The 276,811-nt window shown below is 41.9% G+C and overlaps 5 protein-coding genes across 17 annotated transcripts; all 5 read right to left on the bottom strand.

Moving 5' to 3' along the window:
• Positions 1 to 1,377: 1,377 nt before the first annotated feature.
• Positions 1,378 to 25,458, bottom strand: CUNH8orf58 (chromosome unknown C8orf58 homolog). The gene is made up of 7 exons (XM_088151939.1): positions 24,961 to 25,458; positions 14,135 to 14,796; positions 10,250 to 10,414; positions 9,643 to 9,838; positions 8,192 to 8,304; positions 7,122 to 7,240; positions 1,378 to 2,336 (listed from the first exon to the last, which is right to left on the bottom strand). The coding sequence occupies exons 1-7, from the start codon at positions 25,007 to 25,009 to the stop codon at positions 2,234 to 2,236; spliced, it is 1,407 nt and encodes a 468-aa protein (XP_088008065.1). The 5' UTR covers positions 25,010 to 25,458; the 3' UTR covers positions 1,378 to 2,233.
• A 16,386-nt stretch (positions 25,459 to 41,844) lies between these two features.
• Positions 41,845 to 87,143, bottom strand: PDLIM2 (PDZ and LIM domain 2). 2 transcript variants are annotated; one of them, XM_007428581.3, is made up of 10 exons: positions 86,749 to 87,143; positions 75,130 to 75,267; positions 71,642 to 71,793; positions 62,632 to 62,701; positions 62,009 to 62,202; positions 60,130 to 60,211; positions 50,516 to 50,667; positions 46,350 to 46,495; positions 45,307 to 45,427; positions 41,845 to 43,114 (listed from the first exon to the last, which is right to left on the bottom strand). In XM_007428581.3, exons 2-10 carry the CDS (start codon positions 75,220 to 75,222, stop codon positions 42,919 to 42,921), a joined length of 1,206 nt encoding a protein of 401 aa, XP_007428643.1. In that variant the 5' UTR covers positions 75,223 to 75,267; positions 86,749 to 87,143; the 3' UTR covers positions 41,845 to 42,918. The 2 variants fall into 2 exon arrangements, with proteins under 2 accessions (XP_007428643.1, XP_025022647.1); XM_025166879.2 differs by lacking the exon at positions 86,749 to 87,143 and adding an exon at positions 76,294 to 76,987.
• Positions 87,144 to 91,799: 4,656 nt separating this feature from the next.
• On the bottom strand, positions 91,800 to 144,901 carry SORBS3 (sorbin and SH3 domain containing 3). Of its 3 annotated transcripts, none has more exons than XM_088151891.1 (21): positions 144,073 to 144,901; positions 129,454 to 129,560; positions 128,610 to 128,858; positions 125,858 to 125,975; positions 124,866 to 125,098; positions 123,793 to 123,856; positions 120,261 to 120,296; positions 119,310 to 119,397; positions 118,261 to 118,357; positions 117,796 to 117,855; positions 115,665 to 115,751; positions 111,471 to 111,526; positions 106,979 to 107,121; positions 105,554 to 105,639; positions 104,788 to 104,834; positions 101,782 to 101,896; positions 99,555 to 99,680; positions 97,808 to 98,311; positions 95,260 to 95,354; positions 94,598 to 94,704; positions 91,800 to 93,826 (listed from the first exon to the last, which is right to left on the bottom strand). In XM_088151891.1, the coding sequence occupies exons 2-21, from the start codon at positions 129,496 to 129,498 to the stop codon at positions 93,765 to 93,767; spliced, it is 2,418 nt and encodes an 805-aa protein (XP_088008017.1). In that variant the 5' UTR covers positions 129,499 to 129,560; positions 144,073 to 144,901; the 3' UTR covers positions 91,800 to 93,764. The 3 variants fall into 3 exon arrangements, with proteins under 3 accessions (XP_088008017.1, XP_088008015.1, XP_088008016.1); XM_088151889.1 differs by having other exon boundaries at positions 106,979 to 107,124; positions 144,073 to 144,900; XM_088151890.1 differs by lacking the exon at positions 144,073 to 144,901 and adding an exon at positions 140,190 to 140,208 and having other exon boundaries at positions 106,979 to 107,124.
• A 15,451-nt stretch (positions 144,902 to 160,352) lies between these two features.
• Positions 160,353 to 229,243, bottom strand: PPP3CC (protein phosphatase 3 catalytic subunit gamma). 6 transcript variants are annotated; one of them, XM_088151866.1, is made up of 16 exons: positions 228,857 to 229,241; positions 197,690 to 197,887; positions 197,290 to 197,414; positions 188,172 to 188,283; positions 185,691 to 185,836; positions 185,048 to 185,187; positions 181,856 to 181,933; positions 181,517 to 181,611; positions 180,099 to 180,224; positions 177,894 to 177,971; positions 176,612 to 176,638; positions 175,541 to 175,622; positions 173,736 to 173,833; positions 168,171 to 168,200; positions 165,737 to 165,847; positions 160,353 to 160,978 (listed from the first exon to the last, which is right to left on the bottom strand). In XM_088151866.1, exons 1-16 carry the CDS (start codon positions 228,909 to 228,911, stop codon positions 160,914 to 160,916), a joined length of 1,566 nt encoding a protein of 521 aa, XP_088007992.1. In that variant the 5' UTR covers positions 228,912 to 229,241; the 3' UTR covers positions 160,353 to 160,913. The 6 variants fall into 6 exon arrangements, with proteins under 6 accessions (XP_088007992.1, XP_088007995.1, XP_088007994.1 ...); XM_088151869.1 differs by having other exon boundaries at positions 165,732 to 165,847; positions 228,857 to 229,240; XM_088151868.1 differs by lacking the exon at positions 168,171 to 168,200 and having other exon boundaries at positions 228,857 to 229,242.
• Positions 229,244 to 233,006: 3,763 nt separating this feature from the next.
• Positions 233,007 to 272,636, bottom strand: SLC39A14 (solute carrier family 39 member 14). Of its 5 annotated transcripts, none has more exons than XM_088152062.1 (10): positions 272,560 to 272,636; positions 258,578 to 258,688; positions 255,052 to 255,330; positions 253,695 to 253,881; positions 249,926 to 250,095; positions 246,304 to 246,426; positions 243,192 to 243,374; positions 240,683 to 240,890; positions 238,809 to 238,993; positions 233,007 to 236,655 (listed from the first exon to the last, which is right to left on the bottom strand). In XM_088152062.1, exons 3-10 carry the CDS (start codon positions 255,319 to 255,321, stop codon positions 236,509 to 236,511), a joined length of 1,473 nt encoding a protein of 490 aa, XP_088008188.1. In that variant the 5' UTR covers positions 255,322 to 255,330; positions 258,578 to 258,688; positions 272,560 to 272,636; the 3' UTR covers positions 233,007 to 236,508. The 5 variants fall into 5 exon arrangements, with proteins under 5 accessions (XP_088008188.1, XP_088008186.1, XP_088008189.1 ...); XM_088152060.1 differs by lacking the exon at positions 249,926 to 250,095 and adding an exon at positions 247,821 to 247,990; XM_088152063.1 differs by lacking the exon at positions 249,926 to 250,095 and adding an exon at positions 247,821 to 247,990 and having other exon boundaries at positions 258,618 to 258,688; positions 272,560 to 272,619.
• Positions 272,637 to 276,811: the final 4,175 nt, after the last annotated feature.

The following is a 276,811-nucleotide window of genomic DNA, read 5'->3' as shown; positions in this document are numbered from 1 at the left end:
CACAGATCATGCACAAAAACAAATACACAGTTCTTGAAATGAATACACACACTAATACTTCATCTCACAAACTCCCATCTTCATTAGAGGGAGAACAGAAACCAATGAACCTCCTTTCCACCTCACAATGCGTGTTTTAGGTCACGCTCCCTCAGCCCGCGTGGCATCAGAATACAAAGGCTATTTTAAATCCTTGGTTTTTTATCAGGGTTGCAAGTCCAGACTCATCTGGGTTACAGCTCTCTAGTTTTAACAAGAACATCCTTTCTCTGCAGAATGCGATTCACAGCCAGAAGGGGCACAACAGACCCTTTCTAGTGGCGAAACAATCCACCTGCTTTCCCACCAGCAGAACCTAAATTCTCTCCATCCTGAACGCACTGATCCTTTACTCAGTGTGGGCTTTGCACATACCCCAAAGCCCCTGAGGATGCACCCACAATTGCTTGCCCTCCCTCTGAATCCCAAGGCGCTAAGGGAAGGAATGTCACGATTTCAGGCAGAAGAAGGGCTAGATTCTAAAGCTTTGGAACTCCAGTTGCCTAAAGACCTTCGGCATTATAGAAAGGTAGGATATCATAATAGAGCTGCTCCCCCAACATCCCCTCTGTCCTCAAAGTCCAGGGCTTGACCTGAGTAGAGATGAATGGGCCTGCCCCAGCCACTAATTATTTAGGAATCAGAATGCTGATCTTCGTGACACCAAGGAGCACTTTTTCCACCCCAACATTTAAGCTATGATAAATTAAGTTTTCAGGATACCCAGAGGGAGCCAGGTCAATCTAGTTCGGCACTAGCCACAATAGCTGGGAATTATAGGCACTGGATTCCAATGTATCTGAACAGCATCAGATTGTGGGAAGGCCGTTATCCAACAGCTAAACCAACTTTCTAAAGGTTTATGCAATTGAAGGTCAGCTGCTCCCAAATTCTGCTGAACTTCCTGAAGGCAACCACTTCCACCCTCTGGGAAATAAGGTGGGAGATTAGATGGATCCCTGGTATAACCCAGCAGGGCTCTGCTTTGCTCCTTATGACATGCTACTTTTCTAACTGCAAAGGATTACGTATATCCCCAAAACGAGTTTTTCAAACACGCATCCTTCCTTTGGCACAGAGTTCCACTGAATTATGAATCTAGTTTTTCAGGCACATTTTTACCTCTACCATCATGTTCAAACGTTTAAAAGTCTGCAAAAAGTTTTATTTTCCTTCTTTAAATACATTATGAATATATTCACCCTCCCAGCCGCATATACATGTGACTGTTAAGTCATATAAAAATACAGGGTCCACTCCATCTGTGAAGTTATACAGTTGCATGCACCCAAAAAAAAAAAAAAAGGAGTGGGGGAGGGGGGAGAGAACAAAAAGTCAGAGGATGTCAGATTTGTTTAATTAAAAAAAGGCAGAGGAGACTAATAAGTCATTTCACATTCTGCAATGCAGGGATTTCCTGATACGTGAGGTGACAGAAGATGAAGCATTCTCTTCACGCCATCTTCTCTGTCTGCAAAACACCGAGTTATTTCATATCAACAGCCCTAAACAACCAGCCAAGCAGTAACCTCAAATCTCAAGAGAAAAGCCATTATGGAGAGACACACAGTAGCAGGGTGCCAAGTGAATTATACTTTGGAGATTAGGTGCCCGGTACAGCATAAAACCAGTTTTCTCCAGAGGACCAGCCCCAAACACAGTGCACTAAAACCAGTTTTCTCCAGAGGATCAGCTCCAAACCGTGTGTTTAAAAATGAAACTGGTGAGGACTGCAATGAAAACCCTGTGCTAAGCTAATACTGGTAGTTTCTCTCAAAAAGTGAACTGCAATTCAAGATTCAGCTATGCTAATGTGCACATTGAAACAAACTCTGGTCATTAGCAAGCCAGTATAACAACCACAGTTGCCAAGCCATTTTGAATGATTGTTTGCATTACTGCATTGGTCCCTATGCAATGTGAAACCTTGCTAGGAAGAATCCCAAGACCCTTCATTTCATTTCAATTCAAAGAAAACAAAAACAGGTCTCATGTGTCTCAGTTCTTCTCTGAATATCTCTTGCTCCTCATCGATCTTCTGCTGAAGAGTATTCAAATTCCATGACTATTAGTGAAGCAGGTGGTGAAGCTGGTGGATTCAGACAAGCTTGTGAGGAAGGGACAGACAGTTATTGGCACAACAGTGTCAAATCAGGACTTGCAAATCTGCCATGTCTCCAAGAGAACTCGAAGTTCACCCCATGGAAAGATGTTTCGGTCGCTGTTTTTTTGCCACCAGAGTGGGCAGAAAATGCCGCCTTGGATAGGATCCTTCTTTGTCTAATACAATGTCTGCTCTGTAAGGCAAAGTAAAGGAGGAAAATCATCTTGGAGTGTTTCCAGTCCAGTTGCTGTAGCATCCCAAGCATCACTGAGTGTTTCCAAGCTCGAGTGAAGCTACAAATCCAGACTCCATATCCCACTTCCACAGTCAATCCATATATCTATACCTGTACCTATATCTGTATCTGTATCTATCTATAAAGTCTCCTGCAAAATAGAACTCAAAATGCACACCAGGACCACTGCACCAAAATCAGAGTCATATTCACATAATATGGTGTAGCAGTGATGGTGCTAGGGTGGGAGTGGGAAGACTCAGGTTTAAGTCCGGCTACAGAAGCTTCCCGGGGGACTAAGCCAGTCTCTCTCTCCCTCTCAACCTTAGAGGCAATGTGGGGTAATGTTGGTGCTGAAGTGGCACCAGAGAGACCGTGATTCTCAGCCACAGAACCTCCCTGAGTGTGATGAAATGTCTAACAGAGCTTGGGAACATGGTGGAGGGAGCCCATCCTTTACAGTAGAAAGCAGGGACATTACCAAAAAGATGCCAGAATCTGGGGGATGGCAGTGGTGGGGGTGAGAAATGTGAGACTGAAACTCGGAGTCATTCCACCTTAATTATGTTAGGTATAAGTTCATCTGGAGAACTGCTTTCATGGGCCTCAAGGTTCTGTTACAATAAAGTCTTCTAACCATGAAGATTTTTCCAGAAATCCACATGACCCTGCCTTCCTGAAGTTGCCTTCTTCAAAGGGCTTGACAATGGGTGACCTTGGGCCAGGTACCATCTCAGCCCAACTTCCCTCACAGGGTTGTCATTGTGGAGAAAAGTGGGAGGAGTGAGTGCTCCATACGCCACCTTGAGCTCCTGAATGAAAGGGGGGAGATGAATCAAATAAAAATAAATATTAAATAAGCCCCAAACATTACACTATGGAAACCCAAACGGAATGCAGATGTAATGCCCTTTTCACCAGTTTAGATGTCTTGCCAACTATGAGCGCTCCTGGCTTTAAAAAAGGTTCTCCGCACTACAGAAACACCTAGGCGTGACTAGGACGCTTGGCATGACTACCACCCATGACCACCACGCTTGGCATGACTACCACTTGTGCACGGGGCTGCCTTTGTAGGTCTCAAAAACGTCCCCCTCTTCAGAACATAGCCCTGCTTTAACCCACAAGCTTTTTATCACTTGGGACCCCAGCACCTGGAAGCCTCCCCCGCAACACACACAAATCGGGTAACGTTTCCAAGCCTGGGGAGAGCAATCTGCCCTTCCTCGCTCCTGCTGAAATTGAAGGGAGGGTGGAGAGGTGCTAGGAGAGGAAAGACTGGAGAACAAACTATCGCTTTTAGGAGGGACTTTGAACTGATCAAACTGCCTGCAACTTTCTTTAAAGATGGTTCCAGCACTGCAGCCCTCAACGTCTATACCAAGTAAGTACACCTTTCAATTCTGCCCAGGTCTTTTAACCCATGTACTGCTTTGTGATTTCCCTCCTTGCTGCAATAAGCAGCAAGACTGAAACTTTTTCTTTTTTTTTCTGGTGCCTTCAAGTCAGTGTTGACTCCTAGCAACTGCCTGGACTAGACCCTGAAGTTTTCTTGGCAAGATTTTTCAGAAGCGGTTTGTCCTTGCCTCCTTCTTCCCAGGGCTGAGAGAGAAGGACTGGCCCAAGGTCACCCAGCTGGCTTTCTGCCTAGGCAGGACTAGAACTCACGGTCTCCCAGTTTCTACCCTGGTGCTTCACGACGACACCAAAGTGGCCCTCGGACAACTTCTACTAAAATGTTTATTTTTAATTGCATAGCTCAGTTGCAGAGAGAAGCAGCCTCAAATCCTCTGGACAATGCATGTTGGAAAAACATTAAAATGCTAATGCAGGATAGAGGGAGCAGGGGGGACCTCTTGTTCTCATGTTCAATCTATAAAATAACAAACCAAAACAGTCTCTTTCCAGCTGGCCTTGTTTACTTTCTGTCCTTCTATCTAGGCCAGGGAGAGCAAACCCAAAGGGTGGGAAACAAGGTCATGTAACATTTCAGAGGGTGATTAGGTGGCTTTTCTTCCCAAACCAGCTGTCCAAAATCAGCTCTCGTATCTGAGACGCTTCTTCCTCCTTTCACGACTGGTGGAGTATCTACACCAGGGTTTCTCAACCCCAGAAAGCCTGAGGTGTGAAAGCCGGGTGGGTGACTCTGGGCCAGTCCCTCTCTCTCAGCCCAACTCACCTCACAGGGTTGTTGTTGTGGGGAAAATAGGAGGAGGAAGGAGAATTAGGTATGCTCACTGCCTTGAGTCATTTATAAAAATAATAAAGGTGGGATAAAAAAATCTAAAAAGAAAAAATTAAATAGACAACTTTATCTTCAGACAACTGAAGATCCAACACATTTATAGGCAACCAGGAACTCATGTTCCCATCCCTTTCTGGATGGAAGGTTCCAATCACCCCAGCCTCCAAACCCAAGAAAAAGGGAAAAAATGAAGTTTTTGCTGCTTTTCTGAAGGCCAACAGGGTCAGGGCCAGATGTGTCTTGGGGGGAAATAATTCTGGAGGGCAGGCGGTGCAACAGAAAAGGCCCACCTCCTGGGTCCCATCAGACAGCATTTTTTCAGGAAGGGACCCGAAGTGTGCCCATCCTATTAAAGTGTGTGATTAAAGGAAATACAAACAGTAGAGCAAAGTTCCTCATCCTCAGCCACTTTAAGGTATGTGGACTTCAACTCCCAGAATTCCCCAGCCAGCATGCTGGCTGGGGAATTCTGGGAGTTGAAGTCCACACACCTTAAAGTGGCTAAGATTGAGGAACACTGCAGTAGAGCATCTATCCAAGCCTCTGGTTTAATACAGCTGCTCATTGCTTCATATTCATGGAGGTCAAAGACAGGATATGTGCATTTATTAGGGGGGGAATCAATTTCTATGTGTATCCAAGGAGGTTACACAGTTTTGCTCAGTTGTCATTTATCCAGCAGTTTGGTATTCGATGGGTCTCTTTCACACCCGTTTCTCCTCCCTGTATAAATGTGTTTGTGCTTTACTAAGTGTCAGTACAAATAATAACAGCAGCAAAAGCCCCTCCGAACTGTAACACTTAATAAATGAAGTAGCTTTGACAAAGCATAATAAAAACATACCTTCAGAAGCACTAATGAAGGCAAAGAATATAACTCTCGTAAAAGGCTATTTAAAAGCAGACAAGCCGATTCTCTTTTGGGAGGGAATTGCACCACAGTTATCTGCGCAGAGCAGTGTTTCTCATCCTCAGCCACTTTAAGATGAATGGACTTCAACACCCAGAATTCCATGTTGGCTGGGGAATTCTGGGAGTTGAAGTCCACATACCTTAAAGTGGCTGAGGATGAGGAACTTTGCTCTACTGTTTGTATTTCCTTTAATCACACACTTTAATAGGATGGGCACACTTCGGGTCCCTTCCTGAAAAAATGCTGTCTGATGGGACCCAGGAGGTGGGCCTTTTCTGTTGCACCGCCTGCCCTCCAGAATTATTTCCCCCCAAGACACATCTGGCCCTGACCTTGTTGGCCTTCAGAAAAGCAGCAAAAACTTCATTTTTTCCCTTTTTCTTGGGTTTGGAGGCTGGGGTGATTGGAACCTTCCATCCAGAAAGGGATGGGAACATGAGTTCCTGGTTGCCTATCATGGATCTTCAATGAAATTGTCTATTTAATATTTTATTTTTTAGATTTTGTTATTTTTATAAACAACTCAAGGCGGCGAACGTACCTAATACTCCTTCCTCCTCCTATTTTCCCCACAACAACAACCCTGTGAGGTGAGTTGGGCTGACTGGCCCAAAGTCACCCACCCGGCTTTTTTGCCTAAGGCGGGACTAGAACTCACCGTCTCCTGCTTTTTTATGTTATTTTAGACTCATTTTTAGATTCAATTTAGACTCATGGAAGATTGTTTTTATATATGGTAACTGCAGTGAGATTATTATATGCACAAAGATGGAAAGACTTTGAAATACCCACAATGGAGGAACGGCTGGTGAAGATGACGGAACTTGCAGAAATGGCAAAATTGACATGTCTGATTAGGGAGAAGATAATAACTGTATTCATTAATGACTGGAAACCCTTTATGGACTTTTTGCTGAAAATGGAAAACAATGAACTTGTGATTTATGGGTTTGATGATTAGAATGGGTAAAATAGGGAAAGAAGGAAGTTACGATGTAATTTTAAAGAGAAAGGATAAAGTAGAAATGCATTTATAACTGCTGTAAAGAAGATTGGAAGCTACTCCTTCATATCTTTTTTCTTTTGTTTTTCTTTTTTTCCTATCTCGTCTTACTTTTTCTTTTTATCTATCCACTATCTTCTTTTTTCTAAGTTTGCATTGCTTTTATTCTGTAAAAATGTCTTATTAAAAATTAATTAGAAACTGTCTGTTTAGTTTTGACTTTTGATCTATTGTATACCACCCAGAGTCGCACTGTCCAAGTTGGGTAGATAGATAGACAGACGGATAAGCAAGCAAGCAAGCTTTGCTCTGCTCTTTGGATGTTGCCTAACTTTTCTTCCAATAACATGGAGAGCAACGCACTTAGCTTGTCTAGGAAGAAGGCTCTCCAATTCCTATTGTACCTGAAGCGTGTCAGATAGTTTGAAGGGATAAAAGGTCTCCTATTAATCCCACGTCTATGGGGAACAGAAGCAGACTCCGTGTTCTTTCGGTGGTCAGTGTCCAAGCCTCAGCACTTGGCAGGGGGTCAGTCCCGCGTCTGAATAATTTCAGAATCATGTTCCTAAAGCTGGAACTTACCGACAGTGCCTGCTGTTGGATGCTGTGTCACTAGATGGGGTCAGTTCATTGGTCTGTGCAGACTTCCTTGTAATTCTGTTGATCAACACCTTGACTTTACCCCAGTGGGAGTGGTCATTCTGGAGGAGGGATATCACATGGTAAGAGAGGATGTAGCCACGAGGAAAAGGAAATGAAGGATGGGACACAATTCTTCCTTTAGTCACAAGGGCACATCTCAGAACAGCCTCCCCCAACTTGGTGATCTTCAGATGGGCTGTGACTTTGAGTCCCAGAATTCCAAGCCTGTTAACTGGGAATTCTGAGACTTGCAGCCACAATCCCACCTTTGTGAGACAAAAATGATATCAAGAAAAGCAGCACCACGCTTAACTGAAAGTCAAGCAGAAACAGAAGGCACTTTGCACAACACAACACAACACAGAAGACTCGTTTTGGACGTTATCTCTCTGCATGCTGCTGTGGAACCAATAGCTACTGTTCTCCAATCCTTGTTTGCAGTTTTCATAAACTGAAGGAGTGGTGGGAACAAAGCTTATCAAAGAATACACGGCCTTCCTATCTGTCTCAAAATGCTTAAACTCTCTGAAGCCTATGCTATTTACATAAGAACATCAATACAAGCTTGCTGGATCAGATCCAAGTTCCCTTGCACAGGTCATTCACAAGCCATAAACTACATTTCGGAGCCTCATTCAGTCCAGAAATAAACAACCTGACACTTGTATCTGTTTCAGGCTACAATTCTCATCATCTCTTCCCACTGATCACGCTAGCTAGAGCAGATGTAAGTTAGTCCAACATATGTGGACAGCACCCGAATTGCACAGCCCTGGCTTTGCCATCCTCCTGGCAGAGAAGCCAAACAGAAGGGGCTGAACAGCACAGATCAATGCACTGATTGTTCACAGTAAGCCAAACTCCTTCCCAGGTCTGGCTTACTATATTATGTGAACCGATATCTACCTTTGTATGGATGGTATCAGCAACATCTCTCTCCAGATTCAGTTCTAACCTACCTTCAGTCTTGGTATTGATGGCAACACCAAATGACACACCCTTAAGCTCACCTTAAGCTTTATCCCTGGTGGCAAAGTATGAGAGTTGCCATCTAGCTGATCCAGTAGGCTGGGCGAGCTGGCAGCGTGAGCTGGTATCTTGCTAGAGCGATCAATCTTGCTCCCTGCAGAAATGAAAGAGCCGGTTAGTGCAACAGAAATCCACTATTTTAGGAACGATAGAAGCCACCTTATTCCCAATTCAAGCTATTTGTCAAGCTAGCCAATTCTAGAGAAAAATCAACAGAGCCCATTTAATGTGGCTTCTACGTGATGCTCAAACCCATCATTCAAATGTTAAATATTTAATAATGGAAGGCCAATAAAATGGATATTTTGGGACTCCCAACTTCCCCACGCTGGCTAGAAATACTGCTGAGAAACCTGTAAGCTGCAAGGGTATTTAGAAAGTGGCAGCTGCAGAAGGATTTAAACTTCAGAGGGAAAAAACATAAATTGCACAATGCATCATAGTCATCTGAAAAAATCAGCTATAACTATGACACCATCCCGTTGGACCATTATAACCTATCTTCTGTATATTGCTATTTTATGAAACAAAGCATTTTTTTAAAGAAACAGAAAGTTCCCCAAAGAGAAGGACAACAACAAGAACCTTGATAATTTTCCACCTGGCTAGAACAGGACAGGAACTTCACCTGTTGTTTCACTTCAGTTCCTATCAGCCTTAGGCAACTGAACTAATGGTTAGGAGCAATGGAGGATATAGCTGAACAGCAGCAAAATTCACCCAATTCTCTGTCTCTGCAATAGGGATGAATATAAAAATTCCACTGCCTGCCTTAGAGACCGAGTTATTTGTGCATTGAACAATTCACATGGGCCCAGGGAACTTTACCTTCAAATGAGGATTCTGAGCCAGTCTGAAACCAGCTCCATAACTTTATTCAGCACTGTTGGAGAGTTGAACGGATTCATTTCCAAATCAGCTGTGGCACTGTTCAAACCACTGTAAAGCTAAAGGCTGTTTTACTATATTGAGGATCCATTTCCTCATTTATGGGAACTCCTGCTTCACCCCTTCCTCCTGGCTCCTGAATCATAGGTCCTCCAAGTGGCCTAACTAGCTTGATGGTTTTGCAGTTCCCCCTCAGAAGCCCAGATACAACAGCAGAAATGACACTGACAAGAAAGTTATCCAACATCAGTAAGCTGGTGGGCAAACTGTCAAATTGTTTCAGGATCCTCCCTCCCAACTTCTTTGGAATGGGTGGAGAGAAGGGGACTATTGTCATTGCAAAACCTGTGTAACTCAGGACAGAGCAATGACAGTTGCTCTTTATTTTTAGTACTTCAAAGGGAGCAGAAGTGAAGGTAATCATGGATCACTTTTTAACAGCTTCTGAGGATTTGGGGAGAAAAAATGACAATGTAATAGTGCCCAGAGACAGTACCAAGAATTGGGGGTTATAGTTAGCACAGACTGACCACTGGCTACTCACCCAGATTACAGGTTTGTTTCCGCAACATGCGTGTGTCTGAAGCAGAGTGGGTCCGGAAGAGGTGAGGGTGCCAGGAGTCCAGCAAACTGGAATGTTCTCCTTCCTCTTTTTCAATCTCCATGGCTGCTGGATCGCCAGGCTGGGGATCCATTTGAGGCAGCTTGGAGTCCTCTGGAACGTCTTCAGAAAAACCCTCCTGCCAGACCAAACAGGACTTGAGTTGGAGAACAACCAAACTGGAAATACCACTCAGGGTTTAACTGTTGTAGGGGGACTGGATAAGCAGGTGAAACATTTAGCTCCAAATCTGGATTTCATTCAAACGTCTCCACAACCAACAACAGAATTGCAAAGGGTATGGCATAATGGAGCACAAGCATCAGAACAGGATTCAAATCTATTCTTGGCCCTGAAACTCACTGGTTGATCGTGAGCAAAGCGCTCTCTCTCTCACCTTAACCTACCTAATGCAAAGGGCCAACAACAGACAGAGGACAGCTAGGACAGAAAGGGTGCTGCTTACAAGCCTCTCTCCATTTCCCCACCTGTCTCTCCAACACAGACCAACTTGTATACAGACAATTCATTCGCTGTAGCTCTTTCTTACATTCTCCAGTTCCTGCGCCCGGATCCGGCACTCCAGTACTTGACGCTGATGGTGGAGCTGCATGTTGGCTCTCTGCAGCTGGGCGATTTTCTCCAGCATTTGGCAGATGTGCTCCAGGTAGCGCAGACCTTGTCCCGGCATGGGAAGGGAGGTTGGCTGCTGTGCCTAGAGAATGAACATCACATAGAATCACACAGAGTTGGAAGGGACCACAACTAACATTTAGTCTGAACCTCTGCAATGCGCAGGAGAACCAGTTAAACCAGTGTTGTCCAAACTTGGCCACTTTAAGATGAGAGGACTTCAACTCCCAGAATTCCCCAGCCAGCATGTCCACTCATCTTAAAGTGGCCAAGTTTGGACAACACTGAGTTAAACCATCCAACATCTTCAACACCTCCAGAGATGGAAAACCCACAACCTTAGTTGGAAGACTATTCCCCTGTTAGAAAACCCACAGCTTAGTTGGTAGACTCTTCCCCTGTTGGATAGATCCTACCATTAGAAATATTTCCTTATATTTAAACCAAGTCTAGGTAGCTGCAACTTATACCAGTTATTACTATTATACCTGTCATTATTTCTGGTCCTGTGGAGATGGAGAATAGTTCTCGTCCACCTTTTCTGGAGTTTCCCTTTCTGTACTTGAACATGGCTATTAGGTCTCTCCTAAGTCTTCTTCTCTCCAGACTGAACATCCCAAGTTCCTTCAGCCTTTCACAGGGCATCAGGAATACGTGCTAACATTACACACACACACACACACACAGTGAACAAGAAGCCTGGATGGGCATCTACTGAACATCTAATGAACTTAGCTGGAGTCACACACTGCACTTGACATGGCTTGCTGATCAAGCCATTAATGGCCTGTTTTGCACAATGCTAACCAACATGGCCACATAGAAGTGGAGGATAAGCTCTTAACAAAGTAACCAAACAAAAGAGATTCCCATGGGAAAAAAAAACAAGGCTTGAAATATTTTGGCCCAAAGCTGTTTAGGGCACTGGAGTTTATCAGCAGTGTTTGCCCAACCAATTGAAACCCAATGCTTTACACGTATATTATAAGACACTTGCTGTAGAATCAAGAACCTTCGCTTTCTAGATTTAACCATCAGAAGCAAATATGGTAACCTTTGCTATACACTTGTGGAGTTTCATCAGCAAGCATATCGCTGAAGGGCCAGCATTACGCAAGAAATCTGAAGTTCTATTTCCTTGCTACATGTTTTGCTCATCGCGAATTAGTCATATTTTTATCCTGCCACACCCCCATCAATCCAAAATGCAACAAGAGAGAGGAGGAAACTCAGTGATACACGCGGATGAAATAAAATGACGTAATCCAACAGCTATGCAGAACAGGAACACACATTCCAACACAGCGCTTGCATTTCTCTAAATGTAATTTTGGACCAGACTAGTGTTTAACTCCCCACGCTTAATATTACCTTGTGTGCTTCCTTATCTCTCCAGCACTTTCCCCACTGCCAAATATTAGGTAACTCCTGGATCACTGAGCTGTGTAGTGCTACTCGCAAACACTTTGCTTTGGGCAGGAGCTATTGACTACCAGCGAATTCCTGTTCCAGGTAGCTGAGAATAACCAAGGCAGAGTAGCAGATTTTGAGGGCTGCAGGCAAAGATGAGCATCTTTACCTCAGATGACACTTAAGAACCGTGTTTCTCAACCTCAGCAACTTTAAGATATGTGGACTTCAACTCCCAGAATTCCCCAGCCAGCGCTGGCTGGGGAATTCTGGGAGTTGAAGTCCACATATCTTAAAGTTGCTGAGGTTGAGAAACACTGCCTTAGAAAGAAGACTCCCACAAAGGCACAGCTTACTCCAAACTTTCTGTCCTCCAGCTGTTTTGGACTTGAGTTTCCAGAACTTTTAGCCAGCCTAGTCAACCACTGGCTGAGCTTTTGGCGAGAAGAAGGCCAAACATTCCAGAAGACATTTCAGGGCTCTTCACTATATTCATGCCTTCCAAATATGAGAGCAAATATCAGATCTTCATGACTGCAAAGGGCTGGTGCTGAACTACAACACCCTGTATATAGGACACCTCTCCCCATATATGTCCTGAGCTCAGGTACAGGGAACTTGCTTCAAGTGTCCTTGATACAGAAATTCACAGGCTGCTGCAGGCAGAGGTCCTCCAGGTTAGTGATATTCCCTTTCTCAAATTGCTAGTTATCCTTTGAAGAGGTTGCGTGCTCCCTTGATGCTTCTGAGTGCCCAGAACACAAATAAACTAAAATTAAAATACAAAACACCACCCTCTATTATATTCCATCCAGGCATTTCAAGTCACCCTTTTTTAAGCGCTCCATTAAATTTCGAGCGTCCTGCCTTAAACTCTGAATCTGTGCTTTGCAGTCTTCTATTTCCGTGACCGTTTTAGATCTCTTACATTTGCCACTGTTGTTGTTGTTACAATTGTTTTCTGGAAAATTTACAGCTGGGTTTCCCCTGCTACAAACACTGTGATTGATTTTTTTTTTTTTAGGCCTTACTCTCTTGTTTTCATGGCTGTTCTTATTTCAATGGCAAAAGCAAACAGCCTTAATCTTGCAAACGTATCGCTGCAGATGGGTGTTCCTGGTTTTCAAGGAACAGACCTCCCGGCCAAAAAAAGAAAAAAAGGTAAACAGAAATATCCCCCACAAACCAAGTGGTTCCTTGTAACACTCCATCCTCTTCTACCTCGCAAGAACCTTGCTAAGGCGGCTAAGAGGTCCACCTTCATCCCCTGCGTTTCAGGGCTGAATTCAAATGACTATCTCCCCGTGACTGAGAGACCTCCATTTAGGAGCACCCAAGACAGAGACCCCATATCTAAACTGCCAAAATCCAGATGGCCCCTAGGCAGCAGTTAAAAAAAAGGATATAGAAATGAATTCCTTGCTGCCTCTTACAACCCTTCCACATTTCTGCAGCCCATAGTCTATGGCAGGCCTGGAGATTCTTGAAGAAGTCAAACCCTGATCCAGGGACTTGGCAATTCATTCACAACCTTAGGCAGCGATGTTACGCATGTTTCTTCTGGAAAGAAACTTACGCGAATTTAATTTGGCTTAGATTGCAATTAGAAATTATGGGCGTGGCCTTCTAGCTGGTATACTGCAGCGATAATGATCTAACGAGGTTTTCATGAGCTTTCCAAGGATGCAGTGCTAGAACCTGCAATCAGGGGTTTAAAAAGTTAATGTTAAAAAAGAAAGGGAGGCCCACGCAAAGCAGAACGAGGTTTGTCTGGGCTAAGTATGATGTCTGGCTCCATCACCGATGATAAACTATGGTTTATAAATCAATGTCATGGATAAAGCAGGCCATCGTGTTTGCTTAGCACACTGTGACAAAAGCAAATCATAATTTACCTTCCGTGTTGTCTCTGGGGACTTTCGGCCCCAGTTCTGAATGCCAGTGACTAGGCACGTTAATAGCTACCTGGCTACGCAGAGCACAGGTGAGTCAAGTCCTGGGCTCCAGAGGAAGGCCAGCTCCTCCCAGTGACAAACTAGGTCAGCAGAGAGAAAGACTTTCTTCCTTGAGGGATTATGAAAGGCAAAGACATGGGACATGCCAGCAAGAGGCAATTATGCAAGGCAGTGTCACAGGGTGGAATGAAGAGCATTTCCCATACGAAACTAACCCGCCTAGCTGGTGGGAGGAGAGATTAAGCCACAGCAGGAGGACATTGCTAACTTCCCCATCACCCTGATCATGCTCCTCACCAGGAACGCACCTGCAAAGCCCCTTCATTTTTAGCCCCTCCGCAAGCAGCCGCCCTGCTCCGCCAGGGCAATTTCAAAGGACTCCCCAGGTCCCCTTGTGCCAGCTGGCCAAACAACAGCTGGATCTTTCTGACACTCACCTCTTCTTCTATTTTCTGCTCCTCAGGGGTGCTGCAGCCCGAGACGGCTCTATGTCCTCCAGAAGCAGCATCCGGACCCCCGTCCACACTCGCTGGCCGGTGTGGGTAGCAGGACTTCAACCCCTCCAAATCTACCAAGCTCCGAGGTCTCTGGGTCAGCTGCCTGGGTGAACGGACAGGCAAGCGGTGCTTCTGGGAGCGCTGGACCACCTGGGCAAGCTTCTTGCTGACGGAGAGATTCCGTCGGTAGGCACGATCTTGAGCGGGCACCGGTTCCTCTGGCCTGTGTTCTTTTGGGCAATCCTCCCGAGGGGCTGGACAAGGATCATCTTCTACTGTCAGCTGGAGGCCATCTAGGCAGTCCAAAGAAAAGCTCTTTTCGGATCCTATCGGGGTCGAAGGGGAGTGATCGTTGCTGGCCATCTCCACGCCAGAGTCTTCCGATTCGGATTTCAGGAGCCGTCCGCTCATGGGCAAGAAGCCCAGCTGGTGGGGAGCAGCTTCAGTTGGGGATCCGGCCTCCGCCCACCTATCAGCCCCTTTGCTCATTTTGTCTTCAGGATCCAGGCTTAGCGGAGCCTGGGGTTGAGGGGCCTGCAGCTTCCGGTACATGCTGACTGAGGTTAACACCACACAGCTCTCTGCTGGTCTCCAGGCACTACCTGCAATTGAGAAAGGAGTCTACTGAACAGAAGCCACTCCCATTCCACCAAGAATGAACTGAAACTATGTAAATAGAGTGACTGGCCAGGTAAGAGCTCCGTCCCCGCCCTGCCCCATGCTAATGCTCCCCAAGAGCTCCGGATCAGCCGCTGAAGAAATCTGCTTGCAACATTTGGATTCCAAGAATACTCCTCACAGGTGCATGACTCATGCAGCAGCCCGGTCTGGCCACAAGGAGAAGGCAGCATTCTCTGTGCTTGTTCAGAAAGATAATTGCACCAGATCCCTAGAAGGCAAGGGAGGCCACCATTGGCCCTTCTCTTTCCACACTATCATTGCTTTCAAACAGGGATGAAGAAAAAAATGCAGAGAAAATGGAGAAAAATCTCTTTTCCTTTCTTTCTGACTTTTCAGGCATTTCCCTAAGGAAACCGTAGCATGGCAGCGCGGCTTATTAAATATTGTGTGAGCTCTGCCGAGGGTGGTTTATTAAATAAGCCAATTGATGAAACCATCATTTAAGTACAACGTGCATCTCAAATCTTTCTTCTGCTCCTTTCTTTCCTCTCTTCTCCTACTCTGCTGAATGGGTTACTAGGGAGGAACAGGATTCTTCATCCAAGCTATGAATAGACTGCCTACAGGCTGTTTTCTAAATTGCGAATAGGAATTAAGGGTTGTAGGACATTGAGCCCTTTGTTTAAAAGATAGATATGATGGTTATAAGAGGGGTCTTGTGCAAACTTTCCAGTTATAACAATTTCAGTGAAGTAGTGAGGTTTCTTCCATAGATACACTCTCAATTCAAGGCAACCCTCCCCTCCAAAATATTTCAGTCTACTCTTTTTAACCTCCTTGGAAATCCAGTATTGCTGCAGACATTATCATTCAAAACATTTTCAAGTAGTTCAACTGCAGTGTTGGGGTCCAAAGGAGGCCTTGAAACACCCAGTTAGAAATACCCTACAATCTTTTACAGCACAGGGTTTCTCAACCTTGACAACTTTTAAGATGTGTGGACTTCAATTCTCAGAATTCTCTAGCCAGCATGAGCCGGTCCACAGATCGTAAAGTTGCCAAGGTTGAGAAACACTGTTTTAGAGAGCCCAAAGCCACCTACTGTACACATATTATACAAGAACATATTATACAAGGACAGGTTCCCCAGCATACATGACAGAGGGCAGGTTGAGAGAGAAACTGGATTTTCCATTCTCCAAGTGGAAAGAGGAGTGGAAGAACTTCATAAGAAATATTTTCTCTTTCCAACTACTCAGTAAAATAAACCATATCTGGCAGTTCTCTGAATGTGGAAGCTTCAAAATCACATGCAGCAAATGCTGAGGGAAGCCAAACTGGGGGGAGCCGCTGGTATTGCCCCCTGCCTAACGACTGCAAGGGGGTAGAGCATGATGTCATGACACCAGCACTGGCAGAAGTTTTTGTCTTTATTCTCAAATTGGGGGTACATGGCAGGTTTTAAGAGTTGCAGAAGCTTAAGACACTCCTTTTCTCCTTAAACCTCCTCCAAATAATTCACAAACAGTTCAAACCACCCCCACTCCCCAGAGGAGCTCTGGGGACACTAATGAAACATCATGGGCCATAGTTTCACTCCCCCCTCCCCAGCAAAGCATTCCTATGAATACCTGCAGGAATATATCAGTACTTCCCAAATTGGTACCCCTCCCAATGTGTTGAGTCTGTAACTCCCAGAATTGCAAGCCAAGATGGACAAAGGTTGGGAGATGAAATCTCAGTATTTTGGGGGAATGCCTAGTTGTCAAAGTGGGCAACAGTATGACCCCTCACCTAACTCACCCATGAACTGGAGGAAGCATAAGAAGGTTCTGAGTCAAACAGTGTCCAGACCTTCCCCTCTTACACAGTGACTTTCATCAAACTGGATTCCATTTGCCCATTCCAGCTACAAGCAAGGATATAGAGTTTGATTCTGCAATACCAATCAGAACTATAGAATTGCTTTCTAGTTATGATGCCAACTGATCAACTGTCCTAGACTAGGTCAGTGATTATCCAGGCTCTTTCAAATTTTCTGAATGTCCCAGCGCTACTCCCTCAAGATTTACAGAAAAGAAGTGGTGGATACTTAATCTGTGAGATTTGGAGCACAAGGAACAATGATTGCAAAGGGGATGCAAGTAAATGTGAATGATGAAATCATTCAAAAGCAGGGCAGTAGAAGAAGGCTGACATTCAGCAAGTTAAGAAATAGACTGATTCAAGGAAATGTTTAGCGGAAGAATTTATTTTCCAGGAGATCATATTCCTTCCACACATAAATTCACTCCTGGATTCCTAGCATCATTCACCTCTTGTAGGTTTCTTAATTTTAAATTAAAGGCGGGGAAATAACTACGGTAGCTTTTTAAAAAGATCCTTGAATAACTAGAGCCATCCTCTAAACCAGTGTTCCTCAACCTTGACAACTTTAAGATGTGTGGACTTCAACTCCCAGAATTCTCCAGCCAGGATGCTGGCTGGAGAATTCTGGAAGTTGAAGTCCACACATCAAGTTGTCAAGGTTGAGAAGCACTGCTCTAAACTATGCTTGATGACCCAAGGATCCACCTTCTACCTATCCTGCTTTAGAATTATTTCAATCCTTTTCTACTCAGCTCTATTTTGGACACTTTTTTGTCTGCTTCTTTTGTTTCTGAATGCTTTCTTTCTGGAAATCCAGATCTGGGGAGTCATTTATGTCTATGATGGAAGACATGAATCACAAAATCCCATCAGAGTAGAGCACAGTCTGTTCTACAAATCTTATCTAAATGATCCTCAAAACAACTTGGACATTTCCCAGGCGTGACAGATACAATGTAAATGGGACCTCATAGAAAGGTGACAAAGCTTCTCTACTCTAGAAACATCTTTAGCCTGGATCAAAAATACGTGTCCTAATTGATTCTGACTGGAAAAGCAGGCAGAAGAGTCACACGCACCCCCCAAAAAATCTTTTCATCAGGACTTCAGAATTCTTCACAAAATTCATATTCTGCAACTGGATTCAGTTATATAAAATTGAAGATCATGAGTTAAAAAATGTGTATCACCCTTATCAGAATATAGAGGGAAAGGGAGTTGGGCACACTGAACTTACAGTTAGTTTATATTGTCTACCCACCAAAGTAGCCTTGTATTTTGTGGACCCAAAATACAATGAAACTGAGAAATCGGTGGTATGTATGAATGTATGTATGTATGTATGTATGTGTGTATGTATGTATGTATGCATGAATGAAAAAAAGATGTTGAAGATCCTTTGAAAATGATTGCAACAGAGGAGAGTTGAACTTTGGGTGAAGCTTTTAGTGACAAGCTTACAGGGTTGCACCAGCTATTAGGACTTCAAAGATCATCTATTCCAAAACCTATAAAAGGATTTCCTCTATTACAGAATGATCTACATACAATTATTTTTTTAAAAAGAGAGAACCCACCCCTACTTCAAGTCAGCCTGATCTATCCATCAGAAATTTCCGAAATCCTTCTTTTTGTTATTTCAGTCCAATGCTACTTTCTAGAAAACAATCCACTCCCCCAACTATGCAACAGCTCTTCAAATATTTGAAGATCTCAACAGCTGTGTAACATCTCAGCAATGAACACTCCTGTATTGCATCACTTCTGATCTGTTTCTCTGAAAAAAAATAAGGCATCGAGCATTCCTTCCCACCTCAACGGACAAGTACACCAAGAGCAATTGAGCGTGTAGAGGTTACACTCTTGCCTGCCCAAACACTCCCATGCCTACAGAGAGAATGAATGCACAGTGCTCAACCCACACATCATTCCAAACTATCATTTTGAGGGAGGGAAACAAGACATTTACTTGTGCTCCATCTTGGCCTTTTAAAGAGCTGCATTCCTTCATTTAAATGAAAGGTTATTTCTTTCTCTGTTTGACCATCTCGGCTTCTTGAGATAATAAGGTCCTTGCAGCGGGATCCCCACTCTTAGCCTAATGCCCTCCAGATGTGTGGACTTCAATCCCAGCATCTCTTCTCCCCCCAGAGGCACAGCGGGCTCCTACCCTCCTGGCTTTCCAGAAAGGATTGAAGACCTGGCTCTGCCAGCTTGCATGGGGCAATCAGATCAGATCAGATCAGATCCTGGGGGTGGCTGGTGACTGATGACACTCCCTGAGTTATTCATCAATTCCCATCATCTCTTGTAATTTATTATTTAAGATTGTTTTTATATTGTATTTTAATTGATTTTATCTCCTCTGTAAATCACCCAGAGTCACTTTTTAATGAGATGGCCGGTGATAAATTTGATATATAAATAAAAAAATAAATAAACAAGGTTGGCCTAAGCCGTCCTATTCAACCTCATGGCAAGCAGCATTGCACGATCTGGAAGGGCTTTCAAAAACCTACCTATTTCAAATTACTTTTAAGTTAGGGCCATTTTATTGAAGGCTTCTTACTGTTGTTATAGAAATGCTATTTATATCAACCGAATATGGCTTGATTTTACAAACAAAAATCAGACAGATTTTGATTGCTCATCAATGAGCCCCCCGCCACTTGTAACATTTTTTATCCTGTTTTGTTTTTACCTCTTTTTATTTTTTAATGTGCTTCTATCTGTAACTCTGGCCTGTGACTAATAAAAATTCTATTCTTCTATCAACTACATTTTATTTTAAAAGGTGTTCTTTTGTTTTAAAGCCCAACGTTTTATTTTCGTTCATTTTTACGTTTGGGTTATGTTCAACATCTTGGGGAGAGTTTTCCCAGAAAAGCAGTTTAAAACCCTTTAAAATACATCAGTAAATAACATAAAAAGCTACTGGCAGCCAGCCATTATTTCACCATCTCCTTTTGGCATCCAGTCGAGTCTATCTAGCCCTCCTATCAACTTCACCAGCTGGGCAGTTCCACTGAAGTTTAGAAAACTGCACTGTTCACAGAGCTTCAGTCGTCGCATAGCTATTTATGGCAGGAAAACATCTGCCATCACTTCACAATTTGGAACATAACTGCAACCAGCGAAACCAGTACTGATCCCTCAAATGTTGCCCATCTTTTGGGCCCTGCTCAAACAACCCTCCCACCCAAAGCCAGCCAAATACTTCAAGGGGGAAGAGAGGAAACAGAAGCCCGTAGAAAGCAGAGATGGACGCTTTGATCTTCTCTCAGCTGGTCTGCTGCCAGAGACAGCGGAGTCTCTCCGAACAACAGGAGTAAGAAGACTTACTTCCAAGGGCACCTAGGATTGCTCATCTACTCCTACCATCTTTGAGAAACTGGGCTCATCCTTCTCTTCTAAAGTAATGTTTTATTATTTATTTTTAATCCTAACTTTCCCCATCAAGTTACGTCACGGTACAATAATGAAGCTGTTGGAGAAGGAGGAGGAGGAGACAAAGGTTCTAATTCCTCCGCAGCCATGCTGGCTCTTCTGTCTTAGCCTAACCTACATTGCAGGGTTGTTATGGGGAAAACAGGAGGAGGGAGCACCGGTATGCTGCCTTGAGCTCCTAAATGAAAGGCAGCGTATAAACCTAATAAATAACAAAGCCACCACAACCCCAGTCACTGGCTTGGCTAACATATCACACGACACCATAATATGGTTTGCTTGTTTTGGCTTAGCATGTTGTAGTGGCGTAGCTAATGGCGGTTTACTCCATAAGCCACAGTTTATTGAATAAACCTGCCTTACCACAATATGTGAAATCTACCATTGTGGCACTCAGGTCAGGGGATTGCAAACTCCACTCATGCAATTGGGGGGGCTGTCAAAACTCACTCTGGATTTCACTCCTCACTTTCTTGGACAAGTTGTGTTTCTACAAAGCGTGAGAACTGTTAAATGTGGAATATTCATTCCTTGCGTTGCCAAACCCCCATGGAATCATTATTTACATAACTGGATTCACCATTTTCATGTTACTGCTCTAATGCTAAATAGACACTCCATTTTGCCCTGTCTTACAGGCTATCAGCAAATGCAACACCGTTGCATTCACACATTCAGAGAAGATGTCAGCGAAGAGCAATTTTCCGTAACCTAAAACTGCAGCTTTACCCCAAGTCAAAAAGTGTTGCTAGGGTCTGAGGCTCAACACGGGCTCTGGAAAACATCTACATCATCCTTCTTCACCCTGGGCTTGTTGGACGGCAACTCACATCACCTCAAGCCAATATGTCATCTCTAGCAATGCAGGCTGGGGCATACAACAGGAGGGCCCTGGGTGGGGCAAACACATTTATGTACAGGTAGTCCTCAGTTAACAACTGTAATTGGGACCTGGAACTCCCATCGCTAAGTGACATGGTCATAAAGCAAAAAAATCACGTGAACACACCAACTTACAATGCCAGTTCCAGAAGTTCCAGTTGCGGTCATTAAGTGAATCCCGCACAGTCATTAAGTGCGATGTCACGTGACTGTGACTTGCGACTTCCTGCCAGCTTCCCCATTGACTTTGCTTGTTGGAAGCCAGCCGTGAAGGTCGCAAATGGTGATCACATGACCGCAGGGATGCTGTGACAGCTACAACTTCGAGGACTGGACATAAGTCTCCTCATTCAGTGCTGCCGTAACTCTGAACAGTCACTGAACTTCCAACAGTCGCTGATCATATGATAATCCTATTCCAGGATATCCCATCTCGCCTGCATCTCTATCTTGTGTAGCTAAGCAAATATACCATGCGAAAACAATGATCACAAATTCTCTGCAGGCAGAAAGCTAACCTAGCAAAAAATGCCCTCACCCCAGCCTGTTTCTACAGGTGCTTTTTTTTCTCCCTCCAGTCAGACATAAAGGGCTGAGCCCCCACAAGCAGAGCAAACATTCCCAGGAACAGTTAAGCCCTTGCATTAATATGAAGAAACAGCCACGCTCAAACCAACATACATACAGACATCAGAATATTTGTCAGTTTTGTCAAATTCCAGATTTCTAGTGATCTGGAAATGAAAATGAGCAGGACTGCTACCTTTCCTGAAGGCCGCACGGCCTCCGAGGGAATGAGGACTGGCTTCTGAGATACTTTTCCAAATATTTCAGTATTAGGGACACCCCTTCCTCAAAATTCAGATTGCCTGCCTCTAATCCCTTCCAACACATGAAATGACTTCCAACCGGACGACGTCAAAAGAACGTGGCTACTAGACATGCTACAAGGGGGATGCTACCATGTCAACAGATCACTAAAGCCTACCAACTGACAACAACTCCCAAATGCTGGGAGGTGTACCGGAGGCCAGAATATCAAAGAATATCATATTCCATTTTTGCACAGCAGACCTAGATACAATTAAGTACAGTCTTCCCTGGGGAGAGAGTTTCCAAGCACCCAGCTATGATCAACCAATTAGTTTTCATTTGGGAACAGCTATTTCTGGCAACCAGCCAAAGTTAACAGCTCAAGTTCCTTCTTTACTACCTCCATGCTAGTGATGTATGACAGGGACTTCTTGTGTCATCCAGCCAACACTGTTCTGATATGCCAGTAATGAATTCAGATCTTATATTGTCCCAATGATGGCTGGGTAACCTATAAGAGGTTATAAGTCACCAGTGTGCAAATACAATCCAGAAAAATGCCACAAACTGTAGCAGGAGATCTGCAGTGGGCCACATCTAGCAAGCATTCAAAACACACACATAAAATATGCAAAAGATATGCAATTCAGAATTACAACTTCTTGTAAGATGACTAGTTTAAATACAGACATAAGCTATCAGGTGAAGGAGTCTTCATCTTTAAGAGTCCTGTGTCTTGGAGTAAATAGATTTTCCAAACTCGGGAGTTCATCTGTGAATGGGATGGGAAGACCGCTTCAATTCATTTCTCTAGGTCTGTTTTACCGACTTTACTCAGTTAGTTACCTTGATATCCAATCTATGGTATAACAGAGGGAGGAGCGAGGAGGGATAACAAATATTTTCCAAGCATGAACGTCCACCCTTCTGTTAGCAACTCAATGCAGTGATAACAATGCTCTCAAGTTTTATTAGTATGTGTGATAAGCTAGCATAAAGGAAGTCAGAGAATGAGGAAAATAATTAAGCAAAAAACCTGGAAGCTTCTTCATAGACTCCTACTTTGAGAACTTTGCCCTACTATACCGGTTTTCAACTAGAAATACCAACCAGGCGTCTTGTCGAAGTCCAGAGTCTTTATAAGCTGAACTTGAGAAGTTCAAGGGAGTTTACATTCAAGGAAATATGCAACTTTGTCATCAAACATAACCATGAGGATTTATTAGCAAATGGCTTGTTTTATGAAGGCATTCTTAACCGGAGTGTTTAATCTTAAAGTAAACAGAAAAGCAAGATATAATTATAAGTGATAAGAGAGACTACTAAGGATTGGCCCTGAGAACACAGCTATGGATGAGCTCCCAGAATGAGCTCCTGCATTTTAAAACTAACTTCTAAAATTCACAAACTGTTCAGGGTGGCATTTCAAGGATTATCCTATTTAGTATTAACAACCCTGCAAGATAGGATTGGTAGGACAATGGCTTTGGCACAGTCCCCATTGGTTTTCCAGCTGAACTCGGGAGCTGGAATCACATCTTCCCAGACTTGATGGCACTCAGTAGGCTGCCAGTCCCACGGCTGGAGATCCAAACACGGAGTGAGGTTCTTCTCATAACTTTGGTCTCCAGCTGATTGGTTCTGGCCTAATCTTCTACACCATTTCTCTTCCAAAGGACTGGAGAACTATTCTGAAAAGGGTGCTTGTTTCCATTCAGGATAATGAAACTGAAATGTTTTGATTCCCACTTAAAAAAATCAGCTGCAATTTTCCAGGTGACCGGAGCAAAACCAGCAGAAGAGGCATGCTGCGGTTCCGTCTGCCAAAGAGTTACATCTGGCAGGACCCAGGAGATGGGCCTTTCTGCCGTGGCACCCATCTTATGGAACATCATCCCTTCCCCCCCAAGTCAGGTTGGCTCCATCCATGATTTTCCAGAAGTTCCTCAGAACTTGGCTGTGCCATCAGGCTGGGGCCCCAAAGGACCTGTGAGTTGCTGAGGTGGCTCCTTTGTGGTTAATATCTGCTGCTCTCTCTTTGCCTTTAAATCACAATTCTTAATTCTTTGGATTTGTTGTTTTTTATATTATTGTTTTATGGTTTTTATTGAACGCCGCCCAGAGTCACTTTTTTTGTGAGATGGGCAGCCATATAAATAGGAATAAATCAATCAGATATCCCCCAGACATGCCCTTGGGTGTCATAAGCAAAAAATAAATGCACTCTTTTAGTTACCTATACAATTGTACCTATGTACAAACACTGCTCACACACTACAGCATCTTTGCACTATTTTAAAGGGATTTTGGATCCCCCCCCCCCATGCAATCCTGGAGGGGATGTACTGGGGGAGAGGGCACATTTGATGTCTGCATCATACAATACAAAGCATAAATGTGTGAGTCAGGCAGTTAAAAAAAAACACAAAATATCTATTTGACAGAGTTACAGGAAAAGAACCAGCCAGATTTCACAGTGTATGATTTGATCCAAATGTAATCCTTTGCGTGTTCATTCCTGAAGTTAATCTACGAAGAGCTCAACAAATCTCACTCCCAGCAAACAATCTCGACTGATGTTTTCAACTAGGCTGTATTTTTAATACTGTTAGCTGCTTTGACTAATCAAACCTGGGGCAAAAAGTATGTTAATGAATCCATTTGAATGTTGCACAATCCCACAGGCCAGGGGCCCCACTCTGGTATTCTCTACGACTATCGTCATCCCAACCCATAATCTGCTGATTGAAAATGGTAACAGTTGCAGCCAATGTCTCCGGAAGCCACACGTTGGTGAAGTTGCCCCAGCCATCCGATGCGTGTCCCCCCACCCCGCTTCTCCCAGCGGTCTGCACGTAACGGCCTTCCCACGTAGCAGAGCACAAGGTTGCCAACAAGGGGCGTGCAGCGCCCTCCGGGCAGGCAGCGCTTTGCCCCCTCGGGAATCGACAACTTGAAGCGCCTGGCCGAGGGAGCAGCAGCGCCGGGCGCACTCAGCGTCGCCCGCGGACGCCCGAAGTCCGACGGCGCCCGCGACGCTGCCGGCTCCTAGTGGGGACGCGCGACTCGGGAGTCCCGCGGGCAAAGCCTCGAAGCGGGCAAAGGCCCCCGCCCGAAGGGAGCCCCAAACTCACCTCCGCTCCAGAGAGGCGCCACCGAGAAGACCCGCCGCTTCCGAAGCATCTCCGGAGCGCAGCGGAGCGCCGCGGGCGCTTCCAGCTTCCCGCCCGCCCGCCTGCCTGCCTGTCTGCCTGCCGCTTTGCCGCGCGCACCGCGGCGCTGCTCTGCGCGATTTATACAGGGAGGGGCCCCGATGACGCTAGGCAGGACACTCCCAGGGGCCGCGAGGAGCCCCCCCGCCCGAAGCCGGGAGGGGCGCGTAGGTGGGCTGCGCGGGAGCGCCGAGGGGTCCCGCGCAGGGCGCCTCCGCGCTGGGAAGGCGGCTTCGCTGCGAAGCGAGCGCTCCGAGCTCTGCGGGGCGTCCGCTCGAGCTGCGAGAAGAGCCCGAGATCGCAGACTCAGCTTTTCCTCGGCCCGCAAGTCCCGCCGCGGTGCGGAAGGAGAGGCCCCTTTCCTGGCCTTGAACCTTTTTCCTGTGCGGCTACGTGTTCCCGGTTGGAGCTCCGCTGCGAGGAGCCGCCGCCGCCCTGAGCGAAGAAAAGCTCGCTCGCCCCTCGCCCCTTCTCCCCCCGCTGACCCACCGCGCGGGGTTGTTGAGACGAGCTCCTGACGCAGGCGGGGAGGCGTTTTAAATTTAAAAGAGCCAAAGGCTAATCCGGAGCATCTGGAGACCGCGGCATCATTTTCAGCCGCCAAATGATGCACTGGGTTAAAAATATACTTTTAGTAATTGTATTCATGTACTGGACACATCTTCCACTTTCCTCCAAAATGTGCATTTCCTGCCCCATCCGATCTTTTCCTGAAACTAGCCTTGGCACAATCCAACATCCTCCAGTTGTGCTGACTATAATCCCCATCATACCCAGCCGAAGGTGTAAATTGGGAAGCGAAGGGCAGAGATTGAGACCACGGAGCCCTCCAGATGGGCTGAACTGCAGCCCTTCGCTCTGTTCATCTTTGGCAGCACTGGTGGAACTCTTGATTCCCATTCTAAGGGAGTCAGAAAAGTTCTGCATTCACACAGCCCCCAAACCCACAAACAGGCCAACCATCTTTTAGCTTCAGATGTTCTGTTTACTCCACCCATTTGGTTAGTTTAGCATTTAGCGTGTCCTGCAAATTCAGAAATGCACAGATGAGCATGCTGCCTGAACACTGCCAATGTTTTTATTATTATGAAGGGAAGGGAAAGCATTTACACACAGCCCACTCTTCTGCCACTCGATTAACCCCAACACCCTTACAGTTGCACTACACACAAAGCCCCATCCTTAAAATAAACTTCCACTGAACTTACTCTGAGGTTAGAGTATTGTCTCGTTATATCTGTTCAACAGACCCTATCATCCTGCTTTGCCAAGCGCTGCCCACTCTTTCCAACAGACCCATCCCTGTTTCAATGCAGACAAGCAACAAGATGACACACACACCCCTCCCCACCATTATAGAGATGAATTCAAGTACAAGGGTGGCCTTGTGACTCCGCAGCATCGCATTTGGGATAAAGCATTTCCATCTTGAACTAATTCCCTGCAGTTGATCCTCAGCAGCTGAGCATCCTTTACCATTAATGTTTTCACCTGCTGGCTTCTACACCCATTGCTGCTTTAAAGGGACCAGACCTCACCCAATGCTTTTGTAGGACTGCTCCCAAAATCACGGTTGCTTCAAGGAACAGCTTGGGCTGTTTTTGCAGAAAAAGTCCATTTATCTGCCTGATCTGTCCCCCTTTCATTCATTCACTTGTTCTCTATGAACAGGCAGGAACCAGGGTTTGAGCAGAATGGAGACAGCTTCCAATGTCTGCTTTGCTACAAAGCTTTCCATGACAAAAATGGGGCTTGTTTGGAGTTGAGTGTCTTGTGAAAATGCAGGGAAATGGAGTCATTGTAACAGCTCCATGTGTGAATCCTGACAATGAGTATCAGAGGGCAATTAGCACTGCTGATTAATTTCCTGTACACAATTCTTGCTAGATTAAAAATGGGAAGGAAAGTGATAAGGGTAATAAATATATATATATATATAGTTCCTACTGTCCTGCAACAACAGAGCTGATGACCTTTGCCAAGCCCAGAGGAGGAAAAAAAGCACCATCACTGCCTGGGGCCCTTTGAGGAGATGGCCATGACGATGCAGAAGCCCTTCCCTGGCGGTCTTGAGTTCAGCCCCAAAGCCCAGATGTGGCAAGAAAAAAAATCTCTTTGCTACCCCTGGGATGTTTGCAGTCCAGATCCAGTCACTCAAGGAAAGATCCCATTTTAAAGCCAGCACGGCAGTTCTGAGCTAGTTGGAATGGCAGCCTGATATGGCATAAGGGGGTGCCTCACCCCACAAAGTCAACAGCAGTTAAGGGATAATTGAATTTCAAACCCTTTAGCGCATGTTGAGATTGCAGAAGATTCAGAGAGTTTTTGTCTTTGCAAAGACACTTGTCTACCTGCCTGTCTGCCTCAGTTAGCTGGACCTGAGGCACAGTATTAGTAAGGATTAGTAAATATTGTATTGTATAGTAAATTGCTTCTATAGAGCCAGTTTAGTGTAGTGGTTAAGGCACCAGTCTAGAAACTGGGAGACCATGAGTTCTAGTCCTGCATTAGGTGCAAAGCCAGCTGGGTGACCTGGGGCCAGTCCCTCTCTCTCAGCCCTAGGAAGGAGGAGGCCAGGGCAAACCACTTCTGAAAATCTTGCCAAGAAAACCGCAGGAACTTGTCCAGGCAGTCAATGGGATCAACACTGACTCGAAAGCACACAAACAATGCGTATATTAAATACTGTACAAGACCCATTTTTCCAGCCACAATTCTTTGAGGTAGGTTGGGCTGAGAGAGAGTCCAAAACCACCCACAGCTGCAAATCCCACTGGGATCTATAGGGCTTATTGCCAAATAAGAGAATTGCCGACAGACTAGCTGCTAACCAGATATAGGGTGGAACAACTCCTAATCAGGGCTGAGCAGAAAGTAGACTGGAATCTAGTATTCAATTTCTGGTCATATGGATTTCTGATCCTTAACTATGTTGCATAAAAATAATGCTTGGGGGTGAACCAAGACTGATTTTTTTCTGAAATACATATTAATCTGGTTCCAGTGTCAACCACAATTCCTGGACAGAGCATGCAGAGGCGCATAAGCGATACTTCCCTACCTCACCCTCTATCTTGCCCTGGGTGTTTACTTGGTCTAATCAAAGACAAAGTACATCCTGCAAGTCTGAAGTCTACATACTTGTTCCTAGCAAATAAATGGAAGTCTGTAGGGCTGAGATCCCATAATTCAATCTGTACACAGAGTATATATAGCATTGCCTGGTGAATTGAAGGAAAGGGGTGAGGGTGCAGAAGTTGGGGGTTATTGTACCTGCAAAAAAGATCTGCTTGATGAACATAGGGCGTCTGCTTTTCCTTTGAAGGGCAGGAAGTCAGAGCATCTCACACCTGGCCATGTGAAGATAAAGGGGGATTAGAAATCCAAACTGTCTCTAGCAAACCTGCCATCTTAACCCTGCCCATCCCCCAGCTTAATCCTCTGGCTAACAGAGATGAGCACATTCAGACAGAGAAAATAATTGTGTTCCCTGACCGAAAGATTCAATCCCACCGTCCAGATGGTGGGCCTCCTGTGGGGGACTAGCTCCTCCTCAGATAAGTGATTGCTCTACAGCAGTGTTTCTCAAACTTGGCAACTTGAAGATGTGTGGACTTCAACTCCCAGAATTCCCCAACCAGCATGTTCTGTTCTACAGAATTATGTCTCTTGCTTCCTCAGCCACCTATTCATTGCGTTAGTTACTTGTGACTCAGTGCCCTCGCCCTGGACCCTCTGCCTTGCCTTTAAATAGAATTACCTGCAAGTTTCTAACCTTCCTTGCATCTTTTTTTAAGTCAAGTTTGCTTCTAGATTTTTTTCCCCTCACGGCTAGGGAAAATAGCCCTCAAGGAAGGAGGCCTGTGATTATCCACCATCTGGATTCTTCCTTCTAATCCTGACATCAAAGAAAGGTACTTTAACTTGTAGCAACCTCCCGACTTCCACATACAAGACCTTCTTATTAGAAAAAAATGGCCTGCCATGTTTGATTAGCTGCAGCATCAAACGTAGCACAAGACCTGTTTAATTCCATTTGTAGATAGGTAGAAAGGAGGTTCCTAATTATACCATGTTGGTCTGGAAAAGCAACTTGGATCTATGAAGAAAGAATTAGAATCTATAGTTTGGTAACAGCCTGCTGTGCAAGCTTTCAGATGCTCTTGAACTCTTCTCCAGGCAATGTGTTACAAAAAGCAGGAGAAGGGGAAGAAGCAGGAAAACCAGCCAACCCAAACGTCTAGGTTTCTCCACCATGAGGTTGCCGCTTAAAGTGAATCTCAAGATGAACCTAGACTGAATGAATTTGTTAGTGGTAGATGGCCTCCTCCCTGTTGAAGGATTCTTGGAAACTCTAAAGCTTGCAGATTCTTTTGTGTGGATAGTTCTCCTATTAAAGGTAATCCCCGTCAATGGATTGTGCAATCGATTAATTCCTACATTGCAGCCTTCTCACATTGTGTACCAATTTGGCATTCAACTTCCAGCTCACAGCTGACTGGAGGATATCAAGTTGGAGAAGGTGATGGCCATGTTACAAAGCTGTTCTAAAACTCTTTGATGCAGCTTGATATTAGGCCAATAGGCATGTAATCATACCCCAATATGCTCCACTTCTTACTTTCACATGGGTGGCTCATAATTAGAGCATAGTTCCAAGCATGTTAACTCTGAAGTCTCATTTAATTCAGTTATACTTCCTCCTTCTTGAAAGTGAGCTGAACAATTCATTCATCAGCACTGATTGCATGCCTTCCACTCAGAAGCAAGTCCTACTGGCTGGATTCACACAACACAGAAAGCCACATTTTGCTTAATTTAGCATGTCGTGCATACTCAACCACTCAGTTACTATTTAGAGCCACCGTACCTGCCTACCACCTGTAGACTTCCATACAAAATTTTAACCTCTTCCAGTAAACTGCAGAGCAGGAATGTGGTTTGAAAGCTAGGGCAGGAGAAAAAGAAAGAAATGACCGTTCGGTCTGTCTGCCCAAAGTTTTACTGCCCAGGAGATAACCCATTTATACACATAAATTTTACTGCCCAAGAGATAACCCATTTATACGCATTGTATTTTTAAAGTCATTTTAATCCCCAGGGTTAAACACCCAAAGAGTATATGAAGATAAGAACTACTGGTTGAGACCAAAAACACTTTAGTTAAGCATTCTTAACTAGTTCAGTAGCTGCCATAAACAGCTTATCAGGAAATGTAGTGGGAAAAGGTTACTTAAGTGGTCTTTATTGCCACATCTATGCATTCTGTAAAAAAATATATATTACTCCTGGGTTGTATTCTAAAATTTCCTTACTCAACTTCATTAGATGGCACCCTCATCTATGTCCACAGAGGATTTTTGGACTCAGCTATGCACTCTCTGCAACTTCACTAACACCATTTATGAGTTTACATGAATCTCCATTGCAATAAGCCATAAAGTGGCTTGGACTCTATGATTTATGGCACTGTACAATAAGTGGTCTCAAACAACGGTGGCTTAGTTAACAAGTCATGGTTAAAGCAAGCCGTGTCTTAGCATGATGAATCCACTCAGCTACTGACAGTTGGACCACTGGACTATCTAGCACAATACTCCCTTTGGCAAATAGCTTTCCAAGATTTTAGACAAAAGTTTTACATATAAAGCATGTGCTCTGACAAATCATGTGCTCTGCTATTGACCTATGGCTCAACTCCATTTGGATGCATGCTCATAATATCCAGACTAGCCCATGTCGCTCCTTCCTGTTCAATAACAGTAGCCACAACAGCATCTTTACCTGCCTTCTTGCAGCTCCACCACCACCGCCAGCCTCCATCGTGTCTGAGATCTGGGTAAGGAGAGGTCCCACACTGGACCTTCCACCACCTGTTGTACAGGGCTCTCAAAGGGCGAGGGAAGGATACAGCCCAGGCCTGAAACAGCCAGCGGCCTGCTTGCAGTGCTCGATCCCTGTGGGGTCAACCTTTGGAGAGGAGGCATTAAAGAGCCGTGCCCCTTTGGGGATGACAAGGAGAAGGGCCTTTTCTCTTTTGCAGGATTTGGGTGGCAGTTGAGTTGTCCCAGGGTGAGGAGCCCTGAATAGCTGTATGGTCAATTTTTAATCCACCCTCAAAGTGACAGCTAAGTCAGAGCTAAGGTTATGACCCAGCTATATATATTTGGGCTGTGGATAAGTAGGCTGAGTAGGGACCGATTTCAGTTAGGTCTTTAGTGTTGTTAATAAGATATAATATCTTTGCTGCTTCTGTATTTTTATGTGGCCACATTTGTTTTGCTTCCCTTTTCCATTTGCACTTCATTTCTCTAGTTTAGGAGAAGATATTTGTTACGCTGAGTGGTTTTCCTGCAGGGGCCCTGCTTTTCCATAGCTGGAGCTCAGGGAAGCAGGCAGATTTGCGAATGGAGGGAGGACTCGTCGGGTTGCAACGGCTGCAGCAACTGTGGTGGTAAATTCTCTCTGCAAGGGCAGGCACTGGATTAAATTCCTTCACTGACGGAGGCCAATGGATCCCACTGGATTTCAGGCAGCTCTTGGTTCTGAGCAGCTACTTCATCAGTGACCTGGTTGAGATATGGAATATGGAAGTCTCCTGGTGTTTGATACAGAGGTTCTTCAATGCCCCGTGTCCCATGCAGGAGCTACTAATGCAACAGGTTTCCAGTTGATCTTGCTATAACCCTCTGAAACCATTACACTTCCAGAAATGGTAATATCAACCGCCCCTTTTAAAGCATTTCCCTAGCCTTCTGAGCATTTCAGTGGATCCATAAATATTTCCATAATGCTCACAGGGAACACACACATAGGGAGGTCCAGATATCATCCTCTGCAATATTGCTGGGCAAGAGATCAAAGCTGTGGAGAGAGGATGACTCTGCTGGGACGGACAAATGAATTCATGGCAGAGTGGCCATCCCATTCTCTTTCGCTTTGACAAGCAGACTGACACTCTGGGGTTAGGTCTGAAACATCCCAAAGTTTAAGGACAGTCCAAAGTTTAAGGTTGGTTGTTTTTTTTTAAATGACACAACGGACTACATTCTTAACTATGTATGAAACTCCAAGGGTAAAAAAAGACTTGTAAATAAATCAAGGCGGGGGATTAACCTGCCAAGAAGATGCAAACAAGGCCTGTATCACAGGCAAGCAAACAGCAGAGGGGGGAGGATTAACCAAGAAAAGGTTGAGTGCCATTATTTCCTGAGCCCTTTTTGGACTGGGACCCCCAAATGGGACTGCATTCCAGCTCCGTCGTGTGTGCCCCACTTTTGATGCAGCGGCGATTTCTGACCTCTGCATTAGAGAGCCAGACAAGGGACCTCACAGTGGGAGGAAAAGGTTGGTGGTTTTCCATTCTAATATAACCAGTAGTCCCAGTTGAGTCCTTTGGGCCCAGAAAAAGTGGGGAGGGGAGGGAAAGTATCCATTTTTCTTATAAGCAACGATTAAAAATCAGGCCCAGATTTGTGCATTAGGCGAAAAAACTAAAAAAGACTGCCATTAACTAGATTAGCGGATGCTTAAAATGCCCCCTCCCGCGCTCTCCTTCATCAGTAGCTTTAATTGCTTTCTAAAACCAACTGAACGAGTAGCTGTAACCACTCTCCCCCCAGCAAATTATAGATTGCAGTCAAAACTTTGGCCAGTGCTTTCAAAAGGGGTCTCTGATTATCCACGCTGCATTTACTTCCTTCCTTCTTCCATTCCTGCTGTTCTATTTATATGGGCATTGTTTTTATTGTTAGACTTTTAAAAGGGCTATGCAATTCGGAACCGCTGACAGCTGCCCTGTGCCCTTGGGATAAGCAGGATATCTATGTTAAGCCAGGATGGGCCATGCTAGCTCTCCAAACATTGCTTACTTACAGTGGCCAGCAGCAAGGGCAGAGGAATGACACGGGGCTCTTGGGGGTTGCATCACCCCATCTCCCCCAAAGCACCTGGAGGGCCACCAGAGACCGCTCCTTGAAGGGATACGGTCATGAGAAGAGGCATATCTGAGATTTTTCAGCCTGCATTTTAGCATTTGGAAGGAGAATTTATGGGTAGGAATGGGAGAATTCTGGAAGACAGGCACTGTTGCTCTTCCCACCCTTGACCGCCCTCTTCCCCCAGAAAAAATGCCGAGCAAATGAGCTGCTGCAATTTGGCCATTTTGCCCCCACATTCAAATGGTTCGATTTTAGGATTGGTGTTAGAGCTGTGTCGCCCATCTGCTGTAAAAAGAGAGAGAGAGAGAGAGAGAGAGAGAGAGAGAGACCCTGGAAGCCCCACTGAGAAAACTGCTGAAAATGAGCAGCATGGTTGCCCCATTCTGAAGCAGGAAACACATGGTGCATGTCCTAAAATAGGCTTAATATTGTTTAAAAAACCTCTCCCCTCCAAAACACACACACACACGCACACACAAAGAACCAAACCAGAAAATCTTGTTCTCTTCTAAGTGGGACCTCACCTACTTTGTATCAGTGCTTTGAATACTCCGGCCCCCAACTTCCTTGTAAATGTTAAACGCGACTGCCCACCATCCCCAAAGGATATTTGCCATGCCTGCCACCCATTCACTCTGGGACCTTGGATGAGACACTGTGGTACACGTGAAGTCCTCAGCTGTAAAAGGGAAGACCAACATTCAATATTATAGAGCTGAGATAGAGATAGCCCTTTGGTTGGTTTGCTTGATTTACCCGAAATTACCACTGTAACTTATCGAACAGTTTCATTCTACTCATATGGGCGTGAAAGGAGAGAGAGTCATTTTCCGCCCCCCCCCCCATTGACTGCCAATTCTTCTCCCCCCAGAAGTGAGATTAGCCCCATCCCTCTTAACATGCTGCAAATCCCTCTAGACCTGGCGATGTGGTCAGGCCTGGGGGGTCCCAGGGACCAGGGAGATTTTGCGATGGCTCCCTTACTACGGTTAACATCATCCTCTCCTGTTGTGTGCGTTTTTATAGTTTTTATAGTTTTAGTGATTGTTTTATGAGTATTTATGGCTTTTTAATTAAGTGTTGTACGCTGCCCAGAGTCCTGGCGGCTATATGAGTACAATCAATCAATAAAAATAAACAAACTCAGGAATGCTACCAAAAGAGCAATACACCCCCACCTTGCTTCTTTTGAGGGGTCATATTGCAATTTAAGCTCCACATCGCTACAGGCATTTTTTTTTCTTTTTGGTATTCCATTCCCTCCTAACTGTACAGCAAACCATAGCCACAATAGAAACCCTGCTTTAAAAATCAGGCAGAAAACTATACAGAGCAAAAAATGGGGGTGGGGGGAGGAAGGAGGGAGGGAGGGCGGGAAAAGATTTCAGCTGCTCCCATTGCACGCATGCTTTTAATGGTAGTTTGCTTATCTATATTTTGAGCAACATGGAGCTCATTCAGGAGCCTGGAAAAGCCCAGCACGAAGGAAGGACGGACCGTCGCGGAGTGTTCTGTTTAGCAAATGTTTCCAAGAAAGATAATGGGGAGGGGAGACAGACGGGCAGATAAGATAAGGGGGGCAAGACGTGCTGGAATCCACCTGCTTGCCTTCCCTGGCCAGCCCTGACAAACAGGAATCTGCTCCAGGCAGAAAAGGAGGCTGAGGTAGAGCAGATCTGGAATCTTCCCTTCCAGCTGCTTGGAATAGTCTCAGGATTCACAAGCGCATCCTCCACATCTGGAACACTGCCCGGACTAAGCCTTTCCTTGCTCCTGCTGACCCAGCCACTGGGCTTTGCAAGCCATGGCTTACGCGTTGTGCAAAGGTAGCCAAGTCTGGTTTATTCAGCAAAGTGTACCTAAACCATGACTTAGTACAAGGTGTAACGTCCACCCTTGCGCTGGGGTTGGCTGCTGCTGTTAGCAACGTCAGCCTATGCTTGGCTTGTTTGAAATGGGCAGGGAAAAGGCAAAGGCTCTACTTTTACGGGGGGGAGGGGGGGACAAAAAGCCCTAAATGTCTATGTCTGAGCATTCAACCATTTGATCACATGGACTCTTGTTTGTAAGAGCATTTGCCCCATTAAGAGTGAAACACATATTTACATTCTCGGGAGTAATTCCCATTGAATGCAATGGGGCTTACTTCTGAGTAGTAACACTTCTGAGTACTTCTGAGATATAGGATTACTGTACACATTTGTTAAGGGGTTCTGGGGCAACCGATTCTGGTGGAGATGCTGCTCAACGCATCAGGACGTGGGTAGTTCACCAGAAGCAGGCAACCTTTTAGTGTCTAAGGGCCACTTAACACTGGCAGGGCTTGGGGTTAATTTGGGGAGTCCATGTGACCTGCCTGGTTTAGGGCTTATGCTACATCACACATTTCCCAGCTCAGAATGGCAGGAAGAAAGGTTGCTAATTTTCATGCTTCATACGGGGAGTCCACAGCATACGGTCAAAAAATCAAAATGGCAGCTGCAATGGTGTAATCAAAGTGCAGCCATCTTGAATTTTTGACCGTACCCTCTGAAAAATCCTGGTTCATAACATATATGATGGTCAGGAGCTGCAGATTGCCCCCCTGAGCTCAGATCATCAGATTCACAACCAATGTTTCCATGAAAGACAACCAGGAGGGAACTGACACCTTGGCTTTTATTTTTATTTAGGGGCCTCTTTCCTGCTCCTTTCAGGGGCATCATGATTGACCTACATTGCAGGACAAGAGGGATTTGGGTAATCTGGGTAAACAAGTCACTTGGCTTCAGATTGGCTTCAGCTCAGGAGCATCATAAGACAGACCTTTGCACACCGGTGGGTGGCGATTTTCTGGCTCTACAGCAGTGTTTCTCAACCTTAGCATCTTTAGGATGAGTGGAATTCTGGGGAATTCTGGGGACTTCTGGGAGTTGAAGTCCACACATTTTAAAGTTGCCAAGTTGAAAAACACTGCTCTACAGCGTCAGCATTCATACTTTAAAAAGGACCCTAAACTTTTAAAATGAGTTCCAGGTACTCATAGCAATCACACCTGTCCCCTCCCCCCCTTTCTGGTGTTCTGGGTTGACTGCATCTGCATTTCTAAAGATTGTATTAACACTCTGTCACAATTGCTTAAATAAGTACTGGAGTTATAAATGACAATAACTGAACATTTCAGCTCCTTGAATAGCTTTAGATTAGAATGATTTCAGTATGTTGAACTAAACCAACTGGGATTACTTGCAAAGCTTTTCTTATTTTGAAGTACCTTGAAAGAACACACGTGCCACACCCAACTATTAGCTTTGTTATGGGGAATTAACAACCTCTCTTCCGCTGTTTCTTTCCCACTCCCACATTCTACCATGGACTCCCCCCCTCCCACACCATGGCTAATGTAGGACAATCCTACATCAGCCTCAGCCATATCATTATCTGCTTCTGATGAAGTGGACTACAGCAGCTCTGAGAAGCTTGTTAGTTGGTGCTACCAGGTTCCTTCTCAATTTCTGACACCATGGGTATTTCTTGTTGAGCCCTCGGGGTTCTCGGAGCTTGGTTGTTTTCTTGTCCCCCCCCCCAACACCCCCACAATACTGACAGGGCAAGCTACTGTATATAAATCCCACTCCCTTCTAGCACTGAAGATGTTACCTAGCCGGGTAACGAAACGTCTGCAAGAAAACAACCAAGCTCAGAGGACCCCAAGGACCTCACAATTCAATCCTGAGCTACATATATTCTCTTCTATTGGTGCTATATATTGTTGTATATATACTGTTGGTGACCAAGACTCTTGAACGTACCAGCTGAGTTTGTCTTTTTACACATGGGAAAGATGGAGTTCATTCTATTGAGTAGAGATGGCTTAACATAAATCTGTGCCCTAATGAAAGCAGCCTGCAAAGGAGGAAGAGTGTCAAGGCTTCAAGATAAATGGGCAATCCACATTGTGTCTCCCTTGTAAATAGAATACAGCTCCAGGTCAAAGCAACACATGATAAAGGATTCTCTTTGGTTCTCAGGAGAGTGCAATTGTCCCCACCTCCTATTCATTTCAAAGCACACCATTCCCCATTAACAGCTCCCCAGGGACAAGGGGCAGTCCAGGAGAGGCCTGGGAATCCTGCCATACAATAGGATCCATCATAAAGGCCAATCATCACCTCTAAACAGGCTCCTTAGATTATCCAAGTGCCACCTTTAAAACCACCTTCCCTTCTTTCTTGTAGCTTTGATGAAAGAGATCCCCAATTCCCCATTAACTTGATTCCATGAAAAAATAGAGAACTAGCTATGTTGGTCCATGGGGTGGGGATCAGGCAGCATTTTTATTATGCCATCAGAATGGCCCCCAAATGCATGCAAGTTTTTGTGCTCACCAGAGGGTTAGTTAGAGAAGGCAAGGAAAAGAGGAAAGCCCAAATATTGTGGCAATTTTGATCAGCAGGGTTGGATCCTGGTTGTTCTCTTTCCACCTGACCTAGTAGGCTGAGCGACATCAAGAGGCAGGACTTATGGAGAGATATCCTTAAATCATCCATTCCTCCATGCAAGAAGATAAAAGAGTGACAAATTTAGCTGATGGTCCTGAATGCTCAGCTTTTTTTCCCATGTCCCACCTTCCTTCCTCAAGGGGTCACAAATTGAGGACGGGGGGGGGGGAGAGGAGAGCTTAGAGGCAAGTACTCTTAGAGACATTTAGACTAATTTCAGGCAAGACCCCAAGGGAAAAAATCAGTTTTAAGCTGAAATGTATCATATTACCTTGGGTTGGGGGTCAATTTACCTGTTTCTCCATAGGCATACAGTTTAGCCAACCAGACTGATTGGTTGGCCAAAATACAGTGTTCAAACCAATACTAGCAGTGAAAGGCAACCAACTCTACAGTGTAGGGAGGTGAAGGGCAGGAACCATATAGTTTCACCAACTGCTGTTTCTTTCAAGTTTTAAACAGCTTTCTCCTAGAAGAGTACCAAATGTTCCATTTTTTTTCAGTCAACTCTCTTGGGTTAAATTGCACATTTGCTATCCATGCATTGTCTCCTTGTCTATCAAACAAATTCTGTTTCCCCTAATAAATAGTTACAGGACGTAGTTGCAGATGTACAATGAGCAAAGTGACCAGATCAAGATTTGGCTGGAACAAAAAAAATCACCAAAAGAATACTTGAAACAACATAAAATCTATCTTAGAAAAGATGCAAGAAAAGAGATCTGATAATGGAGAGGGTGTTTCTATGTCAATAGTCCCCCAAAAAATGAAAGAACAAGACTTGGACCGAAATGAATTTCATAACACAAGTTTTTGCATTGAACAGATGGAGCACAGCAAGAAAGATGGTTGTGTTGTATGGCCTTCCTTCCACATATACATAGCAAAACAGGATGGAAATGTAGAGATTTGAATTTCTCCAAAAGGAGCTAAGTCAGTGTTTTTCAAACTTGGTAACTTTAAGATGGGTGGACATCAATTCCCAGAACTCCCATGCTGGCTGGGGAATTCTGGAAATTGATGCTCACACATCTTAAAGTTGCCAAGTTTGAAAAATGCTGATCTAAGTCAATGCCTATATATTGCAACTTCCATTACATTTTAGGTGGAGTAGCAAATCCCAAAATTCAATTCACAGGCAACCAAAAAGCCTGACTCCAGCATACTAGGGCCCATCCCTCAAATCCTGTATTTCCATCTTTTCACAGGATATAAAAAAACTCATTCACATATAATCCTAGGAATGCTTAAAAGCAGCGCTCAAGGAACCAGCAAAGTTCAGGTGTGCTTAGAAGACCACACAGGTTCAGACTGTGGGTATTTCACAAGCAGGTTTATTTTGCCCACATGCTGAAATGTGGCCATGACTTCTCTGAGTATCCTCTTGATGGGTTCATCTTGGTTCATGTTGCTTATCACAGAGTTCTCCACCACAGACTTGACTAAATTAGTCTTGTTTGCCCCAGAAAAAACCTGGGAACTGTAGTTGTCTGTGGGGTGGGGGGACGCACAAAGGCTTAGCCAACAGTCAGCACTCACCAACTGCACTTCCTAGGATTGTTTGGGAGCAAGCCATAAGAACAGCACTGGGACAGGTAGGGTGGTCTTTCCAAAGTCTATGATTAAACTCTAGTTGTGCAAGCCGAGTGAGTCGGTACCATTCACGCTGCTTAACTCCTGTCTCTCCCCTTTGCCTGCAAGCTTTGAATGCAGGGAATGCGCCGGCTGCATTCCAAAACATGTTGGGCTGGCCGTTTCTGTGGTGACTTCATGACAGGAATGCCTCTTAGAACAGGAAGTAGGGCGGTACCCAGAATGCCTTTCCAGGCTCCAGCCTTTGTTTGGGTTGCTCAGAAGGGGTGGCTGCCCCCTGTGTGTGTTTTCCAGGCAGCGATGACTCCCACCCACTCCATTTCTGAACCCCCCAAAAACATTCCAGACATGCCAAAGACTTCACACTGGGATGAATGGGGTGGGAAAGAAGGCAGTGGCCTGTCAGAATCGCATGCCACTCCCAAGGAAAGGCCAGCCTCAAAGCTTCCATTTCTTACATGAACTCCTCCACCCAGGAACGAGGGGGAGGGGAAGAACAGGAATGATGCGGACTCAAGAAGACAGGACCACCACAAATTGTATCAGACTTCAGGAAAATGCAGCAGCTTATCTTTCCATTAGAAATACATACAAGAATATGCTATCTTTCCATTGCAACCAGGGCCTGCTACACCTGACAACTCACCTGGCCAGCTCTCTTCCGGAGGGAGTGTTACTTCAGTCACTAGCCCCCCCCTCCACCCCCCCCCCCCAGCCATATGCATCCTAGCTTTTTCCATTGCAACAAATTTGGGAGGGAAATAGAAACAGGAGTGAATTTTCAGCAAACGAGCAATAAGCGTTGCAGTGGGTTTTTCTTTGGAAGCAGCACTTCAACAAAATATATTTCAAACTGCGTACATCTTGGTTCTTGGTACAATTTAAAAACAGACAAGTCCTGGAGTTTGAGGAAAGAGCATGCCTCCTCAGGGTCACCTTACCAATTCACCAAGATAGTCTGGGAAACGAAGAACTGAACGGATGTAAGAGACCCATGATTCAACTTCAGTGGAGCCCCAGATTCACCCGAGATGCCTGCACAGCTGCCTCACCATCTGTACTCCTTTCAGAAAAATGGAGCAAGCTGGACAGGGAAGCCATAAAATCTGTGTGACAGGAGGCTTGGGATGGGCTCCGAAAAGGATGAGTAGATGACTTTAAGGTGACTTGCAACCTCGTAAGGCTCTTTCTTAGTATCTTGGAAGTCCTTGACATATGATAATACAAGTTAGTTTTTGTTGAGTCAGAGCCACTGAGTTTGCTGTCCTAGAACTGCCAGTCACAGTGGGAATTCTCCTTCCACGGTGTCATCAGGGGACCATTTCCAGGACTGTTGCAAAGCCAAGTTTATTCAAGTTGATCACTGTCATGTCATTAAAAAGGTCTGTATCTAGACAAGGTGGACTAGACCCTAGTATCTTCCAGGTGCATCCTAAAATTCAGGATTACAAACTGCTCTGTGGTGGCCTGGACTAGATGAACGAGGTTAATGGAACAGAAGACCCCTGTGTTCATCAATCAGATTACATACATTGACTCCCAGACCTTGCAGACAACAGGACACCCTAACAGCTCATTCCAAAAGACATGCTAATATGCTGAGCATGTATTTAAGGGCAAGTCCTGTCTCCTGCATTCTTCAACCAGGATCCAAAAACGGAGGTATCTGCTCAACTATTTCAGCCATGGGCTCTCCAAAATGCCTGGTGCAGAATTCTTGTTTGTAGTTGGTGCTCTCTACCGGCTAGCTGTGGATGCTACACTGGAAATGCTCCGGTAACAAACTTCCCTTAAGGCATTATTCATCTGCTTTTAAAAACAGCTTCTTGATCCCATCCAGTGCAGCTTTTTAGGCTGTTATGATCATGTACAAAGAGCCATAGTATGCCCACGTGTGGCCCTTAGGTTTTTTTTTCAAAGTATGCAGGCTTGCAGGGTCACACCACGCTCTCACCATGATACATTACTAATAAAATGCAATTTTTTGGTTGCTGTTTTTAGACATAGATGTCTAGGGAATGCTGGGGCCAATTGCTACTACTCTGAATTATAATTCCGCGGTCTCTGATGGCTTGTAATGCTAACTTCTGTAGATTCGTGTTGTGTTGTATCGTTGTACTACAAGACTCAGAGCTGTGCCTGCAGCATGTCTTGAACCCCCGGATCCGTTACGACGCTTTTAGCTATGGTCATTTAGGTGGCAACGAAAGAGAGGCACGGGAGAAACATTAGGAGCAGTCGCACCACGCCCAGTACCAAGGGCAATTGGCCCAACAGAAAACCATGATGCGGTTTAACCACCATAAGGGCAGCTGTTTTCCAAGAGCTGTTTTGAACAGCTCAAGGCCTCTGAAAATGGCATTCAACCCACAAGGGAGAGGAAGCATGTCAGCTCTTGAATGCATTAAATGAAAGACAACCTCAAAGCTCCATTGGACTCCTCTTATGAAAGCGGGATACCAATGGCAGAAAGTGAACCTTGCAAGCCAGCCTTGCGCAGGTGAGGTTCTCTCGCTATTCAGGCAGGTGGCAGAAAACAGCAGCCGTATGACTGTGCTGAGCCTCCAGCTGGCTTAATATTTTACTGAAAGCACCTCCCTAATACCCTCCCTGCAAAAAACCCCCCAAATCAAAACAAAGCCTGCCTCATGTCCTCCACACCCTGGGAGATAGATAAATATAATTATACAGCTCTCTATTCCAGTGTTTCTCAACCTTGGCCACTTGAAGATGGGTGAACTTCAACTCCCAGAATTCCCCAGCCAGCCTGCTGGCTGGGGAATTCTGGGAGTTGAAGTCCACCCATCTTCAAGTGGCCAAGGTTGAGAAACACTGCCCTATTCTAACAAGACCGCTCATCCCTGTTTCAGGTGATACAGGAACTATATGTGTCTCTCTCTCAATAAAAGTCTGGCTATGTCCATGTTAATCAAAGAGCGTTCAGGTGACCCTGAAGTAGTTATATCTCACAGCCAAATCTACCTCATAAGATTATTAGATAGGGGTTTTTTTTCTTCTTTAATTGATGGGCATTTAGCTGTGCTAGAAATTCCAAAAACTCCTTCCTGACCTCCGAGGGAAAAGAAATGGCGTAGAACTTAAAGAGCAAATGCAGGCATGGGGTGAGTGTTTTATCCATCCTTATATATATATATATATTATATTTCACATAGAGATCTGCCTTAATATCGTAAGGGAAGCTTCACAGAGAGAGTCAGCATTCAGAGCTGAATCCATGCCGTCCAGGGCCTAGCGCTTCAGAGAGACTCTATAACTTCCCTTCAGTCTTAGATTTGCCCTGTGGGCATGGGGAGGTGGGCAGCAGGGGTAAGACAAGGGTGCTTCAGCCACACAGCGGAGTTCTTAAGAGCCACTTGAGAGCTGCTGGCCACAGATCAGGATTAATATGGGCCTGACAATTACATTCCAGAGTGTGTCCAGGAACCAAGGCACGCTTGGCACGGTGGGAAGCCCAACTGCCTCAAGCCAAGCCATCATTTCTGAAGCTGCCAAGAGCCAACTGTCCACGCCTGTGCTAGGCAAACATTGGTTCCTTGAAGAAAGAGGCCCCAAACCTGCCCAAGCTAGTTAAAAAAGAAGATAAGCCATTTGCCTTGAGGAATACCCTCCCCCTCCCTCAACACCCCCCACCCCCAAAGGTCCCTGGAAAACACTGCATGGTGTTCTGAGTGGTGATGGTTGGCGGTTGAGTTGCTGTCTTGCACTGGAAGCGTCGTTTCCTGCAGATGTCTTCATGGGCTGAACTGCGGTGGAGTGAGAAGCAGCTTTGCTAGATACTTGGCAGAATCCTCCAAGGGAGCGTCACAGATTGTATTCCTGCTCAGCCTCGTGAGCTCCCGTATCACTTAAGACTGGGAGTAGACGGCCAGGACGGTGCCGCCCTCTCCTGGGCTTTGGTAACGCTGGCGCGCGTGTTTCTCGCAGTACATCTCTTCACCAACCCAGAAATGGCCACGCATCTTCAGGTTGAGCCCACAGTCGGTGCAAATGTAGCAAGCCGGGTGACGGTAGCGGTTCTCTTGGATTTTCACTGCCTGGTTTCTGGGAAGGACAGAGCAGAAGAGAGTCCGTGAAAAGGACCAGCATCCAGGGTAAGCCAACCATCATCACCCAAACATGACTAGCACTCAGAAATGCTTGCTTTTAAAGACATGTAACCCAGAATTGCAGCAGGCTCTGCAGCCCTCTCAGAGCGATCATGTTTTTTGCCACCTTAGTCTTTGAAGCTCTAATGAAACAAAATAAATACATTCTTGCAGATGAAATCCAGATAATCCAGGCTAGCAATTTTCTCTTTCTGGGCACTCACTCATTATGCAAACATCTTTTCACCTGGTGGTGGTGGTTGCCTCCAAGAGCGTCGATCTTCAAAGGAGAGCGTGGAGTGATGCCTGGATTTGGCTGCTCCACCTCTTTTTGAAAACAAGCAAGCATTCAGCAGTGAATCTGGGATTCAGGAGCATATCACTCATATACACCAGAGCTCCAAGTATCCAGGCAAGCCCATGCCAGGGGCATGGACCTCAACTCCCAGAATTCTCAGCAGCGGCCATGCTGGCTGGGGAATTCAGGGAGTTGAAATTCACACAACTGGAAGTTACCCAGGTTGGGAAACTCTGATCTAAAAACAGGTCTGGGTTCCTGAAGCCAACAGACAGCACAGCGCGCTGGCCTGGCGCAGCCCTAATGACACCCACATTTTAGTGGTATTGTCAACATCAGCCCTCTGAAGCTGGATTTCCCAGTATTATATTAAGGGATATCCTTGTACTAAGAGCCCCCTTTCACAGAATCTGTCTACCCCTCTTTATTCCATTTATTTATTTATTTTTCACTTTTAAAAAAGCCTTGCTTAGAACTGAAAGGCTGATCTGGTACCCTGTCAACCCGGTCCCGTTCACTGCATTTTTACATTGAATACTTTGAGGAGCCCACTGCCCCCATCTCAGGCAGGTAGAAATGGAAAGAGCAGGTCGGTGCTGTTCTGCAACCCTAAAGGAAATGTTCAAAAGTGGGATTTTTGAAAGTTTGAGCGCGTTTCCACATCACAGTCCTCCTAAGAATCAGAACTGGGCTTTTTTAAACCAATGAACGCAGAAGCGGGACATTTTATTGCACAGAAGTGGGTGTATTATTGAAGATACCATGCCTGACCCCTCATTGGCTGCCTTCAGCATGGCTCATCCTCATTCACTTCTCTTTCCATTTTGCAACCTAGCAGGTTGCTCTGCCGTTTCCAGTTGTCGGCTGCAAGATCACAGCAGTGGAATGGGCCCTTTCATCATGCCATTACCAGCACCATCCACAGCTCTGGTTCAGAAAAATCAAGGTCTGGTTGCTCTTCAGGCACAAAAATGCACCAAGGGGCTTAGCCATTGTCCCACTTCTCATGTTAATCCCCCCCCAAGGGTTCTTTTGAAGGTAAAATGAAGAAAGTACAACTGTCTTGAAGAAAGATAGGGTCATCACGCTTGCCATCTCTTATCTTTAGTTGTTATTGATTTTACTGCAGTTTCTTTGAGTGTGGTCAGCCGCCCGGAGTTGTTGAGAGTCGGGCAGCGTGCGAGTTTAATAAATTATGAATATCAGTATGAAAACCAAAGAAAAACACGCGCTTAGGCCACCACCGTAGCAAATGCCTCAACTGCTGATACTCTGCTTGCGGCGGCAAAAGAGACCCCTCCCCTTAGCAAAGTATTTCCACCCCTTTTCGTTTCTGTGATTTTTTATGAAAGTTTTCCAGCTGCTAAATTCATTCCACATTGTCAGGGCAAACAGGCCTTCCAGGCTCGGTAAATAGTTGTTGGAGTTTCTACCCACCAGATGCCTACACGTAACAAACCATTCGCACTGTCGAAGGGTCTAGTGCAGTGTTTGTCAACCTTGGCCACTTGAAGATGGGTGGACTTCATCTCCCAGAATTCCCCAGCCAGCCTGGGGGCTGCTGGCTGGGGAATTCTGGGAGATGAAGTCCACCCATCTTCAAGTGGCCAAGGTTGACAAACACTGGTCTAGTGACAAGCCCTCCTTGTTCTACTCGACAGTCAACTCCAGCTTTCTGCAACTTGAAATCCCCTCCATATATACTGGACCACAACCATCATAACGCTGCTGTAGACCAGCCCCCCCGAATTGCCCCCCGTCCCTCTCTCTTTGCTTGTCCAGCTAAAGCATCTTCCCCTCTACTCTGTTCCCTTCGGTACCAACCCTACTTAAGGATTAGCGATACTCACGTGATGCTGCTGTTGCATTTCTCACACATATGCAGCTTCTGGGTGTTCCCTGCCACTGAACTGCTGACCGGCTTGTGCGAACTGGGAGAGAGCTGGCTGGGGAAGTGGGTTGCAGCACCCTCTGCCAAAGCAAACAGTAAGAATCCCATTACTGGTTTTAAAGAATGTACAGTCCTATATATATTGACTCAGAAATTAAATATATTGCTCCTCCGTGAAAATTACAACTGTCATTTCCCGGATTGCAGCCTTAAAAAAATTATTTCACTGAATGAACACGTTTCTCTTTTCATTTCCCTTCCTCTGTGTTAATAGCTGAAGTTATTTCAGGGTGCTACACTTAGCAGGCAAATCTGTCTACATATGTTTAGAAGGGAAATATAATTGTTTACAATATTCTATTTATTTCCTTTCATATGAGCACAAAGTAGTATCCATCCGAAACAGCTATCCCCTTTCATCTACAGCACTACCAATTAAAGTTCGTCAGCTGAGAGTTTCTGCTGATTAATCCGTCAACAAAGATTATAGCCCGTCCAGAAAATGTTGGTTTATCTGTCTCTTGAATTTGGGTCTCCTCCCTTATTTGCCCCTGTGACAACACACAGTCGTCTAAACAGAGCAGGAAACTAGAACAGACTAGCAGCGAAAAGAATTATACTTTTATCCCATGAGATTATTACGGGGTGCCAACTAATTCTACGAGCAGATCTACCAAATTCAATTTCACTGAGTTTCTCATTTTTCCCAGTTTGTTTGTTCCATCTCCTTTCCACCACCAGCTTGTGATTTTTAAAAGTCCACAGAAAAACAAGCACATTTTTATGGTATCTCTCCTACTAGAATCATTTTCCATAATCCGATTAATTTTTGCATGTATGTTTTTCTATAACATATATTAGGAAAAAAAAATCACTACAACCGAAGATTCAGAAAACTCTGGATTTGGACACGCGTGCATTAAAATGCAAAACAAATTGTGCCATCGTCTTCCCTCCTTATATCAATAGATGAATGCCCTTTCCATCCTCTGCATCTTTCACCTTTTTCATCCAATTCCAGAGCCACTTGGAGCAAGCGAAAAGTGCTGGACTGCCGTGGTGGAGCTCTTGTTTCACGGTTCTCCTGCATCATCTTGTAGACCTCAGAGTCTCCTTCCAAACGATGCATAGTTGGCTCGGTATCCAAGCTAGAGAGATAAAACAGGTGCAGTCAGGCTTAGGATGAAGAAAAATACCTCAGGCTTTCTATCCAGGAGGACAAGACAAACTAGTATTCCATCCCATTACAAGTCCCTGAAAGAAGAGAGATGGTTGGGACGGACCAAGAAATAGAGGCCAAATGCAGTTGTTCTAGGCTGCTCTGAAGCTGCAGGACTCCAAAGGTACAGATGTTATCATGAAGCCACAAAGGACCTAATGTAGGATTTTGTTTGCTCCAGATACACCAAGACTTCAGAAAACAACTGATATCTATCCAGGTTTAAAGTCAAAATGTGGTCCCCTGCCTTTTCAGTGATAAAGAAGGATCTCCAGTACTTCTGCCCTCTACCTCTTTGCCTTTGGGAAACAAGATCAACCCCAACCAGCAAAAGAAAAGAAGTTAATGAAGATTTGGGACACTCCTTGAGACATGTACATAGTATTCTAGCAGAGGGGCTATCCCATTAGCTGAAATCTCAAGGAAAGTCCAGTAAATGAACCCAAGGAGAAAATCTTATCCCATCCAGCTGTGTCCTTCAAAGCTCTTTCAGATGCCTCACCTACAGACAATGGATCGTTCCAGAGGAGCACACCTGTAAGCCAGCACCTGTACAATTTCCTTCTGCCAAAACCAGCCCCCAGAGTGTGACCAGGTTTAAGAACGCTAAGAATTACCCGCCCAGCAATGACTAATCCTGTAGCCCTCTCACCACTAAATCTTTCTTCCTCTTGTCTTCAGAGTTGCTCAGAGTCAGAAACTCTTGCTGTCTCTCCCTTTCTGAAAGTACAGGCAGAACACTCCCTCGGCATATGACGCTCAGACCTGCCCAGTCTCGACCTTCGTCAGCAGCTCTGAATTAACCCTCACACTTCCTGGCCCAATAAAGTAACAGATGCCTAGACAATACATTTTGTAGATTTGGAAAGCTTAGACACAGTATGAAAGAAGGGGGCTTTCTAACAGGAAGGGAACCTTTCTCCTAGCACCAAAATGAGTAAACAGGACGCACACTCCTGGATGGAAAGATATATCTTCCTTTGCCCATCTCCAGCTAAAAAAAGACACTGTGGGAGATAAACTGCCAGGGTCTCTGAGAAATTAGCAGAATTTATCAGCTTGGAGACAAACAACTTAATCTATTCTGATGATCAACTACTTGGTGACTCAGAGACTATGTATTAAATCTCTCCTAAAACAAGTTTGCCTGCTGGTTTTTTTGGTGGGGGGAATCAATCCAAAATGGAGGTCAAAATTTCTGAGATGAAATGGCTACTGTCTGTTCTCAGGTACCAAAACTGAGTTAGCCAGTTTTTTGGGGGGCGGGGGGGACATCTGGGGAAGGTTTTCTGTTAAGGTGGCAGTTACTTCCTGTTAAATTGTAAGCTTTTCTTGAATAGTTAAGAACCAGCAAGTCATAGCTCAGGATGATCATCAGCAGAACAGAAGCAAAACAGCATGTTTCAGAATCATTCCTGCTGCTGTAAAAGCCTTTGGAGGAACCCACCAGTTTTAAAAAGTATAAGTGGAATTGCCATCTCCCCTCTTTCTTTTTAGGACCATATTTTTTAAAAAATACATCAGCATGACTGTTACCTGCAAACTGCAGAAATGGGGAAAACTGTTTCAGTGCGACCTTCCAGTGGCATTCTTACTCTGAGGTGGGAAGTCTCAGCCCCCTACCCTGCTGTCCATTCCATTCTTCAATGAGTACAACTCAGATTCATGCTCTCATTTTATTTTGACGTGAAACGACCACAGTGCATAAATGTTGGGTAACACAAAACGCTGGAAGCTGCCTTTTCCTGTCAGACCATTTGCCCCTCTTGCCGGGTGAGGTTTGCTCTGACTGGCAGCAGCTCTCCAGTTCCTAAGGCAAATAGTCTTTCCTCTCACTGTTCTGCGAGCCGTTCAACGGGAAATGCCTAGAATTGTCTACAGGATCTTTGGTGTGCAAAGCGTGTGTCCTACCCTTGAATAATGGTGGGGAGCGGGTTGCCAGTTTCCTGTGTTTTGAATGGGCAGTGAAGATTTGAAGAACCATTGTCTAGAAAGGCCTTTTAAATGAACAGGTGCTATTTCTGTGTTGAAAAATGAACCACCAGTCAGGATCTGCATCGTTCATCATCTGAAAACATACGCTGTAGACTTAACTTGGGAAGCTGAAAAACATCTGTCTGCCAACCTACACTGGACCAGCATGGTAGGTTGTGGTCCATAAGCTTCAATGAAGAGGCCTCTATCTTGAGGTGGATTCATCTGGACTGATAATAACAACAGTACTACTACACCAGTGTTGTCCAAACTTAGCCACTTTAAGATGAGTGGACTTCAACTCCCAGAATTCTGGGAGTTGAAATCCACTCATCTTAAAGTGCCCAAGTTTGGACAACACTGTACTACATCAATGGAAAAACTGCACCTCGAAAATTACTGAATCCATACATTTAGTTCAAGGGAGTCACACCCAAGCTTCGTCATTAGCTTTTTATAGTGCCTCTCCAAGAGACTTGCATCAATAAAAAAAGAGATGCGTGCCCTTCCTTTTATCAATAAGGAAGGAGCAGAAAACAGACACAAAGGAAGAGGAGTGGCGGGAGGGATAAGAGCGTGGCTTGGCTATGCAAAGATGAAGTGGTGAATTGGACAATTCAGATCAAAGTAGAACTACCTCGATTGAATCTTCTACAGCTACCGCCTGGGTACATGGGGCTAACGTTGTCTTTTTAATCCATTGGCTAATAAATGGGGCCATGCAGCTTCTCCTAAGCAGGCATTCTCCAAAAACACTGGACTCCAACTCTCCGAGTCTGCCTTGTTGCCAGGGGACAAGAAACTGAAGATGGGAGGCACCAAATTAGGGAGATCAGGGGCCAAGTCCTACAGCTCTTTTCTGGACTTTGCCTGTGGACAAGCAATTTGTCCTCTTGGTATGAGGGCTCTTGAAAAACAGAGTCCTGCATTCTTCTATCGGATGGCAAAGGCCTAAAAATAGTCCCTCATGACTTCTGCATTCTCAAGACAAGTCCTAAACTTCAGGTTGACCACTTAACTTCATTTGTAGAGAAGATTTTACAAGTAGACTATTCTCTGAACCCCTGTGGAGTAAATCCTTCTCCTCAAAGAATTCTGGCTTGCCAGCACCAGGAAGAACATAACACTGGTTCACGTGCATAAGTATATGTCTAAAGCTGCCAGTCACTGGTCCACAGGATATGGTCAAAAGAGTCAAGATGGTGACCACAACAGTGCAATTGAAGCTCCGCCTGTTTTTTATGCGTGTACACCCCTGGCTGCTGGAAAGGTCCAGAGTTCAGTGATGGAGGCTGAATTCCTGGCACTAACAGTCAGAATGATGAGATTCTTCCCAAGACTTTAGAAGGGTGAATACAATCAGACTAGACGATTGAACTAAATGAATCACTGGTTTGACTCCAAGAGTTAAAACAGATCCAGATGCAGCTGATCCCCAACTGTATCTCCTCACAATTTGTTCTTACTTCAGAACTAATTGATCAAGAAAGCAGGAGAGGGGAAGGAGATGCTAGACCCTTTTCCTCCCCACCTCCTTGAACTTATTCTCCCCTCTGGCCCACCAATAAAAAACTTTCTGGGAAGAGAGTTCAGTTAAAATAATTCATCCTTTTATTTCTCCTACTCCTCCATGGCAACTTGGAAAGGCAATTTAAATCTCTTTTTTGAAAACATCCCAACTCCTTCAGCTACTTTAAAGTAAAGTAAAAAGTGTTGGAAGATCTACAGATAGAATCTGAATGTCAGATTTGGCAATCCCTTGCATATTTTAACTAATTATTATGGCCCCTTTATGATAAACCAGCATCATTTTTATACTGCAGGAAAGAGCAGATAGGAGTGGGGCAGAAAGATAAAAAGGAAAAAAAACCTGACAGGGGCCCCCAAATGAGCTGCAGTATAATCTGTTTTGAACGAAGATCTTCTAGGTTCTCATCCTTAATCCATTAGAAACCAGGCAAAGCCAGACAGTTACCTGTAACTGCGGTTATAGGAAGATGGACTTCTTTCATGGTCCTTCCTGATCTCCCAAGGGTTGGAGAACGAGTATCCTCCAGGAGATGGAGACCCATTTAATGGAGGCAAAACTGATTCACTGGAATGGGTGAAGTTCCTTTGTTCTTGTATCTGGCATAATGGAAAAGAGAAGGGATAATGGCATTACATGGGAAGGGGGAAAATAAAAGCCCACTATGACTGCCAACAAAGATGACTGCCACAATACACCACTGAATACTTTGCAAATATATATTTTTATCATAGATAAAACCAAACTGAAATATTTCTTAAAATAATTTTCATTCACCGTGCTACAGCACAGAGACTCCCCAGTCACAGGTCTTCAGTTTTGCAGATTTCCATTATTAACGTCCAGTGACCAAGCTGTTTGTCTTTCTAGGAGGAAAGCTAAGCAGGGGTGACAAATTCTAGTAATGTTAGCAGGAGGCTAAGAAGCAGACTGAACCCCATGCATTTCAGGAGTCTGTCCTACAAAAGTATACAATAATCTCACAACCAACATCCCCCTACACTCTAATTCAAAACAAAAGATACTTAAGGCTAGGTTTAACCAAATAATCCAAATTCTGCATCAAGAAAAGGTAAAATTTGGCAACCTAAATAAATGATGCAACTTTAGATCAATAACTTCACAGAAGGAAGAAAAATGGGACAGTCAGAAGGGAAGGGGCAGAAAGTCTCACCCCCAAACCACAGGAATCCAATCTGGCCAACTGGCTGTTAAGATTTCAGCAGACATTGCCAGTAATCTTTCAAATATGTCTTCTCAACCAGCCATAAAATCTAGAAATATACTTTTACAAAACACTACAAAACCCTGCAAGTCTCAGGAGGCCAATCTGTGTATCCAGTATCATCGGTTTTTCTGCACCCGTACAACTGTTATGCGCTCACACAAACACAGATGGTCAAGTTCTGCAAGTCTCCTCGTTCCTCATAAAACCACTTCACCCTTATACTGTAATCCCATGATAAGCCAAAACCTTTCTTGCAGAGCAAAATGCACACTTGCTATTGTGAGTAGAATAGTTGTTGGCTTTTTGGGTGGCCATGAAACTAAAATCTTTAAGAAAGAAATCCCTTTTCATCTTTTTTCATCTTTTATCACAAACCAGGGGGAGAGCCTCATCAATGCTGTTTGTAAAAGCTATTAAAAAGAGGGGTTGTCTTCAAGAAAGAAAGGTACCAAGGGTTATTTGCTTATCCTGGCTTATTTTTCATAGTTGATTAACCCTGGCCATAGGAAAAAATTCTGGGAATTCTGTACAACTCCCACCATGGAACCTCATGGATCTTACAGGATTTTGAACATTCATTTCACAGCCAAATGCAATTCAGCGGGTAAGAAAGATTGTCATGCCAGAGACACCTACCTCAAAGACCCATCTTTGCTAAAAACATTGTGTAGGCTCTTGGAATGCCCCTATTTCAGTCTCAGTCCCCTCCTTGTGGAATGCCAGTAGTAGAAGCCCGATGGTAGCATATCACACAACAATGACTGCTAGCCATTGTGCAAAGTTAGAAATGGTGGTAGGGACCCCACCACAGTGCCACAAAGTCAACTACTGTGATAGTCTTCCCATGTATTTCCCTAGCCATTAGAGTGTATATGTTACCTCACCAGAAGAAAATGTGCCATTCAATGAGAAGGTCTCTGGAGCAAGCTGCACTAGATATTATATCAGGACAAAGACAGCCATTTGTGCTAAGAGATGTTTCAGACTGGCTTGTGAATAGTGCTAAAATTAAACATGTAACCCACACTGAACTCATTTCCTGAAAGAGCGTAGGGAGAAGAATGCTGGAGTTCTGCACATTCTTGGATGGATACCCATCCTTGAGCTCCAACAGTTAATCCTTGCCCTGAAGCCTTGGGTGGACCTGTCTGATTGCCCAGTGGGGTAACAAATACTCCAAAAGTCATCCTACTAGAGCTTTCATATAAGGACAGGTCCTGACCAGAAGAGGGCACTCATGTTAAAGCGTTTCCCAAGCGCTAATGGGAAGATCACTATAGCCAAATTAGAAAAGGCTACAGCAGCAGAAGAGAAGGAAAAGGAAGGGTGAGGAGTCTGATCCACTGAATCAGGGTGGCAACTGAGTGTGCTAATCAGAGAAGGCAGTTCTGGCAACATTATGGGTGCGGGGGCGGGGGGGACAACAACTCCCAGGAAGATGGTATTTAAGTTGGGAAGCATCAGCAGGATTGAGGAAAGTTGGCTAAAGTTTTGGAACCAAGTAGTAGGTATGAACACTGCCAAGGATCCCCTATCATTTTGTTTGCTGGAGTCCCCAAAACTTGGGACTTGGCTGTTGCCCCCCCCCCCAGTTCTTTTTAGCCCCAGTTTCAATCTCCCATCCCATATAACTAATTTGCCCTAGCAACATACTATAAAGTACTTTCACACTCTTCAGACAGGCAGATAGACAAAAGCCTCAGGTATCAAGTCTGTCCTCTGATACAAATTGCCAAGTCTGTCTGTCTATCAAAAGCAAATTCCCTAAAATGCACTGAGCTCCCTGGTCAAGCCCCATAAGTCCAACTTATTTTCCTTGGCCAGCTTTGGTGCCATAAGAGATACAATATCATTTGTAGCATGGTTATCACAAGCAGTCCAGGCCATCAATACTGGTAGCAGGACTTAGCTCAGTAACAAAGTTCTGCACGCTGAACAATCTCAGATATAATTGCCAGCATCTTCAGGTAGAAGCACCAGAGAGCAGATGATGCAAAAGGTCTTGACTGAAGATCTTGGGAGAATTAGACAGACAGTAAGTCTGATTTTGAGTCATCTTTCTGTGTTCAATACCAATTTTACTCCTACGTGGCAAATAAAGAATTTCCCATCCCTTTCCATTCCATCCTAGAGAAGCTGTTGAGGTTCTGATTCTATTGCTGAGAACATTAAATTGAACGTAGACAAGATAACATCACTCCTGATTAGTAAAATAGCTAATTATGGACCTAGAAGTACTTTCATTAATGACCCAACATTTTTAGAAGTTCTGAACCGCTTGACCTTGAAACCAGAATGCTTTGGTGACTGCTGTGGCTATAGGTTCCTTGGCTTAATTAAGCTTGTGTGCCAACTCCACCCATTTCTAGCAAAGACAGATGTGGCCATGGTGACGCATGCCATAGTTATATCATGACTGAATTATTACAAGTGGCTCCACATGGAGCTGCCTTTGAAATGTATCCAGAAATTTCAGAGATCCTATAATGGTGCAACCTGACTCTTAACTGGAATTAGTCATTATGAACATGCAACTCCCCTAGCTCAGCATTCACCACGGCTTGTGATTTACTTTGGGTCCAGTTCAAAATGCTAGTTAGCTTCCAAAGGCTTAAGGGTGGGGCTACTGAAAGGACAGCCTCCTCCCATATAAGCTCGTTGGCTGATTAAGGTCTTCTGGAAATGCAGAATTAGCATTGTTTTCACAAGACAAAACATCTGGATAGAAGCAGGGAGATCCCAGAGATCTGACTATGGATGGTTCACAAGGCCAAAGGGTTGCACTATGACTTGCAGTAGGTGGTCACTGCTGGTATATTTAAAAAAAAAAAAAAATAATAGCAGAAAATGGCACAACAGATTTCAGATAATAAGATCTGCTTACTTTCAGTAGTGTAGTTGGCAAGAACAGAAAAGAAACTGGTTTGGGGCTACAATTTCCCCTCCCTTCATATAAACCATTATATGCCAGAAGAACTCTGGTGAATGAGAATTGTCTGCAAGGGTTTAGGATGGAGGCTTTGAGAAGTTAATTCCTGCTCTCCTTTTTAAGCCATAAATGACTGTCATAGGTATGTGGATAAGGCGCATTAGAGGACTTGCTTGCAAAGTACACAGCATGGAGTCAGGCCTACATTCCGGCCTTATAACTGTGTCCTAATTCGGTAGGCCAACAGGCTAACTCACTCCAAGACACCAAGGAATTGCAATTTATTATTATTCTCCCCTTATTTCCTTCAACTGCCAGAACAGTTAGGATGAAAAGAGTGAATGATTTGCTAAGTGGGGATCTGAAAATCTGGTATAAATGCAGTGTTCTAACCAGGTGGCTCATATATCTTGTAGTATTCAGTCTCAGTTTTTGGACTTAACTATAGTACAGTTACCCCAAAGTCTGACACCACTCAGTTATGATCACAAAGCTCCTATCTCACTTTCTTCAGTGTTTACATTTCTAGGTTTTCAGCCCAGCTTGTTCTTCTCCTGGCTCCTGATTTGAGCCCTTCTTTAGCTAAATACCCCCCACCAGCAAATTTGCTTGCCAGTAGAAGCAAGGAGCTCTGTGATCTGGGCCAGCTGGCAGCAAGCCACGTCCATTTTAACTACACACAACGCCTCAATGGAGCTTCCACATATGTTGCAGCTTTGAGATTCAGCTGGCTGCTGCAGAGGATCTAACCCACCATCAACCAACAGGGACTACTAGAGCACTGGAGGTCTGGCATCTACCCATGAATGCATAATGTTCATGGCGGCCCTAATGAAATACCTACCCTCTCCATCCCTACATTAGCATTAGTCACGCCTGAAAGGTACTCCAGGCACACCTGGAATGAAAGTTCTCTACTCAGGTAGATACATTTTATGTGGTGCTCCCTTCTTTTCTGACACCCCCCCCCCTTAATCCTTCAAGTATTTTGGTGGTGCTCTGCCCCTTTTCTTCCCATCCTCTAGCAGCTTCTTAATCGGAAGACATATTTTTGCTAGCCAAATAGTAAATCCCCCTTCCCACTCCAGCTGCTCCTGTTTAAAAGCCTTGGAGACAGAAGGAAAAAAGAAACTCCCCCCTAAGTAGAAGCAAATGTTTCTGGGAACAGCAGACTCCAGGAGACATGACAGAAACACACTCATCAGCATTGCATATGAACTCCCTTATCCCCTCCACCCGAGAAACAAAGGGATATGTAACAGTAGACAGTTTCAAAGGAGATAGTCTAGTCCAGCCTTCCCAACCTGGTACTCTCTGATGTGTTAGGCCAGAAGTCCCATCAAGCTGTTCCTCGCTAAAGTCTTCCTTTCCTCTCTAGTGAAGACTGCTGATCTTTGACTCCAGCATACCCACCTATCTTGCACACGTATAAAGCTAGCTTCAAGTTAACCCTCTTCCATCAATCCTTTCATGCTGATCTATGGCCTTTTGCTAAGTCATTTCCATCTTCTTGGTTCTCCCATTCTAGAGACCTGCAGAAGAAATACACCTTTCTCTGGAATGCAACTCATCTTCTGGGTTTTCCAAGTCATTCTCCTCTAGCAAACACTTCAGAGAGAATCTCAAGTTTGCTGCCTTTTTATAATCTATCCTGATTTAGGAGACAATAGTTGAACTGGTCAGACAAGAAAGAGACAGGATAGCTGCCAACCTAATAGTACTACCATGTCTAGTTGAATTATGCTAGTCAAATTAAACTGGCTGTAAAGGTAGTAACCCCCTGGTGTACAGTATCTACATTTGAGATACTGTTCAATGAAGGTTATCTCATCTTAGAAAGGGATAATTGTCTGGAAGAGGTGCAAGAAAAGAGATTCGCACACCTCCCTCGTGAAGAACAGTTTGGAGCTTCAGTACAAAGCAGGAGTGGGCAATCTTTTGGTGGCCAAGGGATGCATCTAACATTCTTGGGGGCTGAAGGCTTCAAAGTAGGGGGGGCAACATTAGCCAAGCATTTGCGACTGCTTTTGGAGAGGCTGTGATATGCCTATTTTTGAGAATACACTCTAATTTTTCATCTATTTCTCATCCCTAGATGGGGAAACTCTGCCTCCAGTTTCAGTAATCCTGGTCAGAAGGGATTTCAAAAAACACAGAGGTAGGAATGGATAAGGAATTTGTTCTCCTTTTCCCATACTGCTTTAATACAAGATCACTCAAGAAGGTGAACTGGCAATTGATTCAATACAGTCAAAATAAATCTTACTTCATATAAACCCTAAGTCATGTATGGAATTTTCTGCCACAGAAGAAATCAGAATGGCTACTGGCTGGGAGGCCTAGTTCTTTTCTTGTTTTTTTCCTCTCTCCTTCTTTCCTATTTGTTTTCTTTTAGTGTTATTTTTTAAGATCGTAAGCCCAGCAGTAGGGTTTCTATGTTATATTTTCAATCCTTCTTCAGGCTTTCTTTTCAGATGAAGAAGGGGCTGAAAAAAATGTTTCTGAATAAATAAATAACAACAAATTCACAAAGGACGAATAGTTTCTCACTTGCTAAATGGAACCACATGTTTGCTACATGTCAGTTGGTGAAACACCTGGGGAAGCTTTTAGCTGAACCCTGGACTAAATGAACCTTACATTCTCCCATGTATCCAAATTATCTGAGTATTAAGAAAAAAAGGACAATAGTCTATAGCAATCTGGAGCAGGTTCCTCCTTGTTCTGGAACTCAGGGTGAGAAGTAACATTAATTCCCATGCTCTCCCATTCTGAGAAGCTGGACTATTAAGGAATTTTCTGGGGGAAGTAAGATAAAGGAGAACCAGCCAGGCCTAAGCATCAGCTCGTTAGCCTCCAACACTCAAATCTCAGCCCCCAGCACAATGCAAGTGCTGGGCTGGGAGGAGGTCAACCAACAGGGCCAAGAACTAAAGCAAATAAATACTGGAAGGGAAAGAAAATCATGAGGAGAAAGCAAGGACTTGTAGAGCTGGGAGGAGCAAGATGCCAGCTGGCAAGCAGTATGTTTTGGGGCCAACCTCTCTTCCCAAAAATTTGGGCTTGAAAAACAGCCCCAGAATATATCAAAAACACTAGACAGACCAGTCCCTGGAGCCAAAGCAAGCAAACAACAACAGCTCCAGCCCAAGAGCAACAGCAGAGGGAAATGCCAGGACACATAGGCATGGAGACAAGACCTCAAAGACCATAGGAGGAGAGACGAAAACGTTCCTTAGGAGGGCAGAAGCATTCCAGAAGATCACCCTGGGAAGTTGGCTCTGAAACCGATCCTACAAACTCAGAAAGCTTCCAGTAGAACTGCAGGAAAAGTGTAGCCAAGGAGCATATATGTATTGTGGAAATAATCATAATGATAATCATAACAATCCACAATTAGTGCTTTTGTGTGTTCAGAGAGTTCTACATTCATTATCTAGTTGTAATGTTTACAAAAAGTCATTTAGTGTCTAATCTTCCCCCTTATCACAGGTGAGAGACTGAAGCTGAGAAAGTGGCTAAGGCCACCAAAGTGAGTTCATGGCCAAGTTGAGATTCACAATGGAGCTTCAGAGCTCAGTCTTGCAGCTATAATGCTACATGAACTCGCATTCTCATTTAAATATTGCCCCCTATATGATTTTCATGTTTCCATTTATGGCCACATTCTGGCAGTAAGAGAAAAAAGAGAAGCACTACAGGATGAAAATTCTTGAGAGCTATAGACTTGCCAAATTCAGACTGAACAAGGTTCAGAAGCGTTAAGTCCAACCAGTTGGATGTGTCCTTCAGGGCTCAGGATTACATTGGCTAAGGGTGGAGAAAAATGGATAGTTGAATACTTTTGTTAGATTACTGTACAGTTTCATATGGTAGGACATTGTCTTTTGCTTCTGACACCTGCCTAAAGCCTTCAGGATGTAAGCAATTATTTATTGATTTAACTGAACTATTGATTTTAGTAAGCCAATAAGTCTACTTCCCAAAAGCAAAATTCAGCCGTTGAGATTGCACAAATGAAGTAGATTGGTCTCACTGGATTTAATCTGAATGCTTTATTTCAGGATTACACAATCTCGAATTGTGTTAAACTTTGTTTTTCCTCCCGTGGAGACTGGAACTGATCTTCACCAAAAATAAGAATGTAGAAGAAAGAAATGTAAGATGGAGTGACTGAAAATGTTCTCATGGGAAAATGCTTTAGACAGCCTAACCATCAAAATGGTCCTGATTTCTAAGAAATTAATAGTATAAAAATATCTATGTATTTTAAAAGTTTGATGCCATCATAAGGGAGCTTAGCAAGTTCCATAGAGATTACTGATTCTCTATTGGAAGTTATATCATGCCTAATTCCATGAATTATTACAGCCATGGACCTCCTACCCATATCCATATCAATGTTCTTCAAATCCAATCCCATCCCCACTACGAAATAAACACAAACCAATATTGCTCTTTGCTGAGTAAGAAAGAGAACCACAAGTTTTTTTTTATTTTTTATTTAGAAAGAAATGACTGAGAAATACATTCAAACAAAAACAGTGGGATATAAGGATGAGCAACCTTTGGCCAGTCAAAGGCAACACTTAATATTTTTGATGGCATAAAGAGCCCTAGTGAGCAAGGCAGCAATACAAGGTGAATGTGGCTACATCACGTATGTGGGCAGAACCAATATGTTCCATTTGTTTTCCCAGATACTTGGGCAGGGATGTAGATTGCCTCTGATTTGAAAGTGTGCAAAGTCTATTTGAGGAGTTATGGTATGGCTATTGTACATTTCCCACACAAAATGCTAGGAAACTTTGATGCCATGTTGTACCATTGAATTTTGCAGAAGGCTCTGAGAATTGTGAAACTGAGGGCAAGGGACCTTGGTCTAGAAGATGATAAACTATTGTTGGTGTTCTACTTGCAAATACTTGTAAATTAAAGAGTGGGGGAGGTGGAGAAAATATAACCTGGTATAATTCTTGAAAGCTAAGACCTTCTCAGGTAACTGCTAATACTGTAGAAAAGCTTAGCTGCTTAACTTCAGGTTCTCGAGGCCTCTCACTGCACATCTAAGGATCATGAGATGCTGCAAAACTCACTCCAGGGGGTCCCCCATGAACCACCTGAACAGGTCTCTCTGGCTGAGGCAATCATGGTTTGCTCGCAAAAGATACTTTAATAGGTCTCAGGAGGAAGGAGTTCACCCTGCCCCCTGTGTAAAAGATGCAAGTAGCATCTCCCCAAACTGGTTCTGCCTCCCTAGATCCCAACTGTTGCTTGGAAACATCAGGTAGGAACAAGCAAACATCCCCAGCCAGCCAGGTGTGCTGTTGGCTGCAGAGACATGTGCAGAAGAGCAGCCAGGTCAAAGCAGGAAGATCAACAGTTGAGACACAAGCCTAGAGGGGGCAGCAGGGGCTACCCAACTCCTTTGACTTTGCTACCATCTGAGAGCAATGGGGACAAGACGCTGAAGCCACAGGCTTAGAGTTGATAGTACAAGTTCTATAGAAGGGGAAGAGGATAGTAGGTGGAATCATTGTTAAGTGAGAACAGCTTTTCCACCTCTTTGATAAAACTCACATTACATGGCAAGGGAAAATATTAGCTGACTTTGCTTCTGTGGGTATACAGCGCTGATTATGCTGGTCCCTGCTGCTAAAGTACTAAAGAAGCAGAAATTCAGCCAAGTATGTGGGTTTAAGTGCCTTTGCTTACAATATCCCCCCCTACCTTTTCTTTCCATGCTCCTTCTGTTCTTTTTCCACAGTCAAAATGTTTCCTATAAATCCTGGGGGCCAGCACCTATGTCATATATATGCTCTTTTCCAGAACAACTTGCTCATACATATATCATCCCCATGACTCCAAGGAATCCCACAAATAGTTTGAGGTCATAAGCTTTACCTGTCTGCTACTTGAATCTTGCTGCCTCTGAAGTGGTGGAGAGTGTTCAGAGATCCCCAGTGAAGTCCCCATTGACTGGAAGCTAGAAAGAGAGCATAGGAACATGGCAATTTGTTGCTTATTATGGGGAAGAAAGAGTAAATAGGAACAAGTATGGGCTTAGAGCATGAAAAGATGAGGTTGGAACCCAACAAAACTCATCAATTCCAAGTAATGTCTTGTTATACGCATGTAAGACAGCTCACCCCTTACCCAAATCACATCTATCCACTAATCTTAAAGTAATCTATTGTGGCTATCTTCTAAAGCCCAAGAGACAAAGTGAAAAATAAAAACTGAAAAGCAGGGTCAGAAAAGCAAACCTCGCTGAACTGTTATAATGGAATCTCAATCAAAATGACACTTGGATTAGAAAAGGGAGAATAGAAGGCCATGACAAGCGGCTAATGAACAGTGTATAAAATTATTTTTGAAAAGCAGAAGAGCTTTTGTCTAAAAGTAGAAGCCTTGCCCACATGAAGGAATGAAAAGAAAGTTGAAATACTGGCCAAACAAAAGCCAAGTTAAGGGCGAAGCCAAACGAAAAGGTTTGAGGATTATATTGAAATATTAACATGTGCTGGTTCATATTAAAACCAGTTCACAATTTAGATACACCAGAAAGTAGACATCAGTCGGCTGCATTATTTCATGACAAATGTTAAATGGATTCTTTTTGAACAAAGTTATATGGCTGGATCAGGAGCCTCAAGGCTTTCGAAAGTAATCTCTGCAAACTGTTGACAAGGAAAGTCATTTATACCTCAATCAGCCTATTGAGTCAAGACGAAGGGGAGAGTGAGAATAAACAAGGAGAAGCAGAACCAGAAAAGGAAGATGCTTTACACTCCTGGACCCCCCCAACCACATTTTCCTTGATTAATTAAAAAAAAAAAAATCACCCTGATTTAGATAAAGAATGAGCAAGTAGACACACACGTATACATACACACATTAAGTAACAATATAATGGAGATCTTAATATTAATTCGTTCAAGACTGAAACATATAACTAATCCTGTACTTTGATGTAAATTGTAGTGGTTCTTTCTTTTTTATCTTATGCTTAACTTCAGATGAAAAGTTAAATAATTTTATGCCTATTACACGGACATTCTAAATGGCAATTAATACCATTTTTAATTTTTTTTCTTTTTATTTTCTATACTTTAAGCTTTTTACATAATAGAATGTTAATAATTTTAATCATATTATATAATTACTGCATTGAAATCTGCATTGAAATAATATCATGTACCATGATTTACAACATCACAATAAAAAAAAAAAAAGAATGAGCAAGTGGAATTCATAAAATTATGCAGTCTATCTTGTTTTTCATATATTATTTCTGGGAGTCCTCCCATAATACTGATTCCCAAATGAAACAAATATATTGATTTACTGCATTTACATCCTGCCTTTTCTTCTGAAAAGTGAAGGAGACTTTGGGGTGGTGGTGGTGGTGTCTCTCTCCCTCCCACTAAAGCAATTCTGTAAAATAGGTTAGATATGGAGGGCATGACTGGCCCAGAATCCTTGAGTGAGGTCCATTGTCTATTTGAACATAGGTCTCATTCCCAGTCCAACTTTTTTACAACTATACTACAGTTCTACACTAATGTGCCCTCAACATAAAGAATTCATTGCAATGAGGTGTGGTGCCAGCTAAAATAACATGTTTACATGCAAACCCCCAACCACTACCACCAATCAAAGAGGTTATAGCTTTGGGCGTATGGATGCGGAAGACTTTGGTCTTCATGTCTTACTTTTGAAGTTTCTATGGGCAGACTCAATAGACTTTTGATCTGGTTCAATACTTAAAGGTGTTATCTACCTGCGGCTATTCATCACAGGCTCCCCTCTGACCTCGGTGGACAGGCTGGATCTCACTGGGCTATATGGGCTGCCAGGCCGATACCCAGGAGATGAAGGACAATATGGGCTGCTGGGCCGTGGACTGATGGAAGCTGGGCTTGAGTAGGAAGATCTTACTGAGTTCTGTCCGTTGTCTCTAGTTCTCACCACATCCTGTTGGAAAAGGCAAACATTTAAAAAATTCTAAAAACATGTTCAGAAGAATAGCCTGTATACATAAAATCCAAGTGACATCAACCACCATGGCACAAGATAACATTAGCTGCTCTTTTATAGCATCCCAAAATTGGATGACTAAGATCACTTTTCTTGCCTAGCAATAAGAGGAACCCTGCCCTGGCTGGCTTCTTCCCACAGAATGTTGGGAAGACTTTTGAAGAGAAGTCATTTTACCAGGAGGACCAGTGATATGATTACTACACAGGGTAGTAATGACTGTACCCCTCTAGCTCCTCCTCACACCCCTGGGCAAAACAAAGTTGTCATGAGAAGCAATGTAATCTGTGGCTCTCTTAATGATGTTGGATTCCGATTCCCGTCAGCCCCAGCCAGCATGCTGAAATGAAGCGAATGCATGCTTACCTGAAATCGTATGGCCAACATCTCTGGGGAACTTTCACCATTGGTCTGGCTGGGAGAACACTGCTGCAACCTGTGGCAAAAAAAGAGAAGAGGACAAAGGCAGATAGTTAAGAACAAAAGTATCTTAAGCAATCAGTTGACTTACAGCTAACCTCAAAATAACTAACAGGTTCACCAACCCACTAGTGAAACAAGGGGCCTTCTAAACAAACAAACAAACAAACAGATTGAAATTGATGAGTCCTGTCAATTCCCCCTTCTAGCCCAAGCGAGAAAAAGAAAGGGAACACTGTGGTGGCTATGCAGGGTGAGAAGGTATCAGGTCCAAGGGAGAGGCTGTCATGAGAGGAGGTTCATACAAAAGACCTATCATTGGAAACCAGGTCTCCTCAAAGACCAGCTGATGGAAAGGAAAATAATTGGTGCTTGATTTCTTGGCACAAGTGAGAGGGACCCAAAGGAGAAGGCACCTGGGGAGCATCATTGCCAAAGCTGAAAAGCCCAAAATCTGGATAACCATTTCTAAATCCAGCTTCATTTCCAACCAATTTCTGCATGGGAAGAAACTGCCACATTGAAGACCCCTTAGTTATTCTTTCATCTCACACCAACACCCCCACCATAAAGAAATTATCCTTTCTTAACTAAGACAGTTTGCTTCTTCCATAGGGTGTTCACTGGAAGGCTTTTAAATGAAGCACAGATGGCACATTTCAGAGCTTCCCTAATAGCTCTTTGCCCCCGCCAAGATGCAACACAGCCAGCTTCTTAATCGTGGATTAAAAGAGACTTCTGCCACTCCCAATTACCTTACATCAGAAGAGATGCTGACTCTAGCCACAGAACAAGGAAACAAAGTTTGGGATACCTCCCTGCCCCCAACCCCAGACACTAAAATTGGGAGCAGGGAGTGGGTGAGGGGACAGAGTTGTTCCTTTTATATTCCCTCAACAAGAATGCACTCAGGGCTTTGATGTAGCTGAGAGCTGGAATTCATTAAGGAGAATTAAATTATGGGGGGGGGGTGAGAAAGAGCCAAACTGCACTGAGAAGGAGAAGAGGACTGCAGAGGAATAAGCTGTGCCAAGAAGTGGTCCAAGGGGGTAACAACTGATTGTATCATTACATGAATAGCCTTTCCCCCCTGCACTAATATGTCCTGACAATATTGTTTTCTGCCAAGTCCCATGGCGTTGTTGCTCTTATCTCATTCCCAGTCCATGAAATGAGACAGGCTTACAGTATGTCATCCTACACTGTACACACGTGAAAGTAGTATTTGTCTCCTTATTCCAACACTATTGACTGGCAGCCTCAAGGTGTGTAAACTAAGCCTACCAGCCTAGGCATTTTCTTGGAGGCAAGTCAGGTTACTACAGTGACTAGGAACAGAGGCAGGATAGGGACCAACAGTGCAAACAGCCCATTTCACATTGTACTTGTATCAGCCCTGGAGAGTGTTCCTTGTGGGGTGCTAGAGGATACAGACTTTCTCCCTTTGGCATCTGGTTTTGCCTCCTGGACACTGCTAGAAAAACACAAAGTCAGTTTCGCAAGTCTGAAGCTCACCCATTCCTGTCTTCTACTCTTCCGTAATTAAATTTTGATGAGGTCTCAAACTGCCCCAAGTGAGGAGGAAGGCGTGGAGGACAGATTTAGACTAAATGTTGCCAGATGAAGGACAGACCCTAGCCAACAGCAAGGTGTTACTACAGTGTAATTATACAAGGATGGGCTCAACTTTATATGGAATAACTGACACAGCAGGAGTGTTACCTCAAGTATCGTTAGTCTTGGCAACCTGAATGAGAAGGTGGGCAACCATCTGCCTGAGAGACTTTAACTGGGACTTCCAGCACATAGCAGGTGGTTGGACTTGGGATTCCAACTACCAAAATCTATGAAGCAAATAATTCCAAGATCCTACACTTTAAAAGGAGAGATAATAAAGGGGAAAATGCTCATGTTGACAAAGAAAAGAAATACAAGAAGAGAATGTTTGTTTTTTCTAGGCTTCACTTTAGCTGTTTATAAAGAGCTATATATACACAGTGAGAGATGTCTCTGAAAGCATTAGATGCACCTAAGTCATAGGAGAAGAATGAAGTATCTTTGGGCATCTTCAACACCAACACTTCAGGTGCCACAAAACTCTTGTTTTTGCAGCAAGAGATAATATCACTACCCATTTGGAAAGCATTGTGTCATTTGTTTACAGAATTTGTATAACATCAAATTATAAAAGTCTGATCAGTTCATACACAGAGACATAGTCAGTTCAAACCTGCTTAAACTCCCTAAAAATACAGTAAAAAATAAAGTTTCAATTAAAATGCAGAACATAATCAATTTAAGTGGAATGCACAGAGCCAGATGTTAACCTTCAAAAGCTTGTTACGAAAGGCAGGTCTCAACAGCTTTCCTGAAGAAGACAAGAGAGGGAGGACTCTTGTTCCAAAGAGTCAAGGCAGCGATAGCCAAGAGGTGACACACTGTGAATTTCAGCCTTTCCAGACCTGGGACCTTCTAGGAACTGCAATTACAACTCACGAAATCCCTGGCTGGGAATTATGGGAGCTGTAATCGTAACATACCTGGAGGATTCCAGCTTAGGGAAGGCTGCTCTTTCTATAGAATGTCAAACTCATCCAGGTAGCCCATAATGCAAACAGTCACATCCTCTTGGGAAGAAAGTGGTTGTTTTCGGGGTCGGAATGCAATTCCCTGTTCAGTAGGCACCAGTAGGGCTTCCAAACAGTTGATAGTTAATGCAGAAGCAAATAACAGGGAGAAAACAGCTTTAAAAAAAGCTAGATTAAGGCCAGGGATGTCCCTGAAAGCAAATAAAATAAAAACAAATATTCAATAGTTGTACACAAAGAGGAATGTTTTACACGGCCAGAAAATAAGGTATTTTAATCTAAGCGTCTCATATTGCCAAACACATACAGTATTCATTTCGAAGTTACAAAACCTTACAACCGTGGAAGACAGAACTAGTGAAACCAAACAGTCTGAAGTCACAGTTCCACTTCCCGGTCTCCTTTAACCCTATTTCTTCCTCTCCCCGGGGCGGATGTGAGACATATGCGGAAACGCAGTATTTTAGTCTGTGACTGGACATCACCCAAATTCCCCACATTCAAAGATGTAGCAGAGAATGATTTATGACACACCTGCAACATAGTTTGAGATTACAATAAAGGCCAATTTATTTTAAAATTACCTCATCAGAGAGATGATATACAGTACTTGCAAATATTTCATTTTTTTAAGAACTGGAAAAAGATCATGCAACCCCCCCATGTTAATAACATCGTCTTTGTTGCTGTCTTCTGTTTCGGATGGGGGAGAGCTTACTACTAAATCCTGAATTTGTCTAGTTTTCTATATTGTCATTTTTAATATGGGAAGATGTAGCCATCCTCATGAGCACCACCCGTCCCACCAACCCAAAGTCATCCAGAGAACCTAAAAGCTGACTGCTATATACAAGCTTACATTTCAGAGTGACATACCATAAGAACATGAACATAAATACCAGGTGCCAAAAGAGGAAGAATACAGCAAAAAGTGTTAAAAACAGGAGTGAAGTTATTAAATACCAATGTACATTTTAAAAAATGTGCAGTCCATCCTGTTAGAAGAGATCTAGCCATGGCCAAGAATGAGGTTTACACAATTTCCTTTTTACCCATACTGCAGACATGACTACTGTAAATTTTACTTAATTTACTTACATACTTAAACTTTACTTTACCTCTCACCATAATCACTTGTAAGACACAAGCTATATTGTGTATTACTGGTTTTACAATCCTGTTATGGCCTATGGAAGTCAACTTCATCTAGACCAAATCTCCATACACCCATTCTAGACCCAGCTATAACTAAGCTAATAAAATTGGGGTAAGTCTATGGATAATATAGAGATGAGAGATAGATAATAGAGAGGCAGGCAGGCAGGCAGATCGATCGTGTAGGAGGATTGGGAGACAAGAACAAATGTGGAGAAGTAGCATAAGACACTGCATGACTGGGAATGATACCACATCAAAAATGGTGTGGAACTGTCGGTGACTTCTTAGTAAAACAAAGAACTTAAGACAATTTGTGTTTTTTAAAAACAACATCTCAGATGTGGTCTATTATCTGAAGAAGAAGTTTGAAAACCAGTCAAGAATAATAGTTTGAGGACAAGATTGGTGATCTCCAGCTTAAACTTTGTCTTGGGCCTCACTCTTCCTATGTGGATGTGCTAGGTATCCACACATACATTTTTAGAATGGCAAAGCATGCAAGAAAAATTATTTTGCTTCTAAAAAACCCCAGTGATACTCTCATCTTAATAGTTTTCAACCAAACCAAGACATGGGATATACTAGCTAGTTAAAGAGGGACATGCAAGAGCTGTGTTAACACAGCTTTCTCACCCGGGTGTCCTCCAGATGCAAATGGCCACTGCTTAAATTTCATGAAGTCACACATTTGGAGGTCTCTCAGGCTGAGGAAGGCTGTACTGATCTTTTTGCTACAATCTCTAACAATTGTCTAGCAGTTAAGAAGGAAAATCCTCAGTGCTTAATAGGAGGAAGGGAGTATGCTTACTAACTAGAATACAGTGCTAAAAATGGGCACAAGAAATTCCAACCAGGGTTTCTAGTATGGAGAATTCTGCCCCAGAAAAATCTGCCTCACAGCTGCAGAAAAAGTCAGCCAAAAAGACAACTAAAAACATTGAGCTAACTCACAAAGCTCCAAGTGCCCCAGGACAAATGTGGGCTGGGAGCAGGAGAGAATCAGCATGTTCAAAGGAGGGGAGAAGAGGAAAAGCAGGGGATGAGCTGAAAGCCCCGGAATGAGAGGAATGTTGCTTCCAGAACTGCTCCAGTTCAGTTTGTCGGTTTTGGGGTGGTGCCAAGATGCCATTAGGGCTTTCCAACATTGTCTTACATCTACCACACAACAGAAGATGACACGAAGAAAAGACACAGCAGTGAACAAAGATGGCAGGACCTTGGTTGGCCAGGCAGTTGTGGACAGACTGCCATACCCCACCCAGATTCTCCACCATACGCACAGACACAGATACCATGGCATACTGAATGTGCAAGCCAGTGCATGCAAGGAAAGACATGCACAACAAGGTCCTGCCAAGGCTCACACAGCAGGTGCAAAGTAGAACATCTCAGCTCTAATAATGACAGCAGAAGAGAAACTTCAGTTAGGGATTTCCCTAGGATTCCCTTCACTGGTATTATCTGAGGCATCTGGCCAAGCTCTACTATCAGCCAGTTGAGGGTGTGGAAAGAGAGCTTCTGAATCATGCCAGTAGAATGCCACACCCTGGATAGTGACCTGGTAGTTAATGGCATAAGTCCATCTCTCTCAAACCAGAAAACTCCAGGTCTTACCTGTCATTAATGATAATGACACTGCTCCTTTCTTCTCCACCCTACACAACACTGCCAATCTTCTCTCATGTCAAATGCCTGATGAGCTCCTTCACAACATGGTACCCTTCCAATCACATTTAGACTCATATGGGATTACAGATCCAGTGCAGCTTACGTAAGAGGCCCAGGAAAACTCCAGCAGCAGTCCCAGCTGATGGTACATCTAGTGCTTTGTTGACCAGAAGTTCTTCTGGCCTTCCTCTCCTCTCCTAAAAAGGCCCTATTAAAAAGAGAGGACATCCTGGCTTTTTCACTCCTTTCTCCAAAATAAATATCAACTGCCACCATTAAGACCTTGGAAGGACATTCAGTGTCAGCAACCAGAGTTTTGGCAAGCTGAGATCTGGGTGCTGATTTGGCCTGTGGCTCCATAACATAGAAGGCCTTGCCCAACTGCTTCCCAGAAAAACACACCCTGTCCTGGCGAAAGAGGTTCTCGTACCTCTTTAGAAAAAGAGAAATAAGTTGCATCAGCCAACAATTAGCCTTTCCTTGTTCACTGGGGGGAAGGGGAGATGAGCTGGAAGGAAAAAATGGGGCTTCTCATTTGTTATAACTCTGAGCCCACCCTCAACACTATTTCAAGTTGCACACGTGGTTCCAAGTTAAGCTTTCAGAATGCCATCCTATCGTTTTATGGGAAAAGGCAACTCTCCACACACATCACTGGGTATGGAAAACGCACATATCTTCTCACAGCGGACAAAGAACGACTGAAATGAGGAAGGAGACTCAAAAGCAAATCAAGGATTTTTTTTTCTTTTTGCCTGCTCTTTTCTCTTAGTAAAAATCATCAGATATGAATCGCTAAGCAAAGCTCAGCATGACTCTGAAAAAAACAATGCACTCCTACAGAAATAAATAAATACAGCGTAACACACAGTATATGGTAGCACAGAATCACTCTGGTGATAGTATTTGGACTTCTTTGGCACAAAATGTGTGAACACATGTTTGCACATGGCAGACCCCAAACAAGGAAACCAAGTTGTTCCACCAAACTCGTACAGGACTTCTCCCATCCGTAGGCCATACCAAGTCCCCAAGTTCCCCCCTCCCCTGGCAACAAGAAGAATAAACAAGAGCCACAAGCAAGTTAGACGCGGACAGAAGAGAATTGCCAAAGCTACTTCTCTTCCCAGCTAACCCACTTTCTGAACGCAGTGGAAGAGAAACCAATTTGTTGTCTTGCAAACAACCCGACTCCCTGCTTCCACCCTCTGAGCCCACAAGCCCAGGGATCTTCTCTCTTCCAATCCAAGTGTGCAGATCCGGATTCTATGCTCCCCTATTAAAACCATGAGCCCTTTCTCTGGGCACGGACTGAACTCACTGTTCCAAAACTTCTGACTCTTTCAGTCCGAACACACAGAGAGCCATCAATAGCCAGTAACCTCACAGCAGAGGTAGGGTGAAGCATACACCACTGATAGCTGTGGAAGTAACTCATGAGTGATGCAAAACAGCAAAACTAAGTGCATTAAGTTTTAATACAAATATTAGGCAATGTTAAAAACACTGATGTGTTTTAAGATGCTAAAAAATTATGCAAAGATCAAGGGCCTGGCTGCCATCTTAGGGTTTCCAAACAGCCTGAATTGGGAATGGGATTGCTGACAACTCGTACTCAATGTGAAAAGAAAATTTGAGTAAGGAGCTGGGAAAAAAATGCCAAGGCTGCAGACACTTCCTGTTAAGTAAGCTGTGCACTCACATACACGCTGTTACACAGTCACCATTTCTGCTTCAGATTGTTGCCATCTTTCCATAGGCCTGGCATAGTCAGTTTACCATTCTTAATCCCAAGAGCGGGCAAACCTCTGATCTGCATGACTGATTTTGTCTTTGAACACAACCCCAAGGTCCACACATGGAAAACAGTGGTGGGAGCTTGCAGGGAGAAGAGGTCAGGTAGGATGAATGAATAGTCAGCACAGAAATCTATTCTAAGTACCACAACGGAATTCGCTGTTGCAATTAAAATCCTTTCCTGATCTCCCTCTAAACTTTCATCATTTCAGCAATTAGAAGGCTTTGTGTTGTCACTATTCCAAACTAATCTGCAAATTATTTAGAGATCTTCATGTTACCCTATAATATCTACCTTCGTACTTCATCGATACTTCTGTTAAGCTTTCATACCTTGAGCAAGCTTACTGTAAACAGAGGCTAGAACACTTCCTGAGCACAGCTTTGGCCAAAATGAATTCCTCCTTGTGCCCTGTGAATAAGATCCCCCCACTTTGGATGTCAGAATACATACATGGCACTTTGCTGAAACACCACCAATGAAACCTTGACAAGATCCTTTTGATGGGATTAGAAGATACTAGGGTAGGTAAAAAATGGCCTTCAAAGCCATGTGCCTCCAGTTAGGGAAAATGTAGTGACAGAATTAAGAACAAAAGCTATCAATGAAAGCATACACACACTTATTCCCCCCAAAGTCAGGAGAGATCAATTGCTGATCTTCCCCAAGACGCAGGATTAATCCTTTCTGCCAGGGACAAACATTGAAAAGCCTTGTAGAAGTCAATTCAGGATGCACCATACTACTGGCTCATTCATCTCCAGAACTTCTGACTCTAGCTATTACTTTTACTTTCAAGGAATATTTGTTATTTAATACTACACTTATATCTCACCTTTTCCTTTATGAGCTCAAGATGGGACACAAGGAGATTTCTCCTCATTTTATTCTCACAACAATTATTTCATAAGCTGGGCTGAGGGATAGGAACTGCCCCCACCCCAAATTCCATGATCAAGTGAAGACCTAAAGAGGGTTTCTCCAGCCTCTGTCCAACACCTTAACCACCGTAAGTCCTACCAAGCATAGGAAAAAAATTATGTTAGCTTTAGGAGGTACTTCCGGCATTCACACCACTCCACTTGAAATATGATGGCAGTACACCACAAGCAGCCAAAAACTTCAGCTTTACTGCCATAGTCAAAAACAAAGTTATTTTCCCTTGCATCTACTGGCATCACAAGGGACACGAAGGCCTCCTGACCTCTGCTCAGCCATTGGGAGACTGACTCTTCACCATGTCCCATCTCCTCAGTGAAGATAAAGGCAGAGACACTCTTGAGTTGAGTTGCCCCCGGTCCATCTCCTGGTCCACTGAGTTGCCCCCATGTCCCTCTAGGTTTCTCAGGAACAGTATCAAAATGATTCGTGTTGGCCTTCTTCCAGGATGTTCTCTCAATTTCCCAATCTAGCCTACACCTCTGAGATTCCTTGGTGTCTCCCATCCAAGTAAAAAACAAGCATGACTGCTTAGCTTCCAAGCCCGGAAAACTTCAGTGAGGTTCTGAAGCCTGCCGAGGCCTGCCTCCCATTCCCTGGATTTCAACCACAGGAATGGGAATGCCAGGGAGATCAGCAGGCCAAGTTTGCTTTCCATTGGAGATGGCTAATCAATCACATTGTAATGTATTGCACAAATGATGCCTCTGAGCTTGGGAGCTGCTATTAAAGTTACCTGTGGGAAAGAGAGTGACTGAGCACTTAGCTCTGCAGGTAATTCAGTCTTCATTTTTGGTAAACTCACCTGTCCACCTGGAGTTGCAGCTGCCCAGAGCTCTGCTTTATCTTGTTCTGTGCCTCCACATTAAGCATCTCAGAAGTACTCTCCCCATTGATAGAAATTATGACATCTCCAGGTCGAAGATCACCTAGGGCTGCTTTGCCATGCTCTATCACCTGTGCATAGCATAAAGAAAAGAAGATATACCTATAATCGAAATGAGTTTGCTGGAAAAAACATTCCTATCTCCTTAACTATGCCGAGGCAGAATCCTAGAATGTATGGGAGACATCATATGTTCCTGTAGCCAATGGAAACAGAAAATTCATGCTCTTTGTTTTTACTAAATCTGTCTTTCTCCAGGATCCAAACAAGGATCTGCACTCAATATTTCTCTGGATTAATTAGTAATATGGGCTAACTTCACCCCCACAAGAGTCCCTGTGCCTGAACATATTAATGGATTTGCAATGCTATGTTTAATTAAAAATTTCTAATTATTCCCGAGGGACCCCCTCCAAAAAATGGTAGAATTAAATTTGCAAAAGTAAACGAAAGCTCCTTTTGGACCACGAGGACTACTTTTCCCCCCGGTGATGTGCATTTTTTCCATGTGAGTCTCCTTTTCCCTCTATACCATCCCCCAGTAATGTAAGTAGAAACCTACATGCCATGCATTCATATCTGGAACAGCTAATGTGGTGCCCATATGTGCCTGGCCTCTGGCTTAAAACTGTATGAGTTGTAGCACATTGAGGGGAGGCTAGTTTGGACGTTGTACAAAGCTGCTCTGTTCATTAATGTAGAGCCAGAGATCAGCCTGCCAGCCAGAAAAGGGGGGTTTCATCTGCCAGGTCAAGTCGCCTGGAGTGAGTCAGACCTAACTCACTTGAACCCCTGACTGGTCTCCACAGGCGAAGAGTATTTCGGAGACAACAGTGAGCAGGAAGTATAAATTTTTTTTTTAAAAAAAGCTGTGGTCTCCCCTCACTTTGCTGGTTTCTAGACAAATAGTTGCGTAAGCAAAAGCAGACTAAAACTTCTACGCAAAACTGTTGGCTAAAATGTAGTTTCATCCTCCCAACACTGTAATCTAAAGCACCGCAAGGGATGTGGCAGGAAAAACACATTCTCTGAAATCACTCCAGGCATGTAAAGAAGTCCTTACCATCCCCAATAGAAAAATGAAGGGACTCCACCGACCGTTCTGGAAACGTATTTATACTGTCTTTGTTTCATTTCTAAACTCAAGTAATGGGCAGGAGGAATCACCTTGAGGAAAGGGAAGAAGAGCCACCACCAAGCCCACAGTCAGATGAAAGAAATCTGAGTCTGGGGCAGAAATATAATTTGAGAAAGTGTCTCAGACAAGACCCTCCCTACTTCTCAGGAAAAAAAAGGCAGGGAGGGGGAAAGTGCATTCAGACTTACAAGAGTCTGGGGCTCTCACCTTCTAATAAAAGTAGCATGACTTTGTATGCATGACTTTGCAGTCAAACGTATGCATGACTTTGGTTTCCTAGTCTGGTTTACCTTGAAGGGCTGACAACTGAAAGCAGCAGGAAGAGGGTTCCCCAACCAGACACTGACCTGGACCCCAACTTTGCTTCAGCAACTTCCGCCATTAGTTCCTAGCATTATTATTTTCTTAACTCTATATATGTTTATATTTCCATAGGAATGCTATAGAAGATTCTCTATTTTCCCTATGCTCTACCCAGAAAGCCAAGGTACGTGAGCAGAAAGAGCAGCACTGCCAGTGAGAAGAGGGTTCAGAACTCCAAACACATTATTTGAGAACAGGCCAGTATTTCCTACTAGGCGTCTTTTTCCTTTCCTGGGGAACAATAGGAGCAGAGAGAAAGGAAGAGCCAACCAACCAGTGAGGGGAGAGTTTTGCAAACAATAAAAAGGTGCAAGATAATCAGTTTGAAGTATGGGGCCTTGGGCTTGCACCCAGTTCTTCTGTCCCAGTAGACCAACTGGGTAGCATATCTACTTCCTGGCCCTTTCAATCAAGCAAGGGAAACTCCCTCGATCAACCCCAAAGACAAGACTGGGAAAGAAATCTATGAAACCCCTCTTGCACGCAGGCAACGCTTTGATTCCATTCCCAGGAAGAGGAATTCTTTTTTTAAAAAATGGTGAACAGGATCTGTTCTCTCCATTAGACTGGAAGGACATGCTTGGCTCAATGCCCATCCAAAGAGACCTCCTTGACAGTCTTTGCCCCAACCAAATTTGGAATCCCGAGAGACAGCAAGAAATGCTCAGCATTCCAGGATGTCCTGCACAATCCCACAGACGTTCAGTGCAGGAACTGCCAAGCTGGTCAAGCTCTTCTTGTTCACCTCTCTATAGGAAATTCCATTCAGAGCTCCTAGCAAAAGAATGTTGTTGGTTGGAGAGACTATGACGGCACTGTCTTGGATTAAGGCCCACTGTAGCCTCCAGCTACAATTTCGACCAAAACCTAGGTCTGTGGGTAATGGCATCAAAACACTTGCACTCGCCATTTGTGCCATTTTTTGCTTTAATAACAACCACATGTTTGGTTCACATATCATGATAAGCCATAATGCAACATATTTAGTTTGGGCCTAGTATGTTGTGTAGGTCTAGCTATTATAGTTGGAAACCACGGCTTCTGGCTTATTGTGATTTCTGAATCCAGTCATTGTGGTTTGCAAACGATGATTCCATGGCTTAGCATGATGTGTGAACCCAGACAATTGTGGCTTGCTTGGCAAATCCTGTTTGAAGAAACCCTGGCTTAGAGTACTATGCCAATGTACCACACCTGTTTCATTTCACTTCTGGGCCAGATTAATCATCCATCCTAGCTAGCATTTTAGCCTTAACAGTTCAAAGTGCAGAACAGCAGGTTTGTCCATAATGGTGGGGAAGACCAAGTCTCAACCTTTGCTGAAATATATGGGGAAAGATGGAACAGCTGTAACTACTCAATCTGAGCACCCTCTAGATGTGCCAGGATTGCAACGCTCAGAAATTTCTGGCAGGGAGTTCATGGATCTGCAGTCAAAACACAGCTGGAAAACCATGGGTTGGAGAAGGTTGTCCAAAGCCCTGTGAGAAACAAGGGCTAGAGATAGGAGTTATTCTGGCAGGAGACAAAGGGAGCTAGTGTGCTATGGCTGAGAGGAAAGTTTCTTACTTCCTTTCACAAGAGTCATTCTAAGGGAGTGGGAGAAGCAGGGAAATTGGATATGGAAGATATGAATTTTCAGGCAGAAGTGCATCAAGTTCAAGACTGAGTTAGTGCACTGTGTGAACCGAGAAAGTGAGTTAATATAATAAGTTATGCCGTCAGAATTTCCTCATACAGGATATTCCTCAGAGTTCAAAGGCTAGAATTTTCCACATAATATGGATGGCCAGCAGGAGAAGAAACGTAACTTCATTAGATTTCTAATAAACATTAGAATTCCATTCGTGTCCCAGAAGTACATATCTAGACCATACGGCACTGACCAGAGGGATGCTTTGCTTACCTTAGATACGATGATGGGTTTTCTGAAGTCCCTTCCTCCTGTAATCCGGAACCCCCAGGGAGCTGGGCCAGTGAGATTCACGCTCACCGACATGGCAATTCACTAGAGGTGGAAAGGTGACCACGGCACCCTGTAGGCCTGAAGGAAGAAAAAAAGGTTCACCCAACTCTTTGAGGTAGGAGAATATTTCTATGAAGAACATGCAATAAAGAGTGGTTAATCATGAAACCTACACAGAGAAGATCAGGAAGTATTTATGCCAAAGCAATTTTTTTCCCCATATATACAATGTGGTGTATTGGAGGTGGGAAACCATAGGTTCCACACTTTCTCCAAAAATCAGAAGACAGCAGAAGCCATGAGCAGAAGACAGTTTTACTGATGACAGAAGTTACAGATTAATACAGCAAGCTCCCAATTCACAGTTATACTTCTCATGAAAACAAAGCACTCTCCCCACACCACATGAACATATTTAGCTAAGAACATACACCAGAACTGGATCTAGTTTGCAAGTAGGATGAACAAGGTGAATGAAACAAAAAGAAGTTCTTCAAATCAAACCAATTCTCTCTGCCAGTTAGTTCTATCAAATATTGGTAAAATGCCCTCCAAAATCTCCATTCTGCTTGTAAAATCTCAATTTTTTACCACGTTTTCTCTGCTAAAATACTTCAGTGCAATTAGCAACGAACAAAATGTTGGTTCTGACAAAAGGAGGAAGAAATGGGTCAAGCGAATTGGAATAGTTACAAGCAAAGCCCTTTCCTTCCTTCAATTATCATAAAATTACTTTTTAATGTTTTTTTTAAAAATGCACCCCAAATTCTCCATCCTCTGCAAGTGATAGAATTGTGGGGATGTAGAGAGGATTTCACAAAGTATTTTTTAGGGGTGGTGAAGTTTTCTAACAATTCAAGAAGAGTTCTTCCCCACCCCCAAAAAAGAAAGAAAAAAGACATCCTTCAGCCATTTATTTCTTTTCTAAGAATATTGGGATAGCTTTTTTGAAATCATTCTCCAGCACTTGACATAATGCTGAAGTCCAGTCTCTGCCCATGTAGCCATCATGCAATTCCCCATTTCCTTGCAAGGACAGAACCCCTAAATCTCATTCAGTCACATTCTACAGATGGTCTGAGATGCCCCAAATCACGGTCTTACCTCTACAACCCCCCCAAATAGGAACAGCAGCTATTCCAAGTGCCTATTCAGCAAGTTGTGAAGCCCGACTACCGTCTTGCATAGCCTGCAGAGAGTGTCTCTAGAAAGGGAACTAGAAAATTAGATGGGCCCTGTTGAGCTACATGGCATGACGAACATTTGCCTTCCTGTCACACGTTCACATCTACCAATCAATGAAGGCTGCAAGTTCCTTTTTGCTAGCCACAATCACCCAACAAGGAAACAAGCTCAGTGCAAAAAGTCCCAAGCTCTCTGCAGTCCTAATCAGATAAAACACCTTCAGGCCCACACCCTTGAGATGTGGTCCATCCAGTTTGCACTGTATCTCACTGGTCCCTGACATATAGGGGTATAGAAGGCAGAGTTGGAGGTTGGAAGCTAGCTATTTTGGAAAGGCAAGTCAAGATCCACCCTTGATCTGAAGAAGCTGCAGGCCCAGAATATATCATTTGGAAACTGAAGCCTTATCCAGCCATGGACCTACCTCAAATTTCCCTAACCTGAGATCATCTGGATATACTGGGCTCCTAGAATTTTGGAAAGCAGAACTTCTGAGGGTTCTGGAAGCTTTTCTTCCAGTGCTCAGAGAATACAAGGTTGGGGAAAGCTGAGGTACATAATAGCTTTAGAGAAAGCACTCCTAATTTTACAGATTGTGCAAAGCCATCGTTAGTTTTAATCAGGCTTACTGAATAAGCCACTGGCTAGCTGCCTTGACATGACATGCTGAACCATAGTAGCCAACTACATGTTAGTCTAGCTCAGCCCATGGGGTTGTTTATAGTTCAACGGGTCATCCAAACCCAGAAAGGTGGATTGACTAAACCATGATTAAGTTAATCAGGGATAGCATGTCATGTAGACCCAGCCACTGAGTTCATCCACTGTGCTAAGCGAGAGTTTGTTTTTACCATGATCTCAACAAGCCACAGTTGAGTTCATATGTAATCTTTAACTATTACCCTGATTTACAAAGCCACAGTAGCTGGGTTCACACCACATGGTATATACCAAAGCTAAACAAATATAGTTGTAGTTTAGTGTAACATGTGAGCCCCGTCAATTTCTCAATCTAAAAAGCTTTGTAGGATAGTGTCAACCATAACAGCAATGTACATTGCAGTCTTAAAGCAAGTTTTGCTTAGAGGTACAGAAAAGTACTCTAAATGACAAAATCTTAGACAATATTTTTTTTCAATGCACCACATGAAGGCTTCATTGACAACAGAAATAAGCAGCACCATGCTATGATGGTTCACCATTGAATTATATTTTTGGGTGAATTAAAGAACTCCTACCTCTCAGTGAATGATTCTTCTGAAATAATAAGGATGTTTAGCAAATGCGTTAGGTGTTCCTGTCCGTTTCTTTCTTTATATAATACTGAGCTATAAATATATATGATACTACAGCCAGTTTGGTGTAGTGGTTAAGGCATCAAGCTAGAAACCGGGAGAGTGTGAGTTCTAGTCCCACCTTAGGCATGAAGCCAGCTGGGTGACCTTGGGCCAGTCACTTTCTCTCAGCCCTAGGAAAGAGGCAATGGCAAACCACTTCTAAAAAACCCTGTAAAGAAAACTGCAGGGACTTGTCCAGGCAGTCTCCAAGAAGCAGACACATTGAACAGATTAAAACACACACACACACACACGATACTTAGTTATTTCACAGGAGGTGCTAAAGCCAGAACTAGCAACCACCAGGGCTATCCTCTCTGAGCTATAAAACCTGCTGGAGCAGCTGCCTCCAAGGAGAGGAAGCTGAGATAAGTATTCTAGCCATGGTGCTAGAATCCCACTCTTCCTCTGCCATGGTCTGAATGATGGCCATTTATTACCTGAGCTCTGCCTTGGGCAGGATCATCTCCTTGATTCTGAGCTATCAGGTGAGGACAACAGGGGCTTGAGATTTTTGGGAAGATGAATGAGACAGGAAATCAGACAAAGGAAAGCTATAGGGATGTCTCTTCATTCCAATAATGGCAATCGTAACTGCTCAACTGGAAATAAGTAGCGTTCCGATCATACACACAATGGCTGCATAAACAGACACACCCCCACCCACCTCATCCAGCAAAAGCGATTGCCACATCATCTGCTTGGTAAAAAGCCTTGGGAAATGCAAGACATGCCCTTCAGAGGTTCATCGTGTGATTTTTCTACACAACCGTCAGCAACTAGACATGAACTCATCTCTCCAAAATACTTTGCACCTAAGTCATACCAGTGATTCCTCCAAAGGTATTATACAAAGATTCCCCCCCCCCCAAATTTGTGGTTGAAGTTCACACATGCCACTCAATGAAGCAATCAAGCAACAAGCGTGTGTATGTGAATCAGTCATAAGGCAGCCCAAGGATTCGTACGTTGTGCTTAATCAGAAGCGGACACTTTTTGGGGTCTTTAAGGTCCACTGATGATACAGTGAGAGCCCTGGAGAGGATAGACTGAGATTTTAAACCTGTTTTTTAAAGTTTGTGCCAGGAGGAGATGTCTTCAGGGATTGTTCAGACACATGGTAGAAGCCTACCAAATATTTAATGCAACTACTGAAACCAAAAAAAAGAAACAAAAAATAAATTGCAGTTTTGTCACTGAACTTCAATGACATGATTTTGAAAAATTCCAGAAGTCACACAAATGGTTTCAGGGGGGCTTGGGATCTATGGGTTAGCTAATCCTACACTGTTATATTTGGAATAACTATGATTTGTTAAATATGCCTCAATGGCTAAGTCATAAGTCACATTTTACAAGCCACTGTGGCCAGATTCACTCTATGTGTTAAGTTCAATACAGTATGTTTGGCTTTAGCTTAGCACAAGGTATAAACTCAGCCTAAATGTCTCTCAAGTCAAACTCAGGCTCCGAGGGGCATTTGCTCAGTTATTTCTGGTGCATCTCATACATGCACAAAGACCATCTCATTTGACCATATCTACTGCAGACTGAAATCAGCTCTGTGCAACTGGGTTTATCCACTATTTGCATGTCTCACCATGCATCACTGGAAGAAATTTAAATTTAAATGGTGGTCCCTGTTCCAAAATCATGCTGGAAACATTTGGGGAAATTTTAATGGCCAACAGTTCTGATCATATTGAAATATATTTAGAGGTGAGCAACAGGTAGATATCAACAGCAATCAACAAGGACTGTGTACCAATACCATTTTGAGATGAGAAACAGTAAAAAAAACATAGTTAAAGCTTAATAGGCTTCCTATATTTTTGAAAAGTGAAGAAGCCACCACCCAAAACCCCCAAGAAAATCTTGGCCCCACCCACTTTGTACCTTTGTAACATTCACTGGGACACCCAGTATCCCAACAGTTGGGCAGGGGGAACCCCCAAAATAGACTGAAACTTATCTTTTTAACATGAGTTAAATGTTAGGGGTAGAAAATAATATCCAAGGACAGCCCCCCCAACCCTCAGCTCCAAGCTTGAATCAAAGGGTTGTCCACTTGTGTAGAAAGGGATACAGCAAGAATGTCATGGCAAAAAACTGCATCTAAGACGACCTGGCATTTCAGCGAACCCAGAACATCAGCAAAGAACAAGAAAGGTTAAATAGAAAACCAAGATGTTCCTTTAGTTAGAAGAGCGAAGAAGGGGTTCATTGAAAGACAGAGTTACTCATTCAGGGAGGGTCTCTAGAGACATGTCAGCACCAGACATTTGGCGCCCCAGGCCATATCCTATGGCTTCCTACTCATCAGGAAGATATTGGGGGGATGGGGATAGCAAAGGCAGACAAAAGCATAAGAAAAGCGTAGGAGGTCCATAGCCATGTGCTTGATTCCTACACTCATTTCATAGCTAGGTGTGAAAGGTTTGCTGGGCTCCCAGGAGAGAAAGCTGGGCTGGCACCTATCCATTTCATGCAAGGTGGTGGAAAGAAGGTAAAAACTCACTAGCAAAAGCCAGGCCTTTAAGTCAACCATCCACAGACCCTTCACACCCTGGAGTTGAATCCTAGTGCCATGGAAGCAAAGTGGGGATTGGCAATTTTACTTTTATTTTTGCATTTATTCTCCAGTTAGTTCTAATGTTTTGACACCAGAAATCACCCACAGGTACTCCCTCCTACTCATATGTAAATTGACTACCAACAAGAACACCAACAGGGAAATATGGTCAAAACCATGGAGGCTTTAAATGGAGAACCTGATGCAACCCATTTTGAAAGCCAGATGAGAAAATGCCCAGTGCCCTCTTAGCTTTGCATGAGTTCCTGAATCTGAAGGACTACAAAGTTTCCAGGAAGAGGTTGGTCTTTAAGGTGCTGCAAGTTGCTTGGTTGTTTTGTGACAAAAGATCAACAGAGCAACTCCCCCAAAACTATTTCCAGCTGCAGGATCTCTCCCATAACAGCCAACCAGAAAATAGCCCAACACAAAGACAGCCTTCAAGGGAAGAATTTCCTGCAGTTACATGTTTTCTGCCAGCAGGAAACTATCCCCCAGCCCAGCCAAGAATACAAACAGCCTCTGTCTCTAATAGGGAGGGGAGGGGTGAGAGAGGAATATCTCCCCCAAACCTGGTGGGACTGCGGGGACAAAAATAGGAGGGCAAAGGATGGACATGAGTAGCAGCACAAAGTACATCTGTGTTTTAGGCTCTGTTGTCCTAAGCAGCTCTTCCTGCAGTTGAAGACCTTACACTAAGTATATTCCTCTTTATTCTCACAGCAAGAGATATGCTTGAAGTGGTAAGCACACATCTACCATAGCTTATTCATTTAGAAGTGTCCCGTGCTGTTATGAGCAGGTTTATGAGTAGCACTAAAGTCAAGGAGGAAAACCTTGGCAAGGACACCGAGAACTGGTTGCTTTCATTTGGACATTGGCAGTCTCAGACTGAGTGGTGCTTGTGTGCAGTATCATTCGGGATGCAGGGAGCGATCAAGAAAAAACATGAACATCTGTAGTACAAGGGACAGATGCAGAAGACACCTCACTGAGCTCAGTCCAAATGCTCTCAGCATGGAGCCTGGAGAGAAAACAACAATAACTAATCATTTACACATCTCTCATGCTTTGAGTTGCATTCTTGCATGGAGCAGGGTGTTGACTTGCCGGCCCCTTCCAACACAATTCTGCAACTGTATAGTCCAAGGAGGAAAGATCTTACAGCAGACAGACCGAGTCTCATCTTCCCCGTTGCCAGTGTCAGGGAGACGGTGTTCGTTCTCTAAAACACTACTTTCTGAAAGGTAAACATTTCCACAATTTCCGAGTGCCCCGGTCCAAGAGACTGTGTATGCGCACAGGCTATTTAAAGCCACCCAACAACCCAGTGCATGATTAGAGGAAGAAATGATGGCTAAGTCCAGATTCAGCTTCCTAACACCCATGTAGAAGATGGGTTGAAAAGCTACATTCATAAGCATGGTTAAAAAAAATCACCACGGACCCTTTCCAAAATATGTGGCGTGTCTTTAGCCATAATTATTCTACCCTTGATGACCAGAAGCTAAATATGTGACTTAAGCTCATCAAAACGTATTGCTCTGCAAGAGCTGAGGCAACATGCAGAGTGCCACTTGATGTAGACGGACATGTCTGAACTTGGTACAAAATGGACTATCTTCAAAAGTCAAGGTGACTTAAATCCTAAGGACATACTTCAAGCATTTCGAATACTTCAAGCATCCTTAGAAGACATCTCCAAGGATCTCTCCCTCTAACACTCCTCTCTTGGAGAACGCAACAGTTGCACACCTGGAAAGTAGGTATGAAGCTAGGAGTCCAACAATACCCTGCCACTAAAATCGATCAGAATAATTGTATAATCCAGGATGGAAATGAAGGTTTATTAACGATGGGGGGGGGATATTCTGGAAAGAAGGGTTACCGTAGAAGGTTCTGACAAGTTTTAACTGGATTCACGTGCAAAGCCATACTATGGTTTTTTTAGCTTACCATGTTCTTAATCTTTGCTTCAGTTTTACAAACACTCAGCCACTCTGGTTTGCGTGCCACAGTTTATGGCTTAATGCAGTGTTGTCCAAACTTGGCCACTTTAAGATGAGTGGACTTCAACTCCCAGAATTCCCCAGCCATGGCTGGCTGGGGAATCCTGGGAGTTGAAGTCCACTCATCTTAAAGTGGCCAAGTTTGGACAACACTGGCTTAATGCTTTGTATGATCCAAACAATGGTGGCTTAGCTGACAAATCATATTCAAGAAAAAAAATGGTGCAACCTGTGTGACTGCAGCTAATGTTTGAAAGGAAAATGTGTGCCTGGGGCGATGATTTCTTTATTTTGATCAGAAGTGACACAGAAAATGTTAGCTCTACACGTCCTTCCCAATTTGGTGTCTGAACTAGGTGCTGCACTCTCCTTACCCCAATCAGGAACGCTAAGAATGAGTATTACAAGTTTCTAACTGAATGGGAAATGTGTACCTTCTGTTGCAATTTTAAATTTGCTTGGCCTTTTTTTACTGACTAGAATAACCAAAGCTGAACTTTTGCAGGGAGGAGGGGCGCCTTCAAGTCAGTCTTGACTCCTGGAGGCTACCTGCAGTTTTCTTGGCAGGATTTCGGAAGTGGTTTGGCATGGCCTCCTTCTTAGAACTGAGAGAGAGGGACTGGCCCAAGGTCAACCAGCTGGCTTTGTGCCTAAGGCAGGACTAGAAATCATGATCTCCTGGTTTCTAGCTTGATGCCTTAACCACGACACCAAATTGGCAAGTGAACTGAATCATACCATAGCTAAAAGATGTTAGTGACTTGATGCACACCATACATGAACTATGATTTGCTTAGCCATAGTTTACTGAATAAGCCATCGTAAGCTAAATTCACACATTGCACCAAGTCAAACCAGCATAGCGAACTGAACCATGGGGATTAAGCAGAGCTGAGAGGAAAGTGAAATACCGGTAAACAAATTGGTGGCAGAGCTGGGTTTGTTCTGCTTGTTTCCGCTCTACAAAACTGAATCTAACGGTAGATATTTTAGGCTTATCCAAACAGCACCTTCCGGTTGAACCAAGTATCCTGGAAGAAGGCCCTTCTTGGCTTCATGGAATCCTTTTTGTCTGGCAGAATCAGCAGAGTCCCCCAACTCACTGACAGGGTTTACTGGAGCTAGTCCCAACTACATCTCAAAGAGGAAGATTCCCACTTCTGCAACTCTCACAGTGCTGCCCAATTAACCTTGCCTGGAAGGGAGCAGTCACTCTGGGGCAGTGTTTCTCAACCTCAGCAACTTTCAGATGTGTGGACTTCAACTCCCAGAATTCCCCAGCTCTGGCACAATCATCTTGCCAATGAAAAACAAGCTTGCAATGGATGCTGTAAGAAAAGTGTACTCCTCATCTGTAAGGTGGGAGGAAGGCTGGATTTACGGCAGCCCAGCCACAAGCCTTGGTTTGATGCTAACAGGGGCAAGGTTAAGACTTTACACTTCCCCTGTTGCTCTGGACCAAACGTTTGCCTGCATCTGCACGGCTCTTGACAGCTGGTCCAGAGCTGGATTTCTCCCCATCCTCTGCAAAACAGCTTTCTCCAAAGCACAGACAAGGAACAGAGCAAGGAGGATGAGGCAACTCTTCTGCAGGTGTATGGAAAGGCTTTGGTTATACTCTGAACTATGTAATCATTCAAAGAGAGAGAGAGGAATTCTCTCTCTGAAAAATTTAGGACAATTTTCATTCATCTGCTTACTCTGCATAATGCACACTTGCTTTAATGGCATGCGAGGCGGGACAAGGAATTTTGCAAAGCCTTGAACTCTCATCTTTTGATTAGAGCAACGTAGGCAACATTTTGGTGGTTAAGGGCAGCTCTTAAATGATTCTAGCTAGGATGGGCTTGCCTTGATTTTTCCAAAAAGTTAAGCCTGTCTTAGATTTACACTGCAGGAGACATGTGCTGTATGCAGGGTATGGTCAAGAAAGTCAAAATGGCAGTCATAACAGATGATTGGAACTCCACCATCATTGCCACTATCTTGACTTTTTTGACCATACCTTATGGACACTTTCTGTCAGAAGTACAAAACCTCCACCTCAAGGGCCATATACTATACAACTAAGGCAAGAGCAGAACTGTCAAAATATATGACCCCATAGAAAAGGGGGAAGGATTAAATGTTCTCCTATTTGGAGAATAATCATTTAACTACATTTAATTTTAATGAAAAGCAATGACTTGCTTTTACACTAGTCCATCCCATTACTTTTGCTATACAGGTACTCCTCATTTAGAGACCACAATTGGGACCAGCAACTGGGTTGTTAAGCGAAGCAGTTGCTAAGTGAAAAATCACATGACTATAACTGTGCTTACAAACTTCCTTCAGCTTTCCTTTGCTTTACAGACTTACAAAGGCCATAAATGCAAGGATTGGTCATAAAGCTAATTTTTCATCATTGTCATAACTGTAAATGGTCGCTAAATGAGACAGTTGCTAAATGAGGACTCCCTGTAGTCCTTAATCCCCCCCCAAAGCTGCCCAATCCCTGCCATAGCATACACTTGCTACTTTGATAACTGACCTTCACCTGGAAGAGGGGCCGGGGATCACAGGGGCTAACTTTGGGACTGAAGGAGGGCTATCCTGAGTAAGATGAAGGCATTGCAAGCCAGCCTTTGCAACAGGAAAGATTTCACATTATGTCTCAAGGCAGGTTCCCCTCTAGCTAAGGGGAACCTCCAGATAGCACATACTGAGAACAAACAGAAAAGGAAGAAGGACAAATGAACTTGTGTCCACAACGGGAGCTTCTTGGAGGCACCAGCCTGGCTGAACAGACAATTCTCTGCTGACTTTTACCTGATTGACAAGAAAAGTTTACACCCTTATCTTTAACCAGCCCTGACCTCCGTGGCATGCAAGCAAACCCGCCACACAGTCTTCTGACTGGAAAAGGCTGGCAGTTCCAAGGCTGCCAGAAACACTCCCTGGGTGCGTGTGAACCAAGGCGTCTGCAGAAGCCTCCCCACCCTCAGAGGGAGCCGGCGGCACCCCCAGTGCCATCTCCCCAACTGCATCATGGCTCCAGCCCTCCCCTGCCCCTGTTCCCATCCTGCCAAGCCCAGGCTCCTGTCATTACCCCACAGCATAAAGATCTGTGTGTGCCGGCCAGGTCTGCGGCCCAGACGGAAAATTAAAGATAACTGGACTTGGAAGCACTCCTTAATAGCCTGCTCTCTTCCCCAGGAACCTGTACTTATCTCTAAAGTAGGTTTTTGTTTGGTGAGGCAGGTCCTCATTACAACATTAAGCGCGAGGCGTGGGTGGGAGTGCACTCTGTACATGCTCCAAAGCAGGCAATTCTTTATTATATTGTGAAGTTCGGACTTAGGCATGATGAAAAGTCCCAAGCGAGAGGAAACCGATTCAGATACCTTCCCTAGATATCTGGAGTCAGCTTTTGCCTAAAATGGCCAGTTTTTGTGGTCTAGCCTCTTTCTGAAAAACCCAGGGAGTTCTGCAAGACAATGGGGGCATAAGTGACCTGCATTGTGTGGAAAGCTCTATCACCTTAAAGGGCCCACCAAAATGACCCCATGGGGGTGTTCACTGCCGGCATATAAATGGCAAATCAGAAAGGTGCACAAAACAGAGAAGAAGAATAACGATCAACCCAGGCAAATATCTCCACCCTTTTTCCTAAATCAGTGTGATAAACAAAATGTTCTGTGTAGAATTTAAACAAATGCCAATTTATTTATCTACAATCATTTACAGACAGACTTGCATCAGCAGCAGCTCCCTAAACAGTTGATCGCAAAAGTGAAAGAAAGAAAGAAAGAAAGAAAGAAAGAAAGAAAGAAAGAAAGAAAGAAAGAAAGAAAGAAAGAAGCTATTACAATGCGAGTCTGAATATAAGCCTAAAAACTGTCAAGAAACAAGACGGATCCGGGAGCAACCCCAAAAACAGGCAATTAAAAGCAGAGCATCGGAAGAAGCAAAACAGACGCTAAAATGCAGCTCGCTTCATCCAAGCGCTACTGAAGGCAAGAAAGGAGAGCTGCGTTTTCTTCAAAGTTGAGGTTTGCTCCTGTCCTGAGGGCCGTCTCGGTCCCGACGACCGACAGGTACCCCCAGACGGGAAGGAGGCGAGCACGCAGAGGCTGAATTTCGTGAGTTTGGAAAGGCGGAGGACGGAGCGGAGCCACGCGTCGCCGTTACTTTTCCCTACTGAATTACCACAAGCGGGGTAAGACGCAGGCGGCAGAAACAAACGGGGCTGGGAGGAGAAAGGAGGAACCAGGACGGCTCTTCTCTCTGAACCTTTGCAATACAACCCTAAACGCGTGGAATAGAAGAGAGTCCGGCTGGAGTCAGCACCCTCCCCGGGCGGTCCCGAAGGAGTAAGAGCCGCTCTGGACGCCGAGACACAGACAGACAGACAGACAGACCGCCCCCCCCCCCCGCGTAGTTTTCTCCCAAACCCCCCGGAGAGAGCACTTACTCCTCCGAAATCCCGAGGCTGCCTCTGGACGTCGCTCGAGGCCGGCGCGGGGCTCGCAGGGCGGCGCGGAGATGCCACCGGCGGCGCCGGGGATGGGGCAGAGAGAGCAGCCCGGCGGACGGCGAGCAGAGGCGCTGCTTCTCCGCTTTGCGCAGCTGCCTCCCGCCGAGCGCAGTCCTAGTCCTGGGCTTAGGCTTAATCCTCCTCCGCCTCCGCCTCCGAAGGGGCCGGCGGTTCCCTCCGTGGGTTCTTATAGGAGCAGCCGGGGCTCGTCCGGGGAAAGTCAGGCGGCGCCCGAGCGCCTCCCCCAGGCCCAACCGCGCCCCTGCAGGCTCCGTAGCCAGGGCTTGACTGCCACAGCCGCGGCCCCGCCGAGGGGAGGGGAGGGGAGCGGAGCGCCCGGGTGGGTAAACCCACTCGCCCCCCCCGCACCTGCTGGGGTTTCCCCTGCTGCTAGGTTGGACCGGGGGGGGGGGGGCTCTGGCTTGTGCCTCGGTCAGCCCTGCGAGCCCGGCGGGTTAGGCGCGCCCGGACAACTGGTCCAGTTAACTGGCTCGGAGCGCGAAAGCAACGCGCTCTCTAAGGACACCAGTTTATTGCACCACAATTGAAGCCCTCAGAGAGTTTAAATGCAGGACAAGGTTCGTACTTTTCCCCACAGCAGCGAAGTGGAGACAGAGGCTGAAACCCTAGGATGAAGCGGATCTTAGAGGTTATGACCGAATGGAGATTTGGCCCCAGGACTCAACCGCATTCCAACTAAGCGAGACTTTCTGCAGCCCCCTGAAGTTACAGCTTCCCCAGTTCCCGGACAACACAGGTTTACTGAACTTATGGTTTACAATATGCTCAACCATAAACTAACCATGCTGCACCACAAAGTAGCTGACCACAGTTTAACATGTACACAACTAACCTTTGTTTAAAGCAGGCTGGGCAACCTTCGTAGGCTGTGGCCACAATTTTACTTTCTGCAGGTGAAGGATGGAGAAGGATGGAGCAAGGTGGGGGGAGATTTTTAGCCAACTCCTTTGGAGTTAGGGAGCTTTAAGGGTGGGAATGAGAGAGTTCATCTGGTGGAGCCTTGCATTTCCATCCTCACCCTAAATCTGATTGTTTTGGACAAGCAAAATCTACAGCAATCTTTCTCATCTTCTCACACCTTCCAGATGTATTGGACTACTACTCTTGTTGGTCATAGGATAACAGGAACTACAGTCCAACATATCTGAAGGACTCGTTGTGAAAATTGCACATGGTCAGCAAACTCAAGAAGGGGCAATGAAGGCAGGATAATCCAGGGCTTCACGTATGGCAGGTGTCAATTCCTGATACAAGCCCTTTCCTTCATGTATTCATTTGAGAGTAAATCCCATTTCGCTTGGTGGAATTTGCTTCCAAATGAAATGCATAAATTCATATTGTAGTTGGCTTGCAAATTCATCTTTCACCAAGCTTACACAGCATTAATTTTGGCTTACACGACTTCTAACACTGTATAAATTAACCAAGAGAAATTAGGTTGCCTGATCTTAAGGATCTTCCAAACAGATGTATCTTTGTGAGTCAGGACATAGCAAAAAACCTCAAAGAATCTTATGGCATCTTAAAAGACTACAAATGGTTGCAGGTCCTTACTTCCCTGTAAGTGTTCAGCAATGCAGCTTTACAAGTTACCTGAAAGATTGAACTAGAGAGAGGATAGCAAATGTATTTTGTCTCCTACTAAATGTAATCACTTATTGCAATGCTAAAATCCTCGTGTGTTACAAATTAAAGTGCCAATCTCATTATATCTGTTTGATCCCCCACTTTGAAATCCATTAAGCCTAAGGAAGTAGGATTGTCAATAAGTTTCAGAGGGTAAAAGGATTAGTTTAAAAAAAAATTAAATAAAAAAACCTTTAAAAAGAGTGTAGGTGTTCACTATTTAGAATAACAAGATGTTTAGCACCAGCTGATGTCTCTTATTTCCCTATTTCAAATGCGTGCCTTGAAGTGACATTAATTGCAAAACTTGAAGTGACAGTCCTTTGCAAAACTGATTTTTATCTACTAAAAATAAATCAGATTGCAACATTTTAAGTGTAGAAAAGCAATGTTTATCATATGGACTTTAACATTTGTACGGTTTTGTTTATATTTGTTTGGAAATCAACCTGGAACAATCTTCTGGGGGCGAGGAGGGCAGAGCTGAAGACCGTGAAAGGGCTAGGTTAAAAATTCAATGGATTAAAATGTTTTGAAATGTTCAAATGGAAAGTGAATCAAGTATATTTTGATCATATTAACATTTAAAGAAGGCCTGCTATTTTTAATGGGATTTTCTTCCAAGGAAAAAGGCTTAAGACTGCAGCTTTCCATTAAAATAAGCAAGGATACAAGGTCTGGTTCAAAAGGTTGAACACTGATGAAATTTTATCCATTGGGTGTGTGTTAACACAATCATAGCACAAATATGGGGTTCCTACACATCAAAGCACAGATGTCTGCATTTAAAGATAGCAAGGGAACCCAACTGGTTTCAGTTTTACAGTAAGCTAGGATCAAGTCTCATGTAACTCAATGATATTTATTTCTGATCAGATGTAGGACTACACTGTAAACAGGTTATTTAAACTTTTCCTGAATTGTTTTTCAATCAAAAATACAATAATAGAGGGAAAAAACCCCACATCTATGCAATAACAAAAAGAAACCAACTCTAAAACATCAGATCACAATGTAAAATAAATTCTAAAAAAAATATCAGATGGGAAAATAAGATGTCATGTGTTACCAAAATAACATCAAGTACCAAGAGGCTCCCCTTGGGGAATTTCTCAGGGACGCACCCTGCTTTCAACCTCAGATAATTTTTTCTTCCTAGGTAGTAAGACAGCAATGCAGAATCTCTTCCAGGCTTTTACTGGACAACCATGAGGGTGATGGGCTCAAAATAATTTGCTTCGTCTTTTTTCCATTAACCATTCTGGCTAGCAGGGCCTTCCCACTGTCACACTCGTCTCTTGGAAAATTCCCAAATCAGCCTTCAAGCCACATTTCTAAGAAGCCCATGGACCTGATGTTGACTGAGTGAGGAAAGATTGAAAGCAAAATAAAGCCATGATGATAGGAGCCACGGGATCTGCTGACATTTTGTAACCGCAGCTCGTCTCACCAAAATGAAACAAAAGAACCGTTCCCCTCATTATGGGGTCTGCTTTCCAATTAAACAAAATTAATCTGCCTTATTTTTTGTGACCCTTGAAAAATGAATATGCAAGATCTAAATGGCAAACCTCAGTTAAAAGAGGTATGTGTAAAAAGGTGTATTGGTTAATTGTACTTTATAGTTTAACAGAGTGCTTCTCAACCTTGGAAACTTTAAGATGGATGGACTTTGACTCCCAGAATTCTGGGAGTCAAAGTCCACCCATCTTAAAGTTCCCAAGGTTGAGAAACATTGGTTTAGCGTGCCCTGGGTGCAAAACCCATAAGCTGGCCAACCATAAGGACACTTCTGAGAAATAAATGGACACATTTAATAAACAGTTGCACATGGGGCAGGGGGATTGCCATTCCTAATTAATGCCCTTAGAAATAGGGCAGACCTTCTCTGTGCATAGGGATTAGAGAGAGAGAGAGAGAGAGAGAGAGAGAGAGAGAGAGAGAGAGAGAGAGAGAGGCCTGTGTGCACTTGAAGAGAAGTTGTTTGTTTGGGGCTAAAGCCAAATTCCATCTGTGCCTTCGAGTCGGTCAATAAATATCGGTAAAATTCTGCAGTGACAAGAGCTAAAGCACATCAGCTGAAAGAAACGGAGCCAAGCCCAGGTGTGTTGTTCAGGCTAAGCTCTGTGTACATTCTGCTGTTGAAAAACAAGCCCCTGGTTTTGTCTGGGATCAGGGAGGGCATCAAATCTATGAAACACACAGGTTTCTCTTGCTTTGATGCTGGAAAAGTGCAGAGGAAAAAAATACACCTTTTATAAGGGAAGGCAGCATTCGAAAGGGTCAGAGATTAGCATGGCCCATTCAGTTTGCAATGCACTTGCAGTTCTAATTCCAATTTAATATAGAACAGGGGACCGTTTCCATTCCTTCCAAGGACACAGCGACAGGAGATAATTTTTAGACGTCAGCCTGTTTTTAAAGGGGCGGGAAAGGAGTCAGTTGCCGATTATACCATAGAAAACATAAACACTGATTTTTTCCCCCCTTCCTGACAAGACTTTACTCTTTACACCATGTTTACGGTTCCCGCTTTAATTTCTTTCACAGCACAATTTTGCTTCCCCACTTGCCCTCTCTCGTATACATTTGAAAAGAGGAAAAATTATGAAAAGTCCAAATAAATGACAGGGATCGTTACAGGCTTCGATTTTTAACTCTGTTATTGTACCTTGTGGCAGAATTTCTACTTCCCTGGTCTAATAGCCCTGCAGATTGCGCAGAACACATGGTTGGCCATCCTTGAGAGATAATGCAGCAGTTTGATCTTAAAGCTGCAGACAATGTTGGGGGCTTGATACGACCTTCCCTGAATGACTTTCAGAGATCCAAGGGCAGAGATTTGGTCCTGTCCTTGTTGATGAGGACACTTCAGCTCTCCTGTCTCAAACCCTAGTGAGAAGTGAAGTAAAGAGAGAGTTCAAGCTGGCACCTGACACAGGGAATCCAACTTACTGTGCTCCAGAAATTCACACACACACACACACTTCCCCAGAGGTTCCCTAGCCACACTGTTGTGTAACATAATTGTTTGTGGGCTTGTGCCATGTACCTCAGAGGTCCACCTCCCACCCAGCACAGCCACTTCAGACAACCATTTCTTCAGGCTTCATGGCACAATCCCTTCTCTCCTTGTGGGCTCTTGAAAGTGTGCATGTTCAAAGGCAAGAAAGTGCCACACTCGACGGCAGCTTTAGCTCAGTGAGAATTTTATTGGCAGGACAAGCCATGTGGACAGTTATAGACGCAGACCTCTTTTTCCAGAGTTAACAATCAAATGCCCTTTCGATCAACTCTAGTGTAGCTAGGCAGCTTCAGAATAATACATCCTGCAAAATATGTCAGGTCAGGGATTCCCAATCTTTATTGAATAGGCTACATCAGTAGTTTTCAAACCAGGGAAAACCAAGGGCTACTTACAAGTATGTCAGTGACTGTGGGCAAGATCAATCTTCCCACGAGAAGGCTTGCTTGCCACTACCATCTCAACCTGGTATATGTGCAGTCCCCGTAGGAATAATCGACACCCTCAGGTTCTCCTCCAGGGAATCTGAGTAAGCTAGCCAGGGTCCTGCGGGACTGATGCAGCTGAGCACACACACACACAGCACCATTCACATGGAGTCCAGAGCAAGCTTACCTCACCTTTTTATTACTCCGCATAAGCTGAGCACTCCAGACCAAAGCCGGACATAAAAATGCGGTGAAAAGAAAAGAGGTCCCTGAAGAAGGAAGTCTAAAGCCACTGAGGTAGGATGCTGAGCCTGAACCTGCAAGATGCTGCTATGCGGTCTATTTTACCGACAAAAGGTAATTTAAATTTTTACGCAGGGGAGAGAGACTGGCTTCTACTGGGCTGCTTCCAACCTGCAAGTTTTGACTCCAGGAGCTGAGATTGTGTCTATCTGCACAACAGAAGACAGCACTGCTAAAGGACACTGAGGCTGGAGGAGGCATAAATAGTATCCTGGCACACAAACCACCTCCACCCCTTCCTCTTTACCACAACCTGGCACCCATCTGACAAGTAATCTGAGAAGAGGGGCCAGGAGAAACATTTATCTCTAGATGTTTCTTTGGTCTTGACTGCTGTCTGTGGAGGTGAAAGTCATTGCTGGATTGGGAAGAGTCAGGAGATGAAGTCTGAAAATAAGAAACATCCAGGGAGACCAAGATTTCTGATGATAGGAGGTCCCACAAACACTGTTTTGGTCCCTTACTTCTGCTTCCGGAGACAGGAACAAGATGTAACTTTGGAGGTTTTGTGAACAACGTGGACCTTAATGCAAAAGTAGAACAAGGAATTCCTGGTACCTTTTTTTAATATGAGGTGCGCATGATCAGGAACGATATTTAATCCCTGATAATAAGTACTCAAATTCAGATTGAACATTTCAAGTAGGAGGGGAAGTGGCCCAGACAGGAACAGCCCTAACCATTCTCTTCATTCTTCAACTGATTCCACTTAGCTTGTGTTAACCAAAACCACGAAAAGTGCATCTGCCTGCAGGGTCCGGTTTGAAAGGGGAGTGGTTGTAAGTTATTTAGATCAAAGTTCTAAATGAGCCTTTGGATGGAAGAGCTATTTAGATCAAAGTTCAGCAACAAAGCTTTTGAGAGAAGTTAGGCAAGATACAAAAATGTTAACACTGGTAACCCTGCAGCTTATCTGACTGCATAAAGTAAATGGCACAATCTCTTGATGGAAAGGCCCAGACAATCCTATGGGGCACACATAGAGGTTTGTGTACTCAGGAAACCCAGTCAGTTCATCTGTTGTGCTGGGATTTTTGGTTATACACCAAGTCTCCAAGCAATGGTACAAGGCCTGGTACTTTTAAGAAAAGTGGATCCTTCTGGAGGGAAGAATTAGTGCAGGCTCAACAGTAGAGACTTCTCATCTCTACCTTCCATTGCTGTCATGAGAACTGGCAAAAATACGGAATCCCAGGTTAAGAGAAAACTTAGTTGAGGCACGGGCAAGGGGCCAGTACTCTCTGCTCAACCAAGCCCACATCTATCATGGGAATACTGGAATTAGTGATGCTTCATAAATATTGGAAAAAGAAATTAGGTTGCAATCACCCAGACAGAGGAAGCTAAGGTGCAGAGCTGAAAGATAACAGTCAAGGAATAGAGACTCCAGGTGACAAACAAAAGACATAACTTGGGGCCCAAGATTAGTTTTCACATCATCTCTCTCTTTTGCTTCTTGTCTATTGATAGTGGGCACTTCTCCAAGGAAGCAAGATCCTAGAGCAGAAGATTCTGATTCAGTTGCCACCTGGCATGTAAGAGGCCGCTTGTCACACAGGGGCAACATAATTCCCAGGGAAAGTGCCAAATTTCTGTGTTCTTCTAGAGACACCTAGTGCAGAAACAAAAACACAGAAGAAACCCATGAGGAAAGAAGAGATTCAAGGTTCAGGTCCCGTTCCCCCCGGGAGATTCTCAACAAGCCTCTTGAAATAAAAACTGATCTTCAAAGAACCCAATACCCTACTTTGCTAACCCACTTCTACCTGTTATGCTCCAGCTTCAAGGTTTTTGGCAGTATTCCTCTCTCATCCTGTTTGAGGGGCTTTTCTTGTGGTAGTGTTGCTACTCAGAGTGTGATCCAGATGGCAGGAGATCTTCCCCATTCATCCAGATCCTGTTTACACCAACTGGTTTACAAATACCTCTTTTGGAGACTGTCACATACTCCTGGCCACACCTACCTTTTAATATTATTCTTAAGATGCTTTCAATTAAAAATAAATGCAAAGTTGGCCAGTGGCAAACCTTCAACGCTCTACCCTAGGCCTTCTCCACCAAATAAGGCATAGGTGCCTCACCTGAAGCTACAAGATACGCGTAGGCCTGGAAAGCCTTGGATACGGTCCTAGAAACGCTCAGATGTTACCAAGGTATTAATATGAAGAAAACACATCACTGGAGGATAACCATATGAATGATGTCTAATTTTAGTTAAACTGAAATGTAAATCAAATGTAGTTTTTATGTCAGTCTCACCCACTCCTTTCGGGAGTGCAGCCTCTGACTCCAAAGGCAATTCAAGTTGTGGAAAAAGCTGCAAGCTACTGAAATTTGGCACAGCCTTGCTTCGCAGTGCCCGTCTCCACAAATATAGACATACCCACAAACCAGCCATCATCACATTGCTGCATAACATCCACTCGGTCACCTTCCTGAAGCTCCAACTCATCCTCATTCTGAGGTCTGTAATGGTAGAGAGCCTGGTATCTGCAACACACAAGCTACGGATGAGTACATTTCCTTCTTGTTTATTTAACAGCATAGGGACATACTAGTTTTTCCCCAGTACCCCAATTAGAACAGGTTTTTAAAGGGGAGTCAACTTTCATTTCACTTTTCCCTTCTGCAGGCAGGACAGATGAGAGGCACGAGCGGTGTTTCATGCATGGGAAAGAAATGTGCACAGGCAAACATTATGCCTGCTCTCCTCCCCAAATATTTGGGAGGGGAGGAGGGATGGAGAGACATACACCCTGCAGCTTGGAAACCTTGAGCTGTCTCAGCCTTTCAAGCAGGACTTTGCAATGCTTGGCATAGGTAAAGCCGCCAGCGGCTTCTGTTCACTTAGGCGCTCCGCAAACCCCTCTGAAAAAGGGCCCTTGTTCTGAACAACAATCCAGACACTGTCCCAGCCTGGCACTCCAGGGGGTCGTCTACAGCCAGCCCTCCCTATGGGTCACTTCACAGGGACGGTGGGGCTGGCCAGCTGCCAGCAGGAGCAACGCTTTCCCTTCCCCACCACCGAGAATCTGCCTCACTTACGGAGTCCACTGGATGTTGGAGGGGGAGGCTCTGGCAGCGTGTTCGGGACTGTGTGGCTTAGCAGTTGGAGAAAATACTGTCTCAAGGGCTGAATTCTGTAGTCACAAGAGCGAGAAAGAGGAAGGGCAGTGAGAACACGGCACGCCACCTGAGTCTAATAAACACAGGTATAGGAAAGGAAGATTTATCAGTATCCTGGGGAAACTGGCAGAAGTGCCAAGGAAACTTGGAGGGACAGAACCATATCCCGAGTCCTTGGGGAGGGGGGAGGGGAGAAAAAAGTGGCCCTTATGAAATGGGAGCCCAAGAAAGAAAATGTATGAAAAGGTTTGCTCATTCTAGAAGGGTGAAAACCCTGCTAGAAATCATGATGTGTTCACCACAAGTGCCACAAGCATGATAATCAGGAGAAATAGCAAAAAAGTGATAGCTGTGCATCTACCGAATCTTTGTGATCCTAAATTATATTTATTTCTACATTTCTGTGTCATGTAAGATTTGCCGGCCATCGATCACCACCAAAATCCACTTAGAACTGCAAATGATGTTGTTAGCCGAGGTGAAGTTGGACACTTCTTTTCTTTTTTTACCAGCATTTTATCTTATTTTTTTATTTTACTCCAACATTATTACAAGTTCACATTTGAAATATTTTGTTAACGCAACATTGTTACACCTTATTACTATATTGTATATAATCATTTCAGATTCAATAAAATTGGGATTCGGCCCGCTGTGCATCGAAGATTGGAATTCTGTTGTGATTTTTCAGCTGTAGCTATAGACGTTGCCTTTAAATGTTATTTTTCAATTGTTAATTGTCTAACCAAGTTGGACTAACCAAGTTTTCATAAAACTAACGCACACCAGTTATAGGCGCAAGGAAACGGAAGGGGCACAGGGGTTCATTTGATGGACTGAAGTCATGTCTAGACTTTTGTGGGCAGTTCAGTTATAAGACCCCAGTATTTGCCATTTTTAATATGTTCCTTTTTATACACTTGCATTTGTTGTAAGTGGCCAAGAGTCTTTGGATAGGGGTAGGTTTTAAAAACTGTAAAATACATAAATATTTATTTTAACTAGTCTCTAAACCAGAAGCAAGGGACTGAATCAGAAGCAGCTTGTTAGGGTTAGGGTATAATGGTTGGCTTTACTAAGCTACTGGAAAATACCACTGATGTCAGAAGGCTTAAATTTAACTATTTCTGCCACCTATATGTCACTTTGGCTCTAACAATGTGTCCCAAGCCATTAAGTTATGTTACCTAAGTAATTTTGTTTCCATTCTTAACCCGTAAACACATAATTCTTTTTAAACAGATACAGGTAGTCCTCATTTAGCAACTGCCTCATTTAGTGACTGTTTGCAGTTACGACGGTGATGAAAAAGTAACTTTATGACCAATCCTTGCATTTACAACCTTCACAGGTCTGTAAAGTAAAGGAAAGCTGAAATAAGTTCATAAGCACAGTTGCAGTTTCACTTAGTGACTGTTTTGCTTAATAACCGAGTTGCTGATCCCAATTGTGGTCACTAAACAAGGACTATCTGTATTATTTTCTCATATTCTGTTGCTATTCCAGTTTATATATGATGGAACCTGGATTTAAACTCTTTCCCCTCTTGCTCCTCCTATCTCTGGCCGGAGCTACTGGGTGTTGGAATCCAATGCCTGGAGGGGTACAGATAGTTACACCAGATTTAAACCAATAAACTCATAGCCATCATATTTGCAGCTTGGGCCTCAATTTCTACCACTTCCTTCCAACACAGCGATCTTGAAAAGGATTATTGTTGAGGAAGAAAAGACAGTATACCTGAGGAATCTGAAATGCTCAAGGCAAGCTATATAAAGGTTAGGCATGATTATCCTCCTAGTTTCCATTAGTCATTTCAATACAGAACTGGAATCTTTGCTTTTTGGGATTTCTGGGGCAGATGCACACTCCCACGTCCACTGAAAGGAATGCAAAATGTGTCCCCTGCTAAGGGTGTGTTGTTGGTGGTGGGTTTTGGTTTTTTTGAGCTCTTCCCATTGCTTTTGGGCTGCTGCCAAGCCCTATGACAGGATGTTGTTTTAGTTTCCCACATGGTCTAAAGTGATGCTGTATCAAGGCCATTTCAAAGAGTCCCTCCTTGTGGGGGAGTTGGGTGGTGATATAAATTTGATTGATTGATTGATTGATTGATTGATAGGTAGGTAGATAAATAAATAAATAAATTTCAGCTATTATAATGAGATAAGCCTGTGATTGAGGGCAATGGCATCTATAGGGAAGGGGGACTCAGAGTGAAGCTAGCAATGGAACAAGCCCGATCCCTTTTCTACGTGCCTTGTGATGTTGTATGAACGCCCCACATTATGAACACTGCAACATTGCTTTTGTAATGCTGATGGCCTGAGGAGAATGCTAACTGAGGGTCTGCAGAGAAAGAAGGGAGACCCGCCAGCAAGTGCCCCTTATTATCTTTAAGCCTTGGGATAACAAATTATGGTTGATCTCTTAGACCATACATGAGCAATGGAGAAAAGCAGCATCTCACCTGTAGTGGAAAGGAAGTTGGTGCTTGGGAAGTCAATACAGGAGAAGCAGGCTGTGGTGGATCCTTCATCTGGAAAGATGTGAGAGGCTGGGGGCTATCGCTGGTCATCTTCCCGGGGCTCTGACTCTGGGGACTGAAAGAGCTAGCCCTGGATGCATCCTGGATTCTGTGACTCGTGGCCTCAGTGTTTTCAAATTTTGGAGACACGGGAAATGTGAATCCAGCGGAGGAGGAGAGCACGTCTGCAGCCAGGGTGTTTGGCAGGCTTGAAGGCGAAGTCTCAGACTGCCACCTACTGCCCAGACTGGGTGCAGGTGGCTGGGGGGATGAGTTGGAGTGGGCTCGGAGGCCTGGAGAGGAAGGATACTCCTCTGAGTTCTTCACCCTTGGCTCTTTCACCACCTGTACATAATTGGCTGGGAAAATGCCTTGGCGGTTGGTGCCAGAGATACGGCCTTCATACCAGTTCCCGTCTACTCTGCGGACAAGGCAGATACGTTCGCCCTGGCAACGGAGAACAGGAAAAAAGTTAGCATGCTCTGAGAATGAGGGAGCCCCTGAGGCTGAAATACACGCCCAAGAGGAGATTTTCTGTCCTTCTGGAACAACCACTTTGAAACTAAAGGCCACACACCTTGTTACAGGCACAATAGGTCCATTATGATATTTATTTGTTTGTTTCTGTGTGTGTGTGTGTGTGTTTATATGCCCTCCCATCTTACAGCAGTGACTGGGTGGTGTACAAAATTAAAGCAACAACAACTCCATAATCCAAACCACAACATCTGAATATATCTGAAAGATCTGTGGACCTGGCCACCTGTAATCCTACCTTATTTGTCTGTATGGTCTCCTGCCAGGTTTAGTAACAGCACCCTCAGTGATTTAGTCACTTTTTCACTACATTTTCTTTTCTCCAAAGGGTCAAGAATTGCCCAGATCCCCAGTTGTGGGGAGGTGAATGCCCCTCTCTAATATTACTGTTATAATGTTCTTAAAGTTTGATAAAATTATAGTTCTCTTGAGTGGAACATCTGTTCAACAAGTAAACAATCAACTTGATTTTGCAAATATATGTCCTCTTCTTTCCTCTTCTTTCTCCAGAAGAAAGAAGCTAATTGTTATATCTCTCTTTATAAATTCAACATGAATTCAGACAACACATTTAAATTGAGCAAGTATAATGCCCAATTGATTTCAGTTAAACAAAGCAACAAAAATGAATTGTAACCTCCAGATGATTGGAGCTACATTGTCCATTATCCCTGTCCTCCAATCAAACTGATGAATGCATAGGAGAGCTATACTCCAAAACATCTGGAAGGCCCATCTTTCTCCCTTTATCTTTAGCAAAAAATTTTTTTCTGGTGCAGAGTTTTCCAAGAGTGATGGGATGGTACATGATGATCAACTCAGCAGGGTTGGCTCTGCTATTAGGCCAGTACAACGCAGCCTGTTTCACGCAGCAGTTTTCAGCATGGCCATTAAAAAGTGGGCAGTAAATTATTTACTACATCGTTTCATCGCCACGGGAGGTGCCTCTTGGATTTTTCCTTGCAGCACTAAAAATGTTATTGGCTGTCTCAGAGCTCCGTTTATGAGAAGCAGAGACAGACAACCAAACATCTGTTGGAGAGGAATGAACTGGACTGGAGGCCAGATGGCAGTGGAAGACGACTCCAAAGCCTTGTTGCTGCTGGTTCCATCCCGAGAATTTATGTTTCTGCTAATATATGGGCTCCAATACCTTTCGAAAAGACAGCTCCACTGCCAAGTCTCCTTTGAAGTTGTACTGGGCCACAGCTTCCCCATATTCCAAGACTTGTATGGAAGGGGTTTTGATGGGTTTGGGAATTTCGGTTGGAGGTAGGACCTGTTTTGAAAAAGGAAGCAACAGCAAGAGGTTATGGCTTTAGCCTGGGACATAGGTTCTTAGAGAAAGATCGCACCTGAACACTGAGCATCTTGATGGGAACGCATCACAGGCAGGGAGGGTAGGAAGGAGGGAAATGCTTGTGCATGTCACACTCTCGTCATCTGCGCAGGACACAGGCCTCCTCCGATTCTCTCCCCGAATGTCATAATGATGCCCCTTGTCTTTGTTAGTTGATACTAATAATGGCCTTTAAAGGTGCTAGGACACTAAGTGCCACCCGTTATCTGCGCCCTATAGAGAACACTGAAACTGGCTGCCTGCTTGTTACTTTTTCTTTCTGCTTCTCTAGTTTTGCAGAATACATACACATAATACAGCATCTCTTTTTTTAAACCACAGCTGAAAACATTACTCCTCTGTGAAGCTGTTGACTTACCCCTTAAGATCTTATCCTATTTATGGTGTACCTACTGTGTGTGTGAAAGCCCGTTTTCACTCTCTAGCACAATGTTTCTCAACCTTGGCAACTTTAAGATGGGTGGACTTCAACTCCCAGAATTCCCCAGCCAGCCATGGCTGGCTGGGGAATCCTGGGAGTTGAAGTCCACCCATCTTAAAGTTGCCAAGGTTGAGAAACACTGCCCTAGCATCTCTTGTTCAGGCTGGGTGCAAAAACTTGTCTGAAACCCTGGAAGGAAGCTACCAGTTGCTCTAAACCAGATGGATCAATGATCTGACTCAGATCACTTCTGTTCTCCTACTTCATGGAACAGCATTTGCTCACATACATCTCTTCTTTCTCTCTCCTTCCTTCAGTCCCCTGCTCCGGCTGTCTAGAAGCAGGTCCACACTCCTGAGTTAAAGTCCTATCCACCTATCCTGGAATCACCACAAAACAGTGCTGGCATACCTAATGTTTGCTGCCCTCATTGCCAACCTCCACAAGCCTCTACGGCACCTGTTCTGAGTCATTGCTGGATTGCGCTGACCTGATTTGCCTGATCTCATTGCCGGTAAGATTTGGTTTTCTTCACCATCTCCTTTCCTCCTGTCCCCAGCCAGGGGGGAAAACAGTCACCAATTGGGTCACTGCAGCAGGAAGGCAGAGAGTCTGAGTTTGGGACTCTGGCTGGATTTCTCTAGGCTGGCTTGTCCCATACCCATTTGGGCAGCTCCCAAATTAAAGCAATTAAAAATAAAACAACGTATGCAAAGGTGCCAGGGCCGAAACAGACCCAGAAGGAAGCAAGAGAGTAAATAAAATGCTAATGCAGAGAACCAAGACTGAGATAGAAACACCTGAGTAACTAAAGAGGAGGGGAGTGTCTGCATCTCACAACACCACGAACATCTACTACTGGTCCCCTGACTCTGTCTCCAAGCTAATAGTTGGTAGAGGAATGATTGAGCCATGGTTCAATGCCATTGGGTCAGGGCCTAAATTCAAATAGTAAACCCTTAATGAAAGGACCTTTCATTTGCTAAGGTCATACATGGCAGTGGTGCAAAATGCATGCAGTCTCCCTAAAGCATTGGGTACAACTTGAGGTCCTCCGAAGTTTTCACTGAATTATATTTCAGAAGCAAAAAACAATTTGAAAAACATGCGTTAATCAAAACAATTATTTCATTACATTAACTTAATTTTATCGCATTTAAATTAAATCACATTTAGCATTTGTCCTGGCCCAGCTTGTTCAGAGACCAAGTGTGGCCCTTGGACCTACAATCCATGACATAACAGAGTTGCTCATTAATAGTCCACAACAATGCAAATTAACAGCTCCAAAGTTGCTAACAAAGCCTTCTGTTCCAAAATAACTACAATATTCATAATGCCTTAAAAGGGCTAGAAGAACAATAGAACAGAAACATAAAAATAGAGGGTATGTTTGTCAACATCCAGCATGGCACAATGAAACAAGATTTTTACTACTAATTCTGCCCTTTGGTAAAAGCAAGTTCGGATCCTGAACTCTTAGAAGTCAACCCCTTCCCCCAATTCCTGCCACTTCCTCTCTCTTCTACATAGGTAAGCAAAACCTATCCAATTTTGCAGAGGCAGCAAAAAAGTCCCAGAACAGCACGACAAGCTTACCTCCACATAATTAGCAGGAAATATGCCCACCCTGCCATGGTGTTCTCCTTCAAGCCAATTTTTGTCTACTTCTTTGTGGATGTAGACAATGTCACCTTTCTGCAAGGTCAGTTCCCTGAAAGAGAAATAGGTAACATAAGAAACACTGTTAAACATTTTTTCAGAGCAAGCCTCCTTCAAGGGACTCTTAAAGTCACTCACTCGATTTGGACAAACCACCTCCTGTTCAGGTTAATGGCTAAATGCCATGACTGAGACTAATTGTGCCTTTGCATTGATACTTTCTTTTGGTTCAAAAAATGTAGCTGTGGTTTTCAAGCTATGTTGCTCCAGGAAATATTCTGTGGGGGAGAGTTGGGTGTGTTCTAGGATACATTCTCCACTCAAGCAGAAAAACTGTGAGATTTGAAAGACTTGGGCAATGCTTCATACAAGCAAATCACATGCCCTAGAATGGGGTGAGGAACCTTGTTACATTTGGAAACTACATCTGCCTTTTCCTTTTGGTTTATTCAGCTTAAATCCTGTCTTTCTCCTCTAACAAGTACTGAAAACTGCTAACCCAGTTTTAAAAACTAAAACTTTTCCATACCATTTTTGTTTTTTAAATCGTGTTAGCGGCTTCCAGTACTTGTTAGAGGAGAAAGTAAAGTAGAAAAGCAGGATGTAAATCAAGAATCACACTAAAATCACTTAAGAGCCTGTAAAAAGAGATGCCAGATTTTCTAAACGCTGCGAATACAGGACAGAAGGGCAACTCTCAAGGAAGTGCATTCCCTAAACTGGGAGCAGTACAGCAGAAGTCCCCCTCCTGCATATTAGATAGATGGGCTCCGATAGCAAGACATCTTCAGAGAAGCTTTCTTGCAAATCTTAATAGCTGGCCAGATCCATATCAGGAAAGACAGTCCTTTAAAAGGCATTTTAGAACTTTAAAGGACCATAACAAATTGCATTCAGTAACCAATGGCAACTAGTGTTGTTCATTCAGTACAAGCATTATTGAGACCTGTATCTCTACACTGTTTGCACTGGTTGGCAAGCCAGCTGCTGCAATTTCCACTAACTTCAACTTCCAGAGGCTTTTCAAAGGAGCTGCAATAATTAAGATGGGATGAAACCAAGCCATGGTTAACCTTTGTCAAATCCCATGGGCTCAAGAAGGTTGCAGCTGGTGAACCAAGTGTATTTGTGTTGAGTTGCTTTGGAGCAGGTCACTATGACACTATGACTAAGTTTCAATCCATGGTATAACAACATTCAATATTCAATATTCAATATTCAACATATATATTCAACATGGCAAAGCATTTCATATATGGGTTAGAGACCACATGCTTCAGAAGTACTGCCTACGTTCTGCATTCAAAAGTTCCTAACTTCATTACTGGCCTTTCTAATTAAAAGGAGATGTCCTGAGACATCTGAAAATTCTGGTAACTATTAAAACAGTTTTGGGGGAAATTACTCAGGAACATTGCTGAGTTCCACCATGAAAAAAAGGTAGGGTAGATGTACTGGAAATTCAATAAAAATATATTTGCATGTACCTCAACTCACTGAGGTTTAATAGTTTCTCCAGTTGTAATCTGGAGGAACCAGGCTGCGGAAGGCTGGCAAAGATAATATGGGGCTAAATATATTACTGTATCTGAACATTATTGACAGCACTGGAATTTCCTTTCACACACTATCCATAATAATTGCATGTATACCAGAATACAGCCTAAAGACACGCGGTGTAGTCACTCCACTGAAGCAAAGCATGTCTGGGTATAGTCAGCAGTTTTTGGGGAAATTACTCAGGAACATTGCTGAGTTCCACCATGGAAAAAAGGTAGGGTAGATGTACTGCAAATTCAGTAAAAATATATTTGCATGTACCTCAGCTCACTGAGGTTTAATAGTTTTTTTCCTCAAGCAAGTGGTTGTTGAATGGTAACTGAAACCAAAAAAAAAAAGTATTTATAGATGCAGCTGAGTATCTCAACTCCTTGCCTATTCTGCACTTCATCAGTCAAAAAACTGCCCTGCCAGGATTTTGATCGCTTTGATATTGATTCTGGCATATCCAGATGTGGTCACATTTGGAACAAGACAAGTCTAACATGCTTGGAAAAAGGAATGCAACATTCCTGCTAGACTCCATATAGAAGCGTGGGCCAAACTGACGTACCACCCATTGTTTGTGAGGAGAGAATGCAGTCAGGCTGGGCACGAGTTGTGAAAAGGAGGTGAAGCAAGCTCACTTCACAATTTAAACTCTCTCAGTGGAGGTCACCTCTGTTCCTCTCCCTGCGTATCTGTCTTTAGAACTCATCTTTTCCACAAAGCCTTACCTTAATCCTACCAATAAGCAAAATGAAGCTTTAGCACAGAAAATAGGTAACCTCACACTGTATGAACGTTTTGGATTTCTGCTCCCTTAAGTCCTGGACAACAGCAAGAACTTGTGGGAGATGTTTTGGACTGTGACATCTGGAGGGCACCAAGTTGCCTATGCCCACCTTAGTGAGTTTCACTGAGCTATACATTGCTATATAAGTTTGTATTGGTTGTTGCTTCTCCCTTTCTTCTTTCTTCTCTCCTCAGACTTGCTGTGCCCCATCTTGCAAAGCACCATGTAGCTCATTCACTATGATACAACACAATGTTATTCCTTGCAAAGGGCCACAGTTGACCATGATTAGCATTGCCAGGGGCCATGCTCCAAGAAGTGGTAGGTGGTGCAGAACAAAAAGATTGACTTCATTTACAGCTATTAAACTTAAATATGATTCATACTGTCCAATCATATCCCATCACGTTAAATGCTACAATTTAGTTAACAGCTTTTAGAAGGCCCTTATGGCCATACTAAAGGCTTTCCAGAGCTCAGTGCAGCCTTGGGCCTCAATTCTGTGCTACACCAGTCACAATAACAATTAACCAGCATGGCCACAGCAACAGTGCCAAGACCCTGAAGCATTATAGGGCTGCTAAAGGCTGCCAGATATTGCTACTTACTTTGGTGATTCTGCTTGGAAATCAAATTTGAGGCGAGCAGCTTTCATCTGGAAGGAGGAAGAAAAATAAGTTAAAAGCAGACGCAGAGTCCAAAACCCAATTAAAAGACACCCGATTATAAAGAGAAACTGGGCACTGTGCCAGTATAGTAAAGCATAAAAGAAAATAGCAACAAAACAAGGAGCAGAACCTTTGAGCACGCTGGTGTGCCCCACAGAACGGCAGAAGTGGAGAAGGGCCTCAAGCAACAGGAAATCCGACCTAGCCCTTTTATAAGGTCTAATGCACACCCTAACCTCACCTATTCTCGATATGCTGACAAACATTCATGATGCAAGAGAGTCTTTATGTTCACCAAATTCCTGCAAGAATGTTCCACAGTTCCTCACCAGGAGACAAAATAATTGATGGAGAGGAACCTTTGTATTCTGGTAAACTGGTAAACTGCAACGTATGGGAAGGGTATTCAAGAAAAAGCATTTGTACTACAAGTCTCTCATCAATTTACCTTTCCTCTCAATGAGAGCAGAAAAATCAAAGCAGATTCATTCTTTGTACGGATATGGTTTATTACTTGGCTCAGGATAATAACACATTCTAGAAGAGGATGGAAAATCTGTGGCCTTTCAGATGTTGAAAGGTTTTCCACCTTGGATTCTAGAATTTGCCCAATGTATCTAGAAGGAGCCAGGTCAGGAAAGCTGGTGTCCCATGACAACCCAATCAAAAGCATATCTGCCTCCTTTTGGTGGGAACTGCATCTCACCTTCTTCTCATCTCTCTTTGGAGGAGCATCTAGAACAATTTCTGAAGAATCAAGAAAGGGACTTTGCCCAGGAAGCCTCAGAGGATCTGGGTGAAGAAAATAAGGGAAGAAGTGAATCTGTTTGAATCAAAAGGGAAAAGCAGAGTCTACTTTGAGCCAATCCTGTAAAGCAAATTTCAATAAGAGTGCAAAAACAGCAAGTCCATGTTGTGCTAAGTAGAGATATTCACCTCCAACCATGTACAACGCTTCCCTTGGGGCAAACTATTCCCTATCCCACTTAATTTCTCTACTTTTACACATTCTTTTAATCTGAACACACATACGTACACACAACACAATCACCCAAATGAGCAAAATTAAAATTGGTGGGTGGCTACAACTCAGTACTTTCTTTTGAAAGTATGCCCACTGGCCTAGGAAAAAAAAAAGTTGTAAATAAACTGAAATCATACAGAGCATGTTGGGGGGACCTAAAAGGAGTGATTGGGAGCAAGTTCACTATTTGTTTTCTGGCAGATGAGTGATTTGGGACTGGCTATAGCTACCATAATAGCAATAGAAAGCAACAGAAAGGGAGCATATATGATTGCTCTCCAAAAACCCAATCTGTCCACCAGCATCCAAAAGGTTATCCATGTGTTCAAAATGCTTTTGCGTCACTACACTCAATCTACGTTTATTAAGGAGTAAAGGAAAACATTTTAGGAAAAGCTTAAGTGTTTTCCAAAATTCATCTTTCTTAATATGAATTATCCACAATGCAAGAAAATAGTTGACCACCTACTATATTATGGCAAGTTTCCAGAGTTGGATATTTCAGTCCATGTGTTTGCTGACTTAGCTGTAATTTGCATCATATTACCATTAATATGTGAGTCAAACTGTAATGAGGAAGTGTGGTAGAAGGGACAATCTTCAGCCCAAAAAGAGGAAAAGGGCTTATTCTGAATTCTAACATACCCTTAATGAGATGATGTTCCATATCCGTATCTCTAAAGAGGTTGCAACCCACAGAAAAATAAATACTGTGCATTGCTTTAGAATGAAGATGAAGAAAAAAATATATATAAATACTCTCAGAGGTTTTTAAAAAAACATACAGTAAGAAACCTAGCAAGAATAATTCTAAAGTAGTTTGTATTGTTCACTTACACAGATGGGATTTAACTGTCACCAAGTCTCTTTTCTATCCAGAAGATGTGGAGTGTCAACCATGGCACCAATCTGGACAATACACTTCCTAGGTTAGGTCTGAGAAGATCCATTTTACCTCCTGCCTTTTCTAGGAATACTATCTTCCAGATTTGCTCACAATTACTGAAGACCACAAAGCATACTCACTTTCCGGAGAACCTATATTAATCCCCTTGAGATGTTGCTACTGCCCAAATGGATACAGGTAAACCCCAAGCCATGCCATACCATTCCTGGGTGGAGAGCTGCTCCAGGTACTCCTGGTGACGCCTGGGCTTCCTTTCTCCATTCTTGAGCTGGCTGGTATCTGGCCCTGGGGTACAGGAAGACTATGCCCCTTGGAAGGATGGACACCAGAGCCAGGCAATGGGCTGCTGAGTTGGAGAAAATGGAAGCAGAGTGAAAGAGAGCACAATCCAGCCAACATGGGCAGTAAAGACAGACCTGCTTGATGACCATCTCACTGACACTCTAGTCCCAGAAAGACTGACATACAGTATCTTGGACACCTCTCTGCACATTCTGTTCCTACAATCTGACTAGGATCAACCCCGCTTGCTGCCCATACAATCTGATTGTGCCTCTTCTATCAAAGGAGACACATGCCACATCGAAAAAGAGGCCTTTTCATCTTGGGGATGGGAATACAATCAATCACCCACGAAGAAGAAGATGCTCACGGGCATCCTTTCCAGGACTGAAAGACTCTGCCTTCCTCCACTCCATCTTCTCTATTTCTAGACTAGCTTCCATCCATCCAAACCCCTTTCCTGTGTCCTTGTGGAAACAAAGCCCAGAAATTGGGCAGGTTGTATCTCCAGCTCTCCCTCTCTACCTATCTGGGCCTCTCTGAACTCCTTATCCAAGCCAGGGGCCCCTGGAGCTGACTTGGCAAGCAAAGGCCAAGCTGAACAGAAAGCATTGAGGCGGCATCAAGACACAGGCAAGCAGCAACTATTTTGCTGAAGTACAACTTCAGCCATTTTAAATGTTTTATGCTTAAAAGGACAACATTCCCTTTCCATGCAAAGTAAGCAAAAAAAAATGAGAAGAGGGGAGGTGGCCAATCTGCAGACTGCTCCCCCTGTACACTTATTATTCTTTCAAAGCTGCTGCAAGAGGGGAAGAGGTGAAAGGGGCCGTTCAAATGAAGACTGGGGCACAGGGCATCTACATTTTACCTTTTCCCCTCCTCCTCATTTTCGGCAGTTTAAATTACCACCACCACCATCACCACCATCCCCCCTGTTAATTTCCTCCATTGCTAAAATATAAAGATACTACAAAAAATAATGGCAATGATCTTTAAGACAAGAGAAATTGGAGACCAGAGGTATCTGCAGGGAAGGGGATCAAAAAAGTCAAGCTGGCATCTGTGACAGTGTGACGAAAGCCCTGCCCCTTTGCGATGGGTTCCATGTGCAACGTATGTAAAAAAAGGGTCACATCCGCCATCTTGAATTTGTTGACTCCCTCCTCCCCTGCAGATGCCCCTGTTAGAGACTTTCATTTCAGACAATCAAGAACAGACACACACACATTTCTGGAAACAGTAGCTGGTGTTGCTTTCGTTCGTATCTGCATAACATGCTAAACCACAGCTAACTGAACCACAGTTTGCTAAATTACAGGTAGTCCCCAGTTTCCATGTCCATGAGTCTATCTACCTATGAAATAAATTACAGGTAGTCCCCAGTCCCCTAATGTCCATGAGTCTATCTACCTATGAAAAAGTCTCTTAATTCTTTAGGGCAAAAAACTAAGTTATTGGTCATATATAAATATTCCATTATAGACATAATCTTCAGCTATAAAAGAATTAAAGAAACAAGAACTAAAAACCAGAACAAAAATAATAGAATAGAAAAGATATTTCCCGCAAGAAAGAGAGAAAGAAAAGAAAAAAAAAGAACAGAACCAGATCCTGCAAGAAAAAAGAAGAAACAATTCTTGAAAGTAGTGGCTGGAAGATTAAAAAAAAAACTCTGTCCATTTTCCAATAAAGTTAAAAATACTGAGTAATGAATGAGTGCCAAAATATACATCTACCTGAAATCCTTAGGCACATCCCATGGAGAGTGCTCTTGGACAAGTTCTGTTAATTCCAACTTTCCAGACTGACCCTTTTAGTCAGTACATGCAAGCAGGAACAGCAAGATTCCTGTTTTCCACCTCAAGCATCAGAAATATCTCCAGCCATTTCTCTGCTCATGCCAATGTTATGGATGATTTTATAACGGGCCAACAGGTCACAGGACCAGCTTTGCATAAACAAATAGTATCTCTTATTCTGCTCATTACACACTTGGTAAGTATGTCAAGGCTTTGGGCCTTGAATGCATTTCAAAACGGGATTCATGGCTAGAAAGGAGTATTTGGAGAGAAATATACTTTCACTGGGTTTTATATCCTGTGATGAGGCGCGCACAAAAATTCTCAATTTTTGGAAGTTGACTCTTGGATGCTTTGTCAAAAGAAGACTAAGAATGCTGTCAGACAGTAGGGCAACAGCTGAGCTTCAGTGCTCAGTAGTTTCATCTCTGGGCCATCATAAAACAATGACTGGGTTCATGCAGCTAAAGAGCACCACAGTTTGGTGGTAAGTTTTGGCTCAGCAAGCTGTATGAACCTCATCACTGTGAGTTGTATGTTATGGCGTACAGCTTAGTGTTGCTATGTAAACACTATGTGGCCACTAGATTATTCAAGAAGCCATTATTAAAACAAACATAATGTGTAATCCAGCCTGTACACACATACGCACACCCAGAGACTATGCAGTTTCTGCAAAGAAATAATCAGTACTTCATCTTTCACAATCATAAGATGTTATTTTGTTTTCATGGAGTAGACCCTGGGGTGGGAGGCACAGAACCTACAATCAGGACTGGGAAGACCAGATTCAAATCCCTGCTCAGCCATGAAGCACCGTAGGTGATCTTGCATGGCTCATGTGGTTTACTGTAGGAGCCCAATTGCCTAGGTTTGCAAACACAAAGAATCCCAAAATAACTGTCCCAACTGGACTTACATAACACGCCATAGTTACCAAACCACATTTTAGCCTAGAGTGTTCTGTAAATAATTACTATCTCTCAACTTGATTTACTTTACAGGATTATCAGACAGACCAAAAGGGGGGAACCATGTACTCTGCTCTAAAGCCTACATATGAGAGTTAGTAACTCTCTCTACAATGAATCTGGAAAATGTTTGAGATGAAGGAGTTCCAGTGGCAAAATATTAATATTTTGATATTTGATATGGTACCAGTTGATATACAGTGATATTCCAGTATTCTTTACTGCTAGATTTGCATACCATCCTAAGCCATGTTTTGTTTAATCATGGTTTGTTCAACAAATCATAGTGTGCTAATTCAGAGAACATGCTAAGTCATAGACCCTAGTTTACAAACCATAATGATGAGGTTTATTCACCATGTTAAGCCTAAACCAAAACCAAACAAACTGGTTTAAGACGATGCCTGAATTAATTTTGGAACTCTGAGATCTTCTATGGCAGTGTTCCTCAACCTCAAGCACTTGAAGATGTGTGGACTTCAACTCCATGCTGGCTGGGGAATTCTGGGAGTTGAAGTCCACACATCTTCAAGTGGCCAAGGTTGAGGAACCCTACTTTGTGGAACTTCTCCCACTCTTCTTCCCAATTGTTTCCATGTGACTACCAGTTCCAGAAATCAAGATTCAGCCAACTGCCCAAGATGGCCATCAAAAGTCAGACTGGCTCACTTTCCCCAAAGCACTTCCTATTCCCACTCTAGACAGACAGGCCTGGAAGCAGACTGTTTTCTCTTTAAATGACCCAAATGTATCTCGCTTGCTTGTTTTTTCTGTTTGTATATGTGAGGCAGGATGTGCATAACAGGATGAGTCCTGATAAGAATGGCCTTGCTGCATCAGACCGAAAGGTCCACAGAGTCCTCCGTCCCACTGAATAGTTGTTAGGGCTAGATCCACTGCTCTACTCAGCTAAGGCAATTAGTCACGTCCTGCTGTTTGCTTCCACCATCAGCCGTCCCAGGTACATTGCTTCTAAACGTGGAAGCTCTCTTGGGCAGGAGTCTGAAACGTGGCACACAACAGGGTGCTTCGATCCAGCAGCCAAAAGGTTCAACTTTTGAACCATGTCTTCTCTAACACATACACACATGGACACACACATGCATTAGAATCCCTCTCCCTGCAAGGGGAAGGGAGCAATGCCTCTTAATGACAAAAGCTCTGCCCCCAAACTCTCCCTGCTTCCACCCTCCAATTATAGCAGACATTCCCCATTGCCAGTGCACGCTGGCAGATGGGAAATGCAGCTCAGCGCATCTTGAGACCGCCTGCTGATGGAAAGCTGCCCTCCTTCCCCTCCCTTCGGCATGCTGCACCCCCTTTCCTTTCCTTTCCTTTCCTTTCCTTTCCTTTCCTTTCCTTTCCTTTCCTTTCCTTTCCTTTCCTTTCCTTTCCTTTCCTTTCCTTTCCTTTCCTTTCCTTTCCTTTCCTTCCTCACTTGCCCAAGCCAGTCTCCTGCCCTCCTCCAACTTTTTCCTGGGCGGGCAGCAGATCCACCCCAGATGCTTCTGGGATGACACAGTTGCGAGCCAAGGTGTGGCTGGCTGGCAGCTGGAAAGAAGCAGCAAGTGGCAAGCCGGGCACTCTGCATGCCACCGCCTAACAGCCCTGCCTTGCCCCCCGTTCCACATACTCACCAGCGGGCAGCAAAGGCCAGGGAAGAGGGGCAGGCGGAGGAACCAGCCGGGGAATTCTGCGGAGAGAGAGAGAAAGGAAAAAAAGCGAAGCTGAGAGGGAGTGGCGTGGGGAGAGTCTGAATTCGTGTCCCTGGCGGAAACCAGCCAGCAACAAAATAGTTAGCCAGGAGGGAGGGAGGGAGGGAGGGAGGGAAAGCGAGTCCCTGGCAGGGTTATGGAAGAGCCAGAGGAGGGGGCGGGCAGGCGGGCGGGCGGGCGGGACACAGCAGGGTCCTAAAGGCCAACTGGTCTAGAGCAGAACAGGCAGGACGGATACCCAACCGGGCATTTGGAAGAGGTTGACAGGTATCAACCATTCTTTTTTAACTAACCATGCAACATGTTGAATGACAAAAACGATTTCAAAATTATAATATACATGAATAACAGCCACAAGAATGGCAAAGTCCGTTTCCAACCTGTTTTAATTTGGGTGTGTTGACCTCTGGTTAATTTGCTTCACTTTACTAAATTAACCCAATGCTTAGTTTGCAGTACACATAGAGAGAGGATTCATTTATTATTTACTTACTTATTAAATGTATAGGCTGCCCAATTCTGTCATTGCTCTGGGCGGTGTACAGCACGAAACAATTGAAAACAGTAAAATACAAACAATATAAAAACAAACATCTGGAAAAATACCCCCAACTCTAGCAGAGCAAACATCCCATAAGGGGTCCATCATGTACTCTAGCCCAAAGCTGGGGGAATAGCAGATTTTAAGGGTTTGTTTGAAAAGGTTTGGGGGGCATACAAATTTGGGGGGGGATTGTTCCAGATGCTGAGACAAACATTGATGGGACTCTGATCATGTAAGACCAGCAGAAAAGTTTTTACTGGACTATGTTGTCCAAACACCATCACGTCGAATTTTGTTGTTCAGTCGTTAAGTCGTGTCCGACTCTTCATGACCCCATGAACCGCATCACGCCAGGCCTTCCTGTCCTTCACTGCCTCCCTGAGTTTGCTCAGTTTCATGCTCATTGCTTCGGTGATGCTATCTAACCATCTCCTCCTCTGCCGTCCCCTTCTCCATTTGCCTTCAATCTTTCCCAGCATCAGGGTCTTTTCCCCTTCCCAGCAAACCTTACTGCATCTTATTTTATTTATATATTTATTCAATTTCAGCTGTGGTGCTGGAAGAGACTATTGAGAATACCCAGGGATAGCCAAGAAAACATACAAATGAATCACAGAACAAATCAACCCAGAGTTCTCACTCAAGACTCAAATGATCAGGTGCACAGTTATCATATTTTAGACACATTATGCAAAACCTAACTCTCCAGAGAAGCCCATAATGCTGGGAAAGGTGGAAGGGAAGAGAAGAAGAGGACATTCGGCTGCAAGGGGGATGGACTCAACTATAATAGTAATGGGTGCGGCACTGGAAGACCGGAAGGGAGCACTTTTGCCCCAGCCTTTTAGATCGTGTAGGGAGGGGCTCTTTGTGGTCCTACAGTTCTGGGATGTCACGGGAGTTGAAGCTAGAAGATGCTGCATCTCCCCACAGCACCAACACTATGGAAGGGGGTCCCCACTGAGATCTGATTGGCCCCCTTCCTGGCAGCTTTTAGGAGGTTATTGAAATCAGAGCTTTTTCTAAAAGCCTTCCAGTAACATCATCTGCACTTCTTGTTCTCTTTTTTCCTGTTTTGGTTTTGTGCTTTGGATTGTATGTTGTTTAAATTCTGTTTCTGTGGTATGAAGCCTCCACTGGCTTTGAAGACAGGTGCTGCCAAAAACTGATAGAAAACCATGAGTGGTGTCATGGAACAACACCCACAGTTCCTACGACAATGGACTTCCAGTGCCCCCATTGTGCTAGACTCTGCGCTTCCAGACTGGGACCACAGAGACATCTCCGTGTTCACAGATGAACGGCACAACCGTGTATCTTCTTCGAACTCGAAGGACTACCATATATATGTATGTTTAAATTCTGTTGTTTTCTTATTGTGGAGAGTTGTGAGAATAAGCACATACACTATATATACATTATAAAAATATAAACAAATTTCATCCTTTTAAGTTGAAATCCAATACGTGCATATACAGAATTAAATTGGAAAATGGTGCAGTCCACAAATAATTCTTTCGCCTGCATTGGAGCTACCTTAAAAAGGTAAAAGTTACAGAAGCACCACAGCAAAATTTCCTAGACAGAGGAATGATGCTGGCACCTGAACCATGAAATGATATTTATGATTAATTTGCAGAATTTGTTTTATCACTGTAAAATTTATGGACTGCAGTATAATGACAGACCCCCAATTTGGATGCAAAACAGTTCAAGATTATTTTCCTACCATTAAAGCCTTTCCTAATCTGATGGTATCTTATTAAACCATTTACATGTTGAGACTGCAACTCTTAGAATTTCCAGTCTGAATGGCTAATGGTTGCCTGAAATTTATTGGAATCCCAACAGATCTGGAAAACAACCAGAATGGGGACAGCTGATTTAAAAATGGCTGGGAACAGCAGTGGGGGCAAAGTGATGAATGCCACAACTTTAAAAAAGACTATTAACTGCTTTACAGTTAGTTACTCCTAATTTTTAAGACTGTGCCTGCCAAGGTGAGAAAATCTTTGGAAGCAAGTAAACTTGTAAAGAAACCAGATGGAAATATTTTATAAAGTCACCAACTAAGGGTCAATAAATGCCCATGTCCTCTTTATTTTATCATTTATTGATAAAAATATTTTTATTTTAAAAAAGGAAAGACTGAGTTGAGTCTGTGGAATTTTTACCTACTCCAATGCAAGAATATTAAGATTTTACATAACTGACATAACTATCTATGAGATTCTGGATGACATTTGTAATCAAAAAGGGAATTTCTTCCATTTTGGGTGGGAGTGTGATAAAGAAGGTCTTTAATTAAACAATAGCAATGATTTAGCAAAGGATTGAATTCTCATCAAATTTAGACTTATTCAAATTATAAAGCAAATAACATTATTTAAATGCTCTGGGTGGCAAAGTTAATCACTGCCCACCAGACGAAATAAATGGATCACCTTTTGCTTGATAAATGGTTTAATAAGATTTGGTTTATTGCCCTGCTTGAGAAGGCCTCTGATAAAATTCACATGCTCTAAAAACAAGATAGGAAACCATTACTTTATTGAGATTGGCAGAATTTTATCTGTTTATAAATGACAAAATGAATTAGCTGCCAGGTTGTATGAAAATATTAATTGGACTGATACGGGATTGTTCAAAGTAGAATAGTTTTTTTTTCAAACTCGGCAACATTAAGACATGTGAATTTCAACTTCCAGAATTCCCCAGCCAGCTACTGTGCACTGTATAATGCATTAACAAATACAACATATAAGAAACCACAATAACTTGGTTTCTTTTCTTTTTTTTCCTCCTTGAGTGTGACAACCCCCAAGGACTGATGGTTTATAATCCTTCTCTGCTATGGCTATGAAATATTGAGTAAACTTCAATATCCCCCAGGTCCCTGATATTGATTACATTACACAAATACAGGCGGAGAGACACCAAGGGGAGACTAGATCAACAGAATGATATACATAGCTACTGTTGTCAACTTTTCACTGAAGGACTCTTGCTATGTTTATGTGTGCTAAAAAAGCTTCATTTGCTTCCTTTAACCTTTCACATGCAGAGTTAAGCCAATCATTTCAGGTACGGGCATGCCGTTTTAGGGTAGACTGCCGTTAAAGGCATGAAAGTACAGCCCGCAAATAGATTATGTGATTTTTTAAAATGTGATTTTATCTGAGTATTGTGAGCCATCCAGAGTCCATGGTAATGTGAAATAAACAAACAAATTTAGGGAGCATTGAGGGTGGTTACAGGGACTCAAGTCAATCCCTTGCTCAGATGCCATCATAACACTATGTTTGTATTAGTAAGGTTTACAAAAACAAAAACAGAATTTTTCAAAATTTAATTTAATGAAATATATTGAATAATGGGATTCCACCCTTGCATTTAATAATGCTCCTCTCCTCTCCTCTCCTTTTTTTTTTTTTAAATACACTTCAGCAGTATTTGGAAGGGCTCTGAAGGCCACACCGGAGGTTTTTTGGTGTGGAGTGCAAGCCACCCTAGGCACGTACGTCCATGCTATGTCACTGGCAGAAAAAGCAAACAGAAAAAAAGAGGTTCACCTTGCGGGTAAGTTGCTGTTGCTCGAGGTTTTTAATCTCCTTGTCCAACTCTTCACTAAGCTGCCGTAGTTCCTTCTCCAATAACTCCTGGCAGAGAAGAAAAAATATGCAGCTTTATGACTGTAGTTGCCAGGCTGTTAGGCTGAGTCAAGGGAGAAGAATGATAAGGCTCCAATGTGTCCACTGCACAGCAATGCCAGGGGCCAGGCTCTGGGCATGCCAGCACGGGTGGTGCCGCGGTATACTCACTGCCATATGAAGGAGTTCCTTAAGCTGAAGTTGCACAATACAACCAACCTGATACCATGCTCACAGAAGTCCCGTTTTGTTCAAAAGGGCAGCCAGTTAAGATGCCTATATGAATACAGCCTCAAGGACATCATTCAAAGATAGTCAGAGAGGTGTCATTTTCCTTTGGAATGTAAAACTGCAAGTCAATTCATAGGTGTGCGTCCACAACTAAATGCTCTCTCTCATACATTGTAAAAGATTCCAACATGTAAAATAAAGGGAGGGAGGGAGGGAGGGAGGGAGGGAGGGAGGAAGGAAGGAAGGAAGGAAGGAAGGAAGGAAGGAAGGAAGGAAGGAAGGAAGGAAGGAAGGAAGGAAGGAAGGAAAGGGCTTAGAGATTACCCTGAAGTAGGAGGCATCAAATATTTTCAAACTAACTCTGGAGAGTATGAGATAACTTGCTGTGTCTGTAAAAATGTTCATTACTGTGGAATCTGCACTGGCTGGAATGGACTTTTGTCCTCTGGAAGCTTCTTAATTTATAACCATTCTTTTAGTCTTTCAGAGTGTTCTTTCTTCCTGCATCAGATGAATATGAGTCCCTACTGGAAGTCATTTGTGGAGGCACCAATATCAAGTCTAGCATCTGTTACTCATTACATTGCAGGCAGGAGTTAGAAAAACAGAGTGGCTGGGGTAAATAAGGGAAAGCTTTATATTTACACTGAAATTAGAGTTACAGAGAAGTTGATAATTTCAGAAACAGAAATTATAATGCTTCAATGGCAAAGGGTGCTGTCATGCCTAGTGCAGCAATAGTACAGCACGTGATACTGAGTACAAAATTCAACTTTTTTTGGTGGAAATGGCAGAACTGACTACTTTGCTCAAAGAGAGGGCACTGTCTAGCTTTGTTTCTAATTAGAAACCACTCTTAGATTGTTTGCTTGATGCTCAGAAAAATGCAATTTTGATCTTGGGATCCGATGATTGATATTATACTTATAGAAATACCTTGTACAAACTATACGTATTATTGAAATAGATTGATTTTAGCACTTTCTTGAATATTAGATTAAAAACTAGTTTTATTATGTAAACTTTTAGATATTAGAGTAAAAGGCAAATATATTTGACATTTATACCTGTACCAAGGAAAGTTGGAAACTACTCTTTCTTTTCTATGTTTTTTTTCTTTTCTTTTCTCTTTTTTCCTTTTCTTGATTTCTGTATTTTAACTCTTTTTGAAAATATAATAAAAAATAAAAGATAATTTCAGAAACAGAAATTATAATGCTTCAATGGCAAAGGGTATTATCATACCCTTCAGCAACAGTACAGCATATGATACTGAATACAGAATTCAACATTCTCAAAATCTCTGTTTTTTTAAAAGCCTAATCCTTAGATGCTGTACTAGATTTCAAAGTGAATGTGCATAATTAACATTGGAAACTGGCTTTTCTTTGTTCCAAACCTGAATTGTATGGGCACGCGTTATTTTTTTTTTTAAAGAACAGGGGATACATGATCTTAACTTAGCACAAAAAGGACACCTGGCTTTGGAGAATCACAGTACTGTACCCCATTCGCTCTAAATCCTGACCTGGTGCATTCTTGCCTGCAGTTCTTGGCAGCTTGTTTGCAGCGTGTAGCACAATCTTCAAGGCAGAGGAGGAGGGGAGAGGAAATAACAAAAAATCCTGCTCCATGGAAGCCAGTAAACACAGCTGCACTCCAGCCCTCTTAAGAGAACCATCCCCTCTAGCTGGCTACATGAGCCTCCAAATCCTGAGCTTTTTCCAAGGAAGTTGATAGTATATGCTTGGCTGCGTCACAATTCTGACTTTGTTGCCAGAGGCCAAACATGCATTTCCCTTGCATTCCAGAAAGGACTCACCTCAATTGGCAAGGAGGGCGGCTGGCATTGCGCTGGAGGCGGTGTGAAGGGCTTCTTGGCCTATCATAGACAAAATCAAATATCAATGAAAAAGAGCCTGGGTTACAGACAATTAATATTGGGGACAATAGATCTTGGGCTTGGATTAGGAGGGTGGAGAACAGGGGTGGGGCTTCCCACTCCAGAATGTAATTTTCCATATGGTGTTGCAACTATTGTTCAACATCTGTGTTCCCTTATATTCAGCTTGAGCTCTCTAACTTGTGCAGCCTGTGTGGCATCATTTAATTTCCATTGAGGTCAGCGAAGTTTACTTGCCAGAAGCGTGCATAATATCACTATTTCAGTATTCCGCTGTACTTCCATTGATTAGTGATACACATGATCCAGTTCAGATATTATCTGGGCCCACTGTTAGTTCAGTCCATGAACATTCCACCTCAAACCAAGCTAGGGTCTGCATACCGAAGTAGGATTATCAAGGATGGATGACTTCCCAGGTTCGTAGTCAAAAATGCTCCTGGGCTCAATGGCAGTGGTGTCTGCAGTTTCCCAATTTTTCCTGCAAAAGAAAGATAGGAGAATTTCAAGGGCTCTGCATGATGTGCTTTTCCCCTTCCTTCTGGCCCCATGATTTCTTGCCTTGTATTTGCAAAGATACACTTTAGCAGGGACTGTTCTCAGCATGAAAAGGGTTGCTGCAATAGACTACAAGCCATTTTTCTGCCTTTACAACTAGGTTCCTTCCCTACATATCCTCAGGGAGTATCAATACACACCCACATTTCTTGGTAGTTGCATGTTGTGAAATGGCAGAGCTGAAGCCATCACATAGGCAGTTCCCATTATCACCTGCTATCACTTCAAACACAAGCAAAGCAATGAGCATATTCAGCTGAAAACAACTGAGATAAGTCATCAAGATAATAGCAAAGGCACATTTATACTACTTGGTTTACCTGTCAAGGATAAATCCATTTCGTATTGAAATGCCCAACACCTCCCTCTAGTGTCACACTTGGGCACTGGAATAGGCATGGATTCAAACCGATGAATTATCCCAATGATGGGCTGATTTTAGACTTGGAGTTTTTAGGTCCATTGGCCAGAGTCAGATGTAAAACAGTAACTCAAAAAAGAAGACCCAGAATTTGGGAACAAGGATGCCTCCAATATCTCAGGGGGCACTTAGTTTACTTTCCGCAAACCTTGTTGAAGACTTCGAATACTGCTCCAAAATCTTTAAGTCTCAAATTCATTTGTACCAAAGCTGCAGTTTAAAGTCCCATTGACTGAAATGAACCTCACTTCTGAATAAATGTGCATGAGACTGCATTGCAAATAAGCTTACATTTATAATGTAGATATGTACCAGGAAGGTCCATAATCTCATCTCTTTACAATTAACCCCATATTTTCTTCTGATGTTCACATGGCTTTGTTTTCTCTCTGTATTTTGGTTGATTACCCTCCTTCACAGGAGGGACTCTTACATTTTCCATGCTTCTACTCACCAATCCCAGCCATTCTTTTGGCAAGTGGAACTGCTGGATGCCATCACTGGAGGTTGGTTCTTCTTCATGTACTCTGGAGGGTTACGATCTGGAGGAGACAAAATTGTCATTGTTCAATTTTCAAATGGAACAGTGGATGACCCCTTTGATCTCCTCCCAGAATCACCACACACATACATACACTCCATTTAGACATTCTCTTGGGCCACAGAAGGACAACCTAGAGCCTTAGTGCTGAAAACAAGTCAAGAATCTCCTTTTTGCTATCTCAGAGCTCCATGTACCATTCAGTTGAATTTTGGTGGTACAGTTTGCTGTTGAATTTCAGAGTTGTGAAAATGAATGGCATTTTCCTAGTGGGAGAGAGATCCCTCAGCTACCCTTTCATGGTGTACACTTTCATAACCTATCCGTAGGCAGAAGCCCAACCAAATGGGAATTTCCCATTAAGCAGTCTCCATGAAGCCCTGAGTCTGATTCTGATGTCTTCAGGCCCTTCATTTTGTTGCTGTGGGCCTTCTAAGCATTGCCCCAGCCAAGTGAATGTAATTCCCATATAAGTCACTTCCACAAAGTCAGGATAAAATATTAAAGGGACTACACAGCACAGCTGTACTACTGCATTTGCTCTTTACATGGATGACAGTTTTGAATCCCATACTGTTGCTTCTACAAAACAGATCTAAGACAAGAAGCTCTGAGCATTCTACTGGTGTAGCAGAATGATCCCAAGATGCATCTGCAGGCTTGTGTTTCCTTTTTGGTACAAGTTCCTGGCCCATACATGAAACATCTCAAACCTCTTGCACTGTGCTTTTCTCTCAACGCTAAACCGCCACAATCTGCTATTACCATTTCATTCCCGAGGAATCATTTGTTCAGCATACAATGACCAAAAGCTTCCCAACTGATAGCTAGACAGTATGTTCAAGAGCAGGAAACAATTTCTACCTCTTGGCTTGTAGAAATCCCAATCCAGTTCTGATTCTGAAAGAGAAGAGAGATGTTCGTGGGGAGTGGGCTCTGCATTTGAAAGGACCCTGGCTAATGTATTCCCTACCAGGCCTTCTTCATGGGTTACATGGATGCTGTACTCTGACCATTAGGAAATTGCTGGGTTCAAACACCTTATGAATTTCCAAATTAAATTAATTTCCTAAAGCACTGCTAGGTTGGGCAAATAAAAACGGTAGTTGGATCTATTTAGAGTGTTGGCCAGAAAAAAAAAAGAATCATGGGAGGCCTATAGCAGCTATCAGCTGTAGCCCCTATCATGGCCTATTAGCCGCCCAAGGATACCAGTTGCTGACACCAGCCCTTAGCTTAAGTATAAACCAGAGGTTGCAAAAATCCAGAACCCAGAATGCTGATCAAATAATATGAAGAAAGAAGCAAACAAAAGGATGGATGGCTTTACCGAGATATGAGATAGAGGAGTCTGGATCCTCAGGAGACATGTAATAAATCAGGGAATGAAGCAGGAGGGTGCTGAAGAATTTCAAAGGAAATGTGGGCATAACTTTGTCCCATTTTTCATGAAAAGAATCATAGACAGATGAATTTGCAAACGTGTGGTTCCTATTCATACAAGGTCAACATGCCTATGATGGCGAGAACCCATCCCAATGAGAAAGTACACTGTTGACTTTAGTTCCCAAGAAAGACCCTGTTGGATACAATTAAATTGCTTTGCCAAGAACAAACGAAGTCATCATTAGGAAAAATATTTATAAAAGCCATTAAAAAAAAATCTCTCAAAATCAAGCTGACAGGTTCTTCAGAACTTTTCACCCAGAGGGATCAAGGATAGCCGGCATTTCCTTTAAGTGCTTCCTGAACTGAGTTTTGTTCTTAAATGGAGAGGGGGCCTATGGCAAACTAAGATGCAACTATATATACTTCATTTGAAAGTGGGCCAAAAAAAAAAGGAAAGTTGGGATGGTAGAGGGCATCTCAGAGGGCTGGAAGTGTAGACAGAAATACATTTATTTTCTGAGAGTATGCACTACACACTCTCAAAATGCCAGATATGCCAACTGTTCTCAAAAGCTGCCTAACTAGATGCTAATGCAAATGGGAGACAGGGGAACAGAATGAAAGTTGGCTTGAAGTTGAAATCAAAAGGTCTCCATTTAGGCATGATCTTAAAATGAAGTATAGGAGGAAATGGGAGATTTAGTAGGATTAAATTCTACTAGATATTATGCAGGTTTCAGGCTGCAGCAAGGAGTTCTGGGACAAAGAAGCAAGTAATGGCTAATTCCCCTATAGCATTATAGCACTTAGTCAGATATGTTTCCAGATCCTCAACTTACAATTTGAGAGTTAGGATTTAGTTTGACTAAAACCAACAGGTGTGTTCATGATTGAGCCAGGTTTATATTCTGCTTACTACAGACCTTTATTGGTTAAAAAATTACTGTCTATCTACAACAACATCCTACATGCTATGTCTCCTGCCACACCACAATGCATCTGACTCATAGTTGAGGAAAAGCAAGTAGGAGATCTGTTACCTTAAGAGTAATTTGCAGATCATATGAATAGCAGTGTGGCAGGCAGACACCACCCTGAACCCATTTCAAATGTGCGAATGGGGAGGTGAAAGAGTGGGCATCTCAGTTTGGGTCTAAGGTTCTTTTGGCAGCCAAAATACGTAGATTATGATGTGGGAAAACTCACAGAAAAGCCATGGCAGGATAGACACAGAATGAAAACTGTTATCCACTAGAGGCCGCTCAATAATTGTAATGTTCCTTGGTGTTTTTATCTCTCTGGACAGTCAATCCCAGGTTATGATTTCTAAAGCCACTTCCTCACTATAAAGTTCAATCCACATCTCTCTGTATCAGCAGGATACAATGGCATAATAAAATTAGCTGTCCACATTGCAGATTCTTGTCCATCCCCTGCATCTGTTGTGATTCTCTGTCAAATCGGATTGCCCTGATTTGGGGATGCTGGTTAGTTCTATCCTCTGGCTTTGCTGCTACCCCAGTTCAGCAAATCACCGGCCAGCCAGAAAGTAACCACCAATGGGGACCCTGCAGCAAGAATGGGGTGGAGTCTGATGTTATTGCACAGTTCCAAGACTCCATATGTGCTTCTCTAGTCTGCTCTTCCCTCCATATCCCACCTGAGAATCTCACAAGTTCAAAATAATGTGCAATAAAATAATATGGAAAGATGGTTCTAATCATAAATATATGTCTACAATTAAAAAAAAATAACAGTGACAAACAAATTCTAATTCAGACAGACACCCTCAAATGCCTAATTAGAAGCACTCAATGTAGAAAAATACAGAGATAGCCTCGAAAAAAATATACATTAGGAAAACATGAACTTAGCCTAGGAAAACAGGAAAATGTGAGAAAGAAACTCAAGATCGCCCCGCTTGACTCTCTTCAGTATAAGAGGGAGGGAATGAGAAATGCTGTCAGGCTTTCAATATTCTTTTATTATAGCCTATATCATGAGGGTCCTAAGATTTCTTGTGGTGTCCTTTTCCTGACATGGATTACCTCAAAGGGCTGACACTCAAGGAGTCACCAGAGCCCAGTCTTTGCCATAACGGTGTAACTAGCTAGGTCTTGTAGAGACAGATAAGAAGAACTATCGAGCCACTAGGCAACTACGTTTTTACTTGGGATGGTGTGTGGGTGTGTGATGAAAACTGATAAATACAGGGAAACTGGAAAAATTAAAGCCCAGTTCAACATCTCTTATTATTTTCCAACACTGCAATGAGGAAAAACAGAGCTGTTGAATCTAAAGACACTCCACAACCTCATTTCAGAGCTCTGTAAATATAGAGCTGTGTAAATACAGTATAAAATTACACAAATTCACCTCAGCTTCTTCCCCACATAAAATAATGGAGATTTCTCTCCTCTCTTCTATCTGGCTAGAAGGTAGAAGCAAGCTGACGACAAAACATGGAGGTGGGGTAGAAAGGAAATGAATAAGGGTAGCACTGATGGAAAGGAAATGCTAGGAAAGAAATGGCTGCAAAGGAAGCAGTGTGGAGATATTTCTGCATCTCCTAACATGCCCAAAACATACCTTTGGTTGTAGGCTCCTGAGATCATCAAACTTTGCCTCAGTTATGGGTGGCAAAACATTAGGGCAGTGTTTCTTAACCTTGATAACTTTAAGACGTTGGCTGGGGAATTCTGGGAGTTGAAGTCCACACATCTTAAAATGATCAAGGTTGAGAAATGCTGCATTAGAGGCTGAACACACCTCAAAAATAAGGTGGAACATCATGAGATTCAAGGGGGAAAGACTATTTTTATCCTGGTATACAATGTGAAGAAATCATGTTGTTCAACTTGTGAGCCAGGGATGAAATGAGGTGAACATCATGCAGGGAAGAAAATTGACGTTGTCAGGGCATTACTGTGCAAATGGTGAGAAAGCCTAAGGTTATTGAGATGGTTTTAGGATCTAAATTAACACGATGCTCTGAAAGAGTCCATACCTGGAAGTTTGGTGTGGATCTGTTGAAACATGCTGCGATACCAATCCCGGGGGCTGTCCACGCTCTGCAATAGAAATGAAACGTGTCAAACTGCGAACAGGGAAGGGAACTTTGAAAGAAGGTACTTACGCAATAAAGGACTAGGGAACATCTTTGCACAGAATTCTACAATTTTGGTTGGGCTTGTAACATTACGGAGAAGTAGAAATATTAGTAAGATTCTCTCAGCAGTCCAAGAAGACTTTATATTCAGTAATACCCAAGGCACAGACTACCAGGAAACCTGCTTTTTTGCCTTTATGTGCAAAGCAGACAGGCAAGTAAATGATGAAGTCTGAAGATGTGGTGGGCCTATATCTGACCTATCAAGTAAATGTTATGCAAATATAAGGTAGTTTGCAAACTAGAGGCCAGCCCCCTTCTACCTTCCCTCTCTGATGCAAATTCCATCTCCTGTTTCTGTTGGTGCTTCCTTTTGCTCAGATCCCAGTTAATAAGGGAACAGAATTTGGCATTAGCTTTGATGCAAATACCAAATTTATTATCAAGGCCAAGAGAAATAGAAAGAGGTCATCTACATTGGAGAGTAATGGTTAATGGGCAAAAGAGCATGCACTCCTAAGATTGGCTTTCAATTTGTAAACTGCAGTTTATATTAACCTAGCATTAGATTTTCATGCCAGATCTTGCAAGGAAAGCATTTTTATGTAGATGAAGTCACAGAAACCACTCAACTTCAGGTCAACATTTGGATAACTTTAAAACCTGGGTGAGAAACCTGAAGCTTTCCAGATACCACTGAACTATAATTCTCAGCAGCTCCAGGCATGGCCAATGGTAAGAGATGTTTAGAATCATAATTCACAGACATCTGGAGAGCCACAATTTTTGCATTCCTGCATAGATGGCTCTCATTTATCTGTCAAGTCAGCCTCAGGTTTTCATGGTTTGGGAATTAATCCAAGAAGTCCCTGGCCCATGGCAGCTTGGCTGTGGACTGTTCACGTAAAAGAGGAGAGGAGTGCTGAAAAGCTGACATTTTCATTCTATTGATGTTCATTCCAAGGACTCACCGATCGAGAGGCAATGGGCATTCCAGACTCGTCGACTGGCCCAATCCCATCATACTTCACCCAACGTTTTTCCTTCCTCTTGCCATCTTTGGTCCAGGTAGCTGACCAGCCTGGTTGGGCTATGCCATTCAGAGTTGGGTGATTGACTGAACTAGGCAGGCAAGGAGCAGGAGCAGCTTGAGATGTCAGTGGTCTAATTTCTTTAGCAGGCCAGGTTGGGTACCAATTGTTTGCTGCCAAGAGACATGGACAGTTCATAAAGAGGGGAAGATCTAATTGACCATTATGTCCTACTCTTGTATCCATCAACTCTCACAATGCTGCCTTTAGAACAATCAAAATGCTGCAGTTCCTAAACAAAATTGCAAAAATATTATTTTGCAATTTCATGTAGGTTGGCTTTAAAAATCATTTAAGATTGCCTGAATTATCAATGAAACAGGTTAGGTGGTACTTGGGTTAGCCCAAAGAAATTCTAATAACTATCTCTGATGGGGCAGCTGGTTCTATCCTGAACATCACTGATGAGAGAAACATAGATTGTGGTAAGAATTAGTGTCATGAGTTCCAAGTACTGTATACGTCATGTCCTTTCCACTAAAAAACCAAGACCAGGCACATTAGTATTTGTTGTTTCCATCCACATCCAGGCTCCACTGGAGATATCAAAATTTTATCCCATCTAATTGCTCTAAAAAGGAAGCAATGATGGTAGAAACGGAATGGGAAGGTTGACTTTAGACATGCTGCTGAATTTAAATGTCTTTTATTCAAAGTTCTACTGTCAGAAAAGACCATCAGAGGCTCTCAACTCTTCTGCTAGCAGGAGGAACACAAAGCTAGCTGAGCTTTGGAAGTGGGTCTAGTTTTATTTAAACTGAAAAGATCACGCACAAATGGATAACAGGAAGATAAGGCAGAGAAGGCTACAAAGTGTTCTGTGCTTCTTGCCAAGGAAATCTATTATCACTTCCATTCTTGGCTGGAGTTACCTGAGCTCCGCTGAGTTGTTTTCCATGGCTGGGATATCCCATTGTACACTCTGCGGGGAGTTGTATCATGGAATTCAAAATTTAGGGTGTTAGACCCACAGTTACGAATCACAGGAATCTTTACAGGATAGATAAAAGAACACCATCCATTAGTACGGATCTTCTGCTCTATTTCAAAAACTCTCCGCTGTAAAAATGGGAACATATTTTTCTTTGCTCAATTGTGCATCACAGGAACATTTCTAATCACAGCCTGAGGCACCCCTCCTGCCTATACTCTGTATAACTATTACACTAGGAAAGTTCATTGGGTTGAGTATTGATAAGATGCTTTCAACCTTATCAACTTGGGAGAGTGAAAATTTACCCCGCTATCTTTTCTTTGGCCGCCCACACTTCAGAACAATAAGACTTTAGTTCAAATTTACCAGTGTAATTTAAATCTTCTAACTAAAAAAGTCAGTACTATTATTTAAGATTATTTTACTAGTTTCTCATACTGGATTCTAATAAAGTAAGCTGTATGATAGCCGAAGGAAACATTTAGAAGTTTATTGTGTGGACAAAGAGCATGTTAATTTCCAATCCTTTCCAAAGGTCATTTCTCTCTTCTTTTGTGAAAAGGACTTTTGATCTTTCTGGCTAGGTTTATGTTGTTTGCTTTGCAAATTACTTTATCAAACCCGACTGGTGAAGGCCAAACTGTATTGTACAAAACTTCTGGGTAATTTTCTCAACCGTCTTCCTTGGAATTGACAAGCAGCACCCAATGGATGATGCAATTGGGGAACTGAGGAAGGATCAAGGGCCAGCGAAAATACAACTTGCTCTGCACACTTTTGGTCTGCGAGGACTAATTTGACCAAGTACATAACAGCTCGTTCCTACTGGGAGACAATTTTAATTGAACATTGTCCTCAGAGCTGATAGTAGCAATATGAAAAAATGTGTGCTTACTTCAATTCACATAATTAACTTAGTTTGATTCTTAAACTTTGTCTAATCTGCCCTCTTATTCTGTTTTTCTCCCCTACTTCTGATGGAGAAAAAAACGCAGGCTTCTGTATCTTTTCTCTTACAGGGAAGAGGGAAAAAGCCAGCGGATCCTATGATCGGAAAGAGCTGATATTATAGAGCTAAGCATCCCCCCTCCCACATCTGCGTCTTCTCACCAAAGCTTCCAGCTTTTATTAATCTTCACATAAAAAGTCATCAGCAAATTAAATTGAACTGTGTACAAAGTGCAGTTTAAGCAAATCCTCTGAATGTATCAGAGCCCAGTGAAGGATTCGGAGGGAAAGACCAGGGTTCAAGCACACCCTCAGCCACAGAAGCTCACTGGGTGACTTTGGGCCAATTGGTCTCTCTCTCTCTCTCTCTCTTTCTCTCTCAGGGTGGTTGTTGGGAAATAAGGAGTGCTGTACATACCACCTTTAATTCCCATAAAGTAGGCTATGAATCTAAGAGAGATATAAAACAAAATCATTCATTTATAGCAAACATTTGCTTTTGTTAAACAAATGAAGTCAGCCTAGACAAAATGATAAAGATTTGTGATAAACTCCCCAGTCTTTTGGTCAAATAGTACTGAGTTCAATTCAATACATAAAAGGTGTTTTTTTTTAATAGTCTTCCACCCTTATATACTTCCCTCAAGCTACTCTATGCCTTGTTCAAGAAAACTGAAATATATCAAGATTCTGGACCATATTCAGGTTTTGGAATATTAGTCTACCCCCAAAGAGGCCCTTTTTTGCTTTGCAGTACTAATAGTACTAGCAATTCTGGAATAGGGATCAATGATCTTGCCTGGCCCTTGTATTTTGGTGAGATTTTGCAAGATGTTTAGCAGTTATAAAGATCTGGCATAATCTTACCAAAATACAAGGGCCAGGCAAGATTATTGATCCCTATTCCAGAATTGCTAGTAGTATTAGTAGTGCAAAGCAAAAAAAATGGAAGACTTGTCTGAAAATATCCATATGTGGTCTGTACAGGTATATTTCCCCTAATGGACAAACAGCAGCATTAGTGAGAAGGGATGAAGGAACAAACGTTCATAAGGAATCTAGCAAAGAGGAGGAGAAAGAAGCATAACCTTTTCCCAGCATGATACAATATTGAACTGCACTCTTCCCATTCACAAGATTCCACTGGCACCTAGTTAGTCCCACATTTTCCATCCCATTGAAGTCTTCTTTTTTCTTTACCTGCAGACCCACTGCAGTATGCAGAGACTGGCAACACTCTCACTACCCCCCCCCCCCTTGTGAGAGCTCATGCAGATCCAGAGAACTCTCATGGCATCTCACACAAGATTTTGGCATTCTTGCCAGATTTTGCTGACCCCTTAATTTTTAAAATGGATTTTAATTCAAATTTAATAAGGTAGAGTCACACGCTTCCCTGAAGAGTCACAGATGCTCTGGCAAACATGGATGCAAAGATGTTTTTGGGGAAAGGGGGAGATGACAAAATGTATGTGATGACAATCACACAAATGACATGATTTACATAGTTGCATCAGACTTCACAACATCATTACATAAGCATGCCAATTGTAGGATGACATTATAATGCATGCATCCTCATTTTGACATCATCATAGCTTGTTTAGGACACCAGTGCATGAATGCTGTACTGCTGAGCCCTGTTCAGGGTTTTGACCTTCCTGAAGAGCAAGCAAGTCTCTGCAAGTAACTCATAAGCCCCCAGTCTTCCCATCAGCTTGTCTCAAGGGAGGCACACTCACTCTACGACATGTGGGGTTCTGTTTATTCTGTGGAGTGGACGTTGCCTGAGGGGAGGTGAGACTCCCACTGTGGATAGATGGGCTCTTCTGGAGGTGCAGTGGGATGAAGTCATCCAGCCTAAGGTCCAGAGCTTCCACAGAGACTCCAGCTCTAGAGTGATGTGGAGGAGATGTGAAACTGGGCCCTCCAGAGGCAGGGGAAGGATGGTCTCCACCACCATGAAAATGCTGCTCAGCATATGGCAAACCCTGCAGGGGGTGGGGAAAAACAAAAGTTGCCCAAGCATTTTGATCTGGAACACTGGAAAGTGTTGATGTCAGGGTTTTGTTCATTTTTTAACCCCAATATTCTCTCTGCTGTCATACTAGACCTCCAGGTTACAGCTAGAAGGTCTTTCCCACCCTCTGCTCCTGACCCTTTTGGTTGGAAATGCCTCAGACTCTATCTGGGATTTCCTGCATGCAGAGAAATTGTTCTCTGTTGACCACTAGTCTGTATTTCATATGCTGTTCCTGGAAATCATGAACAAGCAGCCGTATTGCTTCCAACTTACCCACGCCTTTGTTTTAGAGATCTGATCATCCCAAAAATCTCATCATTCCTTCCATGGGAAGATGAGAGGGGAATGCCTGCTTTTGACTCTGGCAAATGCCTGATCAGAGGGCCAGTGCTGGATCATGGCTGCGCCATTATTTACCAGAAGCTCAATGGCTCCTCTGGGATCTTTATTCCACACCCCTGACATCTGCTCAGAAAAGATTTCCTGTTATTTTTAAGGATTGGTATGTGTTATACAATATCAACAATAATAATACCATGACAAGTTTAAGCACAGACACTCACATTCAGGGAACGAAGCATCCCAGATCCTGAGTTGTCAACCAGCATCAAAGCTTGTCCCGTGCCAAAGTTCCACGTTGAAGAGGAGGATCAGCTTAGGGTTGTGTCTCCTGAGCAAAGAGGAGAGAGAACGAACCTCTTATATGAAAAGTGCCTTGAAACTGCATCCGGAGGTCATGCTCTCTGCACTCCTGAGTCAGGAACATTCTCCTCCCTAACTATAAAGGACCTCCCATCAGAAAACCATAATATGTGGGGATGTTGGATATCAAATATATCAGGAATCCTATGCCTGTTCTGTTTTGTTTTTTGACACTCAAGGACAGTCTTCAAAGCATGACAGAGTTGGACTGTCTTTCCCTTCCTTTGTTTCATGTAATTACTCTCAAGCGCTAGCCAACTTTCCAACACATCACAATAATTAATCATTGCTATTAGCAGTTAAAGGGACCTGTGCATTAGTCACACTTGCCAAAATCTTATGTCTTCACTGAACCTTGATTTTAAAGGGTGACTGGCCTGTGGTGGACACAATGAAACACAAATTAGCCAACCTCGTTTGGTGTAATGGCTTCTGTGAGCAGAGCCAGGGGTTAGTTTATGGCCCAGCTTGTCATCCAAAGACAGAAAATTGGGTTAAATCCATACGCCGTGATTAGCTTAAACTCAGGTAAATACAGCATGCCAACACAAGTCAATAAAATCACAACACCCCCCAAAAGTGGCCCTCTCCTTGTCACCACCCATCTCACCTCAAATGGCAGGTGCCAACGAAGACCTCCAAAGATGATCTCAAATAAGGGCTGCTTTGTGCTGCAGGAACGATAGCTGTACAACCAGGATGTACACCTATTTCCTTTGCAAAGGTTTGGCTCTCTGATCCAGGGACTTACTGGAGCAGGGCATCTCAGCCATTATCTGTTTCTGACACTGCTGGGCACGGGAGAAACAAAGCTGCCTTTCTGCTGTTGGTGCCATGCCCAGAGCAAGGTCACTGCCTGGTTCAGTCTGCTAGCACACACAGTGTGCAAGTGTCGGGTCTGACTTTTTGTTGCAACTGTGACTATACAAACCATCTTACATTAATAATTCAGCCCCAAACAACACGCTATAGTTTGCTTGAATGCACGCCCGCATTCTTGTGAGGGTGTAAAAAAAAAAAAAAAAGCTATGGTGGGACAGGAGGGAGCAAAAGTTTATGAGTAGGAGACAGGAATCTCCCAGAGCTTAAAGCCTGATGTGGGCAGGAGCAGAGGGAGGAAATGCACGGCTGTAGCTCAGTGGTAGAATACATGGTTGCTGTGTTGGAACTCAACAGATCCAATCTGCAGCATCTCCAAATGGGACTGAGAAACTGTAGCCATAGCACTTGCTGTAGTCTGAAAATATCCATGAGACAACCAAACTGAGGAAAGTTTGTGTCCAGACAATAGTTGACTAGATAGCTTTGTGGTCTGACTCAGTACAACGCAGCTTTTTTATCTGTTCTGGGTAGAACCCAGTAACACAATATTGCAGAAAGAGGATGGACCAATTTGGAGCTCCATAGCAATTAAACCTTTGCTGCAAACAAGATCTTTGTTCCTTGGACCTCTCATTTTCAACACATTTATTTATTTTTAAGACGCAAAAGCTCACAGGCCCACATGTACTCTTCCCCTTCTCCTCCCTGCAGTTGTGGATCAAAGACCCCTTAAAATGGCTGAATTGCAATTTTGAAAACAATAAAGAATTAAAATTATTATGTAGGCCTCTGACCATTATAAATCAGAAAATATTCTGGCTTCTGAAAGTCCATTAGAGGTTGTCCATAAGAATTAGTAACTTTATTCCTCTTTTAAATTAAGGCAAGGTTCCCCAAAAGCTGAAGAACACAACTAAATACCATGGCAGAAATGCAGCACACACACTGCCCAGGCTATATGCAGCAAAATTCTGTTTTTTTTAAAAAAAAATAAACCAAATCAAGGTAACTCACATTTCTGTATCCAGAAGAAGCTCATCTTTGTGAAACTGCAGACTAAAACACAGACTGGGTTTTTGTCGCTGTCCTTATGACACCTGGCTTACTTCTACTGCAGTGTTTCTCAACCTTGACAACCTGAAGATGCGTGGACTTCAAGGGTGGAGTTGAACTCCACACATCTTAAAGTTGCCAAGGTTGAGAAACTGCACTAAGGGATAAATATCAATTGCTGGTGAAGCTTTTTACATAAGGTTTTGTGTTTTTTTTTACATTTTAAAGTAAAACCTTTTATGTAATTTTTTTCAAAGCTGTAAAGGGATGTTAAGCTTCTTTGATTGTATAGTACAAGTTGTTTTTTTTTTTGCTGAAAATCAGAAGAAAATCATGCCTCTTTAATTTGCTGCTACATTTTGGTCAGACCATTCCTAGGGACAACAATGAAGAGTTAGGGCTGGAAACTGCCTCCTTTTTTTGAACTGAAGATACTAGGCATTGAGTCAGGGATTTCCCATATATAAAACTGATGTTTTATGCCAGGAGGGTAAAAAGTGCAAGGGCACACATTCCAAGTCACATGATGTGGTTGACAATGCCTTTTTGCACCCGCATCTCTCCCAACTTTTCCCACCCTGCTCTTTTTAAAAGGCAATCTGGTCCACCTTTTCCTCCCTCTGCAATCACCAAGCTAACCTCTTTCCACAAAAATTGTTGGATGAAATTTCAACATATGACACTCAAATGAGTGGAGATGTTTACAGCTGAAGTCAGAAATGCCTAAATTGTAGTGAAAACTGCTTGAACACACATTTTTTGCATTCTTGGGCCTTTATTTTCCAAGAGCAAAATAACCTTCTCCCATGAAAACTGAAGTCTAGCATGCTTGCAAGGCACCAAGTTGGGAAAGACTGTGGAATCCTTGGGGTTCTCTGAGCTTGGTGGTTTTCTTGCAGACATTTCATTACCGGCTAGCACTGAAGATGTAACCTAGCTGGGTAATGAAATGTCTGCAAGAAAACACCCAACCTCAGAGCACCCCAAGGACTCCACAGTTCAACCCAGAGCTACAGAGATTCTCTTCTAATGGGGAAGACTGTCCTAACCTATTCACCAGAATGAAATATGCCCTTGTTGTCATTAAAGAGAGAGAGACACGTGCTAATAACACATAAAGGCTAATCTATGGTCAGATGGAAAATATTTGTGTGTGTGTGTGTGTGTGTGTGTGCATGCATGTCTTGGGCTGGTGCAAATAGCTGTTATAAAAACTTCATCCCTGCAATCAAAATAATATTTACTGACTAGAAGGCAGTTAGTGCTACAGACGAAGGCAGGCTTTGTTTGCATTTCCATGCAACCTTGCTCTGTTTCTTTACTTTATCAGAGAATCTTGAAACACTTTATAAACATTATTAAAATGAAGTTCCCACACCTGTTCTGTTTAATTCCTATGGACATAGTCCAACAGAGAATATTCCATATAAGTGAAACAGTAAACTTTGGGGCCAAAATGTAACAGGATCCAGGAACTCCCATTTCTTTTGTTAGGACATTTTGGTCTGTCTTCACATGTTTAGTGTCACCCACACATCTAGATAGTTGGTTACTACAATACTTGGAGAAGATGAAATGGTCACCCCTCATGGAAAAGTTTGGATTAAATTAAAAGCAGGCAAATTTTACATTGCCAATTGCTATTTAAAAAGAACAACCACTATACTGTAATACTTAATATTTTATAGCATTCTCTTGTAAGCTTAACCTATTTTCAATCTGTAATCTTTCTGCTAATGATTCTGAAAGGCAGACCAACGTTCTTATCCCCTTACTGCAAACAGAGTCATGGGCTTTTCTAAAATTACCCAATGAGTTCATAACAAAAATGAAATTTGAATTGAGGATTTGTGATTTCTTGCTCTCTTAAGCGAGCTTTTCCCAATCAGGTGACTTCCAGAAATGTCTGAAGGCTTGAATCCCATAATCATCAAGCCATCAGGTCATTTGTTCCTTTACAGCATTATCATAGTATCTTTCTTCCTGCTGTTCTCACCTGGCAAAACCTTTGTAATGCCCCTGCATGTTCCTCTCTCCAGGCATTGTCAGTGTATTTTCTAAATAGTGTATACTAGATGGGATTAAAGCTTCTGAAACTCACCTGCAAGCAACAATCATCTTCCTGATTCTTCCAGATGATGAAAAGAAAATGCATTTCTATAAAGAAAAGGCTAAATTTTTACCAAGTTGACCCCCCCCCCCAAAGGAGCACCACCATCCTGCCTTCATGCCTATCAACTCTTTCAACCAAAGACTATTAGAAAAAGCGTGAAACAGGAGATGTTGAAGGGATTCGCACATTGATTTAAGGGGTTGCTATGCTTAGACATAAACTAAATTTGGTTTAGTATGACAGTTGAATATTCCTCGTGCACTTAATGTTTTTCCCTTCTGTTCCATTAAAATACAATCCGGTGGCAGTTTCTGAAAGGTCTTTGAAAGCCTCAGAGTGTACGTCCTTGGTTTAGAATAGATTTCTATATAGCTTGGAAGACCAAGCAACCAGTTAACCGACCCATGTGGATAGAGCGTGCTTAATTCTGCTGTCTGGAACAGAGAACAAGAGGACCCTTCCTTATTCTGTGGATAGTGGGCTGACCCCTGGAGCCTGCTTCCAAACAGGTGATCATTGCCAAATAGGTCTGCTACAGCAAAAACAACCATGCATTGTTTCAACAGCTTAAACCTCCACAGGGCTTCGATTTTTGTGGACTGGATTTCAGCATACCTGAAGTTAGCAAGCTCATTATGACTAATACGTTTCCATCATTGTTTCTCAGAAAGAAAGAAAAGTACCCAGGGTTTTGCTATCTCAGAACCTTCCACAGAACCCAGCAGGCAACCAATTGGCAGAGTTGGTTCTTCTTTCTAGCAAGGTCCACCCTGTGCAGTGATCCTGTGACAGAAAAATCATTACTGTGAAGGAATCTCTGATCAGCAAAATTTCAAAAACAGTCTGCTATAGTGTTTGAATGGCCAAAAAAGAGGAACTCCAATGCAGATGACAATTATAGGGTCATCATTTGAAGTTGCAGTTTCATAACATATTTTGGAATGGAAGAAAAAAACTCAACTGCCTTTTTTAATTTTTAATCCAGATTGTAAATTCTTTACCAACTCCAAGCAACAGATGTCTTAGCTTTGCTAGCTGAATTGGCACCAATGCCCACCCAGTTTTTTCCTGACACCAGCAGTGCCACAGAAACAGAGAGGAAATTATCTAGCACCTGCAAACATCTGAAGAGAGCTTAGACATGGCTACAGAATCTCATGGACACTTTTTTGCCACCTTCAATAACCCCAAGCCACCCCTTCACTGTTCCATTTGTAAACTGCCAGAAGAACTGTGGTGACTGACATGCACTATGTCTACAGTGAACAACTTGGAAGATTTTCAGCTCAGAAATGTTTGAGCAGGATTTCATTGGGTCTCATGACCGGCAGGACAAAAATGATTAAACCAACTTAAATGCAAAGGAACATAACTGTATAAATTCCTAATTACACCTTTTCTTGACATGGAAGTTGCATTACTGCATCTAAGAACAGGCATGAGGAACTAGCTGTCCCTCCTCCAGGCATGGCCAGACTATAGCACCCAGCAGCCCCAGCCAGCATGGCCCCTGGTGAGAAATACTGTGAACTGTAATTCAACAGCATTTAGAAAGTGACAGGTCCCCTGCCAATTCTGGGTTAGTGTTTCAGGGTAGCGATGTGATCAGCTGGTAATTTCAAATGCAACCCTTAATTTTAGGTAGAGTAGTCTTCTGCTGCTGTTACATGAGAAAGTTACATGGCCATGTTCAGTAGCATTTTTCTTGGACTTAGGGCTTCATACTTCTTTTTAAAAAGGCAGGTGATGGCTGGTAGTAAAAGGGATGGTATTGATTTCCTAGCCCAGGCAGCATAAGAACTGGCCTTGGCAAAACCCCAATGTAAAGAGGGTGAACTGAAGTGCTCTCACCATTTGCAACCAGCCACAGTAGCTGGGAACCCAATCTATGCTCCTGCTCTTTGTTTCATGAATGGCATCTGAGAATCTTAAGTGCCCACACGTGCCAACATGCAAACATTTCCACACCCTGCAGGGAACACACTTAACAGAAAGGCAGGTCAGGAAGGGGGGGAAAAGCAGCAGGGGGGGGGGGAGCTAAGCTGCATGCCTGAGCAGGAAAGGGAAGGGAAGAGAATCCCACCTGCTTGGAATCTGATCTGGAGATGCTATTAGAGTATGGCAGGGCACACCACCCAAAAGACTATACATTATTTATAAACTGAATAAAAAGCAACATGTCCTAATAGGATCTTCACCCACAACTGTGGTATAGGACACCAAACCAACTGATTGATGCAATTTATTTCGTTTAACTATTCAGATAACTCTTCATTAGAGATTCAAATTTCACAAATCACTCCACGTTGGCTCATGTCACACGCAAACCTCTGAAGTTCAGAAAGTTCAGTTTTGCAGGAGTGAATGAAGACTTGACAGTCACTTGGTTCAAAATGTCTCAGCTACTTTTAAGCAAAAGAATAGGATGGGAAAATGAGGAAAATGGCTTGATTCATTCACTGGGCTGCATCACAGTTTGTTTTGCCATAGTTTAATGAATAAATTGCAACTTACTGCATCCACACAAGCTGTAAAGCAAAGTTTACAAACCACAATAGTTGGATGTCCCCAACACACTAAGCCAAAAAGTAGCCAACTGTATTATGGTTTAGCATAATGTTTGAACCAGGCCATCTGGATCAGTCCTACATAGAACTACAATTTCTAACCGTCTTTGTTTAGGAGCCATATATAGTTATGGACCCAAAATGCATATCTAACTTCAGCTTAAATATGGACGGCTGCTCCTGCATGCCACTTTCCTCTCTTGAATTCAAGCTGAGGGAGTATTACATTCGCACAGTTCAGTGTTCTGGAGACCAAAGGCTGAAATGCCTCTTTTCTGTGACTCTGAATAGATTAAACCATTCTCGCCATTGTGATTGTTGCTGGGATTTCAATTCACAGGATTCCAGCCCCCTTGAAGCATCTGGACTTCTAAGATGGGGAAAGCTGGATCACAGAAGGGGGTAAACAAAGCTCCAGTACTGAAGGGGATGGTTCTCCTGCCAATGTCCTAGACTACTCAAAATAATATAAAGATAGACAGAATGAATATAATGTCTCTTCCTTCGTTGTCCTGTGTACTTTTCTGATGCTAATTATGTCATATTGCAGACCAAAAACTATGCAGGAGCAGGATGGAAAGTTCCTGCTAAGAGAAGATAAAAGAGGGTTGGCCTATAAATTAATATGTCTTCCCCTGGCTATTCAGCTGCTGCCACTGAAAAGGACATGATTTGCGGCTGCAATAGAATGAGTGGTGAACAAAGATCCAAAACTCTTCAAAATTCTGTCAGCAGTGACTCTTAAGTCACTGCCATAACTTATAGATGCTATCAAGATGGAATTTGCTTCCTCTGTCCTCCTCTATCACTGTCACAAGAGCTGGCATCTATTCTTTTGGAGCAAGTACAGGCATAAGGATGCTTTGTGTGTGTGTGCGCGCGCGTGCACGTGCGTGTGCGGGCGCACATGCATATGTGAGACTTCAAGTCAGCCTGGACTCCCGGCAACTGCCTGGCAAGTTTCTGCAGTTTGGCAAGTTTTTTCGGAAGTGGTTTGCCATTGCCTCCTTCCTAGGGCTGAGAGCGACTGACTGGCTTAAGGTCACCCAGCTGGCTTTGTGCCTATGATAAGACTAGAACGTGTGGTCTCCTGGTTTCTAGCCTGGTATTTAACCAGTATAACAAACTGGCTCTCATAAGGATGCTTAAAGTAAGGTTACTAAAATCTAAACTTGAGAGCTTATCTCTCTCTCTCTCTCTCTCTCTCTCTCTCTCTATCTATCTTCTACAGTATCTATCTAATCAAAATTATAAATGTTACAAAAATGGACAAAAGGCCTAGAAGGATTGTTGCCCTGACTTATTTCCTTGGCTCAACTAACTGATGACAAAAACTGTTCAGATCTCTTGCTCAGACATATGTAGGGTTCTGCTCTTTGGGTCACTCTTACGATCTAAAGTATGTGTGCGCACATGGGCAGGTCAGATTGTCCATCTGGCTCAGTATCATCCAACATGGAGAAACTCTTCAGAGTCAGGCAATTTTCTGCCCCCTTTAATTGCTCTTGTTTTGAACAGAGATGAACTTGAAAACTACCATCGGTATATTGTTACCAACAGGCCTTCTACGATGGAGCTGGAGTCCTTTACTGGATAGAAAAAGGGATTATTTTGGCTGACTACAGGGGTACAAACTAGCTCTCAGGAGTGGCATGGGGAAGCCATAGAGCTTCTGAAGATAAAGGACAATTGTTTGATAGCACGAGTGTCAGCAGAAGAGTTCCTACAGTTCCTCCTTTCTGCTGAATGGAGCCAGTCCATCTTAGCCAAACAAAGCAATAACATTTTACAACATAGCTTTAAACCTGGCAATGACAAAAGAGAAAGCATACAAGGATCTGTTATTTATAAGTTGTTTTTTTTTAAAAAGGAACTGAATTTGAAGGAAGTTTCCATGTACTGTGTAAATCCAACTACTTGTGGTATATTCACAAAACCATGGCTTAGCATGATGTGAGAACCCAGCTTCGGGATTTCTGCCAAGAAGTCACTGCCAGGGTCAGAGCATTGCCCCAGATCCCAAGTCTTTTATCCACTGAACCAAACCTTACTCAGAAGGAGGGGAATGGGAGGAGGGGAAGAGCAGTGTTGGCACAGCTGTCCTTTTTTTTGTTGTTTGGAATATAAAGATTTTTATTGGAAGGACTTTGGCTAGACATGCACTGTATCATTCTGTGCCAAATTCCATGCAAGAGTGCCACGTTCCTCTCTCTCAAGCTGAGAATCAAAGCCCATTCCTTGTTTCCCAGAATCGCTGGGCTGGATGTTGGGGGCTACAGAGAGGGGAATTACCCAACAGCAGATGCCAGTAAATATACCACCACCCATTGTTTTACTGCTCCCAGTCTAATGAAGTTTCTTTCTGGTGTGGTACATTAAGGGTGGGTGGGTTCTGGATTTGATTCCCTGGCACAGCCAACTCATTGGTTGTTCCCTCCCACTTTCCATGTAAACATTTCCATTCCCCACCCAAAGGTTTCCCTCCCCACTGCCAGTTTGTAGCACTCATGTGAATCCTTGGGCACTGGTCACAACTGCCCAGTCAGGCTTCATCTGAAAAACAAAAAACAAAAGGCTCCTTTTTGGATATTTCCAATTCAAAACAGCCTGAGAGAGAATTGAAGGGGGAGAGGGAGGGAAAGGCTGAGAAACCAATCCAGACATTGACAATATCAATGTGTTTAGCTTCCCTGAGGAGCAGGACAGACTTCTTTCCCCAACCTGGTGCTCTCTTAGAATACCCAGTAGCCCAGCAGTTGCAATCACAGCACAGTGGGAGGATGGACATGTGGAGAAAGGTTGACCTAAATTCATACTTTCTCTAAGTGACAAGAGGTACGGTACTACCTTTCCTCCAGAAGATCATTGAAATGTTACAATATTTGGGTTTATTTACAAATACAAGCTCAGTGTAGGAGGACGTGGAAGCCCAAAGCAAATTCTCTCAGGAGAAGCCAGAGCTCCCTGTTCCACAGAGAAGGAACAAGCCCTCAAAAACCATTTGTACCACCCTAATCCAGCTCTCTGTCTGAAACTTAAGACTCAAACTTCAGCACATTATTCTTTTTACTTACAAGCCAGCTTCCCCCATTGTGCTAAATCATGATTTCCTTAGCTATGGTTTGTTGAATAACTACAATTGCCAGAGTTTGCACAACATGCTAAACCATATACTATGGTTTCCGGATCACAAGGGAACCACACATGCAATGCGAGAAGTGATAGGTGGGTTTACTCAACATGCAAAACTATAGTTTGTTTAAACATTATTTGTTGACAGAGCCACAACTGGCTGAACAAACATAATACACTGTCATAATCATTGTCTATGAAGCGTAACAGCTAGGTTCATAGAGCATCCTAAGCCAAAATCAAGCCAGCCACGATATGGCTAAATGAAGTCTTTGACACAGCTGTATGTTGGCACCTTTGTCTGGATTTCAAGGCAGTCTTGAGAACCATCCTCTTCAAACTACAATGCCATGAAGAGGGGATGTCAGCAAGCCTTAGTAGTGAGATTATCTAAGCCCCTGGTAGCATTGGGGGTTGGAAGCTGAGCAGTCAACCCCAAAAGCATCATCCGGAAGCAACCTTTTCACATTGCTGATGCTGCCTGAGTCCAGATATGACATTAAGCTATAATTTTTGAAAAAGTCACAATTGGCCAGGTTTCCATAACATTCTGTTATAAACCATGGTTTACAAACCTGAATTCACACAAACATACTAAGCCCCCCCTCAAACCCCACACAATGACACTGTAGCACTATGCTGCTGATTTTTAGGGCACAGAGCCATTAGCTAACTGGCACAGAATGAAGAATCAGCACAAGGGATCATTCTCTGCATCACAATAAATGTAAGGTAAGGTAACAGCCTCCCCCAATCTGGTGCTCCCCTGATCTTTGGGTATTACAGTTCTCAGAATTCCCTGTTGGCAGGGCAACTGGGAATTTTGGGAGCTGTCATCCAAAATCAATTGAAGAACACAGAGCGGTGGCATAGGGGATGTTTTAGAAATTACAGACAGTCCTCTACTTACGAACTTTCAAATCACGAACTCTTGCCGATATGAACAAACCTGTCTGCAACTCCAACCTAGAAGGTCCCGGAAGGCAGGAGAAGGCGGGAAAGGATTAGTTTATGGCGTGCCACATACAGACGCTTGGCAGCACCGTCACACATTGGGAGGCATGATTTTTATACTTGGTTGAACCTACAAACAAAATGGTCATATGAACAGCCTCTTGGAATGTAACCAATTCATAAGTAGAAGACTGTAATAAAAAATGTTGTTTCTTTTTTCAAAAAAAAAATGTGAAGGCATATGCTGTAACTCTCCAAATAAGACTAACCTAATGATACCAGTACAATAAGGTAAGTTGTTTATTGATTGCTTGCCTATTTGCAAACACCCACTGAGCTACTGAACTATTCATGCATTGTCTAAAAATTAGAACCTGAATTTGTTTGTTTTCCCTTCTTCCCCCTCCTCTTTTTCCCCTTCTGTGCTGTATCTTTTGAACTAGAAACCTCAGTGATCTTGAGCTGAACAGCACTGCGGTTTGGGGGTGGTCATATGGTATTATCTGAGGAACAGGATCACATCCCATAGTCCCACTTCCGTTCTGGGTGCTTTACATAGGGGTGAAAAGTGTCCAAATACCAGTTTAGTTAACAAAAGTATTGAATAGTTTCTCTTTCAGATAGAAAAAAATGCAAATCTAAAATTATAACTAGAGCAAAAACCAGCCAATTGGATTAGTATTCCTTCTTCTATAATAGGAAATATAGGGTTCTGCTCGTTAGATGTTACGTCAGGGTTCCCAGCAGAGCTCTCTTGCTCAGCTTAGTGGGGGCTGCTGACTTTTTCACACCTGAACCAAGAAACAAAACCTGTTGTCCATTTAAAAGAAAACAGAGTGAATCACTCCTTTCAGTCTTATGAACTGATCAAGCCTTCTTTACTCATTCTTCAGAGCAGCACAGAAGGTCAGGCAGCAAAACACAGCAGACAGAAAACTCCCACCCACAGAGAAGAGTTTGGAACGAAAAGCAAGACTTGTGACATCTAATCAAAAACAAAGGCAAACTCTGAAAAAAAGCATGAAAATTGCTCCAGTTTTAGAGAGTCCCATGACCTCCTGGGCAAACAAGCTAGACTGACAAACTGCAGAAAAATCCGGGGAGGGAGGACCAAGACACCACCCTTAAGAAGGAAAAAGGAGAAGAGAACATCATTTAAAAAATAGTTCAGGAAAGGGGAAGAACCCAGCTTGGAACATGCTGATGGTTTCCAAATACTTAATGGATATCACAAGAAGAGGAAAATCATTAGCCATTGCAATGCCTAGAGCAGTGTTTCTCAACCTCAATAACTTTAAGGCGTGTGCACTTCAGCTCCCAGAATTCCCCAGCCAGCATGCTCATGTGGAAATTCAGATCATGCAGAAACTCAGCCCTTGAGGACTGAGCTGCTGGCATCAACTGAAAACTCGATGGGAGCAGGACAATTTATCAGCATATGAAAGCTGGTCAGGGCTATGTTTGCCCAGGGGAAGTCATGATATCTTAGCATTGGACTGGTTAGCAAGGATTTTTTGGGAAATTATAGGAAGCGAAGTCCAACAGATCTGGGGAAGATCAAACAAGTAGATCCTCCAACTAGGTAACACTCTGACCTGAGATGAGATAGACTGATGGCTCTACCACATGCTTGTCTAACACGTTAAGAGACAGAGAGAAATAGAATATTGATGGCAGACATATCCCATAAAAAATATTGAGTGGGTAGTCTATAATTCTTCTGGGGCACATCTGGGACACATGAAACACTAGCAGATTAGGTTATCAGAATCAATGTATTAGTTTTTGAAGTGCTCCAGTACTACTTATGTGTGTTTAATATACAGATAAAATTTGGTATGATGCTGCAAGTTTTAAAAAAATAGATATGCAGAATTGGGAAGGGTGCAGGAATCCAAATTAAAGATGGGTGGTTGTCTGTAGGAAGGGAGCTCACCACCTTCCTGGAGGTTTGGTTCTACAGTTGAACTATCCTCACTGGTAGGATATTTTTTCTAACGTTTTATTGAACTATGCCTTCCTGTAAACTGAATCTGTAATTCCATGTTCCGCACTCTAGAACAATGGATAACATACTGTACTGTGATTTTGTTCTTTGTGAAATTCTTCCAGGTATTTGGCAAGCGCTATCCTATCCTCCCTTTCTCGTGCCTAAACGTTTCAATTTCTTCACTTTTTCTTCATAATTCCTAGTCCCCAGATCACCCCTGTTCATCTCTGAACCCACTTCAGTCGGCCTGATTCCTTCTTAAATATAGTATCCAGAACTGGTTATTGCTTAAGTGGGGTCTAAGCAGTACAGAACAAAGTGATATTACTCCTGTGATTTATTAAGTATGCTTATGTTTTAACAGCATAAACTTGCATTGCCTTTTTTGCAGCTGACTCATCTTCAGAAACAACTATTCCAAGATGTTCTGCACAATTACTTTTGTACAAGTATTTAAATAGAGAAGGTTGTGTTTGTCTCTGTTAAGTGTGTGTGTGTGTGTGTGTGTGTGTATTCAGCAGTCTCAAGATTGTTTTGAATATATTTTTGTCTTCAAGGTTATTAACTAGCTAGCCCAATTGTCTGTCATCTGCAAAGAAGATTTCTCTCTACCTTCTCACCCAAGCTATTAACAAAACAATCTGAAGAGTGCAAGACAGAGGAGTTAACCTTATGGCATTCTGCTCTCTTTCACCTAAGTGAGGGTCCATGGGTTGGAAAACGGTGGGAGGAGTGAACTAGCAGATCTTCACCAGCTCTCTCCCCATGCCTTCTACTGCCTCCTAAATAGCAAAAATTCTACAGACCCAAGAAATCTAGCCCCAGTCAGTAGAGTCTTAGCTAAAAGCTAAAATCTAGCATTTTTCCCTAGGCGTTCCACAATCATGGTTTCCCATTTATCCCAACCCTAAAGTGCAATCTCTCTTGGTCCTGGATTCACCCTCACCTGTTCCACCTCCTAGGTATCACTCCCTTCAATGACCCTTGTATAAATGTCCTTTTCAGCTGTCAAACGTACAGACCATGTCTTTCAGTATTTGCCCTGCCCACCCCGCTTTCCTTGATCACATTTAAAGAACATGACTGCTTGGCTGATGCTTTCGCCATGGAAGGGAAGACTGAATGCATGCTTGCTATTTACACAGTTAATGCCAAGCTTATAAAGCAAACAGAACTGACAACAGAGTAAACAGTAGCAGAAGAAGAGGAAAGAGCCAGTTTGGTCTAGTGGTGAAGGCACCAGGCTAGAAACCAGGAGATGGGTTAAGAGTTAAGAGTCCCACCTTAAGCATGAAAGCCAGCTGGGTGACTCTGGGCCAGTCCCGCTCACCTCACAGGGTTGTTGTGGGGAAAATAGGAGGAGGAAGGATTATTAGGTATGTTCGCCGTCTTGAGTTATTTGTAAAAATAATAAAGGCAGGATTAAAAAAAAAACTTTAAAAAAAAGGCAAGAAGGCAGAACACATGTACAGAATCCCATGTACACCCATGTACAGAATCCCAGCAACATTTATTAAGGCTGTACTTTTCATACATTGCACAAAAAACTTCTGGCCGGCTCTCTTACCTCCCCCCCCCCCCCCATTTGAACTCACTTCCACTCGACTTCTTTTCCAGCCTTGGCTTTCTAATTGGCGGCTGGAAGCAACTGGGCATGGTAGGAAGGAGGACAAATAATGACTTTTTACTCCCTCCACATAGCCTTGCAATAAAACCTTTTGCAGGCAAACGATCGACCCCCTTCCCGGGCCTTGCGAAACGCAAGGCGCGCTCAGGTGTCTTCCCAGAGGAAAGCGAACCCGCGTTCACCGCCTCGGGGCCACGACGTTCAGGGCAGGAAACGCGCTACCTTTCTCGGCTCCCGCTCAGCTCCCGAACGCGGAAAGGCTGCTGTGAAGAAGGACGCAGACCGCGGCCAGGAGGCACCTGACTTGACCGGCACGCCTTTCCCACTTCCAAGCAGGTGGTCCCCCAGCGCGGCAGCAGAGGTACCCCGGAGCAGTTTCACCGCCGGCGAAGGCCTGGTGGCAACTCCAGGAAGGAAGGAAGGAAGGAAAGCTCCGAGCGCGGCTGGTCGCCCTCCCGGCGAGCGCCAGAGACCCTCGGGAGCGGCGAGCGGTGGTGCCTCCCACCTCCGAGGGCAGCCGGGGCTTCCTAGGCACGGGGCGGCAGGGAACGCTCCGCTCTTGCGGACGGAGGGCGCTCGTGTGAGTCTGCGGCTTCAGTCTTCACGCTGCCGGCTGCAGGGGGAGCAAATCAGCGAAGCAGCGCGGCGGGAGGGGAAAAATCATCTCAAAATAAGCCAGCCAAAAGCCGCGAAGGGGGGCGAGCTGCGGAGCGGGGTTGCGGGGCGCCGCTGCGCTCCAGCCCGCCTCTCCTGACGCTGCTGGCGCCGGGGATTCCCGCCGCCTCTTGCGGAGCGTGGTCCGGCTGGGCCGGTTTCACAACGCCCTCCTGGGAGCCTTCGCTTCGCAGAGGGCGAGGCCGCGCGTCCGGTCACGGGAAGGGGGCAGCTCCGACCCGGCCCACGGAGCACTTCTCCTGAGCAGTTCCCTATGAAAGCCGCGTCAGCTGCCCCAAAACCCAGAAGCGCACATCCCCAAGAACAGCCACGGGTCGCTGACGCGGGAGAGGAAGAGGAGGAGGAGTTGGAGGCGAGACTGGCAAAACGAGGGTTAGGGGAGAGTGTCCGTCCCGATCAGTTAGTGGGCTTAGTTTTACTTTAAGTGAAAGGCGAGGACTCGGCGCTGGGTGGGTTGGGTCTTCGAGGAAGTACCAGGTCCAGGAAGTTGCCAATGGGCTTTCCTGCCTCCAGGCGTTCAGTCTTGGGGTTAAGAGAGGGGTGTGGGCTGAGCCCCGAATTCAGAAGCTGCCTAGGGCAAGTTGATACATCCTGAGCACGTTCCCTAATCTCAGACACATACCCCAACCTGCAGTACGGGAATACCACTCGCCTATTCCGCAACCATAATGTGTGCAAACGACTCGGGACACCTGAAAGACAGACAGAAAGGCCAAGGGCTCTTACAAGCACCCAGTGGATGCTGTCAACCCTCCAGATGTGTTGGCTACAACGTCCAGGCAATACATGGTGGCTGGTGATTCTGAGAGTTGTGATCTCATAACTGAGTGTCAAGATAGAGAAGACTGTTTTAAAATCAGCTTGGCAGCATCTGCTCGGTACTTATAACAGCATTTGGCCATTATGAAGTTGCTTGCTTTGTAGGCTTTACGGTGCTCCAGCATGTTCCAAGTTTGCACAGCTTCACAGCACAAGTTAAATCCAAACCATGGGCTGCAATAGGTCTCTTGGATTTTCCAGGGACACGGCCAGAGTGTGGGAGGAAGGCCGAGTTCCAGCAACCGAGGCACTGAGCCAAAACATTGAAATCATTAACTGGGGACTTGCACAAATTCACATTCTCACATAGTTCATTCTGGCAGATTACAAAACAGTCATTTGTGAGGCCTGGTAGGCAGATAGAGCGGTGTATTTTTGAAAAGTTGTCATGGATTTGGACACACAGCCAGACAAGGAAACATGCCGCTTCAGCCATGTGCGCAGTGATGTACATAAACACGTACGGTATATGGAAGTTGATGCAGGAACTGAGTCACGTGGAGAAGCGCAGAGATCTCCAAAGAGAATCACCGTTATCTGTAAACAAATAGGGGTATGCAAAAACTGTGTGTGTGCAAAGATGTGCAGGGGCAAAACCACAGGGTTAGGAAAAAGCAAACCCAAGCCGAAAAGAAGCCCAACAGCCTGTCTTGGAAATGTAGTCCTAAGAGCGGGGGTGTCTGTCGGGTGTGACAAAAAAGTCAAGATGGCAGCCACAATGCACATAACATGCAATACACATAAAAAGTCAGTGGTGCATTGAGCTCACCATGATTGCCTCCAACTTGACTTCAGCAGAAACCCCTGCCTAAGAGAGCCTCGTATGTAGCAAGGTGGTGCGCCCATTTGATATCTAAGGCCTGTTCATCTGTTTGGTAAAGTGAGGGCTGCAATGAGTAGGATGGAGGTGGGCAGTCGGGATGACTGCATCATGCACAACTTGGAATTTTTTGTTTATTTTAAAGTCAATTTGAAAGGGGTTGCCCAGTTTTCATGTCTTTTTCAGCCCCAAATGTTGGAAACTGCGTTGCTAATGTTCAGCAGTTCTGCTGCTGGATTTTTGGAGGGCTTCAAGGGCTATGAAAAAGGCTGGGGATAGAGTCACAGATAGTCCTGGATTGCCTGTCCTGATATATGAAACCTTGAAGGCATGGGCATCAATTATGCAACCTTCCGTGGGCATCCGGCTAAGCGTGAGATCCAGTGTCTCTCTTGTACAAAAAAAAAGTATTTCTTTGTGCTAATAATAGGTAGGGTGTCTTGCCCTTACGTCTGGATACATTCCATCTGGATTGTAATCCAGGCTTTCAGACAAGCAGGAGGTAAAAATCAAGTGTCCCAGGCTGTTACACTGGCTGATTTCAAGGAATCTGTTCCCAGCATACAGCCACCATTCTGGCCTACTTGTCTGTTTTCACCCACCCAAAGTCTTCCACTTTGCTGTCCCAGCTGCACAGTCAGCCAGATTGTGTGCATGGAACAAATGAACCAATGGAACAGGAATGGCCCAAGAGGATTGTCTAGGCTCTTGCACAAGGCTTGTATTCTCTCCCTTCAGTCCTCAATCAGTTGATCCCTGGCCTTAGAATGGAGCGAGGGAGGAGGAAAGGGATGGGACTATCCCCATGAAATATCCATGAGGAACTGAGACTATATTCAGGCTATACTGCTGTCTGCTCTTGGCAAAATTTCATAGATGCCTCACGTATGATCTTCAAATATAACTCGTCTCCACAAGTTTTGGAAAGCTTATATAAACTACCAAGACAGCCTTCCGTTGCATCGATAGCGTCAGTTAAAGAGCTAGCAGGGAATTGAGACCTGAATAGTGAATTTCAACCATTTGTTCCTAGACAGTTCAAGCCTACAGCTGAGCAACCTGGTTTTACAAGTTGTTGCAGAGATTATAGAGATAATGGGAAGTGCTTTGAGCATTGACAAACAACAATTCCATGAGCAAAGGGACTTGAACATTTTATTACTGGATTGGCTAAGTGTTCAGAAGCATAGGAGAAAGTGACAAAACTAAGGTGCAAGTTAAACAGCATATAAGTTGTCAGAATGCACCGGTGAATTTGTGACTGAGAAGAAATTTTGAAGCAAAGACACCCTGGCTCACTGTTCTAGCCTGACAGTAAAACCAGGTGTTGCGCATAGCTCTGCGTAAACTTTCTGAATGTATATTTTTTAAAACCAACTTTGGAAGTTTAAAAGAGGAGGAAGGGTTATTCTGGAGCCCTTTTCTTTCCACCCAAGCTCCTTCTCCATTTCTCTCTGTATGTGCATTGTTTGGGAGGAGGAGAGAGAACCATCAAGGGGCTAGGAGCAGTTTTGAGCCTAAAAATATTCAAAGGGAAAAGTGTTATGTTTCCATACCTGCATATTCTTTCATTCTCCTGAGGCTAATTTTCATTAAAAACAAACAGTATAAGAAAGTTAGTGAGTTTTCCCTTGGCCATCTCTTGTTTGGTCCTTTGCTATAGTTTCCTACATATATAATAATAGATAAAGCTAGAAATCCAAGGGTGGAAACCTCAAAAGGAGCTGGCCACATTTTAAAGTTTATGCCAGAAACTTTTGGAATTTCATCTATACGTTCTAGTGCATGAAAAAAAAAACGAAGTTGGTATTTTTAAAGGGGCCATTACAACCTCATTAGAACCTCATTGCAACAATTTAAAATGCATTATTTACTGGAAAAGGCAAGAATTCCTGCCGCTCTGCATACATGAACAAGGCTTTGGGAACCATTTTCTGAGGGACTTTGCTAGTTAAACCATGCCCTATCCTCATCAAACTAGAAGCTAATTTAACATCATTTGTGTTACAGATGATTAAGGAACTGGATGTTAATACTGGCACAAGTTATGGTTAACTAAATCTATTATGATCTGGATTCTGAAAGCAAGACTTTGGGAATGACATAACTTTGAAAAACAGCACTTTCGCATCAGCATCACATCTAAGCTACTTATCTGAGCCACAAACCTAAGTTCCATTCTTCATTAAGTCAGTAATAGTACAATATTGTTGCAGTCAGGGACTGGTCATACTAAGTCAGTATTTCCCTAAGAAATGCACACAGGTTTCTGTGATGATTCCCAGACAAGATTCCTTTACCACATCACTCTAAGATATTTTGGTGGCTCAGGATGACAATCCAAACTCTGATTAATCAACATAGCATGTAGTCTGCCAAAACCATTTTGTAGAAGAAGATTTGGAAAGATTTGAGAGGATTTTCTGATGGATTCCTGTGTAATTCATAGAGTACACCTGCATCCGTTCTGCACTGTATCCAATTTTTGAAACTGTTTTTCTTTTTTAAAAAGGCCATTCATTCTCCAAGAAGTTTAGGTGTGTGTGTATGTTCTCCTCCTTTTCCCTTCTCTATCCCTCTTTATCCCCACAATTTAACCACACAGTCCCCCCGTTGAGTAGTTCTGGCTGAGAGTGTGCATCAGGTTAAAGGACTCCCAATAAGCTTTATGACTAAATATGGATTTGAACTCAAATCTCCCTCCTCAAAATCCAGCACATTAGTCATTACTTCCATATCATCTCTCCCAAAATACATCAATATTTTATGGGCCTGTTTTATAGCAGAAGCACATCTACCCCTTTTTCTTGTTATATGGATAAATCAACATGCTTCAGGTATTCAATATTTGCACTCCAGTGAGACAATGCTAAACGTGCTGCACTATTTGATTGTCCCAAAGGTATCATTATCATCATTATATAATAACTTTTAAAAAAAAAAAAGCCTGCAAGTTGATTGCAAATGTGAATACTCCCTTGTTTTAAGGGAGTTAATATTTCCATAACTTAAACACCATATACTAGGCACAAGGGTACCATCTGTAATGACTTCCTTGTACCAAGTTCTCTTTCTCCATGTAAGTATCCTTCAGAACATACTTTCTTTGTGTTGTTCCATTGACATTATGCTGGAGGCTGAGCCCCTTCTTTTTAGCATGCATTGTGTTTTTGGATTTTCCCCTGGCAATCCTAGGTGGGAAAACTGCCAGAAAATGCCTGTTGACAATAAGTACTTTGAATGCTCAAATCCAGGAAGAATCCCAGAGCCTTGTGCAGCTTTAACCAAATCATGAACCTCCTGTAAGCACCTAAGGCATTCACAGAATCTATTATAAAAATAAATCATGGTCAACAATAGTCATGTTTCCCATAACATACTGGGTCTATAATAGACAAACGACCGTAATGTAACGACCAGATCCCAAGATCCATTTGGTTTTGGCTTAGCTATTATGATATATAACCCCCGATTTAGCATGCCATATAAACAGCCTTTCTAAAATCTGTAGGAAAGGAGGAGGTCAAAAGGAGCATGGAGCCTTTGAATCAAATCCATTCATATATACAACTGCAGTTTTTTGGCAATGGTATGAAAGAGGTTTGCCCTAACTGCCTTCTTGGATGTTTTGCAACTTCCTATTCAAACCCACAAAACAGATAAGGGGTTCAGTTCATAACAATTACCCTCTTCTGTAATTTAAGAACCAGAGATTTATTTGAATGTTCTCAGATCTTACACAAGGCAATACTTTTCACACCCAAGCCTCTGTCTGCAAGAATCTCTCTCAATCTCTAGCCCATCACCATCCTCGCTTATAGCTACCAAGAACATGTGCATCACCTTTGAACCTCTTCCATATGAAATTTCTCCCGCTGTACTCTTTAGGTTGCCCCAAAATATTTAAACTCAGAAAAATTAAAGACCAAACAATTTGGTATGGAGGTTTCAAACCATATAAAAGAAACAGGACAGATCAACAGCCTTTTCTTCTCCCATTTGAATGTTGGAAACCAATGTGGTCTAGTAATTAGACTCAGATCAGGACTGATAAGACTTGTGATCAAGTTCTATTTAGCCATGATGCTCCTTGAAAGACCTTCATTGAGCATTAAAAACAACTTGCTAGTGTGATGGTTAAGGAGCTGGACCAGAAGTGGGGAGACTCAAGTTCTTGTCTCCCATCTGCCATGGAAGTTCAGGACCAGCCTCTGTCTCCCTCCCTCTCCCTCAGTCCTTGCCACAGAGGATTGTTGCGGGGAAAATAGAGGTGGAAATGCTATGTCATCTTGAACTCTTGGAGGAAAGGCAGGATTGATTGATTAATTAATTAATTTAATTATTTTTCAACCTACCTTATCTTGCTGGTTTTAGCTTGACTATAACAGGAATAGAGTGATGAATAATTTCCTCATCTTTTGCTGCTTGAAAAAAAGGTGGCCTTAAAAAAAACGATCACAACAAGACACTAAAATATCCCTCTTTTTCAGGTAAAAACAGAATATACCCTTTATGTCCTAGACCTGGTTGCTCTAATCATCATCCTTTTGTTAGTTTCAATCTGCTGGATGTGACCTCACCCGCCTGGCCAAGGAAGGACAATCTCTCTGGATCAATTAGCATTTTTGAAAATTGGGAGCTTGGTGTATCCTCCCCTAAAATGGCTGCCACCTTTGGATACCTTTCCAATGAACAAAAGAACGTCTTCCAAGGTTGGTCCTCAAGAAAAACTCATCTACCTCAAAGCAAATTACTGAGATTTTTCCTGAAATCCCCTCTTGGATACTTTCTGTAGCCTCTTTGTGTCTTTTGGGCAGACACACTTCCAAGCAAAGCACTTGGTTGCATCTGTTTTACTGTTATATGTAAGTAAGAGGCTTTCTTGACAATGGAGATGATGCTAGAAACTGGTGTGATGCTTGGCGCATAGCACATTAATATTTATTATTTATCTTTACAATTAAATAATAGCTTTTATTGTAAAACGAAATAATAAATATTCACATGGCATAAGGATAGGTGGGACAGATGGCCGATGGTGTCTGTGGACACCATGTTGTTTACTTCTTTTCAATTATGTGAAGAAATAACAGATGTAATTATTTTGCACCGAAGAGTAAGGGAAAGGAAAACAATACCCACCAAAGAGGGTTATTCCCCAAGACCCTTGCTGGCTGAATGAGAATGAAATTGGGAGAAGAATGGATACTTCCCTGCATCTTTCGGTCAACAGTACAAAGCTTTAAAGCTAGTTTTATTCTCTGGGAATTGCGATTTTCAGAGAGGTTGGGTTACGCATCTCTTATAAATAAGGAAATTGGGTGTTTCATCCATTGTCTGATGGGGAAAGGGATTTTTCATGGCAGCCAAGTAGTCATTTGTTCTGGAAGGCTCAGTTCCTTTGCCCTTGTGACATCCTTGCTACACACGCATATGCACACCCCATCGGTTACCAAGTGACAATATAGTATCCTAAGGCCAGATGGAGGATTACGTTTCCTTTGTGCGAGCTACTGAGAGCAACTCAGAAGAGCAAATGAGGACTGGTCTGTCTTCCTTTAGTTGACAAGGTGTTTGCACTGGAGGGTAAGATGAGAAGACAGGTTCCTGCCTCCTGGCCATGATCTAGGTCAACAAAACTACTGGGACTGTTTGCTTAAACTTTATGCTAAAAGACCTGCAGCAGGTTGGGAAACGAGATAGAACAGGTTGAAGAACAAAGCAAATCTCTGTACGAGACAGTGTTTGTTTGGCAGAAAAGACATACAGTATAGGCACAAGCCTTTTCCTGATTGGCCTTCTGTTGTGGGGCTGCTGCCAGCTTTTATCCATAAAAGCTCTAGTACCCTCAAGCATGTGCAGAGCACTTTTTGCCATTTCTTCCTCTTGAGCCTATGTGGTGTGTTTTAGTTTCATGGGAAAAAAAGCTTCTCCCAACTGTTTTGGAAGTATCTCAGCATGCTGAGAAATCTCCTCCTCCCAACATTCTCAGCTGGCTTGTGAGTTCACCTAGAATTGCAGCGTCCCCACTATCCAGTGCAATTTGGGCCAGACATCATTGGGAGTACCCAGGTTCCCCCGAAGTCAAGTCAAGGTTTTCCTGTTTCTTTGACAGGCCTTTCCCATTCCCTTCCCTACTCCAGAAGCTGCTTAGCAAAAGAGAAAAAAGTAGCCGGGTCCTTTTAGATATTGTTTCTGTGCAAAATATAGGGAACTGGAGGTCTGCAGGCCAAGTATGGCTCCTAGCTGGATAGTAACGCTCTTCTTGACCCATCAGCAACACATCTGAAAACTGCGATAGGCTTGTTATGCTAAGACAACGGCTAGGATCTCACAAGAACAGGCTGAGCCACACGCTATCCAATTATGAACTAGTCTAGCCTGAGATATAATCTATTGTCTCAGCAAGGGTGCCCAGGAGAAAATGCAGCCCTCAAGAATTAAACACATAAATAAGTCACCACTCTTGTTCTATGCTTTTGATTTTAGGAAAAATCAATGCAAAATAAAAACAAAACTTCTCAGTTAAAGAGGATTAGAAGCCACACTAAACAGAGAAGCATCTTGAAATGGTGATAAGGGAGTCCACTCCCTTAATTCTCTTTCCGTAAAGTACCCACTTCAATTGCTTTTTAAATTTGCCTCAGTAAGCAGCAATCCCAAGAAGCATTTGAAACACGCCTTCATGTTCAACCAGATCCCTGCCTTCCATTGGTATGGCAACTTTGTTTTCTCCTTGTTTCCTAGAACTTGTAATATGACTCATCTGGACTTTAGCCTTTGTGCAAACTGCGAGCAAAGTCAGCACCAGTTAAGCGAGCCTGAGCCAAGAACTGCTGAACAGGCAAGAAAGCAAGACCTTGTTGCGTAGCTGGCAAAGGCCTCCAGTGTCAAGTTTTACATTTACTACATGGCTGTTGATAAGATTCCCACAGATGGAGAACACAGGAGAATCTGTGTCATCAGAAGATGTCTGGCTCTGTAGAATCAATTAGAGATTTATTCTCCAACTTGGACGTCTCTTTGGAAGCCTTAGGGAGCAGAAGTTGCCCAGTGAAAAGTCTGCAAGAAGAGAAAATCTTTCCTGAAAAGTAGCTGATACTCGTTTAAAACTCCCCCTATTGCTCTGCTACTGTTGGACTATACTTGGCATAGTCTGGCCATCCTTGGAGTCACTGTATATCCACCTTTCTTTCAAGACTCAAGGCATTGTACGCAGAGCACTCCATTTTTCTCCACAACAACAAATTGTGAGGTAGGTTGGGCTGAAAGAAGGGGACTGACACAAAGTCCCCCAGGGAAGCTTCTGTGGCTGAGGGTGGACTAGAACCCAGGTCTCTCTCTGCTCCTAACGCATCACTTTAATCACTACAGTATAGTAGCTCAAAAGTCACTGGTACTGCATTTAATTCACAAATAACTAGGTTAAATTGGAGTTGTTGAATTTGTGGTGTAGTATGTTGCAGGATCTCAACCATTACTATTATTATAAATAATAAATTATAGGTTATAATATGGTTTGTCTGAGCAAGACATGTTCTATGAACACAGCCAACTGTTTTTGGTTAATCCATATGTAGGATTGAGCGTGTTATGTGAATCTAGCTACTGTATATTCACAACATGGTAGTTATAGCTTAGTGGTGCCCATGGGGAAGATATGCAGCCAAACACCAGACACAGAGACATCAGCATGCGTGTGTCAGAGCCAAGATGGTAGCCATGACTGCGTGATTGAAGGACTGCCTTCTACTGTAGGCAAAAATGCAGTGCACGTAGGGTTTGACTGTATGACTGCCATTTTGTCTTTTTGCACACCCCCTCCAAAGATGCCTCTGACTGGACAGCAAACCCAGCGAAGAGTTTTGATAAGCTGATACCCTGCCACCTTTTTGGTGACTGGCCAGCTAAAGGTTGGTTGGTTGGTTGGTTTGAAGCTCAGCAACAAAACAGTGGTTGGGCAATCAGTCCCAGAGACACCATGCACAGGATAGGGAACAGTTGATTCTCCTCCCAGCTATATCTCCAAATATTCCTCCATGCAGCAGTGAAAAGAAAACAAAAACAGCAACTTTATGGCCACTCTTACAGTCTGGGCAATTTTCTGGGAAGACCAAATAGCTGCTACATCATAAACTATTCGCCCAAGTTTGGAAGTAAATTAAACCAAGGTTAAGGTAAGCTAACCAAAACCAAAGTATGGTCTGTGGTTAAGGAGGAGTATTTTAACAATTAGGTTTCGATAGCATGCTAAACTAAATCACAATATGACTTGGCATATGTGGACCAGATCATAATATAATATGTGTGAATAGAGTGGACACCTTAAGGACAAATTCTCTTTAATGTAAGAAAGATTCTGCAACCATCCATCCATCTTCTTTGAAACAGAAAACTTTGAATCAATAATTAATACAGTAATTGATACGTAATTTTAAAAGGGGAGGAAGATAATAAGTTCGTTTGTAGCTGCTGCAATGAAGATCAGAAATCATTTCTTTAAATACTTTTTTTTCTATCTGTATTGTTTTCTGCACTTTTTTCTTTCATCTTTTTTCTCTTTCTTACTCTTTATATATTTTTTCATGTTTGTCTTTTATTTACATAAATTTTTCTCTCTATATACACATATACAGTATATGTACATACAACACACACACAGAGATACAGTAATTGAATCCTGTTTCAGTACACGTGATTGCAATGGTTTTAGAAACTGCATGATAAACCATGATTGAACTGAATGGAAAAGTAAGATGAGGGAAGAAATAGAGTGCTTCAGTTTAGACCAGAACAGTAAGAACAACTGAAAAGAAGCAGGACAGTTTTAAGCTAGGAAGTTGTGGCACTGCAGAAGTTGTGAACCGCCATTTCCATCTTCCCCTAACATTGGCCATGCTGACCAGGGCTCAGAGTTCTGCAATATTTGCAATAAACCCGGTTATTTCAGCCCGCCCCACTCGGTCCAGCATAAGGGGCAGGTTGCAGACCCCACCGGTCAAGGAATTTCAATTGGTGGGGTCTAGGCAGAGGGCCTTTTCTGCTGTGGCTCCCGCCCTATGGAACATCTTGCCTCCAGAGGTCCGGTATGCCCCCTCCCTCATGGCCTTCAGAAAAGGGGTTAAATCCTGGCTCTGCCAGAAGGCCTGGGGGCCGGATGGGGGCTCGCATCTGTGGAGATGGCTGGTGGGGTGATGGGTTTGGTTTCCCCCCCAGCATCTTGAACGTTTTAGGGCTAAAATTCACAGGGGGGGTTTAGGACATTTTAAATGTATGTTTCTATTTTAATTATTTATGGATTTTAGCCATTGTTGGAGGGATTGGTGTTTTTTCCTTTTTTATTATTGTGAGCCGCCCAGAGTCACCCGTTGGGGGAGATGGGCGGCATACAAGTTTAACAATAAATAAAAATAAATAAATATCTGGAGGACTACATTGTTGACTGTCTATGGCAGGGTTTCCCTTGTTTTCTTTTGCTGGTTTCTCTGCCCACACCAAATTTGGTATCATTCTGTTCAGTTTCTAGTCTATTGTCCTGTTGATGGAGTCCTAATCCTTTTTACATAAATTCTTTCCAACATATTGTTGGGTTAAAAAGAATAAATGAGGTTGGGAAAGCACGAAAAGCAGCAGTTGTGGAATTTTTTCCATCCCCTTTTCCATACCAGCAGTGGGCAAGGAGGCATCTATTTTTTTTTTTAATTTTTGTAATGGAGTAACACATTTCTCTTTGGAAAAGACCCTGATGCCGGGAAAGATTGAAGGCAAATGGAGAAGGGGATGGCAGAGGATGAGATGGTTGGATAGCATCACTGAAGCAATGAGCATGAAACTGAGCAAACTCAGGGAGGCAGTGAAGGACAGGAAGGCCTGGCGCAATATGGTTCATGGGGTCACAAAGAGTCGGACACGACTTAACGACTAAACAACAACAACAAATTTCTGTTTCTGTTCTTCCCTTATGCTGCATCTGACTGTGTCTTCACGCACCTGGAAGCACAAGGTGGGCTGCCTATATGTTTGTAGGTCAGGTGATAAGGTGGGAGATGGGAGGGGCTGAGAGTGGAGAAGTTGCCCACCTTCTGAGCCGCTGCCCAACTCTCTCCCCCAGAGAGAGATTTTTTTTCTGGAAAGCTTTGCTCTGTAGCCCCAAGCAGGATCTGGCCCATTTTAAAGCTTTCTTCCAGTGATTTCTCCCACCACTCCCAATGGGGTCCCCTTTTCAGAGAATTATCTTGCTGGCAGAGAGACCATTTCCAACTGCCCTTACGTAATTTCTTTCCAATATTCCACTGGGTTGGAAAGAATAAAACCAAGTTAGGATTTTGTACAAAAATAACTACCGGGTCTTCTAAAAGCACATTCTTTCAGATGGGTCAGACTATTTGTCCATTTTACCTCAAAGATGCACTTTTTCAAGCAAAAGCCCTCCAGGCCCATGGTTATTTCGTCTTTTGGATTATCCATGTAGAAGGTGCGGCTCTGCGGGTGAGATGGGACTGTGACTCCCAAGTACAATGGCTGGGAATTCTGGGAGTTGGAGTATCAACTCACATGGAGGGTGCCAGTTTGGAAAAGGTTTCTTTCTACCAGGGACGTTTCCCCCCACCCCATAATGTCAGTGACAGACACATATAATCAATGCAAATAACATCAATCAATTGCAGTTGCTCTACTCAGCATCAACCTAGACTATAACCAGATTGCATCTACAAAGCGGCAGTACCCCCTGCTGGTAACATTGTAGTATAACTGTTGCAAGCTCCAAGGACTTTGTCTAACATTTAGGTCCTACTGAATTAATAGTGAATCGCCCCTGAGATAGAAGTACCTCCCTCTCCTAGACTTGGGGCCAGGGAACCCATTGTGAGAGCTTTGGTAATCAACTGGATGCCTGAAAGTGATCTCTGTGGGATCTCTCTCCTGCTCTCCTACACAGCACAACTTGACTGTCTTGACTGTTGCTAAAAAGGCCCTGCACCACTCAGAGGAGGTCACCTCCTCAACCTGCTGGGCACTTCCTGAAAAAAGTTCTCTTGAGCTACCCTTGCATCCTCCCAGGACTACAATTTGGATAGCAAATCAATAAATTGGACAGCTGTAATATATTCATTTATTTCACTTACCTCCTTGGGCCTTATCCTACTTCAGACACATTATACAAAGACCTAACCCCCGAGAGAAGGCTGTAATGCTGGAAAGGTGGAAGGAAAGAGGATGACCAGCAGCAAGGTGGAGAGGCTCAGTTACAGTGGCGATGGGGGCACCATCAAAAGACCAGGTCAGGGACAGACCATCATCTGTATGTGGTTGCTAGGAGTTGACGACTTGAAGGCACATGATCAATCAATCAATCAATCAATCGGGCCCCAGGTGTTCTGCAGGGTGGGGAAACCCAGCCCCGGGTTTGTAGAGAAGCCACACACAAGTCCAACAAGAGCCATTTCTCAGTGGAACTATGGGGTTCAGAAACTATACAGAGTCAGGCCTGTTTGGATTTGAACGGCAGACCACCGGGATATGCTATGGCTGGAGGTTCAATTGGAAGAAAATATCCTGGAAAGAGGTGACAGCAAGCCATTTCCATTGCTAAGGAAACCAAGCCCCCAGAGTCAAGATGGGAGAACCGCATCCATGCCCCTTGGCAGGGTGGCTGAACTGCCATATAGCAATCACTGCTCTGGACGAGAAATAAGCCGTGCAGACTTGGTATTATCCGTGCCTTTATGAAAATGCGTATAAGTTTTGTAAGCTGCTGTAGGCTCCCCAGCAGAGAAGACAGTGCTGAAAATAGATTAAAAGGCCCGTTCCTTCTACTTTGCATTTCCAGATCTGGAACGAGGAGAGAGATGTGCTTCTGTATATAGCAAGCACAGGTTAAAATCATCAAGTCCTTCAAAAAATTACTGAGATATGCCTATGTGTCCTTTGTCTAACTTGCATACGCTATTGATGACTACGATACTAAAGCCAACCAGGATAACAACATTGGGCATGGACTGAAGGCAACCAGGTTGTTCCCTCCACCGAGCGCCACACAGAAGCCTTGGTTTTTAAGGCTAATTTGCCTCACATGGTTGTTGTGAGGATTCCTGAAATGGCAAGAACTTAATTCCCATCCTGGGCTACTAAGCCACCCTTTGTTGTAACCTATAAACCAACTAAGCTGTAAACCTCAATTGATAAATAACAACTAGCTTCACACAATACACAAAGCCAAAACCAATTAACCACTTTTGACTTAGCCAAGTTGTTTTAGGAGGCCAGTCATGGTGAACTCCTACGACGGAGGATCAAGTATAGGCTACTTATAAGATTTTTTAATATAGTGGGTTCCTCTGGGAATGGATGCTTTTAAACACAAACATTGGAGAAATATAAGGCTGCCCTATTTTAGTAAAGGGGCTGGTGATGTACTGTGGAAAGTTTGCATCCCCTCAGATGATGTCCTTTGCAGCCTGACTTGCTTTTCTTCTAGAAGGCATCACCCTCTAAAATCTCAGGCGTAGAGTCCTCCAGAAAAACAATGTAACACACGACAGAGAGATCCTTCTATCCAAAACACAGAAGCAATCAACAGGATGGAAGAGAACCTCGCTAAACGTTTGGTCGCTTTGGTTTTAAGGCCCTTTAGGCTCCGTCGATTTCCATTCCCTACCCCAGCCAAATTTTTGGCCCTGGGCTCCAGCCCTGCTGAGAAAGGGCCCAGCCACAGCCTTCGCCATCAACCTTCAGCTTTCCACATCCAGGCCCACCTAATTATTGCTATTTTTCTTCGTTGAGACTTGGCAGTTCTATGTGGGCCTTGAATGTTTCATTCCTCATTTGGGGGGGGGGGGATCCACCTGTCAACGACGCCCTAATTTCTAGGCTGCAGCACAGTGGAGTTTGTTAGCTTTATATCCAGCCTTTTGTTAAGAAGCTCAACACAGGGTACGGCGTGCTCCCTCTTCTCATTTTTTCCTCACAACAATCCTGTGAGGTAGGTTGGGCTGAGAAAGAGGCAGAGACAGGCCCAACACAAATCAGGACCCTATCCTAATTTCAACAAATGGAGCAAATCTGATCACACTCTACCTGACAATCTTTACATTTATAAAAGACAGACTCCAATTTTAAGTCCACTTCTGTCCACCAGCAAATTCCTGCTTTTCTTATTTCCTGGCACCACCCTCAGTTTCACCCACCGGATTCAGGAAGGATTCTCCAAAGATTCACGGCCGGTTCCCAAACGTTCTCCTTCTATAAAAACTGTCTATTACACCCCTCTGGAATTCACCACCCAGAGAGCTCTCCAAGGTTTTGTCAACCCTCAAATTTCACTATTTAAACATCAACTATCTTCTGCAGCCCTGTGAGCAATTAGAAATAAGGTAGAATTTTCTGGCACCTGAGAAGACACACCCATACTCCAGTGGATATAGTGATCCTGAGGCAGCTCAGTTTATCAGATTTTTTTAATGAATCCAGTGGTAAGAGTGACCCACGTCCACCCCAAGATGATTCTCCCATTATTACCAATCTTTCCCTACTATGTGCACTCCAGGAACCCGATGTCTGTGTTGGTTCAAAGAGACATATTCCTGGGTATGTATGGAAATTGGCCTTAGTTTACACACCACGAATGAAACGTCCAAGGGTGGCCAGAAATCTGTAAGAACGTTTAGATGGAATTCTTCAGCAAAAAATTAATGTGGGGTAAGGTAGAAAAACTCTGATTTTGCTGCTTACTGCAGTGTTTCTCAACCCTGGCAAGTTTTAAGATATGTGGACTTGAACTCCCAGAATTCCCCAGCCAGGGTTGAGAAATGCTGGCTGAGTTCTCAACCATGACTAGCACACTTTCTTAGTCCAAGATTTGTATTCTTTTGTCACAAATTCATGCAAAGTGTCCTGCCTGAAAACACCCTAACTTCAGTTCTGGTATTCAGCAAGTTTTCCCAATTGAAATAACGGCACTGCACAAAGTTGACTGATTGCAGGAGTTGGCTATTTTAGGAACCCCTTATTTTTGAGCTGCATCACTACTTTTTTTTTTCATCACTTGACTTCAAAGCAAACCAGCGAAACATTTAAGGCTTTTCCTGTTGACCTGGAAAAGTCAGGAACACAATGGATTTAACTCTTTTTTATCGATGTCTGAGCTACTGCTCAAGCACTCTGAAAAATGACACTGGAGCCAAACAACTGTCATTTAATTTTTAAGTTTTTTTTTCTTAAAGATGACTTTCCAATTTACATTAAGACAGTTCTAACAAAGTCATTCCTTTTCACAAAAAAGAAATTATATTAAATAATTTCCGCCAATAAATAACATTTGTCACCATTCTTCTTTAAACATAGCTAAAAAGAGAGCAAGAAAGGAGGCAGTCTCCAGGCAATGGGCAAACATCACTTCAGAACCAGGAACCCCAGTCCTTGCCATACATTCCCAGGATTTGTGATTGTTTGGGATGAGAAAAACCGGGAAGGTGCTCCGTGAAGCAGCGGATTAGCTAAATCAGGGAGAGGTGAGCAGGCTGCCACCCCATAGCAGACCAGGTTCTCTTGAAGGAGGTGAAAGCACCTTTGTTCCTGAAGTTTGGAAGACCCATTGTGGACTCCCCTCCTTAGTACATGCACCTTGCTTTTTATCATGCAAGATAAAAATAAAAATAAAAAAAGGCTGCTTCTAGGCAGCCTCACAGGTAAGGGGGCAGTGCGCACAGCCTCTGATACTCTGGAATCCCATGGGTTGGAGGGCTGTTTCTTAGCTTCTCACCATTTTAAAATTGATTTTGCTGCTTTTGTTGCTCAAGATGATCAAGATTGTCCCTGGAATTAGAAAAAAAACACACATACATACACACACCCGCACGCACAACAGAGGAGATTAGAGAAGAATGGGTGGAGAAAGAAACAGAGGTATTTCACAAATTCAAGATAAATTAATGACTTTTTTTCAGAAAGTGGGATTGGGCAGGCAGCCCAAGTGCAATTCCCCATTATTTATCTGTGTTAGGAAATAAGACTATGTGACATGAAAGGACCCCACCCAACAATACTCTAAATAAAACATTCCCCCTTTCATCGCCAAAGCAGAGAACAGAAGAGCCACGTGCTAGTCTGGCATGTAACCTGACACAATTAATGACCACTGTTTTTGGAACACCCAGGTTTAGGTTGTTATCTTTTGACCAGAAATCTCTCCAAGGGTGTTTGTTGTACATGGAACACTTCTTCTCTGTCCAGAGCAGAAACCAACCAGGTATTCCCCTCCTGCTCTTGTAAGCAAATCTGCCTGTAAGCAACACATGCCCCCTTCAGCACAGTTAGACATAAGCTGGCTTTAGCTTTTGCCCACTTCAAAATTCAGGTCAGGAGATCCAGAAGTATCAAATTGCTCAAAAGCGTAAGAGAAGAAGCTGTTGGTCCAGCATCATGCCATGCCAGCAAAGGACAACTGTGGCTGGCCCTCTCTTTCACAGATGAAAGGGAAAGCAGGGCAAGGGAAGTCTGGAGAACTCAGCCCTGAATACTGGAAACAGGTTTCAATACTGTATTTCTGACCGTTTGCTAAAATGGTGGGAGAAGCAGGGAGAACAAAGGGAGGGTTGACACGGTAAGGAGTTTGTGGCTTTTCCACCCAAGCTCCGTCTCTTGCCGCATATATCCTTGCATCCTTGGTTTGACAGTTATCAGGAATTTAACCCACTGTCAATGGAAAAAGACAAAGCCGACAGAGAGCACACAACCAAACACGTGTTGTTTAACTAGAGAGTCTGAAAGCCAACTCCTTCCCCCAAGCCATACTACTTTGCCCCACTATCACCACCAAACGTTATGCTGACGTTCAAGGAGCCTAAAGCAGTCTTTCTTTCCCCAGCATCTTAACGGTGAAAGGAGAAGAGTACTAGTGCTTGCTGGTAGAAATTAAGGCCCCTCCTGCCTCAGAGCTACCCCTCTTTTGAACAGCCATCCCTCCTGACTCCAAGGCTTCTCCTTCTTAACAGAATTGGGGGAGGGGGGAGGTCAGTAGATATAGTACCTTAAACCAATTAGGCAAAATACTGCAAGCAGCATTATTAGCTTTGACATCACAATGTAACTCAAAAGGAGAGGGGGGAGGAAATGCGGGGACAAAAATATGGCAGTACCTAGCCACTCAAAAGTGCAGAATTTTAGGACTGAAATGTTTTTACCATTTCCTAAATCAGTAGCCCATGTTACAATGATGACTAGTAGGCAAAAAAGGGCATAGACACTCTGTTGCCAAGAATTATAATCTCTCAAAGGTGAGAGAACAAAGTTGGAAGTATCTTTCAGACACTAAGTTTTTTTTTTTAAAAAAAAGATCAGCTTTATTTTATAAGCATTATTACTGTTGCATGATAAGATCCAAATGTGTGCTTCAGGCTGTCATGGCCCAAATGGTTCCTTCTACATTGATTCCTTGGATATATAAAGATTTTCATCCACATGGCTGAAATTAGCAAATAAATAATGCCCCCATCCTTGGGAGACTCACAATTTGAATCTTATCCAATTCTGAAAAAAAGCTGGATGGAAACACATGATGGATGATATGGCAGAGGCTAAACCAAGTCACCCAAGATTTATGCAACTAAATGAAGCCCTTTCTGAGTGACCTGCAAAAATCTGTTCCTCTCAGATTAGAAGTATTCCAACCAAAGCTGCATCATATCCTACCAGCAGCAAAGGGTGATCTATTCCATGAAGGAAGGAATTCCGACTAGTCTTCTGTAAAAATGAGATGCCAGAGTCAACCTAAACAAAAACGTAAGAGGCCTGCATAATTGAATATGAACTTCTTCATCTCCAAGAGGAACAGTCACACTATTTAGGTGGAAGTTTATGGAAAAAGGACGGTGATAAAAATACAAACCCCTTCAACTGCATCAGTTCTAAAATGCAGATACAAACTAATTTCTTAATTCTTGAGAGGTTTAAGAAACAGGCAAAGCCTATGTCTGTAACCTGGGGTGGGGTGGGATGGGGTGGGGTGTCCATCATGGAGCAAATAAGAGGTATTCTTTTCAAGGATAGACCTGTGATGGCTGATTGTTCTGTTTGTCTAAGCCACTATATTAGAAGAGTTGCCTGAGGAAGACTGACTCAAAACATATCGCAAATAGAGCTAGGAAGGAGCAAGAGCTAACCAGGAAGAGCGCACACTTCTCTTCTCAATGAATGATCACACTTGTATTTTTTTTTTAAAGGAAATCGCTACCAAGGCTTGGTTTCTACCACAATAGACCAAGCTAAGAATTTACTCAACAAAGGATCCCATTTCCAAAATACAACTCAATGGTTCAGTTGTTGCTCTTTGGCACATTATAACACAAATCTCCCTGCTTCTGATTCTCTCCCAAACTAAAACTTTTACTCTGCTTGTTCCTGCAGAGGTTCTTATCAATGCCATGTAGCTATACATTCTTAAAAGAATGTTCATCCCTGTCATTTTTCCCTTGCCAACATCCACTCACCATGGGGAAAACCATGTTTCTTCCCTTATAAGATAAGCAGGCCTTCACTACCATCCATAGGTCCTTCAAGGGCAATGAGAAAGAATTTTCCCTGTTATTTGTTTGGGGTTTTAGAGCTCTTTACAAAGAAGAAGGTTGGGATATTCCATTAACTAAATAAATAGTTTGAGAAATGTTAAAAGAACCACTGAACTATGTACTATGCTTTGAGGAATGAGAAACTTGGGGTTTTTTTTTTTTCAGATGGTACTCCACGAACTCAGAGCCAATGCACAATTTATCAGTTAACTGCGCTTGCAATGGGCATGCAAGCATTTCCTATAGTAAGGCATCCCTAAACACAGATGTGCATCAGAGATCAAAGCCCTAAAAGCATTCCAGGGTACATATCTAGCCAGATGTAGGACTTGCCTAAAACATCTTTTCCATAAACAGTATGAGGTAGCCCTCATTAGGGGTATAAAAAGGCAGCAGTGCTACTTCCCAGAGGCCTAACTTTCAAGGTCCAACTTGAAAGAGATGCACTATTATGCAGGAAATGATAGGTGGTAGTTTTGGGAGGGGCGGGTAATGCTGATTGAAGATGTTTAATATTCAGCCTACATTTGTTTTACAAAATTCTGACTTCACATCAATGATAACTTTTCCTAGTTATAGGAGCTGGAGAATCATACCTTCACCCTTGAAATTACTGAGAAGCCTTTTAGATTCAAGCCAAGAGCATTCTGTCAGTTACATACAGAAGGAAAGAATGGGACTCCTTTCTGGCCTCCTTCTGCTCTTTCAGCCTAAAGAAGACCCCTCAACCAGCATCCCTGCAAAGGCTGCATGAGTGTCCACCTGTCTACAGTGAATAAGTATATGTCGGTACATGTGGACAAGAGAACTGCTCAGTTGTATATTCAGAACTCTACACAAATTACATATTCTCCCTGGATCTTACATTTCCCACACTACTCATTCTAACATGTTGAACCAGGAAAGCAGGAGGCCCTCATGTAGACAAGGCAGATGTATTTTGTGTTGGGGCTTTTATTATGGAGCCACTGTAGGGCAGCTTGTGAGATGTGCTGGATGTGGTAAGAAGGACAAAGTAGCCCAAACATTAATTCACATTAAGATTATGACTGCAAGACAATCTCCTGAGGCTGCTTGTGGTTCAGAGAAACAATATACATCCTATGTGTGTGATGTGGATGCAAATCAAATAGGGTTAAACTCATGGAAAATAGTAGCAGCCATCTGGGTTAGGTCACAAGAGTGATGCTTTTTGATGAATGGAGATCCCTGAATCACATTCATCAAAGCCAACCTAATGGTTTATTCCAAGAGATTTTCTCTATTGAAACTGGGATTTCTGAAGGAAAAGTGATGGATACATTTGAGGTGGTAGGGGAGGAAAAGGGAGATTCCCATTACAGATATCTAGTAACTTATCCTGTGCTGGTTCTCTGTATTTCAACATTTACCTCTGACACAGGGTTCCACAAAGGAAAAAGTTTACCAATTGCCCTAAGCAACATGCCTTTAATGGAAGTCAGGTGCTGGACCATCAGATGTGGTGAGAAACAGGAGGAGAATAAAAAAACAAAAACAGCAAATGTTGGAAGGAATATGTGTTCAAATCAAAGATGCCACTTTTTAAAATGTTAACTTAAAATGGTTCCAATAAATCAGAAACCAGAGTTGGGCTAGGCTGTTTCGGCTTCCCTTCCCACCCCACCCACCAACACAGGCTCCTTCCCTCTTGGCAGGGATAGCTATCTGTACAGAACCCTTTATATATGAACTAGTTTTTAGACCCATTCTAAATTAAAAAAAAAAAAGATGACTTTATATATTGAACATAAAATTTAAAAAACTTACAAAATGGTCACCTCTCTTACAGAATGGATGCAAACTGGATTATGGATGTGCCTCCAGGCTAAGTTGGTTTGTCCCACCCCCACCCCCACCCCCACCCCTTCATAATAAATAAATAGAATTCATTAAGTTTTGGATCCTTTAGTGATATGGAGCTGTTACTGGGCCTTCCTCCCTGTCCCATTCTTTTCCGCAGAGTTTGTTGAAGTTAAATTCACCGGACCGTCAGGATGCTTTGAATCCTTGCGTGGTGGCATACGCTCATTGACACGATCCAGACCTCGGGCTTCTTCAAAGCTGCGGATCTTGTGTTGTGGCGAAAATCCACGGATGGCTAGATGGAGAGAAAAGGGGGAATTGGAGGCATTTCCAAACTAGATTGTTGAATTGTATACAATTGCCACTCTGCTATCAAGCAGAGGTTATGGCTACAGAGCATGTGTCTGACTTTTTAATTCGCTGTATATTGCAAGCTATCATGCTTCTGGCAGTCTAGAAACTATGTGAGGTATTTTCCCTCAAAATATAAAAATATTTATTTCTGGTTATGGTATGCAGAGTTCTCCTATTTTGCTTCTAATCCGAATCATCTGACTTGTTTTTATCTTTAAGGCTTCAAAAATCCTATAGGTTATGTTAGACCAGCCAGATATGGCCATGGGGCAAAATAAATAAATAAATAAGTAAGCAGACAAACACACACATACACGTTTCAAGAGATTTCTCTCAAACTGTTTTCATCTCTCTCACTCTCAAAAAAACAAAAAACAGCTGCTTGTTTCCAGCCTAAATCATTTTTAGGCAAAACTCTTAAAGGAGGCAATTTTTTTTCACTTAGTAAAACTTCAAACTTAATCTGGAGAGAAACAAGTCAGGAAGTCAGACAGATGCTCAATAATGGAAGCACTAGTGCAGTGAAATAACAGCATTCTTTTCAAAGCTGGAAAACATAAAATCAAAATAACTGAGTACTAAATCAAAGTCATAGTCTTCAGCACAGCAGAACACCACACATGCACACACACAAAACCACACCACAAAAAGGGAGAATGAACCAATCTTTGAATGAAAAAGCAGTAATTTTATAAAGTCTTGCATGACCATGAATTGGATGCAGCGAAAAGCTTCAGGTATGGCAAAGCCTCTTCACCCACTTGGCACAGCCTTGTGCTTTCCATCAAATCCAGGGCTGAGCACAAAATCCTCTTCTACAGATTGATTGAGAATGAACAAAGAACTAGCTAGATATATAATTAGCTATTTTACTCCAAGTATAAATTCTTCTACAGCTTGTGATCTCCAGACACCATTTTGCCCAAAGACACTTGCCATCTAGCTATTGGAAATGACAAAATAAATAGGCTGAACTATTTGGTGAATTCAGTATTTCAGTTAAGAAGCTCATCCAAAAATAAAATAAATGGCAATACTGGAGAGCAAGGACCAGGTTTTCTAGATTTTTCTGAAAGTCTGCTCATGTCCTTAAGAGTGTTCTGAATAGAACAAGTTTGGCAAGAACAGAACCAGCAAATACATTCAAAGGCCTTGCTATCTGCTGGCTCAAGAGGGATTATGTTTGATGACACAGAATTCTAGGGCACACATCTAGTATCTATGGAGCACAGGCTTAAATGCATGCTCTGCATGCACACAGTTCTGAGGCTCAGTTCTGGCATTTCCTGTGTAAAGAATATGGAATTAAATTTGAGATTTGTAACTGTCATTGCCAGCTTGAGGAAATAATACACGGCTAAATAAGCATTCTCCCAGTTCAAGGTAGGTGCTTTCTGAGATACACTATCCAATAGATCAGGGGCCACAATGGTCTCCTGAGCAACTGAAGAAATGCTGGAGACCTTCTGGTGGCATGCTGACAAACAGGAAGATTTTTTTGGGGGGGGTGTCTCATTTTGCCATTTTAAGGCAGGAAGGAGAGCAGAAGCCTTGGAGAGGCAAACTGATCCCATTTCCATCCACAAAACCCTGAAAAACAATTTTTGTGTGTGTGGCAAATGATCAGATTTTAGGAGCTATTTGGAGAAGGTTTAAAACTTCTCTAGTCTCATATTAGCCTCTACTGAAAAAAATGAAGTGCTACAAATGGGCTGCCATGGGCAATATGCACTCCATGGTGTTTTCATGTATGTGCACCCACGTACTTTTCATAGAAGTCATTCCAGGGTCACATAAAAACAGATTTGTATGTTGCTTCTATCCCAACTGGTGAATTATGCATCCTTAGCAACTATCTGTCCCATTTCCACTGCTGTATTTCTGTACTCCCAGGAGCCCCCCACAGAAGTCCTAAAGTCAACACAGGATGGTAGGCTTGCTTTGAATAAAAAGGAAAAGCTACAGTATGGAGTATTACACCACTGTAGCTATTGAAACTCAGCACCTTCTCCTTCCCAGAGCTACAATGAAAGTCAGCCAGTCAAGGCAATAGTAGGGCAGAGACAGGAGAATAGCCTGTGTGCTCTTACTTAGGTGGACAATAAGGGTGGAGGATGTGCCAAGCCAGTGCCTTTCTCCTTCAGCTGCTCTCTACTTCTGGTGATGCAAGAATAAGGCCTTTTGTAGTGCTGACAATAAAGCTCTTGGATGGGGAAAAAAAGATTAGCAAATACACAAACCATCTTGCAAGATTCTAGCCATACCTTCCCGTGCCTCTACTGCTTCTACTGTGGCTGTAATACAGAAGGAACAGTGGCATGCAAAAATAAAGACAGAAAAGAGTGAGTGAACTTAACATCACTATGGTTGCTTGAGACTTAGAACCCACCCAACCCCAACAGAGGAGGAGTGTGACGATGACCAGGCAGCAGAGAAGGATGGCAAGAGGGCAAAGATGTGAAGGGCCTTTGGAGGTGTTAAATGTCACTGTGTCAAGACTCATGACAACAGATCAGAAAATGGCTGAGCCGAGTTTTCAGGACAGCAGAATCTAACCATTTTATTGTAGTCAATTCTTCTGTGAGTGGTTGGATAGGGACTAACATGCACCCAATTCCTTCACATTAAAGCATTTAACAGATAACCACTATACCATGGTATCGAAGCTAAGCAACCACTTTTGAAAAAGTTTCTACATGAAGGATGCTTGCTTTAGATTGATTTAGGCCAATTATCATATCAGGACAAGGGGCATTTCAAAGGGAGAGTGATGATGGACAGCAGCAATTAAACCTGAAGTGTTTTTCTACAACTAAAAGAAACCCTGGGCTGTTGGAACTTCCACTCCTTATGACCCACTTCAGACAGGAATTGTTAACAGTTAAACAATGTTTAATTTCCAAAATGGATACTAGCACTGAGCAGTAATCATGAGCATAAATAATCATTCTCAGCTTTTGCCAATCATGAGCATATACCACCTCTTTATAGTTTAATGCCAACAAAAGCATCCTGAAATACTTTTCCTCATTTCCAGTGCAGTATCCCTCTTTGCATGGTCTCTGTCACTGGTCTACCTGACACACCTACCTGTCTGATATCTTTGAAAATGCTACAGAAACAAAAGGAGCGCTATCCACCATGGGCATCCTCTCTGTGATTCCTTAAAGGAGCAAGCCCTCTTCCTGGGCTTGCTCAACTTCAAGAAAGAACTTGAGTTCAAGAGGCATTTCAGTTAAAGAGGCATTATGGTGCTGGCAACACCTGTCACTGCTTGCATAACACCGCTTTAACTGAAATGTGCATGTAAAGATCAGCAAGGGTGTCCACACAGAACTGAAGCACCTCTGCCTACTTTAGATTCATGTGTTGCACACTACTATTTAGAAGCATTTCAACAGGGAGTAGTTTGCCAAGTTTTACTTATTTAAAATATCCGACTTTTATCTTACAAGTTTCCTGAAGCAATGTTGATCCTGTAGTGCTGTCTTGTGCTTTTATTCATCTTATTATACATTATCTAGAACATGTATGCCTGTGCACATACCAGTTAATACTATTCCTGCAACCTGATCCTGTGCAGGACCAAGCAACCATAATCAACATACTCATTGTTATTTGTAATAAGTTAAAGGGAGTGCCTAGGTGCCTTTGAAAATATTTATGAATTAACACACTGAGGGAAATGGATGGAGCAGTAGAAAATTGAAGGAACTATTGCCTTCAAATTTGCTTGTGTGAAGGAGGGACATGGTTGATTTCTCATGGAAAGAAAATGCCAGACTAAATGGATGAATTGGATTGATCAGGATAGTGCTAATAAGCTTAATGCTCTATCATGAGGTGGTATGACAATTCAAATATTTTAGAGCAATGTAATTGTAACTGCAGCAGGAAGTGCAAAGAATTAGCATACAGACTCAGCCAAAGCAAGCATGGATAGCAGATCAGGCCTCCAGCTTGATGGCTATTCAAGTGAAGGGACAAAAGATATGGACCTAGTTGGGAAGTCATAGTTACTATGACTTTATTTATACCATATTTTTCCTCCTGAAAGGGAGCCCAGAGTGATGCAGTTGCAACTCCACCAAATGGAGTTGAGTAGGGCAGAATAAATGACCAAATTCTTCTGGAAGCTGTAGATCATCAAGATTTCAGAAATAAGATGCCGAAGTCGGGGATCACAAACTCTCCAAGCCTGAGACAATAACATACTCTCTTATCTATGACTTCTACCTACAAAGCATCATATTTAATTGACAATGTGTCCAGTCCTCAAAATATTTCTAAGCATTAGTTAATTCACAATTTCTATGCCAAGCTGCTTCACAAGAGCTGCCGTATCTAGATAAAACTTACAAAGGTTATGTTGGCATCAAGCACTGGGCTAATGAAACATTATACCTCAGTATGGGTTATAACATCCCTATATACGTGGCTGATCTAAGCAACTTCATGGTTGAAGAAAACAGTCTCTATTCTTGAGCAGAGTGCCCTTGGAGAGAGGTTCTCCCATTTTTAGAACAGTCTTCTCCAGTCTTGTACAAGAGTAGGGCAGAGTGACTGAGCAAGAGCATGTTCAGCTTATTCTAGAAAAAAATAATAGATGAAAAAGAGAGTACAGACGGAGGCATAGAGCAGTGGAAGCATAGGAATGAAGAGAAAGACTGGATGGAAAAGATGAAAAACCTGATTCAGTAATATCTGGAAAGGACTGTGTTATGAGAGACAGTCTTGAAGCATACAACTCTCTAAGCCTGATTTAAAATAAAGGGGTTCTTAACATGCTTTCATCAGGTGATTTCAGGTGAGAAAAGATACTGCACTTGTTATGAAGCCAGCCACCTGCCCCCAGTGAAAAGGAGCACTACATTTTAGAGAGATTTGCTACTCTTTTGGATCACCTAAGACTCTACTATAGCATGCTTTCCTCACACACAGATGAGAAATGTAATCAAAGCAAACATGAGAGGAAACTATTGTTCATGTGCACCAAGAAGTCATCCAGTATCAATGGAAAGGAAATCAAGCTGGCTTGAAACTTGGTTCAAATGCTGGCAGTAGAAAAGGATTAACACATCACACTACAGATATATTACTATAGGTAATTTCCTGGTGCAAGGCAGTCACTGTTCTCCACCAAAGTAATCTACAATAGCTCATTGTGAGATTATGTAGTGATTTCATTAACAGATTAATGTGATAGGACACTTTTTAGTACCCAGCTGATATTTTTACAATATGCAACTGTTACAGAAGAACACATCTATGCATACACATGGCAAAACCAGATAATGGAGCTTGGAATTTGGGGGTTGCAGTGGAAACCTTGCTGAAAGCTTCAAGTGCATGAATGTTATAATAAAGGCAAATTCCACAGCCAGGATAATTAGTAAAAGCATCTGCCAATACTTGTACATAAATCTATTTTCACTTAGAAAAAAAAACAAGGGGAGACAGAATAGAAATTTGTATTATTATATATGATGTGGAAATTTAGATTCAGAGGTTTTTTCCCTCTCCCATTTTTCCAACAAAGCTGAATGTTGGTAGATTCAGGACAGACAAGTAAGAATTTATCATGCACATATATCTGCTGCCTCAACACATCTGGCAGGCACCAAACTGCAGAGTTTCAGAATATCACCATTAAATGCTAGAAAGAAAACACTGCTCTTATATTCTGCTTGTACATTTCCAGGAGACCTTTGATAGGTTACAGTGGGAATGTAATGCTGGACTAGAGAGGATTTGGATCTCATAAAGTGAGTATCATGTTTTGTTCTTAATTAAAAAGTTGCAACAAGCCATAATTTGCCAAAATGTCAAATTTTCTTAAGTTTCACATAACATAAGGTATTTGAGCATCTCTGATTTATTGGAATATCTTGATCAGCAAAAGATAGCTTATGCTGTTTATGCTTCTCAAAAGGAAATCTTCTTTAGAACCAGGAGGGAAAATAAAGCCGTTATTTGTGATTTTACTGGCTGATCCAAGCTACTAGGAGTGAGCAACGTATGATGTGGTATAGAGAAGTACAGAGATGGCCCTGAAGAAGGAATTCAACAACCGTTATGTGAACATCAGCTTAGCCCCGATGGAGAGGAGTGGGTAAAGAAAAAAATCAGGATTCCCCTGCCTTGGTCCTCCTTAGAATAAGAGGAGAGAATAAGAGGAAATCTCTGACAGGGTTTCAAGATTCTGTTATTATACCTTTAACAAGAAAGCAGAATTCCAGTAGTTCATGCGGTATCTGTTTCCTGACCAGGTCTACCTCAAAGGGCTGACACCCTCCACATGCTGATACATAGCAATTCTTATCATCCTTCCTTATTACCCATATTAGCTGTAGCTGATAGAAGAACACTATGGTCTGGAGGACCACAAGTTAATTTAATCCATTTAATCACACTTATTATTTTATGTAAGCCATCCTCAGTATCCTTCTGGGATGAATAGCATATTGAAATACATACATCAACAAACAGATCCTTTCATTAGATACTGCTTTTCCTGCATTTCCTATAAACCAATCAATTCTGTGCAGGATATGAAGAGGACTTCTTAAAGGTGTACCTGGCAGGTTTTTCATTTTGTTATCACCATCTTCTAACAATATTCACAAAAGGGTAGGGGGAACATTCCATACTGCACTCCATTGGATCCTACTGAATTCAGGGTAGGATAAGGCCAAGAGGCAGCAAAGAAATTTTAACCTAGATGCAGCAGGAAGTAGGAAGCTTAGAAGCCTGAGAGAAACAACTGATCTGACTGGCATATCCTGGAGGATATAAATTAATACTTTGTATGTGGAAATTGCTTATATTGTTTATTTATTAAGTTTGAATGCTATCTGACCCCCAATGACTCTCTATATGTTAGGTAATATGGCACAAAGATGTGGGATTACAACTGCGAAGTTTATGCTTTACTTACTTATTTTTCTTTATCAAGACTGAATTTCTGAAACAGGAAGTACGCAAAACCTAGCTCAAGATCCATTAAGGATTGTCAAATAACATCAATGCAAGGAAAGGGGAAAGCCAAACAACCTAAACGTGACTCTCCATTCATTGTTTTATAGCCCCTGAGTTTCAGGTATCTGGCTGAATTGAAAATTCAACTGGAAATCCATATATGTTCCATTCCTACTCAAAACACTGCTCCGTATAATCCAACTTAACTAGTCTGAAACTCACCGAATGCCATACAAATACTTCAGGCTGATTTCAGTTCAGGATCAACAGGGAAAACTAATGCAAAAATGGGGAGGAAATCTCAGGAAACCTCAACCAATAATGTTACCACTAAAGTCAGATGGTCAAGAGTAGACCAATGGCAGTTGTGGATGCTCTTTGCATGGCAGCAGAAGCCCAGCTGTTATTAAAGGGAAGCTCTGGAAAGTTGTTACAAAGAACAGATCTACACGAGTGTTACGTTTTTGGGTTCAGCAATGACGTTATACACATGTCCTGGAGACGATCTTTCCTTTTAGCTTTCTTGCCGGGTTTCTATTAAACTAAACCAAGTGGCTTCAACCTCACTTTTCTACCCATCTCGTCTAGGTTTTATTCATGCGCTATCTTGGAACACCAGATCTGGAAACCCAGGATATGGCTAGATAATCCATGGTGACCCTTTGCAATTCATCTTTTTTATGACAAAAGTCTAGACACTGTGATGGGAAGGGAAATGTGGCAATGGGAAAACTTCAGTTCTTGCTGCAAAATCTAGTGGTTCTCTTAAGGTATGTTCAGAAGCTAAATGTCCATTCCTATCCTTCATATCCCACGCACAGAAAGCAGGGCTTTGTTTCTCATATACTTACCTGTCTGTAAAGTCTGCTTCCCCCCTGAGAGGACCCCCAGGGGCAGAGTACCTGTGGGAGTCAGGCCTTTGAGCGTCAGCACGCTCTCACTCTCCTCTCTGAAAACAGAAGCAATGGGGCCAATTTATACATAAGCAAACAGACAGTTCTTTATTTATACATAAGCAAACAGACAGCACATCAGTTCTTTAGGACCCTGGTACTTGAAATTCTGTAGAGCAGTGTTTCTCAACCTTGGCCATTTTAAGATGTCTCAATTTCAACTCCTTGTATTAGCAATGGCCATGCTGGGTGGGAAATTCTGGGAACTGAAGTCCAACCACCTCAAAGTTGCCAGAGCTGGGAAACAGTGCTATAAAATGACTGACCATCAATAATAAAAAAAAGAATATCAACTAAAAGGACAAGGCCCCTGATGCACATCAATTATATACAATAGCACCTTTTCAGACTAATAAATGTTATTAAAAGGCATAACCTTTTTGAGCTGCATCAGAGGAGGCAAGCTGTAGGCCACAAAAACCTATGCCTTTTAATAACATTTGTTGGCCTGAAAAGGTTCTACCAGACTCCTGATTTTTGGGTTGCATAGATAAATATGATTCTCCTCCTACAATTATATATGGTGTATTTATCATACAGTGAAAAGAACAGCCTCTTAAAAATCAAATCTGTTGAAACTTCATCCACTCTAACAAATAGCTATTTTATAGAGCTGTGGCAAATGTTTCTGCAGAATTACAGACAACATGTAATAAAAGAAATAATATTAAACATTCACCTGGAGTATTTAATATGAGTTCCTAAAGGTACTCAAATAATTTCTGGCAAAGATTTGAACCAGTGACTTCCTGGATGATACTGAGTATCAGATCACTATTCAGAGTACTGACATTTTCCAAAAGAGTACAAAATCTGAACAGTGGTAAGAGAGAAGCCAAGGGCTGCAACGGGCATAGTGGTGTTGAGCCAAACAATTCCTCACTTTTTATCTCAAATAATCCCAAATTATGACCTGCAGGGCCCACCCTTTTACAAAGAAGTCAGCAACTTTTTCAAATGGCAGTCATTATTGATCAACTTAGATGATGTTGTGAGCATCACAAAGTATATATCCATACATTTAAATTTTAGAAAGTTAAATTTTAACAAAACAATTACATGTTTAATCTTTTAAAAATATTATAAAATTGGCCAAAATCTCTTGACACTTTATATGAATACATAATGATCTTGCAAGGCTTGGCTATCTTCAGAGATTTTAGCTATTTCTTTTTGTTTTGGTCTTTTAAAAATCTGGCGGTCAGTGGGTGCCATCAAATGTTATTATGCCACCATGTTGCCAACCTCTGCTTTAACTGGTGTGTGGAATTAAGCAGGGCCTTGTCTGTTCCATCTAGATGTGAGATGATCTAGGACTCACATTCATCCTGCTTTTAATTCCAAGAAGAAAGAAGGTGGGACGTATTGGCCATATGAAACAAACAGCTGATACTCCTTAAAAGCTTTACTATGGGAGATACTTGTCCGTAGCATTCAAACATTTAAAAAACCATAACCACCTGGGTAAGATACATCTTGGAAAAGTGCTGGTTCCAGAGAGAATGATCCACACAGTTAATCTACATGACTGGCCTTTGTGCTTATGGATTTTCAAACATTCAAAGTTTTTGTACTTTTTCCAAATGTGGCTCATGGTGAGCACCTTTGAGCTGTACTGATACAACAAGGGCAAGTCTGGCAAAATGATTAAGCAACTTTATCCTCCATTTCTCAGCAAGATTCCCACGAAAGAGCAAGCTTACCGAAGAACTGAAAAGACTCGTGCCATCTTCCCAATGGCCCTGATCTTATTCCTGATGATCTCTTTACGGGCATTTGTGCCTCCTTAGGAAAGAAGAATCAAAAAAGTTTTAAAAGAATGAGGCACAAAAATGCTTAAGGCTCAGGCGATGCCAGTATTCAGCATCTACTTGATTCTAGGAAAGAGAAACCAGATTACAACTTTACAGCTAAATTCCATTAGTCAGTTACAGAAAGGTCATGATCAGAATGGAAAGGATAGCAGGTGACTGACAAGGTGACATACAGACAAGAAAGTCCAAATGGGGGAAAAAGGACCACAAGAAGAAATATGCCAAGTGTTATTCTGAGCAGCAGACCTCTTTGCCTCCCACCAGTGGGTCTGACCACATCACACAAGGGATGTAACATGAATGACTCAGCCACAGAGAGACAGTTTGGCAATGGAAGGACACAAGGACAAGACCAAGTGAAGGTGAAGACATCAGGATTCTGGGCTGTGCTTGCAGAAGGGAGAGTGGTCATACAAGCACTATCTTCAGCACAGATGCAGAAAAGGAATGGCTAGAACTTTGTGACTTTGTTTAAGCTCTCATTTAATATAGCATATTAGAGATAAGTCCACTCCCTTTTACTACACAGACCAAACGGGGATTGAAAAGAATGGAGACTTGGGGGAGAGGGGGTTCAGTTATAAACTGAATGACAAATACATTTTCTATGAATTGAGATCTTATTTTGCTTGTTGGTTATGATCCAACTATGCATTAAGAATAGGACAAGCCAAACTGGAGATCTGACATGCACCAATGGATCAGCCATGCATAAGGTGGCTGCATTCAAAAGTCAAGAGAAATGTGACCCCACCACACACTGTTCAGGTTCCTAAAGGAACAAAATAGGGTTTTAAAAAAAGAAACAAATCAAACGCACCACGTTCATGTTAAAACCGAAGGGGGACAAAGGGGAAATGGCGAGACTGTCCAACTAGTCAGCTATTCAAAATCCACTCCAAGGAAATCTGGTGGCACAGGCAGTGAGAATTAAGCTTTTAGCAAATTCTAGCTGGGTACCTTTCGGATAGCTTGAAATGTAGTTATCTTCAGGGAGAGGAGACACCAAGTATACAAGGAGATGAAGATAGAGATAGAAGAAACAAATTTAATTTCCATGGGAGGGAGCGAAGAACATTAAAAAAATGCAATGGGACAAGGAAGTAGTTCTCTTTTGCACTTCTGTACTAGCTCATTTGGTTAAGTCTTCCTCCCTTTTACTAAAACTTTGTTTGCCAAACTCTGGATGGCAATCAACTTGACTTCCATTTTCCAGACATTATCACATAAATATTACTAAAGGCCAAAAAGAGGAAGATGATTTTATTCTTGGAGAGTATGCAGAAATGACAGAAAAGCCAGTCTAATGATCAATGATTAAAAAGCATTGCTCCATTAATCTTTTTCATCAGTTAATAGCATTCATACTAAAAGGCAGCCAAAAAAAATTCTTACTGTACAGTTAATAAGGTCAGAAATATGGGCTTTTATTACAATTGGTAAGAGGAGTTATTATCTAAAGATATCTCCCTGCACAGTGATGGTGCAGTAATGTTTATGTTCCTAACCAATTATTTTCTAGTTACATGAGGCTGTCAAGTGCTCCCAGTTATATTTTGGAAGAGCCAAAACAAGTTCCCAGAACAACCCATAATATTGCCCCACACACAATTTACACACACATACACACACATTTTGCTTAAATTATTTTAGGGACAAATAGGATAGTGTTTATTATGATAATCTTCACGGTCCCATCCCATCCAGAATACTTCTGGAGTCAAGTTGTTGTTTTTTTAAAGCACATGTAAGATTTCTGTATGTGATAAACAAGCATCCTTTAATTTAAATGTAACACTGATTGGCCCAGAAGTTGAGGACTATCTGATCAAGTCAATTATATTCACAATTCCATCAACTTATCCTGGGAACAGGGGTAGGAACAGATACAAATGAGGAACACTGAGCATTCAGGCTTTCTACCTTGATCAAGGTTCCTTTCTTAAAGTCTCCCTTTCCATTTTTACAATTTTGATACAAATAGTAAGCTACTGATGCTAGATCAAAGATAAAGCCACGGCAGTAGACTGGTGTGTGGGTGAGGAGAGGTGAAGTTCTTTTAGTCCAAGAGAAATAACTGTCTGTAAACCAGCCAAAGACAGCAAACTTAAATTATGAATGAAAAATATGGCAATAAAATGGTGCTAAGAAAAAGGCTGCATATTCAGTACTAAAATGTCAGTCTCTCCGGATTTACTTGAACCCACCCAAGACCCTGAAAACATTACAAAAGTGTGGTTACCGTCCAAAGTTTCATCTCCATCTGAAATCAGCTCATCATCGGAGCAGATGTTGAGGATGTTAACCAGCATCTCTGTAACTGCAGGAAGTAGAGAGAAAAATTTATTAAGCAGCAGCATCAAACAGTTGCTGGGGCTAGGTACAAAAGTTGTTTCCTTGCCTATTCCCTTGCAACCTGTTCCAATTCAAGCTGCAATTGATGTAAAAGGCAGTGCCCATGTCAGAGGCCATTACTATCAAGTACAATATACTGTGTTGCTGCCTTTGGTTGCCAGTGTTCAAATACTTGTTTTTTTACTTTCAAAATAGCTTTGGGACTGCCTTCTCCAAGTACAGTAGAACCAACCTATCCAATCTGTTTGGGCTAAATGAGATTCTATGTATAATCAGTCTACACAAGAGGAGGTCAGTGGGAGCCAGAAAATGCTTTTTGCTGATGCTTCCACCCCCATCCCCATGGAACAGCCTTCTCCCGGTAGGCAGATCAGCAACAACTCTGAAGATATTTCAAAAAGCAGTCAAAATGGAGTTATTCCACAAGGCTTTTGAAAGCTGATATCATCTCATTGCTGGATGGTGTTATGGCTGATTGAACAATGATTGAAACCATTTTAACTTTTTAAATTGTAGATTTATTATGCTTTTATCTTATATTGTTTTTGATGATGATGATGATGATGATGATGATGATGATGATGATGATGATGATGGTGATGACTGTCATAAACCACCAGGAATAGTTTGGTCTTGGGGGTACATAAATGAAATAAGTAGCTACAGTAAATAAACTGAAGTGACACTCTTTCTGAACCAATAAAATACAGTTTAAAACTGATCTGCGATCATGGTGTAGCAGGCAAATGATATAATCTGCAGGAGCAAACTCTGTCTGTACTAAAGCAGTGATAATTTACCCAAGAGAGGGCATCATCACACAGCAAAAAATAAAGCATTGCTTGATATTTTGTATGAATCAAGCTGCCTTGTCAATATCTAAAGTATTTGCAAGTGCCTCTGGTTTAGCACTGAGATCACATGGGACGGGTGACTGCAAAGCCTCAAACTCTGGGGCTCACTCCTTTCCTACACAACTGGGACATGGAAAAACCAACTTGGTAGATTTCTGGCTTATGAATTAGGAATCATGATTTTTAAAAGGAATGGGGAAACTTTGATCCTCTGGATATCACTGATGGCAATTTGGCATTCTTCAGTATTGGTCATGTTGATTGGGACTACTGAAGAGTTATAGTTCAGCTACACCTGAAGGGCCACAGATTCCCCACTCTGGCTTAAAAGAAACTTTAGATGCTAAGGAATTACTTGAGGGACTGCCTCTCCCCAATTACATCTACCCACCCCATCAGGTCCGGCAGGAGGGGCATGCTCTGGGTTCTGTCAGTAATGAGTGTCACCTGGCAGGGCCCAGAAGGAGAGCTTGCCGTGGCATTCATCCTGTGGAACATCATCCCCTCAGAGATTAGACCATCCCCGACCCTTATTATTATTTTTCCAAGTCTCATAATGGGAAGTGCTTTCTCTCTCTCTCACACAGATGAGGGACTAGGGATATGATGTAGTAACACTGTCAAAATCTTTTAGGACAGCAGTAGGACATTTAGGACTTAAAACCGAGCCTATGGAATGAAGACTAAATCAGCTTCAGAAGAAATGGTGTTTCAGGAAAAAAACAGCAGGAAAAGGATAATTCAAACAGCAGCTTTGATTACTGAAGAACAGAGGCCTATAAAGTTACGCCCATTTTCTGATGAGTAAGTAGGACATTCTTGTTTGATGTTAGTTTTGGTACTTTATTGTGGCTTCTCCCAACTCAGGCACCCTCCAGAAATATTTAATCACAACTTCCATCATCTATTCCCTAAAACAAACAGAAAATGCTGATTTTTTTCCTCACTGTTTTTCAGTCTGTTGCAAAGTTACTCTAAATTTCCCACTACAGTAATACTAGCCAGTAGCCTGCTTATTTTTTTAAAAAAATGTTAAGTTGCTCTGAAAGCCAGATTTTGCATAGCTTTGTCAAAATACAGTGCTTTAGTGAGCACAACTTTACAGGGCAGCAGCAGAAGGCCCAGGGCCTACATCTAGCCCAGACTAACAAATCCTATTGTTCTGGGGACCCTTTCCTTCACTGCTTGGTTAACTCATTTTCCTACTGAGATTTGTTTATGGCAGTTCTACCCCTTACCTTTTTCTCCTACAAAAGGCAGAGACCATGTGAAAACATCCATGAAATTAGGAAGCCAGTAGGGGTGCGGAGAGCAGTTGAACTGTCTGATATTCATGACATTATTTTCATATTTTAAAACAGCAGCTAGAAGAAAACAAAAGATGATGAGTGTTGATTTCTAACTCCTTTCCAGGTTTACAGAGCTCTGAAAATACAGTTCTGTTGCTAGGTAAAACATCTATTAAACAAAATGAAATATCCCACCTGAGACAAAAATATGAGATAAAATGTATCTTTGCTATAGGCAGACTACTGAAAACTGAAAAGAAGAAGTTAATGTCATCTCCTAACATATTTTAGTGCTCTGTGGTATGAGCACTTGCCTTACACCCTCTCTTCCTCTAGCCTGGCTGCAAAGAGCCTGGAAACATTTAACTTCATTTTTCAACAGCACAGAGTACTGCCTGTTATGTCTGAAGCAGAAAGAACAGAGGTACCATGAACAATGGTTTGTCCTGACAAGCCAATTTCAAATCATAGATTTACAAGAGTGGTTGTTCAGATGAATTTAATGTACTATTAACTAATTCCTGGTTCAGACATAACAAGTCATAACTAGTTGAATAGAAAAAGAACTGCTTTCTATCTCCTCTTTATGGCCGTATCACAGGACAAGGCACACAAATACTGGTATCATTAACTCAAAATTTAAAACTGCATCTGGACAAGGACAAGCACTTCCACAGGAACAACATCCAACTGATTCTTAATGCCAGCTGATATTCAGTTAATATTTGTTAACCATATTTGCTTTCCACCTGTTCCAAAGAATTCAGGGTTTCACGAACTGTCCCCTCATCAACCCTGTGAAATGAAGCTACTCATGTAATTTTGGCCTAGTGTGAACAAACAACTCTCTGCTCCACAGTCCAAAAACCTCCCCATGATTACATAAATTCTGCACATGGCCAGAAGAATTGCAAACTGAACCATCCCCAGACATCAAATTTAGTTCATTCAGCATGACAGGAAAGTTAAACAGGGCCAGCAGAATGTGGCAAGTTCACAAACATTGCAGGCCAAGCTCAGGATCAGAGAAGATGCTGTCTAAGGGGGACAAAAAGCACCAGAGTGAAGACTGAGACTATTTAGGAGGAACATCTCTTTACGATTCCAAATGACAACAGACAAGACAACTTCTTCATTACTATTCTATTCTTCTCTCTCATGGCAGTCTTCAGGCTGGGGAGAATTTCAACAAGGGGATAAGGGGAAGAAGAAATAGACCAAATGAGCTGTCCTTTTATACTCTTCTAATGTAGAATGGACACATGGTCCCAACTTTCCCAACAGAAAAATCAAGCAAAAATAGTGTACTTTTTAAAAATCAACAATAATCCAACTCAAGCACCCATCACATACATTCAACAACTTACCCTTGTTGTTATAGACATCTAGATAATTTGGTGCAGAAAAGATTGTGATGAGGGATGGAAAACCTGTAGTTTGGCTCTTTCTGTACATTCGGTACCTGAAAAAGCAGGCAAAATCTGAGCAGGCTGGTTTTATAAAACACATTAACCAAGAAAGCTGTTAAACACAGAAGTGAAATTATTAACTTCCTCGTGAGATGGGCAGTGTCTAAATTAAGAAAGAAAGAAAGAAAGAAAGAAAGAAAGAAAGAAAGAAAGAAAGAAAGAAAGAAAGAAAGAAAGAAAGAAAGAAAGAAAGAAAGAAAGAAAGAAAGAAAGAAAGAAAGAAAGAAAGAAACTTACCCAGCATCCTGGGCTTCGTGTGCTCGGATCACAGATAACAAATTATTGTTTTGCAAAAATTCACAAATTGCGGGGTAACTGAAAGAGAAGGTTTTAGAGACATGTTAGCATGTTATGAAATAACTGGTTTCTTATCCTTAATGAGAAGCTACCTGTGAATCCATACATTTGGGCTTTGTCACACAGCAATTCAGATCAAAATGTTTCTTAGTGAAACATCAAACAGATTCTGGGAAAGTTAAGAAGCAAAAAAGACCATTGCAGAAGAAACACCCCAGCCGAGGGGAGGAGGGAAGTGTGAGAGACTCAGAGCAACTCCGCCTTAACTACACTAGGTATAAGATGAGTGGAAGAATTGCTCTGAGAGGCTTTCACAATTAATATCAAGCCCTTCAAGGCTGGCAAACTCAGGATACAAGAGCCACTTATTTTGGGGGGAATATTTTTATTGCCTGTAGGATATGGAACAGAATCTTGAAAGCCTGTCAAAGCAAATCTCCTGCTCAACTTCTATCTAGTGTAATTAAGGTAGAGTTGCTCTGAGTCTCTTTTTCATGCTTTTCCCCCTCCCCTGGGTTGAGGTGTCTCTTCTGCAAAGGTCATTTTTCCGCTTCTGCTTTCCCAGAGTCCATTAGACATTCCATCACTGTTCCAAAGCTTGAGATTTTCAGTAGGAGCTCTGCCTATCCCACAAGTTCCTGTGAAATCGCAGAGCTCCCACCAACCACCTCAGCTCCAATGCCTGCCACAGTATCACAAAACCTTAGGTGCTTCATCTGAGGCATTATTCTCAAATTCTAGATATAAGGGTAGGTCAGTTATGTGAATTATAACACGGTAAGTAACCAGTTCTTCACTATTTTCTCTGATTTACATATGGATTATTAACTTTATCTGGAGGCACAAGATTAAGAGAGTATGAAGAACAATACAGCTCTGCCAAATGCTGCACTCTAGTTGGTTCTAATGTAATGATTGACAAGCATTGATGTTTGTGACCAGGTTGCTACTCCACAAATGTCCAGAAAAGGAACATCCCTCATAAGAGTAGCACATATTGAATGACCCTATAGGTTGACTTGATAGGGCCATTTCATTAGATCATAAAAGAACTGGGTCATAGTGATCTCCTACTTTGTGAAATCTTATAAAGAATTAGGAAGGTCCACTTTGGCCACAAGCAATAAAGAGAACATTTTATGAAAAAAATAAAATACAATAGTCAGTTTGAGAATGACAGAGTGCAGGACATTTTTAAGGATATGTCCAGATTTAAGAAAAAATATGGAAAGAATGAAATCTTGCCTAAGATTGCCCTATCTGGCTGATGAATTAGTTTATCCCTGAGGAATACTAGATGCATCTTAAAGTTATGGAGTTCTCATTCATCATTTTCTTTTTGGCCAGAGGTGATAGCTAATAAGAATGCTGTCTTCTGAGTATGTAAATGGGATGAACCGTGGGCTATCATTTAAAGGAGATGCAGTCAACAAGCAAAGCATCAGCAACAGAACCCAAACTGGAAGAACCAGAGGTAGCATAGAGAAAGATTTTTACATCTCTTTTACCTATCTGACTTGAGTCAATGGAGATATAAAGAGTGCAATTGCCTCTACTATGATGGAATTGGAAGTGGATGTTATAATAAAAATTAGCAGCCTTTCTCCTGGAACCTATAAAGGTTTCTGAATTGCTTTCAAGTGGGTGGCATTGATTATGACTCTGATCAAGAATCTTTAACTATTTGTAACAAAGTGAGTAGCAGAATCAGAGCCAGCATTACCAATGAATCCTTCAGCAACTGAAAAACAGGATTCTCTAGCACTCAATCTGGTTGCTTGACATTAAGGCCAAGAGTTTGGGTCATATGAATTATTTGTTCCATGTAGGAACTAATGTCCTTTGAAGGAAAAAAATAACAGTTGGTCTCCAGTGGTCATATCTCGCAAGGAAGGTGCAACAATGGATCTAAAGGATCTCATAACTGATAAGAGTCATGTGAGCTGCAGCCTCTTTTGGGAGCTGAAGTACAGGAACATGACCTGTCACAGATGGTGTACCATGGTTCAATGTTCTTGAGTCCTGATACCAGGTGGAGGGCCAATTATAGGAAAATCATATTCCTAGAGATGCCTGAATGGGAAAAACTCAAGATGGAGCACCATGAGATTCATAAGGTCTGCCAGTTTGATTCCAGCTTGGGATGGACAATGGAATTGATAATGTATGAGAGTAAAGGTTATAGTTCTACAACTCTGGTATTGTCTAAAAGGAGATTAGAAGCTCCATAAATTCAGTAAACGGGAATGCTCAGGAACATGCTAAGGAAAATGTATTATAGGTAGGAATCAAAAGAGAATGTCAGTGCTTGGCAAGGGTGGTTTACAAAGCAATGCAGAAGTGGGTAGAACTCTCACTAGAAACCTTGGACCCTAAAATTCTGACAGGTACAGAACCCCATATCTATGAATCACAGAGGCCACAATAAAAAAGCAACTTCCACATTTGTTTTCCATCTTTTTTCCAAGAAACTTGGAGATTTCCCAACAATCCGGCAAAACCACAAGGCTGAGAAAATGAGACTTGGTGCAGGATCAGCCTATGACAATATGGCTGAATTGAGTAGAAATTTCAACCCACTTCTTCCTTGGATCAAATCCAACATTCAAACTGTCATTTTCTTTGTACAGGTTCAAGAGATTTTGGGGAGCAGAGATAATATGAGCAATCAATACAAATTTCTGAGAAAGCATTCACAAATAAGTCACATTTATAGAATATGGAGATTTCTCACAGTTCTGAAGCCTGCCATGTAAGAAATCTGAGAGATGTATAAAGTTCATTTCCCTGAATTCAAGATACGTTCCTGCACTAATTTTTTTTCCACACTTCTCAGACTGTAAAATTCTTGGGAGCCCTAATAAACTTGTTTCATCCTTTCAAAAATCCTCCAGCTATTTCTTAAATCTTGTAAATATCTCAGAAAACAGTAAGCAGCATTCAAGATTTTGCAGTTCTAAGAAAAAAAATCATTGGTAACTCAGCAGTGAGTCTTTATTGTTATTTTAGAGTGAAACACCTTAAGGCTTCTATAAACAGAATGTTGCTGAGTTCTGAAAACAGAGGACTCAGCACTGTGGCCTTATACCATTCCCTTTTCATTTTAGAAATATTGTTTGAACACTGTCTCACCTGTAGAAATAGGAGCAACCTCGAACAGTGTTGTGAGTAAAGTGTTCCAGTGTCTTCTCATTGCCATAATCCTCTGATGGATCAGACCACAGTAGGTCACACATTGGACCAAAGGCTGGAGGCTCCTTAAACCTGTCTAACTGAAAGACAAACACAGAAGAAGGCAATTATGAATGTAAATCTCTAACACAATAGGAACAAATTATTAAGACATGCAAAATAGCCCATGTGCAGAAAAAGTATCTACAAGATAGGCATAGTCCATTATGAGATCTTTCAGAAACAAATATCTAATATGTTACAAATACTGACTTCCATGGGAGGAATATCTAATCCACAGGCTTAAGCAATGGAAAGTAGCTTTAAATAAAATCAAGAAAAAAATTGTTCTGCTTAATAGTTTCTCTGTAAGGATTAAAAATAAATTTCTTTTCAAAATTCTCACTTCAGTTTTGAGGGACAACAGGTGGGTGCTGTTGTAGTTGTGTTACTTTGTCTACAAGTTTTAGGAAGCTTCAAAAGATAAGACAACACTTCTAGAATGGTAGTTTTACAAAACACCTGCGAGTAAAATCCAGAAACAGGTTGCAAGATACCAATTTGATGGAGTGGAGGGTAGAAAGAGAAAAGGAAGGCCACTTACTTTCCTAATGTCATCTAGACATGTGATTTCAGGAGACAGCCCTCCATGTACACACAGAAATTGCTGATTCAAGAGGGCAGCAAGAGGAAGACAGTCAAATGTATCCATGCATGCATCATATACCCGCTCTGAGTACTTGATTCGACCTACAGCAAGCAGAAGTGAGAAAAAAATTCAGCTATTATAAAGGATGCAGGTTTGCAAAGTTTTGGCAGAGACAACAGCTGACCTACAGACCTAAAGGCTTCCTCACGGCTAAATCTGAAAACAGAAATGTGACTACCCACTCCTTCCTTTCTCTTAGGCACTGACTTTCACACTTATGACACTCAGGGATTTTTAACATCAGTTTGTCTAACAAGAAATCCTAGAACTCTCTCACAGGCCCCTTGTGCATTTCAGAAGATTCTTAGTCATATTTTAGCTCAAAGCATGTTGAGCTACACCACTTCATCCTGGCTGAAGTAGAAGTACGGACTAGAACAAATTTCAAACTTCCTTGCAGTGGCACTTTGTCGAAAACTGAAGCAGTAGGAAACACTTTCACTCCTTACTGCTTTTCTTACTGAGGAATGACTGATAACCCTCTATGAAAGAGTTTGAATGCCACTGCTCTCAGCTCTTTCATGGAAAAGTTTTTAAAAGGCAAGCCTGTGGAAGCAGTTTTATAAATCTTCCTTCAGTTGCGTATTCTCACACCGTTCTCACAGCCTGTTTGGTGCAGTGGTTAAGGTGCTGGACTAGAAACCAGGAGACTATAAGTTCTAGGCCTCCCTTAGGCGTGAAAGCTGGCTGGGTGACTGGACCAGTCACTCTCTCAGCCCAATCCACCTCACAGGACTGTTGTTGTGGGGAAAATAGGAGGAGGCAGGAGTATTAGGTATAGATAATCTCTGGGTTAAGAACAACCGAGTTACAGACAACCCATAGTTAAGAATGGAGCTTACTGTAGCAAAATTCAAGCTAATACACAATCTGAGTTAAATAGACAATGGTTCGAGTTCATTACACAATATTATATACAATATTAAAGAATAATACTGTTCTGCTTACATACAAATTTGACTTAAGGACAGACCTTGGGAATGGGACTTGTTCTTTAACTGGGGACTACCTGTATGTTTGCCAACCTGAGTTATATATTAAAAAGGCAGGATAAAAATCTACTAACAATAATCTTACCTTTTCAGTACCATCAAAGTATGAGTATTTTCTAAATTCAAAATGAAATGTTGCCAAGACCACAAGCAACATATTGAAGTTTCACTGAAAGGAACATGGGTGCTTTTGCAAGTTGCAAGAACCAGGAAAGCAAAATGGATTTGCTACAAAGAACCTGGTTAATTTGCAGGTCATGTAATAAGTTTGCTCTCACACAAGAAAAATAATGAAGAGTATATATCCAGGTACCTGTAATCTTTCATTTTCCATGTCACTACCTTAAAAATTGCATTGCTGTTTTAAAAATTAAAAGAAATGAGGACGTGAATGATTTACCATCTTTATCTCCAGAATATGAATGGACTTTGTGCACATATGGCTACTGCATTTTATTCATTTATTTTTTGTGGAATATGCTTGAATCAGGGAAAGTAAAAAACAAACATGCAACCAATCAGGTCTTATAAGCCAGGACAAGACTGATAGGAACTGATGATTAGCTTACCAGCAACCTCCTTCAGTTTCCTTCTTATAGGGTTTATGGGAGGCTGGAATCAAACAGAGCAGGGAAATTCAAACAGTCTCAGGGGAGCTTGCATTCCAAGGCAAGGCTAGGCTGAGTTCCAATTCCACAGTTTACAGCCAAGCAGCGGAACAAGAAGGTGCAACATTCATGAATTTCCACAGCACATGGAGGTTTTAGACAAAGCAGGGGAAGACAGTTGTACTGGAGGAAGGCGGAGACATAAAGAGGCACTTAGGGGCTTGAAGCTAACATGCTAAGCCAGGGAAGCAGTATTTAAATATGCAAGGAGAAAAAAGAACTGCAGCCACAGGGTCGGGGGGGGGGGGAACCAAACAAATTTTATCTGCAGGATTCTGAAACTGATCAAAAAGAGAATTCAACTGGGTTTCCCTTCCTAACTTTTTATTCAGATTATAATATTTTTTTTCTTCATTTTCAACTCATGGATGGATGGACAGACAAATAGACAGATTCAGTCAAGAATCTGCATTAAAGGGGAAGTCCTCAATTTCCCTCCAATTCTGATACCAGCTGCACACTCTGGAACTGAAAGCTCTTGGCAATAATTACAGGGTTTAGGGTCCCTAAAGCAATGGGAGTGGGAGGGATAGCTTGCATGGAGTCAGACTGTCAGGAAAACAGTAACTCAGGAGCAGCTCTCTTAGCCTCTGTTAAAACGCCCCCTTCTATGCATGGAGGAGGAGGAGGATGGGAGGCAAGGGCATTTAGGCAGCCTCATCAACATTCACAACCTTCTCTTGCCACACACAGCCCATCCATCATCTTTTACTTACACTCCTGTTTGAAGGTGAAATATTCTGTGAGATGCCTGCACTCATGGTTCCCTCGGAGCAGGAAAAGTGTTTTGGGGTAGTTTATCTTTAAACTCCATAAATACAGCACACACTGCAAGAGAGAGATTGAAGACAGCAGGTGAGAAAAATGTTTTTCAGGGAACTGTGTTTCAAAACTTTTGAAGATTTGTAGAAATCAACTCAGAAAGCTAGTTCAAAAAAAAAAAAAATCAAACGGAGCAGACCTTAGAGTAGGAATACTGGAAAGTGTTTCATAGCACATCAGATTAATCGCCACTGAGTCCAGCAGTGTTTACTCTGACTAGCACTGACTCACTGGGATCCTGGGCAGAAAGTGATATTTTCCATCACTTGCTACTTAACTTAGAAATCAAGGACTGAACCTGGAATCTTTTGCGTAAGCAATATGATCCTGCTTAAGTGAGCCGAACTGAGTGCCCAGTGCAACGGTGTGATACAACATTGTATACAAGGAAGTCATTGCTCTGGTCTAAAGTGCCATTAAGTAGGTAAAGCAATGAAGCACAGGTGTGACAAATAGCACAGTGTACTTGTGTCAAAGTGCCCTCTACCCTCTGGCCAGAAATGACTGTTATTCTGTGCCACATTTTTTTTCTTCATGCTTGTCATCCATTGTACTTTTTAAAAAGCCCACACAAGGGGACCCTTGAGCAGTTACAATAAATCATGTAAGTTCATTTTCTGGAAACTGTATTCAGCAGCATTAGTTTGAAAATCTTAGACTTTTTTGTCACGTGGAATTGGTACAGGAAGGCAAAAAGCATCAGTATGGGCCAAAATACATTATACAGACAAAATGCCAAAATCAGAGATAGGGAAGATAGTCACGTAGGACAGAGAACCCTTCTGAGAAAATGAAAACTTTCAATAGGAGCTAACTGTCTTATTCAAATGTTTCTCCAAATCCATAAAAATTGGCATTTTTCCATAAGCTGTGCTAGGCAGATTTTTCATGCAGGTTCCTGTATGATACTATGAATTACTAATAACTGTTGCCTATAAGCCTTGAACATCATTATCATCACTGGGTATTTCTTGGTTTCATTTCCAGTAAATGATGCCCAAAATACTTCTGTCTTTAGTGTTTTTTCTCAGCACAAATAACCAAATGCTCATACCACAAAGCAAAATCAAATGTAAAGAAAAAGCCAGAAAATACCAAAATATTGCATTGGAATATAAATTTCATTACAAAACGTAACAATTTTTAAATTCTTCTAATTTCAAAATAAAAATTCCAATAACATTGTCAACTTAACAAAGACATTTCAGTAACTTGCAGAAAAAAGATCAAGCATTTCTGTTTTGAAAAGATTTCTAAAGAACCTGAAAGAAGAGTAGGATAAACATAGAATAAATAACAGACTTTGCTCACTTTGTTTGGATATTGGAATGAACAGCTACAGAGATTTAATAACATTCAGCTCTTGATTATTTACAAAGAGATCCTTTATCTAATTCAATACTACAATTCTCAACTACACATTACCAGATTTACTCTATTTCTCATTTTTTCCCCATTTAGTAGATGTAAGATAGAAAGGAACTTTATGAAGGAAGACACACACAAACAGTATATCACTGTGGTAACTACCTGTATTCAAGAACTGCTCTGTCAACTCGGGAATAGAGTTTAGTGGTTGGTTGGGATGATCTTCAGAATATCTTTAATGTACAACACACATACACTGAAAAATCTGGGATTCATTTCAATATAGCCCTGGGGACTCATGAAAAATAGTACTAGCAATATCACTGGCTTGATATATGGTTGATATGTATTAAGGACAGGCTTTCCCAATGGTGGCTGAATTCACTTGATACTGTTTTAAATCCTTTTTGTCCTCATTTCATGTTGTTATATCTTTATTGTTAATTGTGATAATTCCTATGAATGAATGAATGAATGAATGACTACAACCAATGAAAGAGCTTGAACCATCAGCAATACTGTTTATTCGGTCAATGACCAGCAACATTTGAAAAAATACAACACCAAAGCAAGATCAAATAGATGAGACAAAATACTAGCATAATAAAGATAAAATAACAAATAAATATGTAACATACGCTACTATAATGGTGTGTTAATTACCTGTGCAAGTGCAGACCTAAAATATTACAATCTATGAAGTAAAATATATATCACCTAAAACAAGACAGCTAGCATATATTAAACCTAAAGTGATAAATAAAACAGAAGTGGTTATTTCTGTGACCATTTATGCCTTATTTTCATTGCAGCAACACAGAATTTGGTTACTGCATAAGTGATAAAGGATTTTGAATCTTCTAAAAGATGGTTCACATAGAAATTGTCTGGCTTTCTTGGAAATTTACGTATTAGGAATATAAGCAGGTCTAATATCCCTGTAGAATTTACAATGTAATAATATATGCAAAATGGTTGATTTCCTTGTCACCACACGGGCAGGTATGCTCAGTTACCTGCAGCGGTGTGGATGGTAAGATGTTATGCCTGGCTTTGACAAATGCTATCCTCAGCTTGGGGAAAGTTAGATTTTGTATGTATCTTGCTGGTTCCCAAGTACTCTTATTAATCCAATTTCTGTCATGTTAGGCCACCCTGTTAACTTCAGCCTGAAACTCCATATCTCTTACTCTTTGGGAGAGCAGTTGTTTGGCTTGGTCATATCTTAGAAATTAGGAATGGTACAAAAAGTCCATATAATGCCAACTTGTGCTCTATGGCCTGTTTCCAGGGAGAAGGAAAACTGTCTATTAAAATTATTTGTTTAAAAAATAAATAGATCAAATGGTTAGTCTGAGTGTGTTCGTCGTTGCTGGGGGGTGGGGTGGGGTTTACTGGTTTTTGTATTATGGGTTTTAATTTTGTAAGCCACCCAGAGTCACCGTGAGCTGGGTGGCTGTACAAATTAATTTAATAAATAAAATAAAATAAAATAAAATAAAATAAAATAAAATAAAATAGAGGGGTAGAGCTTGAACCTTAAACCTATGTTAGAGCAAAAAATATATGCACTGAACTGTATTGACCAATTAGACATCAATAACTTTATATATTCAGAGCAATCTACACTCCTGATAGCACTGACTGTGGTATCAAACAGAATATTATCTGTCAAAAACAAAGGGAAGAGCGTGACACTAGGGTTATCATGGCACAATTTGAATTCATTAACGTGATTACACAAATGTGGTATCTATTTCATTACTTCATTTGTATCCAATCTTTCCAAGGAGTTCAAGATAGTATACATAGGATTATCTAGCTTTATCATCACAACTAACATGAGCTAAGCTAGTATGATCAACATATATTGGCTGGTACACATATGCTAAGCCATGAATTTGTTAGCCATGGTAATCTTTAAAACATGGTTTACAAATCATGAGCAACCCTTAGCTCCACATCTGCACCCTGTTAGTGTCCAAGTCCACCTGGGTGCTTAATACCAGATTACAGGAATGTAAATGTTGGTCTCCCTGGTCCAAGTCACAAAGTCAGATAATGATTCCCTGTGCCATCATCAATGCAGGCCACTGCCCTCGGCTCTAACGATGTTAATATCGGCCTTGCCTCCCAAAAGCTTTTGGTCCTGCTTCCCAGCAGCCTTGCATCAAGATACAATTATAAAAATTACCTCCTCTTCCATTTTGTCAAAAGGTCATTAACAGAAACTGCTCTGGCAGATAGATCCTCCTTAATATCCCCAACCCAAATGCAGAAACTAGTGCTACAGTTCCAAGATCCTTGTTTTTTCCTCACTCTTGAAAAGTGAAAGTGGCAGCACTAAAAGTCAAACACAAAAGAAATTCCTGAAAACTGAACAGCGAGATTCTTCCATATCTACGATTGCACGGAATATTTTTCTTAATTTTCTGGATAACAGCCTGTTGTTGTGAGCCTTGACAAAACCCATAAATACTTGAGCTATGTTCCCTTATCTGTGCCAATCCACTTTCTCTCTTCCAAATCCACTGTCTGACTTCCCTTGTTGCCTCCCAAATGGACAAGCGTTTAAGACAGAAAAAAGTATTTTAATGGGAAGAACAGGGATATCTCTGTTCATGAACCTTAGCAAAGCTTCTCAATTTCATTTGATAAGTGACATTTGCAGCAGCCCCCGCATGTACTAATCAAAGCCCACCCTGCTTTGTGAAGGATGAATACCTGGCTTTGTAGAAAAGAAACAAATGTTATCACAGCTCCCTTGCCACTGTCGATTCTGAGAAAGGAACCAAGAATAACATGAAAGGGGCTCCATGCTGACACATACAAAGGATGGTAATTCCAAGCAACTCCCAAGATTGCAAATGCCAGGTTGTGCAGCATGACCCTGTAATATTTTGGATGTGTTTCCTAGTACCACATTGCATATAATTTTCTGAGCAGCACTTCAAACAATCATCTCAGCAGAATTTATTTCACCTTCCTCCACATCTCTTCAGACCAGCACAATTTTCTCCACCTTTCCCAACAGTTTCTTTTACAATCCATCCACGCTCACTTAAGTAGTGCAGAGGCAGAAGATATGCAGATCTCCAACAGGGCACCTTTGTGAAACCTACATTTTTCTTGAAACTTAAGAATTCCAGCTTTTATCTCCGCATCCCCCACACAAAAGTTCTAGATATCACAATTAGAGCTACCTCTGAAGTTCTGCCTAGAGGACAATCTGAAGCAAATTTCAGTATTCATTTTCAGGCAAAACAATAGAGGAATTCTAAAGAAAGGCAAAATAAATTTTACTCATGCAGAGGCTGACATGGGATTTTGCTAAATTAAAATTAAAAATTAATTTGGTGCTTCCTCAAGTAAATCATTTAAGTGATTTGAGCAAAGCAAAAGAGCTTTGTAAAAACTGCTGAAAGTTCTCAGGAGACTTTTCAATACATGCTTATCACAGGACATGTTTGAAAATAAGCCAAATGGCAGATTCAATCCATCTTCTTTGAAGATGGATCTGGTTCCCCCCCTCGCCCCGCTAGTTGGATTGCTTGAATCCTTTGCTGGATTCTGAAGGGAAAGCCTCTTCCTCAGTCAAGTAAATAAATAAAAAAAGAAAGATCTCCATCCTAAGATCATGGATTACATTCAAACCATCATGGAATATGATGCTTGGGACTATGTATGTTTCAACAGGAACCTGTCAAAATATTAAAATCAATGCAATGAAGCAAGATATACATTTTGAAAAATTAAATAAATAAGGCAATTGCTCTAAGTCCTTTCAGTTCTGTCTCCACTGCCTTTTTAATAAACAGATCATCCTGACTCCTTCACTATGTTTTAACTGACTTTTTATCTGTCAGAGCTTTTAATGAGAAAATGTGTGAATATTAGCATATTATATACATTTAAAAAAAATGCTTTGGAAACCTGCTGACATGGACAGCTTCTGCCTTTTAGGATTAATGGCACAGACTATAATTTCACAGAGCAGTGATGAAGGCCGTGGAAAAGATATTCAGATGAGATGTGTCTAAACCTGTAAAGATTAGAATCATGCAGACTGTAGTTTTCCCTGAGATGCTTTATGGGTGTGAGAGTTGGACTTTGAAGAAGGAAGTTAGAAAGACTATTGATGCTTTTGAACTCTCAAAAATATGTCGTGGATAGCCAAGAAAACCACCAAATGGTTCAGAGAACAGATTAATCCTGATTGTCATACTTTGCAAAAACCCAGCTTCCTCGATAAGTCCATAATGCTGGAAAAGTTGGAAGGAAAGAGAAGAAAAGGACCACAAGCTCAGATGGACTCAATTATAACAGCAGTGGGGAAGAAAGTCCAGGCTGGCAGACAGATTATCTTGGAGAATGCCTATCTTTGTGGTTGCTAAGAGTCAGCACTGACTTGATGGCACATTATCAATTGGGAACCTAAACATCTCAAATAAATATTTAAATAGCAATTTAAATTTAATAACAAATTTATGTCACATCTGGATCAGCCTGCCCTCTCTTTGGTAAACTTTACCCATATCTGTTTATGTAATGTAACTATTTATCCTGAACTGGTAAGTTTCCTTAATGTTTAGGTCAAATCATTGTGATTTTATGGACATGATAATGCAGTCTTCTTGGCAATATCTGGAAGGGGGTTGCCACTACTTTCCTCAGGATGTTTTTCTACTTTCTTGTCTTGGTTACCCTTTCCTGATTTTCCCTTTTGGCCTTTTCAGTACTGACAAAATCTGGCTCTGCTAAGCTTAGACAAGGTCAGCTTGACTTTGCTGAAACACCCCCCCCGCAATCCCTCTGAACTATGTTTCAAGATATAGGGCATATATTATTGTGGTACAGTGGTTAAGATGTTGAATTAAAAGTGAGGCGAGACAAATTCAAGTCCATTCCCAATCCCAGAAGTTTACTTTGAGCTGTTCGGGATCTTCTGCCTTTTTTACATTAAAAAACAACCTACCACCCATAGCAATAAAAAGGCCAGAGTGTATCAGGCCCATCTTTCAGTAGCATCATCAGTTCATAAGATACATCCATTATGTTATATGAGGCTGGAAACATTTTAATAATTGTGGCCCATGCCTGAAAAAAGTTGCTGACTTCTGATACTGCACATTAAAATCAAATACTGTACTTACAGCCTGTAACCCAACATTTACTAAATGTATAGTCCTTTTTTTCCTTTAGCATGCTGAAGCTCAGCTACCAAAAATTGCATGTTAATGTTATGCGTATAGGAAAAAATTCCAAGAATAACGGTGCCTTCCATTAGGACCAACTTTTAGCTTACAAAGACGTTGAAAGCTTCAACAAAATCCAACACACAACTGAAACACAAGCATTGGTCTCTTCCCCTTATTCTGCTTCTCTCTATTGTTGATTGATTATAGTAGGGAAAGCATAGCTTTGGTCAGCCAACTATCACCCAGCATTAGCCTTTCAACCAGACTATCAGAATATTCCTATCTCAACTTATTGTTACAGTATAAGAACCCAGATCTTTAAGAACGTGCACTTTAATTTCTTTGCCTCCTTAAATTTCTTTGTGTCATCTTTTTTGGAACGGTAAACCAAAGGGCAGTGACTATCTCATTACTGATCTTAGATCATGAGAAACTTTATGACTAAAAATCAGGTTAAACATTCCTTATTGTTCTTGTGCTCTCAGACTGGGTCCTACTTCATCCTGTTTGATATCCTTATGCTTTCATAACTAAGAGTGAAAGGTTTCTGACATCCATTCCTCTACCTTTCTGAAACACAGGTTGTGAGATCTGAAATCTGTAATACTGTACTCCCATCTGAAAACCTTTAAACATCAGTGCAGAATCTAATATACTTTGTGAAGAAGAGCAACTTCATCTCCTAATCAATTCAGTATCACTCTAACATTACATACATCTTTAGAGAGTATGCAATGTTATTATTGGGGGAAAAAATCTTACCCATTCCTCTTACTAGCCAACATGAAGACAACAAACTCAACCAACACCTATACAGAAAGCCAACAACTAAAGTAGTTAAATGTCAAAACTATTTCTATAAATTCACTAATCCCCAGGAAGTCTTCTATTAGAGAAATGTGTTGCATAAAATCACAAGGTCTAGCAAGTGACATCTCAAATACAGAGGAACACACTTAATACTTTTTACAATCACCACTGTCAAGACATATATAGAGTAACAGGCTGATTTGAAAGCAAATGTATAAACATGTTTTCCACTCTAGAGTCAAGCTCTGGAAAACAAGAACACACAGTTCTACAAGTATGTAGCCAAAAGAAGCTACAAATGATGATTTGCTAATGCTTATAGACATCAACAACAACTATGAACACTAGAATCAACAGCTCTCTTTCTTATACAGTAAAAAGGAAAAGGGTGAACATGTATAAATATATATATTATATTTATAAGCCATCAGGCACTCTAAAACATGGGGTATAAAAAATGCTGATAGCTGGGCTAGCTTTCAACCAGGTAATTGATACTAAGAAACTCTAGTATTAAAGTGAATTGGCTCAAATGAAATTGCTGAGATCCTTGAGATCTTTGCTGAATGAAAGCCTTCAACATACCACCATTCTTCTGTTTCATCATTTCAGATGCAAGTCAGAGCCAATGTTATATAACCAATCTTCCCCTCCTGTAGTAGCAACTCATGGCAATAGCAGAAGATGGAACTTTCTCCATCCAAACAAGTAACAGAATAACTGAGTTGATAAACTAAATTTTCTTCCTTCCCCACTCCCGTCCAACTTCCCCTTCTATGAGAACTACATTAGGCAACTTGAGAATCATGATTCCTGGACCAGAAAGGGCAGAAAAAATATTTGTACAATTTCTAAATTCAAGGATAATCAATCACAAGCCAAATAATTGGTTTACCTGCTGTACTGTGAAGAAGCAGCATGCTAGAGCATCTCAGCTCATTTGCTTCTCCTTTCACATGAGATGGTAAAATAATCCAGAAATGGAAACCTTTGTGTTGATGTCTGGGGAATCAATTGTTTGCAAGCATCAAGTTTTCCATTTTTAGTTTGTTTCAGGGAAATAAATTGTTTGCAGTAAACCAGGATAAACGAGTAATTTTGGAGAGGCATTAGCTCTATACATCATATACATACAAGATGTATTAAGTTTGAATACTGTATATAATTGAATACTAGAAGTAGTCACAAAGGTATTCAAATATTTACAGTTCAACTTTTTTCTCACTGGATTCTATGCTAGGTTTTTTTCCAACCTTTAGATCAAAATGTGACTTATGCATATTAATCTAAGTATATGTAGAAAATGCTGTTGGGGTCAGATTATCCACCACTGGTATTTGCAAAAATCAATTGCCTATTTGTAGCTGCAAAATGGGGGATGGGTGGGTGAGAGTGAGGAAATGCTTTCATTTGGAATGAGACGATACAACTGAGTCCATGATGTCTTGCACTGCAATCAAAGGATTTTGTCACTATTTTTCTTACTGGCTTACATTTGAATGGTTTAACTAAAAGGGAAGTCTTGTTGCATGTCAAGATTGAGCAGTCCCAAAAGGAGAGTACAAGAAGAAAAAAAATTCAATGCTTAATTCAGACTTTAAAGTGCTAACCCCCAAAGGCTCAGTTGAATTGTCACCTCTATACTGAAGTAGCCTCTGTCCACGTAGTCTCCCAGGAAGAGGTAGCGTGTATTATTGGGTGATCCACCAACTTCAAACAATTTCATCAGGTCAAAGAACTGCCCATGAATGTCACCACACACTAGGGGAGGAATAATAGCAAAAACAAAATTACAAAATTACAAACTAAGAAGAGAAAGGTCATAGAACCAACAGGGAGCATGGCTTGGATTTGCTTTGCTCTAAATTCTTGAATTCCACACAGGTCCTGCACTTTGTTTCCATGGTATAGAAACACTTCCTCCCTTCCAAAAATTACTGAGCTTTCTAATACTGAACACACTCCATCAGAATGATGCACCTCAGAAAACCTCAATTTTAGCAGTCAGCTAAATGACTCAGGAAGTGACTTCTAACCTGTGATTGGAGCTTCGACTTCAATCATGGTCTTCTCGTGTCTCAGGATGGCAGCTCCATCATTGATTATCTTCAGTGCTGCATCCTCTTCCAGGCGTCCTTCTTTCACCAAATGGTTTTTTAAGATCTCCAACCGGGGCTTCCCATCCTCAAAAACTTCTTTCAGGGTTAGCCGCTGAGTAGGGGGGAAAGGAACAGCTGGAGAAAGAACGAAAAGAACATTAAAGAAAAATAGTAATATCTCTAAAACAATAATTCTTCTAATAAATTGGGACAAGTGGAAATTAAGATGAAGTTAGTAATTAATGTCCCCCATATCATGCAGAAACAGATACTAGCTTTTAGTGAGTTTATGGTCTTTAGTGGGGAATTTATCACTATTTCCTTAAGTGTAAACAATACAACAAGCATTATCAGAGATCTTGAAATGAGAACTGTGAAAACCACAATAGTTCTTTGCTCTTCCACATTGAACAGGTTAGTGTTTCTTGCAGTAAGAAAATAAAAGAAATAAAAGAATAACCATAATTCAGGTCTCAAAAATATAGAAGGACACACAAAAAATAGTATAATACAATCGTTTGGTACCAATAGAAGCGAATATGTGTAGCTCAGGGTTGAACTGTGGAGTCCTTGGGGTTCTCTGAGGTTGGTTGTTTTCTTGCAAATGTTTTGTTATCCAGCTAGGTAACATCTTCAGTGCTAGCAGAACTAGCACAAGAAAACAACCAAGCTCAGAGATCCCCAAGGACTCCACAATCATTTGGCAATGATGTTATCTGGATGTAGAAGCAAGTGAAGAGAAGGTTCCAGAGAAATGCCTATTTTACAAACAACTTATTCTAGTTCTAACAAAAGTATTTTTTCATCCAGCATTTATGAAACATGGGAAGTAGGAAAAAGGCTGTTCACTTAAGGAACACAGTGAAACTTGTACGATTCTAGAAGGAGCAATATTTCTACTATCATGAAACTGTTAGCATGAGAAAAAATAACACCAAACTTCAGCATTTCTGGAATTTCTTATTAGACAGAAAAACTTTCTTTAATATTTAAAGTGTTACCAATGTATTTGCATGATTTCCTCTTTTTTTAATCGATTTATATATGCTTTGCAAATATACAAAAATTAAAGTTTACCAATGTATATAAAAAAAACAGAAAATTGGCAGAGAAATGCTTTCTTACCCAGTGTAAAATGTGCTTTTTATTCTCTAAGTTAAACTGATCACTAATACATTGACCTCCACTTGGTTTCGAACCGGGGAGGACAGTGGGTTGGTCCTTTTTAAAATTCAGCAGTTTACTGAAATGTAATATTACATCTAATATTAATAAACAGAAGACAATTGGACAATCAAATATGAATAAGCATGAATTTCACTGGAAAATGGAGGGAGAAAGGTTCTGAGGATAAAGCATGTCTTTTAAGTAAAGAAGCAAAAAGGAAGAAAGAGAAATATCTGTCCCTGATACCGACTGATATCTACCTTCCTGCTGCCCAGGTATACTTTGGGCTCCCAGCTAATGTATGTTTCAAAAAAATCACATTTCTCCCTAAACCTAATACAGAAAGCCATAAAAGACATTACTTATGAGACTGACAAATGGCATACATTCATATCCACGTAATATAAAGCTTCATTTTTATCCTCCCACACTGTAATGAAAATGAAATGTCTACATTTTAAAAAATATTAATATGTTTAGAAAAAAATTGAGTATTCCATTGGAGAAATTAAACTAAAAAAACTTTAACATTAATTTTATTTGTATTTTGTTTAATTTTTATTTTTACAATATGGGTCACAGCATTTTACTTTGCAGAGTTTAACTTTTCCTTTGCTCAGTAGTCAAACATTTTATGACTCTTCCAGAATTCCTACAACATCTTTAACACTGCATTTTCATTATCAATACTACCCTTTTGGAAATGGCCATCATTCTGTTACCCACTCTCCAATTCTTCATGTGCCTTATTATGATCCTAATTTGTATACATTTTATCCCATACCCTTATTCTCCAATGTAAATAAATTAAAATGTTTTAAATAAAATTGGAATATTAATATTTGGAAATTTTACAAATAAGACAAAGTAAGTGGAGATCTCTCTCTCAGAAAATGCACTTTCTTGCAGTGAATGAAACTCTAATCCATGCTCCTTCTCCACATAATCTTCAACTAGTTAATTGAGTTTTAGCTTAAATAATTGTTTGCTATTCTATGACTATTATGGCCTGTGCTTTCCCTAAAAACCAAGGTTCCAGTTGACAATTGGATTGGTCTGTATTTTGAAAATACAGATAATTCAGTTCTTGCACATTGTTTTGTGATCGCTGAGTTAGTCTAACGAATATATTCTCTTATTATGGAATTTAAAGTGTTATGTGAAGGTCTACCATTGGTTCCTTTGCTAGGGTATTTTGATAACCAAAACAGCTTAGGGCAGGTAGCAGCTAATCAAAAAATAGGTGAGGAAAGAACTAAACCTTTTATATCACATTTACTTTTTTTTATCTACAAGAAAAAATATAGGAAACAAAATACAAACAGGAATAGCTTGGAGGGACTAACTGAGCTGAAAAAAGATCAGAGGAAAAAGAGTTATCAGTTATATTGTGTGTGCAGAGTTATATCTCTGTATGCATGTATCCTAACCCAAACTGGTACAAAGTGTAAAAAGAAAAAAAAAGTGGAAAAATCAAGAAACTGCACATAACATACAGTTAACATACAGGTACTGAATCCAAAGATTTAATACCAGAACCCAAAATATTTATTGAATTAAAAAGGAATGGAGAAAGATTCAGAACAAACAAAAGGAAATACCTTTACACAGTGAATTGCTAAATCAGAGAACTGTTTCCTTGTGATGTGGCAATACCCAAACAGGATGGCTTTAAACAGGATATGACGAGTGAACAATAAAGTTATCAATAACTACTAATCGTGATGACCATATAGTGCTTCCAGAATGAGAATACTCCAGGTAACAATGGCTAGGGAACAAATAGCTGAAAGGGATTTTGCTCTTGTATCCTCTTCATGTGCTTCTCAAAAGATCTGGCTGGTCAACAGTGGCAAAGAGTCGACAGGTTGTTGGTCTGAGCTGCAGACTTTTTCTGTGCAGTTTCATGTTCTTAGGAAGACTTTTTGCAGCGTAGGCTGCAGTTATAGCGAACCTTGTGTAGATGCAAACTCCTAAGTTTCCCTAATTGTTCAACAATCACTAAATCTGCAGAGGCACTTTTCATCCTGTATATCATGTAAAAGATATGGATTTATCAAATACTTTTGTTTGCACTATATACTTCAGAGAACACTGTTCTTTTTTTCTAGAGCTTTGGCAGCAACAAGCTCTTTTTCAAAAACCATTCCTAGATGTTCAAGAGAAGCAACTACAGCTGCCTGCATGAACAGATGGCTGATATCAGAAAAAATATATATTTAAAAAAAAAATAATGCAAATCGTTACATAGAACAGCTAGTACAAATCAAAAAGGAACTACATCCTGAGACTGATTCCTCTGACTGACATTCCAGCTTATATTTTGCCATTTTCCAGAATTTTAAAAAGCCTGAAATTACAGTAACTGAAAGATGGTGACCTAAAATCTTCTACCTTGCTTTGTAACTGTTATTCTCTAAAACAGAGAGAAACCATTATCAATAGGCCAGATTTATATTCTGAAGCAGCACCTTACACATTGTTCAACAGGTTGGCTTCTTGAAGATACTTCCAAAAAATTGCTAATTCAGAGTATTCCTTTTTCTCCTGAGGCAATTTCATTCCATTTCAATAATTTAAGAGGAAGTGACATATGGCAGATTTGAACAGCAATGTAAGTTAAATAATGACCTCTCTATCTGGTGAGAATGCTACAGAAGCCATAATTTATTTGGAGTGCCTGAGGAATACCAGCAAGTCAGTAGTCATGTTGTTGATGAAATGAGAAAAAAATCTGGCCTTCCTAGAAGCAAGATTTAGGTTGCTAAGTAGGAAGAAGAAATTCTGGATTTCTATGATAGCTTTCTCAAAAATTTTACTTGTGGATGGTCAGCTACATAAATGGAGCTGTGGGGTTTGAAAGTTTAAGTGAGGCAATTGTATCTGGAGAAGAGGTTTTATTGTACTAAACTAGATCTGTACAAAAAGGTCACTTGAATGGAATCGGAGTACCAGAATTTAAGATCAAAAAGAGGTCAGAGGAGCATTTAAATTAACCTCAGAAAGACTGATCAGGAACCAGACTATATCTATTCAGAAACAGGTCCTCAACTACTTGTCTTTAAATTTCAATAACATGCTAGATCAAGCACCCCAAAGCAGAGTGGGTAGGTGGGTCCTGAGCAAATATTAAATTTGATTTCATTTCCATCTTGACCTAACATTAATAATAATAATTTCTGATTTCTCTCCAGTTATTTTATTAATAATTTCCCCCTTTCACCACAATTTGATAACAATTTTTTGAAGTCTCTGGGTAGTAGAAAAGGGCAATCATAACATTCAGGGGGACAAAACAATTCCTCTACAAGAAAAGTTGGGAGCCTTTTAGTTGCTAAATTGGAGAGAAAGAGAAAGTTTTACAGCAATTTGTTATGACAGTGTACCTCTTGGGATGGTCTAAAAGGAAGATTAGACATATCCAAAGAGAACAAGATTATCAATGCCTAATAATCATGATCACTATATACCCTACTCCCAGGCAGCATACCCCTCTGAGTATCAGTGGCTGAGGACCACCGGTGATTAAGCATCATATTTTGTTCATGTGCTTCCCAACGGGTGTTTGAATTATACTTGTCACTGTGAGAAACAGATGTCACCTAAACAGTTATCACATAATAGAGGGCTTTTCATTTGCAAGCAGTTTTCTTTAGTATTAGCTAGTTTATACAGATAGAAATAATTCTGGTTTTGCTACCAAAACCTCAATCTAATGGCTGATCATATAATGTGTAAACTGATTCCACTGAGAAAATTATATTTTAGGGCACTAAAGGTGATCTAGAAAATTCTAATCTGTATGGAACAACAACATATGCTATAACAAGAAGATTTTATAGGGAAAACCTCTTAAGGGCAGGCATTACATACAAATATAACTTGGATCAAGGTCAAAACAGCCAACACTGGGGCAATTATAAGCATTTTAAAATCCACCAATCTTCAAACATCTAAGCATATATATACAAATTATGACATATGGTGAAGAACTTACCAACATGGAAGACGAGTGACAAAAGAACCTATCACAGATAGTCACTCATTTAACTAGAGAAAGTATTCTTTTTTCTAATCTAGGGTAGTTTTAGGATCATCCACAACTCATATTGCACTGCAAATAAAAATCTTCAAGACTCCTTCCTTGCCTTCCTCCTGGTGAAATTTCCTATAAGAACGCTTTTGATCCTGGCTCACAATCAAAAGACTGACAAAAAGTCACAGCAAACTTTAAAGACTGAATCTGGAAACAGTTATTTACAATGAACTAGTATTCTGAAGAGCTGCCAGTGGTTGACTAAGATTTTTGGCTTGTTTGTCCATAAAACAAGCTAACACTTCAAAGTTAGGTCTCTTTGGATGAATAAGAAAGTGTTTCTGTGCCCTGGTTCTCTTTCTGCCACTAATAAAATCCCTGGTTTTTAGTAAGTGTACCCCTCAACTTACCATACCTGGGCTTAGTAGACATACAAAATCTGTTCACCATTTTACTGACGCATAAAACCTGTTTGTCACTTAACAGATATTAAGATCTAATGGACGTTCTTCTCCTATCAATGTTAAATCAAAGCTTTTTAGTTTATAACAGCTACTCCATGCTAGTAATTTTACAACCAGGTTGCTGTAACTAAAGCTGTATACAGAATCCTCAAACTGAACTGATAATTTTATCTTTAAAGTACATTTTGTTATGAAGGTTTCTTTTTTCATTACAATACCCTGATCTATCTTCAATTGTTTATATACTAAACACTGTATATAAAAGAGGTCTATGTGTAGAGGGAAAGCAAAGTAACATGCATACTCAGAAATAAGCTCCACTGAATTTGATAGAAATGATTCCCAGTAAATGAGGACAGGATTGCAGCCTAAATTTATAGAGTTGCAGATATAGAAAAAGACCCAGTAATAATGTGCCTGTGAACAGCCGGTTCATCGAATAATAACTGTCATAATATTTAGTGAGAGCTAAAAGCTAAAGCAGAACTTGAAACCATGCTAAGTTCTTTACTAGTGCCAGACTGAACAAAAGAATAAGTTGAACCCAGTCTGACCCTTAACATTTAAGCTGATCAGATTCAAACTTGTGTTTAATTTGCTGCTGTATTTATAGCTAGAGTCCCGTACCCTAAGAATAATCTTTACCTTCTGAAGCAACTGCTAGGACATTATGCCTAAGAAGGCTGCATATACTTAAAAAATGATTTGGAAGAAGTACTTCAGACCTCACTAAAAAAAAGGTGCAGCTTCTTTAAGGAGAGAATTCAAAACAGCCAGACCTTTCCTTAACACATGGAGAAAAAAGAGGAGCTGCTTTAATGAATAGCAGATGGGTGCTGTGCTTACATAAAATCCAAGGCTCTTCTTCCAAATCATTTTTGCAGCATGCACAACCCTAGTGCCTAATAAGGAGCTCTACTACCTTTCAGGGAAGTCAAGAGGGCAGGTTTTACCTAATTTATATACTGTGCTGAATTCTCACCTAAAAATCTGAACCTCTTAAGAAGTTCTTATTTTCCCTAGAACACTATGTTATTTTGCAGTCCTCCCCAAATTCAAAAAATCAAAAACCAAACAGGAAAGTTGTCCATCACGTACCATCCTTCAATTCATATTTTACAGCATCAAGTAAGTGCAGAGTGTACCTTTCCAAAAAGTAAGTTTAGGATCCAGTGATAGATCCAATATATCCTAGCCTGTAATGCTAATACTTATCTTGATATATGAAGAAAAGTCCATGTACTATTCAAGGAGGGAAGGAGGGAAGGGGAAGGGGAGGCAGGCAGGCAGGCACTGGTTGGCAAAAGAAAAAGAAGAAAATTAGAACCAGAATCTAAGGAGTGAAAAGAAGGCTGCTCTTATCAGGATAAAACAGGCTAAATGGCATAAGAAGAATCTCTAAAATAGGACACTTTTCCTGTATCTCCCATATTCCATAATGTTGATACTCTGTTCTTCATCAATCCTGAGGGGCTAGTTTTACTGTTCGTTGTTTTTAAGGTATGTTCTACTATGTTTTGCTCTAAGGTCCATGATATTTTTATTATTTTTAAAGATGTGGAATCACCCTGAGAGTCTTAGAATTGGGTAATAATAATAAGATGCAAGAGTATCTTAATCTGGTACAGAAGTGTACGAGGGGAGAATAAGAAAATAAGGAAAATGAATGTATTCTCAAAACATCTGTTGTACCAAGGATGTGTATTATAGGCTTGCACTCAGTGTCCAAAAACTCTTCAAATTAAATGTTGCATAGAGGTCAAACAGAGCAATTTCTTATCCCCATATGGGCTTTCAGCATGCATATTCCTCCATTCTTCACCATTTAAATTCAAATTGTTTTCCACTATGTTCTATAACAAAACTGAATGACTATAATCAAACAGCTTCCTTTTAAGACTCTTTAGAACCAAAGTTATTCTTTCCTAAATCTAGAAAATAGGACTGATGTCTTGATCTAGGACAACATAAACAGAGTGCCACCCTATCTTCCATCAAGAAGAGATTGGGTGACATAGAAGATCCCATCCCGCACTATAAAACTGCCTCCTGAGTTAGCTGGTCAGTTTGAGTAACATGTTACTTGGAGCAGACAGAGACTTTATCATCTGCTTTATGCTTTATCATCTGCCAGGCTAGCTAGTTAGCCTATTCCTGCTTGTACAGCTGCCTGTGAAACTATCCCCAGTATTTGAAGGGAAAGAGGCTTTTCTGCCAGGTACAACCTCTGTACGGTATACTTTCTTCCTTCATACAGTCTATGAAATTGCACATTCCCCCTTCTAACCACAACTTCTTTGTCTCTTTGCCTTATTTCCTGTATCTTTCTGGCTTCTATTTTGAACTTTGGGACAAAGTCTTCCTAAAAAATCTGTGTGGGTCCCTGCCCATGCTGAATTGTGTTGCCACAAAAGCCTTGGCTGTGATCTTAAAATGCCACCAGCCCCAAAGAAACAGCCAAAAGAAACCTGAAACGCAGCTTAAAAACAATTCTCGAGACAGCACAAGTCCCAATACCTTTTTGCAGTTAAAAATACACCAATTACTCTAAAACAATGACTCTGTGCCAACCAGGGTCAGATCAGCCATTTTCCTTTCATCAGGTTGATCAGACTGGACATTTGCCCCAGCTGACTTTTCTAACTATGGTGCAGAGAGGCAGGGCTAGAGATACAATGTCCAATGTCTACAGCTAACAGCTGCAAGTACATTATAAATGGGAGCTAACCAAAGGAGACAAGAGGGGATTCCTAGATGTCAGCAGGCAGGGAAACGTACCACCTGTTTTCATAAGGTTAGCAAGCTGACAGCTACCCAATAATAGAATGTGCATGCAAAAACAGCAGAGCCTTTTGTTTGCCTTAAATGAGTTTCCCCACCTGCTAGCAAATGTAATTCTGGCCCTTATAGCAGCTGGGTTGTGGAGTGGGAAGGAGAGCACATTAAAAAAAAAAAACTTTGAGTGAAGTTAAGTTTGCACATAGTGTACTTGTCATAAAACCTAAGGCAGTTTAGAAGCTTATGCTGACCTGTTCTGTACAAAGGACCTAAACAAAGCAGTGACCGCTGGCACACATTTCAGAGACTGTGCCAATTGTTAGACAACCAACCAGTAAGCTTGAAGCCAATGTAATGTAGGGCAAGCGACGAACTTTATTTCCATTATTGGGGGGGTGGGGGAGGGAATACACAACACCAGTAAGTTTTTCTTTGAATGCTGATCACGTGTGATTCTTTAGAGGCTGATTATGAGATAGCCAGGACCCAAGAATTATTGAAAGAGTTGCTGTATTAAACGGATGAGATCAAGCTCTGCATCCCTTGAGCACCTTAGGCAAGACTGGTAATCCAGTAATTGGCTGTTCAAAAATTATTTTGCAGGTATTCCTATTTCCATTCTAAAATATGCCCTGAGATTATCCAGCATGTTCCCTTTGCATACTGAAGGATTCCCTTCCTTGCCATAACACGTAAGCCACTTGCAGACTGAACTCATGAAATGTTTCTGTATTACCATAAGAAAGAGAGGGAGGGAGAAAACTGTGTTCAGAACTCCAGATAAATCACCTATCTCATACAGTTCCTCCTCTATGTGAAAAGGACTGCCAGCTGGGAAAGTCAGTGGGCATGCTTCAAGCATACATTAATATAATTAGATGCTAAAGTAATAGGATTATTAGTGCTGCATGCTGTCTTCTTCAACATGTCCAACAGATGATCAACCATACTAATGTAAAAATGTATGCTACTCACCAGAGAGAGAGAGAGAGAGAGAGAGAGAGAAATAAATAAATAAATCTATTCAGTTTTAAACAGTGGCTAAAACCTGCAAAAAATGTTCTCTTTTGAGCTATGTCACTTTTATTCCAAACAATGGATAAATTACAGGTGATGTGTGAATATTGAGGCTGGCTCAGCACCACCAATCAATACAAGGTATTCTGGAGAGGGGCTGCAACCAATAGGTGATCCTGTAAGTGCCAACTGGGAAGAAGCAAATTGTCTTCACACCTATTAGCCTAATTATATTTTTCAAAAGAGGAGCTTGGGGCTGCTGCAGTACCTGTCCAGGTTTGCTTTGTTTTCTTATTTTAGCAGAACAAGATCACAAGAACTCCAATCACATCAGACCAAAACCATCTAAGTTCAAGGGTTACATGATTCATACTACTGACTTCTCCAGTATGAAATCAGTATAAAGCTGTGAATAATCAGAAGAGTTTGTTGTTAAATTAATGTTTAGTGACAAGCAGTTTTATAAATTAACCACTGCAGGAGAAGAGCCACTGATTCTACTTTGGAAAAAAATCAGGAGCCTGGTAGCACCTTTTCTGACTAATAATTTTTACTCAAAAGCTGACTTTTGTGAGTACAGCTCACTTCATCAGATGCATAAAGTAGCTACACTGATGTAGGATTTAAATTGAAACGGATGGACAGGAAAAGGAGGGGCAGAAAGGTGCACCTCATAAAAGCTTATGCCTTTTAGTTAGTCAGAAAAGGTGCTACTAGACTCCTGATAAATTAATCAGTATTTCTATAGGGTATTTAGGTATAAATGTGATAGTTTAAGATGGTATATTTCTAGTTAACTTTATTTTTAGATAGTTTCAAAGCTGAGAGAAAATTCTACTACTGAAATAAGATAACATGTTTTGGCCACTTAGAATTTATGTTCATCAAATGAATTCTCCCCAATATCATGCTGAGTTGGAAAAATACTTTTATTTATGTATTGTATTTTCATAATATTTAACTTTTTATTTGACTACTGTTTCCCAAAATTGCTCACATCAGATAAAATGAGACAAGTCCTGTCTTAGATTTAAAAACCAAGAAAATCAAGATACATGACCTGGTCTTCAAGACCAGAACTAAGTTTTGAACTAAAAGGGAACACTTTCTATCTAATGAAGGACAGGGTGATTTTCCCTTGCCAAAGTTCTTACAGAGACAACAAATGGCTGATGGATAAAGCTGGAAATATATTGTTCTTCAGCCTTCTGGTCCCAGGGCAATTGTTAACCAGAGGCAAATATGAAAGGAACCTTGTTCCTTACAGCTGCTCCTTATTTGGCCAATATGTAGGGCCAGATTGGTCTCTTCCTTTTCCTGATTTTCTTCTTGGAAGACAGACAGTAAACCTTCCAGTGGACCTTCATCCACTGATGGCTAAAACGTGTGTTACCCTTATGCAATCCAGTCCCAGGGCAGCTCAAGAATTTCCACTGCTCTGCGAGCACTTTAAAGCTCAGCACAACTAGAGGGAGAAGTATCTACCTTACTCATGCTGTGGTTATCAATTCAAAAGATATGATCATAACTGATGAACACAATCATGAGTCTATGGTATTACTATAATCATCAACAAAGGTGTGGAATCCAAACAGCTATTTTAGGAATCCACAGAGTTATTTCCTTTTGATATTGCTAGCACAAACTTCAGTTGATATCAATTGTATCATCTCTATGACAGACAGAAACAGAGATATATTATTTGATCAATAACAGTGCATTAATATAATGCTTCCTATATATTTTCTTGTCACAGTCCTTAAGGCAAATCAGATAGGGAGCTGAAGCTGAAAGACTGTGGCTTGCCTGTGGCAAACTAATCACATCACAGCAGAAGATCAGGATTATTGACTTCCCAATACACCCCTCAGCTTTAACCACTATATTATAACAATTATTTGCACAGGATTATAAAAAACCCAGCTTATCAAGAAGAAACATAGTCTCAACAAAATAATATGCCATACTAATTATAATTAAAGTTTGCAAGCATATAGAAAATGAATGAGATTCAATGTTTAATTGTAGAGATAAGGGACCTTGCAGATCTATCTAGCTCAACTCCCTGCTCAACATTGCATCTCCAATGCAGGATACTTCTATAGCAGTGGTTTTCAAACATTTTGACCCCAGGACCCCTCTACATTCTTTAAATGATTGAGGACACTAAAAAGCTTTGGTTTATGTGGGTTATATCTATTGATAGTTACTGTATTAGAAATTAAAACAGAGAATTTTAAAAATATTTACTTATTTGACTTCAGAGACCCCCTGAAAGGGTCTCGGGGAGCTCCAGGGGTCCCCAGACCACATTTTGAGAACCGCTGTTCTATAGTATCCCTGATAGACAAGGTTCCATTCAAATACTTGCAGTGAAAGAAAGCACTCACTAACATGGCAGTCTGTTCCACTGCTTAATCACTTACAGTTAAATAGGGATCTTTCAGCTTTTGGGGACCATAAGCACCCTTAGAAGTTTAAAGAGTATTCTGGGTGACCTCACAAATCAGCTACTATGATTAATAGGGACAACTGCAAAATCCTGCACTCCTACTTCTCCCTGTGTGCAGGTACATATATCTATATATTTCTTTTTCTTTTTCCTAACTTGCTAGCTGTTCTGTTTTCCTAGGCTAGGTTCCCCTTCTTCCCAATTGATTTTCTGTTTTATCCCCCTCTCTAATTTTCCCATATACTAGTTATCACTAAATCCTCTTTTTATCCCTCTCCACCAGCTTTCCAAACTTCTCTCCATCCCAGTTCTCCAAAATTTCCCTTATCTGCCCCATTTCTGGTAACTCTAGACATGCTTCAGTAGGCCATTGCGGCAAACATAACGGATCACAGCACTCCAAACGAAGCCTAATGCAACCCCTAAAATAACTGAAATTTAAAATAATCTGTTAATAGACTCTTTAGAGTACTTTGTTTTATAGCAGCAGCATGGCACTATTAGTTTATAACAACTTTTCACATCTATTACTCTTAAGACAGTTCCTGCTGTTATTTCTGTCTCTATTTTTTGTAACTAAACACAAGGCTTAACATTTATATTCATTTAATTTCATCTTATTATATCAATGTTTCAGCCTCTCACAGAATCAAAATTCTGAAGGATTATCTTCTAAGGGGACTGCTGCAAATTTAATAAACAATCTGCCTACAGCCTTTATTTATTTACAAAAATCGATATCCTAATCTCTGTTTATGCAACACTCAATGCAACTTGTATTTGCAAGAAAGGTGAATAGCCCAGAGTCCAGGAAATGATCCTTATAGCACCCCACTTGAGTTCTTGCCTCCAGATTGATGGAGAATCATTAATAAGTATATGCTGACTATGGTTGTTTAACCAATTGCTAAACTCCCAATCACTGACAACATCCAACCTATTTTTACTTTCTTCACAACAATAATATTATGGAAAATCTTATTAAATCTTTGCTAAAATCAAAATATATTTTGTTTATTTATTTATTTTGTTCATGTCTTTCCAACTATCTACCAAAATGATAGAGTTCAACTGATATCAGTTATTTTTGACAAATGTTACTTCCCTTAATCAGTACATTACAATACATTGATTCATTCTGGAAAGTCAAAATATAGGAAGTAAGAAAAAATAATTCTTCTAATGGAATACATTTTATTCACTTACTCAACAACTAGTTTAATGGATTAATTGCTACTCATAACAGTATTCGCATAGCCAGAGTACAGGAATGAAAATCAGAACTGAATCTAGAAGGTATACTTGCTAGGACTGCACTGGCATTAGATTCAATGGTGATTTGACTGAACCTCTGTAACTATTGTTTTTAAACTCTGGATTGATTTGAAACATCAGATCAGATCTGAATTATCTGATTTATTCTGATATCATGATTCAGAAGGCTAAATTCTTAGTAGAATGTACAATTTCAATCAAAGCAGGGATGAAGTCAAAACATCAAAACAAATCAAATAATTCAGATCTAATTTGATACTTCAAACATAACCAAAATGTAGTTTATGGAGTTCACAAGGGAGATGGCCACCTTAATGAGCTTATTTTATAGAACTAAGAATAAGCACAACAAATGCTTATTTTGCACTGAAATTCTGAATAAATAATACTTGCTTATAGGAACATCTAGTTCAGAAGACTAGAACTCCAATGAGATTGATTAGCAGTAAATTGAAAAACTGCTAGAAAATACTTCTACATAGAAATGTAAAAGTTGGGGAGGGGAGCAGAAAAATAACACATTGAGTGTCTTCCCCCAGACACTAGGAAAAAACATTATTTCTGATTTTTTCTGTGTTTTCCGCCTGGCTTCAATCTGTTACTAATTAATGTCTTATGATACTTACTGCACCACAAAATGCAGTGACAGCTAGTAATAAATGGCTTTAAAAGGGACCTGATAAATTCATGGAGAAGAAACCAGAGACTAGTGTTCATTCCAGGTTCAATGGCAGTTGTCATTCATCCTAGTTGTCAAACGATGAACACGGTATAAGGATGAAGAGATGCCTTCACATTCTGCTTGGGCTTCTGGATGATTTCTGTCATAGGCCTCTTCTGACATTCTTATGGATCTTAGATATTTTAAAATATTCTGATTATTCTGACTACTTTGGAGTTGCCATGGACTTTGAACTTTCCTCAATCTTTTTACAGTACATAACTTATTTCCTAGTGGTGTTACCTGCCCAAAGGAATGCACAATAGCACACCGCATGCCAAAAATGATTATGATTATCTTAAAGATAATTTCATGTAAATAAACTTGAGGAGAAGAGCAAGCTTCTGATTATAGAGGGATTCTTCCCTTGAGCACATAATAGAAAGGTAGGGACTAAGTTAAGAGGCTTCTCTCAAAGCAACTGATAAATTAAGCCAGCATTTAAGATAACTAGTATTCACTGCTGGAAATGGGAGGAGTGCACCGAGATCCAGTTTAGCCTTCCAGCAGAAAGCAAAAAGTTATTAGACATGTCAGGGAATTATTACCCTTCAGTGACTGGAAAACAGAAAAGCAATCTAGACAGCACAAGAGATACTCCCACCCGTTGGTTGTTACAGAATTTAAGAACAGCAAAGAAGCGTTTTATCCTTCCTCCCTGCAACTTCTGCCACATCCTTCAGGATCTCTGCCCACATTAAATTCCCTCCCACTCCTGCTTCTCATCACATCATCCTACCAAGCTTCGGCTTGCCTGCTAAAGACCTCCATTGCTGCTCAGGCAGACAAAGCCCACCCCCGTCCCTTCAGATTCCTAGCAATGCTCTCTCCCATGCATTTTTCACAGCACTGCACACCATATAAACTGGACCATCCACCTGATCTAGCAGAACATTCCACGCTGTTGACATTCCTGTATATAACCTGATCTTTTTGCTTTAACTGATTTAGCACCTCATGTCATTACTATTCAAAAGTGAATGATTACAAACGCTTAAAACCACTGAAACGGCTAGAGAGTTCTTAACAAGATGGAAAATTGTGATAAACCTAGGATTTTACAGTACTGGCCTAGGAGCTAGTATCTTTAGACCAGCATTCAGCTTTAGACGCACCATGATTTACCTAAATAGCTCAATTTATCAAAACAGACCAGCCTTCAGGTCTATTTTAAGCTAGCACCCTGCCCTACTTCCCACAGGATCATTACCTAAACCAGGAGCCCTCCTTCTTGCTCAGAACCGAAGAAGCGACGTGAGCAGAGAAAATGACTCAACACCCCATTTTGTTCTCATTAAGCACTGATGGTGAGATTGGCATGGAACCGGGATGTATGAAAAGCACTTCAGAAAAAGGATTTTAATATCACTAAGTTTTCTTGAGCAAGGTTTACTAATATTAAGCTGCTTTCTGTAATGAATAAAACATTTCATGGTGGCATCATCATTTAGAAAGTTCTGGTACGCCTGTTAATTTTTTATATTAAGAAAGTTAGTAATGTCTATTTAGCTCTGATGAACATTGTGTAACGGGCTATGTTTTTTTAAACTGCCCCCCCCATGTTAATGAAATTTCACTGGATACACTGTACTGCTGGGGACTTTTACAACAGTATGCATGTTTTGTCTTAATATATACTATTTCATGGTTTAGTTTTCAAAATTATGTGGCATTACTGTAAACACATTTTAAGAATTCCTTGAAGTGTTTTTTGTGGGGTACAAATACCTCAAATATGTTAACATATAATATTTCTTGATGCTTATCAATTCACAATAGTGCAAAAATCCATTATCTGAAAGAACCCTTCAAGGAGCCCGGATGTGTGGTAGATCCAACATTAAAAACTTTCAACTGCTACAAAATGGGATAATTACTGCCTTCAAAACTAAGTTATTTTGAGTTATTTTGTTCTGTAGGACCATCAGTAAGTTCACAATATCAATAAATTATCAACAATATTCACAAAACCATACTCTAGTTCTACAAAATTTCTGTTAGCAGCATTTCCTCCTACATCACTAAGACATGCATTTGAGGGTATAAAAATGATTTTAAACTGCTACACATCCACCCTTGCAATTCCACTGGCCCTGACAAAATAGTCCTCTGAGGGCCTTTTACATGCACTGATGTCAGATGACCTTTCTACTCTGTAGTAATATGTTTTAATTTCTTAGCCAGATTTGCTATATAAAAGGAAAGAAATTATCTTTTGAAGTTGTTGGCAGCAAAATGAAGACATGTCCAAGCACTTGTGAGTCCATGCAAAAACAGCAAGCTATCCCTGTAGCTGTTAAGACACTCAGAACAAGAATGATGGCCTTCCAATTCAGTCAACTGCTTGAATTAGGACCTGAGCTCCTAGTTACTTCCTCCTAGTTATGCAGGAAATGACAAAAATACATGCTGTTAATCTTTTACATCGAGCATGGCTCTTGCCCACAAACCAGAAGGGCTGATGTTACATATCCATTTCTTTATATTTATAAAGGTGGCTCTGAAACCTGAGCATCCATCCAATCCTGGCTTACAAAGTAGATAATGCAATGTAATGGTTAGTTAGACTAGAACTGGGAAGACTATAAGGCTCACTGAAAAATCCTGGACCAACTACTATCTCTTAGTCTAAATCTATCTCACAGGGATGTTGAGAGAATAAAAATAAAAGAAAGGGAAATAATACATACTGCTTTAGAGTTATGGTAAGGCATTTTATTGCCAGAGGTACAACAACAAATGGTACTCCCCATACTCATACATTAAATTGCATAGTACCAAGCAGAGTCTATTTATTTGGACATTGAGTCAGAAAATCCATATCCTCTTCTATGAAAAAAAATACACTAATAAAAATACAGATACGAGAAGTCACAATAAGTTATGTCTGTAGTTGTCTCATTCTGCCTAATATTAGGGTTAAGCCTACTTCCACTTTTTAGAGGAAAGGCAAGACAAACATACAGTAAAGAATCCTGTGACCTTAGCCTAAATTAAACATCCCTAAGAGGTTGCACTGTCACGTTTTGGGTATTTTTCTGGCTATACCTCATTTTAGTCCCATCCACCATGTGACCTCCACTCCATCCAAAGGATAAAGAATGCAGCTCTTAACATTCCTAAACATTACTGTTTCCTGCCCTATGAGAAATAATTTTCAATTAGAGTGTACAACAGGGGTTCCTAAACTTTTTACCATCACATCTCCCTTTTGTGTAATCTTAACGTACAAACCTTCCTAAAAATCCAAACAACAAAATGAAAACAAATGAACAAAAAAAACAATATAATGAAAATTTGGGAAAGGTGGATTGTAACAATATTGTTCACACCTCCCCTGGACTCTGTCTGCACCTCCCCAAGGGAGGTACACCTCACAATTTAGGAAACTGGTTTACAACAAACTAAGGAAACTATCCGGCAAGTTAACTGACAGTACAGAAACACAGGTCTGCATTCTTATATTAGTGCTGCTCATTCAAATACTATTTGCTCAGAATTCGAGAGTAGGTCAAGGCTAATCTTTTCTGCTACCTCCATCAATTTTTAAATAAGATCTTAGCAGGTTCAGATTTATCATCCAACACTGCTTAAAACACATTGCATGAGGTCATGTGTAGTTTTATTGAGCAGAAATAAATTAAGGTGATAGTGTTTGCGTCCTCTCAAACAGAACTACAGTATGTACATCCTTGTTCTTAAACTGCAAGAAAGGTATAATGAATGTTAACACTGTCTCATTCTTCAGTTTTTAGGGCATTTTGTCTACCAAAGAAAAAAGCCGCTATTGTTACTGCAGAAAGCATAACTCCTGAAATATTTTTATGAACTGAGTTTGGAACGTAATCTAGGCAACTACCCGAAACCAAAAATATTCGAGACTCAGAACATCTGATGCAGAATGAACTACATTCTGCAGGTTATATGTAATTAGACTGCCTACAGCTGAGAAAGCCAATAAAGACATTTACAGTAGGATTTCAGCAACAGACTGCCAGCACAACTGAACAGGACCAGAATTCAAAATAAACATGCAGAGCACAAGATGAGCACTTGATATTTCCATATCTAGTCACAAAACAAGCTTCAGTTAAGTGAGCACGTTGTTAAAAGCATATTACATAGACATAGTCTACTTTCTTTCTCATTGGTGTGACAAAGAAGTCTTCTTGGCCTGGTTCTTAGTGCATGTACAGAGTTCCCCAGTTGACCTAACTTTTGAAATTTGGGATGAAGCATATGACAAATCCCATTTTAGTTCTGGAAGAAAACTAAACTTACAGAAAAGTAAGCAGTGGCTGAGTTGTAAACTGTTGATATGCCAAAAACTAATATATACCAAATCTTCTTATTTAACTAGAACATAAAATATATGCTACAATGTTCCTTCATATAGGGCAGGGTCAAAGTGGTCAACACCCAAGGGTCGATGGAAATATCCATTATTGTTGTTGTTATGGTTGGTCGCACAATCAGCCAGATGTTTAGACTGGATTTGGCATTTTTATCCACCTATTGAGTCCTTCCCAGGATCTGGGATAGGCATTATTATTATCATCATCATCATCATCATCATCATTATTCATAGTGCTATTAGTTGAAGTTGTATTTATTAAATTATTTTCATATAATAAATGTTTGGGAGTTGATGAACAATCTGAAACTGCATGAAGGGGTCAATGAGCTGAAGAATTTGGGGACCCCTGATATAGGGAGAACACAAATCAATCTGTATGTTTGGCTAAACACTTCAAGCATTAACAAATATAACCCAAAGATACACTAGGAAGGGGAAATCAATCAAGGCTGTTAAAGTCATCATAAAACCCTAGTATTTCCAAAAAGCTTTTTTTGAGGCTCAGCTCTGAAATCCTATACAGGATGACTCTTGTCTTTGAATGGAACAGTAAATTATCCTTCTACAGATGCTAGTCTTCATGCATTCTCTCCAACGTTTGGCCGAAAGCTGCTAAATTCACTGCTGTCTAGCCAAGCCTGAGGTTGATCTAGGGCTGACTGCAGGTCTGCTACTTTTAACTTGGGAAAGGGGTTTTGGGGGGAGGGGAGAACGAAAGATAGGTGCCTCAGGTAAAGTCAGAACTTACTTGAGAGAGACTGTTTATTCAAAACAGCTTCCACTGAGAAGCTTCCACACTCAGCTTTGCTTGGTGTACCTCCTATACAAGGAACACTAGAGTACGTTATTGATCCTTTCCATGCTTTGATTTACAAAACTATTCATCCACTGCCCAAAAGACAAGTCATCATATAAACTGCAGCCTCAGAACAGCAAAACAACTTTCTGTGTTCTGTCCTGGTTCTGTCAAATCTTGTTTCTCTCTTGTTGCCATGTATCGTCCATAGCTGTTTGAGAAATCTTGACTCTTCAGTAGCATTCCTTTCCTAATGCCCCTTTGTGAGAGTACCCTAACACCTCAATTTAAATGAAATGTTAAATTCTCTTTTGTTAAAAGTGCTGACAGTCTGAACTAAAGCCTTATAATCATTGCCTCCAGTATGCACTATTCAAACACAAGCTTACCTTTAAACCTCTACCTTTGCTATATAACTTTGCATTTAATTGTGTGCCTTATTCTTCTGATTTACATTTTAATTTTTCTTCTATCTGAGTTTATTAATTCTCTGCTACAATATTTCCTCCAGCAATCTTTTGGACACTTTGAGTCTAGTATACTTCTCTCTGTGTGTTTTAACTACTTAGATAGTTTTCAAAGAATTTGTTGTATATGCAGTTACTGTGCAAATTCACAAGATGCACTTCTGCCAAGGACAAAAGTCCCTTGTGTTTAAAAATGTAATCTGAGGTAGTCAGTCTTCTGGTAAGATGTGGTGATACCAAAAGTCTTGGCTCTTCAGATCTACAAGTGTTTACATTTCTATCTATAATCGTGAGTATAGACAACTAATGCCATAGTCTTGGGGAGAAGGAAACATACGTATCTAGGTGCATCTTAAAATCGTAACCAAACAATTTAACGAGAGCTACTGCATATGCATAGTATACATTAAAAGGAGCCCAAATTAAGGGTTCCTAATGTTAGTGCAGCCTAAATGAAACTTCTGACTAAGCCAAACACAGTAATTTCAATTAAAACCTAGAGCAAGCAAATAGAATTTATATCAGAGAGATGCAACAAGAGTGAATTGCGCTTGTTGTAGCATAGTACTTTTGATAAACATAACTGTATACTCTAATTTCAGCACAGGAAATTACGTCCTTTGGTAACTGAATTTATGAAGATTTCACCTACTATATACTTACTCTTATTTTGGCTATGGCACTTTTGGAAAACAGCCTGGGTGTCTTTTTCACTGAAGAGCAAAGTTGTTATAATTAAATAAATAAAACCACACAAGATATGATGCAAGAAGATCCAAACTTTGCTGGAGGCTGTAGCAGTAGGAAAAAGTTAATAGCTTTCTTCTCCCTTGTGCTTTTTTAAGAGTTATTTATTTGGATTTGGGGGGGCATATAAGAGGTTAACCCAATTTAGGAGCCTTCATGGGCTCTTTTTAAGCTTTAAAAGATTTGGGATGGGGAAGAAGTATCTACCATAATGTATAACCATGCTACTTAGTTAAGTGGTTTTCAGATTTTGAATCTTAAATCCTATCAAGATAGAAACAAAAAGTACACATTTTCAGAGAAGAACAGATAGGTATTGTGTTATAATTATCAGTGTGGTAAATTCTAAGGAAAACAATTGCAATATACTACCAATATGTAAGAATTATTATTTTGTGTTTGTTTTATTAACTTTTTACTGTAAGAGGCAATGTAAGCCCCTTAGACTCAGTTCACAACGGAAGCAGCCTATAAGCCTGAGTAACCAAGTAAAGACATCATTTTAAATAATGAGAACCAACTGGATTGAAGAGGCATATACTACTGTAGGAGCAGTATTCTCCTCTCAAGCCCAGCAAGGCTGACAAACTCAGGAAACAAGAACCACAAAGATTTCTGGAAAGATGTTTACTGCTGGTAAGGTAATGGAATAGAATCTTGAATGCCTGTTGAACTATTTCTCCAGATGAACTTATACCCAGCATAGTTACTCTGGGTCTTTTTCAGATTTCCTCCCTCCTCTGGACTAAGGAATCTTTTCTGTAACAGTCCACCTCCCTCCTGTAACAGTGTTGTTCCTTCCTCCATTATCTGTTAGACATTCCATCACATCCACTAAGGCCAAACCAAAATATACAAGTAAATAATCAGAAAAAAGAGCTCAGTAGTGTGAAATCTTATTCTCTTTTGACTCCAAAGCCCAAACTGTTCATAAGCCATTCCTCTTTCAGACCAAGAAACATTCTCCTGAAATCCTTGGTTCCCTTTGCCTCATCATACTTAAACTGGCTACTCTGCCCTCCTTTCCCCACCCCTCTCTCTTGAAGAAGGAATTTAAGTCATGGGCCACCTAAATTACTTCTGTGTCTTACCAATTAGAAACACCAATCTGGCTGGATGACAGATGACAGATGTAGTCTTCCTGTTTTTTTGTTCTTTTTCCAACCATAAAGGTACTAAGGAGATATTCATTAGGACTATGCAGAACATTTAAAAGAAGTATCTTCCAATGAGAAGACATGCAAATTAAATACTGCTCAGAAAATGCTGTGTATGTGCAGGAACAGTTCAACATCTTTGAGCTTTGTGAAAGATGTGGCTGCTTTAATTATTCTGATTGATACATTGTTATGCACAACCCTAAAAACATACACTACACTAAAAAAACCTGATGTACATTGGTATCAACAGTTCAGCTAACATGCCAAACAATTTAAGAAAAGCAAAATTTTAAAAACTGTTTTCATATCGATACATTAAATGACTTTAAATCAAGTAAGTTCATCCTCCATCACCAACTCATACAATCTTTTCAATCACACAATAGCAAATGTCATTTTGCTGCATTACAGCTGCAAACACACAGATACATTTATTGTGCAGTACTAGTCAAAGATGTTTTTCATTTCCTTTATAAACATCATTACTAATTGTTCTGTGTGTGAAACTGAAAGGCAAAATCCATTATGAATACAGACATTAACTCGTATCAATGAATCTAAGATTTGCCAAGTTGGGATCATTGATTAAAAATCCATTTACCTAATTCTACCCTTTCACAAACTAGGTTATTACACAATGTATTGGTTTACACTCCAATATTACAATTAGCATACTACATATCAGGATGAGAAAAATTCAGGGAAGGCCTTTACATTGTTGTGTGTTAAGCCACAATCTGCTTATTCAGAAAACCCAGTTAGATTCATATAAATATATAGAACCCAAACACGTACAGACACATACAGTATGGCTTAGTGCAATATATAAACTCATATTTTTTTCCCAAATCTATCTGCTGTTTGTCTTTGAACTGGCCAGTGTATCACTACAGTAATTATACCACTTCCTTTCCTTAGTTATGCTAATGGTTTCCAATTCACATTAACTCTTTTATGTTTTTTCTGTTTGCATAAGTTACTGTACATTTGCATATATAAACTACATTCAGTCACATTATAGGAACCTCTTTTAGAAATGTGTTTATTGTTGGGCAACACCAACACATAAAGGAAAACCACAGATGAAACAACCAAAAAAATGACTAAGTACCTTCTCTTGTCCTTTTTTTTTTTAAAAGAAAAAGACTACTACAAATGTTGACAAAACGTCGCATGCATGGATGCATGTGTGCGTGTGCATATGATTTTTTCAGGGTATTTTCCTTCTTTTTTAACATTAAAGTTAATGAAGTCCTGTCTTTTTCACTGCTGCTTCAATAACCGCCTCCATATTTTAATTTCCTAATTTCCACAAAATAACATGTCTGAAGTTAGTCTCTTTCATATAATAAGTGATTTTGTTTTATATCCAGGTCTGTATTTCTGGTAGTACTGGAACAGTTTTTTATTCATTCCTCATGGTTTTTTTCCTCCAAGACTGCCCTTGTCCATAATCTTTATATACAATATTTAGACAACATCCGTGCTCCAACAGTTATGGATTCTTAGCATTCTGTTAGAAATGTCAGTCCACTTGCCCAAGAGTAAATACAGTAAAGATATTCGGTAAACCCACATTGAGGGTACTAGATAGTCAGCATTTGTTAGGTCTTGGTAATAAAGTTTTATGGACCTCTAAACTAATTGATCTGTAAAATGAAAAGCCATTATTTTTAGCTTTTCTCATGGAGGATTTCTGCTTCTTGTACTTTCTTTTCTTCCTAAGCTGAAGGCTAAACAGATCACCTGGGACTTTGGTTTTTCTTCCATCAGCAAAAGCTTAGAGTTCTTTTGCCATTTTCTTCTTGCATCACTGTGCTTTACACTGTATAGGAGCTTCTGCTGATATGTTTTTCTAGGAAAAGCTAAACTGGAAACATTTCCTGTGCGATTTCTTAGTACAAGTATAGAACCTGTTTTCAGGCCCAAGCCTCTCAAGATAGCAATTAAAATGCACTGAAAAGGATTTCCTGAGATCAGAGGCAAGTTGCACTGAAGAGTAGGAAGCTTTTGTGTACTGCACATAAAAATAATCCCCTTGGATATTTTGTAATCGGTGAGAGGATAACTTTTTCCCCTTCAGTGTAAGAATACAAAGTATGAATGATTTAACAAATCAGAACCAAGGTTTTGTGTATATCAGATTAACAAATAAAATAGTAAAACTTGGCATATTCATGAAAGTTAAATGTATTTTAAATCTATTTAATTAATTATTGCACCCTGTGTTAGAGACGCAGGTGTAAACTGTTTCATGTTTTATCAACTGGAAAACAAACCAAATTGAGATTGCTTATTCACACATACACACACACAATACTTTCCCCATTATTTGGGCTGAGAAACAACATCCTGAATCCCAAAGATTTACAGAATTCTACATAGCCAAGAAAGGCTTCCCCACGGCAAACTTCTTTTAAACAGAAGATTTTAAAAAGCGGTTTCTTATATGCCACCAGAGTTTGCAACCAAGAAAAGTCTGCTGTTATTTTTTTAATTACTGGCACTTTGAATTAGAATATCTCGCTGAATTTTGGTCAGTAGATTCAGCACTTTCATATCAAAATAAAAGAAACATTGATTAAGTTTTAGAAAATGTAAACCATGTACGTCAACAGCAGGATAAATAAGCCATAGCACTATTTCCTCTGAAATCCCTTGGAAAGAAGCATCTTGTCATCATTCTGGAAATATTTTAGTCCCTTTGCACGCCCAGGTTTTCACAGTCCTACCAGCTCTGACTACCTATTTGAATTTACTGTCACAGGATATACAGAGAACAGGTACCTTACTTTGAAGAATCGCAGTGGGCATGACTCATAGGGATTCCTTCTAAGATACTATGGACAAGTTTCAAAATCTGTATTCCAGGCTCTGTATATTAATTTATTATAGTCTTCTTCTAAGGAGTTCTTGCTGGGGACATTAGGCTAGTAATTGAACTACATATTACCTTGGCAACTGCATATTCCTAAATCAGCATTTGCCAGGCTAACATATGCCAAGGAGAAATTTAAAGGGAAAATCAGCAGGCAAGAAGGCTTGCTTAACCCTTGCAGATTCCTAGCCATTCCACTATTTTTCTCTTAGAAAAACTAATACCTAGTTTCAGTCATTGGCATAAGAAAGAAAACATGGCAATGCAGAAGTCACAGATAGCACTGAACCATAAAATACTTCCTCCCACGCACTGAGTTTCTCCTATGAGACTTTCCCTCTTGCCACATTAGTTCCACTGTGATGGAACTAATAAGCCAGTGACTAGCCCAAGGACATGTGGCTTTTACACCTCAGCAGAGATTTGAACTCAAATCTTCCTGATTTACCATTCTCTAAACCAAATTGTTCATGGGGAAAATCTATCAATGTGGTCACTAAGAGCCAGCAACGACTTGATGGCACATAATCAATCAAGCCAAATAATTCTCTGAAAACTTAGAAACTGCACTTAAGTTACCCTGCAATATGGCACTGGGATCTGTTGCTCAAAAGCGTAATGGATGCATGCACATCTTGGCCATTTCACTTGCACACTTCATGTAACCTCTTTTGATCTTCATTCTGATATGGAATGCTCCCAGGGAGTTTGCCGCAGTTTGATAAAATGTTTCCTATTTTTCAGGAGTGCCACAGCTTTCTACTTACGAAGTAAGAACATTTTCTTTGCTTTCCTAGCTCTTGGATGTAGATAGCACCACCACAACCAGCCTCCTCCCTTAGTCATGAACAATGGGTAAAAAGAACCCCTTGCTGGTTATGTGAAATAATAACAAAGGAAAGCTTGAAGGAGCTGAATGATAGGACCTATATCAGCAACTTGTAATCTGCATTGTATTATGTAGCATTCCAGATATCTATAAACTACTTGCATTATATTCAGCACAATGAAGGCTCCCTGAAAGTCTTACAAATTAGTAATTAGTTTCTTCTGTACTAATCAGACAGCAGCACCTGGAATATTTTCACCTGAAACAAAGGAAAAGCCTCAAAATACTAATTTATGATATTGCAGCCATGTACAGTAGCCAGATCTCTAAAACCAATTACATAGTCAAATACAGAAAATGAGTGGTTAAAGAGAAAACTTATTAGAATGACAAAAAATCAAGTCTTTTCTTTTTCTTTTTTAAAAAGCACAGCTCCCCACCTAAACTATTCTCTACAGCTAATTGAAGTCATTTGTAGAATCTTTCCTATCTCCTTTGTATACTGTAGATTGTATGTGAAAACTGAACCATGATTCATCTAATAAGTATAATATGGTATTCTATGTCTTATAAACATAAGTGGTCATATAAAAAAGTCATTTTAAAATGAGTCCACTTTACAGCACCTGCAGTGGAACAGAACATAAAAAAAAGACTAATAATTTCCTTGCCATAAACCAGACAAATGACAGTTTTAAATTTCCAGCGTCCTACATCCTATACATATATTATTTCCCACTTGATGCCCTACAGATGTGCTAGGGCAAATTCGAAAACATTCAGACCAGAATTGCAGGATTCAAAATAAAATAAACCATCCCACAAGTTTGCTCTATTCTCTAATAAATATGGACAAGGTGCTAAATTAGAGCTTTTAGCAATATGCCCACTGTTGTAATTATTCATTTTTTTTTAACACTAAAGCCTTTCCAAAGCTGGTGCCCTCCAGAGGGATTGGGATGGAAACTCCCAGGATTCACAATAAAGGCCATGACTGACAATTCTGAGAGCTGCTGATCTAACTCCTTTGGTGGATACCAGCTTAGGAGACCATGACTTCACATGTGGAGCTTTAAGTTCTTTTACACAATCATCAAACATTCCAAAACCTATTAACTAACTCATTATCATGCTTAAATCCAACTCTTTTACAAGGAGACACACGTAGGACTGACTTTATTTTATCTGTGAATCCTCTGAAGTAGGTTAAGGCTTAGACTTATTGATTGGCACCATTCCCTATCTCATCAGTTAAAATGTCCTCCTACAGTTGTCCCAGATTTTCAGACAGCTAGATCTAGAAAGTCTGCAAAGATACATTTAAAATCAATCTTGGTATTCAAGAGCATCACAGGCTAATGAAGCAGATTTCACAATGAAAATTATGATTGCTATGAAGTGAGATAAAGTTGTTTCATCACTTAAATGAGGCAGGTGTTAATAGGGAAAGAATTCCATTATAGATTATTCAATTCTTAAGCCCCACAGTTTGGGTCACATGATCTGCTACTATGACTCTCTTTTGACCAGATTTTATTTTAGTTATTAATTTTGTTCTGGAAGACTTACTGGTTTTTGTAGATGTTCATGTTACTCTGGATTATATACTACATTCCAACAATTTGGAAATTAAAAGAAGGGGAAATGAAATGGATATTGTGCAATTTTATAATCAGCAAAAATTAATAAAAATGATGCCACAAGATTAGAAAGACACTCATACTCTTCAGTTTGATGAACTTTTTATCATTACACATCTTGAAGAACTACATAGAAAGATGTTTCTTAAAGTGATTTAATTAAGAATAATTTAATTTTGTGCATGTGCATCTATATAAAGTAATATTAATTTAGACTGGTATTGGAGGGAGTTAATGTTTTTAATGAGTGCTTAGTCCTTCTTCCTTTCCTTTATTTTTCTCTTTGAATATAAAATAAAAAAGAAATAGCCTCACAGTTGAAAAAAAGTGCAGTAGTTTTGTCAATTTCCACTGCAGCTGGGTGTATTCATCTGATTAGTCTTTGCTACTGGTGCTTTCTGCAATCATGTTAAAATTATATCCAACTTCACAAATGATTCTGATGTGCTCTTGAATTTTTCATGCTACAGACCACATACAGATAATGCTGTAATACTTTATTCTACCCAATGTTTGGAAAGCCAGACATTTTAGTGCCAAATTTACAAGAATTTCACAAAGGATGTGGAAGCAGTTCTGCTTAAGAGTTAATTGCCAAGAATCTCCTTAAAGATATTCTTGAAGGTAATTCATTGCTTTAAAAATGATACCAGCAAAACAAATTACTGATCCTCAGCAAGTAAATGCAATGTTTGGCATGAGTGATGGGTTCTAAGCATATTGGGTGGGTGTGAATGAGCAGTTTCAATAAAGATTATGAATAGCACAATTAAGAAGTGTTCTAATGTTTTCAGGCACAACAGAGTAATAGACACATTGAACAAATACATTTTTCAATATTTAATAGCATGGAGATATTTTCACTCAATAGCTATCAAAACTTGAATTTCTCCTCTAATCTCATATTAACTACAGCAAATATAGTTAAGTACTTTATTATTTGCTAAAAGAAACCAAACTCCAGTTTCCAGTATACTGATTTGACTGGATCACATTGCTAATCAGTGGCAAAAGGGTGGAGGGGACAGGAAACTAAGATTCATTTATAGCTGTTTTATAATGGTGTATTTATGTAGCAGAAATTTACTCTAAAATTCCCAATCTATTTTCTACACTAGAGGTATTAAAAACTCATTTGCTAAATGCAACTCCTTAAATCCTCGTCTAAATGTGTTATCTATATGCATTGAAATAATGTACTTAACGCTTTATGCATTTTGTTTTCATTTTTCTTTTGAAGAATCCGGAGCAATGCATAAGGTACCTTTTCCACATCTACCTTCTGAATTTTCAAAAGCTGATCTGGTGATGAGTTGGTGATTGCCCAAAATCACCCAGTGAGTGCAGTTCTGAAGTTAGTGCTTCCTGTTCAGTCTATCGCTCTACTACAGTAGAGATGTCCTAGCCCAAATCCTTTGCATGTAAACTCTTCTGAAAACAGTGAACGTAGCAACAAGTATTCCAGCACAGTATCAGCCAGTTAGCCACTATACTTTCAGCAGCACAAAAGCATCCAAAAGTTCATATATTATTAAGCCATAACTTGTTTAACAATTGTTTACTGAATAAACTACAACTGGCTGGGTTCAATCAATGCACTAAAACCAAACATACTCATCATGACAGAGTACTTTATATACTATACCAAGATGCCTCCTAAATGATTTAATCAGCTTTTTATTATGTTTTAGCCATCTCTCTCTACACAGTTACAGGTAAACAGGTGTCCCCCCACATCTGCTCTGATCATTAATAACCCCAAGAAAATTATTAATCTACAATAAGTACTATTGAGGGACCACAAACCCAATTCTCCAAATAAGCATGCACTGGCTAAGGGAGATGAAAAAGAGAGAAAAAAAGATGTTTTAATTAGATGTAGACGAATGGGCAAGGGAGAGGGAAAAAAGGAGAATATAAAAAATAAAAATACAGTTTCAGGATGTCTTCCTTGAGTTCAGTACACTTTGGCCTATCAGCAGTAATTTTATAAACTCCATTAGGTCAACAGAAAATCTCAAGGCCATGGAACCAGTGAATGGGTTCACAAAATCAAGCTAAATCGTAATGTTTTTCTGACATTGGGTATGTTTTGTAACCCAATCATTGTTATTTGTAAATCATGATTTGATTTAGCACAATGTATAAATCCAGCCATTGTAGACTACTTAAAAACCATGGTTAAGGGAAACTACAGTGCATCACAATGTGTGAGCAGCAGAATCTTTCAACATACCATACAAAAGACATATTCATACCTTATTGCTAACTGGAAACCCCTTATGGACTTTTTGCGTAAAACAAAAAAAGACTTATGATTTATAGTTTTGATGACTAGGATTATAGAAAGAAGAAAGTTATGTTGCAACCATAGAGTAAGAGGTAAATTTATAATTGTACTTATAACTGCTGTAAAGAAGAATGGAAGCTACTTCTTTTATCTTTTTTCTTTCTTTTCTATTTTTCTTTTACTTTCCCCCCCTTTCTTGCACTTTTAGCTTTCTTTTTGATTTCTTTCTTTTTCTTACTTTATATAAGATTATATTTTATCTTCCTTTTAAAAAATCTTTAATAAAAGTGAATATACAGTACATTATATATATGGAAGACATAGCCATACCAAGCTGCAAAGTACACAATATAATGTAACTGTTCAGACTGGAAATACTATAGAAGAACAGAAAAATGGAGAATAGCTCTTACAAGATTATTTGGCAAATGTCTAGGAACACCTGCAGCAGAATAAAATAAAATAAAACCAAATCAATTGGCCATAATAAATATATGCATCCATCCAACTTCTGAGTTTTTGTAACTTAACTAGGTGCTAACTGATTATTTATAACAAAGTATTATCATTAAATGTACTAGTTCATTCACCAGTAACAAGCATGATATATTGCAGCAAATAAATTAATAAGCTAAATCAACACTGTAAAGGCCTCTCCTTAATCCAACATCTTCTCAATTAACTTTTCCATACTCTTGTTTATTAATTATTTCCACTATCTCCAGTTTTTTTAAAAATGGCATGTGCCCTTTCAGGTACATAACAGGGATGGGGAGGGGTGATTCTCCCAACCATTAAATACACAAACCCCAGAACAAAATCAGCAGTCATAGCAGCTGGCAAGACTTACTTGCAGCATACCTTTATGCCATGGTAAAGCAAAGTCTTTTGAGACTGAGGGGCCTGATGACACCATCTTCCTATACTAATCACCTGGGGGATGGGATGGGATGGGATGGGATGGGAAGGGAGCCAGACAGCTAACAGACAATCCGCAATATGTCACACCTAACTTTCCCATCAGTAGATACACATTTCTCCCTTTCAAAATTCATGCTTTGCTTAGTGCTGATCTACATACCCATATCACTCTTTAAAAACGGCAAATTCACCAGGTATCAACAGATCATTAACCGACCACCTGAACGAAACCTTCACACATAATCTCTGAACAGCTCTAAGGGGCCAATCACAGGAGAAAGGCAGGATCATCATTACCTGTTAATGACCTGCCACTCCAAGCTGCTGCCGCCCTAGTCCAAGACAGTCGTACTTGAATTACAGCGGCTTCCGAACGGAATCCTCTTTGCCCTCCCGTACGCCCCTCTGACAGCCCTGCAGGCACCTCAGAGGCACAGGAAAAAGGGCTTCCACCGGGCGGGAAGGCCGCTGAAATCCCAACAGCCAGGCACGAGGATCTCGCTCAGCCTTTAATCCGCTCCAGGGACGCTTCCCCAGCCCTGCCTCCCTGGCTCCAGCCTCCCTTCCGAGGGGCGCAGCGGCTCCTTTCCTCCCTCCAGGGGAAGGGCGGGAGCGCCTCCCCCTTCTCAAAATCACCGGTGACTTTTCTTCTTCCTCTTCGGCTGCTCGTTTCCCACCCCGACCAGCATCCTTATCCGACCACGAGAAGAGGCCAGAAATAGCTCCCACCCCCACATCTGCACGCTTCGCGGCTTCTGCAAATCCTCCCCGCTGCAGGAAAGAGGGTCCGCCCGCCTCCTCCGAGCCTGGACCCGGAGCCGCGCTGGACCCGGCGGCCGGCCCCCGCCGGCGCCGACGAGGCCACCGCAGGGGGCAGGACGGGCTGCTCGTCTCCCTCGGCCCGAGGGGCGCTCCGGCCGCCACGAAGGCCACGCGGTTTCCAATTGCTGCCCTCAGGGGAGGCCGCTTGGAAAATAACCGCCTAAAATGGGGCCCGCGGCCGCTCGGCCGCCCGTCGCAAGGGGGGCAACGGCGCCGGTCCGCGCCGCCCGCTGCTCCCCGGGGCCGGCAGCCGCCCCTGCCCGGCCGGCGCCCCCGCCGCCCCTCACCTTTCACGATGCGCTCCGTCGTGGACAGTTTGGTGCTCTGGGCGCGCCCGGACATGATACGGCTGTCCCGTCGGCTCCCGGGACCTTCCTGCCTCCCCGCGGGAGGGGCCGGGGCTCCAACGGCAGCAGGGGCTGAGCAGGCCCGGGCGGCGGGGATGGTGCCGGCCGCGGCGGAGGCGCAAGAACCGGGAAATCCTCTCACACAGCCCGGGCGGCGACGGCGGCGGCTCTCTCCACCCGAGCCCCCCGCGCCTGCCCGCTACCGCGCCTGCGCCAGCGTCGTTCCGCGCTTCCCCCCTTCTACGGCACACAAGGCGCAAGCTGTCAAGGCCGCCGTCTCTGGGCTTCCACGGCGCAGGCGCAATCCTTCTCTTTCCCGGCTGACACGCTCTCCGCCCTCCCCGCCTGCGGCTGTACGCAGGCATCCGGCGGAGCTGGCTTAGCCCGCCCTATGAGGCCGCCGCGCGCTTCCTGATTGGCCTCTGTCACGCCTGCGCGCGCCGAGGAAAAGGCAAGCCCCCGAGCACGGGGGCGGAGGGAGGGAGGAGTCGGCCTCCCCTCCTTGCCCTTCCTCTCAGTCACGTGTTCCATCTGCGGGCTAATGGATTTCCCCATCCCCTCTTTCCCTGCCGCCATTTTGATGGGGAAGGAGGGTTGCTAGGAGACGGACAGGTAGTGCCAGATCCGGGCCGGGCCGAGGGGCGAGAAGAAAGAGGCTGCCTCGCCGCGCGGAGGCGGAGCGGAGGGCCCCCGCGAGAAGGAGCCTTTGTGGCCTCGAGGAGGCCTGGAATTGGCCTAAAAAGCGGCCGGCCCGCCCGCCCTCCCAGCCACGGAACGAAAGCGCGGCCCTGCTTTCCTGCCTCGCCTCCGGATGCTGGTTGCCCCCTCGCGCACAGACGGATCCAGGGCCCTGCACGCCCCGGGGGCGCTGGAATTGTAGGGGCAGAGGGCCCTGCTGCCTCGGGGCCAGCCGTGGGCCTGGCAAAAGATGCCCCGCTGGCTTCGCTGCAGCGGCTTAACCCCTTTGGGTGGCTTTTGCAACGGCGGCCTCAGAGCTACCCGCTGGAAAAGGGCTGCCCCCCCCGCCCCCATCTGTCTTTGCTGGCTGCCAGGTATAATTCCTGATAACTCCACAGAAGTGGCATCTGCCCAAATGGCCTCTGGCTTAGCAAAAGCTTACGCGCCGGCAGTGGATGCCAAGCTCTGAGCCCGCAGGCGGTGCTGCTGCTCTGCCCGCCTCCGCCCCCGGCCAGGCCCGTCTTCCCTCTCCAAAATGATCCACGGGAGCATCCCTAACGTCACTCCTTCCCAGTCCCGGTTTTATTTCTGATGCAATCTTAACATGTCTAATTTCCTCCATGCTTTTGCCGTAGAGGGTGTGGCTGCCCCGGGGCTAGGATGAAAATGCAAAACGGTCACTTCTTCCCATTGCACTGAGCTGTCAGTTTGATTTGTGAACCTAGGACTGAGCATCTTTCTAGAGTTCATCGTGCGAATCGCTCTGGGAAACTATTGGCTTGATAAGTGTAAGAAAAGTTAAATGCAGGAACCACACAAATCTGCTCCAAATCTGATTTATTACTTTGTCAAACAAATGGGACGGCCTTCACATTTAAATTTGAAGAAAACAATCTCCTGCTTTTAGTATACAAGAACTGAAATGTTTGGGGAAAGGTCTAGAGTACTAGGCATGTTTAATGCATTGTATGTATAGGAAACTTAAGAATCTGGGTCATGTTGGCCATCATTTCATATGCTGCAGGAGGCAAGATTTATTTTAAGACTTTGATTATATATTATGGGAAATGCTGCTTCAAAAACATCTCCAACCCAGAGAATTATATAGCCACTGACTGGTTGCATATCACACTAAAACATAACATAGGTGTGTGTTTAGTATATTGTAAAAAGTCAGCCATTCTATTTAACTGTAGTTTCTGGATTACTATGTTGCATGAAACCAGTACACCAGCGGCTTATTCCATTAATCATATATAATCCATTGCTTAGTGTAGGAGTGAGTTATTATTTTGCAGCCAGGGGTTGTACTTTTTAATGAGTGGGGGGGCTTCCAAGTTCCAAGGCATGTAGCTCATGATGCATGACATCAGGAGCACGGACAAAAATTTTCTGATCTCTTTAGATTCAGGAGGTGGGGTGATTATACAAAATAGCCTAAAATATTAAAAAAACAGTGGGAAAACTGATAGTTGAAAATTGCCAATTTGCAGTTAAATTGGCAACACAAACCTGGGACTTATAAAATGGATGCTGAGGAGGATGCAATTTATTGTTTTGTTTAGTTTGTTTGTTACAAGCAAGATTCAATCTCTAAACTGTTTCTTTATTATCATCAGAGGAATGTGGTCAGAGAGTGTGCAGCAGAGAGAGGAAGAACCCAGAAAAACATTTGTTTGACGTATTTAGGTCATGCACTTTAACATGAACATGAGTTTATTAATAATCCCACTGCCCTATGTAAAACACGTGGTGACATATTGAGATAAGTCTGCAAATTTAACATCCTCATCCCAGCAAGCGGCAGCACTTAGCTAAACTTGGATGATATCAATAAGCCAAGCAGGTCTGGGTTAGTATTTGGGTGGGAGACTACCAGGGAATCCCAGGACTGTAGTCTAGATGGGAAGTGTTAAAAAACATGGAAGCAGTGGCAAACCATTCAGTATTGTTGCCAAACAACCAAGGCAGGTGTCTCCTGTTGCAAGAGTCAAGCCTGACTCAAAAGTTATTTTCAGTTTTTCCAGAACTCATCAAAGTACAGAGAAGGAGGATGTTCTTGACGTTGAAGCCACAGTGTGTTTTGTTCAGATGAAAAGTATCAGGAAGCTGCATCATTCCAATTAGGCTCTATCAGGTTTGGAAGGCTTAATTTCACTTTGGCAACTATAAAATACTCTCAACCATATCCTCCTCAAGACAAAATATAGAATACTTGAAAGCTGGGAAACAAGTGGAGAAATACAAGACTGATTTATATAAGCAAAGCTGTAAATAATTTAAAAGTTTGTAACAGGTAATTTTTTTAAAAAAATGTTTTATCTAGCAGTTGGAAGGCACGAAGCCTCAAAAGGTAAAACCCCTGTATCAGGTTGCATAAAACAGCCACCTCCCACAAGCTTGCTAGATTTTTCTCTATCTCACCTGATGAAGATCCTGGAAAGTTTTGCACACTTCAGTTATATTATCTTCATATGGTTTTAAGGAACAGTTGCACTGATAGAAAATTAAAAATCACTTACAGCAAGCTGGCATTCAGTGCAGGATATTTTAATCAGAAAACGTCATTTTTACAGGGGTATGAATGACAACTGATGTTGAAAAATACAAGTTTTAAATAATATACACGGCTGCCATCTTCTGTTTTAAAAGTAGCACTACATCTAAATTCCTTATAGGTAGTCAATGGTGAACTGAGAAAGATAATTAAATCACCACTGTGTTGTTCAGTGAGTTACAACAGGGCTGCTCGTCCCTGAGTTTGTTCCCAAGTTCATTTCAAAGGGCTAGTGCTTCAGGATGCTCCTTGATGGTCCTTGTCCACCTAGCTCCATACTGTCAGTTTGTGCAGTAGAGTGGCTTTCTAGCTGTCTTCCCACATTACCTGTCAGCTAGCAATATTTTACAACAAGCAAACAAACCTGGAGATGCAAAAAATTGAATCTGTGACCTTGCATTCAACTACCGTTTGCATAATTATGTTACCTGCATGGCATCAACCCACTGATCAAGTGAGGCCACCATCTGAGATTCTTGTCCATGCACTCCACACCTGACAGAGCGAACTGGGTGGAGACTGGGAAGAGGGTGCTAGCCACTTGTATGACACAACACCAAGTTTAAAGCTACTTTATAGGATGCATTTTATCTACTGGCTTTTGCTGTTTTACTGAATAATTGTATTTGTTAATTACATTTCTAATCTTCATAATATCTCCTGTACTAAAAAATAAACCCGAAAATACCATTTCTTACAGAATGTTTTTTGTTCAAATGTCCCTGTTTCTATTCTCTCAAAAAGATTATTACGGCATATTTTTTCCTTTGTAATAAATCTTTTCTAAAGGGGTCAAAACATGAAGGGTATTTCCTTCCAGGTTCGTGCTAGGAGTAAAAAATACAATTCAGTTGTCATTATAGAAGATAAGTTTATTTTTACAAATAACAATTCACATGACATAATTTATATTCTTTGTTTCAACAAGTTTTCTTACAACACCTGAGTTATTTAAATACTGAGATGGGAAAAAAACCCCCAATTGTCTAAGAATCAGATACATTAAAATTCAAATCAAAATTTGCTCATCGTTTGGTCAGTTTTGCTTTTTCCCTCTCGGTGAATAAGCACTTCTGGCACAAACTAAAGAAACGGTACTTTCTTTGTGCATCTTTATGAATTTCCATGTTGCAGTCTCTGAATGAACTTAGCTCCACACCAAAAGGAAACTCATAACATACCTAAGTAATTGTATGAAACAGCTAGATACTACTTAGAACAGGAATTTGTATCACTGTAGTGAAGATAATGGAAAAGGCATCAGGCATCTCCCCTATTTAAATATTGAATTTATCTCAAAAGTAACCTTGAAGTGCAGACATATGTCAGAATTTAGAGCAGCTGCAGCAACATTCCCCTTGGCCAGGGATTCACCTCCTCCTCACGATTCTGGGAAGATTGTCCAATTTATGCAAAAAGGATAATCCCTAAATGGAAGCTATTAAGTGACGCTGCAAGGACTACATCATATTTCATCAATCTGCTTTCAAGCCAGGACCAAAAATCACAGTTAGTACAAGGCTATTCAGTTCTGACCTTTTTAGGAGCTAAGAAGAATCTTCATTTTGGTATATTTAGTGACATGCCAGGGATGAAACTAGCTGAAGAAACACCATCAGAAGAGGTAAATTAAGAGGTCCCCAACTCAGGCTAATTCAGTTATGATGCCTAAAAGCTTTTTCTATACATATTGTAATATAGATAAGATGCTTTAGAAATGATAATGTGGCAAAAGCAAGAAAACATACAGTAATTATTGAATAAAATGGAACAGATGCCTCTCAACCACACAGATTGTTCAAGGTAACGATGATTATTTGATCAAGCAGCATATTCAGCCTCCGTATTCAAAATGGCTGTAAGGGTCGTACAGAGTAGTAAACATGACAACTTCTGCTTATCACAGCCATATTAGGCCAAATGAATGATAATGCTATTGGGACTCCTCTAAAGGTAACAGCATTTTGCAATATATTTTACTGAGGAAACTCAATACCTCTTTAGTGGCATCTCATCTAAAGTACTTTATGCTTCTCACCAAGGACCTCAACCTCCTAGGCATGCTCAAAGGTTGCTTTTTTTTTTTTTTACAGGAATTGCAGAAAAGGCTAAACAGTGGATTTTAGCAGGTTACACTTGAAAAAAGACTGCAAAGCCATTTGAATGCACAGCATTTTGAAAAATCAGTTGCATTAAATTGGAGGCTAAAAGTTTGCTATTGTCATTATAGATATTCCATAGGGGTCTGAACTGCAAGCATCTCAGAGGGATTAATACCTCTTATCTGAGCATGATACTGCAAGTAACAGTTTAAGAGCCAAAATTAAGCAAAACACCCTTCTAGTTATTAACAATGGCATAGTTTTTACAAGGTGGTGAACAAGTGGTATGGGTGAGTTGGTGATCTGCAGGAGGGAAGTTTAGCCTCTGCCCTCCACTGTTGATCCAATGGGTTTTTTCTTTTTGAAAATACTTGCGTGTAATATGCATGGCATTTCTAAGCATGGCCCTAAGAAGCAACATGAAGACTGTGAGAACCACCATCATAGCTGAATTTTCAGTAGGCTTGGGAAGTATAGGTTAGACTCCCCAGGGCAGCTCTCCACTTGGTCCTTATCTTGGACCAATGAGAACAAGATAGGTTAGAACTGCCATACTTGGTTAATTCAATTATAACTGTCAAAGTCAAGTTACATGGATCATCCTGAAGTACTACATAGTTTTCAGTTACACTTTATCGAAAAGAAAGCAATTCTTTCTTTGCAAATTTACATTAGGCAGACGTGGACCCAAGACAACCTTAGAGTTTTCATACACTCTATGAGTGAGAAGGAAGAGGCAGACATTGCTGAGAGCTTCCGAACAGATCCAATCTGATTATGCAAAAGAACTTATCTGTGGGTCCCACTTTAATTGCAAAGGATAGGTAAAGAAATACCTTTGATATCTGCTACCTCAGCACCCAAATCTCTTCTGATGGCTCCAGAGAAAAGGGGAGTCTGTACAACTTCTCCATAATATAGGACAGAATTATTCAGATACACAGAGAAGCTGCAAAGTTTGGCTTAAAAAGGTATTTCCCTAGCTTTACTGGAAAAGAACTGAGTTTCCTTTTGCTGATAAAAGCACAACGGTTACACATGTTTAAAGAGAATGTGTGATGTGAATAATGTGCTACACACTTAAGCTGACAGGCTTGATCTTATCAATATGATAATACATCAGTTCACCTAGTGACTCTGGGAAATTTAATCCTGCAATAAATCTCTCTAGCAAACTCTCCAAGTCTGAGCTTCATTTTCATAGACAATCCCAAGACTTTCACACCAGCCAGAGGATACAATTCAACTACTTAATCCATCATTTCTTTCCAGCTATAAATAGACTCCACACTGGCCAGATTTATCCTACACAAAATCAATTTATAAAGTAGCAGCTCTGTGGGCCAGCCTGTGTGTGAATCTTTTGAAGGAAATTAAAAAGGATATATTAAAGGAAGGGCTGAAAAAGACACACTTTTGAAAACAAGAGGGGGAAAGGGAGCTGAAAGGACTTCAAAACTTCTCTTTCAGGATGGCCTTGTCTTTTCTTGGAGTCCTAAACAGTTTACATATAATGATGCCACTTGATTAAAGGAATTTTAGGTCAATTTGTCACCACATTCATTCCTACGCAAACTAGAACCTGCTGCATAAATTGGTATGACTTTTCAACATAACATGTTTTTTCTTGTTTAGATGGTACACATCTCAAAAAGCACCTTATCCTCTTCTCTCACAGAGAAATTTTGTCTCCCCCAAAGAGCTACAGTTCTCTAATTTGCTGTTATTTTGAATTCTGATTTTTCTAACTCTGTAGCCTATCAAACTTCTAAAATTTGGGATAACAAACCCACCAATTACTTGACCCAAAACTGATGCAGAGTTTAAAATTTAAAATATTACTGTCCTCAGTAATTTGGGAGGAAGAGGGGAAAAGGTTTCCTACTAGCCAATCCATTGGTATTTTGTAGCTTAAAGAGGTATGCATCAAGTTACTCATGGCCAGACCCAAAAGGAAGAGAGAACAACAAAACAACAGGAAACAAGAGGCCTTTTCTTCACAGATTCCATCAAAATGTGAAGAAAAAAGAAAAGGGATGGGGTGGGTGGGAGGGAGGGAAAGACAAATTCTGTTGTTAGATTAAGAAATGATCCTTCGGTCATTTAATGCTAGAGAGAAAAGTTGTCAGCCTGTGCAGGTCGGTCCAATAAGAAATCTAAGAAGCAGGTTGAATAAACATGCCCCTTCTGAAATCCTTGACAAGCAACTGCGCTCGGCACAGTCCGCGGACCTCCAGGTACCCAGCAGCACGCCTCTATCCAAGCTGGATTTCTCCCGAGTAGGTAGTGAGTAGCACCATGATGGTGAATCCTGTCAGCAGTCCGGCATTCTGAATCGCAAACGCAATCAAAGCGCTGCCACTCCTTTCGTCTTCTCGGCTGACTTCATTCATCTCTGGGAACTTATGGATCAAGGAAATCAATTAGAGTGGCTTTTCTTGTTTTCTTCTATAGCAAATGCAAAACTATTTCTTGCAGGTTTGTAAATGAAACAGCGTAATTCCAAACTGACCCCATATACAATAAACAAGTCCTCATTTTATACAAGCACAGATGTTGATAGCTGTGATCACACATCATGCAAAGGCCTAGCTTCTGGTGTTTGTTGGATATGTCAGTAGAGGAGTAAAAAAATATATATATATAGTGGTTTTTCGACCAATTCTTGGTCTGCTTTGCTTTCTTTTTCAGCTGTGCTTGTCTTGCATCTCTGTGCCGGCTAGAGCAGTGTTTCTCAACCATGATGACTTTAAGATCTGTGGATTTCACGCTGGCTGGGAAATTCTGGGGGTTGAAGTCCACACATCTTAAAGTTGCCAAGGTTGAGAAACACTGGGTTAGAGACTTGTGCAGGGCACAAAAACAAACCAGGAAAGTGAATACAAATCATGTGCCTTTTTACAGATCATACCTATTTACAGTTGCAAACCCAAACTATGATTTCAAAGTGCAGTTTACTACCTTAAAATAAAGTGTAGTTTATTCATGCTTTGCATGACGTATGAACAGAGTCAAACACCCTGAAGGAGTTAATTTGTATTTATGGCTAAAAAATGAGATTTAATTTAGCCTAATTTGCTGGACTGGGGCTGCTGATACCAAAATGTATCTACAGCAGGCCCTGCAAAAGTGTCCCACTAACGACCTTGCACTAAGGAAAAGAGGACAGAGGATTATGTTCAGGGTGTAAATGCTGCAGTCCAAGGGCCATATGCAATCCTTGGCAACCTCAGATACCCGAGGGATTGTCCCACCCGGTCAAACAGAGAGGGTATACTGCGGACCTCGTCGACAAAAGAATGTTGACTGGCGAGGCCCAGAAGGAGAACCTTCTCTGCTGTGGCCCCCGCCCCATGGAATATCCTTGCCCCAGAGGTGAGGTAGGCCCCTACTCTCTTGACCTTCCAGAAAGCAGTCAAGACCTGACTCTGCCAACTTGCATGGGGCGAGAAAAGGGGCAACCAACTCTGGGGGTGGCTAGCACCTTGAAGATGCTCCCACATGTTAATATCTTTTCGATCACCAGCATCTTGGAAGATATTATTATTTATGTAGGTATTTGGTTTTATTGTATTTTCTACTATTTATATTCTATTTTAACTAATATTTACAGTATTTGTTGTTTTTATTGTAATCCGCCCAGAGTCACTTCCTCATGAGATGGGCGGTGTCTAAATTCAAAATATATACATACATACATACATACATACATACATACATACATACATACATACATACCTGTTTGAGCAAATCAGGGCAAAAATATTGGCCCATGTTTTGCATTTTGGGAGGATGGTGTTTTGGGGCAGATCAAGGGACAAAAAAGATGGTCTTCAATACATACTGAAGATTCTTCATTTCACCCCTTAAAGCCCTGGTTGAGTCCTGGCCCTGCCTACTTTCAAAGTGCCACCTCAACATGCTGTGCAGTCTGGCTCTGGAAGAAAGGGAACCTGCATAGCCCTGGAGTAGGAGGCCCTTCTCAATAGCTTAAGCCTCAGCTGCGTAAGGCTTTATGCAGCCTCGTAAGCACCTTGAATTGGGCTTAGAAGGCCGTCAGTGAAGTTGTCCCAACAGGAGAGTAATGCGGGACCCCAGGAGGCCTTCCTCATCCCTGGTGCTGCTGCATTCTACGTATCTCTACTCGCTACTTTTTCTTTCTTCAAGGAGGGAAGGGAGAGTGATTATGAAAAGATCAAATCCTAAACCTCATCACAGAGAACTGTTGGTCTTTCTGTACATCTTTACTGTTTCCTTTTTCTTTCTTCGCCTTTATTACAGCTCGAAATCTCCTTTGTTCAGGTTTTGCACAAAAGAGACAGACAATAAATACAGTATTGTTCATGAAGGAGCCAAGATCTGTTTAGGCAAGAAGATCCCAATTCTTACACCTCCCTCAATCAGGTTCCCTCTAGATATGTGGAAATGCTGACTAAAATTAGCAGAATAATCTTATCATCAGGGCCGGATGGGAATTATAGGAGTTGTACTTCCAACATAGCAGAAAGGAAACCAGGTGAAGCTAGCTGGCTTCCTTTATCTGCCTACCACTTACCATGTCGGCCAATGCAATGTAGAGGAACATCCCTCCGGCTAGAGCAAAGATCCAGTTGGCTGAGAAGTGGCTACCAGCCAATATCCCAAACCCCAGGCCCAGGTAGCAGCAGCAAGCTGAGAGGAAGTTGAAGAAGAGCGCTTGCTGGATTGTCATCCCCGCATTCAGCAGAATGACAAAGTCTCCTGCAAGACAAACAGCCATACCAAAGAAGTTTAGAAGGCGGGGGCGGCGTTCAAAATGAGCAGAACCCAAGCCTGAACAGCTGCTGCCCAATGCATTGATCCAGGAGCATTCCGCGTTTTAAAATGATCTCTCTCTGTATTATCAATGCATGTGTATGCTGCTGATATATGCTTTGTGGAGATGGCCAACCATAACATTTTGATGAAGACATAGGTTACATAGTATATTCTGTAACCCCCCAAAATTCACTGGAATGCTGTGCCACCATCCCGTGACACCAACAGAGAAAGCTACCTTGCGGTTTGTTGGTTTTAGCGGTCTGTGAGATTCCAGCCACTGAGGTTTGCAAATAATAACAGCTGTATGTTCAACAAGCATGGCCCAGCACAGCCTTTGAGTAGGAGTACATTTTCATATAGCCATCGTGGCTTAGAGGCTATTAATATATGATCTTTCATGAATTGGCTAATCCTGTTTAAAAGGGGACCAAGGAAGCAAGCACGGAGGCATTGGCGTCTTGACTGACTAGCTAGGAAGCCCTCTTCACAGCAGCCATTGATACCCGCTGCCCAGGAAAGGGAGTAGAGTAGCAGCAAAGAGCGAGGAATCCCCTCATTATCCCTTTCCGCTTGCTTGCTTATTTTCAGGCTTCTATAATCAACCACCTCTGAGCAGCGTACAACTCCCCAAATCTATAGTTTAGGATTAAAATGGAAATCATCAAAATTTAAAACTAAAACTGTGTAAGTATCCCTATAAAAACTGAGAATCTACATTCACAATACAGTACTGTACAACTAATCCACTGTGCCAAGGGAAGTGTCATTTGCAATGATCACTTGAACCGGCCATTTAATTCTTTCCTTAAAGGGGCCTCTAGAACTAACTGCCTGGTGATGAATATGGCACAGCTGTTTGTTTCGCAAGGGAATTTTATCTGGTCACCCTAAGCAACCCGTGTCCTTTCCAGCTGCCCCCTGCAAGCAACACCACCTTAAGAATTACTGCCCGAGCCTCCTTATTGTCCTTTTTGCTCCCTTCTCCCACATTTTCCTTCTGTATTATATCTTTTTAGATGGCCGTTCCAAAGGTAGAGACTACCCTGTTGCTGTTCTTCTGCCAGCATGGAAGGCTGAAACAAGTCATAAAGTAAATAATAAAACTATCTATGCCAATGTTTCTCAACCTTGGGAACTTTAAGACGGATGGACTTTAACTCCCAGAATTCCTCAGCCAGCATGGCTGGCTAGGGAATTCTGGGAGTTGAAGTCTACACATCTTAAGTCGCCAAGGTTGAGAAACACTGATCTAAGCTAACAAACATTGCTATCCTGAGTGGCCCTGAATCCCCAAAAATGATACTCGTACAAAGAAATCTAATTTGGCAATATGTTAATACAGATGAATACATATCACTGAAGAATCCATCAACAGAGTACGATGAGAAAATTTTTTCCACCTTTTCTACACTGGGCAGACATTTTAGAAATCTCTGCACTGTTCTCTGTTGCTTATATTTTTTATCTAAATTATGAAACCTCAAATCCATTGGACCTTTCCTTGCAAGGAAGATGCTCCTACCTTTCAATTATTTTGGTTGCTCCTTAATAAGAATTCGACTAAGTGCACCCCTCAAATGAATCCTATATATTTTTGCCGCTATAAAGCAGAATTAAAGCCACACATACCTAGCTCATGGGGAAATTCTTCACAAAGAATGGCCACAGAGGTGCTGATGCCTTGAAAGACCGAGACAGTGAAGGAGGCACCGATGGCCAGCCCGTCAATGAAATTGTGAAGGCCATCACTCAAGGTTATCATCCAAGCCAGGGTGCCAATGTCTGAATAACGCACCCCTTTCAGCCAATAGCATGTGCTTTGAGATGCTTGGAGGTCCTGGAAAAGAAGTATCATTTTAGGAAAGCTGAAACTTCCTTATCACCTCATGACAGGTGAATCAACAATCCTATACGGAGCCTGCATCATAACACATGGTCACCTAACTACATTACCTACCATGCTACAATAGGAGACATATAGGTATATTGTCAACTTATACAATCTCAACTTATACTTCTCAACTTATACAATCTTTGCATAAGAAATGAGCTTTGCTACTATTCTTCAGGGTTTGGGAGAACATAACAACCATGCTGTGCTGGTTCAGCTCCTTTCTCCAAGGCCAAACCCAATCGGTGTTGATAGGGAGCGAGAGGTCCAGCCCCGGCCCCTACTGTGTGGGGTGCCACAGGGGTCAGTGCTTTCACCGCTCCTATTTAATATCTACATGAAGCCGCTGGGTGAGATCATCCGGCGCCATGGAGTGAGGTATCATCAGTATGCTGATGATACCCAACTATACATCTCCATCCCTGGTGCCTTAAGTGATGCTGTGACTACCCTTTCGCGGTGCCTGGAGGCTGTGGGGGCCTGGATGGGGGACAACAGGCTTCAGCTGAACCCTGGTAAGACGGAGTGGCTGTGGATACGGGGAGCCTCAAGATCTAGGACTTTGTCATCTTTGGTTCTTGACGGGGTTGCACTACCCCAGACAGACCCGGTGCATAATTTGGGGGTTCTCCTGGACTCACGACTCCTGCTTGAAGAGCAGGTGGCAGTCGTGGCCAGGAGGGCCTTTGCATGACTTCGTGTCATGCGGCAGTTGCGCCGCTTCCTGGATCAGGGGGACCTCCACACGGTCACTCATGCCCTGGTCACCTCTGGGTTGGACTACTGTAATGCACTCTACATGGGGCTACCCTTGAAGAGTATCCGGAAGCTACAGCTGGTACAGAATGTGCCAGCGCGGACAGTTCTTAATGCCCCTAGGAGGGCACATATAACACCGCTGTTGCGCGAGCTGCATTGGTTACCAATTTATTTCCGGGTCCAATTCAAGGTGTTGGTCATCACCTTTAAAGCCCTTCATGGCACGGGACCAGGTTATCTGAGGAACCGCCTCGCCCTGGTCACTTCAGCCCGTCCCACTCGGTCCAGCAGAAGGGGCAGGTTGCAGACCCCACCGGTCAGGGAATTTCGATTGGTGGGGTCTAGGCAGAGAGCCTTTTCTGCTGTAGCGCCCGCCCTATGGAACATCCTGCCTCCTGAGGTCCGGTGCGCCCCCTCCCTCATGGCCTTCAGGAAAGGTATTAAATCCTGGCTTTGCCAGAAGGCCTGGGGGCCAGAGGGGGGCCCACACCTGTGGAGATGGCTGGTGGGATGATGGGTTCCCCCCCACCAGCATCTTACAGATTTTTATAGGGCCAAAATTAGAGGAGGTTTTTAGGGTATTTTTAATATGTTTTTTAATTATTTATAGTTTTTAGCCATCTTGGAGAGAATTGTATTTCTTCTTTTTTATTGTGAGCCGCCCAGAGTCACCCGTGGGGGAGATGGGTGGCATACAAGCCGAATAAATAAACAAACAAACAAACAAACAAACAAACAGCAAACCAGTCACCTGAACACTCAAGTACATTAACCTTCCTCTGGAGCAATATGCTTAGATGACAAGAAGTCTACTTGCTAAATTATTATAATTTAATCATTTGAATTTGATTTAAATTAAATTAGAAATGGGAAACTAGCATGTTGGAATGCAAAGCATCAGCCTGAAGCAAAATATTTATTTCTAAGGAAGCTTCTAAATCTCATATGCTTGATTGTTTGTCTGGTGTTAATCTCTTTTGAAACTGTGAGCATTCTAGACCAAGTTAGAAACGCGAGGGATAAACCACATTTACCACCATTCAAAAGAGACAATAAAAAAGCTAGGAAGGAAAGAAAAAGACCAGATCCTCTCCAGCAGCCAACACCCAGATAAGGAGGGATTAACACCAGACAAACAATCAAGCAGAAAACAATACCCTAATCAAGGAACTACCAAGGAGAAAACCACACCCCACCAACACTGGCAGGGCAACCTACTGTATATAAACCGAGAGCAAACCTCACACTCACTTGCACTGATGATGTTATCTAGTTGGGTAACGAAATGTCTGCAAGCAAACAACTAAGCTCAGAGAGCACCAAGGACTCCATATTTTTATATGTACATAGGGTTTGGGGGTTAGTATTTATTTTATGCTAACATTGTCAGCCATCTAGAGCCTCTGAGAATGGGGGAGAGAGAGAAGAGCTCATTGGTCCCAAAAGGCCCCCAAAGGTTGGGTACCCCCAGTGTAATTATTCACTGACCTGAACAGACAAGGAGCCAACAACCTTCTCATCAGCAGAGGGATTCTTGCATTCCAAATCGCTGCTCTTATTAGGGATCATGTGATCCAGGTCTCCATTCTGCAGTTTTTCAGTGACACCTTCCTCCTGGTCCTTCTTGGAAGGAAGGGACTCACTGCTATAATGGCTGTGCCCATGAAGGTGCTAGGAATGGAGAGACAATTTCAGCATGTAATCATTCAAAAAAGTACATACAATGCAACCACAACCAGATCTATGTATTTTATTTAGTATACTTTTGTCCCCCCCCATCTATATAAACCTAATGATTATATCAGTAAAATTAAAACACTGTAATATCTACTGAAAACAATATGAGGGACCACTCAAACACTTGGAAAATCTATATTTAAACAATATGTCTAGAAACATTTTAGAAACCAGAAGGTGGGGCAATTGCCCTCCAAAGAGAGTGCATTTCATAGTCTAAGCATGAGGCACAGGAAAATCTTTTCTCACTGTCTGAAAAGAGGAGCTGTTAAGTTGGAAGGCTCACATGCAGATCTAAAGAACCATGCAAGACTGCCACTCTCTCAGATAACTGGATTCTAAGCTATTTAGAGTTCTTAACATGGACCAGCACTTTGAGTTGCATCTAGAAAACAAGTGCTGATCTTTTAATACTGTATCAGGACACCATCATGACCCTGTATCATGACAAATTAACTGCCAGATACCAACTAATGCTTCCAAATAGTTCTACATGGACACACTGCAGTAACTGAAATGTGATGCAATCAAGAGAACTTTGGTCAGATTAGAATGACTGAGGAATGCTGCAATTGCCACAACTTGCCAACGACAACATGAGATTCCAGTGGAGATCAAGAAGCACTTCTAAGCTAAGCTCTAATCTCTTAGAGTGAGTAGATTCCTTTCTAAAATATAATGAACCCCAAACCTTGAGACCAGCATTCTACTAATACTGTCCTCTAATCTGCATTAAACCCCAGTACAGGTAGTCCTCGACTTACAACCATTTGTTTAACAACCATTTGAAGTTACGATGGCACTGAAAAAAGTTATTTATGACCGGTCCTCGCACTTACAACCATCGCAGCATCCTCAGGGTCACGTGATTAAAATTTGACACTTGGCAACCAGCATACATTTATGACGGTTGCAGCATCCCAGGGTCACATGAGCGCCATTTGCAACCTTTGCAGGGGGCTTTCAACAAGCAAAGTTAATGGGGGAAGCCGGATTCACTTAACAACCGTGACAAAAAAGGTTGTAAAAATTGGATGTGACTCACTTAATGATTGCATCATTTAGTGATGGAAGTTCTGGCCCCAATTGTGGTCATACGTCAAGGACTACCAGTATGTTCATCTCCACCTAGTTCATTATTACACCTAAGCTTTACTGAAAGTTTTTGACTTAAGTCCTAGCAAATGATAGAGCTGAGTGTTATCACCATGCTGATGATGATGTCTCTCAGAAGATTCACATACTGTAGATATTAAAAAATAAGAAACAGGAGAAAACTATATATGATACTGTAGGTTAAAAATCTTGGTATGGTACAGCAGCTCCTTGAGCATCTTCTCTCTAGATATGATCCAACAGGATGAATCGGAATTACTGCAATACTGAGTCCCCATCCAAGGAGTCCAAGAGGATACCATAGCTGATGGTTTCAAAAATCACCAGGAGATCCAAAGACCTCTTCTCACTAAGTTCTTGCCTTCCAGCAACATGACCAAGCAGTCTCAGTCCCATATCCTTCATTTACAAGGTCTATGGGGTGGGTTTCACCCACATAAAAGCAGCTTGCTGTTCACTAAGGGGCATTGTATACTACCCATTTTTATAATTTTTCCATTACTATAGGTTTTTTTAGCTTCACAACTATTGCCATATTTTCTTATATCTCAGTTCACAACTGCTCTACTGCAGATGTTCTGCAACATTTCTAGGCTATAATGATCAATGCCTGATGATCCACAAAAGGTCATATTGTTTAGTGCCCTAATTACTTTTAAAGGAATCTTTTTCAAAGACTTCTTTCTGAAAATCCATGTGCTTGTACACAATTATATTTAGCACTTCCACCTATGTGTATATTGGAACATGCAACAATTCAGATATGATTTTTCTTTGTACAGTCTTTACTGACTGTTCCTTCCATTATCTATCCCATGGTTTGCTCAGCTGCTTTAAGTCTGATGTATTCTTCATTTGGTTTGCAGCTATAATCAGTGTTGAACAGCTGAAAAGGGGAGAAACTAGACATTCAAAAAGCAGGCAAGTCCTATTTCATACTCTGCACAAAATATATCACATCCAGCCATCCACATGGGGCTGTTACTACTAAACCCCATTCTCTGACATTGTACATGAAGGATATGGAAGGAACTGGAAAGGAAACTGATTATTTCCACATGGATTATACCATTCTATTTTTTACTATATTTTCTGTTGTAGTTGGTATTAAGCTCATGGATTAAATTTTCAGAAAAAAATTTCTGAGGATGTAACAAAAATATAGTTACAAACACTTCCATGGAAAAGAATGGTAGATGGTTTCCTCAAATGTTTATCACAACTTCCTCAGAAAATAAGGGCAGATAGCTTCCCTGAAAACAGCTGACTACACACTAGATCAGTGTTTCTCAACCTCCTCAACTGGCTGAGGAATTCTGGGACTTAAAGTCCATCCGTCTTAAAGTTGAGGTGGTTGAGAAATACTGCACTACATCCTGAAACATGTAGTCAAGGGAAAGGGTGGAACCTGTTCTAGGATAATGCTGTAGCTGCGAGGCCAAAAGAAGGCTGGCTGTTGTCCTACACAAACATCCCAGAATACTCTGTAACAAGCAGAGATCCCTCACCCGGACGCCTTATCAGACAAATAAAAAAAAAGTTTGCAAACCATCTTTCATTACCCGGCAGAATCTCTACTCCTAATATATTTGGAAAGAAATTGGCAAATCTTTAGTTCCTTATCACACAATTATATCTGATGCTCACAAAAATACAACTATGTGCCAAAAGGAAAGGAACTAAGGATTGCATCAGGAATGGTTCAGGCTCAAGTAACTAAGGGGAAATGACCCTCACCCTTCCTCACCTTGTCCTTTTGTTTGAGGAGCATCTTCAGTATTTTCTCAGTGAAAAAAAACAGATAAAATCCCCCAAAGACAACAGCAGATTTGGAGACATAGTCATCCTTCTGTGGATTGAACCCAAAGGCCTGGAGGAGATGGGGAGAAAAAGGGTTGGCTATCAAAAGTATAAGTAAATAAATATTACCCTCCTTCCTAAAGTTCTGTCTTCTTTTCTCATCATCTGTAGGGGAAGGCCAGAGAAGATCTAAAAAGTTCCACAGCTTGAGAAGTTGCCCTAGAGATGCATTTCCGGACCATGAGTGGCAACAAATTTGTATTATTATAGAGGTAAGCCTGTCTCTGAGTCATCGCACATCAGATGTCAGCTCATATGGCTAAGCAACTAAGTTTTCATAACAAATGAATGTTTAGCAATCTCTGATTTTAATGTGAAGTTTCTGCTGATGATGGTTGCATTTTAAACTTGTTTTTAATTATGCATTGCCTTGTACAGACTTCCAAAATTTGTTCAGCAATACAGTTGAGCACTCTTCCATAGGAATACAGTCCTTCTACATGGAGACCATGTTCAAGAGAAAGCTAGACTTGAACTTTTCTAACACCCTGGCATTATAGGAGGTAAAATAAGCATAAAACCCAATAAATACAATAATTTAGCTGGTGAGTTCCATTTGCAAACTGAAGTTACACAGTTAAAATTTGAGTAAAACATGGGACTATATCAAATAGTAGACATGGATGTACCAAAGAAGATTCTCTTTGGTTCCTTAGCTTGCTTTTAGAGCAACAAAACATCATTGGATTTTTCAGATCCATGTCAGCCAGTTGACGTGTCATACACACCATTAGCGTGTGAAAGAGATGCTGCTATTTCATTTTAGATCAGATATGCTATGGGCCTTGCACATTCTCTTCATGAATACAGGTATGGCTTAAAAATTTGAAACTACCTGGTACTCTGTGCTGAAGAAATCCTCATCACAAAAGCAGGATGGGGAAGCCCAATACCTTTTATGCCCCAGGCCTCTCTCCACAGAAAAGTCTGCTGTAGTACATGGGGATAATTTTCCCACTGATTATTAGTCTTCCCCTAACCCAAACATTGCATGGGATATTACTATGGTCAACGTATTTGCTGCCAGAACATGACACAGGAAATTAGATTAATCATGCTTTTGCTTAAACTGGCACAACCAACAGCTGCTTTTCTGTCGATTGACCCTTGTTCTCAGGATGCCAGATTCAGGAATGAGTTACTTTAATCTCACATTAAAAAATCCCTTCCCAAAAGGCAAAGCCCAAATTAATGGACCATTGTTTCCTTGTGCTAACAGCTCCACAACCCAATATCAGTTGGATGGTTTAGATATCTCTACACCCAGTTCAAATGAAGGGAGCCTGCTGTTTCTGTATCACTTTTCCTGAAAGTAATTCAGTGTTACAACAAACTAGGTCACACTGCAGATGCCACACAAGCACAGATAATTACATAACTCAGGCCTGGGGGCCCTTGTCCTACCTCAGGAATGAGCTGGAAGAGGGCGTTAGAATAAAGAGTACCAATCGCCAGAGCTATGAAGTAGAGGAGCAGCCGCTTGTAAAAGGTCTTCTTCATGAAGGGCACCACACTGGCCCCGACCAAGGAGCAGAGGGAAATGACGGTCACACAGAGGAAACCGTATCCCCAGACTGGAGTGTGAGTGTCAACCCACCCCGGTGAAATCATAGGAGGGAGGAAAACACAGGAGGAAAAAAATCAGAACGTACAAAAATGAATTCACACCAAGGGAGGAAAAGGAGAGAGAGAGAAAAAGAGAGATAAGATATTAATTAATGATTGATATGCAAGTCAAGATGGATTCAGGCATGCCTGAAGCACCCTGGAGCACTATAGCACTATGCAACCGTCCCTGTTGATGGTAAGTCCAACATGGAACACAAGGGGGGTGGGGTGGGGAAGAGGCCCTCTGCAGGCAATGTGGATACATAAATTTAACCCCACTATAAGGGTCTCTAGTATTAATCCAATACATCTGCACCAAATTGGAAGTCTTGCTAATTTTATGGCAATGGCCTGACCATGAGACCAATTTACAGTGTTGAGATTGTTGCTGAAGCTGTGTATCTCCAGCCCTGCAGATTGCCAAGTGATCTCAATCCCACTGAAAGGACATTCCCCCCCCCCTTCAGCACACAGACTCATCAAGGGGACAAAGTGCCAGAGCCCTAGAGTGATACAGGCCAAACACAAGCCATTCCTTGCCTGTGTGTATGCTTCTCTATTACATGGCAAGCCCAGAACTGAAGAATTTGTTGTCCAAGGTACGAAGATTCTTAACAACAGATTGGCCCCATCTTATTTCACTAGTTTTTACAGGACAATTTAACAATGGAGATGATGCATTTACAATTATTTCTGTTCCTGTTGGATCACAAAGACATTTTTGGTTTTCAAGCAACAAAACATACCCCCTCATGAAGTTTACGGTTTGGGAACTGAAATATCCATGAACTCCAAGAAAAAAGGATTACACTGAACAATGCTAGGATAGTCTGGAATTAGCCATATAAAATGAAAGTTAAAAGGATTCCAAAGGAATGGTACTAATTTCTTTTTGCTACTTTGGTTATTTTTTTTTCCTAATGAGAGAAGCCAGTTAGTGAGTTGATTAAGACAGAGAGATTATAAAAATAGTCTGGCTTCAAAAGGTCCTTCTTTCACATAAAAGGCAAAGTGAAACCTCATTTTGGTTCTCACCTTTGTCTGAGAAACTTGCATATCTATGCCACCAAAGTTGAGCCAAATACTATGCCAGAAGACAGAAAGGCAGTGACAGAGAGTTATGACTTTAAAACCTGCAACTAGAGTTCATGGCTATATTTAAGCAGTCCCAAAACGTACAACTGAAAACTTAGAATTACTAAAGATTAGATCTCATACAGTCCCAAGAAACCTTGTGAAAATAAACCGATTACTGAAAGAGGAACCAAGAAAGAAACCTGAGAAATCAAGACAAAAAAACCTCCTTCCATATACTGGTGACAATATGGTGTTCATTCCTTCCCTTTGCAAAAATATCCTCTGTTGCTCTCTGCCACAGCTGTTCCCCACCTACGCTGTTTAACAGGCCAACAGAGACACTTTAGTGCTAGAAAACCTCACCACATTTAGAGTCAAATTAATGTGCCTCTTTTTATAACAACGCTCACTGGAAATACAACCAAGCTAGCTTCCATTTATAGTACAAAGCTTGTTAAGAGGCAGAATCCTTCAAGAACCTTCCACACCCATACCATGCACTATGAAAAATCACACAGTTTTTCTGGAACAAAGGGCTAAGCATCTACCATTGAGGGGATCTGATTATTACCTTCTAGATTTTTGTTCTGCAAAGTGGCCAACATGTCTAATGTGCAGGCAAAGAAATCATACACAGGCCTGGACAATCAACATGAAGTAGAACCTTTATTTCTCTCTTATTTTTAGGAAGCCTCCCTGTGCAAAAAAGATGAAAAATCCAATTTCAAAAGCCACTGAGAAGTCAGCAGCCTATCAGGTACCAGAAAACTTGGTGGAGTGACTGTGATGGGAATCTGTGAGTATGTGGGTTTGTCTTACTGCACCTCTGGGATCAGCTGGAACAGGGCGTTAGAGAACAGCGTCCCGATGGATAGCGCGATGAAATAAGTTAGGATTCGGGTGAAAAAGACCTTCTCAGTGCAGGGCACGATGAAGACTCCAAGGAGGGAGGCAAGGTTAATCAGTGTAACACTGAGAAAACCAAAACCCCACACTGTAAACAAGAAGAAAGAAGGGCAAGTTTACCCAACTAATTGAAAACTGGGAATGGCCCCTTAAACACAGGGGAAGTTGGAAAGGTTTCAGGTAATCCCACAAAGATTCTTTGCAAGTTTACTTGGAAGCTTATGATGGACAACTAGTCAGATGAGTTGGCTAATGAGTTATTCCTCTAATTTTTCTAGGGAGTGGAAGAAGCTGTTCTATCTTATACTCAAGCCTAGTACGTGAACAATATCAAAAGATCAGACAAAGGCAGGGGAGTTTACATGTAACTTGAAAAGGCTAGAACTTGATATGTTGAAAAACAAAGTTCTTATGGAAAAGTTGAACGTATATTTTGAAAGACTAAAAGAGTACACCACACTGTCATCCAAGTTAAGTCAGTCAGTAAAAGTCTGGCTTGGATTGTTCGGCTTATAGCCAAAACAAGCCTGTCATGGTACCCTGACCAGCAAAGAGTGATTTGTGTTAATTATTTTTTAAAGGGCAACTTAGATAAAAGATGTCAAAACTGTGTTGTTAACTATGGACCTAACTGTTCTGCTTAAAGACATCTCTGGAAGATATGAATCAGGCTCAGATCTTGCACATAGCTTCTTAGCATTCCACTTACAGACCCCCAAATCCACCAGAATGGATGGAGGTCAACATTTTTGGACATCCTTTTGTTGTTGTTTTTTTATATTTGGGGGGTTGAAGGGACTAAATGTGTGGCTTAAGCCTGTAAGGGCGTAAGAAACCTACAACACCCATTAAAACCCTGAATTCCCCTTAGAAAAATTGGAATTTAAGGGGCCAAAATGGGCACCATGTTTTTTGCAGGAGGGAAGGGGCAAAATGAATACACCCACAAATAACACAAAAAAGGTCTCACAATTCTGATCCTATCCGCTCAAAAGATGTCAAATTGCTTTACATATTACATGGCTATCAAGCAGGAAGGAAAGAGTGGCCAAAATTGGGTGCTTATCCATGTTCTAGTTTGACAGAAAGTTTTAAAAAGTAACTACAGGATAACCCCATTCTGTTATGCCTCAAATGTTTGCAATACAGTAGATCTAGTGTTTATTTGTGCTTTCCTTTTTTGTGAAAAGGGACAATAGTAAAACTGAAACACACACTCAACATCCTAGACTACATTAAAATAGGATTGGGTTTGCTGTGGTTTAGCAATCCAGCCACTGTCTTGGCATACTGCATGAACCAGGACAGCACAATAAACCATTATAGGGTTCATTTTGTTGGGTATAGCATATTATATGAATGTAACCCCTGGGCTTGGTTAATTGGGCTTCAAGCTTAGTGAGCTGCGTAAATCCAGACACTGAATGTGAGCATGGAATTGAGTGAATGGATAAGAACTGAGGGTAGGTACTGCTTTCTTTTTGCTATCAACCAAGATCTCCCACACTGATACATGCTCAATCTGTGAAAGGCTCCAGTGGCCTCATTGTTCATCTCAACTGGAATTTTAGAAGGCAGCTTAGAAGGAGATGTTGCTTCCTTGTAGTGTGTCCCTGTCCCAGTGCCCCAGATATCCTAATCTTTCCTTCTAATAGTAGCCTAGCATTAATAACCCAACCCTGAGATTCTAATACTATATTCTTTGCATGAAGCAGCGCAAAATAATAATAATAATAATTGTATCCCATCCAACTCTCAACAACTAACCAACACGGGTTTCTGGTGCTAGGCTGATGAAACATTTCCTCCAACCGTTTAGAGAATCACTGACATACCTATAATAATGAGGCCTACAGTGACTCAATCTACTTTCCTGTATGTCAGATGGATATTTCTTCATTTTATTCCCTTTCAAGGAAAGCAGTTGCAATTTCTTTAAAGTACTTTAAAAAAAATAGTTATAAAATTGATAGCCAATCTTGACAAAAGTATTATCAAGACTAATTGGATTCATAAGGGAATACAAATTCAATTTTCATGTGTGTCCATAACTGCATTTAAAATGACAGCTGTAACCATTTTAAAATGTCTCTGTACATTTATATATACAGAAACTGAACACCATCATATCACTTATTCATATTCATATTATGACAGCTTACCTCTCACCCAGTGGTTACAATAATTAATTATCTGACCAAAGGCAAGTTGAAAAGCAATAAAAAAAAAAAACTGGAATGAGCTCCCTTGTGTTCATTAACCAATCTTCTGTGAATGATAGCAAGTAGGAAAACAAAACAAACTGAACACCCTGACAGCAGCTGAGGGGCTGTTCTTCTTTTCAAATAAATCAAAACAATTCCAATTTTCTCCTGTAAAAATGCCAATCTATTCAAATATACCTTTTCACCTATCCATACAGATCAACCAACTTCTAAATTCAAAACAGCCAGGACAAAGTTAAAACATATTCATTTTTTTTTCTTTTTCATGGATTAACTGTCTTTTCCTAGGCAAGGATATGTTTTAGACGTAAGCTTGAGAAAGACTTTCTCTATATCGCTAATGTTGTATATAATTATTTCTACCAGAATACTCAGGGCTTCCCATTCTATTAGCTTCAAGCTTTTTTCTTTGCACGAGATTCAGAATAATAGCCTACAAACTCAGGGCATGTATACAAAATGAGAGAGATAAGAAGAGGAGAAATAGGATGAAATAGGAGATTCATCCACATCACCTATAACATGAAACAAGGACAATTCTGAAAATGCCATGCATTTGTAGGTTATTAGACTAAAAAAGCATGTGATTCACACGCACACATACACACAGAGTGAGAGAGAGCACGTGCAAGCCGGTTAGGTATAGTGGTTAAGGCACCACGCTAGAAACCAGGAGACTGTGAGTTCTAGTCCTGCCATAGGCATGAAGCCAACTGGGTAAGCTTGGGCCAGTCAACCCTCTCTGCCCTAGGAAGAAGGCAATGGCAAACCACTTTTGAAATCTTGCCAAGAAAACTGCAGGGACTAGTCCAGGTAGTCACCAGGAGTCAACACTGACTCAAGGCATCCAGATATATCTGTATCACACCCATTTTATGTACACATGCATACATCAGTAGTCCAGTTCAAGAACAGATTTCCAAGACTATACTTATATTGCTTCATTCCCCCACTAACACTGCTTTTTCCCCTTTGCTTTGATGTAATGATTTCTTAGGCTCCAAAAGGCACTGTTTAAAGTCTTTCTACATCTCCTCTAATGAGCATAAGAAATTGTTATGTATTCTCATCTGATATTCAGCTTCTGCATAACATTCTGGCAATGGTGTAGCTAGAAGCAGATACTGTACTTGAAATTAAATAGCTGAAAAGCCATCTTTGCAGCAGGCTCAGAAGCTTCCTGAAACACCAGTTTTGAAGAGTAGCATACACATTTTAAAAATTAAAATAAAATAAAGTTGTGCTCTTCCACTTTTAGCCTCAATTTCTTGTAAACACTGTACTACAAGGCCTTATAGCATAGCTGCAGCTGGAAAAGGAAAACCGATTAGAAATAGTACGTCACAATCCAGATGGATACCAGTTCCTCACTCAAAATGTTGAAAAGTTGAAAAAGGAAGATTACAACTTAAAAACCATTAAGGCGCTAATGTGGCTGGCTGGCTGGGTCGAATGCGCGCACCTTCTGTAGAGCTTGGTTTCCCCTCCTTCATCCATTCATCTTCCTCATTCTCCAAATTCTCCGACATGCACGCCTTTGACTCCAGCTGCTGCAAGATAGTTGGGCAGAATTCTTGGAACTCGCTCCGACCAAGATGGGACCATTCACTCAGATTGTGTGTGGCAAAGAGTTCCGAAGAACTGAAGCACTACAAACAAAGGCAAAAAGGTTGAGAATTCCATGGTGGGTCTTCCGCTTCTTCAGACCCACAAATGATGCACTGTCTCCAATCTCCTTTCCTTAACTTCTCAGCAACAGCATCTTCTCCCTCCCTCTCAGGCATCAAGAAGCAATTCCTAACAAAAAATCCAGTTTTTGATATTCTGCAAATTCACGCAGCCTTTCACCACACACACCTTCCTTTTTCCAAAGACTGTCCTGCATATATTCAAGTACAGCTCCTGGTTACTTTTTAAAGGGAAGCCCCCAACAGACCAAAAAGTATGGAGTATAACTCATCCAATTTTGAACCCACTCAAGGTTCATTCTATCAGGCAAGTGGAGGAAAGAGAAAAACTCTGGCTCTGTGAACTGTTTCCATTCAAGCTGGCTGTTATAAGAAACTATACCTTTAAGGGTTGAGCTAATATTAGCTCCCCATTTGTGTCCTATTTCTTTCTTTTACATACAATGCCTTTTAGACAAGCTCTGACTGCTTTTGTTCTTTTGATGGAAGCTATTGGTTCTGTCACTTTGGGACCTGCGTGCAGCATCACAACTCATGCAGAAGAGGGGCAGGGCTTGCTTCATGACAATGTGGGGCTTGGGGTGTGACACAACTATCAGCAGACTGACTGAGTAAATCCACCCTCTGTGGACACCATTGCTTTCAGACTATAGTCTTATGGGCAGGGTCTGGTTTGTTTGTATTTGACTTTTGTATGCTGCCTTGGGAGCTGAAGGAATAGTTCAAGAGCAACATCAGAACAATAACATGTAAGAAGCCAGTTTTGACTTTTAACTATTTAGACCTGGATATTTTGCAGACCATCTTTTCTAATACGAACATACCTGCTCTTCTATGTTCTTCTTCCATCAGCTGCTAGACTCGCAGTGGCACAACATGCACATTTCCCACTGGCACAAAGCTATAGGATGTGCTCACCAGAATGGCTCAACTTGTTCTGTTAGCTTTCTTCTATAGCTTAAGTTCTTATTCAAGCACTGTAAGCACCGTATTAAATGTTAATCTGCACTTGAACAAAGGTTCTCTGGACAGATTACATTAAAATGTAATAATTTTGGGGGTAAGAACTTTTGTAGACCTCTCTGAATCAAAAGGAGGATGGAGTAATAATGGGAAAGTAGAGGTGGTTACCCAGGAGAGGTTCCTGTGCTGTTGCTGCTGCGTGCGACTGATATTGGGCCGTTCAACTCCCACATCCAGGCGTTTCAACAGGGATTTCAGCTGCTGCAAAGTGAGCCTGTCATCTTCACCATAGCGGAGGAAAAGATCCTGCAGAAAGGAGGCTGCCGTGATGGGAGGCTGCGTCAAGGCTTCTGCGCCAGCCCGTGCCCAAGAAGTGAGAAGTAGGAGGTACAGTTGCAGCACCAAGGTCCATCTCCGAAACCCTCCATTCTGAAACATGGTTAAATGCTAAAAAGACAGAACCAAGCCCTTGGATTAGCAATGGTCACTGCAACCATTTATCTGCTTCTAGCCATATTTATTCAGTAATTCTTGTTACTTTCAAATTAAGAGAACAGATAGTGTAGCTAAGGGATGGCTGGGCAATGGAGAGGGCCCCAATGGATTGTTTTGGGGAAGAGAAGAGCAAAGGCCACAGTCATCAGGAGAATAATGAAAAGTGGGGATGGCCACATCATTCACAAGAGCAGAAATGGGATTCTCCCACATATACTATTGTTCCATTTGTATTCTGGTTTTAAACTCTATTAAAACTATATTTGTAGATTTGAGCCACAGCTTCCCTATATTTGCTACCTCAAAATGGCAACAACCACAAGCCAGCCATGCAGGCAAGATGGGCTTTAACGAGTCACAAAAAGGGGACATGCAACTCAAGGAATGCTGGCTGCTCAATTCTATTCTAACCGTAAACTCTGCATTCCTGTTCTATCAAATCCTGTTTGCAATGTTTCTTAATGCTCTGGATCAGTGTTTCTCAACCTCATTGACTTTAAGATGTGTGGACTTCAACTCCCAGAATTACCCCAGCCAGCATTGGCTGGGGGAATTCTGGGAGTTGAAGTCCACACATCTTAAAGTCAATGAGGTTGAGAAACACTGCTCTGGATTCTTAGGTGCTGTGCAGAGTCACGCAGATCCTAACCTTTAACAATCTTATTTCTTTTCCTTGTCTTCTTTCTGCCAAAAGAAGATACATCAAGATTGGGGATGTTAGTAAGTGAAGAGGCCACATGCACACACCTCCCTCTTTAATGAAGGAGGATAAAGACCTCTTTGATCTTGCTCTGACTTGTATTGAAGTTTACATCCTGGTTCCTGACTCAATTTCCATTTGCAGCTGGAGAATGCAGAGGTACAAAATCAGGAAAACTAGCAATAAATAGAAGTTGTCCGTGATGAAGAAAAACTCCACCAGGGCCTCTCTTTGACACAGGGGCATCAGGAATTTGGAGAGGGTGGCTCTCTGGTTTTGCAAGCATTCTCAGTAACTTCAGATTTTTTTCTAAAAAGTAGCAGCTGCAAATCTATCTATCTATCTATCTATCTATCTATCTATCTATCTATCTATCTATCTATCTATCTAAGGGTGATGGTGGAGTCTTAACCCATTCTCTATTCCAGTGCTTCTCAACCTTGGCAACTATAAGCCGTGTGGACTTCAACTCCCAGAATTCCCAAGCCAGCATGGGACAGGGGAATTCTGGGAGTTGAAGTCCACACATCTTAAAGTTGCCATGGTTGAGAAACACTGCTCTATAGTTATAAAATAAATCAGTCATCAAACTCCAAAATCAAAATTTCATTTTTTTGAGTCTATAGATATAGTTTGCATTAACTTTTTAAATATTTTTGCTGATACAGATTTATTTTGTAGCTTTTTAAATATTAGAGTAAGAGGTGAATATATTTTATATCTATACCTGTACCAAAGAAAGTTGAAAGTTACTTTTCTCTATTATCTTTCTTTTGCTATCTTTTTTTCTTTTCTATATTTTACTCTTTACTGAAATTTAATAAAGTTCTTAAAAAAGAGAGAGAGAGAAACACTGCTCTATTCTGATTCTAGCAAAGGATCCTGAGCTTATATTTAGACCTTCAGTTTTTCTAAACGCTTTTGCTTGCTTAACAGAGGCAAAACCACACCTGAATCAGAATGTTTTATTCATTTTAACAAATTACAAAAAATACAACACTTCCCCCCAACAGAAAGCAACAACAAAGAAAAAAGAAAACCTGAATCAGAATGGCTGCTGTCGCCACAGAAAGAGCCAGGCTGAGTCACTCTGATTTTTTGCTGCAGCTGCTTTTAAAAAGAGCTTATTGTTATCAAACAACACTGAAGAAGTCCTCCATGGCTGCTCAGCAATTTTGGACACTCCTGAAAGCAGCAGGCGGAAGGAAAGGACCATGCAAACTTAACTGGGGACAATGCTTTCTTTGGGGCAAAGTAATATGGAACAAAATGGAATTCTCTGCTCCAGGACCCATTTTTCAAACAGCTCCAGAAACTTTGCTTCTGTCTACAAGAGTGTGCAAGAAGACAGTCTTCTGGTGAGGATGTAGGAAATATAAATGAAATTGCAGAGGGTGCGCAGCACACAAGTTACCATCACCTCTGCTTAAGCCAGAAATTAGGGCCAGTCAATGCACAAGCTGCACTCATCTGCATTAAATTGTTCTACCAACGTATGCCTCTCAGTTCCACTAGGAGCAAGGAGCATCATCCTCATAGGATAAAGAAGGAAATGGAAGTGAAGATAGATTGACCTGCCCCACACTTATGTAGAAGGCAGATTTCCCAGAAGCTCCAGCTTAGTGCAGGACCTGCAACTTGTCCCAAGCCATGTAGTTCCTGGATGAGAGGAACTCAGGCAAACTTTTGCAACACAGAATCCTCCAGATGTGGCAATCAGTTTCCAGAATCCCTAGCCAGTCAACATCTCTAGAGGACACCCATGACTCATATTAAAGAAGACAGGATTGGATTTTATGGAAGAATCAGACCTTTTTTTTGTTACCCACAAATAAATGAAGGTTTGATTCAGCATGATTATTTGATTAAACTGTTGTTTTTTTTAAAAAGAAGGAAGACTAATATTACAGATATCTGAAAGGGTTTTGTTCCTCCTTCCATCAGTCAAAAATTGAAGAAACTTACCTGGGCGGGACAGAAATCTCAGTAAATTTCATAGCATGGTTTAAATACCAGAGTGTGCTTTAAACATTTTACAGAAAAAGTACTAAATCTTTTACTGAATAGGCAACTAGTCTTAATATGCCCAAACTGCTAAATGTGTGAGCATGTATGCTTCATAGGAAATAAAAGAGCACAACTTTTGATAGGCCCATGGATCTGTGCCCTTAGAGTTCCTCAGGGGGGTTTCCCATCCAAGTAATATCCAGATCCAACCTTGCTTAGCTTATTTAAGACTAGTCAAGGCTTGCTGTGACTTCCTTCCTAGATTATTTACAAGCTTAAATTAAATTTCAACTTGTACAAATCCATTACAGTTTTCCAATTTGACTGGTACAGTGTTCATGCATTAAGTTACTAAGTTGAAAATTTACCATGGAAGTAGAAGAGTTTCTTTATCTCTTCTTGTAATATGAGTTTTGGCCAGTTTGCTAACATTATACCAAAATCACACAAGATCCACAAATACGAATATCCAGACAGCAATAATTGACTTACCCAGATCAGTAATAATTCCAGAAAGCCTTTCAAAACACACCTGCACAGAATTAAGGGTCCCTCCAAATTCTGCAAGGCAGCTGAGAGAGAAGTCTACAGCAACAGTTCTACCTGAAAATAATAAAAGTGTCATCACCCACAGACTTGCCAGGGGCAATTCAATTAGGAGGGCTGAGGATTTTCTATTTGACTGAATTGTCACACTGTTTAAGTTACGTTTTATTTAACAAACTTGAAATCTAACCACTGCATAAAATTAATAATGCACACCCTAAAAAGAGTACAAACCATGAACAAAGAAACTTGGTGGCACGATCTGAAAATAAGATGTCACTTGAGAAGAACAGAGAAGTCTTAAAGAAGACTTATTGATTGAGAAGGGGATTTCCTGGCATATGAAGGACATGGAAGATAAAAGGAGACCCCGTGTCTACAAATGTGGCTCTGGGGTTCACATTTCTCAATTTTCTAAGATAGTATTCTGAGCAGAGAGGGCTTGTTGACCTCCCATGTAGTTTTTCTGGGGTAAGCAGTCATTGTCCTCTGTTGATTGAGCAATCCATGCTGATCACCATGAGACAAATTCCTTGAATCAACATGGGCTTTAAAGACAGCAACCTCTAACTAATCCAACTATTTGAGATGCACCAAAAACAGCTGCATTGGTGCCTTATCATTCTTACCAGCAGCTTCCAAAGTGAAACAAAGCTACAAAATGTTGAAACACACATTCTCCTAGACTCCTATTAAAGTTTTGCTTTCTCAACCATTTCTTGTTGGGTGGGATTTATGTTTTATGGATTTTTACCCTGCATAATTCCATTTGCCAATCATCTTGGAAACTGATATCTGTGGTGATACAGAAAGACACCACCGCTAAACAAAAACCATAAGGCTTTCCTTACACAAATTCTTGGAAAAATTACTGCTCTCCAACTGGGACCGTACAGTGATGGGCCAAAAGCTGTAATTAAGTACCATGTAATTGGGCTAAAACCAGAGAATTTCTGTATGAGCAGCACAATAATTATTTACTTTAAGTTTAAAATAACTTTATAATTTAGGTCATAGTAAATATACAGAGACCTGTTCAAGGTCTTGCTGCTCATTATCTAATTTTCCTATTGTTTATGGGATTCACCACCAAATTGTGTTTAGTATGTGAAGAGAAAATAGGCAAAACTCACTTTTAAAACAAATTTACTTTCCCCAAGAGACAAGGCTGATTTGTCAATCAAATGTATCCATCTCTGCAGGCACAGACATTTTCTTCTGTCTCTCCCTCCACACACACAAACACACACACTATATATTTCTTGAATAAATGTGAAGGAGATTATAAGCCTAAACTTGTTCCCAAAGAAAAAAGGACAATAATTCATGCTATCCCTTGGAAGTCAGCTAGAAATAATCTGCTATACCTTCTACGTGCCACAGACAATATTTTAAAAACCCAAAAGGGAAAGTCTCTTTTACAGTTAAGTTCAATTCTTGGTGATCTCAGAGATACATCCATGTTGTTCCTTCAGCAAAGATATTAGAGGAGGTTGACTCTGTATTTTGGGAGGATTTTTTTTAAAAATCCCACTCTAGTCTAAACCCATGGATTTCCAGATGATTTCCCATCCAAGGACTCAATAGGTCCAAGACTGCTTAGCTTTTCAAAACAGGCTCTAGCCAAGGATGCCAAGGGCCTGTCCATGGCTTCGGGTCAATCCAGGTAAACAGAGGGCCAACCTAACCGTGGTGAAAACTGGGTTTTGTTGGCAAATCAGTTCTCTCTGCCAATCCCGCTGCTATCACCTACAAAAGAACTGCATTTCTAGGCCCCACTCGGCAGGCTCATAGCCCACAGTCAATAGTGATTTCTGCTGACGTGCTGCAGACTTTAGTCGCTTCTGGAGCGTGACCCGCAGCAGCTCTGGATCACAGCCCAGAAGATAGCAGTTAGTGGGACAGGCTGAAAACTAAAGAAACGTATTTGCAATTCCTATCAAAAAACCCAAACCAGATTGGATGGGCCTGCCCCGCTACCTCTCGAATCGTAAGTCCAAACAAACTGAACCAGGAGTTCCCATACTTGCGTGGATTGCCTTCTTATCAAAAAGGGATCAGCATTCCCATTGCCTTAAGAGCTTGCTTTCACAAAATATCAGAAATTCTTTAAAAATATAGTTGTTCTTACAGGGTGGGGAGAAGTTAACACATGCTTTTGCACAAACATAGCCTCGGGCGGAATGACAGACAAATTTAAATTACTATTTTCTTAAGCCTACTCTAGGCAGATTTTTTAAAAAAGGCATAATGGCTGCAATTGTTACTTCGCCAAACATTCAGAAATGCACCAAGAGCTCTGTGTAAAGCAGGGGTGCGGCCCCAAAGCCCCGACAGCATTCAAACATCTTCCACCAAATGAATGTGAATGTAGGGAAGATGCTTAATTGTCATGGAATTTAAATTCAACTAAATCAAATTTAGTTTGGGGAGTTTACTTTGGGGTGGGGTGTAGCACCCAGCATGCTGTTCAACAGCAAAGTGTGACTCTGGCCCTCCAAATAGCTACATACGTCTATTGTAAAATAATAGTAATGTAAAATAATACATGGAAATACTGAATAGCAATGTTTTGTTATTATTTCAAGGGAAAGATCAGAAATAATAGAGCCCAAAAGAATATTTGGCCCTGTCCTATCTGCCACCTTGTCTTTTTGCTAAGCTAAGTAAAAATCTAAAGCGTTGTTGTTTTTCTTCACAGAGCATATATTTCAGTTCTTTTATCATATGGCTAGGAACAGCACCTTACATTTATAATGAAATTTCCTGCATTAGCTACATCCTTCCAGAGCAAAGTGTAGTTAGGTGTACTCCTAATATATTTACGGTGAAGTCCATCCCACTGAACACAATAGGACTTACTTTAAAGTTCGCATCGCCAGTGCGAATGGACATAGTGATACTCTTTCCTTACTCAGCAGCATAAGATAGAACAAGAAAGCCCCTTCTTCCTCTTCCTCTCATCTTTTGAAAACAAGAAATGCACTTTGAGATCCAACTGTGCTAGAGTCACTGCTAAAAGGAATAGTCATTCACAGAAAAAACTATGTTCATTCATTCATGGCTGTGTAATCCAGGAAGGCTAATCATAACTGGAGAAAAAAGCTACATAATTAAGCTGATAGTGGTAAGAGGAAAAAAGGTTTCCACAAGGGAAGGGATCAGTGGATAATGGAAGAGTTTCTAGAATGCAAACAGCTATGATTCATGGAAACTTTGAGTAAACGGAGATTTTATCATTCCGTTGCTCCTCGGCCCCTTCCAAGTGCCAAGATGCAGGAGCAGGTAGTAGCATAAACTTTTCAGATGGAAATTTAGAAGGCAGGAGAAGGAACAAACAAACCAGGCTGTGGAAATATTAAAGCCAAAACGAAAAGGCAGGACAGGAGCAAGAAATCAAGGGCAAGCTATAAAAAGAATCTGTCGCTTTGCCAGCATTTCATTTCTAGGCTAATTCCTGCTCTTGGGTGCTACGTGGCAAAGGAGCAGGCCTCCATGAAATGCCCAGGCAAGAGACACAACGTGCAGAAGTCTCAGAAACAGTGTTTTAAACATTATTCAGCATCTTATGAAAGGGGAAAAGATATATATGAACACAGGTAAAAGCCAATCCGGAAAGAGTCTTTATTTAGCACTAGGCCTGGTCAGGAAGTAATTGTTTCCTGTAAGACCCTCAACTTCTTTGGTGTTCTTTCAGGAGAATCAATTGCTTTGCTAAGCAAAGTTGTTAATCACGGTTTTATTGAACAATACTAAGCCATAATGGGTGGGCTCACACATTGTGACAAACCATAAGCCAACGAAACACATTGTATTTTGCTAAACACAACTAGTTGTATGAGAAGATCTTCTCTATGTAATTGTTGTTCCATTGTTTTCTTTTTTTTTCTCTTCTCTTTTTGCTGTTTCTGTTTGTTCAGTTTTATTAAATAAATAACAATGGGATGGGCTCACATGTCATGCTAAAACTAAACCATAATTTATGAGCTCCAATATATGGCTTCATACAATACACAACAGCAAAATCATTTTGCAAAACTAGTCGGTTTCTCTCTAAAAGGCTGAAGGTTTTTCTATAAGAACAGTTAAAAGACCATCCACTTATACTGGACATCACTCAGGTCAGTAACTCTCACACATTTCAATTAAGGTCAGAAACATTTCAATAAGCCACCATACCAAGGAGAATAGTTTTGCCTTTATGCAATTTATTCAGATCTTCTGGAGCTGAAACATTTAAACACTTCTGGTTATTGACACTGTAGGACCCCTTCAGTTCACTGCTTTTTCTATGGTTCAGACAATCAGGCCTCCACTAGAGAAATCAACATTGCAGCTCTTGGCTCCAGCGGGAAGTCCAGCTCAATTAAATGGTTTTCAAACCCTCTCCTCCCATAGAGTTATATTATTAGGATACAGCTCAGAAGAAATGAGTTCCAGGACAAGGATTCTCTTACCCTGAAATGCTCAGCTCCAAACAAAACTAGAATTGCAATGGATGAAGCCAAGATATTTAATAGATCCTAAACTTGTTCTTAGCAGTAATTCACATCAGATGGATTTTTTTTTTTTTTTTAAGATAAGTAGTATCACATTCTTAATAACAGTCTCAATCAAAAACACAAAAGACCCGGATCTGGAAAGAGTTCGAACTGAGAAGAGGAAGAAGGTGGAAAGGAACGTTTAATAGCCACTAACGGCAGATCGGGACTGATTTGATTGGTTAAACTGAAAACGCTCCAGACAAAAACTTGAGTTTTTCAACAATGTGCTACTGTGAACAGCCTGCACATTAGTGGTTAGGCAAAACCACTAATGGGCCTCCAGCAGTGCCCCACCCCAGCTACATTTCTATAAAGCTATTGCAGGTGGGAGTATTAGACAGTAGTACCAAACCAACCATCTCAAAAACTTAAGCAAGATCAGACCTGGTTAGTATTTGGATCAGATGATACCAGGAAACTAAGGCTCTAGGCTATATATACTGAGAAGTCAAAAACATATCCTGGAAGAAAGCAAAGAGAAGCTACTTTCTTACTTTTGCCAAAAAAAACCCTACATGGAAGTGTCCACGATGACAGTAAGAGTTAAACTCAGCTTAAGAGCCTTTATTTTACAAGCAAGATGTTCCCTCTGTTTCCCTTCAATTTTCCAATGGATGTATTGCTTTTGGAAGCAATCTATGTTGAAACAGTAAAGGTACAAAAAGGGTGCATTTTCTGGGCTTGCACAATAGACTATCTATTGTAGGCTTGCACAGTAAGCTACTCAAAGGGGCTGGAGTGGTACTACATGCTAAGTTACAAAAAGTCTAATCAAGGTTAACACAGCTAAACATGTAGGGAAATGCAACTGCCAGGTCTTTTTCTGACCTGATTATACAGGCTGCGTGAGCACAGCTCCCAAGAAACTCCCAGAACTATGTAATAATTCCTCAGCCAGACCCATTTTTAAGCAATACTCTTATTGGTCAAGGGTAAATTAGCCTCTATCAGAGCAAGCAGTCCTGAGACCTGGGACAGAGTTGATTACAGCTCCAAGGTCCACCATTAGATATAGCACCAAACATAGATATGTGTGCATCTACAAATTAATAAAATGAGGCAGAAGATTCATCTGTGAAAAAGGAACAGTACAGGGCATTTGTTCCCAATGCCCTTCTGAGCCGTGCTCATGTACTGGCCCATATGGTCCTATCAGCCAATAACCTGCCTCTGCACAACATGGAAAGTCCTATAAGGCATCATAGCCACCAATCTACAGGACGATAGAGGCCAGTACCTGAGCACAGCTCAGAAGGGCATTGGGAACAACACCAGAGGCTCAAAACACCAGTTGCTCACAGGCAGTCGCCCAAGACTCAATCCAAGCACAGCCTGGATTGACTACAGGAAAGCCTACGACTCAATGCCAGATGCACGGATCTGTGAATGCCCGGCACTATACAAAGTCAACAGGACACTAAGGACCTTCCTCAAGAACTCAATGGGACTGTGGAAGACAACACTGGAAGTGAACTCAAGACAGCTCGCACAAGTGGCCCTCAAGTGCAGCATATACCAAGGTGATGCACTGTCCCCGCTGCTGTTCTACATAGGCTTGAACCCCCTCAGCCAGATAATCACAAGGACTGGGTACGGATACAAGTTTAAAAGTGAAACTACCATCAGCTAATTCTTCTACATGAATGACATCAAGCTGTATGCTAAGTGTCAGAGTCTGCACACTCATTCCCAAAGTTCAGTAAATCCTCTGGACTCTAATTACAGTGGTACCTCGGGTCACGAACGCTTCTGTTCACGAACAATTCAGTTCACGAACAGCACCGTTCACAAAATTTTGCTTCCGTTCGCAAACTCTGCATCAGGTGACGAACAGGATCTGCAGCCATCTTCCCTGCTGTGACACATGGTCGTGGCTTCCTGTAGGGAGGGGGACTCTCCCTCCAAACAATAACCGCCTCCCCACCCACCTTCCTGTACTCCACGCCAGAAGTCGCCTCGAGCAAGGTTAGCGTTCTCTCTCTTCGTACTGTACTGTACTGTACTTTGTTTCATATTTTTGTGGTTTAAAAAAAAAATACATATGGTTCAGAATGGATTAACCATATTTACATTGAACCTTATGGGAAAATTTGATTCGGGTCGCAACCAATTCGTGACCCGAGGTACCACTGTAGTTCCATTAAAGATTTCTTTATTGAGAGAAATGTACAGCATCTATAGGTTGTTGAGTCTAAGCATTGCTAAGCAAAACCCTTCCTCTTAACCCCTTCCCCCCCCTCTACTTTCTTTTCCCGCTTGAAATTCCTCGCGCCTTTCTCCTGGTCTCACAGTTGCTTGACCTTGCTGGCGCCTCTGTAGAGATAACAGTAGCACCTGGCTTGGCTTCCTCCCCCCCTCTCTCCTGACTTTGATGGCAGGAACAAGCAAGCAGGCCTCCAATTAACAATTATAACATTTAACCCTGTCCACTATGCATCACTAGTCTACATTCAGTTAAGCTTTGATTTCTAGCTTGCGCAGATCCTGACATGAAGAGTGAACAAGACATCGCCTCACTGATCCACCTGACATGGATCTACAGTGAAGACATTGGGATGTCATTTGGACTGGAGAAGTGTGGCAGGATGATAGTAAAGAGAGGGAAGGTAGTTAAGACCGATGGAGTGGAACTACCAGTGGGCCACATAGCAGACATACAGACCAGCTACAAGTACCTTGGTATCCCACAGTCACATAGGAACCACGATGAGGAGGCAAGGAAGACAGCAACATCCAAGTACCACCAAAGGATAAGACAGGTCCTGAAGAGCCAGCTCAATGGGAAGAACAAGATCCACGCCATCAACATGTATGCCCTGCCAGTCATCAGATACCCTGCCGGTATAGTGAGCTGGCTGAAGGAGAACATGGATGCTGCCAATGTGAAGACCCGGGAGCTCCTCATAATGTACAGAGGTTTCCACCCCAAATCCAACACCCAGAGATTGTACACCAGCCGCAAAGAGGGAGGGCAGGGTCTGGTGAGTGTCAAGCCACTGTCCTGGACAAAACCCAGAACATCCAGGAATACATCAGTAAGATGGCACCCAAAGATAAGCTGCTGAGAGAATACCTGAGGCAGCAGCAGATATAGGAGGAAGTTCAAGTAGAGGAAATGCCATGACAAGACAAGACCCTGCATGGGATGTATCACTGACAGATAGCTGAGGTGGCTGACGTTGGGAAATCCTGCCAGGGGCTGGAAAGGGCTGGACTAAGAGACAGCCCTGAGGCACTGATCACAGCAGCACAAGGACAGGGACTAAGCACCAGATCCACAGAAGCAGGGTCTACCACACTAGACAGGACCCAGGTGCAGACTGTGCAGAGAGGCCTCAGAGACAGTCCAACACACAGTGGCAGGGTGCAAGATGCAGGCAGGAACAGCATACACTGAATGGCACAACCAAGAAGCTAGCACTGTGGACAGGAACATCTGCACAGGGTATGGGCTAGACCCCCCCCAAGTCCAGATGGGAGATTCCACAGAAGGTCCTGGAGAATAACAGGGCTAAGATCCTGTGGGATTTCCAGATCCAGATGCACAGGCAGGTACTGGCCAATCAACCAGACATCATGGTAGTAGACAAGGACCAGACGACAGCGGTGGTGATAGATGTAGCGGGGACAAGCGACAGCAAGATCAGGAAGAAGGAATATGAGAGGCTGGAAAAGTACCAGGGCCTGAAGGAGGAACTAGAGAGGATGTAGAAAGTCAAGGCCAAAGTGGTTCCAGTGGTGGTAGGAGCACTCAGGGCTGTGACTCCTAAGCAGGGCGAGGGGCTCCCACAGATCCCAGGAACAACATCAGAGCTCTCTGTCCAGAAGAGTGCAGTGCTAGGAACAGCTAAGATACTGCGCAGAACCCTCAAAATCCCAGGCCTCTGGTAGAGGACCTGAAACTGAGGAAAACACACCCCACTTACAGGGGTGAGAGGGGAATTTTATTTATATATATATGTATCATGACATCCTGTTACAAATCCAAGACTGGAAATTTATTCAAGACATAAAAATGGATCTATTAAATTCTAACAAGCATAAAACAGAGTTTAAAGTTTCACATGAAAATGATTTTACGATAAAGCAGTACTCTCTTTAAACTTCATGGTATTATAAAAGAACAAAACAATATAAACGTTAAAGATAATATTCCACTCTGACCTCTTTAGATCAATGTGTGAAACCTGATTATATCTCCCTTTTCCTCTTTGGTAATTAAATAAACATTACCAAATCTGTACAGATGTCAAGTTTTTGGCTGCAATTGCTTGGATATAAGAATATGCAGCATGTGTTTGACCAACCCAGAAAAAGAAGACAGAAAATGTCCTACTTTTTTTTTTAAAAAAAGGAAAAATTAGAACAATTCTTGCTTAAACTTTTTGTTGTATCAAGTATATACACATCAAGATATTACAAATTTCCTCTCACCACCATGAAAAGAAAAAAAGAACACATGGCCCATGTTATATTTAATCAAATATTTTCTCTTTTTAAAGCCGTTGTTAAAAAAAAGAGAAAAATACTTATTCAAGTCCTCTTAACAAAACCTCTGAAGTGTATGAAGCATCCTGCATTACAATGAGCATTTTTGCTATAAGGGATCACTTTTGATCAAGAAAGAACTAGACACACAGTTCTCCTGATTCCTTTAGAACAGTGTCTTTCAAACTTGGCAACTTTAAGATATGTGGACTTCAACTCCCAGAATTCTGGGAATTGAAGTCTACACATTTTAAGCTTGCCAAGTTTGAAAAACACACTGCTTTAGAGCTTATTTTTCTGCCCAGTATGCTGTCAAAAAATTAAGGGCAAGCCCTTAATGAGCAACACTCCTTCACACCTCCTGCTCTGCCAAGAAGCTGCCATCACTACATCAATACTGGCTCACAGCAAGTCACACGCTCTTAATTCTGTACTTCATCTCACCAACAACCTTCTGGACATTCCATCAGCATGGCATGACACCTAAAACAAGATGCCAGAAAGATATTTACCAGGGCAAACAGAGAGTTCAGTTTAAGCACTATCACAATAACGTCAAGAAGGTCTTCATTTTTTAAAACATGTTGCTGCAATGTTCATCCTTATGGGTACTAAGGCTCTCCTTGAATACTGAAGCTCTGCAATGTATTCAACATAGTGCAGATACTTGTAAGATGTAAAATGAGACTGTATACATATGACATGGTACAGAAACTACATAATATCTGGTAAAGTATTTGTAATCCAGTTATAGAACTGTAGGGCATTTGTTAAATCGTAAGTCTCTTGAGTTGAGCTCAATGCCTGATAACTTTATGGACAACTTGGAAGTGATTTTCTATTGGCTTCTTCAGGAACGTTTGTTCATCTTCCAAGTCCAGTCTACAGCCCGGATATTTCCCAGTGGTCTCCCATCCAATCAGACAAGGCCAACACTATTTATCTTCTCAGCCCAGGTTGGGTTACCCAGGTGTTGTCACCTGAGAAGCTTTGTATTTCTTAATTACAGTGGTACCTCGGTTCACGAACTTAATTCGTTCCACAATTTAGGCAGCAAACCGAATTGGTCGCAAACCAAATCAAATTTCCCCATAAGGTTCAATGTAAATAAGGTTAATCCATTCTTGACCCCTACGAATGTGGTCGCCAACCGATTTTGGTCGCCAACCAAATCAAATTTTCCCATAAGGTTCAATGTAAATACGGTTAATCCGTTCTGAACCATATGTATTTTTTTTTAAACCACAAAAATATGAAACAAAGTACAATACAGTACAGTATGAAGAGAGAGAAGTTACTTGAGGCGACTTCTGGCGTGGAGGACAGGAAGGCGGGTGGGGAGGCAATTATTGTTTGGAGGGAGAGCCTACAGCAAGCCACGACCACATGTCAGAGCAGGGAAGATGGCTGCGGGTCGTGTTCGTCACCCAATGCAGAGTTCGTGAACGGAAGCAAAATTTTGCGAACAGTGCTGTTCGTGAACCGAATTGTTCGTGAACAGAAGCGTTCGTGAACCAAGGTATTACTGTACACAATCAATTCTTAGATTATTTTAGGAATTAATAAATCAGTCATGCAAACCAGATCATCAATAGTGAATGGGGATATATTAATCAATTGACATTATATTGTGTTTCCGGTAACAGCTTTCCTTCAGGTGTGGGTAGTGAGTTGATTAATTTGGAAATTTATCAAAACTGCTGACCTAGGACTTCATTTTTCGTCGGTTTTTATTGTAAAAACGGTGTGCTTTTTGCATTTCAAAATTACAGCATGGTTAAGGGCAGAGGCAGTCAAAAGAGGGCTTTGTGCAAAAAGGAATTTACAGCAGAGAAGCCCAATTCCCTCCCTACTCTTTTACCATTTGCTTTCCCAAATGACTTTTCTTTTCCTTAGGAAATTCCAAGAGAACTCTTTGCCATAGCAAACATGTTTTTGAAATCTCAAAAGAGAAAAGTTGTAGGGATGCGGTCCACAGATAGCTTCTAACAGCATTCCTACCTGGAGAATATACTGTACAGATTCCCTTCCACAAGCCTAAACTCAAGATAAAACACTATGACACAACCTTCTTCACAACTTTCATGATAGTACTACTGCCTGAGTAAAGTACTCAGTCTTATCCAGAAATGGAAGGATTACCTGGAGCAAAGAAGATTCAACGGGCCCCAAGAAGCAGCAATAATCCAGATCTGATATCTTGCAACAACCTAGACTGCAAGACATTTTCCTCACTGACACTTTAAAGATTATTATTTGCATGATTCACATGCTTTCTGTAAGAAAATAAGCCTCATTTAGTATCCCCCAAGTGTGCAATCCATGTATATCTACGTCACACTACAATTCTTCTTTCTTTACAGAAGGTGCAGTCACTCTTTCGTATCAGAAAAACGTCCAGCATTTCCACACAGTCCCTTGCTCAATAAGCACACATACATTTGCTTATTTTTGCAAAGCCTGGACAAACCAGGCTTTTTATTTCACTTAGCTAAAAATATACATACACACAAGGGGCCCAAAATATCTTCCATGCATCTGGTACTTTCAGATTATTTCATTAGCATGCTATTAACTCACCATTACTTAATGAGAACCACCAACCTCAGCCATAGCCTGCCGGTGTGAGCACAGCTCCACATCCCCTCCTACTTCACCTTTCTGATTTGCAACCCCCCCACAACTATTCCTGCAACTATTTGATTATATTCAGCTTCCTCAGTCCCAGTCTTGCTAAATCCACCATACTCCTTCCAAAACATTAGTGCTTCAAAATGACTTCCCCAAGCCCTGTTTTGTTGGTGGCCCATAACAGCTGATATTCAGGACCAAATTTCTCCAAGGTGTGCATTTACTTCCGAGGATTATCTAAGTTTGATAGGAATTGGATAAATATCCTTCTCCCAAATTCCTCATATTTAGCTCCTCCGTATTTCTTACTCAGGATTACAAAGCCCAGATATTCATGATATCACTGCCCCTTAAGCCCATAGACACACATCACTTTTATTCCCCAACCAACAGCTAAGAAAACTGGCTAAATTTACACAGCTTAACGGAAGCACAGTGGCTGCATTCACATCACATGAGGTCCCCAGATAAATAATTCCATTTAACTTGATGGAAACACCCACCACAAACTCCCCAATCCCATTTTGACTTAGGCCAGTGTGTTGCACAAATCCAGCCCCTACCTGCTGGCAAACTTGGTACCTATTCCTTGCTATTGCAAATATTCTGCCAGCCCCTACTCATCCCATCACATATGTAAACCTAACAGCTTATTGTGCCAGAGTTACTATCCAGGCCCTTCAGGATCTCCTCTCTCCACACTTTCCTTCAAGAAATACCTCTCATTTCACCTTGCTGACTCCCCACATGAGATAAAAAGAATAAATAATGATCTTACGTAAGGAATATCCCCGCATATCAGGTTGGGTCTGTGCAGAATGGGGCTTAAATATGAAACTGTATTTGAATAAAGTAAATATGAATTCTTAGGAGATTGTTCTAGGTGGCACAGCTCAGCCAGATTTAGTGATTAGGCACTGAGGGCACAGAAATTGAAGGAGGACAAGACGACTGCTACTTGGAAAGAAATCCACAATTTTCAGAAAAGAGACAATTCAGGGAATACTGCTGGATGGGGAGAGGGGAATAATGATTCCCAGAGGGAAGCCCTTTAGTATAACGCATGCAATGAGCAAGCAGAACTACAGTATACACAAGGATCAAATGTAATGAGAGCTTTTCTGCAGATGGGTTGGAGGGCTCACTGAAACTGAGGGTGGAATGGGAAATGTAGTAGATGCTGGTGTCAAGCCCTTATGGAAAGATGCAGCAGAGAACTAGGTAAACCTGAGATTAGGTTATGTGTGATGAACAAACTGCTCTCAGCAAAAAGCAACGAGCTATTCAATAAACCACAGATGGGAAGAAGAATTTCTGAAGCTTTCTGGGAATACTTACTCATGATAAAAGTCAACGTTACCCAGCCTGGGCACCCACCCAATATATCAACTTCAACGCCCAAAATCCAAAGAGAGCCCAGATATTGCTGAGAATGCTGGGAATTGAAATGCACACATCTGGACGAGGTAGCTTGAGAAACACTGGCGTAATGGAACAGATTAAGCCTGTTATGATCGGATGGAAGAAAAGTTATACTGGGAAATTTACGGTACAACAAGCAGACGGGTTTCATCCTCGGACTTTGAGAAGAAGGAAACAGATCAGACTGGAAAAGGGAAACTAGGCTGAGGAGTCAGATCCTTTCCTGGCAAAGCTCAAGGCAACAGATTTTTGCCCCCCCCAGCTCACCGACCCTTAGAGGAGGGGAGAAAGGAGGTCATCCCTTACAGCAGTGTTTCTCAACCTCAGCAACTTTAAGCGGTCTGGACGTCAATTCCCAGAATTCCCCAGCCACTGGGGAATTCTGGGAGTTGACATCCAGACCGCTTAAAGTTGCCGAGGTTGAGAAACTCTGCCTTACAGGGCCCCTCAATGGATAGGGGGTAGCCCCCCACCCCCAGAAGGCAAGATCTGGGGGGAGGAGGCGAAGGCGTACGTCGTGAAGGGGCAAGCAGCAGTCTCCCCACCTCCCTCCAGAGGAGCTGGACTACAACTCCCATCATCCCCGCTGGCGCAACGAGGCGAGGGGCTGGCGGGGATGATGGGAATCGTAGTCCAACTGCTCTAGAGGGTGACAGGTTCAGGGGGGACAGGCTGTAAGGTAGGGGGAGCCTGGCCCCCCCACACAAGCCCCCGCACCACCTCCTTGTGCCCCCTAACCTCCCCGCTCTGTCCCCGTTTGCCCCTTCCCCTCGCCTCCCCCCGTCCCAGCCTTCCAGCCCCCCGCTCGGCGGCCCAAGCATCCCCTCCCGCCTCCCTTCTCACCTTGCAGCGCGCGACACCACCTCGCACCACTCCAGGCCCGCGGTAAGGCGGAGGGACTGACTGGCGCCCGCCGCCGCGCATGCTCATTATCAAGAGAGCGGGCGCCCCGCCTCCGCGCCGTCATTGGACGCGCCCCCCTGAACTCCCATTAGTCCGCCCGACAGCGACGCCCCGCCTCTCGCGCCGGGGATTGCAGGAAATTAGCCTAGCCGCGCCCCCCTCGGAGGAGCCGGTACCGCGTGGCGCATCGAGGAGGCAGGGGGAAGGGGAGGGGGTCATTTGCGCGCGACGGGGGCGGATTTTTGCTCCCTCCCCTTCCTTTAATGCGGTTTATAGAAGCAAAAAAAGGGAAGGGGTGGCATGCTGGGGGCTCTGCAGCCCTTCTGGCTAAGAGACCCCCAGCTTTTCGCCGGACCTGCGCTGCAACAAGGCGGCGACCGGCAGACCAGAGTCAAGCCTTCTTGCATGTTTGCTGCCCTTTAGTGAGCGCCGCGAGGATTGCAGCCCCGCTGTGGAAGCCCGGCTCGGCCGCTCGTCCTTCCACCTCGACAACCGTACACGGGTCGTTCAAATTCACCGGGACAAGACCTGTAATTTTAAATACTGGTGATTAATTTTGCTTTTTTTTCCTCCCTCCCTTTTTTCTTGGGCGGTGCATTGTCTGACATGGTGCCACCGATAGGTGTCACCGGCTGGATTCGCACGTGACCGCATAGCCATGTGTTTCAAACTTGTCAACTTTAAGATGGGTGGACTTCAACTGGCTGGGGAATTCTGGGATCTTAGAGTTGCAAAGTTTGAGAAACACTGCCCAGTCATAAATCAGCGTGCCTGGCACAACAGCCGAAAGCAAATAAATTGCATTGCGGATTAGCAAAATGTATGAACCCATGTGGGGTGGGGTGGGCATTCTAGGAAGCCTCCCCCTTCGCCTCTGAAGCAAACAAAATATCGCATGGAGATTTTATTGAACGGTCTCTTTTTTATATAGCCATTTTATTAAACATTACAATTAAAAAGTTAAACAACTAATACAAGCTAAAGAAAAGAATAAAAAGGGCAGAAAAGAAAAATAGAAAAATAAGACGATAGTAAAAGAGAAGAAATATATACAGGAATGGCTTCCCCCTTCATCACAAGCACAAACAATTTTAGCAACTTATCACCTTCGCTTAAAATACAACAGAGGAGGAGGCAAAGAGCAAAAGTTGCACTCTTAGCTCGCTAATGGGGTTCTGTGAAAAACACTGCCTAACACACACAAGCAGAACTCTAAATAAAATGGTTGGGCTGGCATGTTAAGCCATGCTGCGTAGACCCAAAACTATACACAGCAGCAAGGCTTTCTTGCTACCCACTCACCAGTTTCCATCACCATTTCATTGAACTACCACCACCACCACCACCAGCTCTGACACATCTTGGCGTTCGCACAAGTGGTCTATTTTCTGACCCTATTGTCTAATCTCAGGCTGGATTCATACATTGCAGTAAACTATGATTTGCTGAATAATCCACAGTTACCTGCATTCACCCAACACACTATACCAGGGTTCCTCAACCTTAGCAACTTTAAGATGGGCGGACTTCAACTCCCAGAATTCCCCAGCCAGCCATGCTGGCTGGGGAATTCTGGGAGTTGAAGTCCGCCCATCTTAAAGTTGCTAAGGTTGAGGAACCCTGCACTATCTATAATGTGGCTTCTTTGGTTTAGCCCTTATACGGCTCAGCCATACAATATTGTGGTTGGGAGACTCCCATTCATTCACTCCTGCAGGAAAATCTGGAGGCTGGAAAAAGCCTTGGTATTTATTCAGCATCAACTGTGGTCAAGGAGCGACCTGGAGCATCAGAACTGAAATAGTTGTCCTCTGACGCATGCTTCTAGATGACAGTCCACTTTTGCAGCCGGAGAGAAATTGCATCTGTACAATTCACTACATACTCAACCATGTGAATCATTGCAGATCAGGGTGCAAAGGAATACATTGAACCCCACTATAGTCTAGGGCCAGGACCCGCGGGTGTACGTATCAGCAGGTGGCAGGTTTTCTTCCTGGTAGTATCAGTAATGGCTGAGATTGACCCTTGCCCTCAGCATGGTTCTCTGCAAGCCATTTTGGCAATCCTCAAATAAAAGGCATTTGACGGCGAGCTAGCAGGGAAACTAAGCTTTCCAAGATCCATTTAACCATTAAGCGTGGCCAGTTAAGGTGCAAGAAGCCCAGCCAAATCAGGGACCTTGAGGACTTTCAGAGATATTTGTGAAAACTATTCCATCTATTACAACCTTCCCAATCTGGTATTCTTGAGATAAGTTGAGACACCAGCATTGAGAATTTCTGGCCAGCATGTCATCTTCTTCCAAATGTGGTTGACCTGCCATTCCCATCCCACCCAACCAACCTGTCAAATCATTCTGAGAATCAGAAACTGCCACCATCTGAGAATCTGACTGAGAAAGGTTGCCACAATACCAATTTCACATATGTCATAGTAGATGCGTATAGAGCTTTTCTTCTTTTCCTCTCAGGATCTGCTCCCACCTTATTTGATGAAACGTTCGGGGAAACTCAATAAACCCGTCCACTCTTCTGCAGGATTGGCTGAGTGGATGTTGATAGGGTTCCCACGTGTTAATCCAGTTTCTACTGAGCAAAATACAGTTGGATGGATTCACACCACACACCCAATCATGGTAGGATGCAAACCATAATGACCAAGGTCTCCCCCATCTTGCATGCATGGGGCTCTGCACAACTGCCTTCATTAGCACCCACTATCCACAGACAGGAGTCAAAGCATACCTGTTGTGATGAAATTGGTAGGCAGAAAACAGCTGTAGATTAAATCCCGTAAAATACAAGTCCTTCTTTGTGTGTGTTCTACATATGGGGCAATACAGATGCTTCTTTGTCTCTCCTACAGAATATGCAGAGTTCCTGGAAGCTAATGCCTACCTTCATGTGAATCATTCAGCACTGATGGAAACTCCCCTGAAGACCAAATAGGTCTGGAGCTTCCCAGAATCTTCATGGATCACTGCCACATGAAAGGAGCCACAGAAGTCACGTCTCTTCAAACCAGAGATAACAGGCAATGCTGTCATCTTGGCTGTAATTTTCATAGCCAGCAAAGTGATGTTAATTATGGGAATTGTAGGAGAGTTGAAAAGATGATGGGTCTCCTAGATTGTTCCTTCTGCCTTCTGCATGGAAGACTCTTTGATCGTTAGTAGGTTAAGGCTATTACTTTATTCCAACAACAAAATAGAAAGAATAGGGAAATAAAGCAGGGAAAAGCAAGCAGTTTTTCATCTGAACAAGGTATGAGATTTTGACTAGGGGGTGTTTTATCCCCTAGTCAATTTGAATGTTGGAAGGACTCAGGCATCTTCCCTACTCTGGACATCTGGAAGATCAAAAGAATGTTTCCCTCCTTACAGAAGAATGAAGGACTTTTATAAACTTTTTATAAAAATTAATAAAACCAAGTTGAAACAAGGAGCATTTTGAAGGTCTGCTTCTGACAATTTGGGTGCCATGGATCTTCCCATCACTTGGTATTTTGCCTGGCCAGCTTAATAATTGGAGTTGGTGTGTCCGCGTGTCTGTATGTGCACACATTCTGAACTCAATGGCATTTTCATAAAGTTGATTTGACTTGAATTATTGTCTGAGGATTTTGACTCTGTAGTGGGTAGTTTCTGCTTTGGCAGGTGCTTAAGGTACGAAGTGTGACTGTGACATAAATACATATATATGTACATCCATACATATATACTGCCAAATTTTACCTTTATCATCTTTTATTAGGAGATGGATCATCTCAAAAAGAATCAGAGATAATAAAGGGAATATTTATTGTTTTGTAATTCTTGACTGTAATTTCTTGATTGTATCTACGTTTGATTTATGCTACCCAAAGAACCTAACTTGGGAGTATGCCTTAATGATCCCCATGGAACTTATTTTTGAACTCACTTGAACAGGATAAATCCCAATTACAATTTAATGAAAAGCCTATTCACTCTTCTAATAATCTAAAGGCAACGTAACAAACACACACTACACCAAACCAAAATGTGCTTATTAAGCATTTAGTGTAATGTATGAGCTACGTGTGGTTCAGCATTTGAAATTATCAGACTGACTGATACTTTGTATTTAACGCAATACAATTAGTTAGTTAGATTACAGCCCCAACCTTTATGTAAATTATTTGGCTTTCCTTCCAAAGTTCCTGATTATTG

Source organism: Python bivittatus, unplaced genomic scaffold, assembly GCF_059951505.1.
Source record: "Python bivittatus isolate LINGU-HERP-01145 unplaced genomic scaffold, Pbiv_v1 ctg000680_np1212, whole genome shotgun sequence".
Lineage (NCBI taxonomy): Eukaryota > Metazoa > Chordata > Lepidosauria > Squamata > Pythonidae > Python > Python bivittatus.
This window is presented reverse-complemented; position numbering and strand designations above follow the sequence as displayed.

Coding starts and splice junctions, on each gene's coding strand:
- SLC39A14 (XM_088152062.1), bottom strand. CDS start 255,321: ATGTTTCAGAATGGAGGGTTTCGGAGATGGACCTTGGTGCTGCAACTG. Junction 250,096..253,694: donor GAAACCAAGCTCTACAGAAG/GTGCGCGCATTC, acceptor TCTTGTTTACAG/TGTGGGGTTTTGGTTTTCTC. Junction 240,891..243,191: donor TTGGCTCCTTGTCTGTTCAG/GTCAGTGAATAA, acceptor CTTCTTTTCCAG/GACCTCCAAGCATCTCAAAG.
- CUNH8orf58 (XM_088151939.1), bottom strand. CDS start 25,009: ATGCTTCGGAAGCGGCGGGTCTTCTCGGTGGCGCCTCTCTGGAGCGGA. Junction 9,839..10,249: donor GGGCGCAGGAACTGGAGAAT/GTAAGAAAGAGC, acceptor TTGGTCTGGCAG/GAGGGTTTTTCTGAAGACGT. Junction 8,305..9,642: donor GAAACAAACCTGTAATCTGG/GTGAGTAGCCAG, acceptor TCATTTCTGCAG/GGAGCAAGATTGATCGCTCT.
- PPP3CC (XM_088151866.1), bottom strand. CDS start 228,911: ATGTCCGGGCGCGCCCAGAGCACCAAACTGTCCACGACGGAGCGCATC. Junction 197,415..197,689: donor AGTCGAAGCTCCAATCACAG/GTTAGAAGTCAC, acceptor TTCCTCCCCTAG/TGTGTGGTGACATTCATGGG. Junction 185,837..188,171: donor TTTCACCTTCAAACAGGAGT/GTAAGTAAAAGA, acceptor TGCTTGCTGTAG/GTCGAATCAAGTACTCAGAG.
- SORBS3 (XM_088151889.1), bottom strand. CDS start 129,498: ATGCTGGTTGACAACTCAGGATCTGGGATGCTTCGTTCCCTGAAT. Junction 99,681..101,781: donor TTCCTGCTAATTATGTGGAG/GTAAGCTTGTCG, acceptor TTTTCAAAACAG/GTCCTACCTCCAACCGAAAT. Junction 94,705..95,259: donor TCCAACATCCAGTGGACTCC/GTAAGTGAGGCA, acceptor TGTGTGTTGCAG/ATACCAGGCTCTCTACCATT.
- PDLIM2 (XM_007428581.3), bottom strand. CDS start 75,222: ATGTCGGTGAGCGTGAATCTCACTGGCCCAGCTCCCTGGGGGTTCCGG. Junction 45,428..46,349: donor TCTGGAATTGGATGAAAAAG/GTGAAAGATGCA, acceptor TTGCTTTGGCAG/AGGGTGCTGCAACCCACTTC. Junction 43,115..45,306: donor AAATGCAACAGCAGCATCAC/GTGAGTATCGCT, acceptor TGTCCTTCCCAG/AAACCAGGCAGTGAAAATCC.